Raw genomic sequence first — 288358 nt, 5'->3', positions numbered from 1 at the left:
TTTCGACTTTCTTAAAACTACATTCGCCTCTGCACCTATTTTACAGCATCCTATCCCCTCACTGCCTTATATTCTTGAAGTTGATGCTTCTGATATCGGGGTAGGTGCTGTTTTGTCCCAAAGAGAATCGCCTGAAAAGCCATTGCATCCTTGTGGCTTCTTTTTTAGACAAATGTCCAAAGCTGAAAAGAATTATGATGTGGGTAATCGTGAACTCCTTGCTATTATCTTAGCTCTTAAAGAATGGAGACACTTGTTAGAGGGAACTAAGGATCCTATCCTCATTTTTACGGATCACAAGAATTTATCCTACCTTGGTGAAGCTAAAAGATTATCTTCTAGGCAGGCTAGGTGGTCACTATTTTTGTCCTGTTTCAATTATATTATCACCTGTAGGCCAGGTGATCGCAACGTTAAAGCAGACGCTCTGTCCAGACAGTTCGAAACTGCTGACAAACAGGAGGTTGATGTTACTCCTGTCATTCCCCCAGACAGGATAATAGCTACTACTATGTTGTCTATTTCTTCATCCCTCTTGCAGACCATACAGGCGAAACAAAGCATGGCACCCAGCGAGAGGCCTATTAATAAATTGTTTGTTGACGTTCCCGAGAGACGGGAGATTCTGTCATTATATCATGATACTAAGACTGCTGGACATCCTGGTATTACCAAAACGATGTCAGCTGATTCTCAATATTTTTGGTGGGGTTCCTTACGCAAGGATGTCACTGACTATATTGGTGCTTGTACTACTTGTGCATGTATGAAATCTTCTCGTAGAGTTCCTTGTGGACTTTTGCACCCGTTGCCCATGCCAGAGAGACCTTGGTCTAACCTATCCATGGATTTTATTGTTGAATTACCCCCTTCGAATCAGGTCATCCTGATGATAGTAGATCGGTTTTCCAAAATGGCTCACTTTGTATCTCTTCACAAGTTGCCCACGTCTAGGGAACTGGCACTTATCTTCGCTAGAGAAGTATTTCGGTTACATGGTATTCCCGTATCTATTGTCTCCGATAGGGGTAGCCAATTTATTTCCAGGTTCTGGAAAGCCTTTTGTTGGGAAATGGGTATTTCTCTCTCATTTTCTTCCGCTTACCATCCCCAGTCTAATGGAGCTGCTGAACGTGTCAACCAGTCTCTGGAGCAGTACCTTCGTTGATTTGTATCTCACCATCAGGACAATTGGTCTGACCTGCTTCCTTGGGTTGAGTTTGCTCGTAATAACGCCACTCATGATTCTTCCGGCAAAAGCCCTTTTTACGTTGTCTATGGCCAGCATCCCGTTGTTCTTCCGGCTGCATTCTCCTCACAGGGCATGCCAGTTCTGGATGAGCATTTGGCTGGTTTGCGTGATACTTGGGAGCAGGTTCAGTTCTTTGGTGGACTCCGCTGCTCGCCAGAAGGCTCAGGCTGCCAAGCATCGCAGAGCAGCTCCTTCTTATGTTGTGGGGGACAGGGTTTTGCTTTCCACGCGGAATATTCGCCTCCGGGTGCCTTCTATGAAATTGGCTCCCCGGTTCATTGGTCCTTATCGTATTCTACATAAAGTTAATCCTGTTTCGTATGCCTTGGGTCTGCCTAAGAATTTGCGTATTCCTAATGTCTTTCATACCTCGTTGTTGAAGCCTTACGTACGCAACCGCTATACCCGACATACTCCCCCTCCCCCTCCTGTCTCGGGGGAGGGTCATGAGGAATTCGAGGTTTCTGCTGTTCTTGACTCTCGTTTCCTTAGGAGTCGGCTTCAGTACTTGGTGCATTGGAAGGGCTATGGGCCTGAGGAGCGCAGTTGGATTTCAGCTGATGCTGTTCACGCTCCCCGCCTTGTCCTTCTTACCATTCTCGTTTTCCTGCCAGGCCTGGCCCTATCCGCCCAGAGGGCGTGTCCTCAGGGGGGGTACTGTAGCGTTACTTACCTTATCCTGGGGCCGGTCGCGGTCCTCTCTTCGAGCCGTGCGCGGTCCTGCTGCACGAGCCGCGCACGGCTCATCCGACGGCTTGCCCACGTCTAGGGAACTGGCACTTATCTTCGCTAGAGAAGTATTTCGGTTACATGGTATTCCCGTATCTATTGTCTCCGATACGGGTAGCCAATTTATTTCCAGGTTCTGGAAAGCCTTTTGTTGGGAAATGGGTATTTCTCTCTCATTTTCTTCCGCTTACCATCCCCAGTCTAATGGAGCTGCTGAACGTGCCAACCAGTCTCTAGAGCAGTACCTTCGTTGATTTGTATCTCACCATCAGGACAATTGGTCTGACATGCTTCCTTGGGCTGAGTTTGCTCGGAATAACGCCACTCATGATTCTTCCGATAAAAGCCCTTTTTGACGTTGTCTATGGCCAGCATCCCGTTGTTCTTCCGGCTGCATTCTCCTCACAGGGCATGCCAGTTCTGGATGAGCATTTGGCTGGTTTGCGTGATACTTGGGAGCAGGTTCAGTTCTTTGGTGGACTCCGCTGCTCGCCAGAAGGCTCAGGCTGCCAAGCATCGCAGAGCGGCTCCTTCTTATGTTGTGGGGGACAGGGTTTTGCTTTCCACGCGGAATATTCGCCTCCGGGTGCCTTCTATGAAATTGGCTCCCCGGTTCATTGGTCCTTATCGTATTCTACATAAAGTTAATCCTGTTTCGTATGCCTTGGGTCTGCCTAAGAATTTGCGTATTCCTAATGTCTTTCATACCTCGTTGTTGAAGCCTTACGTACGCAACCGCTATACCCGACATACTCCCCCTCCCCCTCCTGTCTCGGGGGAGGGTCATGAGGAATTCGAGGTTTCTGCTGTTCTTGACTCTCGTTTCCTTAGGAGTCGGCTTCAGTACTTGGTGCATTGGAAGGGCTATGGGCCTGAGGAGCGCAGTTGGATTTCAGCTGATGCTGTTCACGCTCCCCGCCTTGTCCTTCTTACCATTCTCGTTTTCCTGCCAGGCCTGGCCCTATCCGCCCAGAGGGCGTGTCCTCAGGGGGGGTACTGTAGCGTTACTTACCTTATCCAGGGGCCGGTCGCGGTCCTCTCTTCGAGCCGTGCGCGGTCCTGCTGCACGAGCCGCGCACGGCTCATCCGACGGCTTGCCCACGTCTAGGGAACTGGCACTTATCTTCGCTAGAGAAGTATTTCGGTTACATGGTATTCCCGTATCTATTGTCTCCGATACGGGTAGCCAATTTATTTCCAGGTTCTGGAAAGCCTTTTGTTGGGAAATGGGTATTTCTCTCTCATTTTCTTCCGCTTACCATCCCCAGTCTAATGGAGCTGCTGAACGTGCCAACCAGTCTCTAGAGCAGTACCTTCGTTGATTTGTATCTCACCATCAGGACAATTGGTCTGACCTGCTTCCTTGGGCTGAGTTTGCTCGGAATAACGCCACTCATGATTCTTCCGGCAAAAGCCCTTTTTGACGTTGTCTATGGCCAGCATCCCGTTGTTCTTCCGGCTGCATTCTCCTCACAGGGCATGCCAGTTCTGGATGAGCATTTGGCTGGTTTGCGTGATACTTGGGAGCAGGTTCAGTTCTTTGGTGGACTCCGCTGCTCGCCAGAAGGCTCAGGCTGCCAAGCATCGCAGAGCGGCTCCTTCTTATGTTGTGGGGGACAGGGTTTTGCTTTCCACGCGGAATATTCGCCTCCGGGTGCCTTCTATGAAATTGGCTCCCCGGTTCATTGGTCCTTATCGTATTCTACATAAAGTTAATCCTGTTTCGTTTGCCTTGGGTCTGCCTAAGAATTTGCGTATTCCTAATGTCTTTCATACCTCGTCGTTGAAGCCTTACGTACGCAACCGCTATACCTGACATACTCCCCCTCCTGTCTCGGGGGAGGGTCATGAGGAATTTGAGGTTTCTGCTGTTCTTAACTCTCGTTTCCTTAGGAGTCGGCTTCAGTACTTGGTGCATTGGAAGGGCTATGGGCCTGAGGAGCGCAGTTGGATTTCAGCTGATGCTGTTCACGCTCCCCGCCTTGTCCTTCTTACCATTCTCGTTTTCCTGCCGGACCTGGCCCTACCCGCCCAGAGGGCGTGTCCTCAGGGGGGGTACTGTAGCGTTACTTACCTTATCCAGGGGCCGGTCGCGGTCCTGCTGCACGAGCCGCGCACGGCTCATCCGACGGCTTCACTAGGAAGACGGGCAGTGACCGCGAGAAGCGGTCACGTGTCCCGCCTGAATCTAAGAGCGCGCCGCGGGTCTTGGGCGCGCTCTTAACCCCTTAAGGACACATGACATGTCTGACATGTCATGATTCCCTTTTATTCCAGAAGTTTGGTCCTTAAGGGGTTAAAGAGACAGTGGGAGCCTAAATTGTCAAAAGGCTCCCATTGGCCCCTGTCATGCCACACTCCCCATACACTTACCTTTTGGGGGTGTGGATATGACAGGAGCCAATCAAATTAGTTTAGAAGCTATTTAAACTTACCTCTTGTAGCGGTACTTACCCTCTCCAGGGGCCGGCCGGGGTCCTCTCTTCTCGCCGCGCGCGGTCCTGCTCCTGCACGAGCCGCGCGCGGCTCAGCCAACGATGGGATCAGTCAGGCGGGCAGTGACCGCGAGAAGCGGTCACATGTCCCGCCCGACACTAAGAGTGCGCCGCGCGTCTCGGGCGCGCTCTTAAAGGGACAGTGGGAGACTAAATTAGAATCAGTCTCCCATTGGCCCCTGTCAGGCCACATTCCCCATACACTCACGTTTTGGGGGCGTGGATATGACAGGGGCCAATCAAAGTGAACCTTTAGGGTATTTATACTCACCTGTTTCCCTTGCTCTTTGCCCTATCGTGGTTTCTGTCCAGTTCCCTTTAGTGCTTGTATCGTTCAGTTGGTTTTTTGGTGCTTGACCTTGGCTTTGTTCCTGACTCCGCTCTCTCCTTATCCTTGCTTACTTATCCGCTGTTTTGTTCTCTGTGTACCAGTCCTCGGCTTGTTCTACGTTACGCTGTCTCTCAGTTCCCTTGACCTCGGCTTGTTCTGATTCTGTCTTTCTCTCGTCCTAGTCCGGCCATTCTAAGGTCCGGTAAGACGAACTCTGTTCTTGTCTCGTGACTGTTGAACTATTCCTGCGTGTTGGGGTATATTACCGTGACATTACGATAGGGCCATGGACCCCGCAGGTTTAGGACAACAGATGGCCACTCATGAGGCTAGATTCGCAGAACAGGATCACCGTATGGATCAAATGGCTCAAGCCATCCAGACACTGTTATCCAGATCAGCTCCGGTACCTGTACCTGCGCCTCCTGTAAACCCTATACCAGATACTGCTAATATGCCTAATGCTTCAGCACATCTAACCCCGCCACCTAGGTATGGAGGGGACGCTAAGACATGTAGGGGATTCCTTAATCAAGTGGAGTTCCACTTTGAAATGTACCCACGTTCATTTCCCACTGATAGATCTAAGGTGGGTTTTCTTATGCACCAACTTACGGATAAGGCACTAGAATGGGCAAATCCTATTTGGGAGGCTAATGGGCCTATGGTACACGACTTCACTAGCTTCCTCGCAGCGTTTCGTAGAACTTTTGACACGACTAAAAGGTCAAAAAATGCCGCCAGGGCATTAATGAGAATAAAGCAAGGATCTAAATCTGTAGCCGATTATGCTATTCAGTTCCGTACCCTGGCCTCACAGGTAGATTGGACTAATAATGGGCTTACTACCGCGTTTCTGGAAGGTCTGTCTGAAACTATGTTGGATGAGGTAGCAGCTAAGGACCTCCCTGTACCCCTGGAGGACCTGATTGACTATCTTATCGATATAGATAACAGGATCCGTGACAGGTTATACACCAGGTCCAGAAATAGACATTTTTTTCCCGTTAACTCCCCTAGAGCTGAGACTCCCGAGGGATCTAAAAGTTCTGAGGAGGAACCTATGCAGTTAGGGGTTGCCAAACTCACTGACGCTGAAAAGCTTTATAGGAGAAAGGAGGGACTTTGTCTTTATTGTGGTAGGAGGGGTCATATGAGACAAGAATGTCCCGTGCGTCCGGGAAACTATCGCACCTAAGTCCGTATAGAGGACTGGCCTTGGGTGTGACATCACAGTCCTCACATTTGCCTCTTAATAAATTACTTCTTCCTGTTTCCCTGCACCTTGATAGTAACTGCATAGCAGGGAATATACTAGCCCTGGTTGATTCCGGAGCGGCCGAAAACTTTATTGATTCCAGTTTTGTCAAAGAGAATAACATACCCACCAGAGAGAAGGAGACACCCTTGGCCGTTGAGGCCATAGATGGTAGACCATTATGCTCTCCAGTTATCACTCATGAAACTGTTCCACTTCATATGTCTACAGGGGTGTTACACTCTGAGACCATTCGGTTTCAGATCATTACTTCTCCTTCCTCTCACCTCGTGTTAGGGTATCCTTGGTTACGTACTCATAATCCCACCATTGATTGGGAGTCAGGACAAATAGTTTCTTGGAGTGATTCTTGCCAAGAGTCTTGTGTTGTTAAAGTCACCCCTTTGAATTCTACTCATATTCCTCCCGTGCCTACGGTCATACCCTCTCAGTACCTGTCTCTTAAATCTGTTTTTGATAAAAGGGAGGCTGAAAGGTTGCCACCTCACAGGCCTTACGATTGTGCAATTAATTTATTACCTGGTACGATGCCTCCCAAAGGGAGAATATATCCTTTATCTCCTCAGGAGAATCTGGTTATGGAGGAATATATCAAGGAATCTCTAGAGAAGGGATTTATAAGAAGATCCTCTTCCCCGGCAGGGGCTGGGTTCTTCTTTGTATCTAAGAAAGATGGCGAATTAAGGCCTTGTATTGACTATAGGGGCCTTAATAAAATCACCGTCAAAAATGCGTACCCCATACCTTTGATCACAGAACTTTTTGATAGGCTTAAACAGGCCACAGTTTTTACTAAATTGGACCTTAGGGGTGCTTACAACCTCATACGTATCAAAAAGGATCACGAGTGGAAGACTGCTTTCAATACCAGGAGTGGCCACTACGAGTACACTGTGATGCCCTTTGGTCTTTGTAACGCCCCAGCAGTTTTTCAAGAATTTATTAATGATGTCCTACGTCAATTTATACATACATTCGTTATAGTATACTTGGACGACATATTAATTTATTCTAATGATTTACAGACTCATCACATGCATGTTAAATTAGTGTTGAGAACTCTTCTGGTTAACGGTCTCTATTGCAAACTCGAAAAATGTTCATTTGATCAATCTGAAGTCCAATTCTTGGGTTATATAATCTCTGCCAAGGGTTTTCGTATGGATCCCAAGAAACTGTCTGCCATTATGGAATGGCCTCTACCCCAGGGTTTGAAAGCCATTCAGCGTTTTCTGGGGTTCTCTAATTATTATAGGCGTTTTATTAAAGGGTTTTCTGCCATTGTAGCGCCTATAACCAGAATGACCAAGAAGGATGGTAATACTCATGTCTGGAAACCAGAAGCACTCGAGGCCTTTGAATTCTTGAAAGCTACTTTTGCCTCTGCTCCTGTTTTACAGCATCCTGTCCCTTCACTGCCCTTTATTCTTGAGGTTGATGCTTCTGAGATAGGGGTAGGTGCTATCTTGTCTCAAAGAGATTCACCTGAAAAGCCGTTACACCCTTGTGGCTTCTTTTCCAGACAGATGTCCAAAGCAGAGAGGAATTATGATGTAGGCAATCGTGAACTCCTTGCTATCATTTTGGCGCTCAAGGAATGGAGACATCTGCTAGAGGGTACCAGGGATCCTATCCTCATTTTAACGGATCACAAAAACCTCTCATATCTTAGTGAAGCAAAAAGATTGTCTTCTAGGCAGGCCAGGTGGTCTCTGTTTTTGTCTCGTTTTAATTACATAATCACTTACAGACCGGGTGATCGTAATACTAAAGCTGACGCTCTGTCCAGACAATTCGAGACTACTGACAAACTCGAGGTCGATGTTACCCCTGTCATTCCGCCTGACAGAATAATAGCGACTACTGTTCTTTCTATTTCGTCTTCTCTCTTACAAACTATTCAGGCTAAACAAAACTTGGCTCCTGAGGAGAGGCCTGCTGATAAGCTATTCGTTGATATACCAGAGAGACGAGACATCTTGTCATTATATCATGACACTAGAACTGCTGGACACCCTGGTATTTCTAAGACAGTCTCAGCAGTTTCTAGATATTTCTGGTGGGCTTCCTTGCGCAAGGACGTCACCGATTACGTTAATGCCTGTAGCACTTGTGCCAGTATGAAGTCCTCCCACAGAGTTCCTTGTGGGTTGTTGCATCCGTTGCCCATACCCGAGAGGCCATGGTCCAATATATCCATGGATTTTATTGTTGAATTACCTCCCTCTAATGGTAAAACTGTCATCCTGATGATTGTGGATCGTTTTTCTAAGATGGCTCATTTTGTGTCTCTTGTCAAATTGCCATCATCCAAGGAACTTGCCTCTATCTTTGCCGGGGAGGTGTTTCGGTTGCATGGTATTCCCACTTCGATCGTGTCTGATAGGGGTAGCCAGTTTATTTCCAGATTCTGGAGAGCGTTTTGTGCAGAGATGGGTATCTCCCTCTCGTTTTCTTCAGCCTACCACCCCCAGTCTAATGGAGCTGCTGAACGTGCCAACCAATCTCTGGAGCAGTATCTTCGCTGTTTCGTGTCCCACCATCAGAACAATTGGGCTGACCTGCTTCCTTGGGCTGAGTTTGCTCGTAATAATGCTGCTCATGAATCCTCCGGTAACAGCCCTTTTTACGTTGTTTATGGCCGGCATCCCGTGGTTCTTCCAGCTGCATTCTCCTTACAGGGCATGCCAGCTCTGGACGAACATTTGGCTAGTCTACGTAATACTTGGGAGCAGGTTCAGTGTTCTTTGGTGGCCTCAGCTGCTCGCCAGAAGGTTCAGGCTGACAAGCATCGCAGGGCGGCTCCATCCTATGCTGTGGGAGACCGGGTTTGGCTTTCTACTCGCAATATTCGTCTTCGTGTGCCTTCTATGAAGTTGGCCCCTCGTTTTATTGGTCCTTTTCGTATCTTGCATGTGGTTAATCCTGTCTCGTATGCATTGGATCTTCCAAAAAATTTACGCATTCCTAACGTGTTTCATACCTCCTTGTTAAAACCCCTCCTGTGCAACCGTTTTACTCGGCATGTCCCCCCTCCTCCTCCGGTTTCGGTGGAGGGCCATGAGGAGTTTGAAGTGGCGGCTGTAATTGACTCTCGTTTGCTTCGGGGTCGCCTCCAATATCTGGTACATTGGAAGGGCTATGGGTCTGAGGAACGCAGTTGGATTTCCGCTGACGCTGTTCACGCTCCTCGCCTTGTGCGTTCTTTCCACGCTCGTTTTCCTGCCAGGCCTGCTCCTCCCCGCCCGGTGGGCGTGTCTTCAGGGGGGGGTACTGTAGCGGTACTTACCCTCTCCAGGGGCCGGCCGGGGTCCTCTCTTCTCGCCGCGCGCGGTCCTGCTCCTGCACGAGCCGCGCGCGGCTCAGCCAACGATGGGATCAGTCAGGCGGGCAGTGACCGCGAGAAGCGGTCACATGTCCCGCCCGACACTAAGAGCGCGCCGCGCGTCTCGGGCGCGCTCTTAAAGGGACAGTGGGAGACTAAATTAGAATCAGTCTCCCATTGGCCCCTGTCAGGCCACATTCCCCATACACTCACGTTTTGGGGGCGTGGATATGACAGGGGCCAATCAAAGTGAACCTTTAGGGTATTTATACTCACCTGTTTCCCTTGCTCTTTGCCCTATCGTGGTTTCTGTCCAGTTCCCTTTAGTGCTTGTATCGTTCAGTTGGTTTTTTGGTGCTTGACCTTGGCTTTGTTCCTGACTCCGCTCTCTCCTTATCCTTGCTTACTTATCCGCTGTTTTGTTCTCTGTGTACCAGTCCTCGGCTTGTTCTACGTTACGCTGTCTCTCAGTTCCCTTGACCTCGGCTTGTTCTGATTCTGTCTTTCTCTCGTCCTAGTCCGGCCATTCTAAGGTCCGGTAAGACGAACTCTGTTCTTGTCTCGTGACTGTTGAACTATTCCTGCGTGTTGGGGTATATTACCGTGACACCTCTCCCTTTACTCCCTGCCCTATCGTGGTTTCTGTTTCAGTTCCCTTTAGCGCTTATTGTGTTCAGATGTGTTCCTTCGTATTGACATTGGCTTTGTTTCTGACTATGTTATCTGTTATCTGTTTACTGTGTACCAGACCCCGGCTAGTCCTAGTTTACGCTGTCTCTCTGTGCCCTTGACCTCGGATCGTTCCTGACTCTGTCTCCTCTCATATACGTCGAGTCCGGCCATTCTAAGGTCCGGTAGGCGTATCTCTCCTCTGTGTTATCCTTTGTTAAGTTGAATCCTGCGTGTTGGGGTATATATTTGTTACACAGGGGTACCCATCAGTAACTTAATCAGTTCCATCAAGCATCCCTAGCCTGCTCTCCTAGTATGTGATGTGGAATCTAATCTTGTATGGTACCTGTGGCGAAACCAACCTCGCCACTGGCCACTGGAGGAGCCTGGTCGCCCTCCTCCTGCAACTGGACTATGGCCCCATGTTTAACACTGTTATTTTTCCCTGCAGAAAGGCTGGTTCGTGCCTTTCTGCGGACTGTTAAAACCATGCTACCCCAGATAGCAATGCCATGGAGCCCAGCCGTATACTGAAAGACTGTATGGAAGACTTTGGCTCCATGGCGATTGAACTGTATGTATGTGATCTGAGCGCCATCCGGTAATAATGTGCGCTCAGATCTAAGCTATCTGGGCATATGTTGAATGTATATGTTTTATATGATAAATGTAACAATATGTATTTTTATGTCTTTTATTGTCCTTTGTCTGCCATGTGGTTAATGGAGTTTTGCCTCTGTCCATGGAGATAATTGGATTACTTCCCAATTATCTCCAAGACAGAGAGGAGGTATTGTGATGCATTGTGGGATTGTAAGCTTGTGATTGGTCAATGTCCAATATGTTTTCCAGTCTTCCATCTGGTCCCCTAGGGGAGTGTCCACCAGGTGGGAGACCTGCATAAAAGCCGGGCAGGTAGCCCCAGTAAATCAGTTCTGCTTGACCTCAAAACGAAGTGTCGTCTCATTATTGGGGGAATTGGATTGTATGCAGATTGCCAGGAGTGTAAGCTGATTGTATGCTTTTCCTGTTCAGCTGTTTCCAGTGTTCGTGTGTTTCCTGTTCGGGAGTTAGAGGATTCGTGTAGTTTGCAGTTCGGGAGACTGGTGCTTGCAGTAGCTGCCTGTGCATCTGGAAAGGGGAATATCGCCTAAACGGTTTTTAACCTCTTGTGTGCAAAACGGTCCATTACAGTACCCACGATTATTGCTTTCCTGTCTTCCTGCAAGCTAAGCCTAGTTATTCCTACCGAGCAGTCAGCAAATGCCATGCCCATGTTATATCTTGAATGTTATTTTATATGCCTACTCTGGCTGATGTGGCACTTTAAGCCTTTTTGTATTCACATGCACATCAAAAATAAAAAGTGTGATTTGGGGAGAATATATTAGATTTTGTTCCAAAATAGCCAAATAAATAGTTGTTCTAATTTGTGTATTATAGTCCATTATATGGAATTCTTCATGAATTCCTAACAATTTGTGGTTTAGTGACATCTCATTTCATTAAACTGATTATAGTGCCTGGTGTCCATTGGTGCTGTCCCTCCATTCCATGTTAAACCATTTTCAGGGTACCGGGCCACCCCCACCCATACTGGAGTTATGGTTAAAGTAGCGATTCTTCCTTCCACCCATACCAATTCATACTATCTTCATACTAGGAATTGGCACTATGATTGCCTCAAACTGGTCAGTTGACACTCTCAGTAAATTATTGACACCCACTGATGCTCGGACTAGTGTTACGTGATTAGCCCAAGTAGCACAGAGGGGTTGGGCTGCTGGGAACTCTCATTTAGCATTAAAACATTAAATATGGCCAGGGGATGTGAGACGTTATAATCACTTCAGGGAGATAAAGCAGTTACAATGCCTACAAAGTCCCTAAAGGGATGGTCCACACACCATAACCATTATAGCTTGCTGTAGTGGCTATGGTGCTGAGAGTAATCTGGCTGCATGCTAGTGTAATTTCTCAGTTTTAGAATAGTTTGACAACTTACCAAGGTCTTGCCTTGTGTCTGTAGCTGCAGCCCCCTACTTCTGTCATTATCCTTTATGTGAATCTGGCTAGTGCCTCAAAGCTAAACAGGGACCCAGGTGAGTTGCCAAACCATTCTAAAATGGTTTGACAAATTATGCTGGGGCAATGCCATATATTACTGGCACCAAACCCCTAGAGCAGACAGTTTCTGCCAATGAAAACTGTGATAAAAAGTTCACAAACGTAATCAGTGATATGGGGTTTATTCACTAAAGTCTGACTTCATGCCGGATTAGCAAAATTATCTGAAAATCTGCACTTTAGAATGGCCTGTATATTTTATTGAATGTGAGCGGCAACTCAGAAAAAATGAGCAACTGGTAGAAAATCAACGATTCTTTGGTGCAAGCCAAATTGAAAAGGGGGGTTATTTACTAATAAGTGAAATAAGAACCTACCTACACAATCAACACAGCACCTACGCATTTACAGCAGCATAACTGCTACAATGGGCTAATGTGGTCATGTTGCTTAGAGTACATAATATAGATACATCTAAATTATATTATTTTTCAGATAAATAATAAAAAAATAAAACACACAAGTTCCTATTTTTTGCGCCCAGCCCACACCAAGAAGTAACTTAGTCAAGCAGATGCTTTGTATCCTGGTCTACGTAGTCTGTTATAATTTACACTAACAGCTTAATTTACTTCAGTCCTGCATTCTAAAAAATTATCGGAAGAAGGTATTTCAAAAATAGTAGTTAACAGTGTGCATATTTTATCTGCTATACCAATGAAAAACTTTCAGAGTGAGTACATTGACATGAAATGAACACGCAATGCTAATTCGTACTTAAGGAGCACTATAGTGTCAGGTATACAAACATACATTCCTGACACTATAGCTCTAATATCGTCATTTAGGTGGCCGATCCCGCTCTCCCTTTTTTCCAGTGCTGCACTGGTCCATCGCAGCTGACTCCGCCTCCTTGAGTGAAATCATCTAACTTGAAGCTAATTGTAAAGCTATTGCACATGTGTGGCAAAACACCATGCTGTTCCAATCAGCATTTCCTCACAGAGATGCATGGAACCAATGCATCTCTATGAGAAACATTCAGCGTCCATGCGAAATGTGGAGACGATGAACTTCAGCTTACCCAGTAATCACCTCTAGTGTCTGTCACTAGAGGTGTTACTAGGCAGCAATGTAAACACTGCCACAGCATTAATAGGCCTGCAGGGACATACTATAGACACTCCAAATGCGAGTTTAGTAAATGAACTCTAGCTTTGCACATTTAATCTTTATTTTTCAAAGCGCACAAATACTTATTTGTTAAAGGTACACTATAGTCAACAAAGCAACTTTAGTTTAATGAAGCAGTGTTTGTGTATAGATCATGCCTCTGAAGTTTCACTGCTCAGTTCTCTGCCATTTAGGAGTTAAATCACTTTTGTTTCTGTTTATGCAGCTCTAGCCATACCTCCTCTGGCTGTGACTGACACAGCCTGCATGAAAACAAAATGGTTTCATTTTCAATCAGATGTAACTTACTTTAAAGGTTTTTATCTTCTACTCTGTAAATGTAGCTTTAATTACATACAGCAGGCTCCTGCGGGGTCTAGAAAGCTATTAGCAGAGCAAGAGATACAAAATTCTAACTTTAACATAATTTACAATAAAGGAAGTGTAAACATTCGATCTTTACATGAAGTGTTTAGGAAGGCTGTGTAAGTCACAAGAGAGGAGTGCCTAGGGTTGCATAAACAAAGTGATATAGATATTTTTAAGGTAACATATTCACTAAGACTGGTGAATTAAATGAAATACAGTGTCTACAAAAAGGTGCAAGAAGGCATGGGACAGGCACGCTTATTGCTCTAGAATATATTTTGAAAATTGCAGAAAGAAAGAGCTTCATTTTTTTTTTTTTAATTGAATGCAAAACTGAAGCAGTTCTGGGACAAAGTTGTAAAAGTGGAGCAATCACCACAAGGGAACCAATAGAACATACCTGCTGATATCTCCTTGTCACTTTGTTTAAGATTTCTCATTATCTAGGTGGCCCAAAGTGTCTGCAGGAAAATATAAGGAGATAAAAAGAATTACAAATGTGACAGATCCATCTTACATGACTAAAGTATCCAGCTTACTGAGGAACAATATGGGTGTACATTTCATTTTGGTGAGGCATAATTGCTAAAATATGACATGAAGACACCTTGCATACGTGACTTACATTCAGTTGGACGTTGCAATGATCTAACCCAACAAGCCTCTTAGGTAATTTCTCATAAAAGACACTGCTGTAAATTTCAACAAAAGTACAATTAAATGGAACCTAGTTTCTACTTAGAAGTACTGATTTACTTATCAATTTGGCACATCAAAATACATGCAACTCTGCATGCAACTTTTTCCCCTTACCCATTCTGCAAATCTGACGTAGTGAAGATAGCTCAATTTATTGAGAAGTACACAAAGTTTATAGATTTGGATATGGCAGAAGGGAGCCATGCTCGAATATTTTAAATTTACTTGTCTTGTTTTGTATTGTTGGTATAAATATGATCTCCTCGCACAGTCCATGTATTAAAAATGTAATTCAAAAGAAAAAGTTAATTAAGGTATGGTTAAATGGTTGACGTTAAATGTCCGGGGTCTTAAAACAGTTTATAAAAGAATGGTATTGGTAGAATTTTTTGAAAAAGGAACATGTGGATGTGGCATTCCTGCAGGAGACCCACTGGACTAAAGAAATTATTAAAAAACAAACAAACACCTAATTGAATGGATATTCTAATAGTATAGATTCTTCCTTTGTTAAAGAGAAGAAAAAAGGAGCAGCAATTTTATTATCTGATCATATAAATTTTGAAAATATTTATCAAGAGATCGATTATGAAGCCAGATATATTATACTGATCTGCTAAATAAATGAGGTCTTATATACATTATTAAATGTATATGCACCTAATAAAGGTCCAGTTGGTCTCCTCAGGAAGATATTTATTAAACTGGAAAATCTTACACAAGGTTTACTGATAATAGCTGGAGATCTTAATATGATATTGGATGAACAAAAAGATAAGAAATATTTGGGGGGAAATTTAAAACTCAAACTAGAAACTTTCAGTCACTTTTGGGAGAATATAATTTATATGATCTATGGAGAACAATGCACCCGGAAGACTTCACACATTTCTCACGGGTACACTATTCATATTCTCGAATAGATTTTTTTTTTAGGGAGATCATCTCTTATACAACAAATCAAAAAGATATATATAAAAGCACTATCATGGCCAGATCATAACGGAGTCTTAATGGAAACTAAGGATAGACAACAAACATTGATTAGACCAGATTAGAAAATGGATAATAGTTTATTAACATCAGAAGAAAGTAAGGAATATGTAAATAGGATGACCAAATGCTTCTTTGAAGAAAATAAAACAGAAGATATCTCTACTACAACAAATGGTGCGCTTACAAATCTGTACAAATGAGAGGATATTTAATCAAAATGAAAGCAAACCAGAACAGAAATGCCACTTCCTCTCTTCCAGTTTTGTATGTAGAACTCTACAACTTATCAAAAAGTAATAAAGAAAATCCTACCTTGAAAAATATAAATAAAATAGAGGTTGTAAAAAATAAAACAAATAACATCCTATTAAAGAATAAAAAAAAAACTTTAAAAAATGAATCAAAATTGGTATCACAAAAGTAACAAAGCCGATAAACTATTAACATTTAAACTTAAACTGAGATCAGCAAAAAGGAGGATTTTTAGAATAATCTATAAGGGCTTAACATACTATAATCCAAATGAAATAGGTGGGGCATTTAAAGATTTTTTTATCAAAAACTTTATAATATTTAAAAAAAATACTGATAACATATTTTTTAAAGAATATCTTAGAAATGTAAATAAATGTAAATTAACAAAAGATCAAAGGAAATCTATAAACACTCCGTTAACTTTGGAAGAAGTTAATTTGGCTATAAATAAACTTAAAACCAATAAAGTTTCAGGACCGGATAGTTTCTCTAATTTCTTTTGTAAAATTATAAAAAATAATATTATTCCATATCTGGTAATAATGTTTAACAAAAAAAGAGTTACTGGATAAGTTTCCAGAAGAAATGTTACAAGCAAATATAGTTCCAATTCTTAAACAAAATTAGACCCCTACGGAAATAGCCAATTATCGCCCTATGTCATTGATAAATGGGGATATTAAGATATATTCCACCATTTTGCCCACTAGCTTAAAGGATATTATTCCATTATTAGTCTATATAGATCAAGTTGGATTTGTAGCCTTAAAATCATCAACTCAAAATATGAGGAGACATAGATTTTCTAGATTTATCTGCAACAGATTCGATTCCCCAGATGGCCCTGTTTTTGGACGCTGAAAAGGCGTTCGACAGGGTCAGTTGGCAATTTATGTCTGAAGTGCTGAACTCATATGGATTTGGAGATTTCTTTATAAATCAAATTTTGGACCTATATACAATACCTGTGGCTAGAATAATAGGTTTAGGTATAAAGTCCCCTTGGTTTAAAATAGGAAATGGGACCCGTCAAAGTTGCCCTTTATCTCCCATTTTATGCATTTTAACTTTAGAACCTTTTCTACAGTGAATACGAGATCATTCAGCTATAACTGGTACTCCTATAGATTATAGATTATATAATGTTTTCTCCTATGTGGATGATATAGTGATAATTATGACTAACAGAAAAATCTCTGGATGTTCTGCTAGAAGAAATACAATTATTTAGTAGTCTTTCTAATTATAAATTAAACATGACAAAAACAGTAGCTATGCCTTTAAATATCAATAATAAGAAAGAAAAGGAATTAAAAATGAAATATGGCTTCAACTGGACTTTAGGACCAATAGATTACTTAGGAATTAAAATAATGGCAGATCCTAAAAATATATTAGAATGTAATTTTAGACACTTATTATTTCAAACTAGAGATAATATTATTAAATGGACATATAGAGAATTATCATGGTGGGGAATGTTGAATATAATACGATCCTATATACTCTCAAAATGGACATAGCTATTCTAGGATGGTACCTTTAACATTTCCCCAAAATAAATTCAAAAGTTTTTTAACGATTATATATGGTTTCCAAAAAAACCTAGAATAGCGGTTTCTACTTTGTCGAGAAGTACGGCAAAAGGAGGTATTAATCTCACTTTTATTAAAAGATACCATGAGGCATCTATGATTCTTCATTTAAAGAAATAGAGCAACCAAGAGTTTTTCTCTGAAGCTTGGTATAAGATGGAGGCTTCAAAAACCAAAAATGCTGATTTAAACTGTATATTATGGATGGACAGGAATTATAATAAAACAGAAAACCTAAATATAATTGTTGATAATCTTATAAAATTTTAAAGTTAAAAATTATTAAAGTTAGGTTAACTCCGATTAAAGTTTTGCAATATAAAATACAGGATATTAGCTTCATAGAATGGATAGACAAATTAATAACTAAAATTTACACTTTGTTTAATGAAAGACAGATTAAAGAACTTTATTATTCAAAATAGTATTGGGAACCCCGTCGGAAAAAGAAACTCAATTTCAGAAAGTCTTAACGGAGGACTATACTATCACAAAAGTTTTAAATATTAGAATAATAGATATAATAGATATAAATAATCTAACAGACAACAAGTTGAATGCTTTTCAAACATGGGAGAGAGAAATAGGAAAAGCATTTAAAATTAGTGTTTGGTATAAAATAATGATGGAACATAAACAAAATATTCACTGTCTAAATCTTTTAGTCCAATATAAGATCATACAAAGATGGCATATGGTACCAACAAAATTAAAAAAAAATTATCCATCAACTACTAATATATGTTGGAGATGCAACTATCATTCCCTCACATATGGTGGGGTTGTGATAAAAAACTTCAGGAAAATCATGAGAAATCTCATAGGGAATTTAGATCACCTCCAGATAAACTTCGATTTGGAATCATATATTTTACATCTTACATGGCCTAAAATGAATAACATAACTAAATATCTATCTGTGCATATCTTGATCGCAGCAAAAATCTCTTTAGTGAGGAAATGGAGAAATCAAGAAAGGTTTTTTTTAAGAAAAAAAGTGGTTAATGTTTATTAATAAATAAGATTAGATTTGTATGTATGTCTGTATGTTTACACGTTTATATATGGCTTAATAGTTTGTTCTCTTTTTTTTAGCTCTGCTCCATAAATGTATGTAGGAAGCAGACCTAAATATTATGATATATAATTAATGCTATAAATCCATAGTATGGTATGTTAGTTATGTTTTGTCATGTTATGTATGTTTTAAATGTTGTAAATGTTAAAAAACAATAAAGATTATTTAAAGAAATAAAAAATAAAAAAGAGAGAGAGAAGTACACAAAGTTTCAGCCATTTAGACCTTAGTCATAATTAAACTACAAAGTCACGGTGTGAAATTAAATAGTATGCAAAGTGGAAATACATGAGGTATGCGTATGTCACGTATTCAATGACATTTACTGTCCACACAGGAAAAGTTGTGCCGAGCAGCAACCTAATCCACAGAAGGGTTAATGCTGAGCAGCAATTGTGCAAATGGGAACCTAGTAACTGACTTTGGGGTCAGAGGCCGGTTACAGCCTATCAGCCTATCCTGCTCAGTGCCCTGTCGTGGTTTCCCTTGTGGTTGTCCGAGAGCGCGTTATTTATTCTGGTAATTCTGGTTATTTGACTTTGGCATTGTTTTTGACTTCCCTGTTTTCTGGTATCCCTGACTCCTGGCTATTCCTTATCGTTGTGTCTCATTCTGTTTCCCTTGACCTCGGCTATTCCTGACTATTCTTTGGTATGTTAGTCCGGCCATTCTAAGGTCCGGTATACGTTACCTATCAGTCCTCTGTGTTACACAATTCTACGTGCTGGATCATACTGGAATCCTGACAGCGTACCTCCCAACATTTGAAAGGAACAGAGAGGGACATTTTCATTTTAGAGGTGTGAGTGGAGTTTGGCCCAGGGCTGTTCTGATAAATTTTAGGTGACTTATTAATAACAATTTACGCAACAAAAATTAAATTTATAACAAGAACAAAGTATCTCATTTACACAGACTGATTTCTAAACACATTTATTGTAGTTTAAATACACATTACTGTGAGTATTATTGCTGTGGAGCTCTGTCATACACTCTGTGGGGATATTTATGGGATAATAATTGTAAACAGATGAGAAATTGCCCACGATTTCAATTCTCAGATCCCTAAGAACGTTTATCGTTATAAGTGAAAATGTAAAACCATAAACCGGTAATTAAAATCACAAATTGTTATAAAAATAGATATTTATTTCTTAACAATTTAAATAATAATGATGAGTAACATGCATGATAATAATCAATGGAATTCGAGTATAACATGAATATGTAATACAATATGGCAATAATCAATGAATATTCAGTATAAAACAATATATGCAATACAATAGGCCATTTACTTCCTGGTTAATACAGCATAGACTCCATTAGCTGTCAAGACTGATTTACGACTCTTTCTTTACAGCGAAGGAAACAAGAAGGAAACAAAGTTTTACGGAGACAGAGCATTCCTTAGAGCTGCAGTAAAACTTTCTGGCAGAAGTAACCCTTTCAATGCTGGTTAGACCTCCTAAGTAGTTAAGATCTACTCCTATGTAATTCTAATAAATAACATTTAACCAGTCATCAACCATTTCCTTGATTTTATCCAATGAGAGAAATCTACTATGTTATATTAGCTGATATTTTATTAATTTGTCTAAACAGATATTTTATCTTATTTTAGAGCCAATCAATACAGCTGGATAAATGGTCATGATATGCTAACGTGATATTAATCACACAAATACATTAATGGCTATATTAATCCCAGCTGCAGATAGGATGCTATAACCATATATATATTCTTTAATAATTAAGATTTCTAAATATGAAATCAAACATGATTTATCCAGTCATATATCATGCTATTAATTTTAATTAATTTAAATTAATTAATTAAATGCCTGTATATTTACCAGTTAAGTAGATATTTTCTCATCAGACGTTCTCAGGTAGCTAAGTGTCATGGGTCTCTTTCTCTGCATGGAGTGTCTTGATTTTCTGAGTGTCCGATTCTGCCTGGATCTCTCTGAATCTCCCTGAATCTCCCGAGAGTGTTGTAATGTCTCTCTTCAATCTTTGAATTTCCTTTTTTTTTTTTTTGACTCTTCCCTTGTCTTAACTTTTTAAAGGGGAAATTCCTCTAAGTGATAGCCAATCACAAATGTGGGGTGTGGTTGCCTTCTAGGTAATCATTTTAATATTTGGACTCTAGATGGCAGTATTGTTCCACTAGACATACCTATCCAGGAAAGAGTTAACTTTTCCTGGTAGCTATTTTTTACGTCATTTACGTTATCTCTATGTTTGTCAATAACTTATTTTATCTGTCAGATCAAGAGGATTTCTTCGGACTTATCCAGACTATGCGTCTGCAAATTCTGCTATAATTCCTAAAATTGATAGTTTGTGAACTAAGTTTCACCTTAAACTATAATGGGACGTTGTACAATATCGAAAGTAAAATTAAATTATTTAATCCTCTGTCACCCAGGTCTGGGTTTAGAATTTATTCTTATTCCATTCGCAATTAGACAGTCTGTCCACCCCCATTCTCAATGTCTTATCTATTTGGTTTGTTTATATACACATTCCATTCAGCTTGGCAAGTTTTAGGTTCAAGCTAAGGTTAGTGTAACAGAAAGGATAGAAATTTTGTGTCTCTTTGTTAACGTGAAGATACAAAATGGAGTCTGGTCTGTTTAGCAATGACTTCAGAACATACACTTTGTATTTCTATCATAGCACAAAATGTCTGCCGATATAAATACCCTGACATAACCCCCCTTTAGTGCATATCGTAGCCAAATAATTTAGCTAATGAGTAGGCACTATGGAAGTCACAAGACATATTGTGCAATCACATCATTTCTAACATAGGCTCTTGCACGGGATGAACATGTTCGTATGCTTTTGTACCTGTAAGTGTTTTGAACTTTCCGCTTAGCACAATCAACCATAATAACATCATTATCATAACACACCCAATAACAATCTTAACATGGATGAACCAGTCAACACGATCAATAAGGTCAGTATCTAACTCAGAGTATTTAAATGTGTCCACAGAAATGTTATCTTTCTTGATTGACATTTGGATAGTGTGGTTGGGCTTATGGTCCAGCAAGAACTTTAGATTAGGATCTAGAGGGATATCTAGATTCTGGAAGGGATCCACCATCTCAATAGCACTTTCGAGGACGTCAGTGTACACTGGGTATAGCGTAACGTCACCGATGGTGATACGAGAGTCGTGGGGTACCTTGATCAGTGATACAGGTGCTGGTAAGGCAATTACTTTATTAGTCACCTGGTCCCTGCGAAAAACACTCATGTTTTTAAGACACGTGCTTACCAACCATTTATCTTTACTAAGATAGCATGCACTAACGCATTACTGTCGGTTTTTGACATAGTCACTTGACATGTTTCAGAGCCATGTTTAAGGTACTCGATTCCGCACAAAGCATTGGTAGAATCGTACACAAAAGGTTTTCCATCACATTGGAAATTATTGTCTTTGAATTTTTCACAGTCATTCAAAATGGGTATTGAATACCACTCTGGTACCCACGGTTGAAAAGCCAAAACATCTGGGGTTTGGACTTTTACATGGATATTTTCCTTCCATGTACCAACGTTGTAAATTGTTTTCATTTGAAAAATGTTTTTGGGAGTTACATATGGTATGGCCAATAAAAAGCAAATCTCCATACGTTCCGGGTCAATTAAGAGAGGTATAGCATTCCCCATCTCAAAGGCCAGATTTAATTGCATAGGCTCAATTGTTTCTCCATCCACATTGGCAAGCATCGCATGAACAATATCCTTGGATACAAAATACAGAGGTATGCGTCCCCCTGCCAATTCGATCATTCCAGTTTGCACTTCGTAGAGAAAAGCAAGTGTGTGGAACAATATCGGGTCATGCAGAAATAGAAGTTCACGCTTAAATAAGTCATGACTTTGGTGCAACTCAGTGGATTTGGCAATTAACTCCGAATGCAAATTTGTTGTAACAACTGTGTCTTCCACAATAGTTAACACGTCTTGGAGAAGTGTTCTTTGCTCTTTTATCACCTGATGAATATCGTTAATGTGTTGCTTTAGCGCATAGATTTCCATATCCAGCTTTTGGACAGTAATAGAGTTGGCTGCAGACATTCCAGTTGCGACAACTGCACCAACAGTGGCACAAACTAATGCAACAATTATAGCGGTGAGGAACCTTTTGGGTCGGTTACTCATCGAAATAGAACTGGATACAAATGGTTTCCGGGCTTGCTCCAAGATGTTCCGCACACGGTCCTGTGCTCTTTGGAGGTGCATCTGGTACCAAGTCTGTAACTCAGGAAGCTGCATCGATGAAATGTTGTACGCCTTCTCGATGGAAATCTTGGGGTCCAAGCTGACGAACACACGTCGGGTAAGGATCCTCTTCTCTGTTAAGATGAACCCTGGTGTCTCTTGAATCAGGATGCCGGAGGATGGTCCCATCTCTGCGATCGGGTCAGTCCGTAGCTCTTGGCACAGGAGCAGTACGATCCAGAAACACGCCACATCCTTCTTGGACATCTTTCGACAGTCACGGATCAGGAACTCGTTTCAGACTTATCTACTAATGATTCAAGGTTTGTTAAGTATACAAACTTATAACAGTGTGACATCACTTGGCCTAGGACAACGCATTATTACGATTCATCAACATATGTATTCTCTCTAATTCTATTTTTATAACTTCATCCCTCACTACATTTATTACTGACTCCTCAGCAATATGCCTATAGCAGTTAAACAAGCTAGTAACCTGCTTAGAAAATGTAGTTATTGGATGGCAAGGAAATGGTTAATGACATGAACGTATATGAGATCATGGCACATCACAACATTTCACATCATACGATACCACGTGAATCAAGCATTCATCCAGGTTAGTCGTTCACCCTTCTGCATCTGAATCCACACCTATAATCCTTAATTGAGATTTAGGATGACAAGCACGCAACTGGTTAATGTGAACCCACTTTTCAATAAAATCACCATCCTTAGGAATTTTTATTTTGTACGCTACTGGGGAAATTTTGTCAATGATGACATATGGCCCTTTCCAAGAAGGTAAAAATTTATTTTCCTTGACTTGATTTCGCGCAAAATTATACAGATAGACTTGATCTGTTATCTCATATTCCTTTTTCGTGGTTTTTAAATCGTAATAGGTCTTAACCCCTGTCGCTGCTTTTTCTAGATTCTTTTGGGCAAAAGCAAACGCATGCTGTAAATGCTTGCGCAAATCTTCGATATACTGATGCGTAGTGGCAGCATTGATCAAATTATGATCCGAAGTACGATATAGTAAATGCTGTGGTAAAACCATCTTTCTTCCTGTCATCAATTCAAAAGGTGACAATTTGGTAGCAGTGCTAGGTGTAGCTCTAATCGCCATTAAAACTAGGGGCAATTTAATGTCCCAGTCTTTACCAGACTCCTTAACGTACTTTTTCAGAATATTAACGATAGACTGGTTATATCGCTCTACCCCCCCGCTAGACGCGGCGCGGTATGCAATATGTAGCTTTCGTTTAACACCTAGAATATTCCACATCTTAGCCATTACTTCGCTGGTAAAATGACTACCTCTGTCTGACTCAATTCTTTGAGGCAGACCGAACCTGGAAAAGACATGGTTAATCAACAAAGTGGCGCACACGGTACTCGTGTTCTCTTTACAAGGCAAACATTCTATCCACTTTGTGTACATACATGTAACGGTTAACATGTATTTGTTACCTCTTGAAGATCTTGTTACAGGACCTATAAAGTCAATTTGGATATCAGACCAGGGTAATGACACCCCCCTCTTCTGAAGTGGTGCACGATGGGTTGGACCATGGGGTTGATATTGCGGACAAATCAAGCATCCCTGACAGTATGTCTTAACATCTCTTAACATGTGTGGCCAATATGCATAATCATGCAATATCTCATATGTGATCTTGTCACCACGATGCCCAGATGTAGGTGCATCATGTGCGTGTTGGAGCATTAACCCTCGGTATACAGTTGGGACTACCCATTGTTGAATACCATGTTTAGAAGTTCTGACCAGCAACCCATCCATGATACTAAATTGGACTTTATATCTCATTAAGATTCGTAAATCTTCATTATCTTTGCAATCCTCATCTATAATGGGATTGACAGTAGGGTCTTCTATATGTCTATAGAATATACCAATGACAGGATCGTTCTTCTGACTGGTAATCAGGTCCTCACTAGGATCTTCTTGACTCCATTGCACGACATTTAAGTCGGCATTATCTCTAGCCTGTCGTCTAGTTATGGCTTCAACGTGAATTGAACCCATGAGATCATCAATGTTTAGGGTTTCACCATTGATGGCTGCTTGTTTTGCCAGTGAATCGGCTAAGTCATTACCATCCTTGTCAATACCTTCTATCTTAGAATGGCCTTTGGTTTTCTTCCAGTATATGGTTAAACCATGTTCCTTAACCAACTCATCGATTTTACAAAACAATTTCCCATGTTTAACAGGTTTGTTATTGCTTTTCAGCATTTGGTTACGTTTCCAGCTAGGCAGATATTCAACGAAACTGTTGCGAACATAGTTGGAATCAGTAATGATAACAAATTCTGTGATACTATATTCTATTGCCATTTGAATGGTCTTATATACTGCACAGAGTTCGGCTATCTGACTGCTTTTGGGACCAATATTGTATCCTATAGATACATTGGGATAATCACCTATCCAGGCGATTCCGATACCTGCAACTAACTTCCGTTCAGCACCAGCGACGTGGTGATATGAACAACCATCAATGTATACCCACGGTAGTGGTCGACAGTATTCCTCGTCATAAACTTTATAAGGGGAAAGCAATTGCTCTTCTAGGAAGTCATCTCCGGTGTCATTATCATCCAGAGATGGAGCAGTACAATCATGTAATTCTGCTAAACCTTGGGCAACTGGGCTTCTCTTATTATGTTTATAACGGACTTCTAACGGCCATCCCTGTAAGGATAGAGTCCATGCAGTAATCCGACTGTTAGAGAGATTACCGTCTCTAATTCTTTCACTCTGCAGATACTGTAGAGGTTGGTGAGCTGTTTCTACAATTATTTTCTCACCTTGGATATAGCTACGAAAATTTTGTAGTGCCCAAACAGTCGACAATAACGCCTTCTCACACGTGTTGAATTTAACTTCAACAGGTGACAAAGTCTTGCTAGCATATGCAATAACTTTGTTTAAACTGTCCTGCTTCTGGTACAGAACAGCACTTATGCTTAAATCGGTATAACCTGTCTCCAGATAGAAGGGTTTACCCCCCTCTGGGTATGCTAAACAGGGTGCCTGAGTGAGCTTCCTCCTCAGTTCACTTACCGCTAGGTCCTGAGGCTCCCCCCAGTTCCAGGTAGTTTCCTTTTTAAGCAGGTGTAAGAGTGGTTTCGTTATTTCTGCATAGTTATCTATAAACTTACGAGAGTAGTTAGTCATACCAAGGAACGATCTTAATTCCCTGATGTTTGAAGGTGTTTTAGCTTTCAGTACGGCTTCAACCTTCTTCCTCTGGGGATTTAATCCTTCAGAGGTTACCTCATGTCCGAGGAAATTGACATGGGTGCGACACCATTGCGCCTTTTGTAAAGACAGTTTAATTCCTGCCTCTCTTAACTGAGTGAGAACATGTCTAATCTCTATGATATGCTTATCAAAGGAAGTGCTTTTCAGCAAGACATCGTCGACATATGATAACGTTCCTCTCTCGAGTGCATCAGGCATAGCTTTATGCATGAACACAGTGAATTCATGACCAGAGTTTATGTAACCGAAAGGCATACGGGTCCAGGTATACTGCTGCTTTCCAAATGTGAAGGGCAATTTGTATTGGTCTTCATTATGGACTGGTACAGTCCAATATCCCTGCGCACAGTCAATGGCAGTGAATATTTTGGATTCCTGCATTTGTACCAAACATTGGTCTATGTATGGCACTGGCCAACCAGACATATAGACGCGTTTATTTAGCTGTCGTAAGTCAGCGCATAAACGCCATTGTCCATTAGGTTTCAGAATCCCCAAGATCGGATTATTATACGAACTGTGCACTGGACGTATAATGCCCCTTTCCTTTAGATTCTGAATGATGTCTTGTAGACCATCGTATGACGCTAATGGGAGTCTATATTGTTTGATAAATACAGGTGGTAAATTTGGATCAGTTTGTATTCTGGCTACGTGGAGGTTAGTTAACCCACAGTCGTAGGAATCTTTGGCAAAAATATCTTGGAATTCCAAAAGGATTTCCTTTAGCTGTTGCCGCTCAGCATTGTTGGAGCAACTGTCAGCTAAAGATATTTGCTCTTCTAGCCTTTCCTGAAATCCTGGAAATATTTCAGGCTGGCCTATCTCATAAGCTTCTTCAAGCCTAGAAGTTAGGTCAGTTTGGTGTTGACTTACCTTTTCTCTTTGGTCGTGATACTCTTGTGATTCCTGCTCATTGAGCGGATGATCGAAGGTGATTGACGCTTCGTCGATATTACACAAGCCGTCTTCGACGTTGAAGGGATATACAGATAGGATAGTGAATAATCCTTCTGGGGAGGAATGGAATATTTGCTCGACAATTTCGTCCTCAGTTAAGTATTCTTCAGGGATGAGGCCTATAATTTGGTTTTGAAAACCAAATGTATAGTACTCAGCATCCAATGCTAGACCTAATAATGTTCCTTTTGGTAAAGTAACACTATTGGGTGTAACATTGTTGACCATTACATAGGTGGGATTCTTACCAATACTTAACATTGGTGTATGTGTTACCACCATTCCTAATTGTTGTATCCTGTTGGATAAACAGATTAGGGCATCAGAGTTTTCTAATCTCTGACCCTCCTTGACCTGTAGGGGTAAAAGAAAGTTACTTGTTGTCAGGGTACCTGAAGTCTCTACCTCTGAGAGAGGTAGAGACTTAGAAGTTTATCCGTCCAGAAGGGCTGTTTCCTCCGTTCCTCGCGGTCCTTCCGGTCATTTACACGCCGGCCGCGAGGGATCCACTTCCTTTTGTAACACGACGCCCAGCAGTCGACGTCATGACGCCAACCCGGACCGACCTGTCACTCAATTGTCCGGAGACTAATCAGGACTCGTCGGAGGCGTGTCTACTCTCCTGAGCCAGGGTATTTAACAGTGCTTCTTCCATTTGCTCATTGCCCTGTCGTGGTTCTAGCCTGTCTAGTCACCCAGCGCTCTTGTATTCCAGTTATCCTTTTGGTTCCGACCCGGCTTGTTTGTTTTACTCTGCTTATCTCTGTTACCCTTTGACTCGGCTTGTTCCTCGCTTACCTTTCTTCTCGTTCCCTCGACCTCGGCTTGCCTTTGACCATTCTCTATATCTCCGTACGTTAGTCCGGCCATTCTAAGGTCCGGTATACGTACCTTTCTACTGTCTGTACTCTGCGTGTTGGATCCCTGTCCCGATCCTGACATTACGACAGGGCCAATGGATCCTGCAAGTACAAACAGTCAGCTTGGTCCTTCCGATCCTAGGTTTGAAGCCATGGAACACAGAATGGATCAGATGGCCCTAGCACTACAGGCGTTATTATCTCGTGCTAATAACCCACCAGAGGAGACGCGTACTACTTCTATTTCCCCTGTGAGTTCAGGCCTAGAGGTAGCCACTGTAGGTGCCTCTTCCCGCATTACCCCACCAGTACGTTATGGTGGTTCACCTGAGAAGTGTCGTGGTTTCTTAAACCAGATCAGTATCCACTTTGAATTACAACCTTGAATTACAACCTCGCTCCTATCCTACTCATTGAGAGAGCTCTGAGATGGGCCAACCCATTATGGGAGAATGATAACCCGTTAGTATATAATTATAATGCCTTTGTAGCTGCCTTTAGAAGAACTTTTGACCCTCCTGGTAGAAAGGTCAATGCAGCTAGATTACTTTTGCGCCTGAGACAAGAGAACCGAACACTTGTGGATTATGCACTAGAGTTCAGGTCTTTGGCGGCAGAAGTTAAGTGGAATGAGCAGGCTTATATAGATGTATTTTTGAACGGGCTATCAGATGTAATCCTTGACGAGGTTGCTACTAGAGAGCTTCCTGAAAATTTGGAGGATTTAATTTCGTTCATATCTCGTATTGATGAGCGTTTAAGAGAGAGACAGAACACTCGAGAGAGGAACTTTAGACCTTCCTTTAAATTAGCTCCCGCATTTCAAAGTCCTGATTCCACTACCTCACTGTTTCCTGAACCTATGCAGATAGGCAATACTCGCCTCTCAGAAGAGGAAAGACAGTACAGGAGAAGGGAGGGATTGTGTATGTATTGTGGAGTCAGAGGTCACTTACGCCTGAATTGTCCTAATCGCTCGGGAAACGCCCGCACCTAAGTTTCTCTAGAGGACAGGCCTTGGGTGTTTCTATTTTGTCCTCTACTCATAACTATAAAGATCACAGGCTTCTGCTACCAGTTTCTTTAACTTGGGAGAAGGGAGTACTAAAGACCATGGCTTTGATAGATTCCGGAGCTGCTGAGAATTTTATCGACCAGGCCTTTGCTACTAAACACACTATCCCATCCCAGTTAAGGGATACACCCTTGGCCGTTGAGGCCATAGATGGTAGACCTTTACTTGAGCCTGTTATCTTTCGTGAAACCATACCCGTTAACTTAACTGTTGGTATCTTACACGAGGAAAACTTATCGCTTATGCTTATTTCGTCCCCTTCTGTTCCCATAGTCCTGGGTTACCCATGGTTAAAGAGACATAACCCTATTATTGATTGGGAGTTAGGAGAGATACTCTCATGGGGCCAGGGTTGCCAGGAGAGGTGTTTACGGAGGGTTTCTCCATTGGGTATAATTAACACACCAGGTAGTTCTACCCAGTCTACAGATTTACAGATACCGCCTCGGTACCTGGATTTAAAAGCAGTATTCGACAAAAAGAATGCCGATACTCTACCTCCACACAGGACTTTTGACTGTAAAATTAATCTGCTACCTGGTACCATGCCTCCGAGGGGTAATGTATATCCTCTATCCACCAAAGAGAATTCAGTTCTAGAGGAATATATTCGGGAGAATCTAGACAAAGGATTCATTAGGAGATCTTCTTCTCCTGCCGGGGCTGGTTTTTTTTTGTTAAAAAGAAGGATGGTTCCCTAAGACCTTGCATTGATTACCGAGGTTTGAATAAAATAACCATCAGAAACGCCTATCCGATCCCCTTGATTACCGAGCTGTTTGATCGCCTAAAGGGCTCTAAAATTTTCACCAAGTTGGATCTCAGAGGGGAATATAACTTGGTGAGAATCCAGCAAGGACACGAGTGGATGACAGCGTTCAATACCCGTTATGGGCATTATGAATACACGGTCATGCCTTTTGGTCTTTGTAACGCACTGGCAGTATTTCAGGATTTGATTAATGAAGTTCTCAGGGAATTTCAACATGATTGTGTTATTGTGTACCTGGACGACATACTTATACACTCTAGAGAGATTGAGACCCACCACAGACAAGTCAGAAAGGTATTACACAAACTTCTTCAACATGGGTTATACTGCAAATTGGAGAAATGTAGTTTTGACCAGTCTCAGATAGACTTTCTTGGTTACGTGATTTCTGGGGAAGGCTTTAAGATGGATCCCGACAAACTCCAGTCTATTTTAGATTGGCCATTGCCTAAGGGACTCAAGGCTATTCAGAGGTTTATTGGTTTCTCCAATTATTATAGGCGCTTTATTAAGGGATACTCTTCTATTATTGCGCCTATTACCAATATGACCAGACAGGGGGCTGACACTAAGACTTGGTCTACTGAAGCTCTCGTTGCTTTCAAGACTCTCAAAGAACTTTTTGCCTCTGCTCCAATTTTAGTCCACCCTGATACGACACTGCCGTTCCTACTCGAGGTCGATGCCTCTGAGACAGGCGTAGGTGCTGTTCTGTCACAAAGGTTGGGGGTGGACAAACCACTACACCCTTGTGGTTTTTTTTCCAAGAAACTGTCTGGCCCTGAGAGCAGATATGACATCGGTGATAGGGAATTATTAGCGGTCATTATGGCTTTAAAGGAGTGGAGACATTTATTGGAGGGGACCTTACATCCTGTTACCATTTTAACGGATCACAAGAACTTGTCCTATATTGGGGAGGCTAAGCGACTGTCCGCCAGACAAGCTCATTGGTCCTTATTCCTGACCCACTTCAATTATGTACTTACTTATAGACCTGGTTCTAAGAACTCTAAAGCCGATGCTTTGTCTCGCCAATATGAACCTTCTACTATATCTGAACCTGTTCTTTCCTCTATAGTTCCGAAATGCAATATTATCGCTAACACGAATCTCAGGATTCACTCTCCGTTACTTGCCGAGATCTTAAAGCTGCAACATCTAGCCCCTAAACAGACTCCCGGGGGTCGACATTTCGTTCCTCCTGCTCTTCAACTGGAACTGTTACAATGTTTCCACAACAGCAAGGTGGCTGGACATCCTGGCATTCGCAAGACGTGCGCTTTGATCTCTAAAGACTTCTGGTGGCCTGCTTTACGTAGGGATATCAAAGATTTCATCGGTGTGTGTGAGGTTTGTACTAAGACCAAGCAACCTCATACGCTTCCATGTGGATTCCTGCATCCCTTAGAGGTTCCAGAAAAGCCCTGGTCCTGCTTGGCTATGGACTTTATTGTCGATTTACCTATATCTAAAAAACAGACTGTTATCCTCACCGTGGTTGACAGATTCACCAAGATGGCTCACTTCGTTCCCCTGCCTAAACTTCCATCTTCTCCCGAGTTGGCAGAGATATTCGCAAGGGAGATTTTTCGTTTACATGGGATACCCTCCCAAATTGTATCTGACAGAGGTTCCCAATTTGTTTCTCGTTTTTGGAGATCCTTCTGCTCTCAACTGGGTATCAAATTGAATTTCTCTTCCGCCTATCATCCTCAGTCTAACGGAGCTGCTGAACGCACCAACCAAAGGATTGAACAATATTTACGTTGTTTTGTTTCCGAACACCAGGACGATTGGGTCGGTTTGATTCCTTGGGCGGAGTTCGCGCACAACAATCTCGTTTGTGATTCTACTCATTCAAGCCCCTTCTTCATGAATTATGGTTTTCATCCATCCATTCTTCCCTCGGTTTCTCCTTCCCAAGGGGTACCGTCGGTTGATGTTCATGTTGCCAATTTGAGGAAGTTGTGGGATCAGACTCGACAAATTCTTCTGCACAATTCTATGCTGGTTAAGAAACACGCTGATAAACGTAGAAGGTCGGCTCCGGTTTTTGTTCCAGGCGATAGAGTATGGTTAAGCACTAGAAACATTCGTTTAAAAGTGCCTTCCATGAAGTTCGCTCCTCGTTATATTGGACCTTACAGGGTTCTGACTAGAATTAACCCAGTTGCGTATCGTCTAGCCCTCCCATCTGCCTTACGCATCCCTAACTCCTTTCATGTTTCATTGCTGAAACCGCTAGTCTGCAACAGATTTTCCTCCACGGTATCCTCTCCTCGCTCTGTTCAGGTGGAGGGTCAGGAGGAGTATGAGGTCAACTCTATCATCGATTCTCGAATATCCCGGGGGAGAGTACAATATCTGGTCGACTGGAAAGGATATGGTCCTGAGGAGAGGAGTTGGGTACCTCAAGAGGATGTTCATGCTCCTCGCCTCCGCAGGGCGTTTCACTCCCGCTTTCCATCTCGTCCCGCTTCCTTCCGCCCGGTGGGCGTATCTGAGAGGGGGGGTACTGTCAGGGTACCTGTGGTCTCTACCTCTGAGAGAGGTAGAGACTTAGAAGTTTATCCGTCCAGAAGGGCTGTTTCCTCCGTTCCTCGCGGTCCTTCCGGTCATTTACACGCCGGCCGCGAGGGATCCACTTCCTTTTGTAACACGACGCCCAGCAGTCGACGTCATGACGCCAACCCGGACCGACCTGTCACTCAATTGTCCGGAGACTAATCAGGACTCGTCGGAGGCGTGTCTACTCTCCTGAGCCAGGGTATTTAACAGTGCTTCTTCCATTTGCTCATTGCCCTGTCGTGGTTCTAGCCTGTCTAGTCACCCAGCGCTCTTGTATTCCAGTTGTCCTTTTGGTTCCGACCCGGCTTGTTTGTTTTACTCTGCTTATCTCTGTTACCCTTTGACTCGGCTTGTTCCTCGCTTACCTGTCTTCTCGTTCCCTCGACCTCGGCTTGCCTTTGACCATTCTCTATATCTCCGTACGTTAGTCCGGCCATTCTAAGGTCCGGTATACGTACCTTTCTACTGTCTGTACTCTGCGTGTTGGATCCCTGTCCCGATCCTGACACTTGTCCCTTGTGGAATGGTTATGTCATCAGGTACTTGAATACTTACCGCATATGGGAGTATTTGTCCTGATTTCAGGGCATTTTCCTCGTGAAGGTATCCACAAGGATTGCCTTTTAATCTTGTCCACAAGTTGGAATTAATCAGGTCAAGGTGTATGGCAAAACGATGTATGACATCATTGCCAATGTAAACCTGATAGCGAGGTTCGTCTATCACTAGGAATAAATGTTTAACTGTCTTATTACCGATGGAAATAGATAGTAAACATTTTGCTATCACATTGTGACTCTCTGATTCGCCATCCAGGTTCTGGATCCACCTGTCATGTGGGGAAGCGTACCTGATCATTTTAGGATTAGCGATCTGCTTTAACAGACTTCTGCTAATATAGCTGTTCTCACTCTGTAAGACCAGCTTTGCATTCCTATTTCTTCCTAATTCATTTATCTGAATAGGAAAGAATAAGTTGTTATTAACCCTTTCAATTCTGGCAAGGAATTGAGCATGACCTGCCAGATCTACAGATTCAACATAGTCCCTGTGGAGAGAAATGGTTAAAACATCACCTTCCAGAGAGACATTCTGGATCCTCTCTGGAGCAATTCTTACGGAATGCTCATCTACAGGTGCGATTGCATCATTCACCTGCAGGATAGTCACGTCAGGTGACTGACTATTCCTAAAATGTACCTCTATCGAGTCAGGTCTTTCTTCTATCACATGGCAGTTACGATCAGATTGTACATGTGATTTTTCATAGGTTATAGGAAACTTAGCTTGCGACCATACAATTCTATTTACACAGTCAATAATTGTGTTAAGTCTTCTGAGTATGTCTATACCCAGAATCAGTCGGTTATAGGGGAGATCTACCACTATCACCGGGTGTCTAAAGGTTTTGTTACCTATTTTAAACTTTAACCAGGTATTGCCAATAACATGAAGTGCATTTCCTCCAACACTCAACAGAGCATTGGGGAAATTTCTTAGCTTCGGCTTATCCGTTGCTAAGTCCATTACCTGCTGGAAGTAGGTATTGGATAAGATCGTGGCTTGTGAACCAGTATCTATTAACCCTTTAAAAGGCTGGGGTAGCGAATCCTGTATTTCTACAGACATGTAGTACCTTCCTTCATGTTCTTCTAATTCACATAAGAATTTAGAATGTGTCAACATATTACTTGTTTTCCATACATTACCGGTCACAGCAGTAGTTTCTACCTGTACTGAGGAATGCTCAGTCTTACCCACAGGCCCATCCTTTTTAGGAATATCTTGAACTGTCAAGCGGGAACTAGTGGTCGGCATCTCATCAGTTAACCCTTTCAGGGCTGGATCCTGGAAACTAGTGGTTGCTGGGGCTATTTTAGCCTTTGGCTGAAATGAAAAAACAGAGGAACACGTTGCGCCTCCTTCACCCGGAAGTGAAGTGACGGAATTGGCAATAGGTTTCCTAACACAACTATTGTTTATTTGACTGTTAGTACCTGGAAAGGAAACAGGGTTAGGCATTACATCTACTGACAACCTATCCTGTTTAGTCACTGTAGCTAAATTTGCTGCGGCACTTGTTGTTGCTGTTGCAATTGAACAGGTGTCTCTGCAATTTGAGCTGTCCCTAAAAAAGGATTGATAGCAAAGGCTTTGTTAATCTTTGTTATTTGCTCCATTAATTTGCCCATCTGGTCTGTCAATTGACCAACCTGACGACGCAAATTATTTCCCCCATTGCCGTTTTGTCTTTGCCCATTAGAATTTGGCTGGGATGGCTGAGACTGTTGGGAGTTATTGGAAGCAGATTGGTTGTTTCTGTTTCCATATCTCCTATTTCCCTGAGGATTCCTTCTCCATTGGGAATTGCCTTGGTTTTTATTAACCCAGGGGCGTTTATTCCCATTGGTATTGGATTTTTCAGAGTTATTGTCAGAGGAGTTTGCAGAATTGCTTCTGGCGTTTTCCTGTTTCTGAGGCTTTGGTGTTTTCAAAACCTCAGAATAGGTCCTCTTTTTCTGTTGGGTTTCTAAACCTAACTGTATTTTAGTCTCTGACACCATTTTATCACCAGGTTTCTTAACCTTTGGCTGATTTTCGTCATGTGCATGGTGTATAGTATACAATTTCATGCACTGACTGACTAGCCATTCTAATGGTAACTTGCAATCATAATCTCTTGCAAGATTCATTTGTATACTTACCGGCATGGCATGAAAATACAGATCTTTGAAGTCTGTGCTTTCATACCTGGGTTTTCTTTGGGCCACGGAGTATGCATTCTTAAGAATTACTAAAAATTCTCTGGGGCTTTGATCTGGACGGCACTTTAAGTTATAAAGCGCCTTCTTTGCAGAAGCAACGGTTTTATACTTACCATATTCCATGATTATTTCATATTTCATCTTGGACCAGGACATTAACTGCATAGCTTGAAGACTTTCAAGATGAACACGGCACATTGAATCAAAGGTCCATGTAATGAACCATTTCTTTTGAATGTCATCATACATGCCCAATGAATTCATGGCTCTATCATAATTTTCCAGATGTTCAGATATGTTTCCTGAACCTCTAGAATATTGTGGGACAGTCTCTCTAAGGAACTTAACAACCTTTGGCGATTCATAAACAGGCGTCGTTGATTTGCGACTTCTGTTTCTGTGTAAGCGTCTATGCGATCTGGCTGCTGGAGAGGAATTAGACCCGTACAACAGTGCAGATGGCATATCAGTTACATGGCCTTCAGAGTGGACAGTGCAATCACTTTCACTCCCATCACTCTGAGCTTCTTGTTCACTGTCACAATTCTGATCAGCATCAGAATCCTGCCAGTGTACAGAACCATGTCTGTTTTCATTCCTAGCACCTTGAACTGGACTCTCCCTCTCAAGTTTGGCCAAGACAGCTTTTTCAAACTGTTCTGCCCAAGATTGCCAAGCTTGTTTGGCAATGCCAGGAGATGGAGAATTCTGTTTCACAGGTGATATTCCTGAATTACTCACCTCATTCCTTACAGACTGTTTTATGAAAACCTGGTCTGGTGTGGGAAAATCATGACAAGGAGGGGATTTACAGATAGTCTTTTCTTGCATTTTTGTGCAACTTTTTGGCACAGAATGATGACTACTAACCCCACTGCCTGATTTCAGACTCTCCTCTTCATATTTATCCAATTGCATTTTGAGCTGATTTATTTCCTGTGCATATTTATCCATCAAAGCTGTCATTTCTTTTTCATGATCAGCCTGACGAGTTTTATGCTCAGCAAGTAAATCTTGGTATTTCCCATCTTGAATGCCAAATTGTTCACTGTACGTGTCCAGTTTGGTATTCAATACCTTGTTTTCATCTAACGCCTTAAGAAGTGCTGTCATAAAGAAAGGCCAGGAGTGTATTATGTACCCCATCTTTTTCTCTATATTCTTTTGTTCAGCAATTACTTTAAGGTTTCTTAGTACGTGTTCATCAGTTATCATCGTGCATTTAGCATCCCATTCAATGCTTTTTAACCAAACATCATAGCTTAAATCATTTTTCATATGTTTATGAATATTGATTAGAGCATTTTTTCTTAGGTCTTCAATTATTTCACAATTATCTGTTACAGATGTATCGCTGCCGCTGGCCATATTTTATACAGTGATTTAATCTCAATACAAAACTCTTTTCTATATTAAGATTAATTGCATGAATTACACAAATATTATTATTGTATATGGAATATAATTTCAACTTAAACGATCTCAGCAGCGGTGCCTCCAATTTGTGGGGATATTTATGGGATAATAATTGTAAACAGATGAGAAATTGCCCACGATTTCAATTCTCAGATCCCTAAGAACGTTTATCGTTATAAGTGAAAATGTAAAACCATATACCGATAATTAAAATCACAAATTGTTATAAAAATAGATATTTATTTCTTAACAATTTAAATAATAATGATGAGTAACATGCATGATAATAATCAATGGAATTCGAGTATAACATGAATATGTAATACAATATGGCAATAATCAATGAATATTCAGTATAAAACAATATATGCAATACAATAGGCCATTTACTTCCTGGTTAATACAGCATAGACTCCATTAGCTGTCAAGACTGATTTACGACTCTTTCTTTACAGCGAAGGAAACAAGAAGGAAACAAAGTTTTACGGAGACAGAGCATTCCTTAGAGCTGCAGTAAAACTTTCTGGCAGAAGTAACCCTTTCAATGCTGTTAGACCTCCTAAGTAGTTAAGATCTACTCCTATGTAATTCTAATAAATAACATTTAACCAGTCATCAACCATTTCCTTGATTTTATCCAATGAGAGAAATCTACTATGTTATATTAGCTGATATTTTATTAATTTGTCTAAACAGATATTTTATCTTATTTTAGAGCCAATCAATACAGCTGGATAAATGGTCATGATATGCTAACGTGATATTAATCACACAAATACATTAATGGCTATATTAATCCCAGCTGCAGATAGGATGCTATAACCATATATATATTCTTTAATAATTAAGATTTCTAAATATGAAATCAAACATGATTTATCCAGTCATATATCATGCTATTAATTTTAATTAATTTAAATTAATTAATTAAATGCCTGTATATTTACCAGTTAAGTAGATATTTTCTCATCAGACGTTCTCAGGTAGCTAAGTGTCATGGGTCTCTTTATCTGCATGGAGTGTCTTGATTTTCTGAGTGTCCGATTCTGCCTGGATCTCTCTGAATCTCCCTGAATCTCCCGAGAGTGTTGTAATGTCTCTCTTCAATCTTTGAATTTCCTTTTTTTTTTTTTTTGACTCTTCCCTTGTCTTAACTTTTTAAAGGGGAAATTCCTCTAAGTGATAGCCAATCACAAATGTGGGGTGTGGTTGCCTTCTAGGTAATCATTTTAATATTTGGACTCTAGATGGCAGTATTGTTCCACTAGACATACCTATCCAGGAAAGAGTTAACTTTTCCTGGTGGCTATTTTTTACGTCATTTACGTTATCTCTATGTTTGTCAATAACTTATTTTATCTGTCAGATCAAGAGGATTTCTTCGGACTTATCCAGACTATGCGTCTGCAAATTCTGCTATAATTCCTAAAATTGATAGTTTGTGAACTAAGTTTCACCTTAAACTATAATGGGACGTTGTACAATATCGAAAGTAAAATTTAATTATTTAATCCTCTGTCACCCAGGTCTGGGTTTAGAATTTATTCTTATTCCATTCGCAATTAGACAGTCTGTCCACCCCCATTCTCAATGTCTTATCTATTTGGTTTGTTTATATACACATTCCATTCAGCTTGGCAAGTTTTAGGTTCAAGCTAAGGTTAGTGTAACAGAAAGGATAGAAATGTTGTGTCTCTTTGTTAACGTGAAGATACAAAATGGAGTCTGGTCTGTTTAGCAATGACTTCAGAACATACACTTTGTATTTCTATCATAGCACAAAATGTCTGCCGATATAAATACCCTGACAACTCAGACACACCAACAATATGGAGCTACTAGATAAGAGGGACAGAGGGATTTGTGCTTAAAGGACCACTATAGTGCCCTGACGGTGCCCCCACCCTCATAGACCCCCTACCGCCGGGCTCTGGAGAGAGGAAAGGGGTTAAAACGCTCTCCTCCTCCGATCCTCCTCCTCTCCTCCCATTTGGCCGAATGCGCACGCGCGGCAAGAGCTGCCCGCGCATTCAGCCGGTCTCATTGGAAAGCATTATCAATGCTTTCCTATGGACGCTTGCGTGCTCTCACTGTGATTTTCACAGTGAGAATCACACAAGCGCCTCTAGCGGTTGTCAGTGAGACAGCCACTAGAGGATTTGAGGGCTGGATTAACCCATTTATAAAGATAGCAGTTTCTCTGAAACTGCTATGTTTATAAAAAAAATGGGTTAACCCTAGCTGGACCTGGCACCCAGACCACTTCATTAAGCTGAAGTGGTATGGGTGCCTATAATGGGCCTTTAAAATAAGGACTGTCCCTCCTATATAAGGACAATTGGGAGGTATGTGTATGTAATCACAATAAAGTCTTACCTTGAGGGGATAACCATTTAAACCTCAGATGCTCAGTCCGAATCTTCTGCATTGAAGCTGGGGGTGGAGAAGGAGGCAGAGGAACCAAGCAGATGAGTTCCGTCTGGACCACTTTGGATTTAAACCATTTGTAAATTGTTTATCCCTTTAAAACAAAACAGCACCCAGGACCTCAAGGCAACTTTATTGAGATTAAGTTGTTGTAGTGCCTGGAGTGTTCCTTAAGTAAAACAAATATTAACCATTTTCCCACTGACTGTTAATGTGATACTCCCTTTCATATTAACCACAAATGGAATATAATCAGGAATATCTTAATCTGCCCTAAAAGCATATCTTCTCTTTTTCTTTTCCTCTATCAATATAAAAAAAAAAAAACAAGCAAAATTAAAGGCATACAGTAGCAGTCAGCAGCAAAAAGTTTAAAAAGTATTGAATAAAAAGGTGAAAGAATAACCAATGTTCCCCAATAATGAAGAAGGAGCCAGCTCCTAAGCATGCACAGGTTCTTCTACAATGGAAATTTGATGGTTCAGCAAATTAATACTAAGTGTGACAGTGTCAGGATCGGGACAGGGATCCAACACGCAGAGTACAAACAGTAGCCAGATACGTATACCGGACCTTAGAATGGCCGGACTAACGTAAGTAGTACAGTATAGAATGGTCAAAGACAAGCCGAGGTCGAGGGTAACAGAAGACAGGTAAGCGAGAGACAAGCCGAATCAAGGGTAACAGAGATAAGCAGAGTAAGGTAAACAAGCCGGGTCAAAACCAAAAGGGATAATAGAATACACAAGCACTGAGTGACTAGAACAAGCTAGAACCACGACAGGGCAATGAGCTAATGAAAGAAGCTCTGTTAAATACCCTGTTCAGAGCAGTAACCACGCCTCCAAGGCGTCCTGATTGGTCCTGCAGCCATTGAGTGACAGGTTGTTACGGGGGAGTGTCCTGATGACTACTTCCTGCCTAGATGCTGTAAAAGGCAGTCACTCCCTCGCGGCCGGCCTAGCATGACCGGATAGACCGCGGGGAAGGGAGCCATCAGACCGTCTGGATGGAGGAACAGCTAAGTCTCTACCTCTTTCGGAGGTAGAGACCACAGGTACCCTGACAGTACCCCCCCTCTCAGATACGCCCACCGGGCGGAATGAACCGGGACGAGATGGGAAGCGAGAGTGATACGCCCTGCGGAGACGGGGAGCATGAACATCCTCCTGAGGTACCCAACTCCTCTCCTCAGGACCATATCCCTTCCAATCAACCAGATATTGTACTCTCCCCTGGGAGATTCGAGAATCAATAATAGAGTTAACCTCATACTCCTCCTGACCCTCCACCTGAACGGGGCGAGGAGGGGCTATTGTGGAGGAAAATCTGTTACATATGAGTGGTTTCAGCAATGAAACGTGAAACGAGTTTGGGATGCGTAAGGTATTAGGAAGAGCTAAACGCTACGCAACTGGATTGATACGGGTCAGCACCCTGTAGGGTCCAATATAACGAGGAGCGAACTTCATGGAGGGCACTTTTAAACGGATGTTCCTCGTGCTCAGCCATACCCTATCACCTGGAACAAAGACCGGAGCCGCCCTTCTACGTTTATCAGCGTGTTTCTTGACCAACATAGAGTTGTGCACAAGGATTTGTCGAGTTTGATCCCACAACTTCCTCAAATTGGCAACATGAACATCAACCGACGGCACCCCCTGGGAAGGGGAATCCGAAGGAAGAATAGACGGATGAAAACCATAATTCATGAAGAAGGGGCTTGAATGAGTAGAATCGCAAACGAGATTGTTGTGTGCAAACTCCGCCCAAGGAATCAAACCGACCCAATCATCCTGGTGTTCAGAAACAAAGCATCGTAAATATTGTTCGATTTTCTGGTTGGTACGTTCAGCAGCTCCGTTAGACTGAGGATGATAGGCAGAAGAAAAGTTTAATTTAATACCAAGTTGAGAGCAGAAGGACCTCCAAAAGCGGGAAACAAATTGGGAGCCTCTGTCCGATACAATTTGAGAGGGTATCCCATGTAGGCGAAAAATCTCCTTAGCGAATATCTCTGCCAATTCAGGAGAAGAGGGGAGTTTAGGCAGGGGAATGAAGTGTGCCATCTTAGTAAACCTGTCAACCACGGTGAGGATAACAGTCTGTCTTTTAGAGATAGGTAGATCGACAATAAAGTCCATGGCCAAACAGGACCATGGTTTTTCTGGAACCTCCAAGGGGTGCAGGAATCCACATGGAAGCGTATGGGGTTGTTTGGTTTTAGTACAAACTTCACATGCAGCGATGAACTCTTCAATATCCCTCCGCAAAGCAGGCCACCAGAAGTCCTTAGAGATCAACGCGTAAGTTTTGCGAATACCAGGATGTCCCGCCATCTTGCTATTATGTAAACACTGTAAAAGTTCCAGTTGAAGAGCAGGAGGAACGAAATGACAGCCCGCTGGAGTCTGTTTAGGTGCTAGATGTTGCAACTTAATGATCTCGGCCAGTAATGGAGAATGAATCCTGAGATTCGTATTAGCAATGATATTGCATTTCGGAACTATAGAAGAAAGAACTGGTTCAGGTACAGTAGAAGGTTCATATTGGCGAGATAATGCATCGGCTTTAGAGTTTTTAGAACCAGGTCTGTAAGTCAGTACATAATTGAAGTGAGTCAGGAATAAGGACCAACGAGCTTGTCTAGAGGATAAGCGCTTAGCCTCCCCAATATAGGACAAGTTTTTGTGGTCCGTCAAAATCGTAATAGGGTGTAGGGTCCCCTCCAACAAATGTCTCCACTCCTTTAAGGCTTTAATGACTGTTAACAGTTCCCTCTCCCCGATGTCATATCTGCTCTCAGGCCCAGAAAATTTCTTAGAGAAAAAACCACAAGGGTGTAACGGTTTATCCACCCCTAACCTTTGAGACAGAACAGCCCCAACTGCTGTCTCAGAGGCATCGACCTCGAGCAAGAAAGGCAGAGTCGTATCAGGATGGACTAGAATGGGAGCCGAGGCAAAAAGTTCCTTGAGAGTCTTGAAAGCACCAAGAGCTTCCTTAGACCAGAACTTAGTATCAGCCCCTTGTTTGGTCATATTGGTAATAGGCGCAATGATAGAGGAGTATCCTTTAATGAAGCGCCTATAGTAGTTGGAAAAACCAATAAACCTTTGGATAGCCTTGAGTCCTTTGGGCAAGGGCCAGTCTAAAATAGATTGGAGTTTTACAGGATCCATTTTAAAACCCTCCCCAGAAATCACGTATCCAAGAAAGTCTACCTGAGACTGATCAAAACTGCACTTTTCCAATTTGCAATATAGACCATGTTGCAGCAGCTTGTGTAATACCTTTCTGACCTGTCTATGGTGAGTCTCAATCTCCTTAGAGTGTATTAGTATGTCGTCCAGGTAAACAATAACACAATCATGCTGAAACTCCCTAAGTACCTCATTAATCAAATCTTGAAATACTGCAGGAGCATTGCATAGTCCAAATGGCATAACAGTGTATTCGTAATGGCCATACCGGGTATTGAATGCCGTCATCCACTCGTGACCTTGCTGGATTCTCACCAAATTGTAAGCCCCTCTGAGATCTAACTTGGTGAAGATTTTGGAGCCCTTAAGACGATCAAATAACTCGGTAATCAGTGGGATAGGATAGGCATTTCTGACAGTTATTTTATTCAAGCCTCGGTAATCGATACAAGGTCTCAGCGTGCCATCCTTCTTCTTAATGAAAAAGAACCCAGCCCCGGCCGGAGAAGAAGACCTCCTGATGAATCCCTTTTCTAAATTCTCCCGAAAATACTCCTCTAGAACCGAGTTTTCCTGAACAGACAAAGGATATACATGGCCCCTCGGAGGCATAGTGCCGGGTAGCAGCTTAATCTTACAGTCAAATGACCTGTGTGGAGGCAAAGAATCGGCATTCTTCTTGTCAAACACTGCCCTTAAGTCTAGGTAAAGGTCTGGTATTTGTCTTTCTGTGGACTGAGTAGGATTCTCCGGTATGTTAATATTAGCTAATGGAGAAACCTTGCACAAACACCGATCCTGGCAGCCCTGGCCCCACGAGAGTATCTCTCCTAACTCCCAATCGATAATAGGGTTATGTTTTTTCAACCATGGGTACCCCAGAACTATGGGAACGGAAGGAGACGAAATGAGCAGAAGAGATAAATTCTCCACGTGTAGGATACCAACATTTAAATCAATGGGTACGGTCTCACGAAAGATAACAGGGTCTAGTAGTGGTCTACCATCTATGGCCTCAACGGCCAAAGGTGTCTCCCTTAGCTGGGATGGAAAATTGTTCTTACTAGCAAAGGCTTGGTCGATAAAATTCTCAGCAGCACCGGAATCTATCAATGCCATAGCCCTTACTACTTCCTTCCCCCAAGTTAAGGAAACTGGTAGCAGAAGCCTGTGATCCTTATAATTAGGAGAAGAGGACAAAATAGAAACACCCAAGGCCTGTCCTCTAGAGGGACTTAGGTGCGAGCGTTTCCCGGGCGGTTAGAACAGTTCGAGAGTAAATGACCCTTGGCTCCACAATACATACACAAACCCTCTCTTCTCCTGTGCTGTCTTTCCTCCTCAGACAGGCGGGTATACCCTATCTGCATAGGTTCAGTAAGCAAAGATATCGTGGAGTCAGGACTTGGAAAAGCAGGAGCTAACCTAAAAGAAGGTCTCTGGTTCCTCACTCGAGTGTTCTGTCTCTCTCTTAGACGTTCATCTATACGAGAGATGAACGAAATTAAATCCTCTAAATTCACAGGGAGTTCTCTGGTAGCAACCTCATCAAGGATTACATCAGATAGGCCATTCAAAAATACATCCATATACGCCTGCTCATTCCACTTGATTTCTGCCGCCAGAGACCTGAACTCTAGTGCATAATCCACCAGTGTTCGGTTCTCCTGTCTCAGGCGCAACAGTAATCTGGCTGCATTAACCTTTCTACCTGGAGGGTCAAATGTTCTTCTAAAAGCAGCTACAAATGCGTTATAGTTATAAACTAATGGGTTATCGTTCTCCCATAGTGGGTTGGCCCATCTCAGAGCTTTCTCAATGAGTAGGGTGATAATAAATCCTACTTTTGCCCTATCTGTAGGATAAGAGCGAGGTTGCAATTCAAAGTGGATACTAATTTGGTTTAAAAAACCACGACACTTCTCAGGAGCCCCACCATAGCGTACTGGGGGGGTAATGCGAGAAGAAGCACCCACTGTGGTTACCTCTAGACCTGAACAGACAGGAGAAACAGGGGTATTACGTATCTCCTCTGGTGGGTTATTGGCACAAGCTAATAGAGCCTGTAGCGCAAGCGCCATCTGATCCATTCTGTGATCCATGGCTTCAAACCTAGGATCAGGAGCAGCCAGCTGACTGTTTGTACTTGCAGGATCCATTGGTCCTGTCGTAATGTCAGGATCGGGACAGGGATCCAACACGCAGAGTACAAACAGTAGCCAGATACGTATACCGGACCTTAGAATGGCCGGACTAACGTAAGTAGTACAGTATAGAATGGTCAAAGACAAGCCGAGGTCGAGGGTAACAGAAGACAGGTAAGCGAGAGACAAGCCGAATCAAGGGTAACAGAGATAAGCAGAGTAAGGTAAACAAGCCGGGTCAAAACCAAAAGGGATAATAGAATACACAAGCACTGAGTGACTAGAACAAGCTAGAACCACGACAGGGCAATGAGCTAATGAAAGAAGCTCTGTTAAATACCCTGTTCAGAGCAGTAACCATGCCTCCAAGGCGTCCTGATTGGTCCTGCAGCCATTGACTGACAGGTTGTTCCGGGGGAGTGTCCTGATGACTACTTCCTGCCTAGATGCTGTAAAAGGCAGTCACTCCCTCGCGGCCGGCCTAGCATGACCGGATAGACCGCGGGGAAGGGAGCCATCAGACCGTCTGGATGGAGGAACAGCTAATTCTCTACCTCTTTCGGAGGTAGAGACCACAGGTACCCTGACAGACAGGTTTTAATTTAGCAAATGCTTTTTCCCGTTTGTCTCAATTAGCAGTGAAACAGATTAAGCAAATTCCACAAATTCTGTATTTTTATTATTAGAATTATCATTTATTTTCATTGTTTTATATCTATTCTATCTTTAGAAAGGTAGCCCTGCAAACATTTTACCCTTACCGTCAAACTTCTTTCCCCCTGGAGAGAGAGTCCCATTCAGCCTAAAAAATAACTGCACAAAATCCTGAGGCAACCAGATTGAGAATAAAATATAGCAAACTCCCCTGAATTTTCACTTAAAATGCTATTTATCAAAGATTTCAAAATGTAACAGGACAAGTATAGTTATAACTTTTAGGTACAGAGGGTGATAAATAATATTTTAAATAAACATTCAGACTGTCTGGGGAAAGGTTACATTTTATGTATTGACATATCTCTTCTTTTCAACCAGCTTATGCATAGCTCTGTTTGTTTGTGTAGTAGAATTATTTTTCGACCATTAAACATTCAGTCATTTATCATAGTATTCCCTATGTTCAAACAGCTACTTTCTATAAATAGATTGACAGGCTTGTTCAAGCCATTGTTACCCAAGCTAGGATAAGAAAACACAATATTTGTGTGTGCCTACACTGACTGTTGACAAGTACAAAAGATACGTATGCTGTGGTGTATTTTACCACAGCGCCCACAATTCTAAAACTGCAGCAGACAAATACTAGTTGCCATGACACATAGGAATTATTTGACCTGGTATCTGGTACACTAGGCTGTTTTGTCCAACATAGTGCTACAGTTGCTCTTATTATCTTCCACCACCCAGAATAAAATTGGATTTTATATAACTATACAACTGTGGTGGTACATTGCTTATTCCACGTTAAACAGGGTTAGCTTGTTTCCAGACGAGTAAAGAATTCTAAAATAAGAGGATCAATAGAAAAAGACAAATAATGGTTCAAAGCAAAACCATTATCTTTCAATGGAACTCTAAGAACCTTCCAAGGTAACTAGATCTTTCCATCTTGCAGTATATGATGATCACAGAATGCCTACCGATCAACACTTAAACACATAACTGAGCTAATAATATATAATAATAATTACATGGTTTATTAAGTTTGCTATAGAATATATACATATATATAAATTGAGAACTTTTCTGTATATATAAGAGAAAATATTGCTTGGTATCTAACTGCATGAGGTTACCTATAAATGATCAATGCAAATTCTAGCAGCATTTTACTCTTGAATTAATGGAAAGCTTGTACAAGTGAGGGAACACTATTGGAATGTTCCACTCTTATTCACTTCTTTAGGTAACTTACATAATGTGTAGATAAATAATTATTGAAATATATTAGAAATCAGTGAATATGAGAATGTGATTGTAACAAAACGTGTAACAAAAACACCCCAGTTAACCAGTATAATGGCTGCTCATATATATATATATGTGTGTGAACTCAGACTATTTGTTATTTTGCCTTCAATAATCGTTTATTTGGGCTCATGGACTTGTAAAAGACTGTTTCTGGCCCTTTAAGTACCTTGGGAAAAGACCTGCAGTTTTGAATTGGCACTTCGGATGCAGCCGAAGTGCCGAAGTAGTCGAAGTGGCCTCCATTTGAAAATCGAACATGTGGCGGCTGCCATTTTGATTCATTTGAACGCGGTCAGCGGTGTGTGCGGGCAAATCTATGGAACTATTTTCGGCTACCCAGTTGCGCGAACACCGCTGACCTGTACCTTCTACTCCCCTTCGACACTGCAGCTGGAGACTAAGTCCCGTTCGAAGATTCGAACGCACGTTCGAATGGGACTTAGTAATTTTTTCAGGGTAAAATAGACCGACCGCACAGCCCAAATCTATGAAACTGTTTTGGGCAGGAAAATGTGCTTGCGGACGGTCCAAAGGGACTTTTTACTATCTTTGGAACCCCTGAATGGATTTTTACGAATTTTGGATATGTTTGTCCCCAAGTTATACCGGTCATAAAAATATAAGTTTTATGCATGTACAATATAAAATCAAGAAGTTATGAAAATATATAAAAAAATTAACTTTTCAGCTTGGAGATAATTGAGTAGATACAGTGATTTAACTCCATTATCTCCTAACCAGAGGGAAGGAATTTACTGTAACTGCTGGGTGTAACCTTGTACGTGATTGGTTGCTGTAACTGTATTGTCGGTGCCCCACAATGTCCAGTGGGTGGTGTCTAACCTGTAAAATCCTGCATAAAAGCAGCAATAAACGCTCAGTGGAGTCAGTCCTTCTTCACCCTTCAAAACGTAGCTGTGTTTCGTTGTTGAAAGGGAATTTGCAGCTTAATCACTAGCTCTTTTCAGAGCTCTGCCTCTCTATTGCTCCAGGGATCCAGCGGATGGGACTTCACATCTCCCCTACAGCCCAGCATCTTGCCCGGAGGAAGGACGTCTCCAACGGCAGATACCCCTCACTACCCTGGGTAGCCGTTACAGTGATGTTATAATTTATATAAGTATGTAAAGGATTCTGTCAAGATTAAGATGGTATTTCTTTTTTTAATTTTCACACTTTAAGTAGTTCACATGCTTTACAAAGAGTTAAAGGTAGCACTACAACAGAATCAAAACCAGAATAGACAATGGTATAGCTAGTATAAGATATATCGGAGATTCATAAATGCAATTCATGTAAAGAGATGGTGCAATTAGAGAGCCTATGAGAAAACTTGATTTTGTTATCCAATGGGTGAGCAGACAACTATTAATAGGCCTGAAATAAGTATTGGAATGAAACAACTGAAATTGTGGGGCAACAAATAAGCAGTGGCCTACAGGAGCATGATAAAAGTCCAAGGTGTATGAATAAGGGGTCATATCCTTTTCTGTATTCCACTGGAAATGCCTGACAGTTCTTGAATTCCAAGGAGAGATCTGGGCAGAAAAGCAAGACACAGACTTAATGGAACCAAGTTACAGGACTATGCTTCAACTTCATAACCGAGTCTATTTCAAGTCGGGTCCGCCGAAGGGATTGGCAGGACAGCCGGCCATGAATGCATCACTCAGGACGGCTGACTGAGCTCAGGACATGCAGGGAGCATTTTAGTGTTCTCCAATGACCTATCGCGAGGATGTCTAATGATGCACTTGTGTTATGCTTGTTGGCGACAGTTCCCTAGTGTCCCCAAAAGCTGGACACCAGGGAACAAGTCAGGACGGGACTAGTAACATGCCTGAAATCAGAATGTTGGGAGGCCTGTTCATGTGCAGTCCGCACTTGTTCAAAGGCATTGTGACAAACTCCCCTTCCCACGTGAGTTTGCCAAGAGCTCCTGGAGGAGCCTGCTTGCCAGCCTTGCGCCCCCAGACTATTGGCCCTGCATGGAAACCTGTAAAAGACTGTTTAACTGGCTTGGTTCATGCCCTTTCTTTATTCTGTTCAGGAACCGAACAGGCGCACAAACCATGGACCACCTGGGAGCTTGTTGACAACTAATTGACAGTTTTTAACAAGTTCCACCGCAGGGTTCTAATTATTTGTCTGGGTGGCCGCTGTTCGCATGAACGACCACGAGGTGGCGGCCATCTTGTTCGCATGAACGCAGGCAGCAGTGTTTGGTCGTTGAGTTCATGGAACTGAATTTGGACACAGAAACTCCCGAACACCGCTGGACTTCCAGCTTTGCCTGCATTTGGTTCTACACAACTTAGAAGGGCACTGTTCAGTGGAAACGTTCCCACGAACAAGGTGAACAAGCTCCAGGGTAAGACTATTGACTATATTCTGTAGTTTGTTCGTTTTTAAACTACCAAACTAGACCGACCGCTAGCCATGATTTCATGGAACTGTTTTGGGCATAGGGCCATGTGCACGGTCGGTCAAATAATTGACTTCCATGTAAATCCTGAACCCCTGCACCGATTTGGGTGATTTTTGGATATGTTGGTCACCCAGAACGAGGCTATCAATGGATGTAATGTGGGGGTTTAATGTAGTTTAAAGGTACTTTTAGGGTGTCTGTGAAATGTGTGTTTTTTGTACCTGGAGATAATTGAGTTTTGTACAGTTGCTGACTCAATTATCTCCCAGGCATAGGGGAGGGATTATCCTGTTTTGTGTGGGTTTATCATGGGCGTGCTTGTCTGTGCTCAGAAATTAAAAAAGCAGGTCATCTGTACAGATTAAAACATTCCAGTTTGTACTCCCATAACTATGTGTCGTCTGGTTACTGGAAGGGGAAAGGGCTAATCACTGTTCCAGTGAGGAGGATTCAACAGGGGAAAGTCCTTGTAAGGACTAGAGCTCCCAGGACTGAGTGTCGTCCAGTGCCTGGGGGTGGATAGAGCGAGTTCCCCATTCGGCTCCAGAAGACAGGACCCCAGTCAAGCCACGGTGACTGTGGGCAGAAGTGCTGCAGTTTGTCCCCTGTTCCAGCTAGGAAGCGGTCCTTGGCAGAGGTACCCAGCCAGGGGTACAGAGATCTCTGTTACAGGCATATTCACATTTTACTTACTATCCTGGATATATTAGGAGGACAATCCTTTGTTGCTTGACATACTCTTCTACTACTTTTAACTCTGGTGGTGCCTTAGTGTATAGTGTAAAGTATCTTGTGCAGTAGATATAAGTAAAATCCAATTATTTGGTTTACCACTGTTTGATGTCTGCCCTTTAGTTCATTTTCTTCTTTGAGTGATATTTTTTCTGAACACAGCCCTTGTTTTTTTCCTCCTTATCGAACATTCACATTTTGTTCTATAATCGCTCACAAACATTTTGTGATTTATTCATCAAACAGTGGATGGAGGTAAATTAACAAGGGAATGTCACAAATATGTCAGTCAAAGTAGCCAGATTTAAAAAAAATGCTAAATGGACGAACATTTGCAACCTGACTATTTTGTCCGAAATATTGCACAATTCCCCTGCCAATTCAACACAATTCATTGTTTTTTTTAGAATTAGCACCTGAGGCTCATCTCTGTGAATGAGTGGTTATTTTGTCCGATGATAATAGCTTCAATCTCCCAGATGTCCATCTTAATTTTAATATAATAATCAAGCTGTACATTCTAGATATAAAATGAAATAATTAAGCAGATATCTTGTTATAACACTGAAATACATTGCAATATGATAAAACTTTTGAAAAATGTCCAGCACAACACAGTAGCATAAAAACACTCCAAATTTAATTGATATCCCACTGCAAGCAAAGGTTCAACCTTTGAGAAGGTCTTTGTTGGGCTTAACCCCTTAGTGACCAGATCGTTTTTCAATTTTCTTACCGTTAAGGACCAGGGCTGTTTTTACATTTCTGCTGTGTTTGTGTTTAGCTGTAATTTCCCTCTTACTCATTTACTGTACCCACACATATTATATATAGTTTTTCTTGCCATTAAAGGGTCTTTCTAAAGATACCATGATTTTCATCATATTATATAATTTACTGTAATTTTTTTTAATAAAATATGATAAAAAAATGTAAAACACACTTTTCTAACTTTGACCCTCAAAATCTGTTACGCATCTCCAACCGCCAAAACACCAATGCTAAATAGTTTCTAAATTTTGTCCTGAGTTTAGAAATACCAAATGTTAACATGTTAAAATTTTTTTGCAAGTTATAGGACTATAAGTACAAGTAGGACATTGCTGTTTCAAAACAGGACATTATAACACTGTTATCTGTAATACATCTCTGAATCACACCTCACATATACATATATTTTTTAAGTAAAAAACCCAGGGTATTCAATATGAGGTATGTCCAGTCTTTTTAGTAGCCACTTAGTCACAAACACTGGCCAAAGTTAGCCCAATTCCCACACAGAAACAACCAAATCCTCACCGGCTGCAGGATGCAGTCCTAATACTCAGCTGTAGGTCTGCCGGTACACAGTCAGACTGCCACCCAGGCCATGTCAGACAGCCATAACTCAGTTCAGTACCGCAGGGTGGGGCGATGAGGGACAACAACACAGCTTTGGGGGTTGTTCAGCCTCATAGAATCAGATGCTTCCTGCCGTGGGACCTCGGTGTCAATTGTTAGCGCCCCTGTATAAGCTTCAGAAGCCGCAGGTTGCTCAGGTATCGGTTTCCAGCTTTGCCTGCAGAGGGGGCACCAAGAGCCCCGTGTGAGGCCGCTCTCTCCATGTAGTGCCCGGATTGCAGAGCAGACTTCGCCGCCATCTTAGTAGGTAAGGAAGGTCTCCGACGATGTCAGGCGCTGATGGGGGGCCCAGGGTAGACCGGGATGGGTGACCCCCAGAGCCGGCACTTCTTAAATCAAGGGGTATGGCCCATTGCTGACAGGCAGAATAGCAGGGAAGCAGCTGTCCACCCTACTCACTGCATGAGCAGGCCTTGGTCACTGGAACATTGCCACGATGGGACAAAGCACAAGTTTAGGGCTCAAAGTTAGGACCAGTACCTCGCGCTGATGTGTGCCATCACTCCCCAGCCCCTGATGCCGGACTGGTCCGCTTAAATGGGTCACAAGGCTTGTAGATTGCGGGAGCTGGTCTTACATGCCACTAGCCAGCATGGCAGCCCGGCCCTGCCCCCATTTGTGTAGATTTTATTGTGATATTGTGATTGTTGAAGTGACTTGTTTTAGCTCTCAAACAGAGCATCAAAACATCCATATCATTCCAGCCCTTCACGACTTCAAGTTATATATTCTTCAGAAAAGAAGATTCAGGTAAAACTAAAAGGTTTTTTTTTCTTCTTCTGTTTTTAGAGTAGCTAATCTGTGTTCAAATTAGATTCTCCTTTCAGACGTTCTATTACAAACTACACCACCTGGGAGACGGGCAGAATACATCACACAGTGAAGAACAATAAGGCAACTCTAGACTGTCTGACCCTGTGAATCTCAACAATCCCAAGAATGGTAGACTGACATTTCCAGATATTGCAGTGTTTAGTTTCATTTATTTTTACTATGAAGAAGTATTTCTAAACATATCATGAAATGGAAGACAACACAGTATCAGTCTAGCCAGCCTGGCCTTTTTCATGTTAGCACTACACCCATATTTTTTGGATCACGTACCATCTCTTTTATTTCAGATGTATCAAACCACGGCTGATGGCAGTAAGAAACTCAAAGACCTCAAAGGGCCTTTGATGTACCAGCAGGAGGTCTGTTGTGGATGTCAGAGACTATTTAAAAATCAAAATTTTGATTGAAAAAATAGCAAAAGTGCAATGTGAACACTTGAAAAAAAAGCAGCTCAGTAGAATCAGGTCTCTTATGAAACTGCGATAAAAGCAAGGAGATATGCCCATTTAATACCAACGAAACTTTCAGTCTCATTGTGAGATTTTGACATCTTCAGTAATCTTCCCAAATTAACAATATTTATTAACTAGATATAAAAGGATTAAGGAGTAGGAGAAAGCTGTACTTATGTTCAGCATAAAATATCTAAATTGAATTGGTGTTTAGAGCTAAATGGACACTCTGTTCTTTACGTACACATACAATAATCACAGTATAATGATTCTTACCACCGGCACTTTAAGACTTGACCCACCGAAAAAGTGAACATTATTTATTACAGATCAAAAATGGGTAGCCCTTTAAATCCCACTGCAGCTTTCGGCTAGGGTTTCTGCTGAAATGGTAGTAACTGTAGGATCTTTTTTTTTAAATTCATCTAAAAAACAGGGCTATTCGCTAAAGTAAGAATTGATGGGAACTCAATGTGAAGCCAACATAGTCCAACTAAAAACGCAATGTAGGTTTTTTTAATTTAAGAGGGAATTTAGGATGGACAATCCATATTATGGGTCCAAATGTTGGTATGTCTGATGTATAACAGAATTCCACAGCAATAAAACTCCCGGCAATGTGTCTTGAAACTATAATAAATGTGTTTAGAAATCAGATTGTGAAAACATGTTACATTGTTCTTGTTCTAAATTACATTTTAGTGGCATAAATTGTTATTAGTAAGTCATTTAAAATTTCTTAGAAGATCCCCTCCCCTGGCACCCACTCTCACCCCTAAAATTTAAGTGTCCCTCCATTTGAAATGCTCAGAGGTATGGCTTGGGGCCTTAACTAGCTTTATAACAGAGACTCACCAAAGAAGCATAGGACTTTATTTTCAAATGTATGTTGCTTATTTTTATTATATTTCTGCTTAAAATGTAGTGGAAGCACCCTGTACACCTTGTTGTTATTTAAACTCCTGTAAAGTATTCTCACTCTGAGCTCTGCAAATTTCCAGGTGGCCCTGTGACTGGCCTTAATAAAATACACAATCTTGTAAGATTACTAACCAAGTCAAGGATTCCAGAAGACAGAATAATAAGACAAGCTATTTCTATACTAAAAGATTCAATGAGAATAAAAGAAAATACTAATGAGGCTGTGTGGCAGATCCGCTTATCCGCATTGTAATATGTGTGTCCTTCCTGTATGGGATGGTTCATGTGAGAGGAGCGCCTCCGCCTCCGAACGGAAACCACCCCAATATCCCATTTAGAACCCTAGTTAGATTAGAACATCAATCAGAACGTTCTCACCTTGACCTGGTGCTAAAACCACAAGGGAAGCCATTGGCGCGTGCTTCCACTGGGTGGCCGCCATTTAGCATAAATGAACGCCATCCAGGGGGAGCATTCGTGGATAGCTTCCTGACTCATTAGGTTCCCGACTGAGGACCTGCCCGGTTCCCCATTAGAATGTTCACACCAATCAATTAGAACGTTTGCACTCGTAACAGAAGTGTGAAACCACAAGAGGAGTAATTAATGAGTGCTCCCCTGGGTGGCCACCATTTCGTATCGTCGAACGCCCCCCAGGGGGAGCATTCGTATCCTGAACGGAGACACTTCCCTTGCCTGGTTTCCACACAGAGGCTCCTGGGAAGAAGACCCCCTGTCGTCTAGTGTTGGAAACCCTGTGTTTTGGTGGCGCACTTTGGGGACAAAGGGAAACAAATCCATTTCCCATGCTAGGAAACCAGGGAGGGGGAGGATCCTGGGATGTGACCCTGTATGGTTGTGTTGGATACCCCTTGCATGGGGATATGCATAAAAGCCAAGTGTGGCATAATAAAATCGTGTTGTACCTCTGTTCAAGGACATAGCATCTCTGGTGACATTGCTCATTATTGAGTGAATAGATTGCTTGAGTTTGACATAGCTAGAGGGTGCATGTATGCATGTGAAGAAATTACAGGATGACTGCTAGCTGACGCAACACAGAAATAGCATACATCAAATGCATTGAAGCTGTATTGGTGCCTGTCAGGATCGTGACAGGGATCCAACATGCAGAATGCAAACAGGAGATAGGTACGTATACCAGACCTTAGAATGGCCGGACTAACGTAAGGAGTAGGCAAAGAATGGTCAGAGACAAGCCGAGGTCGAGGGAACGAGAGAGCAGGTAAGCGAGAGACAAGCCGAGTCAAAAGGAAAAGAGATGTAAGCAGGGTCGAAAATACAAAGCCGAATCAAAAACCAAAAGGCAATAGAAATAAGAGCACTGAGTGACCAGACTAGCTAGAACCACGACAGGGCAATGAATCATTACCAATAACACTCCTTTATACCTTGGTTCTTTAATTGTTGGCCCCGCCCCCAACAAGTCCTGATTCTCGGTTTCAGGCGGGTCGGGACGTGATTGACGTCATGACGTCGGCTAATGAGCACCACATCATAAAAGGAGGCGGAGCTATCGCGGTCGGCGTGTAAACGGCCGGGGAGACTGACGAGATCGGGCGTGCCAGCCCCCTTTTGAGGACGGTCGTCTAGGTGTCTAGCCTCCTCTGAGGTAGTCACCATAGGTAACATGACAGTGCCCCATATCTCCCTACTCAGGCATCATATCAAGCACAGACCAGTGAGAGGGGTGAAAAGGGGGTGGGCAATTCATGTCACTGGCTCCGTCTATAGGGGTCCGGGAGGGGGATAGGTCCACCTGTAGAATTGAGCGGCCAGCGTGACGAGAATGCACATCTGGCTTCCTGATAATCAAGCAGAATGGCCCACTGAGGGCAGACCCTGTTTTAATTCCCTAATCATAGCTCGTTCTAATGATGCATTCTCACTTTACTTGTTGGGAACAGTTTCCCAGTGTCTCCAAAGGCTGGACAGTGGGACAGGACCTGACAATTGGGACTGTTCCATCAAAATCAGGAGAGTGTGCCCCAAGCAGTTTTAAATACATAGTTTGATAGATTAAAGAACAAAAAAATTCACTCTCAGTAGGGCATTACATTTTGATCGCTGGGCCATTAAGTAGAAGTTATTATGGTCAGTATACAAGGAATGTGTACCAGGGTTATTCTAAAAAAATATATAAACCACAGAGATGCATCTTCACCATTTTATATGTATTATCCACTCAGTGACTGTCAGGTGCTTGGTACAGGTGGATGTCAACAGTACCAAGTACCTATATGCACTCAAGAGGCCTTATCAGACTAAATGTATGATGAACTAGGAGCAGACCTTGGCTAGCTTTGTTTACCAGCATAGTGGAAAAGAGAAAGTTGATATATGGTGTCTAAGCTTGTTACCCTGAAGGAGTAATGAATGAATGTACTGTTTTGGTCCAGTGATGCATGCAACATAAGAGTATTTAGACTAAATATTTTGTGATGCTCTCTCACAGTATTGCTGTATGACAATGTGGTGGGTCACATGTTGAAGCTGCATGGAGTATATTAGATACCAGTTACTTTCATAAATAGAGTTCACATCCTACAGCAACACACACTTAATCTTGAACATTTAGGAATTTAATATATATTTGTAAGGAATAGTGCTCAAAGTGTAAACACCTGCACGGGATTCATCAATTGATGCCTCATTTCTAAGCAATAACAATAATTATGAATGTAAGTGCTAACTTTAATGATGACTTCCCCATGAATCTTTTTTGTTCTGCTAGTGATGCTGAAAAGCCCTATATATTTGCCCTTAACACATATTGCAGATGGATATATTTTACTATACCCAAGGCTGTTTACATTATGTTGCAAACCCAATGTTTACTGTTACTTGTCTCGCTTTACATTCATTCATCTACTAGCTGACCTCTGCTCGGGAAACTGTTTGTGTGGGCCACATGTACACTGTGGCGTGGCTTAAACTAATATGGCGGAGGGTGTGCTCACACGCTACTCTTATATGCAATGCCCTGTACCTATTCCCAGATTTGTCTGCCTTTCTATTAACGCCATATGAGGGCAGGCACAGACCTTTTCCCTTGAATCCCCTCAGTAATGTTTTCTATATGGAAGCTCTCATGTTTATCTCCACCTATATTTTATTCTCCAATTACGTACTGTATTGCCTTGTGAAATATTCTCTGATTACTCTTACTGTATTGCCTTGTGAAATATTCAATAAACTTTGAATGATAAAAAAAGGAGAAGGTGGGGCATGGTCTGACCGTCGATGAGACTAGACGTGTCTCACTAGAGCTCCCGACGAACGCGCCCGAATAGCTTACAAAAGCGACCTTTTCTCGTTATAATATACCCCAAGGAGACCCCCGAAATGGAGAAAAGACTCCCTAAGAAACAGTCGAAGAAGGGAACTGACTCTGGAGGCACTGTTCTTGACCTCATGTCGGCGCAGAAACAGGGCCGCCCGGGGACCCAAGATGGCGCTGGTACTACCCCGCAGGCTTCTCCTCGTGCGGACAGGGAGGCATCCCTTGAAGATCGGGACACGGTCCTGGCAAAGTTGGCGGAGGTGAGGGCCTTCCTAGCTGGCAAAATTGCGAAATCTACAGCGGTCCTCCAGGCTGAGATCGGGGCCCTGGGAGAACGTACCGCGAAACTCGAGGACCGCGTGGAGGCCTCGACACAGGCCCATAATGCCGTGGTGGAGCGAGTGAATGGCGTGTCTGCACACATGGTGGACATGGACCTCGCCCTTGAAGATATGGCTAACCGGTCCAGGAGAAACAATGTTCGCATGAGGGGCCTGCCAGAAAGCTCCGATGAAGACCTACAGGGGCTTCTACTAACCATCCTGAAGCCACTGCTCCCGCACGTACCGGAGGAACACTGGCACATGGAAAGGGCTCATCGGGCGCTCAGGGGTCAACGGCACGACAACAATTCCCCACGAGATGTTATAATCTGCTTCCTATACTATAGTACTAAAGAAGCGCTTATGAAAAAGAGCCGTGAGGGGCCCATACGATACGCCGGTAAGGTGGTTTCCCTGTACCACGATTTAGCTCCCTCCACGCTGCAATGGAGAAGGGACTGGCGACCCATCACGGAAGCCCTGCGAGGTGCAGGCGTTAAATATGCATGGGGATTCCCCTTCAAGTTGATGGTGTTTCGTGGAGACCGGGCGCACATCCTTACACCGGGAGGAGATCCCCACCGTCTGCTTAGCGGCCTAGGAATTCAACCGCCTTCTGATCTCCCTAGCGTGGCGATGTATCCTGAGGACCTTCCCTGGTTGCACCAGGAGTGGCGAGAAGCGGGCCCGAGAGGACACCGATAGCTGCGGATGGTATCGTAATATGTTGCCACTGGCCCCCTTTTTACTTTTACTTTTGTTTTTATTTTTTTCTTCCCTTCTCTGTTCTGATGGCACTGGGCCTGAGGGAGGCTGATGTATCTGTCTTCCCTCTATTCTTGGGGTGGGGAACGGGTCGGGCCCCTAGTTACAGGTTTGGGACTTTTTTTTACTGTTTTTTTTACGTATTCCCCTCCTAGACTCCCTGTTAGGCCTCTCACTTGCGGATCCGGGGAGTTTCCCATTCAACGAGGGCGGCTGGGGGCCACTATTCCGCACCTCCTTCTTGGGACTTAACAGGGACATGAGGGCTTCACTTGGGCTATTTTTTCGCTAGCTTGGGAGGGGACCGGGGTTTTTTCTTCACTACCCTCCCGTTGTGATTCACCTTGGCCTAGCGCCTTGCATGACGCCCTTGGCGACGAACTTCCAACTCGGGCGGACCCGGATGTGCCCCTGGGACTGTTTAATTCTTTTATGTTTTATTTTAGTTATTTGTACTTGATGCCGCTGTTGCCCCCTGGGGGGCGCTTCTCCCCTTTACCGCTGCAGCGAGGGCCTTTAATGGCCCCTTCCACTCCTTGCCTGATAATGTGGCCGTGGAGTTTGCTTTATAGTGCGGTGTTGTGGGATGTTGGCCCCCCTGGGGGGACTGGGGATAGTTGATTATATGGGGACGGAAGTACACACAAAAATAAAAAAAAAATTTAAAAATTTAAAAAAAAATAAAAAATATAAAAAATTTAAAAAGAAAAAAAACAAAAAAAAACAAAAAATAAAAAAATAAAAAATAAAAAGGAAAACAAAAATAAAAACAAATGCAACCCCGAAAAACAAAAACAAGCTAAAGAACTGAAAACGTAATTAAAAATGTATATATTTTGTTGATACTCCATACAGTTTACAGGGGAGGGGGGGGGGGGGGGGAAGAACATGTTTCGTACTTAATGTCTATGGTGAGAGGGGGATGGGTACCAGTAGAAGGGTGGGAGGACAAAATGGAAGGGTGACTTACCAGGCCGTGCTTCGCCTGTATTGATGTAGGCGTTCTATTGTCCCCTGTTGGTTTTGATAAGTGACACCTGCACAACTAGGGTTAATGGTTTAATGGTTACGTGAAATGTATGGCCTAGCCTGGTTTTCCGGTTACTATGTATAGTTTGATTTTTATTTATTTATTTATTTATTTATTTTTTAAATTTCAAAGTTTTTTATTTTACTTTTGGTATCAGAAAAATACAGGTTACAGTAGTTTCATACAATAACTTTGAGATATAGGGTTTACAATAAAGTGTAACAATTTGTAGATATTCATCGTGTTTTGCTTAACTGTTACCTTCACTAACATAATGAAGGTATTTGATAATATTGACAAAGGAGTGAAAGGATTACAATATCGGAATGTATTTCACATATAAGGTCAGGTAAAAGATAGAAACATTAGTATAAATTTCAGTGGTGAATCTAAGGATGTTTAGCTGTAAGTGTGTATTTATATAAACTTTACGTGATGGTTTGCTATGAGATGTGCAGTATGGTGAGTTGGTGGTCCTCTTTGTGGACTGGGGGAAGGGGGGAGGGGAGGGGGGGTTTGTGTTTTATTTAATTGGACTGTTTAGCATTGTAGTGTTTTTGAAGTGTTGTTGAAGAGTGGGAGAGGGAGAGAGAGAGGTCTCCTTCTCATATGTTAAAAAGTAATTCCAGGGATTCCAAATTTCCGAGAAAGTTACAAGATTATTGGATTTTGCGTGGGTCAGTTGTTCCATCTGTTTAATTTCTTCGACTCTTGCGTACCATTCTCTAATCGTCGGGGTGACAGTCTGTTTCCAGTATTTGGGGATGAGTTGTGTTGCGGCCATGATGAGGAAATTTAGGAGGGTAGTTTGGCTTTTCCTAAGATGTTGTAACGGGAGCAGGAATAGGTATTGTTTAGGGTCCATTGGGAAGATGCTCTTAGTAATCATTTGGGTGATTTTATGGATCCGTTTCCAGAACTTCACTATCATTGGGCATTGCCACCAAATGTGAGAGTGGTGAGCTCCAGGTGCTTGGCATCGCCAGCAGTTGTCAGGGGAAGAGGTAAAGAATTTATGGATTTTCATTGGAGAGTAGTGCCATCTTGTAATCCTTTTATAGTTGCATTCCTGAGCTAAAGTGGATGATGAGGATTTGTGAGTAAGTTTGAACATTGATTTCAACTCTTGCGGCGAGAGATGCATATCCAGTTCTTCTTGCCATTCTACCAAAAAGGTTGATGGATGGGAATCTTGTAGGTCTCTGATTATATGATACATGGTCGAGAGTGCTTTGCTCTTAAGTGGTTGAGTACTGCAAATGTGTTCAAAGGTGGTCAATGTTCTATTTCCCTTTGGGAGGAGATCCCAGCTGCGGACAAATAGCTTAAGTTGGCTGTATTGTAATCTTTGGTTACCAGTTATACTAGTGTGCGGGAATATACATTCGATGTTTTTCATGCCATTGGTTCCAACTAAGTCTCTTAGCTGTAGTGTAGTACCTGTATGATATGCTCTATAGGTACCACCGGATTTGCCGCTTTGAAAGTCAGGGTTGTGAGTTATCGGGTATAGTGGGGAGGGTTGAGGTGATATAGTTGTCGTTTGTATAAGTTTGTGCCAGACCTTCAATGTAGCTGTGATTGTAGGATGGTTATTAATAATCTGTGCATTTCTGGCGGTGTCAGGGTCTAACCAGGGGCAGAGTTTCAGGTCGACTTTGGTCCAGGTTTTTTCCATGTTTACCCATTGTGGGTTATCAACTGAGTGGGTCCAGTCATGAATTCTAGTGAGGTGGACCGCCTGGTAGTAGGAGGTAATGTCTGGTAGGTTTATACCCCCTTTGTCTCTGTGTTTGATCAACATTTTGTAAGCCAGTCTGGGTTGGCAGGAGGACCATATAAATTTCGTGATGATGGTTTTAACGGTGTTGAAAAAGGTTTTGGGCAATATTATCGGGAGTGTTTGTAGAAGATATAATAGACGCGGGAGGATATTCATCTTCACAATGTTTGATCTGCATAACCAGCTGAAACAAGGTCGGTGCCAGGTTTGGAGGTCTTTGGTTATTTTGTGAAGTAGAGGAGGGAAGTTTTGTTCATAGAGTGAGGATAATGTGTTCGGGATGTGAACTCCCAGGTATTTCACAGATTTAGGAGCCCAGGAGAAATCAAAGTTCTTTTTCAACATTGTGTCCATATGGGAGGTAGTATAAAGTGGCATCAGTTCGCATTTGGTGAGGTTTGCTTGGAAGTTAGATACCTTGCTGTATTCTTCCATTTCTTGTATGATGACGGGTATGCTAGAGAGGGGGTTCGACACTGTAAAGAGAAGGTCATCAGCGAAGGCTGAGACTTTGTATTCGTTGTTTCCTATGGGTAGACCTCGGATCAGGGCGTTATCCCTGATCCCTTGAAGGAATGGTTCGAGGGTCAGTATAAACAAGAGAGGCGATAAGGGACAGCCTTGTCTAGTTCCGTTGGATATTTTGACTGGTGGAGATAATTGACCATTAATGCGAAGTCTAGCTGTAGGGCATGAGTAGATTGTTTCTATCCAGTGTTTCCATCTAGGTCCAAAGCCGAGTATGTCAATTGTGTTTGTAAGTAGGGTCCAGTGCACCCTATCAAAAGCTTTTTCAGCATCTATGGCAAGTAATGCGCTATATGATATTATTTTTTTTTATTTATTTATTTTTTTTTTAAATCGCATTTATTATCTTTGTTGTGTTATGTTTAGCCTCTCGGCCAGGAACGAAACCTGCCTGATCTTGGTGTATTAAATTTGGGAGAAAGGGCTTCAGTCTGTTTGCCATAATTTTGGTGAGGATTTTTAAATCTACATTGATTAGCGATATTGGTCTGTAGCTTCCACAGATGTTGGGGTCCTTGCCAGGTTTGGGTATGAGGGCAATGGTTGCTTCTAGTGCGGATTTGGGAAGAGAGGATTTTAGTTTTTGAGCATTAAAAGCTTCGATGAATGGGCGCGATAATGTTTGTGAGAGTGTTTTATAATATTTGCCCGAGAAACCATCGGGTCCTGGGCTTTTGCCGTTGGGAAGTGACTTTACCGTATTTTCAAATTCTTCCGTTAATATTGGTTCGTCTAAGAAATGAGATTCGTTGCACGGGATAGTTTGTTTGATTCTCGGTTTGAGGAAGTTTAGAATATCTTCCGTGGAAGGATGGTTTTGTGTGAGGTTGTATAGACCTGTGTAGAATTTGTGGAAAGCCTTTATGATATTCGGCATACGGTTCGTAGTTGACCCGTCTTCTTGTTTGATTTCGGCTATGAAAGTAGATGGCTTATCTTGGTGGAGAGCTTGAGCCAGGAGTTTACCTGCTTTTCCTCCTTTGGTATAGTAGTAATGTCTGGTTAGTTTCATTTGGCGTCTTGCATGTAGCTGGAGTAAGGTTGTTAATTCCATTCTTTTGGTAAGGATCTTTTTGTATGTGTCCATAGATTCTCCGTTGGAGTGTTGTATGTTTTCCAGGGTTTTTAATTCTTGAGTTAATTGTTTAACTTGTTGTTCTCTTTTACGTTTTTGTGAGGATGCAATGTGAATGATTTCTCCCCTCAGAACAGCCTTGTGTGCTTCCCACACTAGAGTTGGTGATGTTTCTGGCTGTGTGTTGAGTTCGAAGTAGGTGCTAGCGGTTTCTTGAAGTTTTGTAACTATAGTCGTATCGTTGAGTAGCAATTCATTTATGCGCCATTGCGTGTTATGGGGCGGTAGGGTGGGTCTTGTGAGACGTAGTGTCATGGGGGCATGGTCCGACCACGAGATTGGGCCGTACGTAGCAGATGTGGCTACGGGTAGGTGCCTGTGTTGTAAAAAAATGGTGTCTATGCGAGAGTATGTTTTGGCAGTGGATGAGAAAAATGAGTAGTCCTTGCTTGTTGGGTGTAAAGCTCTCCAGCTATCATATAATTGGGCTTCGTGGAGGGTACTGTTCATCTGTTTCCTGGTGAGGGCGGAATTCGGATTTGATTTGGATGTAGAGTCGAGATTTCCGTCTAATGAAACATTTATATCTCCTCCTAGTATCAATATACCCTCATGGAAGTCCGTGAGGATGGTTAGTATTTTCTGTAGGGAAGCATTTTGTTTTTTATTGGGTAGATATATGTTAGCTAATGTGACAGGAGTGTTACCTAGTTTGCCTTTTATAAAGAGAAATCTACCAGAATCATCTGTGCATTGGTTTTGGTATGTGAAGTGGGCATTGTTACCTATCAGTATCGCTACACCTCTTGATTTAGACTCGGAGTAGTTACCAAAATAGGACTTTGGGTAATTCTTATTCTGTAGTTTGGGCGCATTGTTTTTGCGAAAATGGGTTTCTTGGATAAAAACTCTATGCGCTTTATTTCTGTGGAAGTCCGAGAGGGCTATTGTTCGCTTTTCTGGGGTGTTTAGACCTCTGGCATTTTGAGTAAGTATGGATATGGAAGTCATCTTTCGAGATACTGTTTAATCGAGTAGGTAGGGGAATGGCTTTCTTTTTGTTTCTTTTTTTTTTTTTTCCTCCTTCTCTCCTCACTCTCTTCCCTTTTCTTTTTTCCTGCTTTTTATTATTTTTTAAAGGCGGGTGGGGGAGGGAGGGGTTTATGTGGGTAGGCTAGGATTGGGACAACGGATAGATGGGAAGGTCTGTGCATTCAAGATGTGAATGTTATAACACACAGCGTTATTTGGTGGTATCAGGGTTAGAGGACTCTTATCGTATATATGTTGTCTTGCTGTGTGGGTAGGTGTTTATTTACTGCAGATAGAAGGTGGTCTTAGAGGGTTGGGTTCAATAAAATATGCAATAGCGTAATGTGTATTGCGAAGTAAGGGGAAACCCAGTAGTGACTGAGTTTGTATCAGTATTTTGTATTCAGTGTTAGCAAGAAAAAAAAAAAAAAGAACAAAATAATAATAATAACAATACCAATAACAGTAACAATGATAATAACAGTAACAGTCAAAATAATCAAGATAGTATCAGAGATGGACAGGGTTCTCAGTCGTGTAATATTGAAGGGTGTGGAGTCCCACACGTATGTGAGGTCCTGTCCGTCTCCAGTTGTATAGGTCAGAAGGGTGGTATTGGTGGGTTGTGTTATGTTTCCTGCGATTTGCAGGTCCTCTCAAGAAGGTGGAGGTATAGGGCTCCTATCTGGACGCTAAGATAGAACCCTAAATTGATTCGGGGTATGTGGCCGGATTCGGGATCCAAGGACATCTAGATCCTACTTTAGTTGTGCTATAGCTTTTAGGGGGGAATAGATAATAACAGCAATAGGAATGGGATATGTTGGTATGGATAGGGTGTTTTTTTTTATAATTAGTGTTTTATTTGATATTTTATAGGAGGGGGGGGATTATATCAGCAATTAATCGCTGTAAAATAGGATTGTAATGTGCGATGAGTCACAGGGTATGCTGCTGGTACGGGTTCATGTTAACGGTTACAAGTGAAACATAACACCTGTGCGAGGAGTTGCGTGGTAGTAGGAGACATCATGAAAGGGAATTGTGCATTCAATGACCGACAGTAACTGTGAAAGCAGTAGTGAGATAGTGAAAAAAGTATGTCTAACATAACATCATGGGTTACATGTATTGACTGACAGTATGGTCTATCGTGGTAGAACTCACTGGCTTATATTCTATCTTTTCGGGTAGTCATTTTGTGTATGTGGGAGTAGGTTACCTGTACTAACGTGGAGAGGTTTTCATCAATTACAGGTTCGTGAGCAGGCACGGGGTATCTCGGAGCTTCTCAACTGTCATTTTCTTGGGATTGTGATGCCAAATTAGCATTAAATAGAATTTCGCTGCGTAAGAAAAGGCAATGACTGTTTAGCCGGAATATAGTTAATTACTCGGCTATTTGCCGAGAGACTTGCATGCAAGGGATCAACCCCGTTTCTCTGCTCTTTATCTAATTCTCTTTGGAGTCGTAGGTTGCAAATAACATCACCTCACGTTAAGAGGGTATTGGAAAGTCCGTTATAGTTAAGTCGGTATAATCGTTATTGTTAATTAATTGATGTGGGTATGTCTGAGTGTGAGAGACGTTATGTGAATTGATAGTTATCATTAGGAGTGGGGAGGTTTGTACAGGTCAGCGTGAGTTTACACATTTATGTTAGACAACTGTAGATTGCATACATTAGAATAACGTATCGGTAGTATACCACACAATAAAACAGGTAGAGAAAAAATTATAGCGTGGGAGAACAAAGCATAGCGATATACAACCTGTGACTTGAAGGTTTCTAGATATCGCATCATTTTATCAGCTTGATAGAGTCTATTAAGATGGGGGGGGGGGTTGGGTAAAGTCCAGCAGCCGTTCTGTTTATGGGCCTGACGGGCTCTCGGGGTGAGGCCTGCGCCGGAATTGTGGTGAATGTAGGCTTTGGTCTGGTCTCCTCTTCTTAGCTGGTGTGATCCAGCGTTGTTTCTGGCTGGGGCCTTGAGGGTCTGTATGACCGGGTGGTGCGTTCCAGTCCATGATTTGGGTCTCAGGGAGGTCGAGAGCTTGGGTGAACGGTAATACATCCAGTGGATTGTTGATTGTGTGGTTGATGCCCTTGTGAGAGACAATCAGAACGAAGGGATATCCCCAGCGGTATTTAATATTTCTCTGTCGCAAGAGATCGGTAATCGGTTTGAGAGATCTGCGGGCCTGGAGAGTATACCAGGATAGATCTGGATAAATTTGGACTGGGTGGTCGTGGAATAATAGGGGCTGGGAGGTGTCTCTAAGGGCTTTGAGGATACTCTCCTTGATCGGGAAGTGGTGAATTCGGCAGATTACGTCTCTGGGAGAATCTACGTTTGAGGCTCTGGGCCTTAATGATCGGTGAGCCCGGTCAAATTTTATTTGTGTGTCGGTGGGGGAGTTGAGGATGAGAGTAAATAACTCTGATAGCAGTACTGGGAGATCTTCCCCCTGGGATTCAGGCATACCTCTTATGCGTAGGTTGTTTCGTCTACTGCGATTATCTAGATCGTCAGTGTGCCTCTGCAATGCTGCAAATTGGATACGGTGAGATTCAATTGTTGAAGCCAGGTTAGTGATCTGCGCTTGCATAACGTCTTTTTCTTCTTCCAGATCTGCCATGCGGAGATTAAGTTGTTGGACGTCTGACCCCATTGCCTCCAGCTTGGTGATGAAGGTTGCCTCTAATTTACTCATCATTGCTTGGAGATCGGTTTTAGAAGGTAAGTTTTGAAGATCGCTTTTAGAAGGTAAATTTTTCAGCATTGTACGGATGTCTGGTTCAGGGCTTGTGCCTTGCGTGCTGTGGGAGCAGTCAGACGTTGCTGGGCTAACGGGTTGTTGTGTATACTGCGGGTCCGTGTCGGCCATTTTGCAGGCCGCATTTCCCAACTCAACTTCTCTGTCCGTGTAATCCTTAAAGTATTTGTTTAATGAGCCTAATTTGGGTGTCGGAGTTTTCCCTCCTTGTCCCTGAGTATTTTGGTTCCTCTTAGGGTTACCCATTGTGTAAAGTTTTCCCAGATTGCTTCGGATTTAGTCCTGGATCTCTAGGAGCGAAGTCAATGTGCGTCCATTAAGCTCCTCAGCAGGCCACGCCCCCTCTTTTTATTTTTTTTTCATATTCTGTTTTATGTTTACACCTGAGAGTAATGATATGACGCAGCCTACGAAGCGCGGGGTGGCAACGGTGCACGCTATGTAGATCTGTACGACTAAGTAACTTAATTTTGCTTCTGTGGCTCCTGCCCGCACCGATAGGGGGAGTGCGGCGCTGCCCCAAGGTTATGGAGGGGGGATTAATCAATGGCCTAAGTGGAGGATGTACTGGGGCTTTTTGCACAACTCCTTTATACCTGATCCCCTCCTGTCACCACGGCACTTGGATAGACTCCCCTCACTTATTATACACCTGGGCCCAACTCCCTTTTGGAATTGGAGCAGGGATAACTACCGACTGACACAGAGGCACACCGCCCTTATGGGCGCTGATGGGTCCCCATTGATCTCGAGCTAAGTAGGGGTGTCACCAGAGGCCCTTAGGGGGTTTGTGGGGCCTGCTCGGGGGACAGGATGTGTATCTTTCCTGATAGACGGGGGTGGGTAAAGGGATGAGACTCCAAGTATGCATTCCTGGAACACTATAGGGAGTGTTCTGCACCGTGGTAGTGGTCTGCACCGTGGCGAGGAACAGGGATGGATAGTGGGATATTTAGCAATGGAATCTAGAGGTCACCATACGATTTGTAGGGCGCGTGGGTGGCGGGACTTTAGGGATCCTCAGTTCCCTCCTGCACGTTGATCGTGAGGGGGAAGTGGGCACACGCTACCCACAACTTTCTGGCGTTTCGTAAGACCAGTTTTTTCACCGCATCGGACGGTGTCCGGATGCCTTTTTTGTTTTTCTTTTCTTTTCTTTTTCTATCTTCCTCTTTACCTCTACCTTCTGTATCCTTCTTCTATAGGGCTCAGCGGGGGGCGGGCGAGTTGCTAGTCCCATGGAGTGATTTGGACGCTCGAATAGCACATATTAATACAGACAAGGGCGCAGCAGCTTTAGCGGAGTTCAACATGTTTCGTGATGGAGATTAAGCTTACCACTCTGAATGTTAAGGGCCTTAACGCCCCTAAAAAGAGACGTCTCATGTTTAGGGCCTTGAAGAGGATGAACTCAGACATAGCTTATTTACAAGAGACCCACCTCCCCAAACAGGCTACTTTTCGCTTAAAAGATCATATCTATACGGGTTCATTTGAAGCTAGTTCACACCGTAAACGGAATGGAGTGGCCATAGTTATTAGACGTACTTGTCCCTTCCAGGTGTTGGCCCAGGATGTGGACCCGGAGGGAAGATACATTATCGTATTGGGAACCTTACATTCGCACGCCATCCATTTGATAAATATTTATGCCCCGAATCAGCCGGATGCTGGATTCTGGACTATGCTGCGAGGTAAGATTGCCGCATTGCCACATGGTATGATACTCATGGGAGGAGATTTTAATGCAACCCCGTATCCGGCGATTGATAGGAGCGCAAGGGATGGAGGCCCGAGATCGCAGGGGAGGGGGGGGGCAAGATCGCTTGCTGAAGGCATTTATGGCAGGTACGGGATTGATTGATGTTTGGAGGGCACAACATCTGCTGGATCGAGATTATACGTTTTACTCGGCCCCCCATGGAACCTACTCCAGGATCGACTTCTTCATGGTTAACGCGACAGGCTTACCCAGGATAGTGGGCTCAGAGGTCGGAAACATCTCCTGGTCTGACCATGCGGATGTCTCTATCATACTTGGTAATTTATGCGTAGCGAGCCCTTGGAACTGGAGACTGAATACGTCATTGTTATGGGATACGATGATAATGGAGAACGTTCGAACGGCTATAACAGATTACTTTGTCGAGAACACCACCCCGGACATAAGCATTAGCACAGTGTGGGCAGCACATAAGGCTGTCATACGGGGGAACTTGATCAAATTGGCCACGAGGAAGAAGAAACTGAAGCACCAACAACTGGAAACCTTGCTGAAACAACTACGGAACCTTGAACAGAAACACCAATCTGCCCCGGACAATGAGCTACTCGGTCGACTAGAGGCGGTTCGTAGGAACATCCGTGCCCTTCTGCTGGATGACACAGCTCGGGCCATGACGTGGTCCAAGCGTACATATTTTGATAAGGCCAACAAAATGGACACGCTCCTGGCTAGGACGTTGCGGCCCAGGCAAAGCAGGCCCCACATTACGGCCATCAGGCACCCGGATGGCACAACGAAAACGCAGCCGGCTGACATTGCGAAGGTCTTTGAAGATTTCTACAAGCAACTGTACAATCACACACCGGACGGGTCAGCCCAGGAGAGACAAGGTGAAGACGACATCTCACAATACCTTGATGGTCTAGGTATGAACAAACTGACGGGGGAGGCAGCGGAAAGTCTAGCCGCGGAAATCAGTGTAGAAGAAGTTGACAAAGCAATATCGAGTCTAAAGGGTAACAAGGCGCCAGGCCCGGACGGATTCGATGGGACGTATTACAAAACCTTTCGGGAAGAGCTTACGCCCCAACTAGTGACACTATTCAACTACTTAAGGCAAGGGGGACGTTTAGACCAAGGGATGGCATTGGCCACGATAATACTGTTGCCCAAACCGGAGAAGGACGTACTCCAACCTGAAAACTACAGGCCTATTTCGTTGATCAACCATGACTTAAAGATATTGGCTAAGATACAGGGGGACAGACTGAACCCGCTCCTGACTTCACTTATCCATGCCGATCAAGTCGGGTTCATCCAAGGTTGGCAATTGTTCGAAAACACCAGACGGACTGTCGATCTCATCTGGAAACAAGTGGCAACTGGAACACCTTCTCTAGTGATCTCTATTGATGCAGAGAAGGCCTTCGATAGGGTTCGGTGGAAATTCTTGTTCTCGGTATTGCAACACCTTGGGGTTCCGGAAGAGTTCATGCAAGTCACGAGGGCAATGTATCATGATGTCAGGGCGCAGATACAAATAACGGGTGCCCCGCTGATTCCTTTCAGACTGCATAACGGAACCAGACAGGGGTGCCCTCTCTCCCCCCTCCTTTTCGTCCTGGCTCTGGAACCCCTACTTCAGGCAATACGCAGGCACCCAAACATTGGCGGAGTTAGGGTTGGGGGAGAAGAATTCACTGTCTCTGCTTATGCGGACGACGTCCTCCTCACCCTGACAAATCCAATCGAGTCGATGGCGGCATTGCAGGGAGTCATACAAGAATACGGGGGCCTATCTGGTTACAAGGCGAATATCCAGAAATCCAGTGCGATGCCCATAGGCTTAACGGCGGCCGATGAGGCTCTGATACGGGCAACACACCATCTACGGCTGGAACCGAACTCCTTCAAACACCTAGGAGTCCACCTGACGGCGGATCCAGGTCAACTATACTCTAGCAACTACGACCCCATGTTCAGGACCCTGATAGGGGACTTGGAAAAATGATCGGACAAACCTATCTCGTGGCTGGGACGTATTCATTCGGTGAAAATGAATATCCTCCCGCGCCTGCTGTTTTTATTTCAGGCTCTCCCTGTTCGGGTCACGAGATCTCACTTGATACCGTTACATAGGGCGATTTGCGACTTTGTGTGGCACAATAAATGGCATTGAATAGCCAGACAAATCCTTTATAGGCGTAACGATAGAGGAGGCTTGGGACTACCAAACCTCTATTATTACTATTTGGCGGCCCAACTGTCTCAAGTGGTCATGTGGCATTCCCCTGTTGGGGAACGGAGATGGGTTGAGATTGAATCGTTGCTGGTAGGTCTTGACGTCCCCCAATTTACGTTATGGGTCCCAAAAGAACATAGGCCCATGATAAGGGTGACATGCCTGGCTATCCTTAACTCTCTTCGGTTGTGGGATACGAACTGCGTTAAATTTCGACTCGCCTCCTCCCCCTTCCCTATGGCTCCGATACTCAGAAGTAGAGAGTTTCCGCCTGGAATGGCCCCTAGGAACTTCCGAAATATAGAAAAGGGTTACAACGCTTTTACCAACTGTATAGAGACGGGGAAATCATACCATTTGAAGATCTCCAACGTAACAACCACTTGACTGCAGATTTTTTCAGATATGTCCAGATCAGGGACTTCGCTAGAAAACCCCGGATTAGAGCAGCAGCCCAGGGACCGTTTACTTTTTATGAGAAGCTCTGTAGAGATGGTTCTGCCCCTAAAGGATTGATTACACTTCTCTATGCTCACCTTAGCACGGAAACTAAGGAATGGGGTAGATTGAAGTACATTGATTGGTGGGAGTCGGACCTGGGGGAGCAACTGGAGGGAATTGAGTTGCAGGAGATTTGGGAAGCAACCAAAAGTGCGTCCATATGCGTCACGCAACAGGAGCAGGCATGGAAAACCATGCTAATGTGGTATACCACTCCGGTAACTTTGCACAAAATGCGTAAAATAGATACGGATGATTGCTGGAGGGGATGCGGACTCCGGGGCACATACCTCCACATGTGGTGGGAATGCCCAAAAATCCATGGATTTTGGAAGTCGGTTGAAGACCTACTTCAGCAGACGTTTGGCAAGCCACTGGCTATGGACCCATGGGTCTACCTGTTAAACAGACCTATTGAGGGATGGACGAGACGAGAGCAGAAACTAGTACGGGTAATAACTTTAAGTGCACGCAGAGCCGTCGCCACGGCATGGCTCTCACCTGGAGGCCCAGAGATCCAGGGGGTGATTTCTAGGATAAGGGACAGCAGAATCATGGACGACCTGACTGCTAGATTGAGAGGGACAACCGTCAATTTCCAGAGGATTTGGGAACCATGGGACTCTAGCATAATGGGCTCCAGTAGCTTCTGATGAAATGGATATCTAGTGTAGGCCAGGATCTGGTGCCGAGTGGTCCAGTGTCGGTGGGGACCTCATTAGCCTCGTTCGCCTCCCCCTCCCTCGCCCTTCCACTCCTCGCATTTTTCTCTTCTCCTTCTTTTCTCCCTTCTTCCTCGCTTAATCTCTTCTTTTTCTCTTCTTTTACTTCTTCACTTTTCACATCTTGTTTTTTTTTTTCCTTTTCTCTATTTCTCATTGTCTCAATCTATGGGTTCGTTTTTTATTTTTTTCTCACACAGGCATGAGTATACTGATGGAGAATTGAGGATGCCTAAAGTTAACTCTGGCATTGATAAGAGTTGGGCTCCTACTTAAGATATATCGGCTGAATAAAATTACAAAATCCCCGGTAGGAGGCAAGTGATGTAGAAATTATAGCGAGGCTTGGCAAGTGGGCTGCTGTCAAATTTTGTGTTTCCGAACCTGATCTTTTGCATTTTGGCTTCTGCGCAAGCCTCACAGTTGTATGCCTATCTTGCTATGTCTATCGTGTGTTAAGCGTAGAATTTTAAAGAAACACAAAATCCTCGATGGGGGCAAGTTTTATTGAATTCATAAAGTGGCTTGTGCTGTCGACTACTGTCAATTACTGTGTTTACGAGATTGATTTCTTGTCTATTGGCTTCTGCGCAAGCCTCCAAGTTGTACTATTCTTGCCTTACCTATCGTGTGCAAAAATAAAGAATTTAAAAAAAAAAAAAAAGAGAAAAATAAATGACAACACAGTACTGTAATTTCCTTTTTTTGTTTTGCTTTATACTGTTTCATGTAATGATCTGCAGAGCTATCAATATTCTAGCGTGAAAATATACTTTGGTAAATTGGAACCGTTCCTCACCCGTTGACGTGATCTGTCCTTCACTCCTTTCACTGCAGAAGAAATTACTGACAATCTCTGAGAGTTTGCAAAAATAGAGCATTGAATCTCTATTTAAAGGGGAATCTTCACCTTTCTGGAAATTACACCATTGAGCGACAAAATAAAAATCACCTTTTATTTGTTTTTACAATTTTTTATGTAATGCTCAAACTTCTTTAACCCCTTAAGGACAGACGACGGATATATTCCGTCATGATTCCCTTTTATTCCTGAAGTTGTGTCATTAAGGGGTTAACATGTATTCTAAAGATTTAGCAATGGACAACACTGGCTAAAATCTCTAACTTAATTCCTGACACCACAAGGCCTCAAATAATAGAATACCAGCGATTGCATGTACATCAAATGACCATCTGCTCCAGCATGCGGAGTGCTGAGATTCACTCACTTGTAAAAATAGAATCAGAGGCATTGACAGTCAAGCCATGCCTTCTGGCAATACGAGCACACACCTGCAGAACCTGACTGCCTGCAGGTGGCTCCTTATATGTAAATTACAGACAAGAAGGATGAGACAGAAAATCAAGATCAGATCTAATGTTTTAGAAATAACAATTAGCTATTTAACTCACAGATACCCAATATATATTTTAACTCACTCATAGAGCTCAGTCAACTGGAGATCAGAGAAAACCTGCAGGAACTCTCCAATGGATACCACACTCTTACAGAGATCTTTCATATTCTTATGACACTTCCCCCACTTGCTGACCATGCCATATGGCAGATGGAACTCTATGTCACTTTTGGTGGGGATAATTTTGTTTCTGTCCTCCTGAAAAGAAATACATTGTATTTTGATCCAGTTCACATCTACTACTTGAAGCGTTGTTCCTTCATCACATCGCCAAGTCATGTAAACTGCCTTTAGATGTTAGATTACTCAGTACTGTGAAAATTGTTATCCCTCTATGTTGGGAGGAGATGATTCCCTAGTGCTTTTGATCTTGTACACAGTAGTAGAAACTCTAAGAGTAGTAAAAATCCTTAGAGGAACACTCCAGGCACCATAATCACTACAGCTTGATGGTGGTCCTCATTGTAAGACGTCAAACCATTTTTAAAGCCAGAAGTTCCTAAGCAGTATATAAAAAAGGTTCAGAGCAATTAACACCTGTAAAAAGTGAATTTAAAGTGTGTCACGCCATACTTACATTTTATATGTGTGCAGCAGTTTGTATATGTCTTTGTGTGTCCAAAGTGGCAACATGTGAGGGTGATATGGTAATATCATGGTAAAATATACAATATACATATACAATATAGATAGGGATATATACATACAGAACTGAGACGTGAGTGCATATTGGACAATGTATACAAGAGAGGATTATAGCCTATGTGAGGGGAAAAAGTCTCTTATATACTGAGAAATGTTGTTTATTTACTACTCTGTTTACCTATCTGTAACCCCATCAATTAGTAAATTATTTTTTAAAAGGTTTTCTGTCCAGACAAAATTTTCATTTTTGTTTCCATTAAATAATCCGCGATTTTTACATACTGAAAACAAAATGTAAAGATAATATTCCAGGACACACAAAATACTTGGATACGGGGGGGGGGGGTATGATAAATATTTTTATGATAAAATATAATATATAAGCATCCTTCATTTAATTAATGAGTTTTCATGTTCAACAACTGGAATTTTGAATATATTTCAGAATATGTTGTGACATGCTGATGTTTCATGCTCGCTACTGCATCTGTTATTTAATATTTCCAAACATCACAAAAGAATTGAAGCAGATCCTATAGTGTGGCAATTAAAAAAATGTTTTAAAGCAATTTATTTTTAACAGAATTAGCTCTCTCTATAAAAATATTTTTTTAAAAAGTAGATTTTTGCAGGATTCTTATGACAGGTGGGACACATGGGTCTGAAATTTGGTCCATTCATTATGCACTTTCAGAAGATCTCTTAATAGTTTAAAGAGGCACGTCATATTTTATTCTGCTTTCCCCAACACAATCCCCAGCGTACACCAGGTTTGTCTGCATCCCAACTGAAATAGAATTGGTAAATGCATACATTTTGGACTGTTTCTGTAGGCTATAAATATCCCAAGAAGGAAAAGTAGCTTAACCGGAGATGTATTAACTATTTTGTCCTAAATTCTCCAATTCATTTTTAATGTCACTACAATTTGCTGTTTGGTGAATAAATCTCCACAATCTCCAGTATACTGATGTGTGTGTAATTTCTACTGTACAAAGTACTTAAAGCTTAAGTGTATTTAGCAGGATTTGTGCACAAGCTGTTAGCTAACTAAACATTTTGTACAGTTTGTTCTATTTATTTATTTATCTTTGCCTCCGCTAAACAAAAAAAATCACAGCCAGCTAAGAGAATAGCTTTCAATGTGCAGCTCACTAGTATCTAGACCCCTCAAGTTAAATCATATCTATCCATCACACTCTGCTCTTCTGTTCGAAGGTTTGTGGGAAAGTTGGCTCCTATATGCCAACTTGGTGGCGATACAGTGTCCTCTGCTCTTTTTGGACAAGAGTGTAAAGACCAGGGATAGTCAACTTTGGCACTCACGATGTTGTGGACTACATCTCCTCTGATGCATTGCCACCATTAAAGCTGTTCCACAATAGCGGTGTGCTTAAGGATGTCTTCTCTTGTTTAGATTATTGAGTGATATTCTAGGTACAAACATTGCCCTTGATCTGCGCTGCCCGCAGTAAAGCCATCAGGAATGTGCCTCTCTAAAGAAATGATTTGCTTCATTCACAGAATATGCCCAGCTGTGCGTACCTGTGCTACAAGAAGGTGGTTAACAGTAACACACCTAAGACATCTTGAAAAGTAAAAATAAAGTACATAAAAAGAATATAGGAAATTATTGCTAGATTGTCACCCCACCCACCAACTGTATACTTGTGCAATTCTTCACCTGCCTTTCCCCTTCTGGACTCCACCACTTATTCAAATTGTTTATATTTCTTGTTCTAAATGTTTTCTGTTTTTTTTTAAATTATATATATTTTCTTTTCCCAAGAAATACTTTTATTTATATTGCTTTAAAACATTTAAAATGGATTGTATTATACTTCTCCAGATGATAATGTAGCTATGTTGCTGTGCAGTGCTTAAGTGTTTTTGGATTTATATAAACTATTTTAACAGTTGTCATATTGTCTTAAATATTATGCTTGTCTATATTTACATACTTACATTCCTCTGTCTGCCACACTCTATGTAATGTATGCTTAGCTTTTTTGTATTATGACAATATGAGAATGTGTGCTCTGCCTCTGCCTATGTGTTTTTCCACAATAAAAAAAATATGTAAAAGCACAAATTTCAGAAGTTTCTATGTGTTAATGTACAGGGCTGTCTGGCTGTTCTGTCATGGCAAAGAAATTAAATAAACCCCTGAAGTATGTAACGTGTTACTACTGAAGGAATGCCTAGCACACATGCAGTGGTACAGCATTTCTCTGGAGTGGCCCAATCATGCATGAGCGTGCCTGAGGCATCATGGGACAGAGAAGTCACCCTGACACTGAAGGTACTTACCTCTGCTGAATTGTTTACCCAGTAATGCCTCGCTTATTGGGGTGAAGAAAAAATAACTGTTACTTCCAGATAAGTGACTTCTTAACTTTAAAGGGACACTCTAATCACCAAAACCACATTATATTGCAGTGGTCTGGGTTCACAGATGCTGTCACTTACTCATATCATGTAAAACAGGGCTGGGCAAAAGGTAGGTATGTTATAGAACTGCAACTGCCATGATGGTGTACCAACTTTTAGAATGGCCAAATATTCTTAAATGTTCATCTTACATGTTCGACAACATCTAAGGATCTACATTTTGCACACCCTGATGTAAAATATTGCCATTTCTGTGCAACAGCAATGTTTACAATTGTCAAAGAACATGCACAGTATGATGACCCTGAACACTGCTAATACCTATAACAGAGAAGCATTTGGTTCAATGCTTCTCCAAGAGAAGCAATGTACTGTTGCGGCATAGCTATTGATGTGCTTATGCCGTTGGCCTTTAAAGTGGCTTTGTCACTTTGGAATATTTCATTTCATTTTCATTAAGACTGTGCTTGAATTTTCATTGAAATACCAATGCCGTCCAAAGATATCATAAGACAAAGTTGAGACTGCATTGTCTAATGGTAAATATGAGGTTGACAAAAGTCTGACATTAACTTTTGTCCAATCCCAGCAGCCATCACAGTTGATGGCTTTTGGATTCAGATATTGATATGGATGTGAGAATACAGTACAGATGTGGCGCCTGGCAGATAAAGCCAGGGGCAGAAGAGGGTGCACGGAGTGGCCGCGAGGGACAGCTTCAGGTAACATTGGATTGCACTAGAAATCATCTGTTCTAATAATCTCATTGTAAGAGGAGAGATTGCTGCAAGGACTATGTCCTAGTAATGGATCACATATAAGTTTTTGTTTTTGTTTTTCAGTTTTTATTTTATTTTTTTAAATGGGGGGCCCAAAATCAAAAATATAACAGAATCACTTTAATTTTGAATATATCTACATTTATTTTGAATGGATATTTAGCTATTTCTCTGAAGATCAATTCCTCTGCCAGATGTATGGTGGCTCCTTTGATTCCTGGTATGTCCCCGTAGGACAAGTAAAAATCAGACTTTCAGGAGAAAAGAAAACATTCCATGTAAGTAACAATTCTGCAATAACACTTATCATATTTGCACTGCACACCTGTGGACATTACAGTGTTAGTAAGCAAGGAGGGATATTTGCTGACTGTGGGTCCTAACTCTCCAGTTGAAACTTAGCGTGACATCTGCAGACACAAGCACTAAAATTCCTGGCTCGTATAACAAACATGTTTAACGAAGACACTGACCAGCCTGGCTGCACTTTTTATTGCTGTCTTGCAAACATTAGATTTATCAGAGCATGTGTGTTAAGGCTTAGTTCTATAGAGTAGGTTTTAGTCTGAAGCAGATATTAATGTAATTATTGATAGAAAAGATCAGTGTCTGGGGAACAGAGAATTATGGGTAACAGTAGTAGCTATTCTGGATATATCTGAGGGTGATGTAATTTTTATCTTGAAATAAATTACCTTATTATTTAGTTAATAGTCCTAAAATTAAATAGAAAGATGCATTACTAATAATATTTTTTTTTTTTTGCCAAGTTTGCTAATGGTTTTTATTAATTTTATTCTGGCATTAGAAAATACAGGCACATGAGTCAACTGTGCTTGACAATCTATTGATAATTATATGTAAGCATTCACAGAATTCACATGTAAAAGCCTATGTTTACATTTAAATATTATCAAACCTATGTCTACATTTAAATATGATTTTATATTTATATATATATAGTGGGACCACGGTTTACGAATTTAACCCCTTAAGGACACATGACATGTGTGACATGTCATGATTCCCTTTTATTCCAGAAGTGTGGTCCTTAAGGGGTTAATGCATTCTCCGGGACGTTTCTTATTGCGAAACATTTGTAAACCGAAACACGGTTTCCCATAGGAATGCATTGAAAACCAATGAATCCGTTCTGGAAGTCTGAAAAAAGTAAAAATGAGCTGGCATGGAAACCAACCCACAATGCAGAACACACAATAAAAGGCATGCAAACAGCAAAGCTCAGCTCCCTACCTTTCCCCAGCTTGAGAAATGCACCAAAAAGTCCCAAAACAACGGCAAACAATTTCCAGAGTGGCTCCAAAACTCGATACAAAAGCCGCTCCAACACCTCCACACTCAACGCCACGTGCCACCCACAGGTTCCAGCATGCAGGGGGCGGTGCTATAAACCTCCCAGTCCCAGGTGCAATGCATCCTGGGGAAACTTGCTTTGTATTGTGAAAACAATTTGTAAACCGAGGCATTATTTTCAATGGATTTTCATTTGTAAACCGAAAATTGTGTTAAAGGACCACTATAGGCACCCAGACTACTTCAGCTCAATGAAGTCGTCTGGGTGCCAGGTCCATCTAGGGTTAACCCTGCCTTTCAGAGAAACTGCTATGTTTACATATGGGTTAATCCAGCCTCTAGTGGCTGTCTCATTGATAGCCGCTAGAGGCGCTTCCGCGCTTCTCACTGTGATTTTCACAGTGAGAAGACACCAGCGTCCATAGGAAAGCATTGAGAATGCTTTCCTATGGACTGACTGAATGCGCACGTGGCTTGTGCCACGCATGCGCATTCAGTCGAAGAGGGAGGAGAGTTCCCAGCGTTGATTGAGCCCGGCGCTAGAGAAAGGTAAGGGTTTAACCCCTTCCTCCCCCAAGAGCCCGGCGGGAGTCGGGCCATGAGGGTGGGGGCGACCTAAAGACCATATAGTGCCAGGAAAACGAGTTTGTTTTCCTGGCACTATAGCGGTCCTTTAACCGAGGTGTTTGTAAACCGAGGTCCCACTATATACCCCCAAAAAATCAATGCGATGCATCACCTCCATATCTCAAGTTGGAGTTTGAAAGTTCTTTATTGACCATAAAAACTTGAGAAGTCACATCACATGTCTCCCAAATGTCCCTATGTATGAGGGATAGTCTCTATTTGGGGCCCAAATCCCTTTTCACCTCTTTTCTATCCTAATGTTCCTCTTTTCTAGGAGCTCCATAACAGGGCCGCCATCAGGGCATGACAACCATAACGGTTGTCATGGGCCCGGCGGTCCTGGGGGGCCCGGACTGCTCAGGGAGTCCTGGGCCCCACATTCTATTTGTGCACATATAGATAGCGATTATCGCTATCTATATGTTCACCTGCGGGCCCTGGCTACCTGTAGAATGCAGACGGGGACCAGCCAACACATCTTAACACTCCAGCTGCTCCTGCCTGTAAGTCTCGCGAGCTCCGCGGCGGGCAGACCGTTGTCACGGGTTGCCATGGCAACGCTCCGCGCGGCAAACAGGCACAGCTCGCGAGACTTACAGGCAGGAGCTTGTGGAGTGTTAAGATGTGCTGGCTGGTCCCCGTCTGCATTCTACCGTGGCTGGCACCCTCTACCAGACCACCGGACCACCAGGGATGCAATCTCCCCCCTCCCTGGCCAGGTAAGAAGCAGGGAGGGGGGAATAAAATGTAAATACTACAAAAAAGGCTCCCCTCTCACCCCCACCCCCCTATGCAGCCCCCTATTTTACATAGAGCCCCCACATTTACACACACTAAAACCACAACACACACACACTGCATACACACACTAAAACCACAACACACACACACACACTGCATACACACACTAAAACCACAACACACACACACACACTGCATACACACACTAAAACCACAACACACACACTGCATACACACACTAAAACCACAACACACACACACACACTGCATACACACACTAAAACCACAACACAAACACGCACTGCATTCACCATACACACACTAAAACCACAACACAAACACGCACTGCATTCACCATAAACACACTAAAACCACAACACAAACACACACTGCATTCACCATACACACACAAAAACCACAACACAAACACGCACTGCATTCACCATACACACACTAAAAACACAAACACACACTGCATTCACCATACACACTAAAACTACAACACAAAAAACACACTGCATTCACCATACACACTAAAACTACAACACACACTGCATTCACCATACAAACACTAAAACCACAACAAAAACACACACTGCTTTCACCATACATTCGCTAAAACCTCAACACAAACACACACTGCATTCACCATACACACACTAAAACCACAACAAAAACACTCACTGCTTTCACCATACATTCACTAAAACCTCAACACAAACACACACTGCATTCACCATACACACACTAAAACCACAACACAAACACACACTGCATTCACCATACACACCCTAAAACCACAACACAAACACGCACTGCATTCACCATACACACACTAAAACCACAACACAAACACACACTGCATTCACCATACACACTAAAACTACAACACAAAAACACACTGCATTCACCATACACACTAAAACTACAACACACACTGCATTCACCATACAAACACTAAAACCACAACACAAACACACACTGCATTCACCATACACACACTAAAACTACAACACAAACACACACTGCATTCACCATAAACACACTAAAACCACAACACAAACACACACTGCTTTCACCATACACACACTAAAACTACAACACAAACACACACTGCATTCACCATACACACACTAAAACTACAACACACACACACACTGCTTTCACCATACATTCACTAAAACCACAACACACACACACACTGCATACACCATACACACACTAAAACTACAACACAAACACGCACTGCATACACCATACACACACTAAAACTACAACACAAACACGCACTGCATTCACCATACATACACTAAAACCACAACACAAACACACACTGCATTCACCATAAACACACTAAAACCACAACACAAACACACACTGCTTTCACCATACACACACTAAAACTACAACACAAACACACACTGCATTCACCATACACACACTAAAACTACAACACACACACACACTGCTTTCACCATACATTCACTAAAACCACAACACAAACACACGCTGCATACACCATACACACACTAAAACTACAACACAAACACGCACTGCATTCACCATACACACACTAAAACCACAACACAAACACACACTGCATTCACCATACATACACTAAAACCACAACACAAACACACACTGCATTCACCATAAACACACTAAAACCACAACACAAACACACACTGCTTTCACCATACACACACTAAAACCACGGGGGGCCCACACTTTGAACTGTGTCAGGGGCCCCGAAATTTCTGATGGCAGCCCTGCTCCATAATGTTGGTGTGTCTGACTGCATAACAGACCTCCATAGCAATAATACTCACAGTAATGTGCCTTTAAACTACAATAAATGTATTTTGAAATCAGTCTGTGTAAATAAGATTCATTGTTTTGTTCTAAATTGCAATTTAGTTGCATAAATTATTGGTAAGTAACCTAAAATTCCTCAGAAAATTCCCCTGGCAACACCCCTAAAATAAGAGTCCCTCTTGGTCCATTTGTGCCTCGTTTCCTCTGAGCGGATCGGTTCGGTTCAGTTCGGTACGGTTCGCTATTTTGTGTGTTTCCTTTATGAAAGTGGTCCATACAAGCGAACCGTACCAATCCATTCAGGGTCCTGCTTCAGATGTAGGGCCATAGAAAATGGAACGGTTCGGTTAGGGCGGAACTACTATACAATCCATTGATTGGTGGACAGGAAGAGCATTTCTAAACCCTGCATGGCCCTGAAAGTCTGACTTGCAGTGGAACCGCTCACCAGAATGGGCTGGTCCATTCTAAACCTTCCAAACTGTACCAACCCGAACCGATCCGCTCAGTGGAAACGAGGCATTGGAATATTGGAAAGTATGAAATCATGATGACATCATTAAAGATAATAATGATGACGACATGATGATAGCAACATTGTCCAGATGCTGTGATTTAAAGGCCTGTGTGATACATACAGCTTATCCGTTAGAGAGAGACAACTCAATGTTGTCCAGCTAACAGAGGCGAGCCCTAGGTATTTAGCAATACCTGGTTCTCCGCAATACCAGCAAGTACATATAAAGCACGCCGTTCCATGCTGTGTTTGAGCAATAAGCATTGGATTGCACGATAGCCTTGAACAAAACGCAGTCCTTAAAGGGTTGAAAAAAAATATGGTTGCATAAATATACCTGCTTTGCTCTGAAATGTTACATATTTTTGCAATGAAACATGTTAACCAGCTGTTTTCAGAAGACAAAATTATGTTGGTGCATTTTTTAGCATCCATCTCTGCCCTCTTGCTCCTTTGCAGTTTTAGTCATTGAGGGTACAGATATACTACATTGTGACGCAGAGGTAACAGATGTAAAAAAAAATCTCCAGTCTTCATTGAAAATAAAGAGTTTAAAATCGAACTTTTTTTTTTTTAAATAAAAAAAATAATAAAACTCATAGCATACAGAAGGCAAATTAAAGGTTAGGCCAGTGTTGGGGTGAGCAATGTTTACCTTTTATGACTATAGTTTTAAATGGTTATGGTTTCAAAACCCAATTTTCATATGTTGATTTGACAGTGACCTATATACCTATAGATTTCTTTGCATTTCAATATTATTATTTTTTTGTTTTGTTTAAATTATCACAAGAAATGTCATTCATTTTATATATATATATATATATATTGAATTTAAAGATGTAAAAAAATGCTAGAGTCAAACGTCTGAGAACCCAATCTTCGAACAACCTTGGAGGGTGCATTATAAATCATGCATCGTGTCTTCTGTCAGTACAGGCATCACACAGCATTACAAGGGAGAGGAAATCGAGCAGGGCGGGCGCGTCAAGCGAAATATCCAGAGTGTGAGGCTCCTTGCTGGCTGAGTGTCCCTTTGTCCCTCCTCTCTCTCTGCACAGCCCCAATGACAGCGGGGACCCCCGGACCCATGCCATCCTGATCCCGGCCCCAGAATGCCGGACACAGAGCCGGACAGAGGCAAGAAAGCCCAGCAGGATGGGGAACGGGCAGAGCCGGCTGCCAGCCAGCATGGCACGACTGGGGTCCTGGGTAAGGCTGCTGACAGCTTAGAATAAAGCCTGGGAATAAAAGGTGAGGGGAGGTGGGATGGAGGCATGGATGGGGTCTAGTCCTGGCACATCTCAGGTAGGATGGCACCTACCCATGTGCCCAGAGATGCCAAGGCTGGCCTCTGCAGTATGCCCATGCTTTGTATTTATCCTCATACTGATGATATGCCCTGCTGGGCACTGTATGATAGGGCACAGAATCTGGGAGTCCCTGCAATGCCTGCTGCTAATACTAGCAGGATGTGTACACTGATAGCATGCTTCTTCCTGTATTGCAGTGGTTATACTTCACAATCCCGTATATATTCTTATATAGGCAACAGAACATCTTCATTATGTGAAATATAAGCAGGACACATACATTGTGAACAGCTCCTTCTTGTTGTACATGCACATGGCATCCAAGTCTAAATATTTCCTTATGTCTAAGGTTGTAGATCTATATTAGCTTGGACATAAGGCAACATTTAGGATTGGATCCATGTATTTATATATGGGGGGCACTGGTCTCTGTGATGTGTTTGAGCTATAAGACATTGTCTGCGAAAGGGTATAGACAGTGTGCCTGCAGTGCATTGGCCATGCTTTGTGTTTGAGAGGATTAGGTGCATTGTAAAACATTATACATTGCTGGAGTTGATGGGGATGGACGTTCTGTATTCTGTGCATGGAATCCTCACAGTGAATATTGTTATTAGAGAAACATGACTGGAATGTGATGGTACATGTGTGTGATGACATGTGCTCTCTGATTTCTATTTTTGCGTGTGCTGCACTTATATGGTCTATAGACTAGAAAGACTCGAGTTAGAGATGTCATATGTATATGGTGTGCGTTACATGTGTTTTAGTGCTGCAAATGGCTATGGTTTATATATGCTATATCATGTATATCATTACAATCAATTACATCATAGGTGAGGTGAGGTCACATGAGGGGCTGGATGATGTGCCATATTTAAACAGGATTTCCATAATAAAGACAATTCTTATTTTTGGAGGGTGATGAGGGTCATGTTTCTTCGTTAAAACAGATTATTCCAATTTTTTTTTTTTAAAGAAATTCACTTTAGTTTGTAAGCGATCTATTTATATTGGGCATTTATAGAATATAATTAGCATTCTTTTGGGATAACCTTGTAAATGCAGCAAAAACTTCTCTGCTTCAGTAATGAGCATAAACGTGCTGCTGCAGCCATGGGCATAAAATGGGAAATGCAAAAGTATGACTTCTATGTATTTTACACTGATGATATCATGACAATATATGCCCTGAATTTCAGCTGCAAATATTAAGAAATTACATTGCGATATCATGTGCCTTTTTTCTGTGAGAGGTCTTTGAGGCATCATTGTTGCTGTCAAAAGTCAGGAACCAATTGTCAGCATTGTAATTATTTTATCTATAGATTTTGTTAGCAAAATTGCTAATATATATGTAAATTGGAAGACAAACCTATGTAAAAATACTTATTTCATCCAACTGTTCTCCGGCGTAGACCTCTATGGTGAAGAACTGACTGACAGGAAGAGCAGCAGAGACCAACTAGAGAGGGCTGTACTACTTTTCAATCTTAGCAGCCACCTCACATGCAGGCCGGATTTACATGTCAATTACCTGTAGGCACAAACTTCCAAGGTGCCCCCTGTTCCCTCCACCCACCCAAAAAAGGCAGATAAGTGAGTTTAAAAGACTACTATAATCTTTTTCTGTTTTAGCTTTATAATGCCTTATTGGGCACTATTGATCTTGTCCAACATGCTTATTTAATGAAAAAAAAAAAGATTAAAACACGCCCTGTCTGATGTCACGCGGGGTTATCCATGGTCAAATCAAATGCCTCTCTTCATAGGGAAGTATTTGATTTGACGGTCTTACTGGCTCAGAGGTCCTGGTCCGGTGAGGGAGGGCTTTAATTTAAAATAAAATAAAAATGTAATGGTTAGAAATGGAGGGTCACAAAAGAGACACTGAATATTCCCATTGCTGACTTGCTGTCTGCAAGGGACAAACTGATTAAATCTGTCGACAGACGTAATTGTTGCACAGGATTAATATTCACAGGATTAATATTCACATAAGTCACATGTGCCGTGGTGTAACTAGCCCCAGCACACATATAGACCACCATGACCACTTCTAAAAGCAGAAAAGTAACCGTGGTGGTTGGAGTAACACTTTAAATGGTTACTTCAACCACCACGACCAGTTTAGTGTTTTGAAGTGGTCATGGTGGTCATGGACCGGGTTCTGTTCCTACGAACCGGTCGTAGAACGAATTGGTCGGTAAGTGAGGAGTGAAGGGATTCCCTGCTCTGGTGCGTTCGTCTATGTTCAGGGAAACTTACCCTAAATTACCCTAAATACCCTAATACCCTAATAAATAAATACAATAAAAAAGGCTGCGCACAAATATAAAATCCAATGGTTTAAACAAAAAAGGAGAGAATAAGTCCAGCTATTTTGTCCTTACAAGTGTCCTTGGATGTTGAGGTCTTCTACTTGTGTAGTGGTATCACTTAATATGAAAGATAAAAAGGAACAAGGAACAACCAATGGTTTAGTACGTAAAATTCAGATATAGGCGTGAAAAATAATAGTATAAAACTCACATTTACCCTTATAAATAATACTCTAATACCCTAAATCCCCGAGCATAGATTTGAGGGATTCCCTGCTCTGGTGTGCTTTTCTATGTTTGGGGAAACTTCTCAACGCCTGCAAATAGAGCCTAATCTTATTGGCTCTTTACTTGTGAGTACATTGATAAAAGATTTACTAATTATTTTACATATTTACCTGCTGTATTGCACTAGGATATGGTTACTTTTGTATTTCAGTAGCGAATACGTTGGTCTTGGTCCAGTGCATCAAAACGTTTATAATATATTGAACTTACACGCTCCACCTACCTACGGTATGTAACGAATGTCAATTCTGTGCATAAAATACATCTATCGTCGACGTGAAGATTGCTACATTGTGTTTCTTTCGCTGCACATTTTTTAAAAAGCAAACAAAACTCCTGTCCTCATAGTGACCAATAGGGCACCTTATCCCAGAAAAGTTCCACTCTCAAAAGGGTTAGAGTAACCCTTTAATAAATTTATTAACTGGAAATTGCAGGCATAAAAAAAAAACCTATTGAACCTGAAACTGCATGTGTATATGTATGTGCATACTTGTACTTAGAATTTATTGTGTTTGAATCTGTGAGTCAAGTGGGTGTATGCAACTGTATAAAATGGTAAAGTGGGGGTGGTTAGGCTACAGAGGAGTTTGTGTTGTAAGGGGTGTTTAGAATTAATGGAGTTATGTTTAGAGAAACATTACATTTAATTAGTATTGGGGTACATTGTATGTTTACAGGATTATTCACTAAAGTGAGAATTCAAGGTGAATGCAAAGTGAATTCTAAATTTTAGACCAAAGTAGCCAAACTGGAAAATATCTTTTAGTCAGCTATACTTTCCATTCAACTACTCTGGTCTTAAATCTGAAATTCACTTTGACGTCTCACTTTAGTGATTGAGTCTGTTAATTTTTAGAAGTAGTTAAACGTTAAATGTAGGGTTAGGATAAATGGTTTTGTTTCAGGTTCAGGCTTTGAATGCTTACATTTAGGAAACAGTTTGTTTACGTTTTGTGAGGGGTTAAATTAAGGTGATGGGGAAAAGAGTTGTTTAGGGTGTGGGATGTGAAGTTTGAAGGTGTATTAACAAAGTACTCACCCTTCTCTGATTGATGGTAATACTGCTGTAGCTGTTATAAAGTGTGACTCACTCAGTGCTGTCCCTTATCCTCCTGTAATGAATGATCTGTGTGAGAGGTTACTAGTGGTAGATAGGAAATACTCCTTCCAGTTCCTGTTCAGCCTCACACACAGACACTGGACGAGTTGGGATAGCACTGCGTTTTACACCCTCTATAACTGTTCCTGCAGCTCTTTTTATCGAGCATGGGAGGCTGTATGCACTACAGCGGACACTATCCAAGACCGCTGCTGCTGCATATCTCCATCACCTGCCTACCTAAGCTCTAAAAAGGCCTACTCTGCCTAATGGGAGATCGAGGGTCTGTGTGCATGTACCGCGGTTGCTGTGGTTAATCACTTATAGTGCTAGGAGCATAGAAACTGACGTCACTCCGTTAAGACACTGGCATCCTGTTAATGAAGCCAGTGTGTCAACGTCACAGAGAAGTTTGCCCTGCCTCATGCCCAAATATGGCAAATTAAATCCATATTCCGTTGGCGGAGTGGATGTTACAGTAATGTAACATGAGCAGTGCTAATCACATAATGGATCTGGACTGGAGGTGAGTTAATATATCTAGCAATTTTATATTGAATATAACAATCCTGCTATAAACTGGAGCCAGCAGCCAAAGACTGGAACCAACTGGGCTGCATTGTGGAATTAATACGTCCACATAATCAGTGCCAATTTCTCAAACCTGGATAGACACTGATTGGCTGAGAGTGCTGAGCTAACTCACCTCTACTAATCACATGCAAACCCAACTCAGAACGAATTAAATTTATATGGAAGAAGTGTAAAAATTTCTATTGTAAAGGCGTCATTAATGTGGACAAGTAGGTGGTCTCTGGATGCAAGGAACAACTCACACATTAAACTGGGGGATGGTGACAGATACTCTCTAGGCAACAGTGAGCTGTAGTGGTTATGTTGTTGAAAGTGCCCCTTTAAAGCTATACTAAGTGACCTAAAATGACACATTGGGAAACTGACCCTCCATTTTCCAATGTGTTACATAAATAATGCATAACATTCTTGCAAAAATAAAAGGGAAACATACTTTTAGTTACTAACACTTGCATTTGCAGAGTTTTAGCAACAGACAGATATGGTGTTAGCAACAGCCTCTATGGGCAGAAAGAGGCTGGAACAATCAAGAGCCTCTAGAATTTGTCTACCCTATATCACAGTTTGGTGGTCCAGAAAGTGTGCAGAGATCTGACAAGCATGTGTATGGCTGCAGCTTGTCCAAGGACAAAGAGATGTCTGTCATTTGTACGTGCTGCGTGGGCATGCTGCTTGGGCAAGTTTGACGCATCTCACACAGTAAATGAGGAAATAAAAATATTTTCTCTAATGCCAAAAGCCAGAAAGACAGACTTATTGCTGCAGCAGGTTTTGCAAATTGATGCAGTTTTAGGTCAGTTGTAGAGTACTCTCTGAAACAAAACATTTGTAGTGATCGAAAGTAGTTTTGGTGTTTAGTGTGAGTCTTTAGTACATTATTTGAATAATTTCATAAAAAATTGTACGTTTCCAAAAAGAAGATACTAACCTATGCAGTTCTTCTGCTAGGCACTGAAACCAGGAATTGGCTGAGGTATCTTAACCAATCCCTACCTTCCATTTCAGCCAATCCCTTCCTTCCATTCCTTCATTCATACATTTGTATGGGTGCTTGCATCTTGTCACTCAAGTGCATGCACACTATTCATCTTTTTAGCTATGAAAATATTTTTTTTAAAACCTTTTTTAAAGAAATGAAGTTACCATCAAGACATAACTGTTGCTAATTTCTGGTAGAAATAGGTATGCTTGGAAAACAGCTTGCTGTTGGAAGAAGGAGATAGTAGGATGCAGTTGTGGATACAGATTTTTGCCCTTTACTTTGCATTGATTTTAGATTAATGATCTGTAAGTATCATTGTTAGATGATCTGTTTCCACATTAAAACATCTGTTACGAAATCTGTATATGAAACATAATGATAGCTGGCTTTAAACCGTGATCCAGAAAATGTCCTTTGATCCCCTTACAAAATTCTAGTGATCTTGTTTTATATCTCTGTATTACATGAGGCATAGACATCATCTTTAGGGTTTATTTGGGATTAATATTTTCAGCAGCTCAGATCCTGATGTAGTATTTTTCATCGTTTTATGCACTTAAAGCAAAGACACAGAAGAATCAGTCTGTCCAATACACTTTCCTCTTCACACATAATTATCATTGCCAAATGCTATGCCATCCATTTATATTAAAGATTTCCAAGTGAGATGCATACTATAGGGCTGTTATATTGTACTGTGTACATATAACATGACCTTTCATTAATACCCGGTATAAGAAGCGGCCCTAGCAAGCCATGTCACAATCCTATCTTTAATTTCATATGCTGAGATACCCAGAAAAAAAGCTTTTTAGTAGAGGTACTCACTGTTAAAGTATTTTATTAGCTTTTGCCTTTGTAAGTAAGACATTATTTCATCACTAGTCACAAGACAGCTGTTTGTACTGTTTGTTTTGTACTGTAATTTTTAGTTTTTACACTTATTGCCAGGGTTTTTTATATATATTATACTTTAGGCAATGCAGACGTTAAAGGGACACTAGAGTCACCAGAACAACTAGGCTGTGTTTGACGTGTGCTGGCTCTGCCCCTGATCTGCATCCTTGACAGTCTCAGCGATTCCTACGGGAAAGCATTGTAATTGGCGCACAGAATCACTTCTGATGATGCCAGGCATGTAAGCAGATGGGAGGCAGCAGCTGCAGACTTGAATACAAGTAAGATTTTACTATATTTAGGGAAGCAAGGTGGGGCCAGGGGAACTAGATGGTGGTTTTAACGCTATAAGATCAGGAATACATTTGATTTTAGAGTGATGCTACTTTTATGTCCCTCTATTTTTTAGTTATATAGAAGAAAAAGTAGCAACTAAGGATCTTAGGCAATGGGCTGTTAACCGGCATAAAAGTCCAACCTACTGCACCCACTGACGTCACAGGGGCCTTGCTCTGTCAAATCACAGGCTTCTCATAGAGAAGCCTGTGATTAAACAGAGCAAGGCCCCTGTGACATAAGTGGGTGCGGAAGATCAGCTCCAGGAGCTTTGACCGGCAGTGAACTTCTCATCTTCTCTGTTAATTGAACTTTAATCACACACTGGAGGCTCTATCAGGATATTAAGAGAGCAAGTTATAAACATTTCTAAATGAAACAGACTGAGCAATAAAGTAAGTTTAAAAATTAGATCTCTCTTTGCAGGAAGTGATTAGGGAGACTATGTAAGTCAGGCAGGGAAGGTATGGCTAGGGCTGCATAAACAGTGATTTAACCCCTACATGGCAGAGAACTGACTAGTGGGACTGTAGAGGCATGATCTATTCACCAAAACCACTTACTTAAAGGAATTCTATAGCTTTATGAACGCAGACTCTGCTGTTTTATGAGTTTAACATAGTTATGACAGAGAAACATTCTTTAGTGGTTGGTTCGAAGACAGCTACTAAAGTCATGTTAGAACTGCAATGTAAAAATTGCATTTTACATTGCAGGCTTGAACAAACTGGGGAAGTGGACCCAGACAACTTCATTGATATCAAGTGGTCTGAGTTCCATTAGTGTCCATTTAAGCTAAAGTTTATTTTTATTGCTTAGAGTGTCTCTGTAATAGGGATTTATCCCCTGCAACCAATTTGTGAAAGTGAAAGTCCTGTAAGTTTTCTTGTAATTGTCCTATAAATTCTTGTAATTGTCCTTTATGTAATTATAATTATATATATAAATAATTATAATTACATAAATAATTAGCGTCATACTACGTATATTTTAGTAATACTATATATGTAGAATATATATATATATATATATATAAAAAAAAAAAGAGATAAACTTGGCACTCACCCTTTTCAAAAAAAATTCCAATATTCTTGCCTGGGTGCAGACCTCAGCGTAGGTATGAATATTCCAATATTGTAATAAGGTGCACTCACAGGACTTTTTTTCAATAGCTTACTTTTATTCTGAGAAGTGAATTACATGTGAAGAAAATATCGTAAATCGACGTTTCGTCGATTTACGTTTCGTCGATTTACGATATTTTCTTCACATGTAATTCACTTCTCAGAATAAAAGTAAACTATTGAAAAAAAGTCCTGTGAGTGCACCTTATTACAATATTGGAATATATATATATATATATATATATAAACTTAAGAATGAAGGATGCACTCACAGGACTTGGTGAAAAAATCTTCTTATTTTATTCAATAACGGTGTAAACCCCGGCAAGTATTCCATAATATTGTAAAGGAGAGTGCCAAGCTATTACTTATACTTTATATATATATATATATATATATATATATATATTTATTTATATTAAAATACACTTAGAATGATAGTGTACACCCTGTTCCAAATTATTATGCAAATTCTATTTAAGTGTCACAAAGATTAAATATTTTGTTTTTCAGTTTAACTCATGGATGGCATTGTGTCTCAGTGCTCTTTTGATCACTGAAAACAATCTCGGACACCTGTGATAATTAGATTGCCAGGTGAGCCAAATTTAAGGAAAAACTACTAAAGGAGGGTGTTTCACATTATTAAACAGAGCACCATTTTCATGCAATATGGGGAAGAAAAAGGATCTCTCTGCTGCCGAAAAGAGTGAAATAGTTCAATGCCTTGGACAAGGTATAAAAACATTAGATATTTCACGAAAACGTCAACTATTAAGAGATTTGTGGCTGATTCAGAGCACAGACGGGTTCATTCAGATAAAGGCACATTGAGGAAGATTTCTGCCAGATCCATGCATCGGATCAAGAGAGCAGCTGCTAAAATGCCATTACATAGCAGCAAACAGATATTTGAAGCTGCAAGGTGTAGAGTCCTCCAGAATCTTGCAACTGTGCATAAACCTTCTATTCGGCCCCCACTAACCAATGCTCACAAGCAGAAACGGCTGCATTGGGCAGAAAAATACATGAAGACTAATTTTCAATCAGTCCTGTTCACTGATGAGGAATCATGGGAAGAGAGCTGGTTGGCCCCTTTAGGGTCCTCGAAGGTGTAAAGATGACCTTTGCAAAGTATGTGGAGTTTCTGACTGACGACTTTCTTCCCTTGTACAGAAGGAAGAACTATGCTTTCCGTAATAAAATCATCTTCATGCATGACAATGCACCATCTCATGCTGCAAAGAATACATTTGCATCAATGGCTGCTAAGGGGATAAAAGGAGAGAAAGTCATGGTGTGGCCTCCATCCTCCCCTGACCTCAATCCTATTGAGAACCTTTGGAGCATCCTCAAGCAAAAGATCTATGAGGGTGGGAGGCAGTTTACATCCAAACAGCAGCTCTGGGAGGCTATTCTGACATCTTGTAAACAAATTCAAGCAGAAACTGTCCAAAAACTCACAAGTTCAATGGATGCAAGACTTGTGAAGCTGCTATCAAATAAGGGGTCCTATGTTAAAATGTAACGTGACCTGTTAAAATGTTTAAAAAGTTAAAATTTTGTTATAAGTTTGACTGAAATAGCTTTTGATTTCAGTGAATATGCTGCAAACACAACACATGACAATTTTCAGTTCTTTACAACCTATAAAGTGTTTTGAAACTTACTGTGCGTAACAATGTGGAACAGTGCATTGTAAGTTTTTTATGTTAAAAAAAAATACTGTCATCATTAGGAGGTTTGTTCAATAAAATTTGAATTGTACTCTTAATAGTTGATAACATGAAAATTATGCTGACTGTTATTTACATCAATTATTTAGGTAAATGAGAAAAATATAATCTGCATAATAATTTGGAACAGGGTGTATGTGCATATAAAAGTTGTTAAATCATATATATATGATCTAAGTATGTTTTAATTAATTTAGAAACTGTTTTAAAACTTTATCTAACTTTTTAAACTTTTCTACAGGCATTAGGGGGACTGCCTGAGAGCTCAGGCAGTCCCCCTGCAGGCAGAGATGCAGACATCCTCTCCGGCCATGTCATCGCGAGGACCCAGCGATCATATGGCCAGGGAGGGCCGAATCTGCCAGAGGGGAACTGCCTGGTCTCCCAGACAATCCCCAGGATCGGGGACTGCCGGCGGGGACCCGGTGAATACAAAGAACGGCGAAGACGTTCTTTGACGCCCTGCGGGGTTTAGGACCACCCCTGTAGCGGAGTAACAGGGGTTAATCCAAGAGTCCTCCGCTGGTAACCAAGATTGAGCATACAGAAGGCAGGAAAACACAGCATAATTCCCATTCCCAATGACTAGACGACACACAGTCTGGGAGTCAACTGATTTTTAATAACACCATCTCTGCTTTTATGTGATTCTCCCATGCAAGGGAGGCAAATACCATAATTACTACATTACCCAATCACATAGACGGTACCTCCCCCACATCTCCTCCCCTTAGCTTAACAGTTAACATCTGTAATGCTTTAATTGGAACTATATGGAACACAACTGCAGATAATTGGTGGTTTTATTTAATGAATAGGAGAGGAGATAATGATTTAAATTAGTACAGGTACTGTCTCTTTAAATAATCGGAAATTGCTAAATGGAACAAGCACCAGCAGAATTGCGTATTAGTATAAAGGCAATAGGTAGCCCATGGCATAGAGAGACCTTCCAGATTAGCATTAGATTAGTAGGTTGCAGGAGATATCGGTTAGTTTGAAGGAAATAGAGGATAAGCAGAATTGCAAGCAGGCAGAATCCAGTTTGGACGAAAAGTACTACTTATCTTGTAGTGGTGGGAGTCCAGGCTTGCTCAGCTTTCCCTGAGAGGAATTGAAGGACTTGCAGGTAAGAGTTGGTCTTGGGATAATCCGTGGTCGAGGTGAGGAGAAGGTAGGTCAATGGTTCCCAGTCCGGTTCCGGTACACAGTGGAGGCAGAAGAAATCTCTTTAGCTGAGTTCGGGTTGCCGGTAAGCTTCCAATAATTCAGCCCTTTGAATCTGGCGCGGTCTCCCTATGTAGCGTGGGCAGACCGCGTCAGAGGAGGGGGCGTGGCCGAGCTCCGTCTACCCGGAAGTCACAGGGTAGCGGAGATGCCGGCAGGTTGGGACCTGACAACATCATTAAAATGTATAAATTTTTCCCCAATTCTTGGATGTACCCCAAATATTATAGGTACACCTTTAAATGGGGTATCCCCTGGTAGCCCTGATCTGGGTGAGAAACATACTCAAAAATCACCCAGATCAGACCAGGGGTTCGGGAGTTATGGAGAGGTAAAGATTTGACCGACAGCACGGGCAAAGTAGCCGAAAATAGTTCCATGAGTTTTGGCCCTGCAGTCGGTCTCTGTTCATACATCAAAAGTCCCGAAAGTGTATGCCATCCATTGTTAAGTTAGCATTCGGATGAATCCCCTGGTTCGTGGGATTCATCCTACCGAATGGCGGGCCGTTCGTAGATTTTAATCGGTACTTTCTGTAACCCTGGAGGTCTTAGCGGTGTTTGGTTAGTCGAGTGTCCAATTTGAGTTCCAGACACTCGACGACCAAACACTGCTATTCGTGCGTTTAAGATGGCCGCCGCCACGTGTTCGGCATACGAACGGCGGCCACACACGAACCCTATTTAGCATTTGCAACATTGTTGCATTTCGTTAATGAGAGACACACGACCACATCGGGGTGGTCTCTCATTCGGTATTTGAATCGTTTCCCGAACAGAACGGTGGATATGGTTCGGGAAACGATTGCCTGGTTCATATATCCAACAATAATGATAGGGCCATTTCAAAAGTCCCGAGCATAGCTTATTTATATAATGGAAGTCCTTTTCCAGTCTTTTAGTGGCTAGTTTTGCCACAACCCCCACCAGGACGGACAGCCACTAGAGGCACATCTGCGACACTGGAGGCATATTATGCCTCCATCGCGCAGAGCGTCCATAGGAAAGCATTGAAAAATGCTTTCCTATGGACACTTTGAATGCGCGCGGGGCACTTGCCGCTCATGCGCATTTGGCTCCAGTGACGTCAGACAGGGGAGCTGACGTCGGCAGGGGGAGGATAGGTCACCAGCTCCGAGGGAGCCTGGCGCTGGAGTAAGGTAAGCTGCTGAAGGAGTTTTAACTGCTTTGTTTTCCTGACACTATAGGGATCCTTTAATTATTGTTGTACAGACATACTGGCAAATTCCAGGTTTGATTTACATTTTGTTTAGAACAGAACTTGTAAAATTGCCTCAGTCCTTAAGGGGTTAAGTCACTCCCACAAGCTCAAGTGTTTTAGTGGTTTAACAATTACTAACTGTTTTTAACATTAGATAGCAAGTTATGATAGCAATAGTCATGAAGCTAAGGCTGTCCAAGACAGCTATATGTCACAATAGCCAAGTGCCAGAGATTTGTGCAATAAGCACCTTAAGGCTTCCCCAACCCTTGTTTTATACCCGTGAATAATGCTCAATTGACATTATTCCCAAGGGTGCCTCCTGAAAAGCATCCTTAATAAAGGTTTTACCAATTCCATGGTTTGAGTCTTGTGCCCCACCATCATGAAACTTCACCAGCTACCACTGTAAGTGGCATATATATGCCCCTTAAATGACTTGGACTGGGATCTTTCCAGTAAACTCTAATCTCTCCGTGTGCGATTAGAAGTTCACAAAACTGTGAGCCGGGCTGTGAAAATGCTGATTCTTAACTTGCTCAGCAATTACACTTATCCTATGTTATGTATGGATGCTGGTCTGGGAATCATGGGAAACAAAATAAATCCTTTTTTTTTTTTTTATTCTTTTTTTTTTCATCTTGACAGAATCAGCAAACGTAACAGTAGCTGCATGACTTGTGCAAAAGTCAGAAATAGGGCAATACATTAGAACACATTAGAAAAAGGAACAAAGTATAATGCCTTTGAACAATGCTCATTCTACACAAGTAGGTACTATTTTGCCGGTCGTGAAGGGTTTTTACAATAAGATTGACATTGCCAGATTACCAGACATGCGTTTAGGTATGCAGTGATAACTTCACAAAACCATAGAGCATCCCATACCATAAGTGCCAAATACACACACCACTCCTTGTGTATCAGAACAGGCAAATTAATACTTATACATGTACAGGTACGTATAGGAGATGTTCCATATAAAGACCTATAAAGATAAAAAATAGTACATAGTATAGCCTGTATATGCAGAAAAAAGAAATGTGGAAGTGATTGAATACACTCACGAATTCCAGAGCCGTGCCAGGCTCTGTATATGATGCCCAAGGGTGCCTCAGAAGGCTCTGTGGAGAATCTTGAATGGTATCCCCCAGAAGTAGGAAAAACAGCAGCAAAGTGATGAATAAAAAATAATAAATTTATTGTAAATAAAAGTTAAAATAGTAACTGTGCAGGTCCCATATGGTAACACACAGAGTCACAGTCTTGCAGACGCGTTTCAACTCAATCCGAGTTTTCATCAGTGCATCAGTGCATCAGTTCATCATGCACTGATGAAAACTCGGTCTGCGAGGCGAGGCACCCATTTCAGCCCTGCCCCAGGTCGCTGCTGTCCCAGGGTTCCCATATTTGAAGGAATTTTTTAAGCGAGCCTTTTACTCTGGCCGTCAATTCGTCCATTAAATGGATCTCTTTAATTCTCGCTATAACCTCTGGTACCTTTGGGGTGTCCTGTTGCAGCCATGTGGCCGCCACTGCCTTCCTAGCTGCTAAGGTGAGTTTGTGTATAAGTTTTTGTTCCGCCCTTGTCCAACCCTCGACAGTGCGATTAAGCAGGTAGACCCAGGGATCCAATTCCAGAGTCCTGGAGAGTACTCTCCGTATCAGTTGTTTAATTGCGGTCCAGAAGAGGACCATTTTTGGGCACTCCCACCACATGTGTAGGTAGGTGCCTCTCTCACCGCAGCCCCTCCAGCATGTGTCAGTAGTGGTTTTGTGCATTCTGAATAATTTCACCGGAGTCGTGTACCATCGAAACATTGTTTTAAAGGACTGCTCCTGTAGGGTCACGCAAACAGAGGTGGTGTTACTCGCTTCCCAAATCTCCTGCCATTCGATGCCCTCGAGTACCTCACCCAAGTCGTGTTCCCATTGGTCAGCATACCCCAGCCGTCCCCAATCCCCATTTTCAGAGCAAAGGTGGGCGTATAGCGCCGTTATCATCCCCTTGGGTACAGTTTCCGCTAGGCAGTGCCGTTCAAAGAACGTCTTTTGCTGCAGCGCCGCCCTTTTTATATGGGGCTGTTTCGCGAAAAATAAATCATTTTAGTATTGCAGTGTTTATAAAATTAAAGGTATGCCTCACATTTTATTTCTTTATTCATCTAGCTATTATTTAATTGTATCTGTATGATGAGCACATATTACTATATATTAAGTTTGTGACTTCAGAGTATTTCATAAAAAAATATATTTATGAAATACTCATGCTGACATTGTTGGAATTGGAATTTAATTTAAAACCCAACTCAATCCAAAGATACTTTAAGACAAAGTATGGACTACTTTGCTGTGTGGGCAAACCTGAGGTTGACAAAAGGTGGAGGTCAGGAGCATTGTCTTACTTTTCATGAGATGTGATCTATGGAGGCTCCCGTGGTCGTGTACGATCCTCCATAGGACTCAGTGTTGATATATTTGCTGGCAGTCCTCCATGCCCACACATGCTCTTGAGAGAATTGTGTATCTTTGTTCTGAGTTTATAGATCATCAAAATTTATAATCTCAGCCATGGAGATGTGTCCAGCTACGGCGAGACTGTCATGCCGTGGGGAAAAGGGTGAGTAAAATCACCTTTCCCATGCAGTCAGAGAGGGAGCGGTCATCTAAACAAACACACTCACTGACAGACACACACATACTCACTAACAGACACTAACAGACCTTGCTACCCTGCTCCATTCTACACAGCGGCCACTGGCCCGGCACTCCCTTCCCAGAACACCGTCTTTGCTCTCCCACAGCCGTCCAGCTGCCTGCATTCTCCCTCACCGATTGAGGCCAACATATCCCTGGTGCCAAGACAAAATTCCTAGGCCCAATGGCGACCTTGCGCCTGGGATTTGTTGAGCCCTGTTTTAACCTCAGAGATATAAGCATATGTCTAAAGCGGCACTGTCAAAGTTTGAGGACTTGGCAGAATTCGCAAAGACTCCCAACAGTGACATCTCCTCTGGGGATCCAGTTGTGAGGGTGCAGGTAAAGGTGAATTCTTAATACCTGAACCTTTCACTTATGGGTGCCGCCATCTTCTTTTAGAAGGTCCTCTTCATCTCTTGGCGCTTTCAAAATGAGTATTTCATAAAGTTTATTTTTGAACATTTTAAAAATATATATTTTGCAGTGCTTAAGATAAGTACACAAATGCCTGAGGTACCCCAACTGCAATCCTCTGGCAACATATCATGCTGTACACTTGGGGTAGTAGAATGAATGTGCACTATTTTATATTATAAATAACATGCTAAACGTTTGCATCCAGGTTATGAACTTATGTAGAGATTAATCAATCAAGATTTTGTTCCGAGAGAGACCTTAGAGTAGGGTTGGCAGGAGATTCGTCATGAGGAGCCTCATGGCCGGACGGCTTGTTTTTCCAGTTTATCGGCACGATTCCGGGTCGTTTTGTTCCCACTCTTTACTGGGCAGTCCTCCGTGCGCTTGGGATGCGTGAGTTTGGTTAGTTTTAGTGTGTGTTGCGCTGGATCATGTCGGAGCTAAGAGACAACACGTCCGACCATCTTAGCTGCCAGGCTCCCCCCAATTTCATAAAGATTCTATCTTTATGAACAACTCATTTCTCTGGGGTGGTGGAGTGGGGATTTTGACAGTGCCGCTTTAAACGCGCATTTATTGATTCATTTTAAAGAATCTGTTATCCTTTAAGTTTCATAGTATATATTTGAAATATCACTACTTATAAAGAACAGAGCCATTATGCTGCTGTGTAAGATGTGTAAATGTCACATCTGTATATGTAAATCTGTATATTTATATTTTACAATACCCCTTCTGTCAAAAAAAATCTTAGTTATAATGCTCATGATGAAAATAACATGAAACAAAATAATTTGAAAAAGCAAGCTTTACAGGAAGTGCATTCACTGCTTTGAGCAAACATCAAAAACAAAAACAACACAGTATGGACCCATGGAGAGCAGAATTGATACCCTAAATGAATGAGTGTTTTTGAAAGCATAAGAAGATGTGCAGTGCTAGGACATGAGTAAAATGAGGTCCATATACATTGTAAGGACAGCCAGTCATTCCCACATGTTTTGTCTGTGCACATGACCTGTGGTCCAGATACACGAGCCTTGCTTGCTGCACCATATTTTAGAGGTTTTCCCTAAAAAGGATAGTTCAGGAGTGCATTTCTGAACAGAGAGACCAGAATGTGATGACGAGTGTAATGAACCCTGAAGTGGTAGCTATGGGCTCGTATGATTTTAGCCGAATGGCTGAGAGCCAGGGTGATTATAGCTCGCCGTTCGGTACTTCTGGTCAGTAGTTAAATTCCCAAGAAACAAAATCCTCTAGTACAGCTTTCCCCAAGTAGCAATCAGGTACCCAAACACCAGCCGAAACATGATGAAGGGTGTAACAAGACTGAAGTTTAATGCGACCACACAGGCTTTTATGGAGGTCCCCTTGCAGGAGGACCTCCCACAGTACACAAAACAAATAGCCAATCATAAGGTATAGTTACACTTAAACACTCCCTGTCTCCGCCTGTGAGATAATGAGATAAGTTAAGGAATAACCCAATTATCTCCAGGCAAAGTGCACACATTTTCCCCAAAACTCAGAACACCCCTTTATGCTTAAGGTATCCCCACAAATGCCACATCCCCTGATAGCCCCGATCTGGGGGAGCAACATATTCAAATTTCACCCAGATCGGCTCCGGGGTTTTTAAAAAGTGGGGAAGTCTTAAGTTACCGACCGCACACGAAGCTCTTGCCCAAAATAGTTCCACAAATTCAGCGTGTGCGGTCGGTCAATTCTGAAAATGTTAAATAACTCTAAAATCCACGAATGGAGCCTCCTGGCTCATAGAAGCGATTGTTCCCCTCCTGTGAATACATCAAAGTACCGAAAAGCGCTCTCCTAGCTGTTCGGGAAATACAGTTCCATCGTTCGTATGCTTGAGACCGGTGTTCGGGAAGTCGAGTCCCGCTGCCTTTGTCCCAAACAAACAAGATGGCCGCCATTTTCTCCACCACGTGGCATTCGTATATACGAATTGCGGCCACCCTGAGAGAGCGCTTAATTGACGGGCTCTTTTGAAGTCAATGAGCCAGGAGGGTGGTCTGTGTTCGGTAGTTTCAGTCTACCGAACCAACGTGGCATTAACTAACCGAATGCTAAACAGATGAATGTTCAGAGAAAACCCCGATCTCCCGGTGGGTTTTCTCACAACGAGTTAAAAACTAAAACTAGGGGAACATTTCCAGACTTTTTGAAACTGAACCGCTTTTATACGTGGAATCGGCATGATGTGCGAGGCGAGTACTTCAACTGAGAAGAGTAAACAAGTTTTTTTTTTTTCAACATTGGGTTATATTGACCCTGTTCTTGCTTCAGAGAATCCTTCAGAGATAACGCAATTAGATAACTTTCATCTTGGTGAATCATGTATATTGTTGTATAATATTCCCTGCAATGAAAATGTGCGTATTTCTACCTTAAAGGAACACTATGGTTTTAGGAAGACAAAACTGTATTCCCAACACTAAAGTGTATCTCTGCCTCCACACAGCCTCATCCCCTTCCCCTCGCCCCCCAACCCCCCCATCCCCAGCCATTAAAGGGTTAAATAACCCTTTAAACACTTAGACAACCACTAGAGTCAGTCTTATCCCTGCAATATAAAAAACTTACCACCCCGCGAGAGAGCTGGTTGTAAGTGCGAGCCGTCTTAAAACAGGTAGGTTGCAAAACGAGGACCACCTGTAGTTGTTTGTGGATTTACATTTCTACAATGCCTAAAGGCTGACAGTAGATCATAGGGAATGCAAGCATTCCAACTGTCTCAATTTCTGCAGGACAGTACCTTTTTCTGGTTTACCATTGTTCATGAGCTAAGTTTCCTAGGTCTTCATATGTCATGCCCATGATAGGGAGAATGGAGCTGAAAGAATTCAGGAAAGAAGGTTAATGCCATGCCCTGCAATTGTCAGTGGTATGCAACAAATAACAAATTTACTGAATGGGTGATGATTAGTGGAACTTCCACCCAGTGTAGAATATAAATGACAGATGGTGATCATATAAAGAGCATATGGCCTCCCATCATGTATAATAAAAGGGCTGGGTGGGGCAAATGGCTTTTATGTGCTGTACGATTCTTCATTACTCAGTCATATTTAGCAACTGGCAGGCTGAGCGACGTTATAGCCATCGACTAGTGCAGTTGCTCATCATATTATTTTTCCTGTAACTTGATAGCTCAAGGAAGTTTCCCTTATGGCATCCACATGGGAGAATACCTTCAGCATCTCGCTAAACACTAATTGAGCCAATATATAATATTTATGAAACGTATTGATGTTTATTAACAATAATTGATGACTGCTTGCAGGGAAGAGGTGAACTAATGGCTGTGGGTTGCGAAATACTAGAATAAAAGTAGAGATAATTATCTTTGTTAACATGACAGGTATAAAAAACTTTTTTTTTTTTTTTTACTTTACTAAATCCTAAATAGCTGATAAGGCTATTTCCTAATTGTTGGTGCATTTGGTATGAGTAATTTGTTTAACTGATCATTATCTGCTATTATAGACAGTAGCCCAGGGACGAAACACTGCGTATTTATCATCATCTGAGCCCAAAGTGGTACATTTGTACCTGAGCCAACATTTGTAGCATATGCCTTAAAAAAGGCAGACATTTCATTTGATTGCTCCTAATTCATCACTCTGCCCCAGGAATAGTCCTGGTGTGTCAGTTGTTTAAAATGTGCCAGCAAAATCTTTTTACTCACTCTTGATATGGAAACGTTCATTAGAATAATAAAAATATGTATAATACGTCCTTTTTTTGTAAATTTCTGTTTATTCATGGATTTCAGGTTTTATATGCAGTTTTAAATATGGACACGCAGGTCAGCTAATAGAACTTTTCAGAGTACTTCTTGAACATGAAGTAGATTCAAAAGAAAAATAACAGTGGCGACGTGCAAGTCACCCAACATCTGTCAGCCATCGTTTCAGGTAGGGCTCGCAGGTCCTACAACATATGTGAAGGCGGGCCGTGCCCCTTAATGAGTGGTTGCGAAAGCTATTCTGGGATCTCTATTGTAGTGGGTGTTATCCCTGACCTGTGACTTGGTATTTAGTGAGTTACGGTTTACTCCTCGGGGGATTGTCAGGGCGATGTCCAAGTCCTACAGGTGCAGGCCTAAGGTCTTCATCGTCAGTGGGTTTTGTCACTACCAGGCCGGTCTGGGTATTAGGTCTCAAGCCTAGTAGGGAACCCCTAGCTTGTGTCCCTTGCCTTATGGGGCGCCCATCTGCACAGGTTCTCTGCGTCCGCCTATCCTCCCTGCTGTGTCGCCTCTCCACTCGCGGGTTCCCCCGGGGAAGGGGGGAGGTGTGGCGGGGGGGGGGAGAGGTGGGTGAGTTAGTTTCGGTACAATGTTGATTTGTGGTATTTGCCCTACGTGATTGTGCGTTCTTGTTCCGGTTTTGTTAGTCTTTCGTCAAGTCAGGCTTCTTCAGTCAGTCAGCAAGTCTCGGAAGTCTGCTCTGGTCGTTGTCAAGATCCAGTGTGTCCAGATTGTCATATACGCCTGTGTCCTCCCCTCTGCCAGCAGGGAGCAACTCCTCCATACGTTGGTACCATGTTTCTAAGGGGGGTGCACATTGCTTTTTCCAGTAAAGAGGGATCAGACTTTTGGCCACATTTAGTATCCGGATGGTCAAAGATTTTTTATAGGTCGACGTTTTTGTCGTGGTGTGATGGATAAGGAATGTTGCGGGGTCTATGGGTGGCGGGGTATCTGAGAATCTTTTGATGATCTTGTGTATGGCTGACCAGTATGGTCGGATGATCGGGCATTCCCACCATATGTGGAGGTATGTACCTGTGTGTGTGGTGCATCGCCAACATGAGTCGTCTTTCGTGGGGTCGTAGAGGTGTGTTTGGAGTGGTGTGCGGTACCAGAGGGCTAGGATTTTGTATGCTGTTTCTTGTGTCCCGCTGGACGGTGCGCAGTGAAGTGAGTGAAGTGAGAGGGTGCAAATTTTGTCCCACTGGTCAGGTGTGAATGTGGTGCCTAAAACTGTTTCCCATTTCCCCATGAAGCTTGGGGGCGGCAGTCTCCTCATCCGCATAATCATTTCATAGAGCGTTGATAGGCCTCTATCTAAAGGGTCTGGATCCATACATAGCTCTTCAAATGCGGTCTGAGGGTGTGTTTGTTTTGAGTAGCTTCGTGTACGAACCCTGCCAGTTGTCTGTATCTGAATCGCGTCATGAATGAGTGATTGGGGGTTCCCGTCATGGCCTCCAGCGTCTTAGTGTGGCCGTTGTCGTGGTGTGGTATTTCGTGGCCCAGTAGTAGAGCCAGCGTCCTCGGTTCTCTTCCTGATGGGAAGGCTTGGTTGTGGACTACTGGCAGCATTGGAGATGGTGTGGTGGTGAGCGAAAGTGGCGTTGCCACCGTGTGCCACACCTGCATGGTAGCTTTAATTAGGGGGTGTGGGGCTGCTAACTGTCTACCTTGTTGGGGGTCTAGCCAGGGGAGGACTGCCATCGGCCTCCCCACTAGCGTTGCTTCCACATCCTTCCACAGTTTCTGCACCCCTTGTTTGGTCCACTCCATTATCCTTTGGATATGCGTGGCCCTGTGATATCTCTTGAAATCTGGCAGGGCCAGGCCTCCTTTGGCTTTCGGTAGTGTGAGCACGTCATGTTTAATTCTCGCCTTTTGTTTCTGCCATGTGAACCTAAGGGCGAGCGATCTGAGGGAGGTGAAGAAGGCCTCTGGGATGGCCGCAGGGATGGCCTGGAACAGGTACAGAACCCTTGGCAGGACATTCATTTTGAGCACACTCACTCTTCCAAACCACGAGAGGCGGACTTGGTCCCAATCTTGCAGATCTTTCTGAATGGCGTTCAGAAGCGGTTTGAAGTTTGCTTCGTATAATCGGGAAAGGTCTTTCGTGAGCACCGCGCCAAGATATTTCAGGGAGGTGTTGGACCATCGGAACGGTAGCTCTTGTTCGAGGGCCGCCGCTCTGGGCCCCGGGATGGATACGTTGAGGATCGTGGATTTGGAGAAATTGATTTTAAAGTTCGATAGATCTCCGTACGATTCAAATTCCTTCATTATCTCGGGCATGGATGTTTCGGGTTTAGTCACAAAGAACAAGAGATCGTCAGCGTATGCTGCGACTGAGTGTTTCCCATGTCCTGCCGTCAGCCCAGGGATGTTCGTGTTGTTTCGGATCGGGAGAGTGGGCAGCCCTGCCTGGTCCCATTCCGTATCCGGAAGGGGTCGGTGAAGGCCCCGTTTATGCAGATCCGAGCTGTAGGTTGCGAGTATAGTGCTCTGATCCAGGCCATCATAAATGGTCCCAATCCCAGCGTTTCAAGGATCTGGAACATAAAGTCCCATGCGATCCTGTCGAACGCCTTCTCCGCGTCTGTAGAGAGCAGGAGAAGGCCCTCCCGTCTGGTTGTCGCGACGTGTATCAGGGACAGTGCTCTGATCGTGTTGTCCCGTGCTTCCCGGTGTGGGGTGAATCCCACCTGGTCTCCGTGTACCAAGTTCTGGAGATAGGCCTGTATTCGTTGTGCAAGTATCTTAGTGAACAGCTTCAGGTCGCAATTGAGAAGTGATATGGGGCGGTAGTTTGCACAATGTTCAGGATCTTTCCCTTCTTTGGGTATCATGGCAATGTTGGCCGCCAAAGTCTGCGTCGGGAACTGCTGCCCTTCTCGGATCGCGTTAAGTGCTGTCATGAGGCGTGGAATGAGAAGCTCCGCGTAGGTCTTATAGTAGCGTGAGGGCAGGCCATCTGGTCCGGGGCTCTTGCCCGCCTTAGCCTTTTTGAGGGCCCACGCCACTTCGTGTGTCTCGATTGGTTCGTCCAGTTCTGCGCTCGCCTCTTGAGAGATGTGTTTGCTTATTCGCGGTTCTAGGTAGTCTGTTATCCTAGTCTTCCTGTCAGTTCTAGTCTCCTCTCCTCCTTGTGAGTCTAGCGAGTATAGATCAGCGTAGTATGTCCGAATAGCTCTGGCCATCTTGGTCGGCATGCTTTGTAGCTTCCCCTCCCCGTCCCGGATCCTACTCTCTTTTTGGCGATCATGCGGGCAAGGAGGGCACCACATTTGTTTGCGTTAGTGTGGAAGAATGCTTTGGTGTGTAGGTAAGCTCTGTTGTGAGTGGCGTTAAGAATGGTGGAGAGTTCCCCCCGGAGTTCAGTCAGTTGTGTCCAGTCTGCTGGTAGGTGGGTTTGTTTGTGCCTATGTTCCAGCTCCTGTATGTCCATTATTAAGGTTTTAAGTTTAGCGGATCTGGCCTTTTTTAGCGCGGCACTTTTTGCTATAAAGTGGCCCCTAATCACGCTTTTATGGGCCTCCCAGAGGCAGAGGGGTGTGACATCAGGCGTATCGTTTTCTGTAAAGTATTGTGTCAGTCGTTCCCTAGCCTCCGCCATCGTTACTACGTCGTTTAGCATTGATTCATTGAGTCTCCAGTTACTGCAGGTGGGCCTGTAGAGTGGGGAGACTAGTGTCATCGTGATCGGGGCGTGGTCGGACCATGTCACCGTTCCAATGTCAGTTCGTCGTATATCGGTCAGGTAGTTGTGCGGGATAAGGAAGTAGTCTATTCTGGAGTATGTCCTATGGGGGGTGGAGTAAAAAGTATAGTCACGGTCGTCAGGGTGAAGCGCTCTCCAGCAGTCCACTAGTCGCAACTCGTTCATTGTTTTCGTAATGTGAGTCAAGATGTGTTGGGGAGTTGCGGAGGACCCCACGGATGTGTCTATAGTCGGTGACAGGGCCACATTCAAGTCGCCTCCCACGACCAGGCAACCCTCCGCAAACCCCTCAATCTTTTTGAGTGTCGTGCGTAGAAATTGGTGTTGGCGTTTGTTGGGGGTATACAGGTTTGCGAACTTCTATATGCGGTTTGCGATCGTTCCTTTGACACAAACAAATCGTCCGTGGTCGTCTCGTAGTGTGTCGGTGGGTGCAAAGTGTAGCGATCTGTGAATCAGTATCGCTGTGCCTTTGGATTTCCCTTCAGGGTTATTACTTAGAAAACACTGTGCGTAATGTCGGTCCGTCAGTCTGGGCACCTGGCCCTCTTTAAAATGTGTTTCTTGGATAAAGACTACCTCTGACTTCTGACTATGAAAGTGGCGTAGGGCGTGCAAGCGCTTTTCGGGTACATTCAAACCTTTAGCGTTAATGGAGAGGAATTTTATTTCCGCTTGTTTGTGTGTGGTGTGGGGCGGCATGTTTGTTACGGTTCTAAATGATCAGGGTGTGGTGGGTGGGATTGGTCGGGGCGGGTGGGGGCGGCGAACTTTTGTGTGCGCCCCGTGGGCAGGTCACCCCTTGCGGGGTCTTCCCCTTCTGGCAGGCCCCTTATTCGTAGGTTTTGTCTGCGGCCTCTGTTATCCCGATCTTCTATGTGTCTGGCCATTGCTTGCATTTGGGTATTTTGTTTAGAGTGGATTACAGTATGGGCTGCTTGTGCTGCGGTGAGGGAGTCATGGTCTGCTTCTATTTGGGCCATGCGGTCTGCTATACCCTGTATATCTGCTCTCATCAGTTGTATGTCTGCTCTGATGGAGGTCTGCAGGGCTGAGGTGGCCTGGGTGAGGTCTGCACGTGTGGGTAATGCTCTCAGTAGAGCTAGCCAGTCCGGTGGTGGGGTTTCCCTGGCTTCATCACATGGAGGCCTCTGATGGTGGGTAGGCCTCGGACAGCGCCTGGGATGGCGGGTCCGGTGTTGCGGCTAGGAACTGCCGCATGTAAGCGGTCTGGCTCACCTGGCGGGTCCCCGTTGGTCTGGGGGTGTTCCCCGCCTTGGTGTGCTTCCCCATTCCCGTGTCCGTGGCTGATAATTCGTGCCATAATACGTCCTTTTTAGTCACTGTTAGAAAAATAAATACTATTGTTCTCCATAAACAAAAATGTGCATGTACCATAATTGACTTATGTCCTGATGGGGAAGTTGGTTGTTACATTTGCTGTGTAATCACAAGCCTATGATTCTATCAGGACCTATATGCTATGGCTTTAGTCTATGGTAAATGAAGCCGGATATTCTATCCTTAAATCACAATTGGAATCTCTTCATTTACTTGACAAAATGGACCAAATATGAACTCAGAACTACCTCCTCAGGTTTTCACTAAAACGTACTTGACCTAATGAGGCCCAATAAGGAAATTAATCTCAGCATTGGCCCCTTAATTAACTTGGAAGCAGCCCACTCTAAATCAGAATGTATGAACAGCTGCCCCAACTACTTGAGGAATGGTGGGAGTCATCATTTTATTCAGAATTCAGCAACAGAACCAAGTCCACATTTATTGCAATAAATTCTCTAGTCTCCAAAGCTGCTCACTAGCTAAAACTCAGGCATAATGAAGTCAATATTTTCACAACATACCTGATAAAATCTCCCTAGCAAAGTCTACCTATGTAAGATTGTGAGATTTCATCATTTTTAAACCAAATCTAGGCAAATCTAGGCAGCTCTCCTTATTCATATTGAACTCTGAATGCTATAAGCTACTGTTTTCCTCACATTGTTGTTTTTAAAGTAAGAAGTCTGAAAATTGTACTTCAAACATTTCACGCTGGAGTTGAATTATTGAGTTACTGCCCACCTCCCCTTGCAATATAGGGGTGAACTATCATTCTACCGTGATCTCATATAAAACTCCCCATTGTTGGGCTCTCATAATTGGCATAATGATTCAGACCTTTACAAGGATACAGCAAAAAATCTAAACTTTAGTCATCGGTTCTTACATAGAGTGCAAAAAAAATCGAAGTTTGGGTTGATAGTGTAGACTCATAGAGTGATCTCCCTCACCGGTCTGCAGGCACTTTGTTGGCAGCCGGCAGGGGAGGGAGAGATGAACTCAGCCTGCAGCCTACGGGTCGCCCTCAGGAGCTGCAGGCTAGAGTTTACTCTTACCACTAGAACCGCCAGGGATACTCCACCGGACCACCATGGATTGCAGGAAATATCCCCTCTCCCTCAGCAAAGGTAAGAAGGGAGGGGTAATATAAAAATTATTTATTTTCATTTAAAAAAAAAGTATATATTTATTTATCTGCTCCCCAACCCCCAATAACTGCCCACACACAAACTGCCCCCCAATACACACACACATACTGCGCCCCAATATACACATACACACTGCCCCCCAATACACACACACTGCTCCCCAATACACACGCACACACACTGCCCCAATACACACACACACTGCTCCCCAATATACACACACACACACACATACTGTGCCCCAATATACACAAACACACTGCCGGCAATACACACACACACTGCTCCCCAATATACACACACACACTGCCCCAATACACACACACACACACTGCTCCCCAATATACACACACACACAAACTGTGCCCCAATAAACACACACACTGCCCCAATACACACACAGCACTGCCCCCCAATACACACACTGCACCCCTCACACACACACTGCACCCCTCACACACACACACACACACACTGCATTCCACACACACTGCACCCTTCACACACACATTACTGTCCCTATTCCGTACTACTGTCCCTATTCCCTGGGAGGGCACCATGGCACTCCTGGCACCCTAACCACTACAGAGTTCTGTAGTGGTTATTGTGCCTGGATTGTTTCTTTAAATAATTTACCAGTGCCCCTCTCGAGATTAGGTTTTGGATCCGCCCCTGGTATGCAGTGGTTAGTATCTACGAAAAGTGGTGCAAGGAAGGACAACCGTTGAACCTTGGGTGCCCAAGGCTTATTGATGCATGCCTAGGGCGTGAAGGTTAGCTCGTCCCACAAAAGACCTACTGTAGTTCAAATAGCTGAAAAACTTAATGCGTACCATGATAGAAAAGTGTCAAAACACGCAGTGCCCTCTCCATGTAGACCCCACCTCGCAACTTGCAAGGATCTGCTGCTAATGTCTTGTGGAATCCATGCCTTGATGTATCAGAGCTGTTTTGACAGCAAAAGGGGGGACCTACACAATATTAGGCAGGTGGTTTTATTGTTGTGGTTAATCTGTATATTTATGCATTGCTATAAAATGTAAAGAAGCTGTAATATATGTAATTTTAACTTAAATAGCAGATTCCCTTTAAAAAAACAAACTGTTCAACAAAGTCCAGACAATGTTTCATAAATGTGTTTACACAGACAAATATACGTAAATGTAGATATATAGATACATTATTTTTAGGCACCATCTGCAGATGTTTCTCCAGCTCACAATGAATATTGTTATTTTTTTTTTCCATAGTTCAAAATGAGTAGCAAACATTTCTGTATATTTCAGTAATAAGTAAGAAACTTTAATTTGTGAGTGCTGTAATATTAAATAGGATGTCTGAATTATCCTCCAGCTTCGCACAGCTCTGACCTAATTTATGACCTAGTAGAATTTGAGCTTAGATGTGTAATTTTTGTTGGGGACAAAGGAGATTGATAATCTGCGCATAGCAGATTTCTGTCAGTGCATGGGCGACCAGAATGCAGTGGGGAAAGCGAGCCGGCTGGCTTGACCTTAATCCGAGAAACCAAGGTGAGTTAGGGGCTTGAGAGGAGGGGATACAGAGGAAGCAGGATGAAAAAAACATGCTCAGAAACAAGGGACCGTTTCTCAGCAAGACTGGGTTTTCTGACAGGAATATCCATACATTCGTAACTGGGTTTTTGAATAGAAAGCCTCCTGATCAGCAATAGGGTTCTTTCATACATTTTGGGGACACAGGGTTTGCTCGTCAATGAAGGTTACATTTTCAATGAAGGTTAAATTTTTGTACTGACTTAGGCTGATAGGTGTTGTGTTGGTTGATTGCTATTTGGATTAGAGGAAGGGCAATAAGAAGTAGATTTATTAATCCTCTGACAGTAAACTAGGGGGGGGGGGGTAGCAGCTGGCACAGTTTTTAAGAGGGAAACAAGGGCTAATGTTTGGGGAACCGGATATGGAAATGGTACACAGATTTTTACTGTTGCTAAGGGGGACAGCTTGAATTTGGTGTCTTTTTTCCAGTCTACAATGGGTAAGTGAAGCTCTGTATACTCCAAAGGCTTGCTGTGCCTTGAATATTAGGCTGCGGATTTTATTTCTAGGGGGGTTGGCACTGGCAGAGTCTAGATAGCATCATTACTTAGCCAGTCATAATGGTGCATCTTGTTAAAGGTACTTCCTAACCTCTGTAGTTAGCTTCTGAACTTCACGAGAACACTGACATAGAATGGTGGGTTGACAATCCACAGCAACTTGAGCACAGGTGAATACTTTAACTCCTGTTGATAGTACCCAAGCTAATATAGTCAATGGAGATGGCCTTAGTCTGGCACGGAATGACAAGAGTTACACAAAACAGCATCTTATATGTAGGTCTAATGAGGCTAAATAGCATTTGAACCAAATATGGTACATAAAAACAGTATTAGCTATAGTCTTTTTTTGATGATATGACAAAAGTTGTGCAAGCACAGGTCCACATTTAAATCTATCAATATTTTTATATATGAAAATGCTTCTTTTGAAGAGCAAATATTAGGGGGAAAAAATACTTTAGATTATGCTACCTTGCACATTTGTAATAGTCATACCCTGTAATGTAAAAAGCACTCCAGAAGGGTCACTGACCACCCCTCACCAGGCATGCTAATAGTATTCCAAATGTATGAACCATTTTGTGTCTGAGTTTTCAGGAAACACAGTGTTGCAGACTGAAGGGGAGATAATTAAAGGACCACTCTAGTGCCAGGAAAACATACTCGTTTTCCTGGCACTAGAGTGCCCTGAGGGTGCCCCCACCCTCAGGGACCCACTCCCGCCGGGCTCTGGGGGGAGGAAGGGGTTAAACTTACCTCTTTCTCCAGCGCCGGGCGGGGAGCTTTCCTCCTCCTTCTCTTCTTCCTCGCGACGTCATCGGCTGAATGCGCATGCGCGGCAGGAGCCGCGCTCGCATTCAGACGGTCGCATAGGAAAGCATTCATAATGCTTTCCTATGGACGCTTGCGTGCTCTCACTGTGATTTTCACAGTGAGAAGCACGCAAGCGCCTCTAGCGGCTGTCAATGAGACAGCCACTAGAGGCTCTGGAGGCTGGCTTAAACCTCAGTATAAACATAGCAGTTTCTCTGAAACTGCTATGTTTATAAAAAAAAGGGTAAAAGCTAGCTGGACCTGGCACCCAGACCACCTCATTAAGCTGAAGTGGTCTGGGTGCCTAGAGTGGTCCTTTAACCAATGTCAAAAACTGTTTTATATATTTTAAAGTGTAGCAGACCGGTTTTACATTATGTGACAAAACTGGGTGTAAGAAAACACTGAAAATTCTGTGCTTAGTCCACAGACATGTCACAACAAGGTTTAATCTTGCACGCACCATTATGGAGGGAATATATACTATTTGTCAGTAGTGATGTCGCGAACATAACATTTTCCGTTCGCGAACCGCCATAGACTTCAATAGGCAGGCGAATTTTAAAACCCACAGGGACTCTTTCTGTCCTCAATAGTAATGGAAAAGTTGTTTCAAGGGGACTATCACCTGGACTGTGGCATGCCGGAGGGGAATCCATGGCAAAACTCCCATGGAAAATTACATAGTTGATGCAGAGTTTGGTTTTAATCCATAAAGGGCATAAATCACCTAACATTCCTAAATTGTTTGGAATAACTTGCTTTAAAACATCAGGTATGATGTTGTATCGATCAGGTAGTGTAAGGGTTACACCCGCTTCACAGTGACAGACCAAACTCCCCGTTTAACGCACCGCAAACAACCGCAAACAGTCAGTTTGCACAACCGCAAACTCCCCATTTGCACAAGGTTGGATACCAGGCTAGCCATGTCCCGTTCCTTGTCCTCACTGATGTCATTGAAGGTCTCTTCCTCCACCCAGCCACGTACAACACCAAGGGTCCCCAAAAGGGGACAACAAGCCCCCTGTATTTTTTTTTTTAAATGTACACTACTGTTACACCAGATATGAGTTGCACTGGTGTGACACTGTGCCCTGGCAGGCCCTGAAACGCACACATGTGAAGGAAACTGACTGCTATTATATTACAGTCAAAAAAGTTTTGAGTGGTGGCACTGGGCAAGTGGGCACAGTATACGCTGTGAGCCTGACACACACGCTGGCAGGCAGGCAACTGCAATTAGATTACACAGGAAAAAAAAAGCAGACTGATGTTCTAGCCCTAAAAAGGGCTTTTTGGGGTGCTGTCCTTACAGCAGAGATCAGATGAGTCCTTCAGGACTGTAGTGGACACTTAATACACTAGCCTAGCTATCGATTTCCCTATTAAATCAGCAGCAGCTACACTGTCCCTCCTCTCACTACTCTCACTAAGAATGCAGCTTCCGGGGGGCGGGGCCTAGCTGTCATGGAGGAAAGACGCACTTCGTGTGAGCTCCCTCAATATCTCAATTCAAGCAGCTATCAACAAGCGAATTTCACTCCAGAAGGGGATGACCCAGCAATGTTGCTCCTACCTGACCGACCTGACATGCTTAATAGCGGTCAGCAACTCGACAGAGTCTTACTTACCTCCGCGTGGCAAGTGTGGCTTGGTGCTCACCGGGCGGGAGAGGCGGCCGATCTCCCGATCCTGGGATGGCCAGGAGCAGCTACTTCCTGGCAGGAGCTCCGTTACCCCCCTCCCCTCGGACCGGTGGGGGTTATCCCGGTCCACCCCTGAGAGGCTGTCTGGAGCTAATGGACGCATAGAGCACAGCCGCCCAGGCTGACATACTCATCTGCGACTCTCCCAATATGGCAGCAGCCGTGTGTCCTCCTGGTACCAGCAAAGCATGGCGGGATATTGAGTCTAAGCTGGACAGACTCTATAATCAATTTTGGAAGCAAATAACAAGCAGGAAGCCCCAACAAGCTCCACCACAGCCCCAACAAGCTCCACCACAGCTAAGCGAAGCAGTCCCCATTAAAATCCACCAACGCAAAAGGCGTCGAAGACGGGACCGGAGGCACAATCAGAAATACAGAGCCTGCCCCACGTCAAGCACTCGCCTCCACCTTGAGCCACCACAATCCCGCACCGGACGTGAAGCACCACCGGGACAGATCCGACCACCCGACAAAACAAGCTTCCACCACCTCAAGCCGCGAACCCGGCACTCAGCCAGAGACTTGCCTTTGTTGTTCCAGGTATCAGGGACTCCCAGGGTCTGCACCTGGCGCCCAGAAGGGATCGGATGAGCACAAGCAGTAAACAGCAGCCTGCCAAGCATGTCCCACTATAGCCGATCCTCCACACCATGCCTTTGATCACATGAACTGCTCTCTGCACATTAACTAATCGTAAAGTAGCAAGCGTTTAAACATGTCATTATTTCACCTCCTAAAGAGTTTATTGTCGTAGTTCCTTACATGCCTTTACCTTAACCGTTCATGTATTATGTTATTCACTAGTCTCATCTCAACTAGTGGTGGAGCTGCTGATAGAAATACACAGTTGATAACGTGCAAGCTCCACCCTAAACATGACAGCCATCTTTCACAACAATGTACTGCTATATACTCATACCCTCAGTGCAACTAGCCATGATATACACACGTTCAGCCTAGCATGCTCAAATATAACACACTTCTGTAAAAAAAAAAAAAAAAAATGCAGCTTCCGAATGAATCTAAAACGGATGCTGTCCAGGAGGTGGGAGTGTCTGGGAGGGAGGGTCTGCTGCTGATTGGCTGGAATGTGTCTGCTGACTGTGAGGTACAGGGTCAAAGTTTACTCAATGATGACAAATAGGGGGCGGACCGAACATTGCATATGTTCGCCATCCGTGGCGAATGCGAACAAGCTATGTTCGCCAGGAACTATTCGCCAGCGAACTATTCGGGACATCTCTAGTCAGGATAGATGCCTCTGGAATGGGAGGTACGGGTTGAGATGGTACGCATACCAGTGTCTCAGGGGCCAAATAAGCATTTCTGGACAAAAGTGTCTGATGGGCAGGGGTCAAGTCCTGGGGAATAAAGTGTGGGAACTCACTCGAGTTCCCCCGTCACCCCACCACCAGAAAAAAAAAAACTTGCATGCATATATAAACACGTACACACACACTCAGGTGCACACATACACTCACACTCACATACACTCACAGACACACACTCCCAGACACACACACACAAACACACCCAGACACATACACACACACACTCCCAGACACATACACAGACACACACACACACACACTCACAGACACATACACACACTCACAGACACACACACACTCACAGACACACACACACACACTCACAGACATACACACACATACACACTCCCAGACACATACACACACACATACACTCACCGACACATACACACACACAGACACATACACACACTCACAGACACACACACATACACACACACACTCCCAGACACATACACACACACACTCACAGACACAAACACACACACTCACAGACACACACACACACACACTACCAGACACAGACACATACACTCACAGATACACACACTCACAGACACACAGTCATGCCACACACATTTCACCACTACTCTCACTGAATCCCTCTGACTACGGCTAAATTCATCTTCTACATCAGAACACTACTCCTAAGATTGGGTTGAATCCATGTCTCGGGTCTTTCGTTTAGAATAGGGGCAGCTTCAGTCTCCTTCAACACTGACACTCCAGTGCATATTATTAAAAGATTGGGCAGATGGAAATCCTCAGTCTACAACCGATATATTCCTCATCCCGAGAAAGAAATGAGGAGAGCTTTTAAAAGTTTGGCTTTGTAAATTTGATGCAATAAGTGTGTTTTTCTTTAATACCTTTTCACCCTCTTGGCATGAACCCGATTTACATATATTACTAATATGTTTCTGAACATATATATTATATTATTCACTCACTCACTCACTCACTCACTCTCTGGGCCGGCCTAAGACATCATGCTGCCTAGGTCCAACGATAAATGACTATGGGGGATAATGTATAATAAACACAGGTTACTGGCTATGGGAGGATAATGTATAATAAGCACATGCTACTGGCTATGGGGGGATAATGTATAATAAACACAGGTTACTGGCTATGGGGGGATAATGTATAATAAACACAGGTTACTGGCTATGGGAGGGATAATGTATAATAAAAACAGGTTACTGGCTATGGGAGGATAATGCATAATAAACACAGGTTACTGGCTATGGGGGGGATAATGTATAATAAGCACAGGTTACTGGCTATGGGAGGATAATGTATAATAAACACAGGTTACTGGCTATGGGAGGGATAATGTATAATAAACACAGGTTACTGGCTATGGGGGGATAATGTATAATAAACACAGGTTACTGGCTATGGGAGGGATAATGTACAATAAACGCAGGTTACTGGCTATGGGAGGGATAATGTATAATAAACACAGGCTATGGGGGATAATGTATAATAAACACAGGTTACTGGCTATGGGGGGGATAATGTATAATAAACACAGGTTACTGGCTATGGAGGGATAATGTATAATAAACACAGGTTACTGGCTATGGGGGGATAATGTATAATAAACACAGGTTACTGGCTATGGGTGGATAATGTATAATAAACACAGGTTACTGGCTATGGGAGGATAATGTATAATAAACACAGGTTACTGGCTATGGGAGGATAATGTATAATAAACACAGGTTACTGGCTATGGGGGGATAATGTATAATAAACACAGGTTACTGGCTATGGGAGGATAATGTATAATAAACACAGGTTACTGGCTATGGGGGGATAATGTATAATAAACACAGGTTACTGGCTATGGGAGGATAATGTATAATAAACATAGGTTATGGCTATGGGGAGGATAATGTATAATAAACACAGGTTACTGGCTATGGGAGGATAATGTATAATAAACACAGGTTACTGGCTATGGGAGGATAGTGTATAATAAACACAGGTTACTGGCTATGGGGAGGATAATGTATAATAAACACAGGTTACTGGCTATGGGAGGATAATGTATAATAAACACAGGTTACTGGCTATGGGGGGATAATGTATAATTTTTTTTTTAAATTCTTTATTTTTAATTTTTCGTGCAGGTGAGTACAGTATCGTTGTCGGGACGCCACAACAGCGTACATATATGCTTGAGTATACATATTAGGTAGTGGCATATTTTCCTTGCACATTTTTTTAACAGGTATAACAGGTTCAACATTAGAAGTCTATAGATTGTATACATGGAGAATATTTAGTCAAATTTAACATTACATGGAAAGCTAAACTGTTGTTATAGTACGCTTATGTTACAGGAGTATGTTATTCGTAATGGCATTTGCGTCACAAAGTACAAAAGAGCAAAGTTAAAAGGAGCGTTATTACATGGTTAAAACAAAAGAAAGGTATCAGCAATGTTTGGAGTTGACTCCTAGGAGAGACTGCCTCAGTTTTATAATATGTGGGCAATTTAATACAGGCTAGGTTGATCTTTTACGTGAAATTAACAAAGTAAAGGTGAAAAAATATGTAAACTGCTTCTCACACGAGAATTATAGTAAAATAAGCATGCTATACGAGATGTAGGCACCGTGCAAGCTGAATTAGTCTGTCTAATGCAGTGTGGCATGGTTAGGTCAACAATCTTGTATCATTAAACATTTGTTATATGAGTTAGCATTACAGTAGCAAGGCATAGTGTGTGGTTAGGTGGAACATAAAAAAAACCATAGGATGACAAACCTTCGGTATCATAGTTAAAAAACAAAAAGCAAAGAACACGCTGTTGAGTAGGTCGGCATTGCTTACGCTGCTTGGTCATGGGTACTTTTTAGCTCAACCGAGCATGAGTCTAGGGTAGCGTGCATTATGTTAAACTAGTAGCACTGTGTGTCACTTTCGTATAACACTAGATGACAGAAATGTAATGTTAATGCGGGAAAACATCTGATTAAGAGACCCCGGAATATTTAAGGGAATAGGTTGGTATAGTCAAGCTTAATAGTAGCGGGGCCTGTATGGAGACATCATACCTTGTGGGAAAGTGGATTTCTCTAATACTGCTAGTGTGGGTATTAGGTAACGCTGGAGAGGTGGTTTAATTGGAGGGGAAGCACTGCTGTGCATCTTCGGTGGGTAAGGCGGGAGGGGGGTCTCGTGTCCTAGTGTTAGTGTTGGGGGGGATGAAGGCCATGGTAGGTGCATGTGTCAGTTGGGGTATGTTTATGAAGGTGGTGGTTTGGAGTCGGATTTGAGGCCCCCTCGGAGTGACTATTAGAGTCCTTAAAGCTAGAGTTTCTTTAGCAAAGTCCCTCAGCAGTTGGTGGTGTCGCCGAGGCAAGCTGGGTGTCAGTTTGGTATTTCTTTTCCGTACGGCACCGTGTATTCCTTCAGGTGGTGATCGCTACATACGGGTCAGGCGTGCCACCCGCTGGTACGAATGGGATGGATCTCTCCGGGTCCCACGAGAGTTGTTGTGGAGGTACCCTCTCAGGGTCTGCCGGATTGAGGGAGTCTGGCGGTAGACCTAGCGCTTGCAGGAGCGGGGCTGCGTCGTCCAATTCCCGGATCCTGTGGGAATCTGGTCCTAGTTGCACAGTGAGTAGGTGTGTGGGCTGCCATCTGTATTTAAGGTCCTGTTGGCGGAGAAGTGTAGTGAGTGGCTGGAGGGAACGCCGCCAGGCTAGGGTGTCTCTCGAGAGGTCGGCAAAGAAGCTCACTGACATCCCTTCAAATCGGTGTGGTGTCTTGCCCCGCAGGGCGGCTTGGACCGCCATCTTGTCCTTCCTGGCCTGGAATGTGAGTATAACGTCCCGCGTGGCTTCGGTTGGCGCTTTAGGTGGTTTTGGGATTCTAAAAATGCTGGTGAGGGCCATCTTGGTAGCCTTTGCGGGTGGTAGAATAGTGGCAAGTAAACGCTGGACCGCTTGTGGTAAGTCCGAGTCGGGTATCGATTCAGAGATCCCCCTGATTTTCAAATGATCACGCCTTCCGGCGTCCTCCTGTTCCGCCATCCTATGTTCGTGTAATTTTTGCTGCCGTTGGAGATCTCGGACAGCCTGTTTAAGTTCCCCAAGGTCCTGCGTGTTGGTGCCGGTTGTGCATTCAAGTGCATTTAGGCGGGTTGTCAGACCCTTCAGGTCACCCCTTAAGGCCGTGATATCGTCACGTAAATCTTTGTGGTGGCCTGCCAGTAGCCTCGTGAGGACCGCTATAGTTACTGGGGCGGTGTCTGGGTCGCTGTTAGTCGGCTGTGTCGGCTTGTTCCGTGTGGGGGCTGGCAGATATTCCTCCCCGGATAGATCATCAGAAAAATCGGAGCAGCCGCCGTGAAGAGCCGCCATAGTGGTCTCATTTGCCTCGCGGGCCTGTCTCCACATATCCCCAATTGTGAGTCCTGGAGTGGTTTTTCCTTGGGAATTTTTTGCGTTTTTCGCCCCATGGTATGCAGGGGGGTATGTAATGTTGTTTTTGTAGTTTGGGGGTTTGTAGTCTGGATATTTTTCCGATTTTCCTAGTTTTTGCCGCAGAGCTCTCCTTCCATGCGACCGCTTTGCTCGGCAGTCCGATGTCCGATAATGTATAATAAACACAGGTTACTTGCTATGGGGAGGATAATGTATAATAAACACAGGTTACTGGCTATGGGGGGATAATGTATAATAAACACAGGTTACTGGTTGTGGGGGGATAATGTATAATAAACACAGGTTACTGGTTGTAGGGGGCTAATGTATAATAAACACAGGTTACTTGCTATGGGGGAGATAATGTATAATAAGCACAGGGGGTAATGTATAATAAACACAGGTTACGGGCTATGGGAGGATAATGTATAATAAACACAGGTTACTGGCTATGGGAGGATAATGTATAATAAACACAGGTTACTGGCTATGGGAGGATAATGTATAATAAACACCGGTTACTGGCTATGGGGGATAATGTATAATAAACACAGGTTACTGGCTATGGGGGGGATAATGTATAATAAACACAGGTTACTGGCTATGGGGGGGATAATGTATAATAAACACAGGTTACTGGCTATGGGGGATAATGTATAATAAACACAGGTTACTGGCTAAGGAGGATAATGTATAATAAACACAGTGGCGAATGCGAACAAGCTATGTTCGCCAGGAACTATTCGCCAGCGAACCGTTCGGGACATCACTATTTGTCAGTCATGCTCATCCTACCCAGAAGGGCATTCCATAGCTGAAATGGCCAACAGGCTCCATTTGCACGAGAAATACAGCAAATTTTGATAATCGTTTCAGCTTTTCTTTGGGCCTTGTCAGAGAGAGCTGGTACTCCTCTAAGCACAGCCACAGAAAAAAAGGTAACAAACAAAAAACCTGCAAACTTCAGTATCTACTTCCATTTTAAAGACAAACTGCCACTGCACTGGAATTTATACCAGTGAATAAAACATTGAAAATCAACTATAAATTAAGTTTGTTTTATGAGATGCTCCATTTACTTTTACATTTATATTAAAGATTAAAATGACTTTCAATGGCGTTACTTCAGGTCGTCTTTAAAGTTTGAAAACATTGAACATATTAATCCCTTCACGCGGTTAGGACAAAGCTGTTCTAAAAATTGTGTGCTCTATTGCCGTTAGAATAGCATGGAACACCCTGCACTCTTGGTGTGAGAAGGATTCCTGCACACACCAGGAATAACCCAGGTATAAATTGATACCTGGGACTCTCTTCTATCAGCTGGCGCCATTTTTAATGCCCCCCAGACTGAAATGCTGTATGTAGTGCTCAAAATAAGTATGGCATATAGCCCTTTAAAATGATTCTCAACCTGCCCTGAGTCTGAGGAAGAACCCCAGAGTGCGAATAGACCCTCATAAGGTCTCACTGCATGCCACCTGCCATGAGCTGCAGCAAGAGAGGGAGATCTCATACCTAAATCTATTTTGAGTTATTTTTCTTTACTTTCACTTGATGTTTAAAAATAATTATAAGCAAAACTGAGAAATTATTTTTTTTAATTTATTTTTTTACTCTCCCATTTTAGACATTGTATTCATATTTAATGTTACAGATAGGCATTTCTGTAATTAAAGAAACAACAAATATTGATTTAAAAAAAAAAAAATGAATATGCATAGGTGCACTTAAAGAGAAACCCTTAAATTATGGTGGAACAAACATATAGCGCAAAATTCTAGGTTTCGTTTTGATTCAGAAGTTGGACAATTGCCTCCTCCATCCTTTAGGGGTTAATGAAGGAAATGTTGCAGTTTGTGTGTTGTTTTTTTCCCCTACCTATGAAGTTAAAGTAACAAATATGTATTCCTGACACTATAGTTGTAAACGTGATGTTTAGGTGCTCGGCCCCCCTGTTAGAGGAACAAAAGGTGAGTTTACTCACCTTATTTCCAGCGGTGCACTGGTCTCGCTGAGGCCTCCCCGTTTCTCCTCCGTGGCTGGGAAAATCAAATTTCCCATGGAAAAGCATTGGGAGGCTACTGCGCTGGGCCGTCTTCTCCTCATAGAGATGCATTGAATCAGTGCATCTCTATGAGGAACCTCCAGCGCCTCAATGCAGAGTGTGAAGACACTGAACGTCAGTGCTGCAGATTGTGTATCACTGATACAGAATGACTGCCACTAAAGGTGTTACTAGTCAGCAATGTAAACACTGCATTTTCTCTAAGACTACAATGATCATCTGTAATTAGACTGCAACGATCATCTTGTGCCAAGTTGCAGAGCATCAAAACTTGGGGCCACAAATCGAACTCATCTAGGTTCAAAATAGTGTAAACATTGATGACAATAACCACTTATTAGGTTCCAGATTTCATTTAGTATATTTGCAAAGGAGATAACAAATAACCATCATATTCCAGCATTTAGCCTGGTCAGTCTGGCTCTAAGTGAATAAAACTCTATATGTATTGACTGGAGATTAAATCAGTGCTGGCAAAAAAAATTAAATGGTTAGAATACATAGTCATAGCAGCAGGCAGTGCTGCGTGACTTTGTGAGAAGGGTAGAGATCACATTGTGCTGCAGTCGCATCTCTCTGACTCCTCCCAGCACCATGAATGAGACAATTCATAGTACAAGGAACTGACTCCTGACTGAGCAACCGGCCAATCAGAGCTGTGTCCCATTCATTACACGCTGGGTCTGCAATACAGTATTGTGCACATTCTGATGTGATGCTCTAGACGCATGTATATAATGGTGTACATGTTAAAGTACAGCTGTTACTGTACATGTTGTATTTTTAAATATAGATATACAGACAGGCAGATACAGGAAAACCCTCTCCTAAGTCACTGTTTAAGATCCTCTTCTATTATGTCAGCCTCAGGGCCATTTCCAGAGTTTTTCATGTCACCTTGCCATCTCTGACGGAATAATGTAACTATGAGCTGTGCCCCAGTGTACGATGAAGAAACAAAATTAGCAAGTGATAGAAACAGCAGACAATAAGACTTTCTTGTGAACTGAAGAAATGAAATCCTTGCCCTAGCTGTGCATTCTAGAATAGTGTGGAAAGCAAATCGTTAGGAAAGGACTGTTGGTGGGTGGAAAGACATGCACTCTTGCATGACTCCTTAAAATATCTAGATTTCTTCCTAAATATGACTGCCTGGCTTCTGAATTGTTAAAATGTTATCTCTTCTCTATAATGTAAGAAGATATACAGTAGTGTTATATTTTCACATTGCAGAATATTAAAAGGAGCAGTGTCAGGAAGTGTTGTATTGCAGAATATTGGAATGTGCAGTGTTAGAGCTCATTGTATTGCAGAATATTAGAAAGTGCAAAGTTAGGATTCATTAAATTGCAGACTATTAAAAGTTACAGTGTTAGGGTTCATTGTATTGCAAACACATCCCCCCCTCCCCGCCCGCCCCCCCCCCCCCCACTCCCTTGCCTCTATAAATATAGTAAAATCTTACTTGTATTTAAGTCTGCAGCTCCTGGCTCTGCTTCTGCCTTTGACCTGCCTACTGTCTGCTTACATCAGCAGTCTGAGCAAATCACAATGCTTCCCCATAGGATTGGCTGAGATTGTCAGGGAGGCATCTCCTCATAGAGATGAATTGAATCAATGCATCTCTATGAGGAAAGTTCACTGTCTGCATGCAGAGCGTGGAGACACTAAATGGCAGTACTGCACACTAGGCAGCAGTGCCCCATGAAGCACCTCTAGCAGCCATCTGAGGAGTGGCCAGTGAAGTTATCACTAGGCTGTAATGTAAACACTGCATTTTCTCTGAAAACACAATGTTTACAGGAAAAACCCTGAAGGGATTGATTCTACTCACCAGAACAAATGCAATAAGCTGTAGTTGTTCTGGTGACTTTAGTGTCCCTTTAAAGATGGTGCAATGCCAGAGTTTATTGTATCACAGGGTAGGTATTAGAATGTGTTCTGCCATAGCTCATTGTATTGCAAAGTATTAGAATGTGCAGTACCAGATCTTCTTGTAGTACAGAATAGTATGTAATTCTAGAGTACCTTGTGTTGCAGAATATTAAAGCAGGGATTAATATTATTATCACTGGTATTTCTATAGCGCCAGCATATTCCGGAGCGCTTTACAATATTAGGAGATTTAACAACAAATGAGACAGTGACAAAAACGTACAGAAACAATAGGTTGAAGAACGAACTTACAGTCTATATGAGGTGGGGCGTAAAACACATTAGGACAGGAGGTAGCAATCAAACAAGGTGGAATGAAACAGAGCTGGAGGAGAGATTAGAGTGCTGCACTTTAGGAGAGAGCAAGGGGCAGGTATGTGAGGTAGAGGTTATCGTGGGAGGCCTTCTTAAACGAATGAAGACTAAGGGAGAGCTTGATGGTCATAGGCAGGCTATTCCAAAGGAAAGGAGCCACCCACAAGAAGGCCTGGAAGCATGAGTTGGCCGCATGCAGGGCCGGACTGGCCCATCAGGATACCGGGAAATTTCCCGGTGGGCCGCGGCACCTGGGGCTGGGCTGACAGCCCTAATCATCAGTGATCAGGCTCCTGTATTCATGGCCGACCAGGATTATATAAAAGAAAAAACAAACCAAAAATCTATATATTGCGGCGGGGCGGAGCTTAGCGTGTGGCGGGGGCCCTGGTAACTGCAGCATGGGAAGCAGGAAAGAGTCCCTGCTTCCTCAACAACCAGTCTCCAGGAGCTCCAAGGGATGTGGAGGTAAGAAGCAGGTCAGTGTGTCTGTGTGTGACTTCCTGTGTGTGTGTAACTGTCTGCCTGTGTGTGTGTGTGACTGTCTGCCTGTGTGTGTGTGACTGTCTACCTGTGTGTGTGTGTGTGACTGTCTGAATGTGTGTGTGTGTGTGTGCGTGTGTGTGACTTTCTGCCTCTGTGTGCGCGTGTGTGTGACTGTCTGCCTGTGTGTGTGTGTGTGTGTGTGTGTGTGTGTGTGACTGTCTGCCTTTGTGTGTGACTGCCTGTGAGTGTGTGGCTGTCTGCCTGTGTGTGTGTGGCAGTCTGTGTGTGTGTGGCTGTCTGCCTGACTGTGTGTGTGTGTGGATGTCTGCCTCTGTGTGTGGATGTCTGCCTCTGTGTGTGTGCATCTGCTAGTGAGTGAGCTTGCGTGTGTTTGTGTGTGCGCGTCTGCTAGTGAGTGAGCTTCTGTGTGTGTGCATCTGTTAGTGAGGGAGCTTCTGTGTGTGTGCGCCTGCTAGTGAGTTTGTGTGTGTGTGTGTGTGTTCCTGCTAGTGAGTGAGCTTGTATGTGTGTCAGTGAGCTTGTCTGTAGGGATCATGTGTGTGTGTGTGTGTGTGTGTGTGTTAGTGAGCTTGTCTGTAGGGAGCATGGGTGTGTCTGAGCCTGTCTGTGGTGATCATGTGTGTCAGTGAGCCTGTCTGTAGTGAACATGTGTGTGTCAGTGAGCTTGTCTATAGTGAAGCTGTGTGTTAGTCAGCTCTTCTGTAGGGAACATGTGTGTGTCAATGGGCTTGTCTGTAGGGAGAGTGTGTGGGCATCAGTGAGCTTTTCTGTAGTGAGCGTGTGTGTGTGACAGTGAGCTTGTCTGTAGTAAGCGTGTGTGTATCAGAGTTTGTCTGTACTAAATGTGTGTGTGTACCAATAACCTTGTCTGTGTGTGTCATTGAGATTGTCTGTCAATGAGCCTATTTGTGTGCATCAGTTAGATTGTCTGTGTCTGTATGTGTCATTGAGATTGTCTGTCAATGAGCCTATTTGTGTGCATCAGTTAGATTGTCTGTGTCTGTATGTGAGTATGCTTTACTGTATAATTTAATTACCCTGAAAGGACTAATATTTTGAATTAGAAAAATAAATATACCAATAATATATATATAGATATGTGTGTGTATATATATATACACACACTACATAGCACAATGACTTATGGGGCTGGCATAGATTTTTTCCCAGGGCTGCTTCGTATCCCCAGTCCGGCCCAGCAGACAGGAGAAGGTCACAGGCAGAGCGGAGAGACCGAGAAGGGGCATACCTGCGGATCAGTGAAGAAATATAGGAGGGGCTAGAATTGTTCAGTGCTTTATAGGTGTGGATTAGCACCTTAAATTGACTCATATAGGATACAGGAAGCCAATGTAAGGACTGACAGAGGAGTGAGGCGTGAGAGGAGCGACAGGAGAGGATAATCAGTCTAGCTGCAGCTGTCATAATCTTGAGCAGGTCAGATAGGAGACTTATGCCAGGGTTGACTTCAGGTACTTTATTAGTGATTTTAGACATATTATGAAACTTGAGGGAAAACAGAATTTAGGCAATATGCCACAAAACAGGATACTTGCAAATAATAAAGAATGTCTGTAATTTCCAGGTAGGGTTGTAACAAAGGCAGGTTGGTATCAAAGGTAGGCTGGTAACAGTGGAAGGCTGGTTATAGAGGCAGGCTGGTTACAGAGGCAGGCTGGTTTGAAGTATATGGGTGGAGTAGGTTAGTGTTAGGAGCAAGTTTGAAGGTAAGTCTGGAGCAGGTTCACAGGAGTGTTTCAGGTAAATCACCAACTTCAATGTAAAGGCCATGAGGTTAGTTGGGTGTAGCATTTTGTAACTGAAGTAATTAAAGATAAGAAGGTGAGTATCCAGAACTAGAAGCAAGTGAGGCCCCTAGTGGTAGAAATTAATCAGAGCAGGTTTTAAAGGAGCAGAAATAAAAGGAACAAAAGTCTTGTTCGTCAGGATAGGATCCTGACAGCAGCATTCATTACATACTGTAGCGGGGCAATACGGCTTTTGGGGAGACCTATTAGGAGAGAGTTACAATAATCCATGCGAGAGATTACTAGAGCATGGACTAGCTCCTTAGTAGCATCTTGTGTAAAAAACGGTTGGATGCGGGCTATGGTTTTTTTTTTTTTTTTTTAATTTTTTTTTTTTTCAAAAAAATGTATCACAATAGACAACACAGGACAGTACAGGACTTATTAAAAAAAAAAAAAAAATATAGACAATAAAACAATAAAACAATAAATACGTTTCGACAGTACTAGCCCTCTAAGATACTGAATCTTTTAGTTTATTACCCTTAATTATCCTCTTAATTATAAATTGGACGACATACCAAATTTAGTATCTTTACTTCAACTTGAGAGAACCTTAAATAACTATTTACTGTCTATGATAAACCATGTAAGCATAAAAACAAAACGAACATAAAGTCACACTGTGCCGAGATCTATATATATCCTGATAAATAATACCTTACTATAGGGCTTGATATTTTCCCCTTTACTTTTTCCCTTTCTTCTACTTTCTCTTTTTTTTTTCTTTAAAAAAAAAATAAAAAAAAAATGTACATTATTAATAGCCAAGAAAACGGCTTTATATAGAGATGCAAAATATATAAACATTACAGCCCCAAGACGTATCAACAATGTTAGCTCTGTAAGATGAAAAATTATTAAAAAAAAATTCTGATCTGTCTATATTCATAAGTCACAGAAAGTTTATCATCTTTTATTCTTCTCAAAATAATTTTTTTTTTTTTTTTTTTTTATTGTTCGCTACGTAGTTTTTTAGCAGTAGTGTCCAATACTCATACTGTGCTAAAATCAAATAATGGATACCACTATTTTCCTTATGTAGGGCTTAACTTTTTTACCCATTCCTTCCATTGTTCTATTCTAGGATTAGTATAATTGTCTTGTCTCAGGATTCCAATCTCCATTTTGCAATGGTTCAGGACCTGAAATTTTATCATGTCCCAAGAGGGGGAATCAGATAATTTCCAATATCTCGCCAATGTTGCTTTGGTCTCCGTTAGAATGTGGATCACTATATCTTTTTTGCTTCTTGAAATTCTAGGCCAGCCTAGATGTAATACAAAGGACTTACAGGTAAAGTCAAGATCTACTTTTATCACCTCTTGACAAAATGTTGCTACTTTGTTCCATAGTTGCCTTAGGTTTGGGCATGACCACCAGATGTGGACATAGTCTGCTCTAGATGAGCCACATCTCCAACACTTATATTGAGAGGATGGGTACATTTTTGCCAGTTTAGTGGGGACATAATGCCATCTATTAATGATCTTATAATGACTTTCAGATGAATTTAAACAATGAATAGCCTTAGTTACGGCATTATTTGCATTTATCCACTCATTTCTTGTAATAGTAATCTGTAGGTCTTTTTCCCAAGATACAAGGGCTGGAAATGTTGGGCTCGATTTATATAATTTATATAGTTTAGCACAATGTGATACTAAATTTTTATTACTTTTAGAGTTAATTAAATTCATGAATGTATGTAATCCTTCAGATGACTCTATGGCCCTATGTTTATGTAGAAAATGTTTTATCCTTAAATATGTAAATTTCTCTCTATAGGGAAGGGAAAATAGCTGCCTAATGTCCTCAAAGGACATAATTTGATTCTGTTGCATTATTTGATCTATATTATTAATACCATTAGCCGTCCAGTTTTTTATATTTAAATCTTCTATATTGACTGTCAAAATGCTGAAGGGTATATCCGTGATAATTTTATCCAGTATCTTAAGTCTCTTTTTCCAGTTTTTCCACTGCCATAATAAATTATCCGTAATTAGGCCTATGTTTGTATTATTTCTCTTTTGTAGACTCCAAAATATAGCTAATAAGTCTGGAGATCCCAGTCTTGTGGCTTCTATTTTTGCCCAAGCTTCCTCTGCGGAGCTCTCTTTTAGTGATATAATTAAATGAGCCAACGCGCATGTCTCATATATCTCTAAAATATCTGGGACCCCCAACCCACCTTTTTTGGAACTCATATTTAGTATTTTTTTATTCACCCTCGGTTTTTTTTTCAGCCATATAAACTTCTCAAAAGCTGTCTGTATCATTGTAAGCCATGGTTTTGGGATTTTAAGAGGTATCATGCGGAATATATAGCTCCATTTGGGCATTAAATATGATTTTACAACATTTATTCTCCCAATCCATGATATCTCTGCAGTTCTTAGGTCTTTAAGTTGTTTATTTATTTGTTTCATCATAGGGAGAATATTGTTCTCTATGATTTTACTTGGGTTACTTGTAATTTTGATACCTAAATATTGCAAATGTTTCTTAGCCCAAGCGAAGTCATATTTATTCCCAATCTTCCCTCTATCTTCCTTACTTAGATTTTTTGCTAATATAGTTGTTTTATCTACATTCAGCTTGAGATTGGAATAATTTCCAAATTCAGTTATAACTTTCATCAATTCATCCAATGATGGTACAGGATCTGTAATGGAGATTAGGACATCGTCCGCATATAGTGATAATTTATAAACTTCCTGACCGATTCTGACACCTTTAATCTTTAAGTTTTCCCTAATTTCACAGGCTAGAGGTTCGATATATAACAAGTAGAGCAGCGGCGAGAGAGGGCACCCCTGTCTCGTCCCGTTGCTTATTTTAAACCAGTCGGATGTTATACCTCTCCCTATAGTTCTAGCCCTTGGGAAAGAATATAAAGCCATTACAGCGTCCATTAGCCATCCACCAAAACCAAAAGCCCTCATAGCTGCTATCAGGAAGTCCCACCTGACCCTATCAAAGGCCTTCTCTGCATCCAATGATAGGGCCAGAAATGGGACTCCCGAATCGTTAGTGCTATCTAGGATATCAATTATTTTTCTCACACTATTACTGGATAGTCTACCTTTTATGAAACCGACCTGATCTTTATGAATTATAAAAGGTAAGACGGTTTGCAACCTGTTCGCTAGAATGCTAGCATATATCTTTATATCCGAATTTAGCAGGGAAATAGGCCTATAGCTTCTTACTTGATCTGGTGGTTTTTCTGGCTTATGTATAGGGATAATGTTTGCGTATAGCATTTCCTCCGGGATGACCTTTTCCTCCACAATTTTATTAAATACATTTTTCAAATGGAGCGCCAATTCTTCCTTAAATTGCTTATAAAATATGTTAGGATAGCCATCCGGGCCTGGAGTTTTATTATTTTTTAACGTATCTATTGCCTCCTTAATCTCTAATTCAGTGAAAGGTTTGTTGATACTATTAACCTGTTCTGCTGATAGCTGTTTCATCTTTTTATTTTTAAAATATGTTTCTGGATTGTTGGGTTGGTTAGGCAAGTTATATAGCTCTTGATAAAAAGAGTTAAATGCTTTACCAACTTTTTCAGGGGTTAGTTGTGGCCCTTCCTCAGTTGTAATTTTCTGTATCCTCGTGGCCATTCTAAATCCTTTAACTTTATTTGTAAGCATTTTATTTGCCCGGTTGCCTCTGTAATACCATTTTATTCTTAAGCGTTCCAATTTTTTGGCGGTTTGCTGCCATAGACTTTCATTAATATTTTCTTTAATTTTATCCATATTCTCACTCATTTGTTTGGAGGGGTTATCTTTATTAAGCCTTGTTAGAGCATTTAGCGAAATATATAGGTCTGTCAAGGAGGAACTTCTACTCTTATTTCTTATTGAACCCATTTTGATAAAGTGCCCTCTCAGGACTGCCTTATAGGTGCACCAAACTACTACATCTGATGTACCTTTGTTTTGGTTATCTTCAAAGAAACATTTAGTTAATTCTTTCACTTTCTCTATTTCTTGAGAATTTTGTAATAAAAGATCATTTAGTCTCCAACTGTTCCTTATTTTATTATCTGGGCTTATATTAAGGTCTAATATAACCGGGTTATGGTCTGACCAAGTAACTTCCTGAATTATGGCCTTCTTTATCTTAAGTGATGTCTCTACTGTACCCAAGAATAGATCTAACCTTGAATATGTATAATGAACTTTTGAAAAGCACGTAGAGTCCCTTTCTTGGGGGTGGTAGATTCTCCATATATCTAACAAACCATGTCTACCTACTGAAAGTTTAAGCTGGTTGTATGTTTTTTTGTTTTGGATAACCCCTTTAAGTGAGTTTCTATCTAGCGTTTCATCCATAATGCAATTAAAGTCTCCCCCTATAAGGACTTTTCCCTTTTTAATATTATCTATTTTGTTTAGTACCGTTTGTATAAAGCCAATAGGTTTAACATTAGGTGCATATAAATTTGCTATTGTATATATTTCATTTTGTATTTTACATATTACTATAGTGTATCTTCCGTTTTTATCTATTTCCTGGTACATAATCTGTATATCTATGTCACTGGTTACAAGGAAGGCAACCCCACATTTTCTTTTATCCTCTAGTGAAGAACATATTTTGATATTAAAAGTATTAGGAATAAATCTTTTTGTATCTTTCCTTAACCAATGAGTTTCTTGCAACAAAACTATTTTTGCACCTTCTTTTTTAATATATTCAAATACCATGGATCTTTTATGTGGATTATTTAAACCCTGTACATTAAGTGTCAGAATTTTAACCATTCGGAGAAAGTAGAAGAATAGGACATAGTCTCGGCACAGTCAACACAACAACAAAAGAAAAAAGAAAAAAAGAAAAAACAACAACAAATAAAACATGGTAAAAACCATGGTCCCTCATCTAAAAAATACATGAAGCATCCCGTCTCCAACCCCCTTTGTTGGGGCGGGCTATGTTTTTAAGGTGGAATCTACAGGATTTGGTAACAGACTGGATGTGAGGCTCAAATGTGAGGCCAGAATCAAGTATAACGCCAAGACAGCGCACTAGCAAGGATGAACTGATGTGGGTACCACTCACTTGAAGGGAGAGCGAAAGAGGGGAAAAGAGTATTAGGAGGAGGAAAGACAAGAAGTTCAGTTTTAGAGAGATTGAGTTTCAAAAAGAGGGAGGACATCCAATCAGAAATGGAAGCAGTGACTCGTTGCAGGATTGAAAGGGAGAGGTCCGGGGAGGAGAGGTATATCTGAGTGTCATCAGCGTACAGGTGGTATTGGAATCCAAATGAGGTAATACGTTTACCAAGAGAGGCAGTATAAGGAGAAAATAGAAGGGGACCAAGTACAGAGCCTTGGGGGACTCCAACAGAGACAGGACAAAGGGAGGAGGTATCATTAGAAAAGGACACACTGAATGAGCATTGGGAGAGATAGGAGGAAAACCAAGAGAGGACTGATTGAAGAGTTTGGAGAAGGAGAACATGGTCAACAGTGTCAAAGGCAGCAGAGAGGTAAAAAAGAATTAGTATGGAGTAGTGCCCTTGGGATTTTACTGCGATTAGGTCATTATTGACTTTAATAAGAACAGTCTCAGTAGAGTGGAGGGGGTGGAAGCCAGACTGAAGAGGGTCAAGGAGAGAGTTGGAATTGAGGAAGCAAGTCAGATGGATAAAGACAAGTCTTTCCAGAAGCTTTGAGGAAAAAGGAAGCAGGGATATAGGACGATAGAAGGGGAGGACGGGTCATGAGATGTTTTTTTTAAAGATGGGTACTACAGTAGCATGTTTAAGGGCAGCAGGGACAACACCAGAGGAGAGAGAGCAGTTGAAGATGTGTGTTAAGGAAGGCACAAGACAAGAGGAGAGAGATCTGATAAGGTGAGACGGGATAGGATCAAGCGGGCAAGTGGTGGGTTGAGATAAATGGAGAAGTGCAGTCACTTCTTGTTTAGTAGCCTGGGAGAAAGTCTGAAGGGTAGGAGGCATGGCCTACGTGTGGTTGAGAAAGAGAGGGGCAAGGTGGTGTGAATTCTTTCCTTAGCTGTTCAATCTTATCGGTAAACTAGCATGCAAAGCTATCGGCTGTAAGGTTAGTTTGGGTGCTGGCCACAGTAGGGCAAAGAAGGGAGTTAAAGGTTTTAAAAAGACACCTGGGATTGCGGGAGCATGAGCTAATGAGGGAGGAAAAGTATGTTTGGGAAGGGCTGTGCTGTATGAACGCAACATGAATTTGTAGTGGAGGAAGTCTGGGTGTGTGACTTCCTCCAACAGAGTTCAGCAGAACGGGAGCATCTCTGCAAGTAGCGTGTTGATTTAGTGTTTCACGGTTGGGGGCGTGTTCTCCTCAAGGTGCATGTTTGAAGCGGGGCTGCAGTGTCCAGGGCAGAGGTGAGGGTAGTGTCATATGAGGAGATAGCCAGTGAGAAACAGAAGAAAGTAGGGATGGATAGAAGTTGGGAAATCCATATTAGCTGATAGCTGCTGAAGGTCAATATAATTCAGATTTCTTCTTAGTTGAAGGGGGTTAGGTTGAGGATGATGGGGTAGGGGCTATTGAGAGCAAATGATAAGAGGTGATGATCTGAAAGAGGGAATGAAGTGTTACAGAGATTAGAGATTGTACATTCATGAGAGAAAATAAGAACAACAAATCAACGTTGGCAGGTCACATGGCTACCTGGAAATTGGACTGGTGCTTAGAGGTTTTTGTCCACTGCAAGGCAGTAGTTTTATTTTATGGGACTGAAGAAGAGGCTACTAGTTTGCTTACTATGAAATAGGCCTAAATACATACATTAGAACATGTACTTATGTTAAAAGGAGAGGATGTTATCTGGAAGAGAACTGAGACTGAGTAAAATTAAAGAGATACTATAGCCACCAACAACAGTTTTGCTGTATAGATCTTACCTCTGCAGTTTCACTGCTCCATTCTTTGCCATTTAGGAGTTAAATCACTTTGTTTATGCAGACTTAGTCACACCTCCCTGCATGTAACTTACACAGGTATGCTAAACACTTCCTGTAAAGAGAGATCTCATGTTTATACTTCCTTTATTACAAATTCTGTAATAATCACATTTTTATCTGCTCTGTTCATAGCTTTCTAGACCCTGCAGGGGCCTCCTGTGTGTGATTAAAGTTCAATTTATAGAGCAAGATATTTATTAAAAAAAACTTCTAAAGTAAGCTAACATCTGGTTAAACATGAAACACTTTTTTCATGCAGGCTGTGTGAGTCGGTCAGGGAAGTTGTGGCTAGGGCTGTCTTAGCAGAAACAAAAGTAATTTAACTACTAATTGGCAGAGAAATGAGACTGCAGGGGAATAATCTATACACCAAAACTGCTTTATTAAAGGCACACTATAAGCATCCATACCATTTAATTATATTGTGTTCCTTTCCCCTTAGCCCTGCAATATAAAACATTGCAGTTTCAGATCAACTGCAATGTTTACATTGCAGGTTTAAGACTGCCTCTAGTGGCTGTCTTAAAACTGCCGAGGCACAGTGATACTATAGTGTTAGGAATACAGTGTTCCTTTATCTTAAAGGATGGCTAGAATCTGTAAAGGCAATTAAATTACTGGTTACTTTGTTAATTCATAGGTAACAGGGCCTAGACAGCAGAATGTAGGAGATGCATAATTCTGGTTTGGTTAGACACTAGGCTGACATCTTTCAATGTGCATGCCCACCTCCCAGCATGTCCTTAGTTCCACTCAACTGTGTTGACCATTGCTGTGAACATTATAACTGAACAAGCTGTGAGCAAAGTCATAGTGGTGCTTACTTGCTTTGCCCCCTGACTGCATGATACGTACGTGTGCTTATGTGTCCAACCTTTAAAGGACCTACAGGCACCCAGTTTAATGAAGTGGTCTGGGTGTCAGGTCCATCTAGGGTTTACCCTGCTTGCTGTAAACATGGCAGTGTCAGGGTACCTGTGGTCTCTACCTCCGAAAGAGGTAGAGACTTAGCTGTTCCTCCATCCAGACGGTCTGATGGCTCCCTTCCCCGCGGTCTATCCGGTCATGCTAGGCCGGCCGCGAGGGAGTGACTGCCTTTTACAGCATCTAGGCAGGAAGCTGCTGCAACATGGTCTATATTGCAAATTGGAGAAGTGCAGTTTTGATCAGTCTCAGGTAGACTTTCTTGGATACGTGATTTCTGGGGAAGGTTTTAAAATGGATCCTGTAAAACTCCAATCTATTTTAGACTGGCCCTTGCCCAAAGGACTCAAGGCTATCCAAAGGTTTATTGGTTTTTCCAACTACTATAGGCGCTTCATTAAAGGATACTCCTCTATCATTGCGCCTATTACCAATATGACCAAACAAGGGGCTGATACTAAGTTCTGGTCTAAGGAAGCTCTTGGTGCTTTCAAGACTCTCAAGGAACTTTTTGCCTCGGCTCCCATTCTGGTCCATCCTGATACGACTCTGCCTTTCTTGCTCGAGGTCGATGCCTCTGAGACAGCAGTTGGGGCTGTTCTGTCTCAAAGGTTAGGGGTGGATAAACCGTTACACCCTTGTGGTTTCTTCTCTAAGAAATTTTCTGGGCCTGAGAGCAGATATGACATTGGGGAAAGGGAACTGTTAGCAGTCATTAAAGCCTTAAAGGAGTGGAGACATTTGTTGGAGGGGACCCTACACCCTATTACGATTTTGACGGACCACAAAAACTTGTCCTATATTGGGGAGGCTAAGCGCTTATCCTCTAGACAAGCTCGTTGGTCCTTATTCCTGACTCACTTCAATTATGTACTGACTTACAGACCTGGTTCTAAAAACTCTAAAGCCGATGCATTATCTCGCCAATATGAACCTTCTACTGTACCTGAACCAGTTCTTTCTTCTATAGTTCCGAAATGCAATATCATTGCTAATACGAATCTCAGGATTCATTCTCCATTACTGGCCGAGATCATTAAGTTGCAACATCTAGCACCTAAACAGACTCCTGCGGGCCGTCATTTCGTTCCTCCTGCTCTTCAACTGGAACTTTTACAGTGTTTACATAATAGCAAGATGGCGGGACATCCTGGTATTCGCAAAACTTACGCGTTGATCTCTAAGGACTTCTGGTGGCCTGCTTTACGGAGGGATATTGAGGAGTTCATCGCTGCATGTGAAGTTTGTACTAAAACCAAACAACCCCATACGCTTCCATGTGGATTCCTGCACCCCTTGGAGGTTCCAGAAAAACCATGGTCCTGTTTGGCCATGGACTTTATTGTCGATCTACCTATCTCTAAAAGACAGACTGTTATCCTCACCGTGGTTGACAGGTTTACTAAGATGGCACACTTCATTCCCCTGCCTTAACTCCCGTCTTCTCCCGAATTGGCAGAGATATTCGCTAAGGAGATTTTTCGCCTACATGGGATACCCTCTCAAATTGTATCGGACAGAGGCTCCCAATTTGTTTCCCGCTTTTGGAGGTCCTTCTGCTCTCAACTTGGTATTAAATTAAACTTTTCTTCTGCCTATCATCCTCAGTCTAACGGAGCTGCTGAACGTACCAACCAGAAAATTGAACAATATTTACGATGCTTTGTTTCTGAACACCAGGATGATTGGGTCGGTTTGATTCCTTGGGCGGAGTTTGCACACAACAATCTCGTTTGCGATTCTACTCATTCAAGCCCCTTCTTCATGAATTATGGTTTTCATCCGTCTATTCTTCCTTCGGATTCTCCTTCCCAGGGGGTGCCGTCGGTTGATGTTCATGTTGCCAATTTGAGGAAGTTGTGGGATCAAACTCGACAAATCCTTGTGCACAACTCTATGTTGGTCAAGAAACACGCTGATAAACGTAGAAGGGCGGCTCCGGTCTTTGTTCCAGGTGATAGGGTATGGCTGAGCACGAGGAACATCCGTTTAAAAGTGCCCTCCATGAAGTTCGCTCCTCGTTATATTGGACCCTACAGGGTGCTGACCCGTATCAATCCAGTTGCGTATCGTTTAGCTCTTCCTAATACCTTACGCATCCCGAACTCGTTTCACGTTTCATTGCTGAAACCACTCATATGTAACAGATTTTCCTCCACAATAGCCCCTCCTCGCTCCGTTCAGGTGGAGGGTCAGGAGGAGTATGAGGTTAACTCTATTATTGATTCTCGAATCTCCCAGGGGAGAGTACAATATCTGGTTGATTGGAAGGGATATGGTCCTGAGGAGAGGAGTTGGGTACCTCAGGAGGATGTTCATGCTCCCCGTCTCCGCAGGGCGTATCACTCTCGCTTCTCATCTCGTCCCGGTTCATTCCGCCCGGTGGGCTTATCTGAGAGGGGGGGTACTGTCAGGGAACCTGTGGTCTCTACCTCCGAAAGAGGTAGAGACTTAGCTGTTCCTCCATCCAGACGGTCTGATGGCTCCCTTCCCCGCGGTCTATCCGGTCATGCTAGGCCGGCCGCGAGGGAGTGACTGCCTTTTACAGCATCTAGGCAGGAAGTAGTCATCAGGACACTCCCCCGGAACAACCTGTCAGTCAATTGCTGCAGGACCAATCAGGACGCCTCGGAGGCGTGGTTACTGCTCTGAACAGGGTATTTAACAGAGCTTCTTTCATTAGCTCATTGCCCTGTCGTGGTTCTAGCTTGTTCTAGTCACTCAGTGCTTGTGTATTCTATTATTCCCTTTTGGTTTTGACCCGGCTTGTTTACCTTACTCTGCTTATCTCTGTTACCCTTGATTCGGCTTGTCTCTCGCTTACCTGTCTTCTGTTACCCTCGACCTCGGCTTGTCTTTGACCATTCTATACTGTACTACTTACGTTAGTCCGGCCATTCTAAGGTCCGGTATACGTATCTGGCTACTGTTTGTACTCTGCGTGTTGGATCCCTGTCCCGATCCTGACAGGCAGTTCCAGATAAACTGCTATGTTTACATTAGGGTTAATCCAGCCTCTAGTGGCCGCGCATGCGCATTCAGCAAATTATGTCGGGAGAGCGAGGAGAGTCCCCAGCGCCGAGGGAGCCTGGAGCTGGAGAAAGGTAAGTGTTTAACCCCTTCCTCCCCTTAGAGCCCGGCAGGAGGGGGACCCAGAGGGTGGGGGACACCTAAAGATCCTATAGTGCCAGGAAAACTTTCATATCAGCCTGTCATTGCTGTCCAAGATTTGATGGATAAAAAGAAAAATAATAATCTGACCAGCAGGTAAATTAAATGGGCATTAGGGATCATTAGGGCCCAAACTGATGATACAGAATATGTGGGATAGAGCCTTTAATGTAAAGACTCTTTACATTGTATTCGATAGAAGAGGGCTTGACAAATCCCTGGGATTTGGAAGCCCGTTCTGCCCCCGAGGCTGCCTTTGATCGGAGGCAGGCAGCTCAGGGAGAGAGGAGGCGGTGAGGTAGCTGTCATCTTCCTGTTCTGCTCCCTAGCGTGCCCTCCAGTAATGCTGGGAGCAAGTAGACTCTGAACATGGTGTTGCACCGTGTGGAACACTGACCCAGAAGCACCTCTAGTAGCCTTCTGAGTGACTGTTATTAGAGGTATTACTAGGCAACAATGTAAACACTGCCTTTTGTCTGAAAAGGCAGTGTTTACATTGAAAAGCATGCAGCAACAAGCTATAGACTTCAGAACAACTACATTAAGGTGTAGTGCTTCTAATAACTATAGTGTCCCTTTAAGAATTTTATTTTTGACATTGAAAAACTTGTCTCTTAACATTTTTAGCTGGCTCCTATATTCCAAACAAAATTGTAATACCCTGCACTACAATAGGCTACAGTATTTATGGTGATAGAGAGTCCCTGTGAAATGTAGTGTTGAATCTTAAAGAGTTTAAGAATGAGAGAGGATGATAACACCTGCTTTATATATTTATTCAACGAGATTTATCATTTAGGATTATTTGTGCTATTTGACTATGACATTTACATAGACTTCAACTTTTAATGATAAATTCACATCATCCGCATCACATCAATGCAGCCGTTGTTCAGTCCTCATGGTCACTGAGTGCATAAGTATGACGCCAGTAGAGGCAGCAGGCAGAGAGACAAAGAATGGAACCTAATACATTCACACTTAAAGGGAAATATATTTTCCAAGACTTAGAAATTAGCTTCTGTTTCCTCGCTCTTATAAATCATTTATTCCCACCATGGACAAATTTTTCATTATTGAACTGTTATGAATACTTGCTAAAAACCCTACTGTGAGTAATAGCTCATGAATATTTAAGCCTTTCGCTAGTGAGTTCTTTCAAGATAAAATAAAGCACACACAATGAACTCATGATGCATAGCTAGCACATGAAAGTAGGATAATACAGCAGTTGTCATGTTTATATTGTAAGTTACAGTATACATAAGACTGTAATGTAAATTAAATAAAATCTCCTGCCCCAACCTGAGGCTCACGGTTTCCTCTGATATGCTCAGTCAGTGAATGTCTTCACACAGCTTGAGAAAACATTGAGTTCTACAAGTTTTTATATATAGATAATCCTATAAAAGCACACATAATAGTAAAAAGCAAATTTCATTTCTGCAATAGTGCACATTTAAATGTGGGCAGATTGGGGCATAGACAAATGTGTATATATATATATATAGTAAAACAGAAATAGAATATGGCGTATTCACAAATATATTCGGGGCCAATACAAACCATTGTGTGGAAATCTATTCACAAACCGGACTTTACATAGGACACGAGGCCATGCGTTTAGACTGGAAGAAAGAAGATTTCGTCTAAGGCAAAGGAAAGGTTTTTTTTACTGTAAGAACAATCAGGATGTGGAATTCTCTGCCTGAAGAGGTGGTTTTATCAGAGTCCATACAGATGTTCAAACAGCTACTGGATGCATACTTGCAAAAACAGAATATTCAAGGATATAATCTTTCAATGTAGGGTAATAACTGCTTGATCCAAGGATAAATCTGACTGCCATTCTGGGGTCAAGAAGGAATTTTTGTCCTAGCTTGTTGCAAAATTGTGCTTCAAACTGTTTTTTTTGCCTTCTTTTGGATCAACAGCAAAAAACAAATGTAAGAAAGGCTGAACTTGATGGACGCAAGTCTCTTTCCAGCTATGTAACTATGTATATGCCATATTCTATTTCTGTTTCACTAATACACAAGGTTTTGGGAATCCTTGTACTGTATACAGCAGCCCTTATTTATTTGTTGTATTATAGTGAGCGCCTATACACTTCTGTTTTTTCATATATATGTAGTAGCCTCAGCACATGTCCAAACTAGATAGCAGGGTTGTCTCCCATGAGTACTTGATACAAAGTCAACATCACAGAAGCCATTTAGGGAAGCCACATAGAGTGTCCTGGGAATTCTGATAACTCGACCCAAAAAAAAGGTAAACAATAGTCAGAAGTTCAGAGATAAAAGCAAACCCAATATTCAAGGACGAACATCAAAGAACTGCAACCAAGATTAAAATGTCTCTTGTGGATTCCATACCACTACGAAAGAAAAGGGACCTACCCAGTCTTCACAGATACACGGAGACACGGTTATCAACCTATGGTATGTGTGAAATTCATGGCATGCAAGCTACCCTTGGAATAGGGTAAGCACACTGTCTGGGAAGAATGCTGTCACCTAGCTAACCCCTTCGCTCATAACAGGAAAGACAATCCAGATTTTCAGGTGTAAATTACAGTAAAGTGAATGTATCCAATTCTTTGAGTATAATTGTGTACATGAGTATAATTGAGCTCACGGATAAGTATTGAAATATGCACAAAGTCGCACTAGTTTAGTTATGCCAGGCCTAAATTAGTGTACACTGTGAGAATATACTGTGCTTTAGTTTCAAAGCTGAATGTGTATATCAATATGATAGAACATTACCCCATGTCAGAGTAAATTAGAGGTTTGTAGCAGAGCTGCAATATAATATTTAAGGGTATGCAAGTTCTGTCTGTGCTCGAATATTGAAAGATACAATTTCTTTGACATATATGCATTGAATATTAGATGCTGCTGAGTCAGAAATGTATGTGTAGATTGGAATACAACATTGTGCCAAGTCTGAGGAGTGCTTTACAGAAATATTAGAGTATGCTGATTCAGACGTTTCTTTATTTGAATGTACAGAGTGCTGAGAGGGTTATATGGAGATTTAATGGAATATTGGAGTGTCAAGCTACAGATCTCTGTCATGAAGAAATGCTGTGTAATATATATACAACATTTCATTAAAAGGAGCTTGTCATCCTAATGCACATTCACACTCACATGCATACTCAAAGGCAGTGCATTGTATACACTAGCTTCTGGGGCTTTATGGGGGCAAGACAAGGGCTCAAAATAGGGACTGTCCAGACAAATTCAGGACAATTGGCAAATGTGCAATCATGATCTGTGTAAGAAAAATGTTCTATAAACTTTACTGAAAAAATAATAATACATAGTTGTCAAGGATTGTCAACAGAATTCCAACAATGTATTTTGTCCTTAAAGGGACTCTCCAGGCAGACAATTTTACTCACCTGGTTCCAGCCCCCGGGAGCCTTCTGAAGCCGCGCCCCCTATTTCGTCAAAATGACAAAATAGGCGGGCGCGAGCAGGGAGCAATCAGACGCTTCCATTTGCCACTTCGCCACACATGCGCACATACTTCATAGGGAGGCATTCATGCCGCCCTATGAAGTCCTGAGCGCACTACCGCGCGTGTGCGGGGCCACGAGCTGAGCTGACTGACAGCTCAGCTCGTAATCTTTGCCTGCCCCCTCTCCTCTGCTGACAGGCAGGAGAGAGAAGGCGCGCACACAGTGCCTTCTCTCTCCTGCACATGTCAGACATATTTTTTTTTTTTTTTAATTCTTTATTTTTGTTGTGCAAATGAGATAACAACACGCCTGAGGTACCCCAAAGGCAATCCTCACGCTTTTTCTTAAACATGTGATAACAGAAATGGGGTGTGTTAATGCATGCACAATTTTATAATCAATATTTAGTTTGATACGGTTATTCACGCTCCGGTATCTCCTCACTATTAAGCTGTAGTTTAACAGATGCTCGTTCATAGAGACATAGTTTAACAATATAATATTAAAAATATTTAGACAGAAGCGTAAACTCGAGTAGGGATTTAACTAGTATGTGCCATGAGGAACAGTGCCCATGCTATCCTAGTATGGAAGAGTAGTAAGTTATCGGTGCATGTTTGGTACTTAAGGGCAAAGTTAGACTATGGTAGTAGTTTGGGTTATGCGTGAGCGTACGAGTAGTGCTTCAGATTTAGCGCTTGATAGGTCACTTTGTGGTGAGGTAACCAGGTGTTAGGCATAAGAACAATAAAGTTATAACTGAAACTGGTAGCGTAAACTCAAATATTGCAGGTGGAATAGGAACAGTGTACTCTCCTGGCTGGAGGGATACTGGGCCTTGGAGTCAGTAAGGTACTGGAGGGAGTCATTAATAAGTAACAAGGTATCGCTAGGGTTGGCTGCGTTACCGGCAACTAAATGGATCTACGCATAATTAGTTAAAGACAGACAGCTTATGGTTAACCTAACATATCTATAACGTGAAACAAAATATTTATTCTGATAGCCTTTAAACAGCAGTGATTCTCTTAGTACCAGTAGAGTGGATTATAGCTACAAGTCCCTGCTCGAGGGTATGTGGTGCTGTCAACCAATACCTCGGCTTGGTAAGTTCATATCGTCTCTTGGAGCTCTCGTGGGCGCCCGGGTGCGTCTTTGTGGCAATGCAAGGTCTCGCTGGTTCTTGGGCCCTCTGTAGGGTGGACTCACTGTTCCCCAGATGTCTGGTGTCTGTTGTAGAGCTCCGTCCTCTCTTCGTTTTGGAGGGGCGCTCCGCGGTTGTCTGTCGCTGGTATGAGGTCGGAGCTCACGGGTCTTCATTCGTGGGGTTGCTTTTCTGTGGTAGACGGTTCCTGGCGTAGCTGTGTGGTGAGTTGGCCCGGCGGTCTCACCGCGGTGTGTGCGAGGCTGAGTGATAGTGTTTGAGGGCTCTTCCTCCCTTTCCCGCCACTTTACTTCCCGGCACTGTCTCCGGCTGGAGGTCGGCCCGGAGGCCCGTGGTATGTTACCACATAGGCGTCGCCGTGTAGACGGCCGAATCCACGCCGCTGCTGCTTTCATGGCGAGGTAGAGAGACCGGCTCTTAGAGTGGAGCTTTGACCATAGGCTGCGGTATAGCCGGGCAAGAAACTCCTGGGTGTGCTTGGGTGGCTGGATGAGAGTGTTTTTTGGCGTCGGGTGTGCCAGTGCCGCCATCTTGGTTGCGTGTCCGCCATTATGTTTGAGTGCAGTATTAGTTGCCAGTTTAGTCCGCTTTGCGGGGGTGACCATCCCCAGCGAGGACCGGGATATCCCCCACCGGTCCAGAGGGGGGGGGGTTGCAGGGCAGTTTTCAGCGCTCGCTTGTGAGCAGGTATCATGCCAGGGGGTCGGCCGTCTCCCCCAGGCCCCAATCTCCGCTCAAATGTAGGCCGCATGGCCGGTCTGTGTGCCCGTTGTGAGCAGTGGGACATGTCGGGTATCTTTATGTTCCCTGTACTGTCCTGTTCCTTGTGTGGGTCTTTGTGTCTCGCTAGCGTGGGTATTTTGTGCAGGATGCGCTTTCGTTAGCCCGCTGGTGCAGGAGCTCTCAAGAAGCACGTCCGGCCATCTTAGCTGTCAGGCCCCGCCCCCCGTCAGACATATTTTAATACGTCTGACGTGTACATGGCCCTTTTAGGGCCATACATGATAGGAAGTCCCGCTGGTGGCCGTCTGAGTGACGGCCACTGGAGGTATTCCTATCAATCAATATAAACATTGTATTTTCTCTGAAAATACAGTGTTTACATTAGATTGCGTGCAGGCTATAGATCTATAGATGTAGTTGTTCAGGTGACTATAGTGTCCCTTTAAAGGAACATTATAGTGTTAGGAATACAAACATGTATTTGTAATACTATAGTGGCCTGCTAAATGTTTAGAAAGGTAACAAGGGTTTGAAAGGTGAGCTTTACTTAACTTACACTGGTCTCCGCCCTGCCGCTCAAATTCATAAGTTTTCCTTTGTCCCATATCCCCCTTTTCTCTACCCTAGGTTCTCGCTGCTTCTTCTACGCCTCAGGCTCTCCCTGCTTATCCTCTGACCCAGGCTCTTCCTGCTACTCCTCTGCCCCAGATACACAAACTGTCACACATGCAGACACACATAAACAAACACTGACACACATATAGATACAGATACACACACACACCTGCAGATACACAGATGCAAATGCTGACACACATGCATATACACACACTGACATACATACAGGTACAGATGTACAGACACAATGATGCACAAACATACAGATAAAAACACTGACATATATACAGACACACAAAAACATACATACAGATACACACACTGGCACACATACAGGTACACAGATACACACAATGACACAAAGATACCTACCCTGACACATATGAAGATACAATGAAAAATAGATACTTACACTGACAAACATGCAGATACACAGACACACAGATATAGACACTGACACACACAGATACAAACAATGACACACAGATACATAGTCTGACACACATACAGACACAGATACCCACACTGACACACAGACATACCGATACAGACACTGACACACTTGCAGATACAGACATACAGATACAGGCATTGTATGTGTGTCAGGGTATGTATCTATGTGTCTATGTATCTGCATGTGTGTCAGGGTATGTATCTGTGTGTCAGTGTGTATCTGTATGTGTGTTAGGGTATGTATCTGGGTGTCTGTATGTCTTTCAGGGTATGTATCTGGGTGTCAGACAGACATACATATACACACCCTGACACACATACTGATACACACCCTGAAACACAGACACTCTGACACCCAGATACATACCTTGACACACATGCAGATACACAGACACATATATACATTCACTGACACACACAGACACATACCCTGACAATCAGACACACTGAAAAACAGATACACACTCTGACACCCATGCAGATACACAGACAAACATGCAGATGCACAGAGACACACACAGATACATACCCTGACACACATACAGATTCACACCCTGACAAACAGATACACACCCTGACACACATGCAGATACACTGACACACATGCAACAGACATATATGTACATACTCTGACATACTTAAGGATATATACTCTGACACACATGCAGATACATACCCTGACACACAGGTACACGCCCTGACACACATGCAGATACAAAGAAACATAGGGTATGTATCCTTAAGTGTGTGAGTGTATGTATCTATGTGTCTTTGTATCTGCATGTGTGTCAGGGTATGTATCTGTATGTGTGTCAGGGTATGTATCTGTATGTGTGTCAGAGTATGTATCTTTAAGTGTGTCAGTGTATGTATATATGTGTCTGTGTATATGTATCTGTGTGTCAATGTGTGTCTGTGTATCTGCATGTGTGTCAGGGTGTGCATCTGTGTGTCAGGGTATGTATCCTTAAGTGTGTCAGTGTATGTATCTGACACACAGATGCAAACCCTGACATACATGCAGATACACAGACACATATATACATACAAAGATAAAACAACAGAGAGGATGGTGGTTGTGCACACAGTAAATGATATCCTTTGTATAAAATGAGATCCCTAGGTTCTGTGAATATAAAAAACCATCATAGGGTAATACATCTCAATATAAATACAATGTTAAAAAACTTGGAAAAACTCACAATATTTAGAGCCTTTCTGAGTTGGCTCTAAACTCTTAAAGCAGATTTATCAATCTATTGCAGATATTGAAGTATAGGTCCCTTGGAAAACGTCTGGGGTCTTCTCTTTTATAAAAGTCAGGATCCAGGTCACCAGGTAAATAAAAGGTAAATACTTTTATTAAAATAAAGCCATATAAATGGCAATAATAAATAATATACTTCAATATCTGCAATAGATTGATAAATCTGCTTTAAGAGTTTAGAGCCAACTCAGAAAGGCTCTAAATATTGTGAGTTTTTCCAAGTTTTTTAACATTGTATTTATATTGAGATGTATTACCCTATGATGGTTTTTTTTATATTCACAAAACCTAGGGATCTCATTTTATACAAAGGATATAATTTACTGTGTGCGCAACCACCATCCTCTCTGTTGTTTTATCTTTGTATGTAAGTGTTATATAGTGACTATACACTTGGGTGGTTTTTCTGTGTGCTGCACTGGTTTTATATATGATATTTTAATATATATATTTTTTAGCGCCATTCTTTATCTCTGCTTCTTATCTACATATATATGTGACATGTAAAAACAGACACACTTGCAGATACACAAAGACACATGCATATACACAGAGAGACACACACACTGACACACAGATACATATACTGACAAACATGCAGATACAGAGACACATTTATACGCACACTGACACTTAAGGATACATACCCTGACACACATACAGATACACAGATACAGACACTGACACACATCTTGATGCACAGATACTTATCCTGACACACAGATACACATACAGATACACAGAGTTATACACACTGACACACATGTGTAACGAAAAATATACCCAAGCACGCAGAATTCAACTAAACAGAAGACAACACAGAGGGGAGATACGTCTACTGGACCTTAGAGTGGCCGGACTCGGCGTATATAGGAGAATACAGAGTCAGGAACGATCCGTGGTCAAGGGCACAAAGAGACAGCGTAAACTAGGACTAGCCGGGGTCTGGTACACAGTAAACAGCATGCCGGCAAACAGAACAGATAAGGATAAAGAGATAACGTAGTCAGAAACAAAGCCAAGGTCAAGTACGAAGGAACACAACTGAGCACAACAAGCGCTAAAGGGAACTGAAACAGAAACCACGATAGGGCAAGGAACTAAGGGAAAAAGGGGAGTATAAATGCCTAAACATCTATTTTGATTGGTCCCTGTCACATCCACGCCCCCAAAAGGTAAGTGTATGGGGAGTGTGGCATGACAGGGACCAATGGGAGGCCTTTGCCAATTTAGGCTCCCACTGTCCCTTTAAGAGCGTGCCCGAGACCCGCGGCGCGCTCTTAGAGTCAGGCGGGACACGTGACCGCTTCTTGCGGTCACTGCCTGCCTTCCTTTTGCAGCCGTCGGATGAGCCGCGCGCGGCTTGAACAGAGGACCCCGGCCGGCCCCTGGTAAGTACCGCTACATCATGCAGATACACAGACACATATATAGATACATACAATATCTTAAGGATACACTAGGATACTTAAGGATACACACACTGACATACAGATACACACATGCAGATACACAGAGATACACACACTGGCACAGACACTGTGCTGTGTGTGAGGGGTGTTCTGTGTGTGTGATGGGTGCTCAGTGTGTGTGAGTGGTGCTCTGTGTTGGGGGTGCTGTCTGTGAGGGGTGCTCTCTGTGGGGGGTGCGGTCTGTGAGGGGTGCTCTGTCTGTGTGTGTTAGAGGTGATATGTGTGTGTGTGTAAGGGGTGCTATGTTTGTGTGGGGTGTTCAGTGTGTGTGAGGGGTGCTGTATTTCCAAGGGGTACTCTGTCGGTGTGTGTGTGTGAGGGTCGCTACGTGTATGTGTGTGAGGGATGTTCTGTGTAAGGGGTGTTCGCTGTGTGTGAGGGGTGCTGTGTGTGAGGGGTGCTCTGTATGTGTGTGAGGGGTGCTGTGTATGTGTGTGTGTGTTTGTGAGAGGGCTGCTGTGTGTGTGAAGGGTCCCCTGTGTGTGTGTTAGGAGTGCTGTGTGTGTGTGAGGGGTGCTCTGTGTTTTAGGGGTGCCCTGTGTGTGGGAGGGGTGCTCTGTGTCAGTGTGAAGGGTGCTCTGTGTCAGTCTGGGGGTGCTCTGTGTGTTTGTGAGAGGTGCAGTGTGTGGGTAATGGATACTGTGTGATGGGTATTGTCTGTGTGTGTGTGGGGGGAGAGGAGTAATTTCTCAAAAAAAATTATTACTGTAAAACATTTTTTTTAAATAAACTGTATGTCCCCTCTCCCCTCTTCTCACATTTTCCCCAAGGAGAGGGGATATTGCCCTGGTGGTCCAGAGATGAGCAGCACTACTCTGCTTGAAGCTCCTCTGGCTGTGAGGGGTGCTATGTTTGTGAGGGGTGCTATGTGTGTGTGAGGGATGCTGTGTTTGTGTGTGTGAGGGGTGCTATATTTCTGAGGGATGCTGTGTGTGAGGAGTGCTGTGTTTGTGTGTGTGAGGAGTGCTGTATTTCTGAGGGGTGCTGTGTGTGAGGAGTGCTGTGTTTGTGTGTGTGAGGGGTACTCTGTGTGTAAGGGTTGCTCTGTGTGTGAGGGGTGCTCTTTGTGTGTGTGTGTGTGTGTGTGTGTGTGTGTATGTATGTGTGTGTGAGGGGTGTTCTGTGTTTGTGAGCGGTGCTCTGTGTGTGTGTGGTGTTGTATGTGTGAGGGGTGCTGTGTGTGTGAGGGGTGCTCTGTATGTGTATGAGGGGTGCTGTGTGTGTGAGAGAGAGTGAGAGGGGTGCTGTGTGTGTGAGGAGTGCTGTGTTTGTGTGTGTGTGATGGGTGCTGTGTGTGTTTGAGGGGCAATGTTTTCAGATACAGGGTTAAACCTACAGGGACATGGCACACAGACCACTTCATTGAGGTGAAGCAGTGTGGTTGCCTAAAGTATCCTTTTAAAAATAAGCTTGTGTGTTGTTGTTTTTTTTTCATTTTGCAGAGCCACTTTACTTAAAGGAGCGCTATAGTGTCAGGAAAACAAACTCGTTTTCCTGACACTATATCATCCTTGGGACCCCCCAGCCTCAGGGCCCCCCTCCCGTGGCGCTGAAGGGGTTAAAACCCATTCCGCTACTTACCTTTATCCAGCGCCGGGCTCCCTCGGCGCTGGTGACCTCTCCTCCCCTGCTGATGTCAGCTCCCAAGTGGAGCGGAATGCGCATGAGCGGCGCATATCAATGCTTTCCTATGGACGTTCTGCACGCTGGGTGCGAATTTCGTCAGGAAGACAGCCACTAGAGGTTGGATTAACCCCAAATGTAAACATAGCAGTTTCTCTGAAGGGTTAAATCCTGGGGAACCTGGCACCCAGACCACTTTATTGAGCTGAAGTGGTCTGGGTGACTATAGTGTCCCTTTAAGAGAGGGAGAGACACTCTCTTGTAGATACGGGGGGTTAGGATTCATGTAGTTCTTCTTATTTGCAGCTTATTTTGTGGACTCTCTTCAGCCTAACAGCTTAGTAGGCTCCTTGCTCCAATTTCCCTTTTCATGTTAGGGGAAGACACATTATACTAGTAAGATTTTGTTCCTGTGCTCAGGCTTCGTGTGTTTCTTTGGATTCTGTGAAGTCAGCATTGGTACAGGGATATTTAATACACTGAAATAAGCATTCTGTTTGGGAGTATAAGTGAGACGTTACCTTATGGCAGTATTTTATCTACTAAATCAAGCCAATTTTTCACAATCATAGATGGAGTTCTCCAAATCAGATAGTTTGACATATATTTTACAATTCACTACATTTTTGTGATTAAGGAATAGATTAGATAGATAGATATAGATAGTGTGACGAGACCAATCTCGCCACATTGCATTGGAGGAGCCTGGTTGCCTGCCTGCTGCCTTTAGACTATGGCCCCATGTTGAAACGCTTGATTTTCCCCTGCAAGGACATGAAAGCAGGGTCATTCGGTGCTTGCCCTGTTTGAGCGGTGATACCCCAGATAGCTATGCCATGGAGCTCATTCATATAATGAAAGACTATGAGAAAGACTTTGGCTCCAAGGCAATTGAACTGTATGTGTGTAATCTGAGCGCCATTCAGTAATAAATGTACCTGTTTTATGCAATGGCTGCACAGTTATATATTTTTATGTATTTTATTGTCTTTTGCTGCCATGTGTTCAATGGAGTTTTGCCTCTGTCCTTGGAGACAATTGGATTACTTCCCAATTATCTCCAGGATAGAAGACTCTGTGGAACTGGTTTTGGGCAGAAAAGCCATGCTTCATTTGGTCACAAAGGACTACGATCTATCTTTTGAACCACTGGACCAATTTGTATGATTTTGATGTATGTTTGTATTTGGAGTATGTAAGCTTTTTGTGAATGTGATGCATACTTGTAAAGTTATGAATAATGTGGAAAAACGTTATATCTCTGTCTGTGATAATTACATTACCCATTGTGTAAGGTAATTGGATCACAGGCAGAGGGGAGGATTTTGTGTGGGAGTGTCTGAGTGTATTGTACGTGTTTATTGGTTGTTTTCCAAAACCCTGTAGGTGGTACTAATGTGTATATAAGAACAATAAACCCACAGCTCTGTCTGTTCACTGCTTGACTCGTTCTTGGGGGGATTTACCGTATGCTGTTCCAGTTTGACTGCTAGGAGTGGAAACCTATTTGTATGGTTTTTCCTATTCGGCTGTTTACAGCATTCGTATGATTCCGGTTCAGCTGTTTACGGCATTCATATGCTTCTCCGGTTCGGTGGATTGGTGTCTACAGTAGCTAGGCCTGTGTCTCTGGAAGGGAAGATCTACTAAACGTCGGTTTAACCCTTTTATGCCTGGGGGTGCCGTTACAGATAGATATACAGACAGACAAAGATATAGATAGAATATTATATTATTTTCTTTAACACAGAGAGATGCATATTTTATAGCGGTTTTCCAGAAATATTGTTGACCTATTTCAAAATACATTTCTATTTTTTTTGTACATAGTTTTTGTGTTCATTTTGCGTTAACGTCTAATTCTACTGAATTTGATTCTATGTAATCGCTAACCTCACTAGCTTGCTTTGACACCTTTTTATTACACAGCACTATGCTTATCGGGATTCTCCTGCCTTGCAGTGTGTTTAAGAGCCCCTATGTGGAGTAGGTAGGATGCAAACGACTTTGATATTATCAGGTTCCACGGGGAATGACAGGCAAGAGCTGTTGCTAAGCTTTGTTAAGTTTCCACAAGGACGGATGTGTGATCCTTAAGGACGCTTCTAATCATCGCATGGTCTGACCACATTTTGGCAGAAATGTTGGAACCCATCCACCTGGACACTTGAGATTCTGAAAAGTAAACTGCACAAATTCAAGATTAAGCATTAGTATTTAAAGTGCTAAATAATGACATATACTGTTAGTTGTGTAGATGTTAAATTGTGTTGAACAAATTTCCGTTACAGTTTAAGACTGTCACCAAAACTAACTTTATCTAATCTGCTTCTATATTGCTCCCTGTGTCTGAATCTCTTTTTTTCCTGAGCATGCTAGTTTTTATAAATTGTAGATAATTATTTGATATGAAACAGACTGTGCAATAAAGGAACCTAGAATATCTAGGTTCCTTTTACGGGATGTGTTTAGGGAGACTGTGCAAGTCACATACAGGGAGGAGTGACTAGGGATGAGTAAACAAAATGTTAACTCTTAAAGGACCACTATAGGCACCCAGACCACTTCATCTCAATGAAGTGGTCTGGGTGCCAGGTCCCTCTAGTTTTAGCCCTGCAGCTGAAAACATAGTGAGGGTTAATCTCCCTGACAGCCACTAGAGGCCGCTTCCGCGATTCTGACTGTGATTTTCACAGTGAGAAGACGCTGGACGTCCATAGGAAAGCATTGAGTAATTCTTTCCTATGGGCGGTTTGAATGTGAGTGCATTCGGCACTGACGTCGGCAGGAGGAGGAGGAGAGGTCACCAGCGCCGAGGGAGCTGCATTAAGGTAAGTGACTAAAGGGTTTTTAACCCCTTCAGCCCAGCGGGAGGGGGGGCCTGAGGGTGTGGGGGACCTAATAACTCTCTAGTGCCAGGAAAACAAGTCTGTTTTCCTGGCATTATAGTGGTCCTTTAAATGGCAGAGAACAACACTTCATTAAACTAAAATAGTTTTGTCCCTTTAAAGCAAGGCACTGTTTAAGTTGCAAATGAGATTTAACCACAATCCATCAGTAAAATCAGACTCACAGAAGGCAAACAAAATAGCTGCGTCCAGATATTGAGATCTGGCACAAGAAAAAAAACTATTATAAATATAAAGACAATTTACAAGGGATAGAGTATAATCATTAACGTACATGAGGCATAAGGAAATGAAAAACAAAAGAAAATATTACAGGGCCACTTTAATTGATCCTTAAAACATATCTCTGGCTAAGAGCTACTTTAAAGTTTTAACATGTGAAAATTGCAAATCAGCTGAAAGTATATTTGATTGGTAAGTTAAAGGTCTATAGAGGGGAGCATGATGCCAAATGCCAATAATATATGTGACTCTGAGACCGTTTGTACACTTCCTTTGGTATTTCTCATTTACTTTGTGAATTCTGTCACAGTGCTTATTACTGTGAGTGCTGACTTGCATTTGGATTTATACTGTATGACAGGTGGCCTCTAGTTTTATTATTTTAATGTTCCTATAACCTTTTGTGGTGTGTTACAGTATTTTACAGGCACGTTGTTACCTTTAAATTGAAAGGTATCCACAAACTCATTTATTGAAAACATAAATGCCAGAGCAATTAGGGAAGACGCATTTGAACACCATCACAGCTAGAGGCTTAGTGATTGTATTAATTAGTTGCAATTTCAAATACAAACTCTTTGGAACCTGCTGTATCTTAATCTAACAGTATGAATATATTAGTTCTCCTGTTTCTTTTTGGAAACTATGATCCTGGAATCGAGGGAGTAGGGGGTGGGGGTGAGTGTCTCACTCTGCTGTGCCAGCTGTCACATGAAATGAACATAATTGGCTGTGCCAGGCAGTGTGGGAAATGCGAGGGATGCAGTGACAATGTGCACACTGTTTATATCCTAAGCATCCTAACTGCTTGTTCAATAATGAACAATAACTCATTGTCTATTTTGGTGGAATGTAGATTGGGGCATCCCGGGTCAGTTTGATAGGCATGAAAGGCTAGTGTTATATTGCATTTTTACACTTGGATGGTATGGCATTTTGCGGAACCTGAAAAAAAACAAAACAAGTTAAAACATTTTTTAGAATGGGTTATGATTGGTTCTACTTATCCCACTTCTACCACCAAGCTTAGCCTTTCAAATAGCATGGGGCTCTTTGCAGCTTGATCCTGTGTTATAATCCTTCTTGCCCAACACGTTTTCACGTGTCATGGCTTCTAAATGCAAATTGCATTCTGGGAGTTTCTTTTGGCTGTGATTTCCGGACCCATTAAAAACGAAAACCCACCAGTTACAGTATAATATATTTACTGAGCTTTGCCTCATAAATAATGTCTTTACCAAAGGCAGGAAGAGCTATGTGTGCAACACTGCACATACATACTCCTACTACCAAGCAGAAAAAGCAGAAATGGTCATGGTTGTTGGAGTAACCCTTTAAGAGAGGGGAAAAGGATTAGAATCTGGATTTACTGGCAGTGGGATACAGTGATTATCAGGCTGCTTCCACCCTTAATTTTCAAAGAAAGCGGTTGATACGAACAAGATTAGTCAGCAGACATTGGTCACAACAAAGCTACAGACTGCAGAGGGCTAAAATGACTCTCCACTAACCAGGATGACCACACGCTCATTTGAATGTTACTCAACGACTGTAGGAAAACATCAAGTAAGCTACAAAAAGATTGGCAAATGGCAACTGGGGTAAAGTGCACGGCGAGGACGGTTCAAACCAGGCTCCACTGGTTCGTTTTACTCAAACACATACCTATAAATAGTAAAACCAGAGAAAGTAATAATTTTGCTTTGTTTTTTTCCAGAACTGTGTGTTCCAGTAGTGTGAAGAAAGCTACCTTTGTTTCAGGGACAGGATTATTTAGTAAAGTTTGAATTGTGAAATCAGAGTGAATTTCATATAGTAGGCCAAAGTAACTGAACTGGTAACATTCTCTGAGTGAACTCGGTATACGGTTCTGATGTGGAGGCCTAAAATTTTTTATTTCACTTTAAAGTGACACTTTATATTTTAGTGAAAAAACTACGGAAAGAATCAGTCTTCATGCAATCTAGAAGCTAATGCATTGATCTGTGCGCCCCACATTTTTGCATCATTTTTTAGAACAGAAAACTTTGAAAATCTCCCTCTATAGGTTTAGTATTTGTGTTACAGATGAGACTGAAAATTTAGACTAACTACTCTGTTACCATAAAAGTACTCTTACCCACCTTGTAATTCATAGCATAAGATAGGACTCTTTGGCAGTTACTCTATTGCAGAGAAAACCCCTTGAAATGATTGATATGGCACTGGTATAGGTCGAGTCTCTACTATCAATATCCTATAAAACCTGTCAGTCACTACATGACTCATGATGAACATTACAGGTTTATTAAAGGAACTCTTCTTCAGCCATTTTCCCATTTCTTTAATGCATTAAAAATATTGAAAATAAAAGCATCCCTTGCATTCTATGTGTTTGCTGCACAGGATCTTGATGATTTACATCTATTTAAGTGCTTTTTTTACCATACAAGGAAAATAGCTGAAAAGGCAAATACTGACACTCACATAGCTTTCACTGGGAGCGCTGTAAATATCGGATAAACCCTGATATAGATTCAACTGTCAGCATTTGGCTGAATGCTGTGCGAAACACAGCAGACCCAGGCACAGTTACCATAACTATCCATTTAAAGAAGTATTTTATGGAAGGTAATATGTTAAGCTCCTGATAGCTTACAAAATGTAATTGAAGTGGTTATAGTGTTTGGGGTCCACTTGAGTTGTCCTTCCATTAAGCTTTACACCGTTCTAATGCTAAACAAAAGTCCTCAGCAACCCATCCCCTCTGTGATGCTTGAGCTAATGATAAAGCATTAGTCTGAGAAGCAATGGGTGGCCGCAATTGGCTGAGGGTCACAGTGCCATTCAGGTATGAATTGGTACGGCAAGAATGAGTATGTAATCTCGGCCCAGCCGCACCGCTAGTGGGGGTGGACTATGGGAAGTCAAGGATCGCCATCCAGGGTAAACTGCTCAAAAATGGTTTAACACTGAATGGAAAGACAGTGCCAGGGGACTCAAGGCACTAGAATAACTTCAATGAGATTACATGATAATAGTGTCTACAGTGTCCCTTTAATGAAGCCTTTTGTAGCTTGCATATATGCATCACTGCTGTATGAGTTCTTTACTTAAAATTCTCATTATTTCTGTAGAGGGCTGCCATCAACAGCAGTCCCTGCAGTTAAAACTTAAAGGATCACTATAGGGTCAGGAACACAAATATGTATTCCTGACCCTATAGTGTTAACACCACCATCTAGCCCCTCATGCCTCCATAAATATAGTAAAAATCTTTCTGTATTCAAGCCTGAAGCTGTAAATCTGCATGCTGTTAGACTCAGAAAAACAAGCAGTCTGCTGACATCATCAGAAGTGGTAGCCTGATCCAATCACAGTGCTTCCCCATAGGATTGGCTGAGACTGACAAAGAGGCAGATCAGGGGCAGAGCCAGCATGATTCAAACACAGCCCTGGCCAATCAGCATCTCCTCATAGAGATGAATTGAATCAATGAATCTCTATGAGGAAAGTTCAGTGTCTGGATGCAGAGGGAGGAGATACTGAATCACAGGATGCTGTGCACAGTGCTGCCCTGTGCTCTGCTGACAGCAGATCTGAGTGGATTGAGGCATTTTATGCCTCCATCGAATCCGAAGTCCCTCTGGTTCACTCTGAGTGACTGCAACTGTAGGTGTTCCTAGCTTTCAATGTAAACACTGTATTTTCTCAGAAAATACAGTGTTTACATGAGAAAGGCTGCAGTGAGCTATAGTTCTCACCCGAACAACCTCATTAAGCTGAAGTTGTTCAGGTGACTATAGTGTCCCTTTAAATGCTGTATTCCAGCAAACAGTAATGAGTAAAAGGGGGGGAAGAAAGCTTAGCACTTGATTACTGAGTACCTTACAGAGATTCTTTCTTAGAATGCTAAGTATAGCAGCCTGCAATATACTGTTTAATACAGATGCTTGGGGAAACCGTTCATACTGTGTGTGGGCAAAATGCTCAAATGCCTTATTAACCATTTTTTGGAAAGTAGCTATTTCTTGTGAAACATGCTACTTCGGAAAAAAATGAAGATTTTTCTCTCAAATCAGTGTGTATTATTTCATTTAAAATAGTTTGATGAGGTATTATTGGTTCTGGACTGTTGATTTAAAAAAAAAAATGTTTTTTTAAACATGGTTTTCTCACGAATTTTTGGAGATCTATGAAAAATGTAAATTTATCTATTCCCTTTGAAGGAGCAAACTTTAAACCCTTAGCTAGCAGTTCTATTTGGGTCTTATTGAATGTTTTTTGAGATAAATTAAAAATCCCCTTGGGTATTTCAATTTCAGACTCATGTATTAGATTGTTACTATCATTGATAGTTTTGATTCTCTCTTTTTTTATTCGTTTACCTCCTCTTCTCCTTCTCTTCTCCTGAATCGTTTGTTTTCAGGTGGAGGGGACAATATGTCCCTCTTCCTTATTCGTTTCTCTAAAAAAGGTGAGGGAGAACAGTTATCATTGGTTAATATCTCAAATTTATTGTAGGTTGGTACATAGTTGTCTTTGGCTCTATTTCTATATGAGAAGTCTCTATTGGGATTATTTCTTTCATGTTGTTTGAATTGCTAGTTATTGTTCTTCCAATTACGCCATCTACTTTTTGATGGAGTCTGTTCATACTCCTTTTGCGTTGACGTCACGTAAGGGGGAGGAGCTTGCTGTGCACGGAACTCGGAGCTGATCTTTGGAAGTCTACACAGACCAGCTGATTCACATATCGTCCGCGCCCGGGAAGCAAATTGCAGCCTGCCTGCCACCCTACTACTAAAAGCGAAGATTGTGAGTTACAGCATACGCTGTTTAAACTCACCACCTGATTCAGTAAGGGGCCAACCACCCTTCTTTTTTTATTTAGTATCTATACTATTTTTATATTTTAATTGTATTGATGTTTTTCCCTGCATGTAGCAGACAATAAATCTGTCATTTTGCACATATATTGAAAGCACTTTATTATGGAAAGGTTGCAGAAAGTAACAATAAGTTCTGTTGAATAGATGAGAAACACGGTTTCTGTCAGTGTTAACCATCTGCACTATCATTGTATATTTTTTTGTCTTTTTTACATATAACTACATCGTTTGGAGGAACCTACATACAAGTAAAAAGTCTGTATTGTACTTTATTTTTCATTTCCTCATCCTCTCTATATTTGGTGTTTTACTTTGCTCCATATATATACATGTGTAATTTCGTTCTAACTGTATTTTAAAATTAATGTATATATATTGATGCAACAGTACAAAAAAATCAAGTAAAAAATGGCGCTATAAAATCAGTGAAAATAATTTGAAATATCACAACAAAGGCTAGCAAGCACTAATAAAAGTGAAAAATAACTCTAAAACCACTCGAATAATATGTGCAGAAAAAAGTGCGCTGTGCCTTTAAGTGCTAGTTAAACAATTAAAACAGTCTATGAACAGATATTGATCAGACAATAGTGAATAAAGTGCAAATACAATATATTAATTATTTAAAGGACCACTCTAGGCACCCAGACCACTTCAGCTTAATGAGGTGGTCTGGGTGCCAGGTCCTTCTAGGGTTAACCCATTTTTTCATAAACATAGCAGTTTCAGAGAAACTGCTATATTTATGAATGGGTTAAGCCTTCCCCCTATGTCCTCTAGTGGCTGTCTCATTGACAGCCGCTAGAGGCGCTTGCGTGCTTCTCACTGTGATTTTCACAGTGAGAGCACGCCAGCGTCCATAGGAAAGCATTATGAATGCTTTCCTATGTGACCGGCTGAATGCGCGCGCAGCTCTTGCCGCGCGTGCGCATTCAGCCGACGGGGAGGAGAAGAGGCGGATCGGAGGAGGAGAGCAGGAGGAGAGCTCTCCGCCCAGCGCTGGAAAAAGGTAAGATTTAACCCCTTTCCCCTTTCCAGAGCCGGGCGGGAAGGGGTCCCTGAGGGTGGGGGCACCTCAGGGCACTCTAGTGCCAGGAAAACAAGTATGCTTTCCTGGCACTAGAGTGGTCCTTTAAAGTGCAAATAAATTAATTCAAATGTTATATACTATGTGAATTTGTGTTTTTGTGAAATATAACCAGAGAAACACTTACTCCTCAAAATATAGAAACAGCTGAAGATTGAAGGAGTATATCTTTAAATCGCTCCACATATAAATAAAGACAATAGGAAAACAAGAAAACACAATATAGTGTAAATCTGTATGATGAGTATGATAAAAATAACAAGATAATTGGCAACTCACAATGGTAGAGCAGTATAAGGTCTGCTCTAACTTTTGATGCTTTAAAATCCTTTCTGCAGGATTCTGTAGAACAGTTGAATGATGTGCTTAAAACAAGCAGGACGGCACCGGAATAAAAATAAGCCTTTTATTGGTACAAAATAAAATATAAAATAGTCACCCCTCTCCCTGGAAAGCTTAGATGGTTCAAAAGCACTTCAGACTCGCGGCATGCACTTGCGGTTTTTTCAGTGGTTGAATGCTTCCGGGAATAGGAGGTGCTAGTAACACGTACTGACGTCGTGCGTCCAAAAAAAGTGATGACGCGTTTCGCCTTGGCGGCTTCCTCAGATCACGTTCAGGTGGTTGCCGTCTCTCACAATATATACCCGTCTCTGTAGGCGTGGTATCCTCTTCAGATGCACATAATTAGTCCCAATAGTGAAAAAAATCTATGGACTCAAGGGCATATTGCCTAAATGTCTCTTAATGAAAATGTCCACTATATAGAATGTAAACTGATGATATCATTAAATAAAGGAAGGTGATTAGGTCTGATGTACATATACAAATAAAAATATCCTACTACGTGGGAAAAAAGATATAGAAGTTACTTCATATAAAAATTCATAACAAACACATAAATATATGGACCAATCAATATAACTACAAAATTAAAAGCAGGAGGAACACTAAAGTAATGATAAACAGGAGGGAGGAGGGACTCATCATAAGAAATTATATAAATCAAATTCTATGTTAAGTCCATTGGGCTCTAGGGTACCCAATTTGTGTACCCATTTCATTTCTTCCTTCTCAATGTCTAGAATATAGTTGCCACCTCTCCAAGATTTTTTGACTATCTGAATCCCTAAAAATGTTAAGCCACTTGGATCTTGTTTATGATATCTTTTAAAATGAGCTGAAACGCTTTGCTGTTCAAAACCCTTTTTAACCCCTTAACGACCGAGGACGGTTCAGGACATTTTTGCGTTGCCGACCGATGACGGTCCTGAACCGTCCTAACGGTCAGATGTACCTACCCAATCGCCGTCGTTCCCCCGGCGGCGATCGGCGGTGCTCCCGTTGTGGGGAGACTGCCTGCAGCCCAGACAGGACCCCTGTGGCCATGTGATCGCTCAACAGGGCGACCACATGGTCACAATAGGTGTCCATGTGTCTGCCTGCAGGGGGACTGTCTGTGCTGACAGGCAGTCTCCCTGCTAGTGTAAAATAAAAAAAAAATGAAAGTTAAAGTTAATAAAAAAATAATAATAATTATATATGTGTATATATATATGATATATAGACGTATATTATACCTATATAATATACGTCTATATATCATATATATAATGTCATGCTAAGTGTATTTTTATATTAATATGTACATATATTAATATAAAAATACACTTATAATTAAATTACACACGTATATATATAATATATATAATAACTATATATATATATTGTATATATATTATTATAAAATACAAATAATAAGTAAATTAAATTAAATTAAAAAAATTAAAAATAATAATAAAAATTAAAAAAAAAATTACATATCTATATGCTATTTTATTCTAACTGTATTTTGATATTAAAATATATATATTTATATCAAAATACACTTAGAATGAAATTGTATATATATCTATGTATATATAAATAAATAAATATAATACGAAATATACATATGTCCATATACAAAATTACATAAATAATTATATAAATATACACGTAGACTTCAAATATATAAATATGCATATATATTTAAATTCCACGTGCATATTTATGTAATATTTTTACATAATTAAGTAATTTTATTAATTGCAATTTGAGGGACCTGCCTGCCAACCCAGGCCGAAATTCCAGAGAATTTCCAGAGCCGGGCGGGAAGGGGTCCCTGAGGGTGGGGGCACCTCAGGGCACTCTAGTGCCAGGAAAACAAGTATGATTTCCTGGCACTAGAGTGGTCCAACCCAGGCCGAAATTCCAGAGAATTTTTTTTTTTTTTTCAATTTATACTTTTTTATTAGAGTTTGGATACTCATAGTATATCTTGCCGTATTATCAGAGTAATAACAAAGTTAAAGTAATAACAAACTTAAGTAATAACAAAAATATGACAATGTCTCAGAGTACATTTTGCTGTAGTTTGGAGGTGTCAATATGGTTACGTCATCGATCCTAGTCTGGATGCGATTATATCGATAACTGTGCGCTACGAATGAGAACTGGATTAAAGTAATAACAAATAATAACAAAAATTTGACAGTTCCTTTAAGTCCTTTTGCTGTAGTATAATAGTGTCACTATGGTTGTCTCGACAGTCAATAACTGGGTCCACTAATATCAATCGTTTGCAGGATCTGCAGTTTGGCAGAGGTGAGGTTGAGGTTGTGGCCCCTGCGCCGCGGCTGGTCAACTGTGCGGGAACTGAGGGTGCGCGTGTTGCAGCTGTGAATGGTAGCTTACGAGTGTCTCTTAGACATGGTCGATATATACATGCTCTTCTTCTGACCAAGGCTGCTTTTGGGCGCATCCTGCGCCCCCTTGTCTTCTTCCCTTGGTTCTCTATTGTCGGTCTCGGGGAGGTGCAACTGGCGGAAGAACTCCGTTTGGTCATCTATGGAGGTCAGGGTAAGCAACTGGTTTCCCCGTGGTACCGCCAGGGATCCATCCGCTCCCCATCTGTATCTGACTCCTGCTTCCCGTAGGAGTTTGGTCGCTGGTGCCAGTTGTCTCCGTTCTACAAGTGCTGCGAATGGGATATCCCCATATAGGGCCACCGTGTTGCCCTCCAGTTGCACAGTGCCCAAGTCTCTGGAGCGGGACATGATAGCGGAACGAGTCGCTATGTCCTTTGTGACCGCTATAATGTCTCTGGGTGCATCTCCTGGGGCTGTTGCCGCCTTACGGATTCGAAACGCTGAGAGTATTGTGTTGGAGTCAGTACCTCCCTTAAGGCCCATTTTAGATATTAGACGGTGGATATAGGGTACTAATGCCCCCTCCTCTACGCTTTCAGGTATTCCTCTAAGGCGTATGTTCCGCCTTCTGTGTCGGGCTTCCATAGCGGTGACCGTCCGGGTAAGCCTCTGGATTTGCGAGGAGAAAGTCTGCATAGAGTCTTGGGAGTGCTGTATCTGGTGTTCCCTAGCGCTTTCCCTGGTTTCCAGTGCTGTAAGCCTTTGTTGGAGATCCCCCACCTCTTTCTGTGTGCTTAGTATGTCAGCTATCCACACCTCTCTCATTTCTGTTAAAAGGTCTCTTATGTCCTTTTTCGTTACAGGGGACGATTCAGCTTCTGATTCTGAGTCAGGACATGGGGGTTCAGACTCTGCTGGAGGTGAGGTAAGGCTGTCCCTGTCATCTTGGGATTCCTCCTCCTCCTCACTGCTAACTGTGGGCGCCATCTTGGCGGCAGCCTGTGGGGTAGGCCTCATAAACGAGAGCCGAATATTGGGCGTCTCTGGGTGGCGATTTTTCTTATTTTTTCGCCCCATTGGTGTCTCTGTGTGAGGGGTGTATTGTGGCCGTGTATGGGAGCCGTTTGCCGGGTATGTAGCTTACTTTATCGGGCGCTGGTGCGGAGCTCCACACACTCGCGTCTTGTTCTCTCGGCGGTCGGCCACGCCCCTGAAATTCCAGAGAATTTAATTTGCTAGCACTGTATTTTACCCTGTAACGTTCTATGACACCCTAAAACTCGTACATGGAGGGTACCGTTTTACTCGGGAGACTTCACTGAACACAAATATTAGTGATTCAAAACAGCATAACCTATCACAGCGATGATATTGTCAGTGAAAGTGACTTTGTTTCGCATTTTTCACACACAAACAGCACTTTTACTGATGATATAATTGTTGTGATATGTTTTCCTGTTTTGAAACACTAATATTTGTGTTCAAGAAAGTCTCCCGTGTATAACAGTACCCCCCATGTACAGATTTTATAGCGTTTTTGAAAGTTACAGGGTGAAATATATGGGTCAAATATTTTTACATTGAAAATGGCCAGGTTGGTTATGTTGCCTTTGAGAGCGTATGGTAGCCCAGGAATGAGAATTACCCCCATGATGGCATACCATTTGCAAAAGAAGACAACAAAAGGTATTGCAAATGGGGTATGTCCAGTCTTTTTTAGTAGCCACTTAGTCACAAACACTGGCCAAAATTAGCGTTCAATTTAGTTTTTTTGTTTTTTCACACAGAAAACAAATATGAACGCTAACTTTGGCCAGTGTTTGCGACTACGTGGCTACTAAAAAAGACTGGATATACCCTATATTGAATACCCTGGTTTGTCTACTTTAAAAAAAATATGTACATGTGGGGTGTTATTCAGAGACTTTTGGCAGATAATAGTGTTACAATGTCACTATTGATAAATTAGAAAGAATATATGTTTTGAAATCACAATATCCTACTTGTACCTATAACCCTATAACTTGCAAAAAAGCATGTAAACACTGGGTATTTTAAAACTCAGGACAATATTTTTAATTTATTTAGCAGTTTTTTGTATTCGCTTTTGTAGATGAGTAAAAGATTTTTCAAGTAAAAGTCAAAAAAACATGTATTTTTTTAAATTTTTCATCATATTTGTTTGTTTTTTAAAATTAAATTACATGAGATTATATAAATAATGGTATGTAAAGAAAGCCTTTTTTGTCCTGAAAAAAACAATATATAATTTGTATAGGAACAGTAAATGAGAGAGCGGAAAATTACAGCTAAACACAAACACCACAAAAGTGTAAAAAGAGGCCTGGTCGCAAATGTACAACATCGCAAAAACAGTCCAGTCCTTAAGGGGTTAATATTATTAATATGTTCGTACACTCTTTTGTGTATGGGACGAATAGTCCGGCCAACATATTGCAATCTGCACGGACAAATTAAAAGATAAATAATATTTTTACTAAAGCAAGTTATAAAATCATTTATTTGGAAATCTTCTTCTTTGTGCTTTGTTTTGAATTTGCTAATGCCTTTAATAGTTCTATTTTTACTGCATTTGCATCCCACACATTTTTATATATTGATATCAAAATACATGTAGAACAAAATAATATATATATATCTATATACATAAGTATATACGCATATATCACTATATATATACCTATATATAAATAAAAATAATTTTTAAAAATGATATACTTATTTATATATACACATATATATATAAATACACACACATATATATATAATAATTCTACGCATATATTTATTTAATAATTTTACATAATTAGGTCATTTTATTAATTACAATTTGCAGGATCTGCCTGACAACCTAGGCTGAAATTTAATTTGCTAGCACTGTATTTAACCCTGTAACTTTCCAAGACACCATAAAACCTGTACATGGGGGGTACTGTTTTACTCGGAAGACTTCGCTGAACACAAATATTAGTGTTTCAAAACAGTAAAATGTATTACAACAACGATATCGTCAGTGACAGTGAAATTCTTTGCATTTTTCACACACAAATGGCACTTACACGATACAATTGTTTTGATACGTTTTACTGTTTTGAAACACTAATATTTGTGTTAAGCGAAGTCTCCCGAGTATAACAGTACCTCTCATGTACATGTTTTATGGTGTTTTCAAAAGTTACAGAGTCAAATATAAGGCTTGCCTTTCAGTTTTTTCACATTAAAATTCACCTGGTTGGTTACGTTGCCTTTGAGACCGTATGGTAGCCCAGGAATGAAAATTAACCCCATGATGGCATACCATTTGCAATAGTAGACAACCCAGGGTATTGCAAACGGGGTATGTTCAGTCTTTTTAGTAGCCACTTAGTCACAAACACTGGCCAAAATTGGCGTTCAAATTCGTTTTTTAAGAATGCCCACCGTTCCTAGGGGTTAAATGTTGTATATATTGTGTATTAATATTGTTTTTGTATTTTATTGTATCATATTGTATCAATGCAGTGTTTTGTGGACTCAGGACATACTTGAAAACGAGAGAAATCTCAATGTATCCTTCCTGGTAAAACATTTTATAAAAAAATAATGCTTTTCTCTGGGGACTTAAGTGTCAAGTAATCGAGTTTGACATTATGACAGCCACTAGAGGAGGATTTACCCCTGCAACGTAAACATTGCAGTTTCCTAAAAACTGCAATGTTTTGTATTGTCGGGTTACAAAAGCACAAGACCACTGCATTCAGGCCGCTGGGTGACTATAGTGGTCCTTTAAAGCAGCAGTTCCCAACCTGTGTTACATGTACCCTGATTTGTACAAACCAGGTCCCCCCAAGGGTACACTAAACAAATGGTGGAACCAGTGGCAGGGGCTCATTGGGTGGCCCTAAGTGCATGGGCCAACTGATGGTATGTCTGACCAGGGGCCCACTCTGTAACCACACTGGAAGGAGAGAACAGGCAAACAAGTGGGGGAGAAGCACGGATAGGGCTAGCCACACACTCCTATCAGACTCACCCTGCACCAGGACCCCAAGGACTCGACCCTATAGCACATAAAATGTTAACAGGCGGGTGGCTAAAAATATTAAAATTGTGTGAGTGTCTATCTGTGTTTGTATTTCTGTGTGTGAGTCTGTGCCAGTGTATACATCTATGTGTGTGCGTCTGTAGTTGTGGGTGTGTCAGTATATTAATCTGTGTGCGTATGTGTATGTGTGCGAGTGTGTATGTGTACATCTGTAGGTGAGTCAGTGTGTTTATCTCTGTTCATATGTGTCTGTGTGTACGTGTCAGTGTGTGTTTATATATGTGTGTCAATGTGTATGTATATCTGTGTCACTATGTATGTGGCAGTGTATGTGTATATGTGCATACATTCCAGCAAGCAAATACTGGGGCATAGAGAGAGCCTGGGGCAGAGAAGGAGCAGGGGAGACTGGTACAAAGGAAGAGCAGGGGAAGAGGAGAAGGGGAGCCCAGCATAGAGAAAAAGGGGAGATGGGGCAGAGAAAATCGGATTGATTTGAAATAATAGCAACTATATTAATTACAAACATGTTGCTATTATGAGGGGTACAATTTATGGAAATGGTCTGCCAAGGGGTACACAAATGAAAAACAGTTGGGAACCACTGCTTTAACCCCTTAACGCCGTTACGGCGTTCTATGACGTCGCGGCTTTAAAGGGCTTTAAAGCCGTTGCGGCGGCATAGAACGCCGTAACGGCTGAAGCCCCCAGGAGGTAAGCTATACTTACCTCCGCCGCGATCACATGGCCCCCTATAGCTGGCTATGGATCTGCCAGCAGGGGGACTGTCTAAAATATTAGACAGTCCCCCTGCTGGTAGGTAGTGTAAAAAAATGTAAATACACATGTTAAAATAAAATAAAAGTATTTATATATATATAATATATCTATATATATTATATATATAATATATATACATATTATATATATGTAACGTCATACGTAATGTATTTTAATATTAATATTAGTATATATATTAGTATTAAAATACACTTGAATGACGTTACATATATATAATATGTATATATATTATATATATAATAGATCTACATATATATATTATATATATATACGTATAATTACAATAATAAATAAATAAAATTAATAAATAAAATATTGAAACAAAATTTAATATAAATTATATATTCATATGTAATTTCATTCTAACTGTATTTTGTTATTAATATATATATATTGGTAACAAAATACACTTAGAATAACATTCTATATATATCTATCTATATATAAAATGCAAATAACCGCAAATATATATATATAGATAAATACATATAATTACATAAAAGATTACATTAGTATACACGTAGAGTTTAAATACCTATAAATGCATATACCGTATATACTCGAGTATAAGACGAGTTTTTCAGCACATTTTTTTGTGCTGAAAAACACTCACTCGTCTTATACTCGAGTCAGTTGTCTGTATTATGGCAATTTTCATTGCCATAATACAGACAAGGACCGGGGGCTGTCAGGAAGCTGTAACTTACCTTCACCGCAGCTCCTGTCAGCTCCCTTCTCTCTCCTCCGTCCGTGCAGCTCCCAGGTCAGCTTCCTCTGCAACTCTCGCGAGAGCCACGGGGTCAGAGCATTGCCACGGGTTACCGTGGCAACGCTCCGCGCGGCCGCGAGAGTTGCAGAGGAAGCTGACCTGGGAGCTGCACGGACGGAGGAGAGAGAAGGGAGCTGACAGGAGCTGCGGTGAAGGTAAGTTACAGCTTCCTGACAGCCCCCCTCCTACAGCCCATCCACTGGACCACCAGGGAGTGAGAGCCCCCCTCCCTGGCCAGCTAACAAGCAGGGGGGGGGGATGAAAAAATAAATTAAAAAAATAATAATAAAATAAAAAACTAATAATAATAAAAAAAAATAATAACAACATTAAAAAAATATATATTACAATAATAATTAAATAATAATAATTAATAAAATGCCCACCCCCACCAATGCTCTGCACTCACACACACACACTGCACTCTCACACACTGCACTCACACACACTGCATTCATACACACACTCATACACACACTGCACTGCATTCATTATATACACACACTGCATTCATACACACACTGCATTCATACATACACACTGCACTCATACACACACTGCATTCACACTGCACTCATACACACACTGCATTCATTATATACACACTGCACTCACACACTGCACTCATACACACACTGCATTCATTATATACACACTGCACTCATACACACACACTGCACTCATACACACACACTGCACTCATACACACACACTGCACTCATGTACACACACTGCACTCCATTCATTATATACACATTGCATTCATACACACACTGCATACACACACTGCATTCATACATACACACTGCACTCATACACACACTGCATTCACACTGCACTGCATTCATTATATACACACTGCACTCACACTGCATTCATTATATACACACTGCATACACACTGCACTCATACACACACTGCACTGCATTCATTATACACACACTGCACTCATATACACACACTGCACTCATATACACACACTGCATTCATACACACACTGCATACACACACAGCATTCATATACACACTGCATTCATACACACACACACACACACACTGCATTCATTATATACACACACTGTAAATAAATATTCAGTTAATATAACTTTTTTAGGATCTAATTTTATTTAGAAATTTACCAGTAGCTGCTGCATTTTCCACCCTAGTCTTATACTCGAGTCAATAAGTTTTCCCAGTTTTTTGGGGTAAAATTAGGGGCCTCGGCTTATATTCGGGTCGGCTTATACTCGAGTATATACGGTATATTAAAATTCTACGTGTATATTTAAGTAATCTTTTAACATAATTAGGTGATTTGATTAATTAAAATTTGATTGACATACCTGACAACACAGGGAGAAAGTGCAGATAATTTAATTCGCATGCACTATATTTGACCCTGTAACTCTCCAAGACAACATAAAACCTGTACATGGGGGGTACTGTTTTACCTGTCAGACTTCGCTGAACTCACATATTAGTGTTTCAAATTGGTAAATTGTATTACAACAATGATATTTTAAGTAAAAGTGACGTTTTTTGCATTTTTTACAAACGAACTGCACTTTTATGGACTATATTATTGTTGTAATATGTTTTACTGTTTTAAAACACTAATATTTGTGTTTAGTGAAGTCTCCCGAGAATAACAGTACCCCCCATGTACAGGTTTCATGGTGTTTTGGAAAGTTAGAGAGTCACATATAAGGCTTGCATTTCATTTTTTTGACATTGAAATTTGCCAGATTGGTTATGTTGCCTTTGAGAGCGTATGGTAGCCCAGGAATGAGAATTACCCCCATGATGGCATACCATTTGCAAAAGTAGACAACCCAAGGTATTGCAAGTGGGGTATGTCCAGTCTTTCTTAGTAGCCACTTAGTCACAAACACTGGCCAAATATTCGTTTTTTGCTTTTTTAACACAAAAACAAATATGAACGCTAACTTTGGCCAGTGTTTGTAACTAAGTGGCTACTAAAAAAGACTAATCATACCCCACTTTCAATACCTTTGATTGTCTACTTTTTCAAATGGTATGCCATTATGGGGATAATTCTCATTGCTGGGCTACCACACCGTCTCAAAGGTAACATTACCAATCTGGCAAATTTCTATTTGAAAATGGAACGTTCTATATTTGACCCTGTAACTTTCCAAAACACCATAAAACTTGTTAATGGGGGGTACTGTTGTACTCGTGAGACATCGCTGATTACAAATATGTGCATTTTGTTGCAGTAAAAGCTAACAGTATTATGACATTTACAGCTAAAATGTGAGGCGGAACTACAAATTAAAAAAAAAAATTCAAATTTCCCAGTTTTTTTTTTATTTTATTCATAATAAATTGTTTCATATATAAATATTTTATATGAAATTAAAGCCCTGTTTCTCCTGAACAAAATGATATATAATAAGTGTGGGTGCATTTAATATGAAAGAGGTGAATTACGGTTGAACAGACATATAGCGCAAATTCCAGTTTTTGTTTACGTTTTGTTTTGATCAGAACGTGCACTATTGACTCCGTCCTGAAGGGGTTAATTGGATACTATAAACTCCAAAACAACATTAGCTGAATAAAGCAGTTTTAGTGTATAGATCATGCCTCTGCAGTATCACTGCTCAATTCTTTGCCAATTAGGCGTGAAGTCACTTTTGTTTCTATTTATGCAACCCTAGTCACACTTCCCCTGGCTGTGACTCACTCAACCTACATGAAAAAAAAATGTTTTTCCCCACACAGATGTTAACTTGCTTTAGAATATTTTATCTCCTGCTCTGTAAATTTTACTTTAATTACATACAGGAGGCTCCTGCAAGGTCTAAAAGGCTATTAACAGAGCAGAAGATAAGAAGTTCTACACTAAACAGACTATGCAATAAAGGAAGTTTAAACATTATATGTCTCTTTACAGGAAGTGTTTAGGAAGGCTGTGCAAATCACATGCAAGGAGGTGTGACAATAAACAAATTGATTTAGCTTCTAAATGCTTTATTACAGGGATATTATAGTGCTAGGAATACAAATCTGTATTCCTAGCACTATACTTCCCTCTGGTCCCTTCCTAATTTGCGCCTCCTCCCCTCTTGCCCCCCTCCCCTCTTGCCCCCCTAACCTCCTCCTCCTACTCCCCTCCCTCCCCCCAGCAGTGTAAGGGTTAAAGACCCTTACTGTACTCACGCAATTCTGTGCTGGGTCAGAGCTCAGCCCCCTCTGACATCCACCATTTCTGCAGTGCTTTCCTATGGGGATTTAACAGATGCTGGATGTCCATCAAGAGTTCCAGCATAAGTTAGGTGACCAAAAGTCGCCTTGCAAGCAGGAAGTGCCTTAGTGGCTGTATGAATGACAGCCACTGCAGGCAGTCTTAGTCCTGCAATGTAATTATTGCAGTTTCTCTAAAATCACTGTTTAGGTGTTCATCCCCCCTTAGCTGGGATTAGAAAGGGGATTTACTCACCTTTTTCCAACACCACGTGAGGCTCCTCGCGTCTCCCCACCACCATGATCCGCTGACTCATCAGAATTGCTGAACTCAGCTAATCACAATGCTTTCCCATAGAAAAGCATTGGATTGGCTGAGATTGTCAATTCTGATGATCTCAGGCAAGGAGGTGGGGCAGGGTGGAGCCAAACACCACTCTGGCCAATCTCCTCATAGAGATGCATTAAGCCAAGGCATCTTTATGAGGAAAGTTCAGCGTCTCCATACAAAGCATGGACATGCTGAACATCAGTGCTGCAGTGCTGCGGAGTAGCCACTAGAGGTGTTCCTAAGCTGTAATGAAAAGTCATTGTTTACAGCAAAAAGCCTGCCAGGACTATGGTGACCATAGTGTCCCTTTAAAATTGTAGGGTTAAGGGGACAAGGCCACTGCACCCAGACAACTTCAATGGGCTCAAGTGGTCTGTGTGCCTATAGTGTCCCTTTAAGCTAAAGTTGTTTTGGTGCCTTTAGTGCCCTTTAGAGGGTTAAGAGCTTTAAATCCCCTTGGGAAGAAATTAATCAGATTAGTGTTATTGCATTTAGAGGATAATCTATTTGGTCTTATTTACTAATCAGTTGCTGAGACAGTGCACAGGTATACATTAACAGTAATTACACTGTGTTACTTGCTTTAAGTACTTTACAAAAGGTTCAGCACAATTTGCTCAGGACACATAATTTTAGAATCTACAGTAGTTATGATTAAACTTTATAAAATAACTCAGGTAACCTTCTTTGTGTTGAAAAGACAAACAGATAAAAACACTCACCTGTGTGAGTGTTTTGTATTTTTTTCTTTAATGTACAGAAAAATTGTTAAGAGATATGAGAGTTTGCAGGAATCTATGATCTGCACACTTTCTTTGTCTTAGGGATGAGCATAACCACCTAGCAAAGCTAGTGGGTATGCGGCAGCCTCCCGGAGTCAAATGCCAGAGCTGAAAAGGCTCGCGCTGTGCATCTGCACAGCAACAGCCTTTCAGCCAATCAGGTAATCAGGAGAGCCGTGCTGAGCGCGGGATTCCTGATTACCTCAGATTTTTAAAATTGGGAAACTGCGGATGGTTAGCACATCCCACTAAGTACTAAGGGTAAATATTTCCGACAGTGTACGGGAATATATTTAAACGTCTAAACACAAATAAAACAGTTCAAGATGCCAATAGTACAGGGGAACAAGAAAATATTTAATAAATCATGAAGACATACAAGATAGACTTGAAACTTTGTATAAAACAGCTGAACTGAAAAACAAGGCAACAATGTATGCCAAAGGAAAGTAACAAATGAACAGTGGAAACATTCAACAAATTGCAACAAAATAAGTTCAATAAAAGAGAAGAGAAATGTTGAAACAAGTCTCAGCAAACATATTCTTTATGCAGGGAGTCCATGCGAATATTAAACCGACGAGGCTACTTGCATCCACTTCTCCTATTTAGGTGGATCTTTGGTTTGTTGGTCCTGTCTTGGAGTACGGCTATAGTCTGTAAAAAACAAAACAGAGAACGGTTATCAAAGGTTGAATAAGCACCAGATAACCTTATGTTTTAGAAAAACAAACTACCACCAGCAGGCAAAACTCTTAACTTGGAGGAGGGTGGGACGGGCGCTATTGCTAGGTGGTTATGCTCATCCCTAAGACAAAGAAAGTTTGCAGATCATAGATTCCTGCAAACTCTGATTTGTCCTCCGGGAGGCATAACCACCTAGCAAAGCTAGTGGGTAGAATAGCACACACCTGGTGGTGGTCCTAAGAAACTGAAGGCGTTCAACTTCTGATGGCCTCCAGTAAAATCTAACAAAGGTTTTACTGGACAACCATCTTGCAGCTTTTAAGATAGTAGGGAGAGGAAGGCCCTTTCCTGCTGCTTTAGTAGCCGAGGCTTCCCTAATTGAATGGCTTTTGAACACTGAAACATCAATTCCAGCCGTAGACATGGCGGAAAGTATCCAGCCTCTAATCGTATTAACCTTGGCTGGACGAAAGGGATTCCTTGATGTAATGAATAATTGACTGATATCATTTCTAAATACAGCAGAAAGTTGAAGGTACGATTGTAACAAACTGACTAAACATAAGCCTGGTTCGGAAGAATCTTGGACCAAGTCCAGTTCTACCGGACCAGGAGAAAAATGGGATGTTTTTTGTTTGCCTTTTAGTATAATATGGAAACCTCCCGGGGTCCTGGACAACCAAGGTTCTGAAATATGGATTTGAGTTAACTCTGCTCCTCTAGCTGCCAGGGCCAAGGACAGCAGAGAAGCCAACTTAATAGCAGTCCATCTTAAATCAATTTTAGCATTATCCAAAGACTTAAGGAAATTTAATAAGACATCTACATCCCAAGTAGATGTGTAGCGTGGGGTATATGGGCGGCAGACGGCTAACCCTTTTAGTAATCTCAAATACAGGGCATCCTGAGTAAGGTTGGGGATCAGGAAGATTAAGGCAGATCCATAGGTCTTGATTGAACTGACAGATAAACCAGAATGGAACTTAAGGGTAAGAAATTCTAACGCCAAAGGAATGGTATCAGATCCTTGTGTGTTAGACAGAAAAGAAACCTCCCATTCTTTGAATTCCTCGATCATCTTTCTATATCTTACCCTAGTTCTACGTCTTAAAGATGAGTTAATAATATCCAAGACCTGATCCGATAAAAGGGGATGTGTTAACAGCCTACCAGGGCTGCGATCCACATTAGCTGCGGGAGCTTGAGCAGAAGATCGCTGGTTCCCTGAAAGCAGTCCACTGTCATGCCTAATGGGATCTTGGTTCCCTTGACTAACTGATGGATCAAGGGATACCAGGGTCTGGAGGTCCATACTGGATAAACGAGAACTAAGCTCTGCACCCTGTCCCTGTGGATCTTCTCCAGCACTTTCATCAGTAAAGATGGAGGGGGGAAAGCATAAGGGGCTGGAACATCTGTCCATTGGAAAGACATTGCATCCATTTTCCAAGCTCCCTTTGTCCAGGTTCGGGAGACGAACCTGGGGGTTTGAGCAGATGTTTGGGATGCAAACAGATCTACCTGTCTCTGGCCAAAATTGCTTTCTATCCGTTGGAAAAGAGCAATCTTTAATTGAATCGTTGCCAGGGACAGACTTTGGCGAGAGAGAGAGTCTGCAAGCTCGTTCGCCTCTCCCGGAACATATTCTGCGAAGACCTGAACATTGTTTGCTAAGGCCCAGGACCAAAGATCTAGAGCCTCTAAGCAAAGACCCCTTGATCTTGTACCCCCTCTGTGGTTTATATAAGCCACCGCTGTCCTGTTGTCCGAATGGACTTTTACCAACGTCGGTAACTGGTTTAGAGGAACTAGGCCCTTGAGAGCTAATTTTATAGCTCGTAACTCCAAAATGTTTATATGGAGGTGACTCTCTTGGTCTGACCAGATTCCCCTTATGGCGTTCTGGGATGTAAACGCACCCCAACCGTGACTTGAGGCATCTGACATCAGAGTGACTGTCGCAGGCTGCTCTAACAGTGGACGAGGAAGTGGAATTTCTAACTCCAGAATGGACTTCAGTTCTTCTCTGACCTTCTTGGGGAGAACAATTTTTGATTCCCAATGGCCACCCTGTCTTAGTCGGTTCCCTAAAAACAGCTGACTTCTTCTGCAAAGTAAGGGGGAATTGTTGTATGCTGGTGTTAAAGCTATTAATTTCCCGATAATCTTTGCTAGGTCTCTCAAGGACCAACTCTGGTGCTTAAGAGATGAGTTGAGATGTACCAGTAGTTTGTCCCATTTGTCTTGAGGGATTCCAAGAGACACAGTCCTGGTGTTCAGTATGAAACCCAGAAAGAGGATGCTTTGAGTGGGAATTAGGACTGATTTCTGTAGGTTTACTACAAATCCTAAGTCTTGTAAAAGGGAAGCAAGGTAATCCCTTTGAGAAGCAAGGGCTTCCCCATCTGGATGCATGAGCAGGATGTCATCTAGATAGTATAGACACATGAAACCTTTTAGTCTGACATGAGCTATCACTGATTTCATAATTCTGGAGAATGTGTATGGTGCGTTGGATAGGCCAAACACCAAAACGGTCCACTGCCACACTTTCCCTTTCCACTGAAACTTGAGAAAACGCCTGTGTTTCTTGGCTATGGGGACTGAATGGAAGGCATCTTTTAGGTCTAACTTTATGCAGAAAAAGGCTTTCTGTACTAAGCCTGGAAGATCTGATAAACCCTCCATCCTGAACCTTTTCCTTTTGAAAGCGTTCAGAGGCCTCACGTTTACGACCGGTCTCCAGGAACCGTCTGACTTTGGGATTGGGAACAATGGACTGACCCATCCTGTAATAGACGTGTCTGCCAACTCTATTTTCCCTTGACTTAAAGCTAAGGAAAGGGAGGCATCTAGCACTGGGTTCACCTCTCTGTGGGGTGCAAACTTCTGGACTGGGAACCTTAAAAGGGGGAGTTGTAAACCCCATTGAAAAATCTTTAGAACCCATTTGTCTGAGGAAATATCCTTCCAATTTAGTGGCATATGAGGAGGCACACTTACTTGAATGCATGGGTTTTCTTTTGGAAGCTGAACCGCCTCTGGAATGCGCTCCTCTGCCACTGCCTGGGAGCTTATGTCTTCCACTGTAGTGGCGGTACTGGGCCTGGTGAGAGGCTTCTCGGGACGCTCCTGCAGCCCTATAGGGGCGAAACTCTGTCCGAAAGGGCTTTTTGTAGCCAGGGACAGTCTTCTTGAGCTCTGAAAAGGATCTCCTTGCCTTGTAACGGCCTTTAACCTCCTGAATGAACGAGGGACCGAATAGGTGAGAATCCTCCAAATTTGGGAACTCATGCGATTTGGGGGCTAGGTCGGACAGACCAGCTGCATGGAGCCAGCGTGATCTGCGGATGTTTGATATATAATTAAAGGATTGGCCAATAATTAGCACTGCCCTGCCAGACGCTTTTAAAAGGGCCATCTTAGATGCTAACAGAGATGAAGTGGAAGGTTTCTGGACATTGCCTTCTTTTTCTGCCTTATCCAGCATCAGTAATAGTGGGCCCACAGCATCAGCAATTTTAAACTGTATATTGCGAAAAGTCTGGTCTGTGGGATCAGAGGATACGCTGCTCCCTGTGATGGATAACAGCGCAGGGTCTACCTCTGGGGCCATTAAAGCCTGAATGTCCGGGATACCGATGTGGTTCCTGAGGAGAAGGTCATCTTCCTTAACCAAGGGGGATCTGAAGGCTAGTTTAGCAAAATCTCTAACCTCGGAATCATGCTCCATAGCCCATCTGGAGTGAAATCATTTTGATGGGAGAGTCTTTCCTAGGAGACTTACTCTGGCCATCTGAACGTTGCTTAGCTTCCCTCTCTCAGTGGAAGCCGCTGAACGAACCACTTCCTCGGATTCCCAGTCTATTTCTGGAGAGCCGTATCTGGAACTGGGACGGCTTTGGGAGGAAGAGTGAGCGAACGCTCTATAAGAGGAAGGAGAGGGACTATTTTTCCTCTGGAAGGTGTTTCTGGTGCTCAAACGAGGGAAACACACTATTCCTTTTTTGGGGTCCTGTCCCCTTAAATTTTCACTTACTCAAACGAGTATTAGGGGAAGGAGAAGCGGAGAAGTTTTCCTCAGACGAGGAACTGGCGGAAGAGACCAGCTGTCTTCCTTTATGCTTTTTATTTAAAACTGGGACCAAATCCTCCTCAGATGATGAAGAGGAAAGTTCCCTGGCAAGGAAAGCTCTCTTATGGAGCTTTCTAACATTGATGGGGCTGCCTTTAAGAGAGGCATCCACTAAATCTGTGGCAGACACAGAAATAGAGTCCTCCATCAATGATGCCATTTTAAAAATCTGAGGTAATCAGGAATCCCGCGCTCAGCACGGCTCTCCTGATTACCTGATTGGCTGAAAGGCTGTTGCTGTGCAGATGCACAGCGCAAGCCTTTTCAGCTCTGGCATTTGACTCCGGGAGGCTGCCGCATACCCACTAGCTTTGCTAGGTGGTTATGCCTCCCGGAGGACAAAAACTGTGATTAACTGTTTCCGAATTAAGAGGAACACCTGTATAAGTTGCACTTTTGTTTTTTGCTTATGGGGTACTACCTTGACAAGGGTTTTGTGAATTAGAGCTACTTGTGCAAAAATACAATTAATAAGTATAAATTTAAAATACGTTTACACACATTTCATTTATGTGATTTACTTGTGGGCACACAGAGGATAGCAGCAAACAATAGAAAAATTAATAGCACCAGTGAACTGGAGAAAAGTTAAAGGTATATTGAATCATATTGAAATATATATTGAAATGTTTGCTTTTTTTTTTATTAAATCACAATTTTAGCAGTATTACATCTTAATTCATTAGAGGAACACTATAGTGTCAGGAATATAAACATGTATTCCTGACAATATAGTTCTAGTGCCGTTTAGGTCCCCTGCCCCCTTGTACGCCGTTAAACAGGTGTTTGGCTCCACCTTGGCTGAGATAATCAAACTTGATGATATCAGCCAATCCAATGCTTTCCAATAGGAAAGCATTGAGAGGCTATTGCGCATGCACGGTCAAAACGCCTCAATGTAACAATCAGCATCTCGGCATAGAGAAGCATTGAAACAATGCATCTCTATGAGGAAAGTTCAGTTCCTCCATACAGAGAGTGGAAACACTGAACGTCACATGTACAGCACTGACCCATGAAGCACCTTCAGTGGTAAGTGACTGCCACTAAAGGTGTTCCTAAGTAGCAATGTAAACATTGCCTTTTCTCTGAAATAGCCAAGTGAGCTGCTGCTGGCGTGTTTCACAAATGAGGAGTTCGGCAATAGCCTAAAGGAGAGATTATATTTACCGTAATTGCCGTTTAAATAGCGAGTGTACCCTCTAAAACGGCTTCACCACCTGCATAAGTGACAGGATACATTCTAGGCACATTTCCTCATATACTTTACACCTTATTCTTTGTTTTACTAAAAAGTCAGAGAACTTGTTAACTTCCTGCGGTTGGCTTTTAGACTTCTAGAGATAGGAATAGGAAATGTGCCAAGCATTGAATTCATTATAGCAAATCTTGAAAAAAACAACATACTTCAATGTCCTCTCCACATTAAAACAGGACACCCTTCAATAGCTAATTTTCATTTTAGATGATCTTTATTTTTGAAGATATTGATTTATACAAAGAACATTCATTTGACAGGTTTGCTTGAAGCACAGGATTTCATGTCAATCTTTCACCCTAAATTCATTCTGATATGTGTATTTTCTAGAGGGGCTATCCTTAGTGTATATTCTAGAAGGGCTATCCTTACAATATGTCTGTCAACTTCATTATTTCACAAATATCATTTCTACTGCTGTTGATTGGCATTTTACAGTACTGTGTTTTGTGTTTGTTGTAACAAACCTAGAATTGTGTTTGTTTATGTACTCTTTTAGCAGTTATGTAATAAAAGAGTGGTGGACAGCTTGTAGGCCGCAGGGAGGTTAAGGAAGACATCTAATATGTTAAAGTAACTCATCTTGAACTCTATGGATGCACCTTTTCTCTGGCTCATGAAGACGTCAAGTGTGCTTTTAAGCAGTTATTCTATCTCCTAACAACATCTCTAAGTACTTTTCAACCGCTCATCAAAATGGTAATAATATGCTCTAAATAGCTTTCAGAGAAAATGGTGTTAATTTACTACCTAATATGCTTGATACGGTGGGGAAGTAAGAAATCATGATGATTTTGTTTATTGGCCAGTCACTTGTCTTTATTGTAAAAAAAATACATGTATCCAGTGTTCACAATAATGTAATAGTCCAGGAGACTAGCAACCACTCTCATATTTTACCTTTAATTTGATCTACTGGTGGTTCCTGCCCTTCTCTTTACCTTTCAGTTGCTGTCATGTAGATGTAGTTTTATTTAGTAAGTTCTTATATGTGTTCCTACAACTCCGTGAGAGAGTTGAACTTGACTTTAAGGTCAGATAAAATTGCATAACAAATTCACCATTGTTTTTTTGTTTTTTATTTTCCCAAGCCATGTTTTCACAAGTTTTTATTTTCCCAAGTCAAGAATTCATAATTCAACTGGAGGAAATCCTCTGACCCTAGTTGGAATTAAATCCACCAAGTTGACCTTTGAGTTGACAGTCAGTTCAACTTGCATTCTTGCATAGTGAAATATCCGGCCAAATTTAACCCTCAAATTATCTAGTTGTGTCGAATTACTAGGGCAATAATTCATGGATTTATCACCCCAAAATGATTATAACTCGGGCCGATTGTGGGAATGAATTCCAGATAGTGCATGTAACGAACGCTGGTATAGCAGATATCCGTTCCCTTATTTCCTCCCGAACTGCTAGAGCCCGAGTGATTATAGCTTTCAGTTCGGGTGTTGATTCGAACGATTCTCTATACAAAAGTCAGTCTCCCAAGTGTATTCTCCCAGCAAAGTAGACAGGTACCCAAACATCAGCCGAAACTAGATGAAGGGTGTAACAGGAATGATTTTAATGGGTGCCACACTGGCTTTTATGCAAGTCCCCATGCAAGGGGTACTCCCACATGGACCTTGTTGGTGACTCCAACACAAAGTTATACACCAATCACAACAGGGTTACAAAGTATAACACTCCCTTAGTAAACATAATCCCTTCTCTCTGCCTGGGAGATAATTGGGCCAGATACTGTAATAACTCAATTATCTCCAGGCAGAAAAAACAAATTTTCCACAAAACTTCAAAAACACCCCAAAACACATAAAACCCTCTTAAATGTTCCGGTTGTGGGGTCGGTTTATGTTGGAAAGTCTTAAAACCGAATAAATCCACAAATGTACCCCCTGGCTCATAGTAGCGTTTGTACCCCTAGTTCGTGGGAACAAAACTACCAAACAGCGCTCTCCAAGCTGTTCAGGAAAAGGAAGCAGACGTTCGTAAGTTTTGACCGGTGTTCGGAAAATCAAGTGTCTGATTTTAGTTCCAGACACTCGACGACCAAGTCCCACTGCCTCCTTTCGTGCGAACAAGATGGACGCCGTTTTCTCCTGCATGTGGCGTTCGACTATTCGAACGGTGGCCACACAGGGAGAGCACTAATTCCTTGTTCTCTTTGAAGTTAACGAGCCAGGGGGTGGTCTGTGTTCGGTAGTTTCAACTGCCGAACGGAAAAAAAGTAAATTACCGAAATAGGGTAATTTCCTCACAGTGCAGTTAAAGGAAACAGGTTGATATAAAGAGTTAGCTCATATCGAGAGGGATTATGTGTGCTGAACTACCAAGTGGTGTGGACAGCATGGAATGGACCTGTATAAATTATAAAGTATGGAGATAGAAATGTATTGTTAAAAAAATAGGATATCACCGTAAAATGGAAAATTATTCAATGTTCTTTTGATTAATGTAACATTGTCCCACTATAAAAAAAAAAAAAATCTTTATGTTTTTTTCCATAAATTAGAGGCCTTAAAGGGTTACTCCAACCACAATGGCCAATTCTGTTTTTTGTGATCATGGTGCAAACAATCTGTATGTGCATCATTTCAGCTTAAAACACTGCCTAAACAGAGAAGTCTGTTATTTCTGTCATCAAATCTCTGCTCTGGCTTCACTAATGTAGTCATGTACAAAAAGTATATCCATCATCAGCAAGCACTGCACGCTGGTGACAGATGTAATCTGCATCTTCACTTCCAGGCAGCACTGCAATGAATGGAGTGTAGTTGTTATTGTGCTTGTAGTGTTCCTTTAACTCCTAAACGGGAGAGAATTAAGCAGTGAGACTACAAGGATATCATCTTTGATGATTAGAGTGTCCCTTTAAGTAGTGGCTCTGGAGCCAGCAGTCCCTCCAGATTTTGTAAGACTTTTTTTTTAAGTGAATGCTTTCCTGTAGTAAAACTCTGTAGAGCTAATGTATTTTCAAAAAACATGTTTCCCAATTTGCCTTTTGGGTGACAAAGGCAAGGAGGATAACAATAACCTGCAAAAGGTTTTACATTTCTGAGGAAAAAACGCATGGTGTCACGCAAAAAAAAAAATCATTGTGGTTCTCTTACCTTCTAATGGCTCTAGTGACTCTTGAGAAGTAATGCTATTACTGAGTTACAGTAAATGTTAATTATCTGATACAGTGTCCTAGAAAGAGATAATTATATTAGTAAATTGGTAAGTGAAAAATCTCAGTTATGTCCAGATTGTGCATCTGGACTGGTTAACCCTTCCTTTTCCAGCCTATAAGTTTACTGTGCTGCTCTATATATAGGTGTCCTCGTGTGCTACAGTGTCTGATTTCTCTGACCTTTGTGCTGTTCAGCCTCTTGTATATCCATATACACATTCAGTTCTGGAGGTGGTGTCTGGTCATCTTTTGCATTGCCTTTAACTGATCTGTTTGCTACAGAGACAGTCATGGAAAGCAATCACTCAATTGGATTGCTCGAACTCGGCATGATTTATTGACTATTAGAACGTTGTGGAGTCAAACAACACATGGCTCATGGTATAAGAGTTCTTACCAGTGCGGCATAGTTAAATGGCATTACAGAGTAGGAAAAAACGCTTTTACAGGTGCTAACATTTTTGAAACTATTAGTCATTTTGCTGGAACACCCTGCCCTAGAAGTTATATGGTACCTGTTAGGAATTTTAAGCTGTTCTATTTCAGGGTTCATCTCTTTTTCCTGTTATTACAGATAAACTTTTTGGAAAACGTCTTCTGCAAGCTGGTCGATACATTACATCCCACAAGTCCTGGATGAGGACTGTGCCCACAGAAAATTGTGATGTGGTCATGACGTTTCCAGGTAAGAGACAATGACAGGGTCGAAGTCAGACCTGTATAAGCCTTATTTATCTGTTGATGTAAACTCTGGATATGTGTGTTATTTATCTGTTTGGAACCTTTGAGGTAAAAGTAACTCTAAAGGTACAGGGCAAATGGTCTGTAGGTTCTGCCTCCATCTTGTGCCAAACTATTTTTGAAGACCAGAGCACCAGGTTAATTCAGCATTTTAAGCTTAAAACTGCTTTTAAAAAATTGGATGAGCTAATGAAGATGTCCACTTTCACATTAGCTGAGTGGCAGCAGATAGGCTTGCCTATAGACCCAGGAGTGCCGTGATCAGTGTGGCTCAAACTGGGGTGGTGCCCACAGGCTGTTTGCCTCATAACCACCACAGTAAGATGTAGTGGTCATGGTGCTTAGAATACTTCTTTAAAGTCCTACCATTATTAAGCAGATATTACCAAATCACTAATTAATTGAACATTTGCATTAGCCCTTTATAGTTCACTTAACCAAGCTCATATTCAGGTGCTGTCTCCCTCAGATACTACTGATGACCACACACTGCTATGGCTGCTGAACCACATCCGCCTGGGTATTCCAGAGCTCATCATACAGATTCGACATCACCGACACACCCGTATCTACGCATTCTTTGTCACGGCCACCTATGAAAAGTATTTACCATTTATCAGCACTTTGCAAGTTTATCTGTGACATTTACATTTTCTCTTATTCTGTAGAAATCCTTATAACATATATAAAAGATCTGATGAAAACATTTAAAAAATCTAGAATCTAAGCTGCGTGAATAAATGTTGGAAGATGACTTTATTTCAGGTTACCCTGATAAGCAAGCCTTACCTGTTATGTATGTGTTGTACTAACAATGTAAATGTCTACTGCTACATATACATAGGTACAGTGCCATGAAAAAGTATTTGCTTCTTCCTGATTTCTTCTTTTACAAATTTATTGCACTGAACGGTTTTCAATGTAATATAAGACAAACAGAACCCTAACAAAAGCAAAATGTAGGTTTTAAATTGTCATTTACACCAACCAACACGTGTGTAAAACAAAAACAAAAAAAGTTTTTTCCTTACTTACTCAATCAAACAAGTAAACAAATTTAAAGGGACACTCTCCAAGCACCAATACTACTAATGCATTTGATAGGTTTCAGTCTCAGTAATATGATGTGTTTTGTGCATGCTCAAGTCTTCATAGTTTTTATATAACATAAATAAATGTTTTGCAGAATGCTGCACTATAAGCTTGCCTCTTTAACCATACCCACTCACTCCAGAAAAAAGACTTCCTTATCTAAAAGGTATGCACACAGCTCAGTCACAGACAGTACTGATTGATCTGAACCACAAAACAACCTGCATTAGAATTAGAGGACTCCTTTGTATAGTAAGGTTATCACTTGTTGCTGAGACTGTGTGCATACATTTGATAAGAAAGATTTGAAAATGCAAAAAATACATTATATTAATGAGGCCAAAATCTATTAAATGCATTAAAGTTGTATTGGTGCCCGGAGTGTCCCTTTAATTGATCTTTCAATTAAATTAGCAGAAACATAGCCAAGCTTACTTACTGCCAACCCAGTTGAATCTTGATTGATACAGAACTTTCCTTTCAATGTGAAGTAGGCTAGAAGGTCAACAAACAGCAAGATATTAAAAAAATGAATGTGTTATAGAAAAACGGTCTCAAAACATTCTGAGACTCCATGAAAACACAATCATAACTATCATCCCCAGATAAAGATAGCATTGAAGTGAATCTATCCAGAAACAGCTGGCCTACCAAAATCCCTCCAAGGGCACAGAGATGACTCATCCAGGAAGTCACAAATGCACTCAAAACAACATCTAAGGAACTGCATGCATATTTAGCTTCAGTTATAATATGAAAGTAGGATAGATAATGGAAAAAATGCAATTCACAGGAGAATTGTAAGGTGACAACCACTGGTTACCAAGAGAAATATTAGTGCTCATCTCACATTTGCAAAAAAGTACAATGATGCCCCACCAAGCTTTTTGGAAAAATGTTCTCTGATCAGACAAGTCAAAAATGAAAATCATTCGACACGCCATGTTATGTCTGGTGCAAAGCAAACACAGAATTTTAAATCATGAACATAGTACCAACAGTCAACAGTGGTAGTGTGATGTTTTGGCAATGCAAGGATTGGATCCTGGAAGACTTGCCGTCATTGAAGGAACCATGAATTTTGCTTTCTACTTTAAAATTCTGAAGGAGAATGTTGAAACAACTTTTGTTGATCTAAATTTAAAGTATAATTGGATTATGGTCAATGATTTAAAACATGTAAGTAAGTAAACCTGAGCATTACTCAAAAGAGACAGAATTAAGGGTTTGTAGTGGCCTTGTCAAAGTCCTGAGTTTAATGGTTTGTAGTGGCCTAGTCAAAGTCCTAAGTTTTATGGTTTGTAGTGGCCTAGTCAAAGTCCTGAGTTTAATGATTTGTAGTGGCCTAGTCAAAGTCCTGAGTTTAATGATTTGTAGTGGCCTAGTCAAAGTCCTGAGTTTAATGGTTTGTAGTGGCCTAGTCAAAGTCCTAAGTTTTATGGTTTGTAGTGGCCTAGTCAAAGTCCTAAGTTTTATGGTTTGTAGTGGCCTAGTCAAAGTCCTAAGTTTTATGGTTTGTAGTGGCCTAGTCAAAGTCCTGAGTTTAATGATTTGTAGTGGCCTAGTCAAAGTCCTGAGTTTAATGGTTTGTAGTGGCCTAGTCAAAGTCCTAAGTTTTATGGTTTGTAGTGGCCTAGTCAAAGTCCTAAGTTTTATGGTTTGTAGTGGCCTAGTCAAAGTCCTGAGTTTAATGATTTGTAGTGGCCTAGTCAAAGTCCTGAGTTTAATGATTTGTAGTGGCCTTGTCAAAGTCCTGAGTTTAATGATTTGTAGTGGCCTAGTCAAAGTCCTGAGTTTAATGGTTTGTAGTGGCCTAGTCAAAGTCCTGAGTTTAATGGTTTGTAGTGGCCTAGTCAAAGTCCTGAGTTTAATGGTTTGTAGTGGCCTAGTCAAAGTCCTGAGTTTAATGATTTGTAGTGGCCTTGTCAAAGTCCTGAGTTTAATGGTTTGTAGTGGCCTAGTCAAAGTCCTAAGTTTTATGGTTTGTAGTGGCCTAGTCAAAGTCCTGAGTTTAATGGTTTGTAGTGGCCTAGTCAAAGTCCTGAGTTTAATGATTTGTAGTGGCCTAGTCAAAGTCCTGAGTTTAATGGTTTGTAGTGGCCTAGTCAAAGTCCTGAGTTTAATGATTTGTAGTGGCCTTGTCAAAGTCCTGAGTTTAATGATTTGTAGTGGCCTAGTCAAAGTCCTGAGTTTAATGGTTTGTAGTGGCCTAGTCAAAGTCCTGAGTTTAATGGTTTGTAGTGGCCTAGTCAAAGTCCTGAGTTTAATGGTTTGTAGTGGCCTAGTCAAAGTCCTGAGTTTAATGATTTGTAGTGGCCTTGTCAAAGTCCTGAGTTTAATGGTTTGTAGTGGCCTAGTCAAAGTCCTAAGTTTTATGGTTTGTAGTGGCCTAGTCAAAGTCCTGAGTTTAATAGTTTTTTAGTGGCCTAGTCAAAGTCCTGACTTGACCGTTATTGAGATGCTCTGCCCAGATCATTAATGTTTTTTGCTTCAAAACCCTCCAATGTCGCTAAATTACATTTGCAAACATGGTGATGTGGAAGGCTGATCTTCTATAATAGGAAACATTTTATTGCAGTTGTTGCTGCTAAATGTGACTCAAGCAGTTATTGAGTTTAGGGAGGTAATTCATTTTTACAAGTTGCTGTTTGTTAACTTTTCCCCTAAAATTCATAAAATTATTATCAAAAACTAAATTTTGTGTTTAGTCTTATTATCCATGTCTAAGATCTGAAAACCAATCATTGTGACACTGTTGTGACACATGTTAAAAAAATCAGCAAATCAGGTAGGGTATAAATATTTTCTCACTGCACTGTACATAAAATTTCTCACTGAGATACAAAATAATGTATTAAGATTTACTATTTTTAGATTAAAATGTAACTTTTTTGGCGTAGTAATCTCAATAAAACACTTGAGGGAGTATATATAAAGGCGCATTACAATATACCACAAACTCCCTGCTCAATTATCACTACTATTCAGCTGAGCAGTGTTTTAGCCCTTATTAAACATATGCCGATTAGCTGTTAGAGTTTTGAGAATGCTAGCACGATCACTCTGAGCTGTAAGCCCTGCCTTTTTTGTTAAAACAATTACCTGCATGGAAAAAATGTGGTTGTTTCACAGATGCTGTCTTTGAACTCTCTCTTTCTTGCATACTGGCCAATAAAGTCAAGAGACACATATTTACATTTTTGCATCATTAGTCACTTGCAGGGGCATAATGTACACAGTAATTGCTCACATAATTATGCAACCTTTTTAGTATTTAAGGAGTCTTTTTTAAATGTCTCTTTGGAACATAAGAGTGGATAGACAGGCAGACGATAGATAGATAGATAGATAGATAGAAAAATAAAAACACAGAAAAATAGTCCAGCATTATTAAAGGAACACTATAAAGTCAGGAATACAAACAATCAATGCATCTCTGTGGGGAATGTTCAGCGTTTTCATGCAGAGGCGACGTGGAACTTAGGTACTGCATGTTGTGCAGTACTGGACTAGAAAGCACTTCTAGTGGCCACCTGAGTGTTTGCCAGTATAGGTGTTACTAGGCCGCGTTTACATTGAAAAGCCTGTAGGGACAGGCTATAAACATCAGAACAACTACATTAAGCTTAAGGGGTTCTAGTGACTATAGAGTTTCTTTATAGGGTCACGTAACTTTATAAATAATGTTTTTAAAGAGACTATATATATATATTGTCTCTATGATTAGCACCATGTATATATAAATATATATATATATATATATATATATATATAGTGCTTATCATAGCGAAGCATTACATTTCATACTTCTCTATAATTAGCATTAGCCACATTCATCTTCATCATGCTTTCGTGGTGATGCTGAACATGAAGATATTAAGAAATCACAGATCTTAAAGGACCACTATAGGCACGCAGACCACTTCAGCTCAATGAAGTGGTCTGGGTGCCAGTTCCCCCAGGTTTTAACCCTGCAGCTGTAAACATAGCCGTTTCAGAGAAACTGCTATGTTTACACTGGGGTTAATCCAGCCTCTAGGTGCTGTCTCATTGACAGCCGCTAGAGACACTTCCGCGATTCTAACTGTGAAAATCACAGTGAGCAGACACTGACGTCCACAGGAAAACATTGAGAAATGCTTTCCTATGGACTGTCTGAATGCACACGCGGCTCTTGCCGTGCATGCGCATTCTGCGCTGACGTCGGGAGGAGGAGCAGAGTTCCCCAGCGGCGAGGGATCCGGAGAAAGGTAAGTGATTAACACCTTCAGCCCCCTTGAGCCCAGCGGGAGTGGGACCCTGAGGGTGGGGGGAGCTTAAAGACCCTATAGTGCAAAGAAAACAAGTTTGTTTTCCTGGCACTCTAGTGGTCTTTTAAGCAGGACATTTCTGGGTGTGTTGCCTGACAAAATAAAAAATTATGTTTCTCAGAAACCGCAAGGGTTAGCTTTGCACCTAAACAACATCAAGATGAAGTGGTTTTGGTGCCTAGACTGTCTGTTTAAGTTACAAACTCCATCTGTGTATTTTACCTCCTACTGCCTTTTTATGTCTTGAATCAGCAGGGAACTGACTGCATTAGTACTCCCCCTGCTGGATCTAACTCCACATTGAGTGTGAGAGACATGTTATCTCCCTGCTGCACAAAGAGAAATGCTTATTTTCATTTCCTAAATTTACTGTAATTGAAAACAATCGTCTATTTTCAGACAATTCCTTTTATGGATAATACAGTGTGTAATGTAAAACTAACCCTCTTCAATGTGAATGTTTCTTTCATAAAACAGAATTTTACCCTTAAAGGGTTTTAAAAATAACGCTTTTTTCACTTAGTATTTTGTAAATGCATTTCAGAAGGATCATTGTTACTCTTTATCTCAACTTGCCTTTTTAAGGGAATACTATAGTGTTAGAAATACCAAACTGTATACCTTTTGCTACAGTGTACCTCTGTCCCTGCCCCCTCATTCCCCCCTTCCCCCATCCCATAGGGTTAAATAAGCATTTAAACGCTTACCTGATTCCAGCCCAGAGGCCCCTTGGCGCTGAGTCGGACTACTCCACTTGCGCATTAGGCCTTTGACTCAATGCTTTCCTATGGGATTTTGCAAGGTGCTTGACGTCCTCATGCATTAGTCCAGCGTTGTCTCACGGCCGTAAACTTTGTAAAACTGCAGGAAGCACCTCTAGTGGCTGTCAGGTAGACCGCTGCAATGTAAACACTGTTTCTCAGAACTAAGGGGACCATAACACTGCACCCAAGCCATCTCAATGAGATTAAGTACTCTGGGTGCCCATAGTGTCCCTTTAAGATCCTTGCATTCTCTTTACCCTTTTCTGTCTGTATAGTGTGTATACCGTATTTTTCCGTGTATAAGACGCCCCATGTATAAGTTGACCCCTATTTTTGAGCCCAAAATGAAGAAATCAATATGTTAAACATCAAATAGAACAAATTTGATATTTTAGAGGTGACTTCTGAGGAGAACAACACACTTTTGATTCTCATGCCTACCCTGTGCTATGGTACTCTGGGAAGTTAATGGCACATGCTGGGAGACTACAGCTCTTACAATACAGCAGGTGGTGTGAGGGCATGCTGGGACATAACAGTAATATTCCATCTGCTCCATGATCCCCATTTCCTCTTCCTCCCCCATAAATATAAATCAGAAAGCAAGACCTACCTGAGGTGGAGCATACCTTAATATGGTTGCTCCTTTCATGGTGCGACATGTCTCTAGAGCTTCATTGGTGTTAAGTGCTGATGTCTGCTGCATCTCCCATGCATATAAGGATCTCTTCCTCCTTGCCACAGTATTCAGAAGTGGATCGGCGGGAAAGAGACCTGGTATGTGTGTCGAACCCCAATTTTAGAATAACATTTTTTAGAAAAAGACATAGTCTTATACATTGGAAAAATACAGTATATCTCAATACTTACACTAAACACATAACTAGTACCTTATCCATCTTAGTAAACTTTGTGCCTTTGCAATTGAAACTCCAATTTCATCTCAAATCAGAACACTAATAATAAAGATCATATAGATAATACACTCGTTGAAGGTGTATATTCCATGGGGATGATAATCAGACATCTGCTTTAAGAAGCTGCACTGCTACTCTATCACATTTCCATCACTTATCTACACATACCCACTCTCTAATTATTATCCAGATGTTCTAATACAGCCTCACAAGCATCCCATTACTAAAAGATGGGCATGGACTGTCACTTCTCTGGAATGTACACCATTGAATAATTGACTGAAAATCACTTCTAACTTGCATTGACCTTTTTTTTTATCAGATGCTCTGTTTTCTTTTCTTTTTTTTTTTATTCTTTATTTTATTGTGCAGATTCAACATAATTGTCCACATTGCCACAACAGCTTATGTAGACACACATAGCAACAAGCATCAACATTGCAGTGGCTTAAGTAAGCCTAACACATTTTATGTATTAAAAATATAGTCGTGTTGTCTATCAGGATTCCTGACATGCTCTGTTTTCTTTTAAATTTATATTAACGATTTAACAAATTACATCATAATCCAGTCTGAACAAGGCAGAGCCAGGACAAACAAAATGAAGAGGAGAAATTAAACATTGATTAATTTATGCTTTTCAATATATGCGTTTTCTGTCCCGACTGCCAGGTGCAAACGACAGAATGTATAACAATGATATGACAGCGGGATGGATGCAACCAATTTCTGGATTAAGAGTTGTAGATTTCTACATTTAGTTTTATTTCTACACCTTGGAAATCCATATGCCTTAAATATGGGTATAATAAGTAGCCATAATATTAAAAGTCCTGGGAAATGACAGTTCTCCTTTAAACTTGTTGCCCACCTTGCCAACTCTTTGTTCTTCCATCTTTGGCAGCTCTTTATCTTTCTTTAATTACTCTCTTAATTTCCTGTTTGACAAAATGACACTATTTTTGCCTGTGTGGTAGCTTGCTTCGTGGTGCGGAGGAGACTGGCTTGCGTAAGCCAGTAAAAGCAGAGTTTGGGGGTGGAACTCGTGTCTTCTCTTGTGAGGAGGACTATATCTACCAGAACATTGAAAATGAGCTGAATTTTTTCACATCTCAGGTAAGGTGTTTTTTTTTTTTTTTTTTTGCTTTCTGATTTCAGAATGTCTCTACTGTAGGATCAGCCGGTTACCAAAATAATAAATGAATGGTTATGAAAGAAATTTACTTCTGATCAAACAAGTAGTGCAGATATAACGAACGCTTTAAAAGAATTAAAAAGAACTTGGCTTTTATAAATTACTTCGCATGCATAGAGTTCTTTTTCCACACTCTTCACGGAAACAACCTCTAACAGGGGTAGGCAACCTTCGGCACTCCAAATGTTGTGTTTTACATCCCCCATAATGCTTTTACACCCATAATGCTGACATAGCATCATGGGAGGTGCAGTCCAAAACATCTGGAGTGCCGAAAGTTGCCTATGCCTGCGGAGTCTAGGAGATAGAAGACTAGCTATCTAGGGTGTACGTATTGTCACTGTGTAGAAGCAATGTATCATAGTCTCTGTACATATAACTATTGTGCTATCAGTGCAAAACATGTAAGAAGTATTTGGTGATTTATATTCCTTTATATATTATATATGTTTAGTAGGAGCGAGGTGCCCCCACATTTGCACCAGAGGATGCTTGCTGTTTTAAAGAGCCTTCTGGCTATTTATCTGTTCTCACTGACCTTAAAAGCACAAAAGTGTCTAATTGTATCATCTCTATATTTTGTTGTCTATATTTGACCTTGTTAGCTATGTTAGCACTTGTTTAGGACTTTTTAAACTGCTTGTGTAGACTCAGTAACACTGTGTAGCAGTACATCTGTTCTTAATAATCTTGTTAGCATAGCGTTGGTGTATATCTTCTCTACATGACATTGTTAGCATATTATAATAGTATATTTGTTCGAGATGACCTTTCTAGCAGTGTGGTATTATATCTGCTCCAGTCTGACCTTGCTAGCACTGTATGTAGGTGTATATTTGTTCTTGATGACCTTGGCATCGCACTATAAATCTCCAGGCACCTCTATCTTAAGCTACATGCATTCTGAATATTTCTCACGGCACGGTAAAGGATGGATAGGGTTAATATCTGGCCCTCTGGTCTGCTCTGGACTGTACTCCAAGGGTAATAAATGAGCTGCATGGGAGGTAGTCTAGAGTCAGGGATCTGCTATGGTTTGCCATGACTCTGTGTAAAAAGTACTGTCCTGGTTTTCTTTTGCAGTCTAGGAGCATGGCTATTCTGGGTGTGCAAGTTGGCACAGTGAGAGGGTCTGGCCATTCTGATAAACTTGCTAAAATGGTCTAGGAGCCTTGCTGCTCTGAGAGTTCTCCTTGCCAAAGTGCTTTCCCAAGTCACTCTAAGCAAAGTTCAAGAACACAGCTGTTATGAATGACCTTCTTGTTACAATATTAAGAACTGCTGCTTGATTGTGTTTGTTGCCACAAAGTAGTAGTAATGCGGTTCTTAAGTTCTTTATTTAATTACTAGAAAAAAGCAAGACCTCTTTTTTTAATACATCCCACTTCTAGTGAACTGGTGGACAAACTGAGCCAAATATCCATAGCAGCGCTCCAACAGTCATTCGCCAATAACCACAGCCAACAGACGCTCTGAGCTGTTGGATTACATTACCGTTCTTACAATCTTTTGTCCAGCATTCAAGTCCTTTATAGGTGGCCCTTCAATGCAACACACTTTTCTACTGTAACATTTTTAGTGATTAAATTGTTCATCTACTGGCAAGCTCTGTTGTTTGTTTTGAGCTAGAAAAAGATTTCATTTGTTATAAATAAAAGAACCTGTACCTACGTTCCCTGAAGTACAGTAGGTTGCGACCTAGTATATTTTATGAAAGCCTACTTGAACAGAGTGTAAAAGGAAAGGTTTGTGCAAATTGCATAAAACAGATTTTGTAAGTATATGTGATCTGAAAAATGCATTTTATACCTGCATATTTCCCTCTGATGTCACATTAGCAATTATTTAGGTGCTAGCGAATCAGTGCAGATTGTCACTAAAATAATATTACGCAGGAACGTCAGAGCATCATCAGGTATTGGATGGAGAACCTCCGAGCCAAACACGGTGAATCTCTGCACAATATACACTTCCTCGAGGGACAGCCTATCAGTGAGTGAGCTCTTGCACTTCTTTACTATTATAATTACCCACAAAACTGTATATGTTTTTAATATATTATTTCAATAGTTGACTAACATCTGGAAGTAGTAATAAAGGGCATAAATATTAAAAAGAATGTTATCTTTAACTTATTATGTGAGGCTGACTTAATCTTCTCTTTCTCTGATTTTTTTATTTTTGCTTACCTTGCCCTATTCATGTCTCATTCTGTTTTCCTCTACATTATTTATTTACATTTTTCTACTCATTCCAATGCCATTGCTTGTCTTCACTTCATCCTCCTCTGTTCTTGTCCTAATTTGCTCCCCCTTCCTCTAAAATGTTGTTGTCTTATTGTTTCCTCTTATTTGTGCCTTTCCTCTTGTTAATTGGTTATTTTCTCCTGTTCTGTGGATTTCCTCTCACTTTGTCCTATATCTTGTCCTTATTTCACCACTTGTATGCCTTTTGGTGGACCTCTCTTTTCACATCCCAATCCATCTCTCAGTCCCAGAACTTACTGCTCGTGGGGTCATCCAGCAGGTATTTCCTGTCCATGAACAGCGAATACTGAGCCGGCTCATGAAGTCTTGGGTCCAGGCAGTATGTGAGAGACAGCCACTGGGTAATAAAACCTTTAAATATCTATGACTACCTAATCATTGGAAAATTAGAATATCACTCAACTGTTGGTCTACTGCTGGAGTTAAACTATGCATCAAATAAAAGGTTTTATTTTTTTAGTGATCATTTGTGATCTATTATGATGCTTTATACATATTTTAATTAATATTATTATACTTGAAATAATGTCATGCCAAATTACAGCAGTATAGTGTAACACTGATCATCTCCATACAAATTATAATTTAAAATAAAATCATCAATTTTGTTATTTACGTGCTACTCTCCAGCATAGGTACAAACTGCTAACCAACAGGAACACAGGTCAATATATACTTATATTCTTATTTAATTCCTAGTATTTAACTCTGAAATGTCTATAGCAATATATATTTTATGTAACACCATATTGAGGATATCAGACATTTATATATAACTTATAAGTATGCATGTTATTGTAATGCAGATAGATTTTGTTCACTGTATACAGATGACATCTGTGACTATTTCGGAGTGAAGGTTGCCATGTATTTCTCGTGGTTGGGGTTCTACACTTCATCGTTGGTCTATCCTGCTGTCTTTGGTATGATGCTCTGGTTTTTCACTGAGTCTGACCAGGTAAGGATGATTGGGTCCAGTAAACCTGCCACGACAATCTCAAAATGTATTTAATCAAATCAGAAAAGTGTGTTGTTTTCACTTTGTGGGAGGCAATATGTACAATAAATCTTACAATTCTATAGAAGAGCATTTTATAATGTTGAAAAATGTATCAAAGTGAAAATTTTTTCTTAACTTGGAATAATTTAAGATGATTCCCCAGCTGGTGGATGTAATTTCCATTTGCAGTGATTGTGTTGTGTGCGGCTGCAAGACAAGGCAGGAGGCGGAGAAGACAAAACAAATTACTTCTACAAGCTTGCTGAAAATTACCAATTTTTTTTTTTTTTTTAACATTTGACTGCTTTTAAAATACGAGTTTGTTCACACGCAAATAATTGTAAATGTTTAGCAACTGTTAAGCTTTAAGCATGCCATTTTTATTAGTATGCATTGGCTCGCAGTGGGATGGAACCACTGTTCACCTGTAGTTGTTTTGCCATAGAGAACGTTACATTGTTTTCTAAATCATGGTTGGCCAAAGGTAGGGTATCATGGCCTATGCTTCATAGAAAAACAACATCTGCATAATAAGCACAAACACACAAAACAGCTATCTTCCTTAGTTAAATTCCTGTACGAGACTATCTTCATTTATTTCTGTAACTAATGCTGTAACCTAATCAAATAGAATCTGATTTTAACCCTAACATTAATTATAATACTGATGTTAACACTAACCGTAATTATTTCCTAGTATCAAGCCTAATTCTATAATCCTTATGCTAACCCTAGCCCTAGATTTGGACTTCAGGCTGGATGATTCCTATGAGAGCCAGTCACAGTGATTATATGCCTTAGCAGTCACTTAAGATATTGTGGGCACTTCAATAGACAAATGCAGAACTTGGCCATTGTCTTTTGCTGCACCATCACACTTGTGCCCGACAGCAAGGGCTTAGACATCTGAATGCTGGTACAACCTGCAACTTCAAACTGAGTCTTGTTGGACTGCATCATCCCTCCCACCTTCATTATGCCCATCCATTACCTCTAGCTATACTTCAGTTTCCCTTCATCCACACTTTCACCTCCCTATCTAGTTACACAAATACTTCCCTAACTACTCATTTCATGTCATGTCAGTTTTACCAATACGTTTCTCCAAACTCAGCCATATCCTTATTGCCCTTTTTTGTTAGTCATAATGTCCAAAGCTTATATCCCACAATGTGCATGCTTCCATCCCCAGCCCTGACTATATTTCACTGGGGAAAAAAAGTAAATAACAGCAAGCAAATAAAGGGAACAGAGCACAATAAAATATTGTAATGTTGGGCTATATCTTACTAAATCCATAAGTGCAATTGTTAATATCAAACAAGCTTACAGTCTATAGGAAGTGGGGTATAAAACACATTAGGACAGGAGGTAGCAATCAAAAAGGTGGGAGTGAAGCAGAGCTGGAGGAGAGAGTAAGAGACAGGTATGTGAGTTAGAGGTTACTCTGGGAGGCCAATGACATGCAACCTTCTTAAAATGTGTATACATATGTATTATAAATGTAATAAAAGCACACGTATATATGTCTGGTATAATTATCCCAGCAGAAAATGAGAAAACAGAAAAAAATCTCATAGGTTAATATAGTAAACACAGGTAATACTTGGGTGATATAATTATCTTAAAGTATCAAACTCACATTTTTCTGAGTCTGTTCAAATAACTGGCTCAGGTAATAGAGCATAGCTGTTATAGTTGTAGTAGCAGACAGGGTAAGTGGCAGCTTTTCCTCAATAGTAGAAAGAGAAACAGCAGAAGGCAACACCAGGTAAGGTGAGATAAGCAATATTTCTTAAACCAAAAATATAAAAATCTTACATTCAAGTAACTGGAGTGCCATAGAATATAAGCCCACAGTAATAGAACTCAGCACAACGCGTTTCCACGCTTCTTGCGTCTTCCTCGGGTGCCTCTGCAAGTGATAAAGTGCATTTTGGATTAAAACCAAGGCAGGAAAATGGCAGAGTTGACTGAAATATGATATATAATATATCTAATGCAATACTACTCTGTTTTTGCCACTGTAAATAGTTAGTGTGTTATGTGTTGAGGAACACTGGTTCTCCACTTATTCATCTAACTAACATAAACTAGGAGAATTAATAAGTATGTCATGTTTACATAAGTAGTGGGTTTTCTATCAAGAATGGGCCATTGCAGAGAGTAGTAAAACACACTTCTAAATGACTTGTTTATTGGTATAAATGGAGCTCTCGGGCAATACTACTTTAATCTGTTGCACAAGCAAAGATTATTATTTTCAGGTGCTGACTGAATCTCCTCTGACATGGAGTAATGGCTAATGAGCAGGCATCTATTCCAACTAGAAGATGATACGGGTTATTTTGTGTTGTAACCTATTTGTGAGATGGCACTAGGCTTACTTGATACAGCAGATGTCACCACTAATATCCATAGCCTGCTGGCTGGGAAAACGGAACTCAGTGATGCAATATGGGAACCTTAGCATCTCAGTAACTGGTGGGGGAGTGCTGTCTTGAAACATTGTAAAGGACTTTAGTGTTCAAAACTGGATTTTGTGGAGAACAAAAACATCACATGATGGACTATGTATATATTTATAAAGAGCTACATTCCATCTAAATTACACTGTGCATAAAAAATGTCCGTAATATTTGTATATTTCTGCACGTTTTCTTAAATTAGATATTTTTGGTTGTAAATATTGGCAGCAATGGCGGGTTCACAGGGTACATCAATGCATGATCAATTTCATATGTTATTGGTATCTATCATGAAGCAGGTGCTTATAGAGGTACTTTTTAGATAAGATGTATTTAGATTTAGATGATGTACTAGGCCAGTATAATAAGATTAATCGTGGTATTCAGATGAAATATGATTAAAATCACGTTCTTAGAAAGACTTATAAATAATTTATATCTGCAAATCCAGAGTGTTTATTTTATACTTTACCTTTTCTGTCTTTCACAGACTAGTCGTGATATCTGCTGTGTTGTCTTTGCACTTTTCAATGTGGTTTGGGCTACTCTATTCTTAGAGGGCTGGAAACGAAGAGGAGCAGCGCTGGCTTACAAGTGGGGGACACTGGATACCCCTGCAGAATTTATCGAGGAGCCTCGATCCCAATTCAGGGTCAGTGAAACATTTCAATGGAATCCGTTCATTTAGTGGGGTCCTGAAGTCCCTGAACGTGTTTTGTATGAACTTGAAAGTTATCATGATAAAATAGTACCAATGAAAGTGATCACAATTTAACTCTAATAGAGTTATTTATCAAATAAGAGATTGAGAATTGATGTGAGAATTTTTCGTTAATTTCATTCCAAACGGGAATTGGAAGGAAAAGGGACATGGCACTCAATGACAATATAATAATAAAGAGGGTCATTCTAAGTATCAAATTACCTCTACTTTGCTGACTTGGCTATGGTGCAGGGATCCTGTCCATTCACACTTAATTTTCAAAGTTCATTGTCTTGTACGCCAGACTGTGTGCAAGCTTATAGCAGCAGTGGTATGGCTGCTGTCAGTTTTTAGATCATTAACACTCATCCTGTCTGCTGAGGGAACTGCTCTTGCATAAATCTACTTATCCCGTGTATATGTCTACTGGACAGCTGTTTATTGATTAGAACAGATTTCACTCCTGATTGGGGCTGGATTATCCCGCAGTGAAACATAGCAGTTTCTCTGAAACTGCTATGTTTACAGCTGCACAGTTAACCCTAGGTGGACCTGGCACCCAGACCACTTCATTGAGCTGAAGTGGCCTGGGTGCCTATAGGGAAGAACTAGAGTAACTGACATACAGGGCATACAGTAAGACTATTATTACTATTATGAACAACCTGTTAGTAGTTTGCAGCTAGTAGGGTTCATCTATGGAGCATAAAGGATGTTCTTAGAAGGGATTGTAAAGGTACATCAAGGAGGCAACTTTGACAGGTGAAAATAGGGCACAGAAAATGCTAAAATGACCCAACTTCACATTTGTAAGAATACATCTATAGCAATTTGCAGACTTTTTTTAAACTTTAAAAAGCCATATTTTTCTTTTTTTGTCAAAAATGTCATCTTTTGTATTCTTGTTTAGGGTGTCAAGAGACTCAGCCCAGTGACCAACTCTGAAGAGTTCTACTATCCACCTTGGAAACGTCTCCTGTTCCAATCCTGCGTCAGTCTCCCCATCTGTATGTCATGTCTATGCTTTGTGTTCATCGTGATGCTTGCTTGCTTCGAGCTTCAGGTGAGTGGAGTCTTACTTATAAATGAAAAATAATAATAATCTCCCTGTCTCACCTATCACCTTTCAGAGATGAAAAAAGAGAGGTATATAAGGTAGAAACAGGGGAGATATGGTCAGTTGGTGGTGCCAGCTCCACCCAGGGCATGTACCCAAATACACTGCTAGTTGATAGAAAAAACGAGAGAAATCTCCCCTAAGGGAGATCTACAGCTGGCAGAAAGAGGGGGATTGACAACACAATATAACAATCCCCACAGATCCTAGAGAGTATGGCATATATAGAGGCGGGAAAAATAGGAAGCACAATTAGTGTTTCCTAATACCAATGTGAGTGTCCTATGTCAAAAAAATAATTTATTATTGGAATATAACTTTATTGGATCCTAAAGAAATGAGATAGACAAAGGAACACTGTATTGAGTCCCCCCAAAAAAATATTGCTACGGAAAGATGGTGATACAATCACCTGTAAAATGTTGTAGCCAGGGGTAGGAAAAAAGTTCCCTCTAAGTCTATAAGTGAAGGCAGGAGATGCCCAGAGACCAGAGTTACACTGTGAGTGGAGTCTTACTCCTGGCTTAGTACATCTAAAACACATTTAACTCCAAAGCGAAAAGCCTTGCACTTTCACTATATTGGCCTAAGCATTATTTTTTAGTTGCAGACTCACCACAACTCACGCACTGTTCAGTAAAGAGGCCAGTATTGGGTGTTACTATAATTAATTCTGTAAAACAATGACTAATCGGAATCACTGACGAGAGAAAATAGTTGTGCTAGTCTAGGCTAAACATGTGATTCAGTCCAGCTGTAACTTTTTATTAGGTAGACGTGTTTGGGTGAGAGAGGAACATTAAAGTTGTTTGAAAAATCACTGGTAAACAATGGAAAATTATATGTTTGGGTTATATTTAAACTTTTAAGCATACATGGGTTAAGTTGCTTCCCAGCTATTTCCTAAAGATATCCATGTTAAAGGGTTACTCCTACCCTTTGTAAATTAACTTTATTGGCCATTAGTAATTAGGTCCTCCCCCCTCCCCCCCCCTTATAAACCGGTAAGATAAGCCAAAACCTACCTGGAATCCAGCACCAGGCAACGCTTCCCTCGCTGGCTTCCACGTCCCAACCGATATCACTGCTTCACTCTCCATGGTCCAATCAAATGCTTCTCATAATAAAGCATTTGATTGGACTGTTCTCATCATCTCCTAGTGTTGCATGTGCTCTGAGATGGGGCAGGGAAGGAGTGAGTGGGGGGTAGAGAAGGGAAAGTGGGAATCTAAAAATTAAAAATTGCTGAATAGAGCCAGCGAGGGCTTAAATAAGAGAGGGAAGGAGGAAGAAGAGATTCAAACTTCGACATGCAAGTGCACTCCCACTGCAAGGATAAAAGTTAATTAAAACTGTCCCGCATGCACACTGACAACAGATGGAATTTTACACATTAGGCAATATCTCATGTGTGCCACAAAACTGCAAATAGCTCTCAGTATGTACAGTTTCTCATTCAGAACCACTGTACCTAAAGATTCCACTTCCACTTCTGAAAGTATAAGTTTTGATGTGGGTGGGAGTAACCCATTAAGCCAGATGCCTTTTCACAATCGGGCTTGTTGAGACAACATATCTGTTTGCTAGTTTATGTCCTCAACTTACAGTGGACAACTAAGAATTAGTAACGGGTAAATACATCTTATAGTTAGCCATTGTAGAATTTTTTTTTTTTACTTTCAATTCCATGTCACTATATGTTTCTAACATTATAAGGCATATATAACACTAGGTTTAGTGACCTTCAGCTGTTAACTTCATTAGACAGTTATAACAAAAATAACGATATATAACGATTCAAGTCAGCCACTTGTATTTGTTTTTATGTATTTAATATTTTTATGTTTTGTTTTGTTTGTTTTTAAGTGACCTATGTTGGCATAAACTGAGCAAATAATTCCTGCAATTACAAAATAATAATCATTTTTCTCTGAGCAATCTCTTAGCATGATGGGGATGTTGTACCGCCACCCACTGTTTACAAGCCAAACTACAACTTGTTTTTCCTCCAGTGTAGTTTAACCACTGCAGTTACCTAGCCGTGAATCGCATTGTGCCAAGGACCTTATTTGAAACTGTGTAAATCTGTTCCTTAGAATCACTATGTAAGGCTACAATCTTAGAACCTTTTTAGAGGCATACATGTCATCAGTGATTATGGTGCCTACTTGGGTATTTAATTTAAAGTTTTGTGTGTATATATATATATATATAAATGTCTATATCCTTAATTTAAGTGATTTGAGCGTTTAAGGCTGCCAACTGGGCTAATTATGAACCTGCTTGCCATAGGCAATGCACTGAAAGTTCACTTTTGTATTCATTGAGGATAGTTATTAATTTGTTAAGTGCATTCATATGGTGATGCATTGCAATATTATTAATACTAAAAGATCAGTTTTAATTGTTGACATAACTTTGCATCATATTGTGGTAACAGTATTGGATGGGTGGATGTTTGCAGAAACACAATAATTGTTAAGTGTTGCACACAGGTATTAATAACACCAGAGCACCATGGTAGAGGTCTGCTAACCTTCAAAATGTATCCAAAAGTGAAGAGCCACAGCCTGCACAGCATTGGGTAAATACTCAGATAGGTTTATTTTGGACTCAAGGACAAATCAGAGATACAACATTTCGGCAGTGACACCATATAATCATACATTAATCATGCAATCATACATTAATCATTTAATACATGAGTAATGCCTCACGGCAAAAACACTGTGTGGTGGGCTCCCTGTACCCCGGCTGGGTACCTCTGCCAGGGACCACTTCCTAGCTGGAGCAGGGAAAAAAACCTTAGCACTTCTGGCCCAGTCACCGTGGCTTGACAGAGGTCCTGGAGCCTCTTCTTCCTGCATCAGGATGGGGACAGTGATTAACCCTCCCCCTCAGTAACTGGATGACACACAGCTCTGGGAGTCTAACTCAAATTGGTACAGCCAATTTATACACAGACACCCGCAGGGGGTCTCCATTCTATTCAGGACAAGTCCCTCAGTCTGAGGATGGAGGTGTATGGTTTACAGGTGGCCATCTCCCGCTCTGTGAGATACCAACAGTACAACAATTACATACAGAAAGACACATCACATGCATTGGGGAACGCTTAGGGGGCTCCGCGCCCGGGAAGGAAATGGGGCACTCACATAAAACATACATCACTGGATGGCACTGGGTCCCAGTTAGCATCCCTGCAAATAGCGGGGCTATCGGGTGTACAGAGCCCGAGAAATCATTGAATAAAGTCTGGTCTCTGTACATCCCCGCAATTACTTCTAAGGAATTGTTTGGTTTAGGCCGGTAAATTCAAATTTTGCGCCTAAACAAAGCAGCGACCAATCAGCGCTCGGGGAGGGGAGGCTGTTACGGTTGCCTCCAGGCTGGCTGGAAGAAACCATAGAAAGGATGCTCCTAGCGCTCACCAAAGGACCATCAGCACTGTAGACACTATAAGCACTTCAGACTCCACGAACCGCCGCTGCTGGGCTAGGATCTCGCCGTCTGCTATCCACCCTGGACCTATGACCAGGCTCCAGGTTCCAGTAGGTGAACCTCTTCCTTCTGTAGAGTGAAGCAGGATCAGGAACAAGAGCTCTTACAAGAGCTCAGTAGCTAAGGGAGTATGAAGAGCATAGCAATCCCTGTAGTGATTATAGCTGTCCCTTACAAACATGCAAGTTAGAGGGTCAAGTCATTCTGTTTAATTGGCACCAAAGGGCTTTCTTTTATGCAGGTTTTCCTTACATAGGACCACCCACAGGGTTTTACAGAACAGCCAATAACACACGTACATTACAGAAAACACTCCTAGCAATTACATACAAAATCCTCCCCTCTGTCTGTGATATAATTATGGTACACAATGGTTAACATAATTATCACAGGCAGGAAAAATACAGTTTTTACCCACATGCTGTAACTTTAAAAATTATATATTCGAACTCAGCCCACTTAAAATACAAACATATCCAAAAATCAGACAATTCCCTCCAGTGGTTTAAAAGTTAGGTCGAAATCCTTTGTGACCAACTGAAGCATGGCTTTCCAGCCCGAACCAGTTCCACAGAGTCGTCTATCCTGGAGATAATTGGCTTAACTAGGTGTGGTAAGCCAACTATCTCCAGGTACCGAAAATATCTCCATTCACAACAACAGCAAAAATACATAACTCCTATCATACTGAACAGAACCCCCACATTCAACCTATCCCCAGATGGCTTGGATCTGAGCGCTCAATATATCCAAACAGCGCTCAGATCCCACAAACACAGTCAAATCGCCATACACACTAGGTCCATAGTCATGGGGCAGAAGGCTGGCAATTAGGCTTCTCCATAACACAGGGAAGCAGGGCAATTTGTCAAATAAAATAACAGTTACAAATGGCAGTTTTTAACAGAGGCGTTCCGAGCTGAGCCCTTTAACTCACGCCTGCCTATCAGGACAAAGGACGCAAACCAAGTTGGAATAGTAGCTCCTCCTCCTATTGGTCGCCTCAACCCCCACATCGACCAATCAGCGCTCGCTCCCACCGGCCTATCAGAGAAAGGGCGCAACCCAGTTTGAATAGGAGCTCCTTCTCCTATTGGTCGGCACGGACTTCCAGGCGGCAATCGGGACTCTGCAGCTGTGAAGCCAACCCCTAGCTCCAGAGGATCGTCTAGGGCTCGCCTATCTCCGGTGCTAACTAAGTGGAGATATCCACCGGAGAGAGAGAGACGTGAGCTCCCGGGTAAGGGCCCTTGCAGTCGGACGTTGATTAGGCTCCTTTAGGAGTAGATAGGGCGATCCCCAGCATGGGGACCTGAAAACAATAGCAGGCAAGCAAGTGGGTACTTGTGGGCATGGTACTCCGTGATGGTGCTCCGTCACACGCGTATCTCTGTTTTGTCCTTGATCTCAATATAAACCTATATTAGTATTCACCCTGCGCTGTGCAACATTTCTTTTCTGTTTGAAGTAGATCCACATTTATGGAAAATATTTCATATGTGTTATTTATCTGATCTTGATACAGTGGTTTGGTTATTACTTATTTAAACAGTAATCTACTGGTTCTTATTTGTGTTTTTCTTTCATGTTTTGGCAGGAGTTTATGCTCAGTATCAAGGAGCTCCCTCGGGTTGTACGCTTCTTCCCCAAAATCCTTCTTGCTGTGATAGTTAGTTCTTGTGACGAGGTTTACAGGAAGATTGCGTACTGGTTAAATGATATGGGTATGTGGCATATTTTATAATCTATATGTCTATCTGATCTGTTTATTTAATGTATAGATCATATTGCTGCATTGTTGCTAAGTAGCATAGCTTGAAAAATACTCAAGTCCATCAAGTTCAACTTTCACTCACCTCTGTATCTGCTGTTGTTCTAGTAAATCTTTAATCGAGTAAGTAATTGCTTTACTCGTGTCAAGAATGTCGTTTTATTTTTATTTTAATTTTTTTATAATTCTTTGTTTTATTGAGGCATTTGAGTAATACATATCAGAATATAGCAGTAGGAGCTCACATGAGCCATGAATGAAATCAAGGAAAATCATTCCAGCAAAAAGTTGCTTCTTTTTTTGTGTCAAGTACAAAAGAACAATGCTTGTACGATACTCAAACTGGTAAAGAAATAGGATGATAATATGCACTATATGTGAGACGACAGCCATGGCATCATACATGTTAAAAAACTATTTTGAGCTTAAGGCAAAAACATAGTGAGTATTTGTTGTCAAGAGTGTCTTTATTCACTCACTATTTCAATAGAAAATAGCACTTTTAAATAGGAACCTTTTTACACCTCTCTGGCTGCTAATCAGCTAGCTGGAAGGTGTTTCTTCCTAGAGCTAAACCCAAAAGCAGAGCTTGCGCAGAGCACCTGCCTTTGAATGACTTTTCGACAAGCTGTAATACCGGTTATTGAGCTGTTATTCAACAACCATAGTAGTGCAAGAAGTTGTGGGCTTGGAGTAGTAGCTGCAGATACTAGAACTGCAGCTATTGCAAGCAAAGGTTTCATATAACCCCAATGAAAACATGAAAAACAAATGAAATGCATATTTTCTTTGGGGTTACTTTTTTTAATGATCTGTTACTTTAACAGCATTCTCAGCAGTCTCTCTCTCTCTCTCTCTCTCTATATATATATATATATATAGTGTACTTTGTGAGTTTTATTTAATTGTCCGTAAAAAATCTTTAAAACGTGGTCATTCAAACTCCTTCATTTTGTTTTATTTATTTTGTCTAACCTTTTCTTTTACTTATTACCAATACTATTCATTTTCTCTTTACAGAGAATTATCGTTTACAGAGTGCCTATGAGAAGCATCTCATCATCAAAATAGTTTTAGTGAGTTCTGCCCTGTGCAGCAAGTCATTCTCTTGACGTGGCCTTGTTTGGTCATTCTACAAATATTGTCTTTCTTTCTCTCCAGTTCCAGTTTGTAAATTCCTACCTGAGTCTTTTCTACATTGGATTCTACCTCAAGGACATGGAGAGACTGAAGGAGGTGGGTGTGTGAGGCTTTGTCTAATTTTTGGGGTCATGTAAGCTTTTACATTTGGTTTTAATTACACATTTAAAGGCCCAATACCTGTAATGTATTAATGGCTGCAGCATGCCTCTTAGAATGACAGCTGCATCATTTTGGTGACAAATACTAACTAACACAGTGTGATCATGCAATAACCAAGCTCTACTGACAATACACTAAAAAGCGTAGTAACTCCTACTGGTGATGATACATTTTAGCATTAGAACTTTATTGGACCAAAATAATCTTACCGTAGCAATACATTACTGACAGTACTAATGATAATCATTTTGTAAGCATGCATTTTTGCCTTCTTTACACACAGATTTTAGTTCAGACTTTTTTAAAAATAGTATGGATCTCTCTTTAGACACCATATTAGTGACAGTGTGTAATCCATATTCTCCTTTTTTTGGGAGACAGACAAAACACACAGTGGATTTCAAAAAGAGAATGCAGTTGTTACGTTATTGGGCTCCGAGTTTAGAGGATTATATCATATTTACAAAAAGAAAATGTTTTCTATTAAACAATATTAGACCAATAATTGTTGGAAAAAGACCAGGACATTGTGAACTTTAGGTTGAAATAGGCAAATTCAAAAATTGTTTGAAACTGACCTGTTTCACAAAACAACTTATTTAGCCTTCATTTCCCATCCTCCAAACAATTCCTGGAAATGTTTGGTTTATTTCTCCCACTGGTTATTCATTAAACTCTGAATTGTAGAGAATTCAAATCTAAAAGGCAATATTCAGGCAAAAATGTCTGGTCTTGAAATATTCTGCAACTCAACTATTGGCACAGCTTGTCTATATTATTATTCGAATTAGGCAATTGTTATTTGCTGCAATCCAGTGTTTAATGAACAGGGCTGTCATCAAGGCGTTAAAGGCCATACTATGTACAGGGGTCTGGTAAAAATAGAAGTATCTCCCTAAGCTTGACAGTACACTTGCCTGGGTCTTTGAACAGAACAGAACAAAACAGAACAGTTCGGCATTTGCTGCTCCCTGGGGGAGCAGTGATGGGACTGGGAGGTTGTGAATACACGCCACTTCCTTTCATCACACACAAAGTCTCGTGAGGGGGGAGGGAAAGAGAACCACAGCAGCCAGCTCCCATTAGACCAAAGGGAAGCTTTTTAAATAGGAGGCTGGTTAAAATATGTCTATATTGATATATTTCTGTGTGTGTTACTGTGTACAGTGTGTGTTCTGTGTGTATGTGTGAGCGCCAGTCTGTGTAACTTGTGCTTGTGTAATTGTACATATGTCAGTGTGTATAGCCAACTTTGCATTATTAAAGGATCACTATAGGGTCAGGAACACAAACATGTATTTCTGACCCTATAGTAAAAACCCATCATTTAGGTGGCTTGCCCCCTCCCCCCGTCACCCTTAGCCCCCTCACCTTATTTTCAGCTCTCCACAGGTCCACCAGCGCTGGCCCTGCCCCCTTGGTGACATCATCAAAATTGCAATGGGGAAAGCATTGGATTGGCTAAAATTGTCAAAGGGGCAGAGCGTGGGAATGCTGAACGGCAGGGCTGCTTACTGTGCAGCCCTGAGCCAGGAAGCCCCTCCAGTGGTCATCTAAGGAGTGGCCACTTGGAGGTGTCCCTAAGGAGCAATGTAAACTCTGCCTTTTCTCTGAAAAGACCATGTTTGCATAAATATTCCTGAAGGGAGCTATTATACTCACCAGAACAACTACATCAAGCGGTAGTTGTTCTGGTGACTATAGTGTCCCTTTAATTGTGTTTGGCATTGCATGTCCTGGAATGTGTTTTCTAGCAGTGTACATCCATGTGTAATTTTTTTGTGTATTTCTGACAATGTGTATCTAATATTAAAGAAGCACTATAGTGCCAGGATAACAAACTCGTTTTCCTGGCTCTATAGTAGTAATAGGTCCCCCCCACCCTCAGGGTCCCACTCCCGATGGGCTGAAGAGGTTAAAAACCCTTCAGACACTTACCTTTCTCCAGCGACGGGCTCCCTCGTCGCTGGGGAACTCTCCTCCCCCTGCCGATGTCAGCGCCGAATGCGCATGTGCGGCCAGAGCAAGCTTTCATATGGACGTCAGCGTCTTCTCACTGTGATTTTCACAGTGAGAAGCGCGGAAGCGCCTCTAGCGGCTGTCAGAGAGACAGCCACTAGAGGCTGGTTTAAGCCTATTGTAAACATTTTCAGCTGCAGGGTTAAAACTAGAGGGACCTGCCACCCAGACCACTTCATTGAGCTGAAGTGGTCTGGGTGCCTATAGTGGTCCTTTAATTATTTGGGTATATATATATATGTAGCTGCGTATGTTTTTGCGAGTGTGTATCTGGAAGAGTGTATTTGTTTGCTTATGCCTGCTAATGTGTATGCGTCTGTGAGTTTGTATCTGTGGGCATGTCTGGGAATGCGCACCAGGGGTAGGCCCCGAAGATTGGTTTTGTAAGGATTTCTGATGGCAGCCCTGCTAGCAGACAACAATTAAAATAATTCACAGCGCTAGTGAGTGTTTCAGAAGTATTCTTCATTGTTCCATAAATAGATTAATATGCATTAAATCACTTGAAGATTTTTTTTTCTCTTACTATGATTTAAAAAGTAAAAGGTTTCTCCACTAAACAGTGAATTTTAGTGAAATAAAATCTGAAATACAATCTGATTTATTTTAGTATGAATTTTGCAAATTCTGTTTTAAGTTTATTACAATTCACTTTTTAATATTCCCTAATGGCAATTGCTTTATGCCATCATTCAGAAAGTACCCATCAATCTGCCTAGGACAAACTCTCTTGCTGTTTCTTCACCATTTTTTCCATTCCATTTGTCCCTAACCTCTCTCCCACACTTCAAGGTCGCTGTCTGATGGCGCAGTTCACGCTTGCCATTCTTCCAATTTCATTGAGCCATAAAATATTTTGTGCCAGGTTTGGCTATAAGTAAGCTAATAATCAAAGTCAGAAAACATAATTAAATAAATATAGACAAACATTAAAATTTTCAAAGTATTTCATACTTAATAAAATGTTTTTGTTTTTGAAATATATAGTTTTTTAACATGATTAGTATTCAGTACCGTACCATTAATACAGGTGGTGACCTATATAGAAAGACTTTACTCGAAATATTTGGCCATTTACTTGCCCTAAGTCAGTAGGGGTTAATGCATGAATTTGTGAAGCGCATTCTGCTGCAGTGATATTGATAAAGCTTTACAAACCTCAATCAGAATAAAATATGAAAAATCTGGCTGCCATGCATTATTGCTCATATTGCAAAAGACTGGCTTATTGCTTCTATTGATGGGCAGTTGCAGGTTCAAAGCAGTCACATGTTAGTCATGTTTCCACTACCAGCTCTAGTGAGGCTGTCCCTCTGCTAATTTATTTAGCAATCAGCGAGGGTTGCTGTAGCAATCGTAGGGGTTGGTCACCTGCTCAACCACACTACCATATCTTTATTCTAATTATTACCATATATATGGTTCCAGTCCTGGGTGCAGGATAGCCACACAGAGATCCTGCATGTGTCTGTGCCTATCCAGCATCCTCTGTAATCTGTCCCAGAATGCTTTGCTCTTCAAACAGGTTACAGAGGATGCTGTGTGTGAAGCAGGCGTGCTCAGGATATGTACATGGCTTATTTTGCATCCAGCAAGAAATGAAAGTATGCTAATAAATTTGTCTTGTACAATAGACCCAATTCTATACATTTATGAGCAATTTGATTAGCACCATTCATGCAAATAATTCTAAGCAGTAATGTCCCTTTAATTAGCTATTCGTATCAGCCAAATATGCTTTTCTCTCAAGACTGGGGAAAATAAAATAGTTTAGATTTAATAATAAAAATATGAATGAAACCCATTATATGTAGGGACATCTCATTTGCTAAAATTAACAGGCCAGGCTCCAACATTGTCACGACATTCCGTTACAAATCCAGCATGGTGGGTAGCTCACCTATAAGCAAGCTACATTGTTCAATAGAGCATAAACAAACCATTTACATTTTTTAAAAGTTATAATATGTTATGTTCACATTAATTTGCCATGTATGTGCCCTGGAACTCTACCAAGAGTATTGGACTTAGCATATTTGCCATCCCATAAATACTAATCAGCATGCACAAGAACTTGTCTTTCTGATTGATTGCTTACATTGTCCTACTTTTTCTACATTATTTTATATGATTTTTTTATGATAATACAAAATATAAAGGCTGGACAATAAAAAATACAAAATGTGTTTATTTGCATCATATGAGAAAATCAAAACCATCCCCACTGCTATAATTTCCCTGTTTGGTACACACTGCTAGCCTTTATCAGAGGGATGTTACTATGCTCTATTGATTAAAGTGGAGTTGTTTATAAAATACTGGTCCACATTGACTACACCAAGGATTTAATGGAATGAGTAAACCAGATATTATACTCCCCTGAATTATGTAATGTCACACTGTAATAAAATATTTAGATACACAATAAAATGTATTATTTTAAGGAAAAAGCAGAGATATGAAAATTAAATATTGTTTAGGAGCTTAATGCACAGAGACTGAGACATGTGACACTGCCTTAATCCTATCATTTCTGTTTAGTTCCCCTTTTTCATTTTTTTTTGTTGATTCTCCTTTTTTCCTATCTCTCTCTGTTTTTTTCCTATTTTCTTTCTTCTCCCCATCTTCCTTCCTCCCCTCCTTTTGCAGCTCCTGCTTGTTTTCTCTCTTCCCCAAAGCTTCACCCGTCAGATTAAAGATGCTCTTCTCCCTTTCCTCACCCTCCAGTTTCACCTGTTTCTCATCGTCCTCAGGGCACTTCTCAGATCAGCCGTGTGCCTCTTCAGATCTAAAGTATGAAGGGCTGGGGAATGCTGGGAATAAAAAGGAACTATGAATGGGTACCGCAACTGGCTGGCTACATTTGTGACGACTTTCACTGTGAATAGGCCTTTTTACATCCCTTCACGCATATAAAGGCACCAAGGTTTGGATTCACAAGATGTAAACTGGCATGTTCACTGAGAATTTCAGATCAGCTGGGAATGTAGGTCCTCATTTAATTCAGTGGGATGTAACAGTTGTTTTTTTTTTGTTTTGTTTTTTAATTTGGTGATTGCAGAGTTTGGCAAGTTGTCATTGTTGAGTTTACCCACAATCTCACACGTTTCACCTTTTGAATGGGCAAGAGTCACCGCGTTTTAAATTTTCATTGAATTTTGATTCACCTCTGTCGAACTCGAGATAGTGAGTTTGTTGAATACCTCACATCATGTGGTCTGCAAGTTCCCCAAATAGCCCTAAGATTTAGCATCCACTATATTCCTCTATAAACAAAAGCTTAAACATAATCAAGGTTGTAACAGCTTATCTGTCTGCTCTGCCTAATTTCATTATGCAACATGAAATTGCATATACATATTTTGGCATTCTTATTGTAAGGACCATTTTCTTCTTCTAACTAATGTTGGACTTTTATATGAATAACCTGCTATATATAGGCATGATTTGGAACTATAACAATAAATCCAAAGCAGAAATGATTTAAAAGTTATTTCATATATAATAATAGAAATACAAAAATAGTATGTCGTATAAATGTTAAATAACTAGTACACAGACGTATGTACACAGAAAAATACAACAATAAAACACAACATAAAATTAGCAAAATCTAGAAAAAAAGATATGGTGATAAAATTATAATTTTTGAATAATTACCCTATATAATATATGATAGTGTCATAGTTCTACACTATTTTATAGTTGACTGTATTGCTAACAAGTGCGTAGATCAATAGTTATTTCTTGCCAGTTAGGGTGCTTGGGTCTTCACAATTGATGCGCGATCTGACGATTCATTGCTCTCAATTGTGTTCAAACAATTTACAGATGAAATATGTCTGTCTTCCACAAGGAAGCCCATGTTCTTAATATTAGCAATTGTTTGTTAACCTTCCCAGTGAATCATAAGTCTTTGTTATTGTGCGTAGTCTATTTATCAGAAGTCTTAGAAAAAAATGCCTCTATTTGATGACATGACTTCATAGAAAAATATGGAGGAAATTATCAGGTTATTTTTTCTGAGCTGTGAGGAAAGGTAGCTCAAGGGAAATGAAGTGACTCATCTTAAGATCTGAAACAATGCTGGATCTAGGAAGATGCGTAGATGCACCCAATTAAAGACAGGGCAAGCTGTGTTCCCAGGCAGTTCTATATAAATGAAGGTCAAAGTACACTTGATTTCAGTGTGCAGCCCCACGTGTTAGAACTAGACTTTGTAAGTTAATGCATCCAAATTTAGCAGGATAGTTCCATTTTCCTTATCTATCTGAGATGTTTGATAACATGTTATAAAATAATTATAAATGTTGCCTATGGCGTACAAATCAAAGTCATTCCGTTGCAGTGCTGAAGCCTCCATTTTCTTTGTATACCAGACTTATTGAAATGGTATAGTGAAAACATTTGGTGGAACCAAACCTGCCTAAGCTGACAAAGCTATACCAGCAATACCTCAGGAACCGCAGAGTGGAAATTTAATTATTTTCCTAATACATAGTTTTAAGTTGTCATGAAAATTGAAAACAAACTTAAAAAGCCATAGTGCAACACTGAATCTAAAGTTTCAATGCTCCAAAAATCCTATGTATATCCCTTCACACAGTTAAGAGCCTTAAAACATACTTGCCAACGATACTTATAACCAAGTTCTAATTTTGTGTTTCATCCACTTCACCGTTAGAATTCTGACAGCTTAGGAAATTTGAATGTGTGTGTACAAAGGAGCATAATTGTGTAAGCAGATATATCATGGAATCTTAGTGTTTTGGAAATCAAGATCTTTTATCTTTATTTTTATTTATATCTGCTTAAAACTATGTATTAGGAAAATGGTTTTGATTATAATGTATACTTGGTTATGAATATGCGCTGGTTTTGAGCATTTATAATTAATCATAAGGAGAGGAACTATACTATGAGCTGCTTATTTTGCACAAAACTTATAAAATCACAGTATAATAGGCAACTGCTCTACTAGATGTATAAAGTATGAGCGTTCCAAAGCTATAGGTATATCAAGGAAGACAGAAAACACTGTACCTCTATAAAACGATCAATGTGCCTTTAATAACAACACACCTTAAAATATATAAGAAAAGTGTGATCCTATACTCTCTTATCCTTAAAATGGACCCCTAAGTAGGGGCAAAATACCAGATTCTATAGGCTAACAGTAAAACAATTCATGTCTTTTAAAAACACACACACAAAAACAAAAACATGTAGATCTCCCAAAATAAAAATAGGACAAATCACAATGCGATATCATATGTATTTACACACCCGTGATACATATAAAAACCTCCCAGGCTGGGAAAAAGCAACAGTATCTATATAAAAAGGAGCAGCATGTTGCAACTCAGCGTGGAAGGTAACATGTATCACACATTAACTGGGTAAATTACCCAAATATCACACATGTAGATATATACATAGAAAGATAGAAGGGCAAAAATTAATCAAAAATACATAATATATCAATTAAATAAGAAACCGAGGTCAGGCACTGAATTCTTATTGTTTCAGTGGATCCGGGACATTACTTTCTCGGCACACTTCCTTTTGCATATTATCATTTTTTTATTTTCCCTCTATTGAGGGACAGTGATTTTGGCTATCTAGTTGATATATTATGTATTTTTGATTATTTTTTGCCCTTCTATCTTTCTATGTATATATCTACATGTGTGATATTTGGGTAATTTACCCAGTTAATGTGTGATACATGTTACCTTCCACGCTGAGTTGCAACATGCTGCTCCTTTTTATATAGATACTGTTGCTTTTTCCCAGCCTGGGAGGTTTTTATATGTATCACGGGTGTGTATATACATATGATATCGCATTGTGATTTGTCCTATTTTTATTTTGGGAGATCTACATGTTTTTGTTTTTGTGTGTGTGTTTTTAAAAGACATGAATTGTTTTACTGTTAGCCTATAGAATCTGGTATTTTGCACCTACTTAGGGGTCTCTTTTAAGGATAAGATAGTATAGGATCACACTTTTCTTATATATTTTAAGGTGTGCTGTTATTAAAGGCACATTGATCTTTTTATAGAGGTACAGTGTTTTCTGTCTTCCTTGATATACCTATAGCTTTGGAACGCTCATACTTTATATATTTAGTTTTTCTCTCTTTAAGTCGCGTTCTTGTATGTAGATGCCCGTATTATTTGACTATATCGGTTACCAAGGTTTTTCCCCATTTTTTTTACTTTTTGAACTGCTCTACTAGCACAAATGTGTATATTTCTAGAAGTGAGGTTAGACTTTTACTTTAATACTTTTGCTTACAGCTAGTCAGACTATGGATTGACAACTCTGTAGGGCTAACTCCTTAAAGGGACACTATAGTCACCAAAGCAAAGTTAGCTTGATGAAGCAGCCATGCCCCTGCAGTCTCATTGCTCAAATATCTGCCATTTAGGAGTTAAATCACTTTTGTTTTTGTTCATACAGCCCTAGCCACACTTCCCCTGGCTATGACTCACACAGTCTGCATGAAAATAGAATGGTCTAATGTTCAATCAGATCTTAACTTACTTTAAGTTTTTATCTCCTGCTCTGTAAATTGAATTTTGATCACACACAAAAGGCTCCTGCAGGGTCTAGCAAGCTATTAACAGAGCAGGAGATACGAAAGTATCTAGGTTAAACAGAATTTGCTATAAAGTAAGTGTAAACATTAGACGAGTCTTTACAGGATGTGTTTAGGAAGGCAGTATACGTCAGATACAGGGAGGTATGAATATGGCTGTATAAACAAAGTGATGTAACTCCTAAATGGCAGAGAATTGAGCAGTGAGACTGCAGGGGCATGATCTATACACCAAAACCGCTTCAAAAAGCAAAAGTAGTTTTTTGACTATAGTGTCCCTTTAATTATAAGAATTGAAAAATGTGATTTTTAGAACAGTTACATCCGTGTTATGAATCTTGGTGTTGAATGGAACCATGATTAAAAAAGATTTGTGAATAGCCTTAATAAATGGTATAGATGTCTTTATTACAATGTAGAACCCAAGTTATGTAGGTACATAGATCTAGGTCCTGGGTCCAGGACACAAGCAGTGTAAGAGTATAAAAACACTGCTATAAACAGCATTAATATATTAACTGTTATGCACCTTTAGACAAACACCTCATCTAACATAAATGGATAATTATGTTTGTTGTATTTCTCTTACATTCTTGGAATTGAATATACATTTATTTTATAGTATGGCAAACTTGACATGGTGACCTAGAGGCTATAACCTGCCTTCTGTATAACAGATATGTTATTATCCAAACCTCTCTTTCATTAAAACATTAGAACATGTCCATGTAACCATGGAATGTTGAGAGGAATGGATTATATAAAATTATAGTCCTTGGGAGATATGTATTGTCTAGGATATTAAATATTAACATGATCTTATGAATTTCAGACAGTGGGTATTGCAGTGTAGCATTCCATACGGTGCAGTATTAATTTGCACCATTTATTAGACAGACGCTATGGTGTCCTTGCCTGATCCCAGAAGTGCCTTGTTGCCCCCCATACACAGATGCTGGCCACGCTCCTGGTCATACGCCAGTTCCTGCAGAACATAAAGGAAGTCTCACAGCCCCACCTCTACCAGAAAATACAGCAAGGAGAATTGAATCCACGATCAGCCTGGCTCATTGTTCGCTATGCCTTGAGGAGGCTGATGCAAAAGTATGCTTTCCCTCAGTGCCCACCAATGTCAGCTGGAGACCCAATGGAAACCGGTACTAGTGGACGCAAGAAGTGCCTGAATGGAGGGTGTGGAGTGCCAGAGGAAGAGGAAGAAGGGTTGGCATCTGAAGATGACGAGACAGAAGAAGAAAGTATTATGGATTGTGGACTAAAGTTAAAGAGAGTTAGTTTTGTGGAAAAGGGAGAGAGGAGAGGGGAAGGTTGCTTGCAGCTACAGCAAGAGGAGGATGAGGGATTCCTGCAGGAGGGTAGCCCTACTATGGTTGAAAGGGGCAGTGACCCTGCCTCAGTGTTTCAGCTGGATGAGGATGAGGAGGGAGAGGGCCTGGGTCTCCAAGACGCAGTGGTTGAGGAGGAAACTGGGGTAAAGTTGAGGCAGCACAGAAGGAGAAAGAAAAGGGCAACTGTGGAGGAAGAATTGAGTAGAGAGGGAGAGGAATTTGAAGAAGAGTGGGAAAGGAAACAAAAAAGAGAGTCATGGATGGACCCGCCAGAGGAGAATTATCCCACAAAGCTGTCACAAGCAGAGGTGGAAAGTTGCATGAAAAAGTATGAGGTGAGAAGAAGTTTGATGTATCTCTGTATGTGTTGGTAATCTGCATGCGTTTCTTGTCATTATGTTATTTTTGTTAAATGAAGACACAAGTTTACAAAGATCACCCTTTAAAAATTACAGTATGGTTGTCCTCACTGTTAATTCCACAGCACATGTCTCTACCCAAATTGGTTCAGGTTTCCTACTTAATTTCCTAGTTAACAATCCCAAAAGAACATTTTAGGAGCTTACCCAATATCAATATTAAGCTTTCTGGTTGTTTTTTGTCAATGCCAAGCAGGGCCGGCCTTAGGCATTTAGACGCCCTGTGCGAAAAATCTTCACAGCGACCCCCCCCCCGTCATCCATGTATGCTGTAATGTTTGTGTTGTCTGTGTATGTGATAGTAGGTGTGATATGTATGCTATGTGTGATATTTGTAATGGGTGTATTAACAGTGTGTGATATGCGTGACACACACACACACACACACACAGAGTCAGACGGCCATACACACACACAGGAAGACATCCACACACACACACACACAGGCAGACAGTCATACACACACACACACAGACACACAAAGGCAGACAGTCTCACACACAGACACACACAGGCAGACAGTCAGTCATACACACAGACACACACAGTAATACACACAGACACACACAGAGGCAGACAGTAATACACACATACACACACACAGTCATACACACAGACACACACAGAGGCAGTCATACACACACACACACCCAGACAGTCATACACACAGACACACAGGCAGACAGTCATACACACAGACACACAGAGGCAGACAGCCATACACACACACACACAGTAATACACACACAGACAGGCAGACAGTCATACACACACACAGAGGCAGACATTCATACACACAGACAGTAATACACACACACACACAGGCAGACAGTCATACACACAGACACACAGAGGCAGACAGTCATACACACAGACACACAGAGGCAGACAGTCATACACACACACACACAGACAGTAATACACACACACAGGCAGACAGTCATACACACAGACACACAGTGGCAGACAGCCATACACACACACACACAGACAGTAATACACACACACACACACACAGGCAGACAGTCATACACACACACACACACACAGGCAGACAGTCATACACACACACACACACAAAGGCAGACAGTCATACACACAGACAGTAATACACACACACACAGGCAGACAGTCATACACACAGACACACAGAGGCAGACAGTCATACACACAGACACACAGAGGCAGACAGTCATACACACACACACACAGACAGTAATACACACACACAGGCAGACAGTCATACACACAGACACACAGTGGCAGACAGTTATATACACACACACACACACACAGGCAGACAGTCATATACACACACACACACAGGCAGAGAGTCATATACACACACAGAGGCAGACAGTCATACACACACACACACAGAGGCAGACAGTCATACACACACACACAGAGGCAGACAGTCATACACACAAACACAGACAGTCACACACACACACACAGACAGTAATACACACACACAGGCAGACAGTCATACACACACACACACACACACACAGGCAGACAGTCATACACACACACACACACACAGGCAGACAGTCATACACACACAGACAGTAATACACACAGACAGAGAGTCACACTCACCTGACAATCCCACAGTTACCTGTGGAGTTCATTGTGGAGGCAGTGCAGCTCCTGGTGACTGTTTGGTAGGGAAGCAGGGACTCCTTCCTGCTTCCCCTGCATCAGTTTTCCGGCGCGTTTAGCTCCGCCCCCGCCGCACGGTAAGCTCCGCCCCCGCCGGAAATTAAAAAAAAAAACAATTTTTAAATCCCGGCCGGCTGTGCGGCCGCACGGCGCCCCCTGCTCCATGGCGCCCTGTGCGGCCGCACAGCTCGCACACCCCTAAGGCCGGCCCTGATGCCAAGGTTATGAAAACATTACTTTGGGTGTCCATTTCCTAGGTTTGTGTCCTCAGTATATTTTTATATTTCTCCATTCCTTGCTGTCTTTGCAACTACTTATTTTAAAATGTTCTGCCTATCTGTTTTGTCTGTTTGCTAATTTCCCAACCTTGCCTTTTTTATTAAGACTGTTTGTATATGGACAAACAAAGGCGCTGTTTTTTTGTTTTGTTTTTTGCCTGCCCATTTTCATTTTATCTATAGTGATTTTTCTAATGTTAGACTTGTAAGATAGCTTTTTGGTTGATTTTTCATATCTTGTATATCTGATTGGATGCATGTTAATTAGATATTGGTTGGCTAAAACCTTGCTGCCAGAAAACTAGTTAATGTAGAAGATGTGCTACGAATTAAGTCGTATAATAAAATGAAGTCTCCTTTTCCCCAGGATACTTTTCAGGATTATCAAGAGATGTTTGTGCAATTTGGTTATGTGGTCCTCTTCTCCTCTGCCTTCCCTCTCGCTGCGGTCTGTGCCCTTGTCAATAACATTATCGAGATCCGCAGTGATGCCTTCAAGTTGTGCAGTGGGTTTCAGAGACCGTTTGGTCGTCGTGTGGAGGGTATAGGACAGTGGCAAGTAAGGAGCTGGTGGGTGTGGAAATTACTGGTAGTCTTACCGAAAGATTAAATGCCCTTTACTCAATTTTCAACATTTCTTATATTTTAATTTAATATCTGTTTCCAATTTGTATCGATTTTTAAATTCATATTCGAAACCATAAACTTTGACTATGTAATATGAGCCAGAAATTTAAGAATAATGGTCCCAGGGGTTTATCCAAATCACCTTTAATTTGAAATGGGAAAAAATAGAGATTTATAAAAACGTATGAAAATTACAGATTTATTTCTTCTGTACTTCATCAACCAGAACAATGGTTGAGATGTTACTTGGATCGCATACAATGCAAAGCTCCACTTGTAAAAGTTAAAGGAACACTATAGGGTCAGGAACACAAACATGTATTCCTGACCCTATAGTGTTAAAACCACCATCTAGGCCCTCTGCCCCCTCATGCCTTCCTAAATATAGTAAAATCTTACTGGTATTCAAGCCTGAATCTGTAGCTCTGCATGCTGTTTGCCTCAAAACAGCAAGCTACCTGCTGACATCATCAGAAGTGGTAGCCTGATCCAATCACAATGCTTCCATATGATTGGCTGAGACTGACAAAGAGGCAGATCAGGGGTAGAGCCAGCACAATTCAAACACAGCCCCGGCCAATCAGCATCTCCTCATAGAGATTAATTGAATCAATGAATCTCTATGAGGAAGGTTCAGTGTCTGCATGCACAGGGCAGACATACTAAGTGTTTTGATGCATTTTAGGCAGCCATGACTATACAGGGCTATACATAGGACACGGGGTCACACATTTAGGCTTGAAGAAAGGAGATTTAATCTAAGGCAAATAAAAGTTTTTTTTACAGTAAGAGCAATAAGGATATGGAATTCTTTGCCTGAAGAGGTGGTTTTGTCAGAGTCTAAACAGATGTTTAAACTGCAATTGGATAAATACTTGCAAAAACATAACATACAGGGATATAATTTCTAATTAGTGGGGTAATAGCTGCTTGATCCAAGGAGACATCTGACTGCTATTTTGGGATCAAGAAGGAATTTTTTCCTAGTTTGTTGCAAAATTGGAAGCGCTTCAGACTGGGTTTTTGCCTTCTTTTGGATCAACAGCAAAAGCATATGTGAGGAAGGCTGAACTTGATGGACACAAGTCTCTTTTCAGCCTATGTAACTATATAACTCAGGAAGGATCTCTAACAGCTATCTGAGGAGTGGCCAATGAAGATATCACTAAGTTGTAATGTAAACACTGCATTTTCTCTGAAAAGACAGTGCTTACAGCAAAAAGCCTGAAGTTAATGATTCTACTCACCAGAACAAATTCAATAAGCTTTAGTTGTTCTGGTGACTATAGTGTCCCTATTAATGTAAACCAGCAAGTGGAAACTTATCTATAAAGCATAGGACAGTAAAACTGAGAATATAACATGAAATACTTTTACTTATTTGTTTTATGCGACAAGACCATGTTTTTGTGGTAGTGTATTATTCGGTTTCATTGATCCTTTGAAAGTACAGTCTGCTAAAGCTATTAAACGCCACCTATGTTTAGTTCGTTTTAAAATGATTTGAGATTAGATAAAGATTTATAATCAGATTCCCAAACAATACCACCATATGTGGATATATGTAAGCTAGATGAATATATATGAATATATTGGAAAGTTATAATGGAGCAAACAACTGTATAAATATTGTTTAGGCATGTTAACGGTGTGATTTTTTTATGGTTCGTACAAAATTCATGTTTCAGATTTTTTTAGGAAAACTGTACACATTTAACACATTAAACCTCTATCTCACATTGACTGTTTTGTTTCCGTATTTGAACACTGACAAACAGATGGAGGTGTCTGTTGACTTTACATCAAATAGTTCATAGTTCATCACCAAGATGGGGGTTCATCATTAGAAAGGTACACTTTCAGCAAAGAGAATCTTTAACTAATCTGGCATAATGTAACGTCATTGGATAGCAGTAGAGTTAAACTAATACAGTATGGTTCTGAATGTTACTAAGCACTCTCCCATTCAGTTAGATGTCAAAAAGAAGGATCTCTATGTCACTTAATACCAATCTATACATTTTGGCTGAGTTTGAGGAAGCCACAAAATTGCAAATGAATACCAAACAGCAAATGAATAGACACCATAGGCCCCTACAGTGTAACTGAGAGATAGATAAGAAGATAGATTACTTTTTTTTTAAGTTTACCATCTGAGTTAATATAGTAATATGCCCAAACTGTATTTTTTCTGAGGATTAGCTAAATGTCTTTCATTTACAGAATGTAATGGAGGCCATGGGTGTTATAGCCATAATAGTGAACTGCTATCTGATTGGTCAATGTGGGCAGCTACAAAGACTGATCCCCTGGCTGGGACCTGAATCTGCAATTATATTTATTGTGATTCTAGAGGTAAGCATCACTCATCTTTCTTCTTAAATGATGAAGGAATATATAATCGTTTTTTTCATTGTATCTTTTGCAAAACGTTCTCTGTAAACTTGCCTTTTACACAGAACTGTCTCTATGTGCATCTGTTTGTTAACCTCTTTTTTTATAACTTTTTTTATCTATAGCATTTTGCTCTGCTTCTAAAGTATATTATACATGTGGTAATACCTGACATCCCAGGATGGGTGGCTGAGGAGATGGCAAAGCTGGAATATCAAAGAAGAGAAGCTTTCAAGGTACCATTCTTGTCCCACGTAGGATAGTAGTGAAAATTAAAGGAACACTATAGGGTCAGTAACACAAACATGTATTTCTGATCCTATAGTGTTATAAAACTACCATCTAGCCCCTCTTGCCTCCCTATATATAGTAAAATCTAACTTGTTCAAGTATGCAGCTGCTTTCTGTCTGCTAGTGTCATCAGAAGTGTTGTTCTGAGCCAATCACAATGCTTCCCCATAAGATTGGCTGAGACTGTAAAGGAGGAAGATCAGGGGCAGAGTCAGCACAAGTCAATCACAGCCCTGGCCAATCAGCATCTCCTCATAAAGATGCATTGAATCGATGCAACTCTATGAGGAAATTTCAGTTTCTGCATGCAGAGAGAAGAGACACTGGATGGCAGTTCTGCTCACTGTGCAGCACTGCCCCAGGAAGCACCTCTAGTAACCATCTGGGGAGTGGCTAGTGGTATTATCACTAGGCTGTAATGTAATCACTGCATTTTCTCTAAAAAGACAGTCTTTAAAGCAAAAGGCTTGAATGGAATGATTATACTCACCAGAACAAAAGCAATAAGCTGTAGTTTCTCTGGTGACTATAGTGTCGCTTTACTGTGCGGAAAACAAAATGTGTTTAATTTTTTTTCATAACCTTTATTTTTGCTAATAGGATTTTGTATAAGGGAATAATAGCTACAAAGGAAAATAATCAAGGAATATCAAGTAGTAAAGCACACTACAATTGCAGGCCTTTAGTAAAAAATATTTGTCAACACAAAGTCATGAAGAGTCACACAAATCAGAAGCGTGTAAGTTTGTAAATAGGTAACAATGTGTCATAGAACAAAACGTCTTGTGTACGCCATTGTACATATAACTGAATCTGAGTGTGCGTACAATGTCAGTACGTACACTCAGATTCAGTTATATGTACAATGACGTACACAAGACATGAAACTGAAGTGTAAACATCAGAGGTCAGGCACTTATAGGAAAAGAAGAATGAGGAGAGAAGGGAAAATGACTAACAACAAACCAATAACCATTCTCTCATTTTTCCCCAACCCTACGACTCTCCCAGATGAGAAAAGGGAAAGAGGAGACGGAAACATAAAGTTTGCGCATCTGAGTAAACTTAAGAAAGTGCAATAATGTATCAAAAACATAGGTTACTGGGAAGGCATCAGTGTTAATTTTGGCAGCAAATTTCAATTTAGTTCTAGTCATAGTCTTTTGACTAAAAAGCCATTTTAGTTTTAGTCGTATTTTAGTCATTTGAATTGTTTTAGTCGTATTTTAGTAGACTAAATCTCGAGTAGATTTTAGTCAACACGTCTAAAATCTAATGGGTTTAGTTAAAGCCTCTTTCTCTTTTGTCCCTTCCCCAGCCCCTCTGTGTCTCTTTGTGTCCTCTCAGCCCCTCTAGGTGTCTTTCTCCCAAGCCTTGGTCTGTCTCTTTTGCCCCTTCCACAGCTCCTCTCTGCAGTATAAATTTGTTGGTGGGAAATTTCAATTTAGTTTCAGTTATAGTCTTTTGACTAAAAAAAAGTTTAGTTTTAGTAGTATTTTAGTCATCTAAATTGTCAACTAAATCTTGACTAAAATTGTTAGTTGACAAAATTAACCCAAGTTACAAATACACACTTTTTATATAGACAGGTACATGAGCTAGGTTTTAAATACACTATTTCTCTCTATTTACAGAAACATGAGGGAAAAAAAGCAAACAGCACAGTCTCTATATGATAAGTATGCTTTTGATTGTCCCTCAAAAAAAAAAAAAAAAGGGGGCAATGTTTTGACATAGGTGTTACTCGAACTTGTTTTTAGGTCAGAACGTTGACACTTCTTAGAGAAAACACTTTGATCAAAGATTGTGCAGTTTGCTTTTCTTGGTTTACAGGATTGCACTTTACTGCCTCCTGTTTTGGGCATGGCTAATTTAAAATATGTGCCTAATACTAATAAATACAATTTTACTTATAGAAACATGAGCGGCAGGCACAGCACCGCTACCAGCAACAACAGCGCAGGAAACGAGAAGAAGAGGAACGGCAGCGGCATGCTGATTACCATGCCCGAAAGGAGCGTGAGTCTCGGGGAGGGGAAGAAGGAAGATCCTCTGGACAAGACTCACAATCCCATGAAAAGAACACAAGTAAATCTAAGCCATGCGGCTCTTCTGGTGGGATCACCCATGACAAACCGAAGAGGCCTAGCTCACTGCTGGCCAGCAATAATGTGTTAAAACTTAAGCAAATCATCCCCCTGCAGAGCAAGTTTTTGTCAGGGACCAATGCCAAATCTCCACAATCGCCTCCAGGAGGAGATACCAAAATACCAAGCTTCCTCAACTTTAAGTTCTTAAAATCCCCAGAGACAAGGAGAGAAGCAGCACCAGAGAGAGCCCACTCTCCAACTAAGCCTTTTCACCCTGGCAAGCTCTTTAACTTTGGTGGTAAGGGAGAAGGACAGATGGGGGGCAATGGTGTTGGTGCTCCCATTTCCACGCAACCACGAGGGGCAGCAGGTGTGGTTCCCTCCTCCGATGGATCAGTGCCTGGCAAGTCCCAGCTTAATGGGATTTCAGAGGACATACCCATGGATGATGGGGAGGACCAGGTTAGGCCGCATAAACAGTGAACCTTGCCTTCCTTCAAATCACCTTAATTCTTCTTGCAGCGTAAAGGTCTAGAGGCCCTGTTGGAAGTTTGTCATAAGCAAGAGGGTGAAAAGGAAATCTCTCTCGCATGGATCCTTTGGATTCATAGAGGGAAGAAATCGACTAGCCTAAAATGTCACCAATGTCCAGTGATACAGAGCATTACTGTGTACATTTGTATAATCCCGGGGCAAGAAATTACTGCATTGTATAATGATGCTGAGTATCTTTATACACTTCTAGCCTTCTGCACAATGAACATGCTGTGCTGTTTAATGATGCTTAGTATCTCTATACACCTCCAGGTTTTGATAAATTAATTCCATTAGTCATGAAAACATGGTGTGCGGTATTAGAATGAGGTACAATGCAGAGGTTTTTTTCATCTAAAAGATACTCATGGCTATATGATTGCTAAAAATAACCAATACATTTCGTAACACCTTGTTGTGGACATGTCAAGGTGCATAATTTTACTGAGCATACCAGTAGTAGAGATGGTCAGCCTATTCATCTTTAACATCTAGCCATGGGCCAGGTGGAGATATTCGTTGTTGTCCAGCAGAACATCGTCCATATTTCTCTATAGTAAATGTTTCCATGACTTTCTCCCTTTTGAATTGTAAAATAACTACAGGCTCACAATACAGCGGAAGGGTTCCAGAATAAAACACGGTTTGTAGGAGATGTTTGAAGATCTCATGCAGTGCCTTATTGCAGGCCACTGTGGCTGTAGAGAGGTTAACACCTAGATTTTTAGCAGTTTACTGCAGACAAGTTTGTGCAGGCCAATCACCCTGACTGTGGTAATCCCCAACACCTCCTTAATGTTTTTAAACCCTTTGCTGCCAAAGGTTCATATTTACACAACGCAGGGCAGCTCCTCTAACAGCAAAGGAGCTTTAATAGCATTAATGAAAGGCATCTTCTTCACATGACTAGAACATGGAGGAATTTAGATCTCTTCAGTGGCTGAAATGACTTTTTGTATCTGGCAGCAAGACAAATCCATACTGTTTTATCAGAGGTACACTCATCAAGATTTTTATTTGAGAAGTCAGAAAAATGTTGAAAAGGCAAATAAACTCACCACCCACACACACACAAACACACAATACCTTTTTTATCCCAGCATTTGGTTCTGAGAGATGACCTATATATCTGACAAACGTTTAAACTGTCAGTAATGCAATGTAAATTGTATGGTTAATGCCCCCCTCCCCAAAAAGGTGAATTGGAAAAATTCTCCAAGTCAGCTGTGTTTAACTATTTTGACCTAAATTTGCAATTGACTTCGAATTGCGGACAATTATTACCTTAGTAAATAACCCTGGTATTCACACACACACTTCCATCACTGATGTAAGTGGTATGTTTCCACTTCAGCCACTGAAATCTGAATGTTCTTTTGGTGTTGAGTAGGAAATGTCTTTCTATCTCACGATCCATTTCTGCAAATTGTGGAAGATCTGACTAGCGCAGGGAGTGAGGGACTCTGTTAGCATACAATGCATGTTTTCTATTTGACTTGAACTAGGCTCCAAGTGCATTTGATAATTTTGTTTTGCCAGCTCAGCCTTTCATTGCCCGTACCTCACTATCTCTACAGTAAAGGAGAGATTTTTCTGCAGGCCGGTGTGAAAAATCATTTTAATGATGTATGCAATAGTTTCCATGTGTCAATATGTTACATATGTTACAATAGGAAAAGAGAGCAATGAGTAATGTGTTTTGGGGATATCTTTTTTTTTAACCCAGTTTACCATTAAATTATTAAGCTTGCATAGAATAAAGTTCACTGATCTTTAAACAGCATTACATATTTCTACCAATATAGGAGAGCATTATGAGAGCCATCTCACCTCTGACCACATATAACAGAGGTGCGTCAGGCCTATTATAGGTACATATAAAGCAAGTACAGATCTAGCCTTTGGCTTGGGGGTTTTGGCTTATAGTCTTAATAATTCTCTACCATTCCCAGTTTAATAAATGAAATCAAAGGACATTCCTTTTTGCTAATGCATAAGTTAGAAATTGAAAATGTTGAAAAAAAGTTGTAACCTTTAGTGGTTTCACATAGAGACAGAAATATTGCCATTGCATTGGATAAGATGCAATATTCGGTGCTAATTGTGGATGTTAGTGGTTTATAAATAAGGGGTCCTGTCAGAAGTGTTTGTAATGGTAGATGATGCTGTGTGAGCCAGCAGGCGTAAAATGGAATGCCTTGATAAAAAAAAAGCATAAACAGTTTAATGTGATCTAGGAGTTTCTGAGGAGTTTACATAGCAAGTGAAGGGATCTGAGTTTTGTTTTAGCTTAGACAGTGAAGAAAAAGTAGTTTTTTTTTCTCTTTTTTATGTTCTTTGAGGTGGTAGAGGTGAGAAATACAGGGAAGAAGAAGTAATGTTACTCTAGTCAGTAAGCTAGAGAGTCTCTAGAAATCATCAAAAAAATGATTTCTTTGGTCTTGTGTTTTTCTGAGATATTTATATTACTTTTGGAGGGATTCTAACAAGGCAGTCCATTCTAAAATGTTGTCATGACAACAGAAAACCAAATTGAGGAAATCGAAACAGACAAATAATATACGTTTAAAAAAAAAAAAAAGTAATTCATAATAACTACACTAGGGTAAAAGTATTATTGACTTTTTTCCCGCCAAGACTATCATGGGTGTTTCCCACCTTGGACTGTATGTTGAAAACAGAGTGATGAAAGATATTTGGTAAATGCTAAAGAGATAAAATAGCCATGTCATAAGGTGGAGACTCGATCTTCTAAGAAGATCAATGGATATTTGTACCTGTACTAAGTAGTTTTATTTTAAAGGGATGAGGCAGTCAAGGCAAGATGATGTTAAACGGGTGAGAGGCTAATATTTGTACTAGGCAATCATACAGATTTGTTTAGCTACAAATGGAAATGATTGGTAGGACAAAACATATGCAAATCTTTGCTAATCGTAGGGATGTCTAGTCCTCCAGCTGCTTTAGGAAATAAAAGGACATTACCACTACTGTCTAAGAAACTGCATGGAGAACCGAACATTACACTTTGGTTCATGTATCCGTTTTAAAAATGCCTTTATATAAGAGAGAGCAAAAGTGAATATCTCAAATTATTTTTTTTATTGTGTGGGAGAGATATGCGATGCTGTGCATTTGTTAAGAAGCAGACAGTAACAAATTACAGGCAATGAGTTTATTATATTCATTGAAAATAAATTAAATAATTGTGTAGCAATATTTAGATCACAGCTGCATATTGAACCGCTACACACAATAACAACAGTTCAAAAATAGCTTGAGGTCTGGAATGATCAAATCCTCATTCAGGCCTTGGCTCAACAGACCTTTCTAGGGGCAAATAATGAACGAATTTAAGAAAACCTTTGAGGCATTTAATGCAATTTGCTACCAGCAAAAAAAAAAAAAAAGGTCAAATTTACCATATTCTACATGTGAAGTTTTACCACGTTTTGTTTTTAAGGTCAAGCCAGCTCAATAGACAATACGAATATTAATCAGTTTTAAAGAATGAGGACTTTGTTAAATTACATTGTCAGCAAATCGGTTTGTTCTTAATACAGCAGTCTTAAGTAATTTTATAGCCAGTAGAGTATAGGGCTAAAAATATATATAGATCTTGAAAAGTTAGAAAAAAAAAAAAAAACTCACTTCAGAAGGTCTCTTTCCAGATTTTTCTGCTTTGGAGCGTAAAAATCATCTTTGACACCCAACCATATCAGGCATTTGTATGGGACAGTCGGTTATTCATGCTTTCCAGTATGAGTGAAATGCGTCACCAGGCTAATTTTACTTCTCAACAGAACCTCAAATGGACAATGGTTATTTTTGTCCCATTTTAATTCTATCCTTATAATAGCCTAGTAAGAACTTAAGCTGACACTAACATTAAATACTTGTAAATGAAGAAGGTTCCTACTCACAGAATGTACACACACACGTGTGTGTCTTTGGATCCAAATATTTCGGAGTTAAGATGGATTATCCTGGTTAGGGGTGTATCAATAATGGTTCTGTCATTACTCATTGCTACAGCCAGGGTGTGTGAATCTGGTGCTATTTATGTTCTTTTGATGCTGTTTACATATGTTCACCAGTCAGTACCTCATACCTGCCAGTTTCCCTTACAAAGTTACAAGACACCTTCAATAGAGACACTTTTCCCTCAGCATATATTTTGGTCTGAACTCACATACTTTACTACAGTAACATTGCTCTTTTTTCACTTTTTCGGTCAGGCTGACTGTTTGGAGCTGCCTGATGGCCTGATTTGAGAGTTCTATCAGTTCCACTTATATTCTATTCAGGGTTAGGCAATTTCTTTCCCTCCAGATGCATGCTGGGATTTGGAGACCACAGCACCTTCAGGGCTGGAGATTGTCTATCTCAACTCATATCTTGTCTTGCCCGCATCCTGTACATCTAGATATAGCTAGATCCTTGTTATATTGTCTTGTGCTCATTGTCTTAGTTACAATTGACCATGTATGCCTCCATCTCACAAGGAAGATTTTCCATACAAACTAAAAAGAAAATCTCAGAATTCTAAAAAAGTGAATCATATCTATGCAAAGGAAAATAATAATTTTGTTAACAATGCTTAAAATAAAAAAATTAAAATGGGAAAAGTGAGTTCCTTAATGATTATCAGCTGCTGTATTGGAAACTCTTCTTGTACTATTGGAGGGAGATACTTGAAATGTGTACTTTATGATAAGGCATGTGGAACTATTATCACTCCAGTAAAGAAAGGATTTAGACTAATATTAACAACTAAAACTAAATAAAAATTAAGAAATGGCTATAAACTCATTTTCTATGAAATTAAAGTATCTGCTGACGATGACACGCTACAAGGAACAATAACTACAGCAGGGCTGATGTGTGTAAAGACTACTTATTGAGTTTAAAACTGTTTTCCTGAGAGACATTGTGTACTAATGAAACCGAGTCAAATATTTTCTTCAAAAGAGAGTGATGACCAGTGCAGATCTTCACCAAAACTATTTCAAAAGACTGCACTTCCTGTAGGATATATTCACAGTTACACAGACCATACTGTTCTCTGCACTAAACATTTCAGTCAAACAGTAGGGTTTAGTTTACTATTTTTTCTATTTCAATTTTCTTTCAAATTATGCGAATATTTACAGTTTTATTTACACTTTGTGACTTCTACAACAATTAAATATGAGAAAATCAATAATGATTATTTTACTTAAGCTTAATGATTACTTGACAGTTTTGATTACTTGACAGCTTTTATTGCCAAAAAGAAACATACTGCTTCTAAAATTTTCTGATCTGAAATGTGCAAAGATTTGGTTCTGGTAATAGACCAGCGAAATCCTCACATTACAGTTGTTTTGGGCTCTGAAAGTTTTAAGACAATTATTGTGATAAAAGGTATACAGTAGCAATTTCATCTGTAAAGCTACTAAACACATCAGTGAGTACAACATCAAATTTAAATTAGAAATGTAAGATTTTAAAATCACTTAGAGCTGTTGTTTAGACGTTCCTGAACTTTACCAGGGCACTATAGCTTGTATTCCGACAGTGTTAGAAATACAAGCTATAGTGCCATGTTGGCAGTTTAGATGATCCACCCAACCTGCAGGGAGTTAAAAAAAGAAAGTGTATTTTACTTAACTTTTCTCTCTTGTGATGCCAGTCTCCATTGGGAAGATCTGCCTCCTTGGCTAAGACCATCGAAATTGATGATCTCAGCCAGTCCAATGCTTTTTGGTATGCTGGTACTCATCAGCTCCAAAACCCAGCACTACACCAATCAGATGTTTTTTCTGAGTTTTATTCTGCTCTTACATCGTTAGTAACTCTAGAGGCATTTAAACCCTGCAATAAAAACATTTGTGTTATGCAGAATGGCACGTTTTCTGCAGCAGGGTAAATACATGGAGGACAGGGGGGAAGGGGGGGGGAGGGGGGTTGGCACCCAGACCACTTCATTTCAATGAATTGGTCTGGGTGCCTAGAGTGTCTCTTTAAATAGTCTTCAAAGCTTGTAATTTAATGGTATTCATATATCTAATTTAGATTCCGTTAATCTCACACCAAACATCTTTCAAACCATCAGTGTTCTTCTTTAGCAGTGTCATCATGAACTAGTTGTGATTTGGGTAATACAATAAAAAAAAAACGAACTTAAAATGTTATTACATGTAACTGCTAACAGTCAAACCATGATGGATCTGTTTCTGTAGAACTACAGAGTGGGGAGTTAAATGACCCCAAATCATTTCCCAGTCTGTTTAATGTATTCAAAATAAATACTGTAGTTACCTAAGTCATGCACTGAAGACAAGTGATTTATGTATTAATTTGGCTAGGCACAACAATCTAATCAGGTTGTCAACTCTTAAACCTAACTGTATAATAAATAGTATATAAATAAAGAAGAAGTCTAATAGACATGGCACTATAGTAGCAAATCAAAGCTCAAAGTGAAACAGACAAATATAGCAATATAGCTGGTTAAAATTAGTCTTGGGAGGGACTGCCCTTTAAACATTACTAGTATTAGTAATTGAGTACTTTTTGGTCACACCCACTGTGTGTCATTGTAATTATTGTTCATAAACACATCAATATCATTAGTACACACTGCCTCCAATTGCGACAGAAACTCATAAATTTGTCATTAGTACACTTAAGAATTAAACAAAATTGATCATTTAACAGGCCTTTTCTCCACTTGAGTCCTGCAGATTTGTGTGATAATATTTGTACCTCTCCTAAAGCGGAGAACCCGATAACATAATCAGCTTACCTTATTTTAAATCAACAGCCTGGGAATGGGGATATTTATTTCTTTAATTTATTTTCTCATATTTTTGTAAAATCAGCAAAAAATGCAATAAAAATATATTTCAACAAAAACTCTCAGTCTGATTTATTACAAGTGCATTAAGAAAATGTATTTTTATTACTGAACAAAGGTCTTCTTTTTCCAAACTGGTACTAGTGAACTGTACATGCTATTGGCTGGCAGTGTCCAAGGCAACGAGGTAACTACTCTGATAATTTTATAGTGAGTTCTAATTTGAGCAATGACGGAAAGGTGCGGCACCATATTAAAGTATATTCCGCCCCCATGATAACCGGGTTATTCACTAAACTCAAATGTTAGCATATTAAATTAAAATAGCTGATTTGGTAAAATTATCTATCTTAGTTAGAATTACAGCTGGAGGATTCAGTTTACTAAAATTCTGAGTTATTTAAATAAATTTGGTAGTGTATTCAATGTATAGACCAAAGCCAATATAATAACAGTATTAAAATAAAGATGTATATAAGATAATATGTTCAGCCATATGTAACAAAAAACAGTGTTTATTCACTAAACCTGTGAGGCAAATATTTTGGCTTATTTAGGAGCAATACAAACGTATAGGGGTCTAGAAAGGCATATGATTTATTTGTATAAATACAGGTGAGTAGAAAAGTGAAATTAGTGTGGCCATAATCCAGCTTGATTCCAGAATGGATTACAGATCTAAAGTTACTCTAGTTTGGGGGGGGAGGGGTGGCCTGACTGCTGACCACGTTGGATGCACACGAACAGTTCCAGCTATCCCGAGACAGAATCCACATTTTCTGCATGCACATCCATCCTTATGGGTTTAGAATAATTCACTAGGGATGCCATTGCAAAATCAGGGGGTAGCGGGACCCGATCTTCCAAGTCCTTTGCATCACAAGATTCTTATTCAATATGGTGCTGCATTCACCTCCCTCCTTCGGAAATACATGCCTGCCTCCATAATGGATAAATGCAGCTGAGGCCTATGTGCAGGGACACTAGCATTCATGTACAAGAGCAGGTGATCCAATAAAGGGGAATTGTGGCCTCTGTAGAGGCTTTCAAAGGAGCTTCTCACCAATACACTGCAGGCCCTGTTCCACAAAATCCTTCAACTGAGCCCACCGAGCTCTTTGCCCTTTCCGAATGGTTCCCCTTTGGACAATATCTGTTGCCTTTATTCCTATTTAGTTAAGGAACAAATCAAACTCAAGGAATATCGACAATCTACCTGACTATTCAGAGGCATGGAGGTGGTGGTATTTTAGGACCTGTCTCTGCTCACCTTGAAGGCCCATAGGGCCTTGTTCCTAAACAAAACAGAACTCTGGATCTGCACATGGGGATTTCCATTCAGCCTTTTTGCATGCTTTATCCAGGCCTCCAGATGTTATGGATTTCTTCCAAGCCAAGTCCTTCCTAGACTTGTCTGTTGCGGGTCTTCTCGTTTCTGACTGCTGTGAGGAGCCAGCAGTAACGGATTGAAGCTAAGGGCCAATCTATAGATCTGAGACGTGCCTGACACCAGGCCTCTGGTTCACGGAGCCTGGAGGAATGAGACATGTGGGTTAAGCTTTGTTGGATGAGGCCTTGAACTAGCTCGCCCAGTCAGCCCGCATGATGTACTTAGTTTATATGCAATCTCTGGCTTTCACCCAGTACTCGCATTGCTTCCCAACTGTTACTGCCAATGGTCTAAATATTTTTGAGAAGTAGTTAGGCTTGCTGAAGGATGTTCCAGCGGAACCTCTATAGGCTTTATTCAGGAGAAGCATTTCCATGAGGGGTCAGCCCCAGTCCTCAGAGATTCCAGGTTTCCTTTGGGTTTTATGGCCAATGCCTACTCTAATAAAAAGACCCTGGGTTGCCATTTTGTTATTCGCATCTCCAGACTAGCAGGCAGGTTTTATGTTCGTTAAAGGTACTATGGTCTCTCAAAGATTTATGTTTGCTAATATTTACACTCTGAACTGTAACCAAGCTTGTTTTTATTCTGTACACTTGGGCTTCTGCAGTCCTTCACAGAGAGTGTGTTCATTCTTGGAGGTGATCATAATGTCACCCTAGACCAAGAAAGAATGATTTCCTCCAGCATGGGTGATCTCTCCCAACACAGCCTTCTTTCTATTTGGCACAACTACCTCTAGTTAACTTTTGGAAGTCTCTGTACAGAGGATTAGTATTATAATTTATACACAGCCAGACATGGCTCCTACTCACCCATTTATTATATTTTCCTTAAAGGACCACTATAGTGCCAGGAAAACATACTCGTTTTCCTGGCACTATAGTGCCCTGAGGGTGCCCCCACCCTCAGGGACCCCCTCCCGCCAGGCTCTGGGGAGAGGAAGGGGTTAAAATCTTACCTTTCTCCAGCGCCGGCCGGGGAGCTCTCCTCCTCCTCTTCGGCTGAATGCGCATGCGCGGCAGGAGCAGCACACGCATTCAGCCAGTCTCATAGGAAAGCATTCATAATGCTTTCCTATGGATGCTGGCGTCTTCTCACTGTGATTTTCACAGTGAGAAGCACGCAAGCGCCTCTAGCGGCTGTCAAGAGACAGCCACTGGAGGCTGGATTAACCCTAAAATAAACATAGCAGTTTCTCTGAGGTTAACCCTAACATAAACATAGCAGTTTCTCAGGGTTTTCTCAGTGATCATAAGTGTACAGTCCAGGAAGTTGAGTGCTTGGTCACCAAATTCCATTGTAAATCTCAAATTGAGATTGTTCGTGTTAAGTACTTTTACAAAGTTTACAAAGAGTTCACTAGTCCCTGTCCAAATGACAAGGACATCATCTATGTACCTCTTCCATAGAAACACATAGTCGGTGAATCTGTTATTAAACTCAGAAAACACAATCTCTTTTTCCCACCATCCCAGGTGCAGGTTAGTGTATGCTGGAGCACAAGATGTCCCCATCGCAGTCCCCTACACCTGGTGATAGTATTTATTTTGGAAAAGAAAGAAGTTGTGTGTTAGAATAAACTTCAGCAGATTTAACACAAATGTTGTATGAGTGTTGTGTTCCACACCTCTTTTCCTCAGGTAGTATTCCGTATGGTCCAAACCACTTGAATGTGGTATGGAGGAGTATAAGGCCTCCACATCCAGACTACAGAGTACTGCTCCCTTTGGTACTTTTAGTGATGTAAGGCATTTCAAAGTGTCCTTTGTGTCTTTAACCCCTTAAGGACACATGACATGTGTGACATGTCATGATTCCCTTTTATTCCAGAAGTTTGGTCCTTAAGGGGTTAAGGTATGACGGCAGGCTTTCCACAAAAGGACGTAAAATCTTGTCCACGTATATACTGCCCTTGCTCGTAAAATTATTAGAGCCTGATACTATTGGTCTTGCTGTCAGTATCTCTTGTTGCTTGTGAATTTTAGGGAGACAGTAAAAAGTGGAAGTAGTTGGATTTTTTATATAGATACTACCATATTCTTCTTTAGTCAGTATACCCTGGTCAAAGGCTTGGTCCAAGAGGGTCTTGTACTCCATTTGGTATTTAGGTGAAGGGTCTGAAGTCAGTATTCTGCAGGTCTCTTTGTCATTGAGAATGGATTCAGCTGTCTGTACATAATGTTGCCTATTCATTAGGACAATATTACCGCCTTTATCGGCAGGCTTGATTATGATGTTATCATTGTTCTTAAGTTCACATAGAGCTTTCCATTCTATCTTGGGAAGGTTGCCTCTTGATTTTACTGTAAGCATGTCTGTGTTAATTTTATTAATCATGTTCGTGGTAGAGTCTATAAACATGTCGATGTTTTTAAATTCTCTGAAGTTAGGTGTAAACTTGCTTCTCGAGCAGAGGTCAGTATAGGGTGCTGTAGGGTTAGTATCGTTGTCCTCTAGAAGAGATACTAATTCTTGTAAGCATTGATATTCTCTAGGATTAAACCCTAGTTCGCTTGCTTTTTTGTCATCTCTTATCTTGAAGAACTTATGTAAGGCTAATCTACTCCCAAACAGGTTGATGTCCTTAATCCATTCAAAATAATTGAATGGAGGGATTGGGACGAAGGATAAACCTCTCATCAATACTTTAACTTGTGTGGGGGTAAGAATGATGTCTGACAAGTTTACGACTCTCATATCATTTACTAATATCGCCTGCGTGCTCTTCCCCTGTACCTGGTTTGTCTTTGGGTTTGAATTTCCCCCTCTCGGGGGGGCTGCCCTAAAAAAGCCACTCCTTTCCCTTATTAGATTGTACATTCGAATTGCTGGTAGAGGCGGGGGTTTGTTCATTATCCGTATCTGATGTTTCGTAGTCAGATGTCATGTATTGATCTGAGTCAGCCCTTGTGGTTTTCCTAAAGCGCCTATAGACCGTGCCTTTCTTATAATCATCATTATCTCTTAGAAATTTGCCACGTTTACGACTTTTCTGACAAACTCCATAAACACCATTGAAATCCCTATAAAACAGTTTTTTAACTGCAATACATCTGGATTAATCTATTTACTGACATGCAAATTCGGCATTAAATATGTGGGCAAAACTATACGCCCCTTCAAGAGACGCATAATGGAACATATCCATTCGATAACCTCAAACAGAGATACATCAGTCGAGAGACATGTCAGGTTCCAAAATATGGATACACCCAAGTGTATTAAATTTGCAGGAATTGAAAGAATTCAAATGGGTAAAAGAGGGGGAGATTTAGATCAGACCCTAAAAAGAAGGGAATGTTATTGGATCTATAAACTCGACACCCTGGCACCGAAGGGTTTGAATGAGGTTTCACCTTTACCCCGTTTATTGACTCATAATATGTATATAATAAATGCTTGGCCCCTGTAAATATGTATATATATATATATATATATATATATATGTTTTATGTTGTATCTGTTTAGAATTATTAATTAAGTCTGTTTATAATTTCATATAGCGACTTCTAGCATAATGGTACATACCTACAGACCCTACGTAACTGTAAATCGAATACTCTTTGAATATAGTCATCAAGGATCATCTTTTTTCGTGATCTGATCCTTCTAGATATTCTAATCTCTCCTTTCGGCTCCCATTCACTATTTCAGTAAGCGGTAATTATATTAGGCTCAAATGGCTACTGGACTTAACAGGAATACTATACATAATTTCTCTCTCCCTAATCATAGCCATTAATAATTCTCATTATAAAACCCATATTTTGTGTATGCTAAATGAAAAGCCACTATGTCCTATCTTTCAAGTTGGAGTGAGGCTACAGACTATTCACATTAAAATGCCAGTATATACTTATAGCCATTTGTAACATGACATTGGATTTCCTTATTCTTTATTTTTTATCAATATTGTATGCCACTTTCTCCATAACATGAATGTGAGGATTGTAATGATACCATCTATTGCATCTTGGAAACAACTGACATATGACTAATGTTTTTAATACCGCGATGTATTTACACTGCAAATGTGAACACCGACGGCTGTATTAATTCACGGTGAACCCGTGGAAGGACACTCCACATGAAGGCGGGGCACGGGTTTACTGTGGGACATGATATATCCCCGGCCCTTTCAAATCAATTAGATACGCCCCCAATGACATTTGGGGGCGGAGCGGTGGAACTTGATGGACGTTCAGCCGGCTGGAGAATTTTGGCGCGAACTGGATACACGTTCCGGCGCACGGATTGGCTATCATGTACTTATCAGCTGAGTATAAGTTTCGGTCTGGGGCAGTACCACAGTTACCTTTGACAAAGGCGCTTTAGCAGCGCCGAAACGAGCGTTAGGTCCTATGCTTTATTTTTGCTTTTAAACCACAGCACGATTTGACATTACCACAGGGTGGGGGAGATGGTTTAGTTTAGGATTCTAGCCTATGTTAGATCGATCACTAGTTTACCCTAGTAGATTTAGTGAGTATAGAATCGCTATTAATAGTATCTCTAGATAGCTTTAATCAGGCTAGTCATGTGGATACTCTTTTTTCAATAGTAGAGTTCTCTTTTAAGCTGTCCTACCGCTGTGAGCTTTAGGTACAGGACACTTTTCTACTCACTACTCTCTAGGTTCATACAAGCAGATCTTGAGTGTTAGTTGTTTGTATTTCAGCTCCTCACTAAGGTCTACGGAGCGGACACTCTGTATATAAGAGTACCTCTCCTTTTGCTACAGTTACTAGATCCAATAGGAGGATACATTTTGCTGACTGTTTTCTGGGGCTCTCTGTATCTATTTCAACAGAGTTACAGTCAGACATTGCAACTATCATTTGTGAGGATCCTTTCTTTCACACTCAAGCCTTGAGCTTATTATATATTGTTACGATTGCCTCCGGTCTAGCAGGAGGTTGGATCGTTTGGATGTCCTGGTTCCCGAACACGGAGAGTCGAACGGAGCTGTAATCGGTAGAGAGCTGCAAGTGTAGAATCTCCCACTAGCTATAGCTAGTTGAGGCTGCGATTTGAGGGTCAAAATCAGAACTGGCTTTACTGACACAGGACAGCGTTATTTATGCAAACGTTCCCGGTCCAGGGACAGCCCCCTCTGGTCGGGTGGCATGTCGGGACAAAACATACAATCAACCAATTACAATAAACTGTATCTTTTGAAATAAGTCCCCTCCCTCATTGGGGATAATAAATCGGCTAGTGTGTCTCAATTATCCCCAAGGGCCCAAAATCCCACGTGGAATATCCATACGGGAAAACAGTAGAAAATATATAATTGCAACATTTTACCAGGAATCCTTCACATCCTGCCCATCATTATATAGCTCAGGTCTGAGTGCATCATCCAGGTGAATAGCGCTCAGACCTCACGAATAACATTCAGTCTTTTGGATACAAAGTCTTTCGTGTGTTCTTTGTCCCGAACACGAGGTGGCGGCCATGTTTTTAGCAGTGACAATAGGCAGCGGTACCTCGGCGTGATCTTATGGAACTCTCCCCGGCTAGGGTAATATACGAATTCCCGCTCTCTGTCTGGGTGTTATCACTGTTTGGTAAACGAATGGGGACCACCATGAAGGGGCACTTAATCTGCAATTAACCGCAACATTACACCTACTGATTGAGGACACACGCCTGGTCGTAGGTGATCCCTGTTCGTTTCATGCTCGGTAGTTTCCATATCGGGAGATCCGACACGAACGGGCCTCGAGTCGTCAATTAGCTTGCGGTTAACCGCAAAACGCAACTCCCTGGGTGATCAATTAGCGGCACACTTCCCCACCCGGGTGGTCGGCCATTCGGTACTTCCAGAAGTGACCGGGGTTAAGGTGACCGGGGTTAAGTGGCGGCACACTCCAAGAACTGGGGGGTCCGTCGATCGTTTGCCGAACCTCGGTATAAATCCATTCGTGAGTTTTGTATTTCCAGTGTGACAACAGCTCTTTGTAAAGTATCCAGCATAACGTTAGTTGTAGCAGTGTTATAGACAGTAACAGTGTAACATATATATATATTTTTTCTCTTGGCAAAAAGTTTTATGGTGGTTTATATTTAGGGTAGAGACTTTCAATACACACAAGTCTACATATTCCCCTTTATACACCTTTCTTTATCTGCAAATCTAGTGTAATATATTCCAGTCTCCCGAGTGTGTGTATAGATGTGTTGGTGTTTTAAGTTTCCTTTTTTTGTCTCTGGGATCGTTCTTGATGCCCTTAATAAAAATGGTTTATTTTTAAATTTAATTTATTTATGTACAGAACAACATCCACAGAACTATTTTCTTTGGTGTTACAAAAGCCTATTAGGCTTATGATCACCTTTTTGTTTTAGTACATATAAATGTAGGCTGTGTATGTGGGCTACTTGTGGCATTTTGTATGTGGATGACATGTCATAGTGTGGGGTGTGTATTTGTGGGGCTGTGTGTGGTATTGCATGTGATTTGGTCTTTTTGCTTGGGGGTTGTGTGTGCATGTGAATTGTCAGTGGGGTTGTGTTTGTGGGGATTGAGTGTGTTTGTATTATTTGTATGGTGAGGCATCCTCTGCAGCTCTGTGTATATGCAAACAATGTGCGTGGCTTCCCTGGGGACCGGGCTGGCCAGGTGCAGATCAAGGGCAGGAGCTCTACTCCAGTACGATTTTCCGTTCACAAGTGCTTGAAGGATGTGATCTGAGATCACTTCCTCTTTTTACTGCAATGTGCTCAGTTTGCATTAACAGATATCTGAAGTACCACTGGATCTCCTGATAGGCCAAAGCCTGTGTGTGTGTCTCAGGCAGCCTTGAGTGCAGTCCAAAGACACCAGGAGTGCCATTCATGGCACACGTGCCATAGGTTGCTGACCCCTGCTCTAGGGTATAAATACAGATCTGGATCAATGGTTAAAGAGTAATACATTGTAATCTCCGAAAAAAGCAAAGCTGTCATCAAGATGAGAATGAGCCAGCAAAATACTGCGGAATATTTGTAAAAGAAGTGTTGGGACTTAACAAAACTACTCTGTAACTTCTGTAAAATTAGGCTATTGAAAGCCCTACAAACATCAACAAGAAGGTGTCGTTCTAGATTTTGCATGTGTGCATGCTTTCTGATCTGAAAACTGCTTTGGTTAGATTGACAATTTTTTGAGCTTGGACTCCAATGTGAATAAAATGACCACGACTGACACACTTGTGCTTCAAAGAATGACACCATCAACCTCAGATGTGGTGTATTCTATAATACATGTAAATGGCTTGCTAAAGTTATTACTTCGTCAGAAAGAGTCAATTGGTCTTCAGAAGACTCCTTCGGCTTGGGGGAGGGGGGGGGGGGAAGAGACTCTGACAGTGACCGGGCATACATGAAAAAAATAATTGCAGCGCACTTAGACTACAAAAAATACAACACAAAGAAGGCTTCTAAATTGCCTAAGAATAAATATTAGCATAGCTGGAGATTTTATTTCCTGCCAGATCAGCTATTTAAAGATTATTTTACTTCTAGGCTCTTTGCATATTCTGACTAGCCTCACCCAATGGTGACAACTCCATACTTGTGTGCATCATAGGAGAGTTATACTTATCTGGGGCGCTGCTATCATGGATCTTCACCTTCTGTCGCCTCATCCTCAAGGAGCCCAACCTTACGCAGTACTTTCACAAATCAAGATAACATTGATGGATATAGAACATCCCACAAGTGCCTCCATAGATATCACACGAAGAGCAAGACAATGGCTTATTCCCACAGCCATCATAAGCGAAAGCTATCCGAAGTAAAAATTTGATAGCAGTGGGTTAGACTTCTGTCAACTAGAGGCTTTATCCTAATCTGTACTTTGGCTTATGAGATCTTTTGGCTGCTTTGTAATTTCCATTTAATTCTAACAGTCTTAATGAGCATTTCATAAGTATTTATCTTAATGAAATGCTTGCATTTCAGAAGGAGGAGGGAGGGGAGGTGACCCTTTAATGCAGGCCTTGGCGAATACAAGTCCACCCAGTCACCCTCCCTTCTGAAGAGCTAGAGTAGATATTTCCCCTGAGATCTAGTGGGGCTGCTGTCACCACCTCCATTTCTTACAGCTGACCAACTGCCTGCCTCCACACTCCCTCAGCCAGTCGCCCTAGCTGAAAAATGACTAGGCGCCAGGACAAAGTTTAACAGAGTCCTGCTTTAATACAATGAGCTGATTAACATCGGAGCAAAAACTAAAATAATAAATAAAAAGCCAGACCACACACAAACTTTAGCCTTGAAAATGATAAAAGGGACTGACAAAAACATGATTACAAATACAGACCATCTCTGCTTCTGAGACTTTATTGGAAGGCCACAGGATTAATATGTCCTGACCACAAGATATAGCAGGGATCTCTAGAGTGTAACAGAGATTTTTGTACAATGGCACCAGTCAGTCAGTGCCACCAGAGCTTAACAGGTAACTATGAGTGATTAATGTCAAAACGTGTGCTGAAAACAAGCTCCAAAGTATTTTTAATAACATAAAACACGTTAAAATAATTCTGCTAATCTTCCAAAAAACAGTAATAAAATAAAAACTTTTTTCCTTTACAAAAAAAAAACAAACAAAAACCCGAAAACACTTTCATGAGTAATAATTGTAATTCAACGTCTTCCCTGTTGGGAAGGGACTAATGCAGTACTGTAATTCCATGGTTTTAGGGTCAGTGGCCATCAAAGTGCAACTACAGTGTCAACATCTGTTTAGTGCGTCAAGCAACAGTCTAGTTTACAGATGGTTTTATTTTTCTCTTGGTAGTGATGAGTTTTAGGGGACAAACACACGCTCATTGTAGATGATCTAGTACAAACAATAACCTATGACAGAGAAAAGTCCAATGTGTTATCGATAGTATGTTGGTCATGCAGATGCCTCTGAAACGGAAACTGGAGAAATGCTTTATGGCACGCCAGTTAACGCGTTGTGCAAGGGTCACAACTCACACGTCGGATAGTTGATCAGCATGTCAAACTAAAGGCTTAATTTCACAAATCTTCTTTTAAGCAGATGTACAAAGTCCCCTTTGCGAGAGGATCACCAGGGAAACAACTTTTTACATTAAAAATATATATAAAAATCATATTGATGCAGCTTTGTCTAGAAACGTTGCATGCAAAAGAGGAGGTAAAGGGATAATTGGTAATTTACACAAAACCATTAGTTATATGTGGCTTCATCACAAAGCTCACTTTACTTTTTAGATTTCTCCAGCAGAAAGTAATTTGTCCACATCTTTACTTGCTCAATTTTGATGTCATTTGGACAAATATATTTGGTTGAGCAAAATCCAGCACAAAATAAAAAAAAAGGTGGCAAACAAAATATGATGCGTTTTCATGTGAGCAGCAAGACATTGGCGGGTGGGGGAGAGAAAAACAAAACAAAAAAAATCAGTTTGTTGTTGCGACACCATTATTTTTCTCCGAAATGTATGAAGCAGAGCATAAATAAATTCTGGAAGAAATAAATATTATTTTGGCTCCTATGAGATCAGAAGAGTAACAAGAGGCAGGGAAGGAAGGCTGTGATACTCCCACCAACATTGCAGGATGATCCTGATCTGCAAGGGAAGAATACGAAGGAGTGGGTTGGAAAGGTTCTCAAGGGTGCCTATGTGTCCTCATTCATTTCTTGGCTGTCTGTCCTGGCGATCTTTCGTGGGGGAGCCGAAGTCTCACCTATTTCTAACTGGTCTTGATCTCTTTTTTTGGCTGCATTCTGTGACAAAGAGAACAGAATAAGAATATTTATAGTTGATAGGGGCATGAAGAATATGGAAAAAGAACATTTTTACATGCAAATTACAGGAACTGGCAGCTGAGCAGACAAGGTTGCTTTTACCCAAGATGTCAGCTTTCATCTATCCACTGTATAAAAAGACGCACTGGCTATAAAAACATGATACTTTCATTGCCTGAACGAGGGATTGCACAAACACAAAAAGAGCAAGCAACTTTGGTCAACCATACAGATGTGGTTAGTGTTCTAGGAACACAAATCAAACGTATTATATATTTTGTATATATGCATCTTTAACCCCTTAAGGACACGACATGTGTGACATGTCATGATTCCCTTTTATTCCAGAAGTTTGGTCCTTAAGGGGTTAAAGGAACACTATAGTGTCAGGAATATTTAATGTGTATTCCTGACACTATATGTCACTGAAAAGGCAGTGTTTACATTAAAATGCCTGCAGAGACAGGCTATAGACACCAAAACAACTACATTAATCTGTACTTCTAGTGACTAGTGTCCCTTTAAGTGCTGACTTCAGAGCACAATCAAGTTATATTTAGTTACTTTTTTGAATTTTCATTGTCCACGTTTTCTAAATTTTTAGCCTGACAGACATAGCAATGCAGGTTTGTCTAGAACAGGGATAGGCAACCTTCGGCACTCCAGATGTTGTGGACTACATCCCCCATAATGCTCTTACACTCATAATGCTGGTAAAGGATCATGGGAGGTGTAGTCCAAAACATCTGGAGTGCCGAAGGTTGCCTATGCCTGGTCTAGAATGTTAACAAGCCTTACCTTTTTGTCCCATTGCTGATGTAGGTAACGTAAAAGTATATTCGTTTTTTCTGTTACTATGACTGAAACAAAGTAAAACATTAAGTGAATACATGCCCATTCTGACTGTTTAATACAAGGTGAAATCCATTCATCAATATCACCTAAATAAATCCAATGTGCAGCATTTATTAAACACGAGGAGATACATTGGCTTTGTAACAACAACCACCCCAACCTGTGAGACATGAACTTTTTAGAGATATCTAAGGGTAATTCACCAATGTGTGACTTGTCAGGAGTAGCACATTTAAGGCCAGGATGAGTAAACTAGAAACAAAATTCTCCAAGTCAACCATGCTTACAGTCCAGTTACTTTGGCCTTAAATTTGAAATTCACTTTCAATTTCCACCAACAATTCTCATTTTAGAGAATAACACTTTAATTTATGTAGATGCTCATTCTTTTTGAATGCCTGCACGCAAGCCTTTTACAGACACTAACAGATGGCAGTGTTCAGCTTTCAATCCATTTGGTAACATATGCAGACTAAGAATGCTCTTGGAGAGCAGCATGCATCTATACAGTAAGGGACATACATTTTTTGTTGCATTTCTCACAGGGAATGATGCTTAGAAGAATGGAATAGTGGACAAAGATGTAACCCTAGACAGCCTAAGCACCAAAATCACTTCACTGTAAAGGGTCACTCCAACCACCATGACCACTTCTGCTTTATGAAATGCTGCACATCAAGATATATTAGTAAACGTGAGCTTGGGGCATGATGTGCACCCCTGGCGCACGTGACTTCGGCAGCTCGGGACAGAGTGCTGGCTTGCCTAATAATTTTCTGCACTGCACGCTGCCTACAGATGTAACATCTACACTGTTGCAGCCTGCAAGGGATAAGCTCATGTCTCCCCTCCTCTCTATCCCATTTGGTATATGCTTTAAATGTCCCACATGCCCTCCCTCTCCCCTCACCGGTTTTGCACACAGACATGCACTCTAAACCAGGAAACTGGTCCAATTAAAAGCTTATTTATGGGTAGGCTGAGAACCTTCACCTGGTGCTGGATTAAGGAAAGTAAACTCACTGAACTTAAATTTATTTTTATTTTTTTTACTTTTTGTAGCGTTTATATTGAGGGAGGGGGAGCTACAGAATAATGCAATATTCCTACAACAAATAAGGGTTGGAGAAACTCTTTAACCCGTTCCTGACATAAGGAGGATTTTAACAATGGTTTGGCAGCATAGCATGTCTTAACAATCTGGCCCTCCTCAAGCCAGAATACTTACACTGCACTCCAATCACAATTAGGGAGACACCTGTGTGACAACCCAGGTATTCCCCCGTAGCCAATCCAACAGATCAGTCATGTGATCTTGGTGTCCCCTCGATCAACTGGATTGGCTGCAGGAGGAATTCCTGATTTGTCAGGGAGGTCCAATGATATATAATCGTTCAAATTACATAATGTACATCAAAATACACTTCTAATGAGAAAAAAAAAACAAAAAAAAAAACTTACAGGCAAATAGGCAATCTAAACACTTACTTTGATCTGAAGGATATTCTCTTGTAGGGAGGTAAACCGAAGGCCTTCTGTTCTGCAATACAATTCAGAATCATGAATGCGATTTAGAAAAGCTTTTACATTTCTCTGAAAGTCAACTGTGCGAAACATATCTATGCAATTCCATGGAATTTTACACTGACCACCACCTTACAGCTGCTCGTGCTAGAATTACCAGCAAGGTGGTTGCCACAGGTAACTTTAACGCAGCAAGAGACTCTGTACCAATTCCTGATAACTGCAAAGGAATACGTTAATAAACAAAATTATATTGCTTACTTTAGTTGAATACAGGGGGTAGTAGTGGATATGTTTAGTTGATATAAATATTGGGCTCCAATTACTGGGATGTACTTGTCTAATCTGACCATTGGATGGTAGAAGGACTGATAACATCTATATGTATCCTTTATACTGCCCACTGTTAATTGGGAGGTATTAATGATCAGGTGGAGTTATACATTTTTTAGCTTAAAAGGGACACTAAAGTCATCAGAACCGCAGCTAAATGTAGTGGTTCTGGTGCCTATAGCCTTTCTCTGCAGGCTTTTCAATATAACCAATGCCTTTCCAGAGAAAGGCTGTGTTTACATTGGTGCTTAGTAACATCCTTAGTGGCAGTCACTTACGGCCAACAGAGGTGCTTACAATTTTAGTTATGCACAATGACTCGGAGGTAAAATGGTTCAATGCAGCTCTACGAGGAGATGCTGTTTGGCGCAGTACAACATTTTGCTGCATATGCGCAATAGCCTACCAATGCTTTCAAGATTGATGATTTCAGCCATGAAGGTGGAGTCAGCGGCAGCAAGACCAATGCAATGTGGGAGAAAAGGGGAGTAAAATTAAAAAAATTTTGGGGCGAACAGTACAGGGCCAGTCATCTAAAATGCCACATCAGGCATACAGTGTCAAAAACACACTTTTGTATTCCTGACACAATAGTGTTCCTTTAATGTGCCATTATCAAAAGTCAAGGGAGCTGCTAGGTTCTCGAACCGCCTGGAGCTTGAACCTAAAACAAACTTGATGACAGCTCCATTAACCCCTTAACGCCGTTACGGCGTTCCATGCCGTTGCGCTTTAAATGGGCTTTAAAGCCGTTGCGGCGGCATGGAACGCCGTAACGGCTTGCAGCCCCAGGAGGTACTCACCTCCACCGCGATCCTCTTCTGGAGGGCTGCCTGACAGCCCAGGCAGCCCTCCCACGGCAAATGAGGCCCCCCGGGGGCCATGTGATTGCTCTCAAAGAGTAAAAGTCGTTTTTTTATATATATACACACAGTAATGGGGGGGTACAGTAATGGGGGGGTACTGTACTCGTGAGACATCGCGGATTACAAATATGTGCATTTTTTTGCAGTAAAACCTAACAGTATTATGACATTCACAGCTAAAATGGCAGACTGAAATACAAATTTAAAAAAAAAAAAAAAAATCTTATTTTCTCAAATTTTTTTACATTTTATTCATAATAAATTATGTTCCATATATTGTTATTGATAAATTAAAGCCCTGTTTCTCCTGAACAAAATTATATATAATAAGTGTGGGTGCACTTAATGTGACAGCGGTGAATTACGGTTGAACAGACATATAGCACAAATTCCAGTTTTTGTTTAAGTTTTGTTTTGATCAGAACGTGCACTATTGACTCCGTCCTGAAGGGGTTAACAGAGAGGTGGGGATGTCATGACATCTCTACAGGTGATACTGGAAAAATTAGAAGATCATGCAAAAGTTCATTTATTTCAGTAATGCAACGTAAAAGGAACGAATATATGAGATAGACGCATTACATGCAAAGCAAGATAGTTCAAGACGGGATTTGTCATAAGTGCGATATTATGGCTTACAGCTCATGAAAACCTCAAATCCACAATCTCAGTAAATTAGAATATAACATGCCATCAATAAAACAAGGAGTGTACATAGAACAATATCGGACCTCTGAAAAGTAGAAGCATGCATAGGGACTCAATACGTGGGGTTTGGGCCTCTTATGCAGCAATTACTGCCTCAACGCAGCATGGCATGGAAGCCATCAGCCTGTAGCACTGCTGAGGTGTTATGGAAGACCAGGATGCTTCAATAGCAGCCTTCAGCTCTTCTGCATTGTTCGGTCTCATGTCTGATCTTTCTCTTGGCAATGACCCATAGATTGTCTGTGGGGTTCAGGTCAGGCACGTTTGCTGGCCAATCAAACACAGTAATCCCACAATCATTAAACCAGGCTTTGGTGCTTTTGGGAGTGTGGGCAGGTGCCAAGTCCTGCTGGAAAATGAAGTCAGCATCCCCATAAAGCTTGTCTGCGGAAGGAAGCATAAAGTGCTCCAAAATCTCCTGGTAGACGGCTGCGTTGAACCTGGACTTAATGAAGCACAGTGGACCAACACCAGCAGATGGCATGGCTCCCCAAATCAACACAGACTGTGGAAACTTCACACTGGACTTCAAGCATCTTGTAGTGTGTGCCTCTCCATTCTTCCTCCAGACTCTGGGTCCTTGGTTTCCAAATGAGATGCAAAGGTTGCTCTGATCAGGAAAGAGGACTTTGGACCACTGAGCAACAGACCAGGTCTGTTTTTCTTTAGCCCAGGTAAGACGTTTCTGAAGTAGTTTGTTGTTCAGGAGCGGCTTGACAAGAGGAATACGACATCTGAAGCCCATGTCCAGGATCCCTCTGTGTGTGGTGGCTCTTGATGCACTGACTCCAGCCTCAGTCCACTCCTTGTGAAAGTCCCCAACACTTTTGAATGGCCTTTTCCTGACAATCCTCTCCAGGCTGCGGTCATCCCTGCTGCTAGTGCACCTTTTTCTTCCACACATTTCCCTTCTACATAACTTTCTATTAATGTGCTTTGATAAGGCACTTTGGGAAGATCCAACTTCCTTCGCAATTACCTTTTGAGGCTTTCCCTCCTTATGGAGGGTGTCAATGATGTCTTTCAGCACAACTGTCAGGCCAGCAATCTTCCCCATGATTGTGATTCCTACTGAACCAGACTGAGAGACCATTTAAAGGCTCAGAGACCCTCTGCAGGTGTTATGGCTTACTTAGCTGATTAGAGTGGTACACTGTAAGCCTAGAATATTCCTTTAATAGCCCTACTTATAACTTCCATAACACACACTGCCTCCCCCTAATATTTAACCCTTTTACACTATGCACATGTTGCACGTGGTGTAAGGGTATGCTATTTTTTGCGACAGCCCCCAAGGGCATTGGTAGTAATCAAAGTAAACATCTGCTCATCTTGAGCACAGAAAATCAATTCTGTTTCATAGGTATTACAAATGGGGTCAAGCAGAAGTCAAAGCTAGTCCACTATGAATGCCTTTTCAACTAGAACACTGGACTGAGGATTCACAGGCTACAAATAGTTGCATTGTTCTACACTAGCTTCATTGGGCTAGGCTGGAGTCATTTCATAAAAAAAAAAGAAAAGAAAAAAAGAAAAAAAAAAACAAAAACAAAAAAAAAAAAAAATACAAACACACCCTATTACACTTCAGATTTTGCAAATCAGCAATTGATTCAGCTCACATACTGGGAATGTAAATAACAAAAACAACTTATGCTCATTGCCCAGGTTATAGTGCAAGCAAGCCCCATGCCACAGAGGCCCTGTGCAAAGAAGCCTAAAGACCATAGGCATCAAAACAATGTTAGCTTAAATGGTTACTACAACCACCACGACCACTTCATAGATTTAGTGGTCACAGTGGCAGAATTTGTATGTGCAGCGTTTCAGCTTGAAACACTGAACATAATGAGATTTATTTATTTTTTTAAATTGTGTCCCGAGGGTTAGTAAATCTGTTTACGGCTACCTAATGCCAATTCTGTGCAGATTGTGTGTGTTTCGACAACAGAACACCCACTAGGGGAAGATACTTCTCCCCTCTCTTTCACCCTCTGGGTGCTCTCTCCAGAGAAAGTTTGCATAGGCAATTTCACACAATTCTCAGTTTAGAAAAGGGAGGATAAACTAAAACTAGATCAGGTTACCTTTAATTTCACGATTAATAAAACAGTTCTTATCTAATACGCTTCTTAACTTGAACTTACATTGCATGCATAGGAAGTACAGTTTCTAAAAACTGCATTCGCTGTCCTAAATGCATAAGGATGGAATTTAGACATTTATCAAATACTAAGCTGAAATGGATTTGTTGAACCTGCACAAGTAGCCACCAAAGCAGTAGTTAAAATTACAATAGGTAAATAATATTAAGGACTCCAGTATACACCCCATTCCCCAACCAAAACACTAGTTTAGTAGATATATATCGCCATTGGAAACATGCGTGCATTATGCATTTTTTTTTCATTGGGAGAATATACACATACAGGGAGTGCAGAATTATTAGGCAAGTTGTATTTTTGAGGATTAATTTTATTATTGAACAACAACCATGTTCTCAATGAACCCAAAAAACTCATTAATATTCAAAGCTGAATATTTTTGGAAGTAGTTTTTAGTTTGTTTTTAGTTATAGCTATTTTAGGGGGATATCTGTGTGTGCAGGTGACTATTACTGTGCATAATTATTAGGCAACTTAACAAAAAACAAATATATACCCATTTCAATTATTTATTTTTACCAGTGAAACCAATATAACATCTCAACATTCACAAATGTACATTTCTGACATTCAAAAACAAATCAGTGACCAATATAGCCACCTTTCTTTGCAAGGACACTCAAAAGCCTGCCATCCATGGATTCTGTCAGTGTTTTGATCTGTTCACCATCAACATTGCGTGCAGCAGCAACCACAGCCTCCCAGACACTGTTCAGAGAGATGTACTGTTTTCACTCCATGTAAATCTCACATTTGATGATGGACCACAGGTTCACAATGGGGTTCAGATCAGGTGAACAAGGAGGCCATGTCATTAGATTTTCTTCTTTTATACCCTTTCTTGCCAGCCACGCTGTGGAGTACTTGGACGCGTGTGATGGAGCATTGTCCTTCATGAAAATCATGTTTTTCTTGAAGGATGCAGACTTCTTCCTGTACCACTGCTTGAAGAAGGTGTCTTCCAGAAACTGGCAGTAGGACTGGGAGTTGAGCTTGACTCCATCCTCAACCCGAAAAGGCCCCACAAGCTCATCTTTGATGATACCAGCCCAAACCAGTACTCCACCTCCACCTTGCTGGCGTCTGAGTCGGATTGGAGCTCTCTGCCCTTTACCAATCCATCCATCAAGACTCACTCTCATTTCATCAGTCCATAAAACCTTAGAAAAATCAGTCTTGAGATATTTCTTGGCCCAGTCTTGACGTTTCAGCTTGTGTGTCTTATTCAGTGGTGGTCGTCTTTCAGCCTCTTACCTTGGCCATGTCTCTGAGTATTGCACACCTTGTGCTTTTGGGCACTCCAGTGATGTTGCAGCTCTGAAATATGGCCAAACTGGTGGCAAGTGGCATCTTGGCAGCTGCACGCTTGACTTTTCTCAGTTCATGGGCAGTTATTTTGCGCCTTGGTTTCTCCACACGCTTCTTGCGACCCTGTTGACTATTTTGAATGAAACGCTTGATTGTTCGATGATCACGCTTCAGAAGCTTTGCAATTTTAAGAGTGCTGCATCCCTCTGCAAGATATCTCACTATTTTTGACTTTTCTGAGCCTCTCAAGTCCTTCTTTTGACCCATTTTGCCAAAGGAAAGGAAGTTGCCTAATAATTATGCACACCTGATATAGGGTGTTGATGTCATTAGACCACACCCCTTCTCATTACAGAGATGCACATCACCCAATATGCTTAATTGGTAGTAGGCTTTCGAGCCTATACAGCTTGGAGTAAGACAACATGCATAAAGAGGATGATGTGGTCAAAATACTAATTTGCCTAATAATTCTGCACTCCCTGTAATAACAGCCTGCAAAAGATGCAGATCTCTTGTCGGCTAGCTCTCCCCCTTCTAACTCAGGCAATCCTCCTTTGGATATCTAATCACGGACTTCCCCATGCAGCTCTAAGACTTTACAAGGCAGGGCCTTGAGCAATTGCCTGCCTCCTGAGTTTAGCTCCACTGGGCTAAATTACCAAGAAGTAACAAGAGGACACACTCTTAACACATTAACCACTTTGGCTAAAGTGATTTTGAGGTGTGGAGTATCCCTTTAATGTAATTTAAGACTTTCAGATGTAGAATAGAAAATTCTCAAAAATGCCACAGAAAAAAAAAAAGGATAAGATGAAATAGTTTATGGAACTCCTCCTAAGCCACATTCTGGTCCAGTGAAGATACAGATCAGTCACATTTACTATACGTCATACAATCTCATCTTTCCTAAGCACAAAATCAATCTTGAAACAATACCTTTACAAACAGTTTAGAGTCTTAAAAGTGAATGAAATGCAGTGAACTATATACGTGAATGCAGTTTGAAAAAAAAAACAAAAAAACAAAAAACAGAACAGCCACTGCTTGACAACAATATCAAACAGACTGGAGACATCCTGCTTCTTACAGAGATTACAGGCAATTCACAAAGGCAAGCTACTCACTGAAGCTTTGCACACAGAGTCCGCATGGAATCTGCTAAAGTTGCTCTCATTGTAGACAGGCAATCCTTTCAAGAAGTCCGCCTGAAATACAAAAATGCAGTAAAGTAAATTAGAATAAACAACATCCAGTTTTCCCATTAATGTATCGTGAATTTAAACATGTGAAAGCTACGAACTCTGACTTCTTACTTATTTGCACCAATATCTTATCTATTCCGGCAAAAATAAATCATGTTATTTGAGATACCATATTAGTCCAGTAATCTAGGTGCAAATTAAGGGAGTGTGGCAGTTTCTTTGACCAAAAATAAAAAAATATCGAGCTAATTATGTAAACAACCAAAAAAACGCATACATGGGGGATAACCCCCAACTAAGTCTGGAACTCATAAGTGATATACGTTGCTTCTTATTTAGGTCCACTCTTCCTTTATTAGCATTGCAGTTTCTTGCAATAACTTTTCAATGGACTGATATAACCTTGTAGTGATGAACTTTCATGATTACAAGAAACTATAATACTTTATTATTTTGCATTCCAATAGAAACTAGCATGTTTTAAAACAATGTAAAAATCTAATTTTATACAAAAATTAGGTTATACCACAGATAAAGCATCTTTAGTCAAGATATTTTTCTGTAAATAGGAGATTTTAACCACTTTGGAAAAATGCATATGGCAGACTGAACAGTATGGGGTGCTGTTTTGCATTACATGTGGTTTATTTAAAACCAGGCTCCAGATGTTGCTGAACTACAACTCCGATGATTCTCAGCCTATTTCATACATAGAATCATGGGAGTTGTAGTTCAGCCACATGTGGAAGGCCAGAGTTTGGGGAAGCCTGATTTAAACCATTGCTGGTTTGGAAGGATAAACAGCTCCTTTGAATAACAAAGAATGGGTTTACTTTCTGAAAACTATGGACAAATCTAAAGCTGCTGATCTTTAATATCCTGTTCTGATAGGAAGTGTGAAGGTATAAACGGGAAAGAATTGGAAACAGAAGGTGGCTGCTGGTCCCACATGTACAATTATTTATTAAAAAAATTAAAATCTATTTTCACAGGGCCTGGCCCCCTCTCAGTGTGTGATATTACAGACACAGGGCCTGGTCCCCTCTCTCAGTGTGTGATATTACAGACACTGGGCCTGGTCCCCTCTCTCAGTGTGTGATATTACAGACACAGGGCCTGGTCCCCTCTCTCAGTGTGTGATATTACAGACACTGGGCCTGGTCCCCTCTCTCAGTGTGTGATATTACAGACACTGGGCCTGGTCCCCTCTCTCAGTGTGTGATATTACAGACACTGGGCCTGGTCCCCTCTCTCAGTGTGTGATATTACAGACACTGGGCCTGGTCCCCTCTCTCAGTGTGTGATATTACAGACACTGGGCCTGGTCCCCTCTCTCAGTGTGTGATATTACAGACACTGGGCCTGGTCCCCTCTCTCAGTGTGTGATATTACAGACACTGGGCCTGGTCCCCTCTCTCAGTGTGTGATATTACAGACACTGGGCCTGGTCCCCTCTCTCAGTGTGTGATATTACAGACACTGGGCCTGGTCCCCTCTCTCAGTGTGTGATATTACAGACACTGGGCCTGGTCCCCTCTCTCAGTGTGTGATATTACAGACACTGGGCCTGGTCCCCTCTCTCAGTGTGTGATATTTCAGACACTGGGCCTGGTCCCCTCTCTCAGTGTGTGATATTACAGACACTGGGCCTGGTCCCCTCTCTCAGTGTGTGATATTACAGACACTGGGCCTGGTCCCCTCTCTCAGTGTGTGATATTACAGACACTGGGCCTGGTCCCCTCTCTCAGTGTGATATTACAGACACTGGGCCTGGTCCCCTCTCTCAGTGTGTGATATTACAGACACTGGGCCTGGTCCCCTCTCTCAGTGTGTGATATTACAGACACTGGGCCTGGTCCCCTCTCTCAGTGTGTGATATTACAGACACTGGGCCTGGTCCCCTCTCTCAGTGTGTGATATTACAGACACTGGGCCTGGTCCCCTCTCTCAGTGTGTGATATTACAGACACTGGGCCTGGTCCCCTCTCTCAGTGTGTGATATTACAGACACTGGGCCTGGTCCCCTCTCTCAGTGTGTGATATTACAGACACTGGGCCTGGTCCCCTCTCTCAGTGTGTGATATTACAGACACTGGGCCTGGTCCCCTCTCTCAGTGTGTGATATTACAGACACTGGGCCTGGTCCCCTCTCTCAGTGTGTGATATTACAGACACTGGGCCTGGTCCCCTCTCTCAGTGTGTGATATTACAGACACTGGGCCTGGTCCCCTCTCTCAGTGTGTGATATTACAGACACTGGGCCTGGTCCCCTCTCTCAGTGTGTGATATTACAGACACTGGGCCTGGTCCCCTCTCTCAGTGTGTGATATTACAGACACAGGGCCTGGTCCCCTCTCTCAGTGTGTGATATTACAGACACAGGGCCTGGTCCCCTCTCTCAGTGTGTGATATTACAGACACAGGGCCTGGTCCCCTCTCTCAGTGTGTGATATTACAGACACAGGGCCTGGTCCCCTCTCTCAGTGTGTGATATTACAGACACTGGGCCTGGTCCCCTCTCTCAGTGTGTGATATTACAGACACAGGGCCTGGTCCCCTCTCTCAGTGTGTGATATTACAGACACAGGGCCTGGTCCCCTCTCTCAGTGTGTGATATTACAGACACAGGGCCTGGTCCCCTCTCTCAGTGTGTGATATTACAGACACTGGGCCTGGTCCCCTCTCTCAGTGTGTGATATTACAGACACTGGGCCTGGTCCCCTCTCTCAGTGTGTGATATTACAGACACTGGGCCTGGTCCCCTCTCTCAGTGTGTGATATTACAGACACTGGGCCTGGTCCCCTCTCTCAGTGTGTGATATTACAGACACTGGGCCTGGTCCCCGCTCTCAGTGTGTGATATTACAGACACTGGGCCTGGTCCCCTCTCTCAGTGTGTGATATTACAGACACTGGGCCTGGTCCCCTCTCTCAGTGTGTGATATTACAGACACTGGGCCTGGTCCCCTCTCTCAGTGTGTGATATTACAGACACTGGGCCTGGTCCCCTCTCTCAGTGTGTGATATTACAGACACAGGGCCTGGTCCCCTCTCTCAGTGTGTGATATTACAGACACAGGGCCTGGTCCCCTCTCTCAGTGTGTGATATTACAGACACAGGGCCTGGTCCCCTCTCTCAGTGTGTGATATTACAGACACAGGGCCTGGTCCCCTCTCTCAGTGTGTGATATTACAGACACAGGGCCTGGCTCACTGATGACCCTCCTCTATTCCCACCCCGTGCTGGGCCGGTCACTGATAACATGTAGCGGACTCCATCACTCTCAGTGAACCATACGCGCACCCCCATCTCCATGCAGGACCTGCCGGCACTCCGCCCTGTGTGAGTCCCCCTCTACCTACTAACCATCATCAGCCGCTTCACAGCTTCTCCGGCCTCGCCCTCTCACACTAACTCCGCGGGAACTCGGCCTGCCAGCCCGGCTGTGATTGGACGCTGCGCTCACTGCCTCACAGCCGCTTTCCTGACCACATTGGCGATTGTTACCGTCTCTCGGAAATACTCATCGGTGATTGGCTGTCGGCGGCGTTCTCAATGACGTAATGACAGCTAGCAATATAGGTCGACGTTAGAAATGATCACCTGTTCGCCTTGCTGCCCTCGCAGCTGTTGTCTCATTGGCTGGAAGAGTATCACAGCGCGCAGAGCTTGTCGGGAGTTGTAGTTTTCATGGGGGGGGGGCGAGCCACGTGACAATAGTTGTCTGTAGCGCAATGTGGGAGTCGCCTTTTTTTTGTTTGTTTTTTGGCTTAGTTTACTAAAACGATATTGGGTGATGTGAGATTTCTGTCCCCCATTCCCCTCCCTAAAAAAGATAAAACTAACGAAAAGTGAGTTATAGGCTATTTTTATGTCTTATAAGTCTCACTAATACCTGTTTTTTTATTTGCTGGACAAACAGGGCATGGCATGTAAATAAATATAAACCCTGACACCTGATGTGTGCACAGCCCTAATGAAGGAATGACTGAGTGAGCAGGCCCACTTCAGCATCTCTGTAGGTGCATGTTTGCCCCAAACTATCATTGGCAGTGATTTGCCTCCCAAGGAGGAACAGTCCCTATTTTAGGCCCGAATCCTTCTGGAGCTAAATATTCTTCATGGGACATACTAAAAGGAATGACAGATTGGAATGCCCATAGACTTTAACAAGGCAGTGGAATGCCCATAGAGAATAATGGAAACAAACTATTTCAATTAGAGACAAAACTATTAGACATATGAAATAAATCTTTTGCCACAATACTCTCCAGATTCAGTGGCAATTTTTGAAATTGAAATTAAGTGGGATTATCATTGTTTTCTATAGAATGACATGGGTGAATGACTAAAGAGCATGCCCATAAACTATAATGGGAGGCAACACATAAACTAATTTGCAGGTAAATCTGTGTTATGTAGCAAATTCATCTTTACCATAGGTGTTCCCCAAGTACAGCAGTAGATTGTAAAATTAAAAGTAACTGGGATTATAGCTCTTTTCTATGGAATGACAGGAAAATGATACAATGGAATGCCCATAGAGTGTAATGGGAAGCAATATGTCACTTGGAATCTGAACCGTGAAACATATCAAGTAAATCTTTTGCAGGTTTACTCTACGAGTTCAGTGGCAATTTTTTAAATTGAGATTAAGTGGGATTATCATTGTTTTCTATAGAATGACAATGGTGAATGACTAAAGAGAATGCCCATAGAGTATAATGGGAGGCAACACATAAACTCATTTGCAGGTAAATCTGTGTTATGTAGCAAATTCATCTTTACCATAGGTGTTCCCCAAGTACAGCAGTAGATTGTAAAATTAAAAGTAACTGGGAATATAGCTCTTTTCTATGGAATGACAGGTAAATGATGCAATGGAATGCCCATAGAGTATAATGGGAACGAATATGAGACTTGGAATCTGAACCGTGAAACATATCAAGTAAATCTCTTGCAGGCATACTCTCCAGGTTCAGTGTAAATTTTTGAAATTGCCCGAGCCCCACGTATAGCGACGGAACTGCCGCCGGTGCAGTTGCACCGGGGCCCGCATGCCCGATGGGCCCTATATCTTCAGGGGCACTGTCAGCGCTGTGACCGTGTAATAGCGCGACAGGGCCCCTTGAAAAAAAAATGCAGCCGCAACGCAAGTGCTGCACGGAGGAAGTGACGGCCGGTTACTTCCTCCCAGCTCACTCTGCGCAGGAGGAGAGCCAGCATGGAGGCCTTGAAGAAGGAGAGCCACGCTGACTCCCATCAGCCCCAGTCACCCTCCTGCAAAGAATCGGTAAGAAACAGGAGGGTGGCTGACAAATGAGCTGTCTGTGTCAGTGTGTATGTCTGTCAGTATGTATGTCTGTCTGTCAGTATGTGTATATATGTAGGTCTGTCAGTATGTATATATGAGTATCAATGTATGTCTGTATGAATGTATGTCTGTGTGTATGTATGGATGTCAGTGTCTGTATGCATGCATGTCAGTATGTATATATGTATACCAGTACCAATGTATGTCTATGTCATTATGAATGTATGTCTGTGTGTGTGTGTATGGATATCAGTGTCTGTATATATGTCTGTCAGTATGTATGTATGCCAGTGTCAATGTATGCCAGTATGAATGTATGTCTGTGTGTATGTATGTCAGTGTCTGTATGTCCTTATGCGTGTGTGTGTCTGTACTTATGTTAGTATGTGTCTGTCTGTCAATATATATGCCTGTGTGTCTGTATATGTGTGTATGTCTCAGTATGTGTGTGTCAGTATGTATGCCTATATGCGTGTAGGTCTGTTTCAGTATGCGTGTCTGTTAGTATGTATCTTTGTGTGTATCTGTGTCCTTTTGTATCAGTGCGTGTGTTTGTGTCAGTGTGTGTGTGTATTCCTGTGGGCGGGCTTGGATGCGGGCTCCCAGGGGCCCAGACACGGAGCTAAGTTAGGGGCCTTAAAATTTCTGATGGCGGCCCTGTATACAACCTAGAAATTTTGACTTGGGGTGCTTTGGGAAAACAATTGTACACACACATACTTACATACAGACAGTCACACACAGACAGCCACACACATACACAGGCAGACAGTCACACACGCACAGGCAGTCACACACGCAAACACACACAGGCAGACAGCCACACACACACACACAGGCAGACAGCCACACACACACAGTCACACACAGACAGACACACACGCAGGCAGACAGCCAGACACATACACAGACAGTCACACACATACACAGGCAGACAGCCACACACATACACAGGCAGACATTCACACACACACTGGCAGACACACACACACACACACGCATGAGGCCATACACACACAGAGGCAGGCGGACATACACACAGGCAGACAGCTACACAAACACACAGAAGCAGACATCCACACACACACACAGGCAGACAGTCAGATTTAGTTCAAATAGACGAATGGCAACCATTTGTGCAAACCGTCAATGTTAAAGTGCTGTTCGAATTCTCGAACGGTGTTCGAAACCAGTCGAAGCGTCGAAGTCTGGAGAAGGTAAAGTTCAGGGGTGTTCGTGCCGTCGCATATCCGATTTGAGTTTAAGTCTCTGAGAGTTCTGAATGATTCTGGTGAAACCATGTCTGTGTAATCTGGTCCAGATGTTTGTTCAATTTCTATAAGATTTAAGTTGATGCAGCATCATCTCAGATTAGTTCATGGAAGTTTTATACAAATAGTTGAGTTGTAAGCGCGCTATATAAATGGATCCTTTCTTTATATACAATACTATAGTAGATTAAAGTAATTAAGAAAATGTATATATAAGAATCCCTAAAATAAATCTAATATTGGTATACCTTACAAAAATATGTTCTGATTACAGCTGTTAACTGTTTATTCTGTGTAAATGGTGATTGTGATAATGTGTGAAGTGTGCAGCTTAACTTGAAAGTGGTTTAATTTATATGTTGCTGTATTGTTTTAAATTATGAGTTGAATCAGTTTTTCTCAGTCTAGTGATACTGATAAGAATGCCAGCCAAATAACATAGCAAATAACTGTTTTATTAGCTGTTGAATACTAGCGTTTTGGCCAAGAGTAGTTGTAGTTGGAGTAGTTCTATCAGCTCGGAGAGGCTCTATGTTTTGCTCTGATATAGCTATATGGGAATGGAGATTTGGAGGTGTTAGTTTAAGATTGCTTTTATATTGTGTCTATCCGTGTTTCCTAGGAGGGAGACAGAGTGTGTAGTTGCGTGCCCATAAATGTGATTTCTGTATTGGCATATCTGCTGGGTACCCATTATGTGTTTCTACAAAGATACTGTTTTGTGAGACATTGGATGCTGAGTATGAGTTATATGGTTTGAAATGAATTGGTGTTTATGAGCTTAGTACTTCAGTAAGATGTGCTGAAATGTTGGGATTATGGAAGAATAAGCAGTCTATATTCACTGCTTTGGCATATAAGCAAAATGCAAAGGAGAGATTGGTAATATGATTTTTTTTTTTTGTAAAGAGATTTTACAAGTGTTGGAAGGATGAGGCAGGTTTGATGTCTGGAGATGATATGGATCTCCTTAAAATACAGTCATGCCTTGGTAATATGTTGCCACAGTATTCTTTACTTGTGAAACAATTGATTTCAGACTGGGCCAATTTGGGTGGCTAAGATTTTCTTACCAAGGTTATAGAAAAGGAAAATGCAGGTTGTTTTGACTTAATAAAAGATTTAGGAAGTAAGGTTGCCTATTATGCTCAGGGAATGCAACACTGTCCACCCACACAGGCCTGAGAGAGAGAATGGGATGGAGCACATAGAGCCAGTGGAAGGGGTGGTCAAAGAGGGGCAAGGGGATGGAGACAGGGAAATCAGGGTTATAGGGGCAGGGGTAACCAAGGAGGAATAGACAGGAACACTTGTTTCAACTGTGGCCAGCATGGCCACTGGAGGAATGAGTGTCCACACCCCAGGAAACCCCACACACCCCAACAACCCCACAATTCTCAAAATACGCCTGGTAGACAAGAACACCACCAGACCCACTCCCAACACCACTGACCAGCATATCGCTTAGTTCAGGACTTTAGAGCCCTGGATAGTTTAATTGTTCCCATTTCACCCATTGTCCCTGATGTGACATCCCTCATTACAGCCATTCCACATGATGCCATTTGCTTCACTGTCATTGATTTAAGTAATGCATTTTTTTTTTGTCTATACCTATTAATCAAGAGACACAGCTACTTATGGTTTTTACTTTTTGAAGGCTGTCAGTTTACCTGGACACGCTTACCCAAGGCTATGTGGATTCCCCAGCTGTTTATTCGTTGGTACTCCAACATACTCTAAAAAACATGGACCCCCGGTCATGGTTCCGTTCTTTTGCAAAATGTTGATGATTTGTTGTTATGTAACCCTGATATAGATTCTTTTAAGCAAACAAATACGTTTGAATGACTATCTGTTCCTGTCCAAATTAGAGATGATTAAATTGCGTATACGCAGAAGTAAATTCACACTGACACACGGAATTCAGGTTAAAAGAACTTCGAGAAAATTTAATGGCATCTGGTTAAAAAGCCGGTGTGCAGACCCTTTTAAAGGCAATATTACATCATCATAGAATATCAAGATAACAACAAATGAACATCATTAATTGGATTAGGTGTTAAGTGGTTAAGTCAATACCCTCCCATCAATATTATTAATTGGTCTAGGTGTTAAGTGGCTAGTTGGGCATCCTCCCATCATGGGATGTCGTCATCTTTGACACGGGAGTGGACATAAGATACAAGCGCCATTCTTGTTTAGCACGAGGCTCGCTCGATGGGAGGGGGGATCTGGCAGCCAGCCATTTTGAGTACTTGGCACCATTTAGCTTCAAGGTTAGTTTCTCAGGCTTAGTGAATACACATTTTATTAGTACAGTTTTCATGATCTAACTATGGCATACAATGTTTCATACTACAGGAACTTGATTGTTCCGGTGCTGCTCATAACCTTCTAGAAAAGCATTTCCTTCTAATATTCTAAATACTGTTAAGAAAATCAATAATAGGTAATTTAATAATTCTACAACAACCCTAGCTATGAGGCAAGCACTGTGGATACTGTCAGCAACTGTGGGTCACAAGGTTGTTAAACACAAAATGCAATTGTGTAAATCAAAGGTTGATTACTTAGGTTTTGTTCTGGCTTCAGGCTCCAGACAATTGAGTCCAAAACGTATTGAGGTAATTCAGAGGATTCCTACACCCACTACTCGGAAGGAGTTGCTCACCTTCCTCGGCATGATTAATTACTGCTGCTAGTGGATCCCTGAATGCTCCCATTATGACTCAATCCTAAGGGAGGCTGTACGTTCTGACAGTCCTGAAAATGTCTGCTGGTCACCAGACATGCTAGCTGCATATATTGCCCTTAAAGTTGTTATTGTGCAAGCCCCGGCTTTAGGACTACCTGTGTGTTGTAAACCATTTCATTTGTATGCTCGGGACAACTGTAAAACCATGGCCGCGGTCTGTGCACAAGAGCACGGAGGCTGTATGCATCACATAGCATTCCTTTCCAAAGTAGTTCCAGCTCCGGTACAGGGTATGCCGGCGTGTCTCAGAGCATTGGCAGCATGTGCAATGGCTGTTGAGACTGCTACTACTATCACACTAGGGCATCCTACAATACTCCATACCAGTTATCAGGTCACTCAGCTTATAAAAAAATCTCACCACACAACACATGACAGCCCAGCGCTTAAGTGGTTATGAGATTCTTTTTCTTAATACCCAGAATCTGTCTTTTGGATTAAACAAGGTTTAGAGAAAGATCAGAATGATCTGTTCTCTAAAGAGGGGAGAATAGGCATACTTGAAGCCAGCTGCTTTATTTTCATCAGTCAGGCACATAGCAAGCACCATCCAATTCCTCATGAATTCATTTTATATTAGGAATCTCAGGCAGCATGTAGTCTTTTGTAAGATAGTGTGAACCATGTATGAGAACGCATCCTAATATTCCACATAAATCACAGCACGAACATTTGCCCCCTCCAGCTGTTCTTTTTACACACTTACAGATTGAGTTTATTCATGTATCCAAAATTGGTAAGAAACAGCAATACTTACTTGTCATAGTTGATCAGTTTAGTAGATGGCATGAGGCCTTTGTGACATCTAGGGAAGATGCTAGGACTGTAGTGAAGATTATTGTTACTGAAATTATTCCCAGGTATGGCTGCCCTCTGCAGATTGGCTCTGATAATGGCCCGGCTTTTGCCAGTGGGGTTGCCCAGGAACTTGCTAAATTCTTGCAAGTTACCTGGAAGTTTCATATACCTTATCATCCACAGAGTACAGTGGTAGTTGAAAGGATGAATAGGACTATTAAGGAAAAGCCCATAATTTACCCAGGAACATGCATCATTTACCTGTCATTCCATAGAAAAGAGCTGTAATCCCAGTTACTTTTAATTTTACAATCTACTGCTGTACTTGGGGAACACCTGTGCATTCTTCATGTCTGAAGTTATACCAGAGCTTCACAGCAAATATATTCACAGTGTTTAGAAATCAGTCTGTGTAAATAAGATAAATTGTTCTTGATCTAAATCACATTTTAGTTATATAAATTATTAGTAAGTCACCTAACATTTTTCAGAACAGCCCCGCCCCCACTTACATGACGAAAATGTAAAATGTCCTTTATTAATTTGCAATGTTTTAAGGGATGCAGTGAGGCTTCCTACAGGATCACACCTCTCATATATCTCCATTTAGGGTGGACAGCCCCTAATTTAAGCTTAAATCCCTCTGTCCCTCTTTTCTATCATAATGTCCTTCTTTTCTAGGAACTCCATTTTGTTGGTGTGTCTCAGTGAACAGAGATCCGCAAAAAATCAGAAATGTGTGTTTATACTACAGTAAGTGTGTTGAAATCCGTCTTTGTAAATAAGATACACTGCTCTTGTTTTAAATTACATTTTAGTTTCACAAATTATTAGTAAGTCACATACAATGTCTCAGAACAGCCTGACCCTTGGCCAGACCCTTACTCACATCCCTAAAATTAAAGGGTACCTCTTTGTTCAACTGAGATGTTGAAACTTGGAAGTATGGTTTTGCTTTTTTCTACTTACCTCCAGCTCTTTATTCACCCCAGTAAACACTTCCATAGTGTATTATGTGATAAGAGGGGAAAAAAACCTGTTAGTTCCAGAGAATTGCAAACAAGATATGTTGATAAACCGTTCTAGAATAAAAACAAACACCTATCTGTAATTACAGGTGCACATATCCATGCATAGAGTTGATAGAACTCTATATATACAGTAGTGTTTAGCATTGAAAATACAAAGAGAAAATAGCGTAGTATGTAATAATACATTATTTAGTAAATATGCCAAAAACACGTCTTTTAGAGCTACTTAAAGCTCTAGAAGTAACAGCATAGACTGTACAATCTTCCTCTCGGGATACAATACAGGCTGTATCATATCAAAGAGCTCCTATCCAACTCCCTATACACAAAATATTCCACTTTACATTTACACTCATACCCTAACATACACACACTCTTATACACAAACACAACCCCTATACGCATAAATAACACTACAGCTCCTATAAACACACATACAATGAAACGCCAATACACATACACTCACACACTGCAGCTCCAAGATAAACTCTCTCTCTCCCCCACCCTCCTAGTCTGAGTGAGCCGCAACTATTTATTCTCTCATTCATGAAGTTTTGGTCACAGCGGCAGCACCTTTCAAACAAAATTCAGGTCTCGGGAGTGCCCCCTATCCTTTTTCTGTTCATATTATATTTGGAATCCAGACCAGATTCCTTAGGGGTTAAGCACCCCGCCCAGGCCCCCCCAGCTTCAGAGTCTCCTTTAGAGGTGGCCACAGGTGTGTAAATATAGGAGGAGTTTATCAATAGTGGTCACTTTTATTATTTTTTTCCAGCTAGCACAGTCATCTGAAATAGTGAGTATACTCATTTTAGCACAAACACATTAACTATTTAGTTTTAACACTGTTTTTAATTGCTTTCATCACTTATGTTTGTATACTCACTATGCTCTTACCAGTATTTAATTTAACACTTTTATTTTTAACACTATTACTATTTATTTGCCCCCCACATTTTAGTGTAGGACCCACCAATAATGGGGTACTTTGAAAGTAGTGGTGGGCTTAACAACATATGGCCATATGGTGGATCCAAATCCCCATATTTATACTTAGATAGGCATTTTAGTAGCCTTCTTTGGTTTTTTGTAGTCTGAGTGCGCCGCAACTATTTATTCTCTCATTCTTAATAGCTAGTAATCCTGTTTTACAAAATCCTAAAAAAGTGTATTAAGGGGGGGCGGGGCCTGACTGCCATTTCTGGATTCCTGGTGGTCCCAGTGTTGGTGAACTCTAGCCCGCAGCTCCAGGGCTAGAGTTCACTCTCGCGAGATTTGTAGCATTTCTATAAGAAATCAGCACTTTTACAAATCAACTAGGGAACTCCCCCCTTGGCTGTCAATCAAACGGCAAGGGAAGATTCCTTCCTACTTCTGTTAGCTCCTCTGAGCTAGGCAGGCACGCACTACCTCCCCCTTCCTCGCAGGCCTCTTACCAGTTCCTCAGCACGTGATTACCAAGTCAGAGGATTCTAAATGAGAAACCTCTGATTGATTAATTTCCTGTGAAGCGACTGAAATTAAGTGATGCTGGAGGACACCCATGCATAGCTTGAGGACACCCAACGTCACGACCTGGAAGTCCCTCTAGTGGCTGTCTGGTACAGAATGTGCATAGCAACAAGGAAACTTATTGCAAGTAACTGGAAATGGATCGTTCCCATACTCTCAATGGTTATACTGAAGATCCAACATAGATATATAAATATATATACACACATACATACATACACACACACACACACACACACACACACCAAAGAAAATGTGCATATTATGCAAAGGCCCCAAACATAACATCCCTGCTTGGAGTGTGATGGCCTGGGGGTTCAGCAGGAGATTAACGTACATATGTGACAATGTCTTTTTTCAGATCTTGGGGCTTTGTTAGCAGCCATGTGAGTTATGTACTATCACTCATGCACAAAAGTACTACACTGATATCTAAGAAGGCTCCTGTAAGACTATGGGATCCTCCACAGATCATGTGTCGAGCTATGCGAGAGGAAGCCATAGTCACACAGCAAAAAGTGATGGTGAAAGCTTTGCCTCTTTTCAAGTTTTGTCAACTTGAAGCTAGAGGAAGCACAAATTGTTGCCGGACAGGGGATCCACTGATTGTCTTAAAGCATCAGCTGAATGCTCTGAGCCAATTAGAGGTGCTCTTCCCCTCCTTCGGCAGTCCCTGTTTCCTCTAACAGAATTTAGGCCACCAGATGTCGGATTGCACTCTTTGGGCTTGCACCGTTTGAAACACAAAGATAATACATTAAGTTGTTGATAGCCAAAGAAAAGACTGTCCTTTTAAACAAGCAAAATGTTTAGTGCACTTTAATTACAAGACTTTTGTTAATTTGGACATAGACAGAAAATTGGGAGATTTAATGCGTCAAAGATTTTCGGCCTTTTAACATTCTTCGAAGGATAACTTCTATTCCACCTCTTGTGCTTATTCTTTTCAGCCACCCATGAGTTCTCTTGCGCTTCAGGAATTTAGGCTGGTACTCCATTCCTCTCTTCTTAAAACGAACTTGCTGCAAGTGCCAATGCGAGGGCATATTGCGAGTTAGTATTCCATGACCGGCTGCTAGAGAGGAGGATGGGGCCTGTAGCTGGTTGAACCCCTGTGAAAAATTAGCAAATGTCCGCTGATGTGCACAAACAGGGTTTACCAGTGGCTTTGTCAAGAATAACCTTTTGAAGACAAAGCACATTTTAAAATTACATTAATGACAATGTTTACAATTCTCATTTATTTTTTAAGTTCATTTATAAGTTTTTGAAAATACAAAGGGAGACAAAAAAAGCATCAGAGTTATAGATAAAATGCAACCAGGTATCATAGTTCTATAAGTGACAATCAGCAGGGAAATGTAATTTCCCCAATCTCACGTAGAATTGCTTATACATTACCCTAAACATTCCCATTAGAAAAAATCAAGTAATTTGAATGCTAAAATGTTATAAAATGTTTATTTCTACATTCTTCCCATGTACATGAAGCAACACGTGTATAGGATATAAATTCAGTCTTTAAAGTTTTACAAAGACACATTTAGGACAAACAAGAAGGAAGTTATTCCAGAGTGTGTATGTGAAATCTACATGTGTGAAATGGCCCTTTGGTACCGTAATGTATAATACAATTCTTCTGTTTGCTAAAAAGGCTATTCCAAGCACCATGACACTTCAATGATTTAAAGTTGTCTACAGTGCCCGGAATTCACTCTGTGCTGCAGCCTGCTCCACCTACGGGAACATCATCCTAAAGGCATCATTTACTTGGCTTCTGATCCAATCCAATGCTTCTCACAAAGAAACACTGGAGACGAGAATCAAATCAAATGATTCTCACCGGGAAGCACTGATGCTTCCCTGTAATCAGCATTTAAAGACATTCTACATCCAACATCACATAACAGAGTCAAACTCAGTCGTTGTGACAGAAGCACACTCTAATTGCTGTCAGGACAACAGCCACTAGAGGTGTGTTTAGCCCTGCAACCAAAACACATCTACTAAACAGCAATGTGTAAAATGACAGGGCTAAAACGACAAAGGCACTGCACTCAGACCACTTCATTGACGTAGTCTGGGTGCCTTTAGCATTCCTTTAAAGTGAACACATGTCAAGTTCTGCTTTAATTTAAACATTAGTTTTATACCTCACCAATGTCAGGCCACGACAGAACTAATATTTAGTTATATGGTGGGGAATCACAAGGTACACTATCTCAGCTAATACCATATAACCATGAATGTGCTAATTTTCTGCATTATTCTGGGCTCCATGCAAGACACCCACTGAGGACCTTGTGGGTACAAGTACAATTCATGACAGAGTAATGCACCATATAAATACATTTAGTCCTGTGAGGTATTATGTGATGACCTCATAACTTCAGTATACATTATAGACAAACATTAAAACCCAGCAATTACTTTTGGAGATGGAGGTAGAAAGTAGAAGTAATGAGCCAGGAATAGAGAGTAGTAAAATCAGAAATATTACATGTAGAACACATTTTTTCATAAATGATATTGCGGATCGAGTACAATGACAGCAGTGACCTTTAACGATAGGGTGCTGAACCTTGTCCTTTAGAATTCTGGAACACACTCCATGTGGGTTATAGAATTCTATCTTCCACAGTCACCATGGACACCCGGCCTGTAAGGTGATAATTGCACATCATGTCCCCGATCTGACACCATACTCTACCTGCTCAGGGCTCCCAGGAGCGCCATGCTGCTCGGCTGCTTGATTACTTCCGGCTGCGCGCCTCCCCCATAGGCTGATCTACGTCTCGATCGCGAGGCTGCTTGTGGTGGCTGACGGGAGATGTAGTTTTAATAGAGCAGACCTGTGTTATTCTCCATGATTATGTAATCTGCTGTCATTTTCATTTCCATTGCTTGTTAAGCATATTAAAAAATGATGACAGCTGTTGTTGTGATCTTCAGCCAAGTCAGACTTATTATTTGGCTGAGCATCATGGGTAAGGAAGTAAACCCCCACTAGCTGGATTGCTGAATATATTACAGTACGAATTTAACAGAGTGTCATGTTGGGGGCTGCATCTCTAAACTTCACCAGCTGCCACTGTTATCTACTTATGTATGTATATCTATCTATCTATCTATCATACGACTGTATGTCCATCACTTTCAATATACATATGTATATATATATATATAGATAGATCCGTTCTCCTTATAAAAGCTTGTTTATTTAGAAGCGGATTGTTCCTTATTCCGTTTTACAAGATGTGTGCAAAATCATGCACTTTCATGACATAACTAGATTGTCAATGGGTTCCTCATGTAACACATCCTGTAAGTACACATGTCTTTGAGGACACTACTGCACTGAGTCATATTTCAGTGTACACTGTGTCACATTGCACTGTACAAGTTTGTAAACATGTACAGATGATGAATAAGAATTCTAGCCAAGCAAAACCCAGCACTCTGTGTTGTTTCTCTAGTAAATGATGCAAAACTAGTGCACCATTCAAAATAATCAGATTGTCTATAGAAATTATGTTTTTGAACTTTTTATTTAGTAAACTGTGAGGAATTGTTCTACACTGAGCAGATAATTTTAATATCAGTTTTAAATGTTCTGCATTTAACGCCCCTGCCCCACAATAACGTAATATCAAGGAAGTTTTTATGGGGGTTGGAATACAATTTTACGGTGTTAAACCATTTTCAAACGGTTTAATCCAGAAGTCGTTTCCCTAGGATGCCCGTTTGCACACCCTCTTCTGTCCTCCTCGCAGCCACCGTACTTCTAAGGAAGGATTAGCAGTGCTGATGACCGGCTGAGAGGATCAGTTGCCAGTTGGCGCTCAAACCAATGCTTCCTTATCAGTATGGTAGCTTGAGAAAAAGAGAGGAAACAATGTGGATAGGCACCTGGACACAACTTCAGGCAGGGTTAAACTGTTTGAAAATGGCTTAACACTGTGACGTAAAAGGGTGCCAATGGACTCCTGCTCCCTTAACAGCTTTACAGAGATGGAGCTGTTTTGGAGGGCAAAGTGTCCCTTTAAATAATTTATTCAACTCTTTTTTTCAAAAGTGGTGATTTAGTCCAGATTGTGCTTGTAAATGGAAACCAGTTGGAACATCTGGGACTTTATTCCCTAAATAGTAAACTGAATTGAATTAAACGTTTACTGAAAGCATCATAAACACTGTAACACATAACCGGCTATAGTGCTTATGATGTGAGTACTCTGACCCCGTTCCCTGGGTGACGTTAAATTGGCTTCTGCAGAGCTGCAGAAGCTGGATGCTGATCCTGCCAGTCACGGCTCAAAATTTCCACTTGCCATTTCTGAGTGAAAATTTAGCCCCGGTGAGTAAAAATTCACAATGGCTTGCAGTGGCAAGTAACTGATTAGTAGCATAGGACATACAATTTTGAACCTTGCCACTGGCCATTCATTGGCTGAGTATGTCCGCTGACAGCTCTAAGCCAGTGAATGATTCTCTATGCACAGAATTGACATGAGGCAACCCGGAATCCATGTTCTGGTCTGGCTAATGACGTACTAATGAGGCTGCCAAAAAGAGCAAAAAACAGGACACGCCAAAAAAATTTAATAAAACTAAAGTAGGTTAAAAAAAAACACTTTCAAACAGATAAAAGATAAATAAAACCAGGTAATTTTATTACATGGACAAAAACATAGGGTTCAGATATGAAAACAGTCCCTAAACAGTATTCTCTAAAGTCTAAAATTTTCATGCAGTGGTTTTGGTAAAGGCTTTGTTTTTTTTGGCAACATGTAAAAGAGAACAAGAAAGAAGCCAATAGTGCAATATGCCAGTACAGTGAGGTGCACACAATATGTAATATCACAAATGGCAACTCACGTGTAGTGTAGCTTAAATCAGCTCCAGATAAAACAGCATACAGTGGTATAAATCCCCACTTATAGGATATCTCCTTGATGTTGTCCCACAACAAAATGGTAATATGATACACCACATAAAAAAAGGAAAAACGACAATAGTGTTCTCAGTATTATTTAGATATAAAGGAAATGGTTGAAAACTTACATTCTGGAGAGCAAACACAAATGCTCTGTGTATGAGGAGTAGGTGGTATAATCTCCACCTTGGATACTATAGTGGGTGTCTGCCAATGTCACCAATGATAGGAACAGGATGCCAGGTAGAAACCAAACTAAAAAGGTAAAATGACTAAAAAGTATGTGGCAAAAACTCAAAATAGAGGTAGTCAAACAATACTATAGTACAAAAACAAAAACCAAAAAAACACTTTAAAATCCACAACACGTTTTACCTTCTGGGGCTTTATCAAGTGCCCAATTGTCCACCCCCGCACTGTTTAATTTTTAAGAGCCCCAACTACCCACGGACTGGGGTTGGAGGGAAACACTAGGTCTTCCCCCCATAATATTATAATTAGAACCTCTATCCAGTGCTGCCCATCAGTATAAGCTAGGGGGAGGACACTAGGTGTCCCACCCTTATTTTATAATAGCTCACACTCTTTCACCATGGACTGGGGCATTAATTCTAATGTTCCCCTTCCTGTTATACCACTGGCCCAATCCCCATAGGATGAGACATATGTAACGACTGGGCAGCAATTGCTTCGAGCATCCAGGTGAGTTATCAATCTATTACACATTGAAGATTTATGTGTAGTGGAGCTTTGTCAGAGCCTTAGATATGTCTGGGATGTAATAGAATGTTCAAGCAGTTATTGCAGCATTTATCCTTATGACATCACAGAATGATATCTCTATGATTTCATAACTAAGGATCAATGATCAAGAGGTTTTTAGGACATTTTTATAATCAAAATAAAAGATGTCTTCACAATAAATATGTATTTCGATATCGATCTAAAAGGAAATGTCATAATCTCCTATCCAGTATCCTCTCCTGTATCTCTTCGCGTCCTATCTCCACTCATACAGTTATTCCACTTTAACTCATGTAATAATTCTCCTGTCATTATCTTTAAAAGGTATATATTCAATAAACAGAAAATCTATGGTAAATTTAAGTGACAAAAAAAAAAACTAACTGCAATTCACTACATAAAAGATCTATGTGTCGGAGGGGGCGTGGTCTGACTGCCGACAGAGATGGCCGCCTAAAGCCGGAGCTCCGCACCAGAGGCTCTTAAACTAGCACTATAATCAGCACCAACCTGATCCAAACTCGTCCAGACTCAGCCCCAGCGAACCCTAAGCTGCCAGCCCGCACCGATCGCGGATGTCCAGCCGCAAACTCGCCAAAAAGGGCCAAAAGGAAGCGCCATCAGTGGCGGAGATGTTCACGGCCCAGAGACCGTCGCCACGTGGCACTGCTGCCGACACGGGCCCCAGTGAAACACACCAGCCTGAAGCAGCCTCCACCGCCGCACTAACAGCCCCAGAGGCCTCTTCCCGCGCCATCCTTAAATCGCTGGCGGAGGTAAAAGGATATCTCGCAGCTGAAATTAGCCGCACAGCGGCGGAAGTGAAGGCAGAGATTGCCGCCATTGGGGCCCGCACAACCGAAACGAAGCGCAGAGTAGCCCAGATGGTCACTGCACAGAACGACACCGCTAAGGCCACCAACACCCTCCAGCAAAAAATCACTGACCTAGAGATCGAATTGGAGGATATATCTAACCGGTCAAGACGCAATAATTTACGTGTCAGAGGCCTAACAGAAACTGTGAGGGACGAAGACCTAGAACAGGTACTATTACAAACTTTCCAACAGCACCTGCCTAACATACCGGATCACCTCTGGCTGATTGACAGAGCACATAGAGCCCTCAGGGCCAAAGGCCCGAAGTCCAGTCCGCCAAGGGACGTCATTGTAAGATGGCATTATTTCCAGACAAAGGAAGCCATACTTAAACAGAGCAGAGCAAAACCGTTCCAGCATGAAGACGCCGAACTGCAACTGTACCAAGACATCGCTCCTGCAACCCTCCTCAGAAGGCGGGCATGGAAACCAGTTACAGATCTACTGCGCCAGAAGGGGATCAGATTCGCCTGGGGGTACCCATTCAAGATCATCGTCTTCCATGGGCCCTCACCATCCATACTGCTACCTTCTACAAACGTCCGAGATTTTCTAAAAGACCTGGATATACTGCTCCCAGAGGATCTGCAACTCCCGGTGACGGGCACCACGGACCTGCCACCATTGCCCGCTAGCTGGGAAGATCGCGACTCCCAATTGGACTGAGTGATCGGACTGTAGCAACCCAGTAATGTATTAACTGACTCTGAACTTGCACACGCATTATAGCAGCCGTTTTATTAAATGCAATATAATCGCTCACGGTTAGAGCATGTTAAAGGGGTTTTGAGGTCACATTTCGGCCTCAGGGGTTGAGGCTGAAGCAGGGAGTGTGTGGGAGGGTGACATGTGGGGTCCACTGACCAAAGAAACATGGGTAGGAGGGGGCGACGAACGGGCCCCAGGCACTACGTTACCACACACTATGATAGGTCATAAATGGGACAAGAAGGGGGGGGGGGTACGAAGCAACAGGGAAAAAAATAATAATAATAATAATAATGGAAAAAAACATAAAAAACAAAAAATTGAAAAACAATAATAATAACTGAAATTAAAACAAACTGCATTTATGGGATGGAGGGAAATGCAAGCCTACAGGGAATAATGGGGCGGGAAGGCAGGATGGTGTCCAGTAACTGCAATCGACCGCTGTCCGAAGAGCGGGAATTTCGGGTCAGGTGACCTGGTGCTCCCGCCTAAATTGGAGACAGGAACGTAGGGCTAAGTGAAAGGAATAGACGTTACCAAACGATACAAGGGTGCCACATCCCCACCCCCATACTGCACGACCGCACTCTCCCGGAGGGAAGGAATCAGGATCCCTGTTAGCCGCAACATAGCAGGAAAACCATGGGTGGTGTACATAACCCGAACCTGGGGGACTTCTGAACCCGCACAAGGCAGCACAGTCCCTGACGCCACCCCTCCACCACAATACATAAGCGGTTTACTCCACGCTTCAACTGGGGTATCCCCCCCCCCCCCTCCCCTAACCTAATCTCCTGGTCAGACCACGCAGATATAGAAATAACCCTTAAAACTGCTGGCACACGCACACCCTGGAAGTGGAGAATGAACCCCTCCCTTCTTAAGAACCTGCAGGTCCAAGAGAGTGTTAGACGCGAACTAACACAATATTTCCAAGCCAACGACACCCCGGACATGATGTAGATTAATTTAGAAATAAACAAATATGTTTAAATGTCTATCTGTTCCTGTCCAAATCTGAGATGATTAAATTGCGTATACGCAGAAGTAAGCTCACACTGACACATGGAGTTCAGGTTAAAAGCACTTCAGAAAATTTAATGCAATCTGGCTGGAAAACAGTTATGCAGATCTTTTTAAAGGCAAAATGACATCATCATTGAATATCAGATAATAACAAATAAACATCATTAATTGGATTAAATGTTATGTGACTATATCAGTGTCCACCCATCAATATTATTAATTGGATCAAAAACTAAGTGGTTAGCTTCGTGTCCACCCACCAAGAGGTGGTATTATTTTGGACACGGGTGGGGACAAGGGGGTCTTGAGCGTCATTTTACACGGTCGGTGATGTCAGATCTCGTGGTCAGGTGCAAGGTCTCTTATGAATAGAACATTTCATTACTACAGTGTTCTCATGGCCTTCAATTTATACTATGTTGCGAGTTAGGGGAAATTCAGCAGTTCCTGGGTTAGTCATATCTTTATGGAAAAATACAGTCTTTGTCTATTGTGTTAGATGTGCTGAGCAATTCTGTCATGTAATGTAGTTTTCATATGGAGAAGTCAGGTTATGAGGACAAAATGGAGGATTTGTCACAGCATCAGGTTAAAATGGAGTTAGTGCAATAATTCAATACAAGTACAATAAAGATTTTTTCAATAATTCTACATCAGTCCCCCCTATGAAATGTTAATATTCTAAGAGATAAACTTTATTAGTTAGTTTCAGAAGACAGGTTAGCCCAAAGGCACAAAACCCTATGAAGTAACGGTTCTTAAAGTCTTCTTAGTTCTTCAGAGGGACATCATAAATAGACAAGCTTACATTACCATATGGACCTGTGTTATCTGGAATATAGGCACAACAAGTCATGGTGACAGGTAAACGTTGTTGGTTGCAATAGATATAATAAATGCAAATCAAAATATTATTATTATTATTAGCAGTGACGGTTTGGGAAAATGGACTCAAACTTTCCCTTTACTGCAAAATCTGGTACCCCCCTTGGCTCACCTATGGCATCAATATATATATATATATATATCAAACTTTCCCTTTAGAGGGGTGCTCCTTTTTATGTTCTGAAGCATGAATGTGGTGTGTCAAGAGTACTTTGTCATGTATTATGTGTATTGACATAATAACCTTGGCTAGGGTGTAGTATTAAACCTGTCCCACGCTACATCAGCGTAGGTGGACTCGGATCATTTAGTCAATATTAATATCACCTCAAACTCAGGATGGGCAAATAATCCTGAGGAAGCTTGGCGTTTGGATCTCTTTAGCTTCACGAGGTCTCCTTTTGGGGTCCTCGGCTTTCCATCGAGGGCAAGTGGTCAGGCATTATTATGGCCATCAAACACCTACTTGTTGGTATCTTTTTTTCTTTAGAGTCAAAAGTGTGTCAAAATAAACAAATGTTACTTCTCATGTTGCAGAGAGAGAGAGAGTCTTGAATCTGGAACAATGAATCCACTGAGTGATCTCTGCAACTTTCACAATGCACTATTGGGTATATGGTCTTGGTTGTCACATTGATGACCGGCTAGGCTTCTGGCCATCCTGACAAAATGTCTATTATAACTAGTGCATATTTGACCCAGTAGCTCTTTGTCACCTGGATTCCTGAAAGGGATATTGAGAGTTAGCTAGGTGCTTAGGAGTATTTAGAGATCAAAGAGTTCATGAGGGTCTTGGATAGGTATAAAGTTCCATGGGCTCACTGCCCAGTACATGTTTTTGGGTAAACAGAGCTTGAGAGCGTTGGAGTACAGCCCGTCTTCAAGGGTTGCCCCTTTCTGTTTTTCCAGCTTTGTATTTCTTCAGGGTCAGTAGCTGTTTGTCATTCTTGCAGAAGCTTGAGATCTGTAGGTAGGATCTACATGGTGAGTATAGAAGTTTCTTTAGCGGACACCATTCTGTCCACTTCCCTTGGTGCACTTGTGGCTTGGTTGGCAGCTTTTAGTCAGCTGAGTGGTGCTTCTTATCTTCCAGATTGATCCAAAATAATGTGCTGCACCCAGGGCATATCTTGAGTCAGTGTAGATATTGGCATGTCTTCCTTCATGCATTTTGTATGCCACTGAGAAGGCTGTCAATTCAGCGTCTTGAGCAGATGTGAGTGAGGAAAGTGAAGGTGCTTGACGTACCTGATCTTCTGTAGCAACAGCAAATCCAGTATGGTACCTTTCCTCATTATCCGCAAACAGAGTGGAGTCAGGATCTGGTAAAGCTACTGCATGCTCTGTTGAAAGGTGTCTTGTTTCTTCTTTCATCTGTTCAAAGCAACCACGAGGAGCAGTAGAAGAGGTTTCCTCACCTATTTCTGTGTGAGATTGGGGGGTATTTGTCTTTCTATTTACAGTTCTCTTGCTGACCCCCCTCTGTAGAGAGTTGTAAATTGATTGTTAGTGTTTCATGTGTTCCTTTCATGAGATTTCTGGGGGCTTAGTGAAGAAAAAACATGAGGGACAGCCACCTCCCTTACAGGTGTCTTACTTCCATGGGAATCTGGGTCAGGACCGCACTATTTCCTTGAGAGTGCCCAAAACAGTTCTTTCATGTCTGAATAATTTTAATTTTTCGTTAGTGTGGTATTCCCCCCTGGGAAGTGGCGGAAGAGTGGCCAGAGCAACCTTTCTTCAAAATATAATGTTGTCAGGTAGAGGCAGAGTTGTCTATGAGCGGAGGAAATTGGTAAGGAATAAGAAGGGAGGAAGCATATAAAGGATATAGATATGGTGGTGGGGAGATGGAAGAATGAGTAGTGGATAGAGTGAGAGGGAAGAAGGTGGAGTAGGAGGAGGAGAAGGCGGAGTAGAGGGAGGAGTAGGAGGAGGAGAAGGAGGAATAGAGGAGAAGTAGGAGGAGAGAGGAGAAGGTGGAGTAGAAGGAGAAAGTGGAGTAGAGGGAGGAGTAGGAGGAGGAGAAGGAGAAATAGAGGGAGGAGTAGGAAGAGGAGGGAGGAGTAAGAGCAGGAGGAAGGGGTAGGGGGGGTAGAGGAGAAGGAGGAGGAAAGAGGAGAAGGTGGAGTAGAGGAAGGAGTAGGAGGAGAAAGTGGAGTAGAGGGAGGAGTAGGAAGAGGAGGGAGGAGTAAGAGCAGGAAGAAGGAGTAGGAGGAGGAGAAGGTGGAGTAGAGGAAGGAGTAGGAGGAGAAAGTGGAGTAGAGGGAGGAGTAGGAGGAGAAAGTGGAGTAGAGGGAGGAGTAGGAAGAGGAGAGAGGAGTAAGAGCAGGAAGAAGGAGTAGGAGGAGGAGAAGGTGGAGTAGAGGAAGGAGTAGGAGGAGAAAGTGGAGTAGAGGGAGGAGTAGGAAGAGGAGGGAGGAGTAAGAGCAGGAAGAAGGAGTAGGAGGAGGAGAAGATGGAGTAGAGGAAGGAGTAGGAGGAGAAAGTGGAGTAGAGGGAGGAGTAGGAAGAGGAGGGAGGAGTAAGAGCAGGAAGAAGGAGTAGGAGGAGGAGAAGGTGGAGTAGAGGGAGGGGCAGTAGGGGAAAGTGGGGGACTGTAGATGAAGGGGAGGGATCGGTGGGAGGAATAAGCGGGGGTGGGCAGGTAAGGGAGCAGACAGGTGATGTAGCAATGGAGGATACATCAGAAATCAAGACTAGGTAGAAATGCAATGGAGGCTGCAAATAGCCCATGTACAACAACTATTAACTGGCCCTATGCTTTCCCTAGAGAAAAATAATAAAAGGCTAACATGCTCATCTTGTCTCCACAAGCCTCGAACGTTTCACTCCCATGGGTGGCCCATGATGGCTTGCCCACCACTTCTCCACACGGGGTCTTGTGCCCGCGGAGACAGACGCTATCCCTGACTCTCGTTCTTAATTTAATAATTTATATCTAACATCTCAAAATGTAATTTCTACTTATATCACAAATATACATTATCACAATTTTTATGTCTCGCAAATGGGATAAAATTTATTCTACTCTTCACTGATAATGTATATTTAAAACATACAAAATAGACAAATAACATTGCCTTCTGCAAAATAGATGGAAAAGATAATGGAGATTTTGTTAAGCTTATAAATGGCTATACATGAATTCACATTTCTTGTTCTCCAGTTTCTGGCTGTTAATGTACAATGTAATAGAGCAGCAGGGAATGCTAGCAGAATGCTTGGTTGCATAGGGAGAGGTATTAGCAGTAGGAAGAGGGAAGTGCAGAGTACTGGATACAGTACTGGAGACCATATCTTCAGAAGGATATGGATACCTTAGAGAGAGTTCAAAGAAGGGCTATTAAACTGGTTCATGGATTGCAGGGTAAAATTCACCAGGAAAGGTGAAAGGATCTTGACAGGTATAGCTTGGTGAAAAGACGAGACAGGGGAAATATGATAAAAGCATTTTAAATACATAAAGGGAAACAACACAGTAAAAGTGGAGACTATATTTAAAAGAAGGAAAAACTACCATAACAAGAGGACATAGTCTCAAAAATAGAGGGACAAAGGTTTAAAAATAATATCAGGAAGCATTACATTACTGAGAGGGTAGTGGATGCATGGAATAGTCTTCCAACTGTAGTGGTAGAGGTTAACTCAGTAGAAGTGTTTAAGCATGCGTGGGATAGGCATAAGGCTAAGCACTTGCTGCTAGTAACAGATCTAGGATTAATACACTATAATGCCCAAAGTCTCAATTCCTATGCATATGCAATAATAAAATATCTGGGCTTACAACAAAAATTATGTTAGTCAGTCTTTTAATCTGGAGGCAAACATTATCCAGTAAAAAAAAACAAAAAAAAAACAGATTGGAACACACTCCCACCTTATTCATTTGTTAATAGTTATGCTTAGAATGTTAACTGGTTCCTTTTCAATTAAATCAAAACATTTTGAAACCAATCCCTAATTGTATTACCATTTGTTCAAGAAATCTTTGTTTATTAGAACTTTCTTTTAGTAAATGTTCTTTAAGATAACCCCTCTTCCATCATGTTATCAATTTTTATTTTTATTTTTTTTGTATACAAAGTTAAAACACACTTGTTCACAGACACTTTCCTGATATAGGGAAACTAATAGTAGGATTCACGATATATATATGGGCGGATATGACCTCACTAAGGGCAGAGTGAGGGCAGGAGCCAGGACTGACGTGTCTCTTTAAGGACAACCTTCTTTTGTTCTAGGGGCCATTTTCTTTTAGGGCATTTCAGCTGACAAATGAAAGCATTATACATTTAACAGCCCGTGAAGTTTTGAAATAACATGGTGCAAAAAAAAAAAAAACTCACGGGATTCAAACAATTACCAATTCACTTTTCCTCTTCACAATCTAACGTAACAACTTTGCATATTCCCTCTATCCACATTGCATAGTATTGCAACAAATCACACTTGCCTTTACATTTTTAACTCGTCCAAATAATTCTCTATTCCTGCATCAGATTCACTTTCCTAACCTTCGTAATAAACACTGAGCTACATCCCCCACACGATCCTATCAACTTTAATTGAAATAACAAAATACACAATTAGAATATTTTCTAGCAAAAAATTCCATTGCTAAGTTCTGGATAACTCTACGGAACGCAAATCTGAATCGCACTGAGTCGCAATCACGCCCCCCCCCCTCCTCCTCCCTCCCTTGTCTCACAGAAGGCAAAAAGGGAGGGGGACTGCAAGCATGACATTTTAACCATGTCAGTGCTGGAAAGACAGTTACGTTACAATTATTGCAAAAGCAAATAGACACAAAAAAAACCACAACATTTAGACAATACACCTAGGGTACCCATTGTGGCGAAACCGACCTCGCCACGTGTCCTTGGAGGGGGCTGATTGCCCGCCTCTTGCCTTTGGACTATGGACCAGACTTTATGGGAATGTGATACCCCAGATAGCCATACCATGGAGCCTATTCATATAATGAAAGACTATGGGAAAGACTTTAGCTCCATGGCAATTGTACTGTGTGAGTAGGATCTGTGCGCTATTCTGTAGTTTTGTGCGTGCAGATCCCAGCTATCTGGGGATATGTGAAATGTCTGTGTGTTATGTGTAAATGTGACTTTATGTATTTTAAAGTGTTTTATGTTGTTTTGCAACCATGTGGTTAATGGAGTCTGCCTTTAGTCCTGGGTAATTGGATTACTTCTCCAATTAACTCCAGGGCAGAAGGGAGGAAACCAGGGTGCATTGTGGGGATGTCTTTCTGCCAGCCAGAAAGGAACAAAAGATACTAGTGTGGCGAAACCGACCTCGCCACGTGTCCTTGGAGGGGGCTGATTGCCCGCCTCTTGCCTTTGGACTATGGACCAGACTTTATGGGAATGTGATACCCCAGATAGCCATACCATGGAGCCTATTCATATAATGAAAGACTATGGGAAAGACTTTAGCTCCATGGCAATTGTACTGTGTGAGTAGGATCTGTGCGCTATTCTGTAGTTTTGTGCGTGCAGATCCCAGCTATCTGGGGATATGTGAAATGTCTGTGTGTTATGTGTAAATGTGACTTTATGTATTTTAAAGTGTTTTATGTTGTTTTGCAACCATGTGGTTAATGGAGTCTGCCTTTAGTCCTGGGTAATTGGATTACTTCTCCAATTAACTCCAGGGCAGAAGGGAGGAAACCAGGGTGCATTGTGGGGATGTCTTTCTGCCAGCCAGAAAGGAACAAAAGATACTTTTAGTAACTTTTGAACCCCTGGTCGGATTCATGCCATTTTTTAATATGTTGTTCCCCTGAATGGATTGATTGTGGATATGTATTTTTATGTGAATGTGATGTATGGTTTTAAAGTTATGAAAGTTGTGTAAAAGTATATTTTACACTGTATGCATAATGGGATTATGTGTCACACTAAGGGGAGGGGATGTGTGGGAGGTAACATCTATGTCATTGGTTCTTTTATGCCTCTCCCTGGGTGTGGCCTGTATGTGTGAGTTGGAAATAAAAGCCAGGCTGGATGAGCCAGTCCAGAGTTCCTGTTTTACCCTCAAAGTGATGTGTCGTCTCATTATTGGGGGGAAGGATTTATGGCATGCTGTTCCAGTTGACTGCTAGGAGTACAAGCCTATTCGTATGGTTCCTATTCAATGGTCTACAGCATTCATACGCTTGGGAGAATTTAAAGGTTCTCGGATTCGGTGATTGTGGTGTCTGCCAGAGTGCTTGGAGTCCTCAGGAAGCACTAGGAGCATCCATTAACGGAGGTACCAAGTCGGGGTGCCAGGCGATCCGTTACATTGGTGGCAGCGGTGGGATGGCGTCCTAGTGCGAGGTAAAGCAGCTCAGAGACACTGTTTGGATTTACAAATTGAGGGCAACGCTAGCAGTCGTGCAGCGCCCCTGGGAGCAGACAAGTATGGAAGGTTCTGGCTCTGGAGATGATTGGCTGGCCGAGGTGAGGCAGCGAGTGGCCGAGTATGGGGATGATATACTCATGGAGACACGCCGGGTGATCTGGAACCAGGTCATGGCCGAGCGAAACACAAGGCTGGACCGAGAATTCCGGCTGGCGACAGAGAGGAAGTATGCTCAACAGCAGGAGCGTTACAGCAGCCGAGTAGAGGCTGCATCCGAGGAGGTTAGCCGTCTTTCCCTGAGGCGGCGGGAGGAACCCGAAGTGGGGGTCCTCATAGACTGGTCCTGTGAGGAACCACAACAGGCAGGTAGAGATGGGTCCAAGGTCTCTCCACTGGGCCCACCGGGATGCTGGGCAGCTGGCACAGATCCCCAGCAGCAGCCAGAGTTGCCAGGTGGGGAAGCAGTTGGCCCTTACTTACAAATGTTGAGGGGCCTCACGGATTGGTCCTGGGAAGACCCACAGATGGCAGGTGGAGATGGGACTGCGGTCTCTCTACCGGCCCTACAGGGATGCTGGGCAGTCGGCCCAGATCCCCAGCGGCAGTGTGCGTTACAGGGAGCTGAAGATGCCGTTCTTGCTCCCCAGCGGCAGTCTACGGTGCAGGGAGAGGAGCCTGTAATCCCCTCTCCCCAGCGGCTGAAGGTGTGTAAGGGAGAGGAGTTTGTTATTCCCTCTCCCCAGCGGCAGCACAGCTCACCAAGGGGAGACAGTAAGCCCCTCACCAGCGCAGATGGGACCGTGGTCTCTGCGCCCTGCCTACAGGGAGTACAGAGGGTCAGCCCTGCTCCCCAGCGGCTGAAAGTGTGTAAGGGAGAGGAGTTTGTTACCCCCTCTCCCCAGCGGCAGCTTAATGTACCAGGGGGAGACTGTAAGCCCCACACCTGTGCAGATGGGACCGTGGTCTCTGCACTTCCAGCACAGGGGGTAGGGACGGTCGGTCCTGCCCCCCCACAACAGGGCTGTTTAGCCAAAGGGGAGACAGTCTGTCTCCAGCAGCAGAGCTATGTAACTAAAGGGGAGACAGTCGGTCTCCAGCAGCAGAGTTGTGTAACTCAAGGGGAGACAGTCGGTCTCCAGCAGCAGAGCTGTGTAACTCAAGGGGAGACAGTCGGTCTCCAGCAGCAGAGCTGTGTAACTCAAGGGGAGACAGTCGGTCTCCAGCAGCAGAGCGGTGTAACTCAAGGGGAGACAGTCGGTCTCCAGCAGCAGAGCGGTGTATTTAAAGGGGAGACAGTCGGTCTCCAGCAACCAGGCTCCAACCAGACTACTCCCGTGGTAGTGCTGGCAACAGGACAGAGTACCGCTGGTCTCTGCCCCCTCAGCAACCTACCAAGGCAGCCTACCAGTCCCCCACACAGCCGTGGTGAGGCACCTGAACCTGGACAAGATTTTCCCTCACCCAGGTGTAGTAACTGTTTATTGTGGGTGGGCTGCTCTGCTGTTTCTGTCTTGTGGGTGGGCTGCTGGACTAACAAGGGCACTGACCGGCAGGAGGTCAAGTACCCTGTTAGTCTGGGGGGTAAAGGGGAGAAGTGTGGCGAAACCGACCTCGCCACGTGTCCTTGGAGGGGGCTGATTGCCCGCCTCTTGCCTTTGGACTATGGACCAGACTTTATGGGAATGTGATACCCCAGATAGCCATACCATGGAGCCTATTCATATAATGAAAGACTATGGGAAAGACTTTAGCTCCATGGCAATTGTACTGTGTGAGTAGGATCTGTGCGCTATTCTGTAGTTTTGTGCGTGCAGATCCCAGTTATCTGGGGATATGTGAAATGTCTGTGTGTTATGTGTAAATGTGACTTTATGTATTTTAAAGTGTTTTATGTTGTTTTGCAACCATGTGGTTAATGGAGTCTGCCTTTAGTCCTGGGTAATTGGATTACTTCTCCAATTAACTCCAGGGCAGAAGGGAGGAAACCAGGGTGCATTGTGGGGATGTCTTTCTGCCAGCCAGAAAGGAACAAAAGATACTTTTAGTAACTTTTGAACCCCTGGTCGGATTCATGCCATTTTTTAATATGTTGTTCCCCTGAATGGATTGATTGTGGATATGTATTTTTATGTGAATGTGATGTATGGTTTTAAAGTTATGAAAGTTGTGTAAAAGTATATTTTACACTGTATGCATAATGGGATTATGTGTCACACTAAGGGGAGGGGATGTGTGGGAGGTAACATCTATGTCATTGGTTCTTTTATGCCTCTCCCTGGGTGTGGCCTGTATGTGTGAGTTGGAAATAAAAGCCAGGCTGGATGAGCCAGTCCAGAGTTCCTGTTTTACCCTCAAAGTGATGTGTCGTCTCATTATTGGGGGGAAGGATTTATGGCATGCTGTTCCAGTTGACTGCTAGGAGTACAAGCCTATTCGTATGGTTCCTATTCAATGGTCTACAGCATTCATACGCTTGGGAGAATTTAAAGGTTCTCGGATTCGGTGATTGTGGTGTCTGCCAGAGTGCTTGGAGTCCTCAGGAAGCACTAGGAGCATCCATTAACGGAGGTACCAAGTCGGGGTGCCAGGCGATCCGTTACACCCATACTTATAGCAATAATTGAAATAATCCCTGATCCAGTCAGGTCAATCACAATATAGTAATACTCTCAGTGGAACTCAATACAAAACCCCCACCCTCTACTAGGGTAACGGCTAACACAAAATACAAAAACAATGATTATAATATACATATATTCTTAACCCTTTGTGATCTAGTTCTTCCTCAGCCCAACCTTCCTGCTGAATTCTAGCTGCAATCTACCACATGAAGGCACAGCAATTTTACACACTTTAGCAATCTTTTCAACTAGATCACACGCGCTAGCCAGCCCTTATTGGGCTTTCCTAACCCTGTTCCATTCCCCTCCTATACAGGCATCCCAGATATAGGGGAAAGAAGATTAAACAGATTATCTACAATGGTCAGCTGCCACTCAGAAAGGGTGGGTCCCTCCAAGTGCATCTTCCCAAAACGCAGACTAGTCACTAATTCCGTGTACCCGAGGTGGTAGCCACGGATTGGAGTGGGGTGAGAAGTGTGTGACCAATCACTTCTCTCACAAGAGAAATAATAGAGGATAGTGTAATAGTATAGGAAGTGTAGAAAAGATAAAAAGGTAAGGAAAATCCTTAGAGACAGACACAGGAGTTCATAAGACTCCTAATTAAACAAACAAGACAACAATACAATTGAAATACAGTGCATGCATCACATTTCAAATGAAATCAACAGTAATTCCTTTCCTTTACTCGTGTGCTTACTCCAAAGTCACCTCCCTCAACCCCGTAGTGTCTCCGCTCGGAGAACGACTTTCATAAGTCTCACTACCAGCGGCCACGGAAAACAACTGACACCGGTCCGAATTCCGTCAGCCTCCCTCTGCACAGTAGTCCACAAGAATGTGGCCACCTCTATCCTCACTCCCGTAGTGCCCCTATAAAACCCACTTATAAGTCTCACTACCACGTGATGCGGAAAACAAGCAATGCCTACTTGAATCCCCCCAGGAAACAGAGTCCCCTGCCACAAGACTGAGTCCCCTACCACAAATAAACAGAACACTGGAATTCCACCAGCCCCAGCGCTCGGGGTTGTGGTTACCAAAAGAAAACTGTAATTCCCCCAGCCTCAGCACCTGAATCTGTGGGTTACCACGTGCACAAAGAAGCTACCTAGGCTCTCAAAGTGTCACAAGAAGGATCACAGGAAATTATGAGTCTACACAAAATCCACAGTTCCAACAATCCTCTTTTTCCTTACAGCCACAGCCACGAGGCTCCTAAAAGAGATAAACAGGCAAAGAAGACCCCCAGGAACGCATCCACAGGTCAACCCCCCTTTTTCCTTACAACCACAGCACCGTGGTTCCTAAAAGGGGTGAAACAGGTAACAGAAGACCCCCAGGAACGCATCCACAGGTCCACCCCCCTTTATCCCAAAAGGGGTAAAATACAAACAGATAGACAGACAAACTGAAGACCCAGGCAAGTCCCCTCAGGTCCACCCCCCTTTATCCCAAAAAGGGGAAAACGAGCAAAACAGAGAACCCCAGGCAAATCCCCTGCAGGTCCACCCCCCTTTATCTCAAAATGGGGAAACAGGCAAACAATTCAAACACACCCAGGCAACAGATAGACTAAAATGCAGGTAAACAAGTGAGTAACGAGACACCGGGCAAGATATTACCTGTCTTTGATGTCCTCCCGGGAAGCAGTCACAGACACGTGGACGGGTCAATCAAAGGGGCCGGAACATACCGGTGGCTCTGCAGAAGTCTCAACCGTGTACCTGGAGGTGATCAGTCTCCTTTCCTACCCCCAGGATTCCCCCGTCCAACAGCATCTTCCTTAGGACGGCTCACCGGCCAGAGGCCAGAGCCCGATGCCCCACGCTTCTGGGCGCCAAATTGATGTAGATTAATTTAGAAATAAACAAATATGTTTAAATGTCTATCTGTTCCTGTCCAAATCTGAGATGATTAAATTGCGTATACGCAGAAGTAAGCTCACACTGACACATGGAGTTCAGGTTAAAAGCACTTCAGAAAATTTAATGCAATCTGGCTGGAAAACAGTTATGCAGATCTTTTTAAAGGCAAAATGACATCATCATTGAATATCAGATAATAACAAATAAACATCATTAATTGGATTAAATGTTATGTGACTATATCAGTGTCCACCCATCAATATTATTAATTGGATCAAAAACTAAGTGGTTAGCTTCGTGTCCACCCACCAAGAGGTGGTATTATTTTGGACACGGGTGGGGACAAGGGGGTCTTGAGCGTCATTTTACACGGTCGGTGATGTCAGATCTCGTGGTCAGGTGCAAGGTCTCTTATGAATAGAACATTTCATTACTACAGTGTTCTCATGGCCTTCAATTTATACTATGTTGCGAGTTAGGGGAAATTCAGCAGTTCCTGGGTTAGTCATATCTTTATGGAAAAATACAGTCTTTGTCTATTGTGTTAGATGTGCTGAGCAATTCTGTCATGTAATGTAGTTTTCATATGGAGAAGTCAGGTTATGAGGACAAAATGGAGGATTTGTCACAGCATCAGGTTAAAATGGAGTTAGTGCAATAATTCAATACAAGTACAATAAAGATTTTTTCAATAATTCTACATCAGACATATCGCCCACAACCCTGTGGGCGGCCCATAAGCCCGTTATCAGAGGCCTTCTTATTAAACTAGCCACACAACACAAGAAGCAGAAATACGACAAGCTTACGGACCTACTCAAACAATTACGCAGAACAGAGCAGCAACATAAACAAAATGCTACACCCACTACATATAGAGATTTACAGGAACTTAGACGGAGGATCAGAGAGCTGATGGTGGACGAGATCAGCAATGACATGCGCCACACCAAAAGACTCTTCTACGAGAAGTCCAACAAAATGGACACCCTTCTCGCAAGAGCCCTACGACCTAGAGCACATAAAACCACGACAATCATCGTCAAAAACGCACAAGGAACGGTCCTTACCAACCCCAGTGAGGTGAACGATGAATTCACACAGTTCTATGCACAACCACTCCCCCACCCTGACAGAGTCCAATACCGAGTACATGTCGGAGCTTCAGGCATTCCTAGCCAGGGCCCGACTCCCGAAACTTGCCACAGACCTGACAGAGCCCCTGGGAAACGCAATAGAAATGGACGAAGTAGTTGCGGCTGTCGCAGGGCTTAAGGGGAACAAAGCCCCAGGCCCTGATGGATTTGACGGCACATACTACAAGACATTCAAGGACGACTTAATGCCATACCTAACCAACATGTACAAACGCTGGACACAAGGCGAAATGCCACACCAAGACCTTTCGACAGCAGACATCACCCTAATCCCCAAACCTGATAAGGATACCACCAGCATCACCAATTACCGGCCCATATCCCTAATAAACTTTGACCTCAAAGCTTATGCAAAACTACTAGCCAACCGGCTGAACCCGCTCCTCACAGCATGTATACACCCCGACCAAGTGGGCTTCGTCCCCACGCGACAGTTGTATGAGAACACACGAAGGGCGGTGGACCTCATATGGAGGACGGGCAGGAAACAGACGCCTTCTCTGATCCTCTCTCTGGATGCGGAGAAGGCGTTTGATCGGGTCCTCTGGCCCTTTCTTTTCACATTACTGCGCGACATGCACCTACCAGACACATTTATCAACGCAACCCAGGCCCTATACGCGAACCCCAGAGCACAAACACTAGTACCTGGAACAACACAACGCCCCTTTGCCCTTAAAAACGGCACGCGACAGGGATGCCCCCTGTCCCCCCTCTTATTCATACTAGCACTGGAACCGCTCTTGCGGCTCATTAGGGAACACCCGGGGATCGGAGGTGTCAGGGTAGCGTCAGAGGAGTTTAAAGTTTCGGCCTACGCCGATGACATCATGCTGACCCTCACCAACCCGAAAGATTCAGTGCCAAACCTTCTTGATCTGCTCGACGAGTATAACCGCGTCTCAGGGTACAAGATAAATGTTGACAAATCGGTGGGCATGCCCATTGGACTTTCAGACTCAGACATCGCATGGCTGGCCAACACATACCCACTGAACATTAGCAGCCGCCCAATTAAATACCTAGGAGTGGCACGCCCCCCCGACCCCAAAGACCTGTATGCGGAAAACCATAAAAGACTGATGACCACACTAATAAAAGACATTACCAAATGGCAAGAAAAACCCATTTCATGGATAGGCAGACTACACAGCGTCAAGATGAATATCTTGCCGCGCCTCCTGTTCCTCTTCCAAGCCCTACCGGTACGGGTCACTAAAGGAGACCTAAAACCAATTCAAACAGCAATAGACGACTTCATATGGGCAGGGAAGAGGCACAGGATAGCGAGACAAACCCTATATACACCCAAAAGCAGGGGCGGTCTCGGGCTACCCCATCTCCACGCCTACTACCTATCTGCACAATTAGCGCAAATAATAGAGTGGCACTCGCCACCTGACACCCACAGATGGGTCGATCTAGAAACGATGATCATGAACACGGCCCTACCGCAATATTGGATCTGGGTCCCCAAGCTGGACAGACCGGAGATCTCCACGACCTGCCCAGCGATCCTGAACTCAATCAGGATATGGGACGCCACGGCACACAAACACGCCTTAACACACCCCATCTCACCCCTAACACCGTACCTACGCAATAACGCCTTTCCACCTGGCCTGATAGCTAGAGACTTTCGGGGAATAGAGAACACGGGAATCCAAAGGTATCACCAGCTATACCAGGCAGGTGCTCTCAGAACCTTCGAAAACCTCGCCACCCTAGCCCCATTAACCACAAAGGACCACTTCAGATATATTCAGCTCAGGGACTTTGCGGGTAAGACACAGGTGAGGGAGGCTGCTCATACCAGACCCACATTCTTTGAAAAATGGTGCCTATCCGAAGGGCCACGTACCGGCCTAATCACACTCCTCTACACCCAATTAAGCGCACCAACTGAAAAGACATACACTCCCGCTTATGTCACACAATGGGAAACCGATCTACAACAAACACTAGAGGGGGGAGAGTGGCAAGATATCTGGGAAGCAGCAGCTAAAACATCCATCTGTGTACTCCATCAAGAACAATGCTATAAAACTCTTATGCGGTGGTACACCACACCGGTTAAACTGTACCGCATGGGTAAAACACCCATTGACACATGCTGGAGGGGATGCGGGGAGAAGGGTAAGTACCTACACATGTGGTGGACGTGTCCCAAGGTGATGACATACTGGGAAGGAATAGCCCACCTTATGACAGAAGTACTACACAAAACACTGACCCCGGACCCATGGTCCTTCCTGATAGCAAGACCAGTAGACGGCCTGACCAACAAAGAACAAAGATTGTTCAATAAGATATCCCTGGCCGCAAGGCGAGCCTTGGCGCATACCTGGCTACAAACTGACATGCCACAAATAGAAAAAGTCATCCACAACATCAAAGAGGCACACCTAATGGATAAATTGACAGCACAAATAAGGGACACATACCCTCAATTCATCAAGACATGGGAGCCGTGGGAGGACTATACTGATAGTTGAGAATGACATAGACACAGTGACAAATTTTCAGGTACACACGTTTTGGAGATGGCCACCGGTGCCGGCCACTCCGATCTCATGGATGCCCACTCCACACGGACGCAACTCTGTACTGCCCCTCCCCCCCTCTCCCCTACCTTCTCTTCTCCTCCCAAACTTATCTATTTTTCACCCCGACCCACTCTCGGGTCATATCATAAAATTGTTCATGTATTGATAGGGTGTATAAGACACAGGTACGAGGCCACAGGCCGCAAATGTATAGAGTATATTGATACACAGAGATAAAGAAAGGTGTACACGTGGATAGCAGCTAGCATCTGAGATAGAACAGAGGCCGAAGACATACCCTCGAGAAAGATCGATTGTCCTTACCTCACAAAACCAGGATAGTAAACTAATGTATATTGAAGGATAAGCTCCCATTACTGTTCATAATTGCTTTGGCTAGACCAGTCTTGTGTAACCTGGTATGGAACATTTCATTGATCATTGTATATTTGTACCACTGGCAAGTAATATTTCTCTGTATAACCATACAAGCATATACCCTACAAGTATGTTATATCCAATAGACATGCATGAACCTATAAATAAAGATTTAAAAAAAAAAAAAAAAAAAAGATCTATGTGTCACCCACTTACCTTACCCTGAGATCCACTGACGCATTGTCCTTACAGAGGTGGGTGTTACACTTCTGTAACATCTTCTTCCCATCCACCCTCACTCTGTCACAGTCTTCATTGATTTGTCCTGGGATCCTTTGGCATGCTTCCCTAAGCATGGCAAACCTCCTATGTTGCCAAAATGCCAGTACCTGAATGGAGTGATGATAGTCATTTGTTTCCTATTCTCCCTAGCCAACACAGGCAACGTCAGCTATGAAGTTATGATAGCTTTGCTTGGGAGAGCAGAAGGAACACCTGTTAAAGGTCTCTTATCTTCCTGTCAGTCAGAGTCTATGCTGAAGAATTGATTGACAGGTGGGAGAAAGACCTCCGCTGGCACAATGCGTAGATTTTAAAAAAGAGCATGTGTTATTTATGGGTGTTACAATTACTCTTAAATACAAACCATACTCTTATTTCACATTTCCTTTTATCCATTTAGGAATGACATTGTCCAGTATTTCCTTCTTTTTCAACCCCCCCAACTAGGGAAATAAATCTTGTGCTCAAGAAGTGAGGGTTGTCCTTTGGTCTTAGTATGGCTATGCTATGATGGAAAAAAATATAAAAAGAAAAAGCACAGGACTTGACAATGCTAGTCAACCTCTTTAATAAAAACAGAAATCTACATCTACAGCTGCTTCGAAGTGGTAAAGGTGGAATTTATATCCCATATTCATCTTGACATTATCTAATATAAACTGCTTTGAGGTTGGTTCATTGAGTTGCCAAATTCATTCTTTCTTTCTTTCTTTCTTTCTTTCTTTCTTTCCCCTTATCCCTTCTCCCTTTCCCTCCCTCCCCCCTTTCCCTTTCCCTTTCCCCTTCTCTTTAATCAAGTCCTCAAATCTATACTAGTACCTTTTCTGTAAGGGTTTAAAGAAAAGACCATCTTTAGAGTGAAGTAAATCCAAACTAATCATATCATAAAACACACATATCCATAGGGACCTTAAGCATACTTATCACTGCTCAATAATTAATTAGACAACACAAAAAGCACATATAGTAATAAAACAGCAAGGAGAATCTGATGATGTGGGCATTTTCACAAAGCCACGTGTGATGTTATCACAGAGGAGAATAATTATTATTATTATATTTTATTCATATGCTGCTGAGATGAATACTTTGTGGTGAGATCAGCAGTGCTCAGCTTCCTAGGGACAGTTTGTGTCTGTCTTTAAGCGGTGTAGCAACACATGGCAAATTAACAGGCTCAATGATTTCCTTAAAGTCGCACTGTCATGTTAGTTTTTTTTCTTGTTCATTTTTCCTTGTGCCATCTGTATTTTAATGTTTATACTCACAACTTCTTTTTATTTATATTTAGTATCTTTTCTTCCTTGGGGCGAATCTCAACACCTGTGCACATCCATTTTGTTCTCCTCTGTCTATGATGTCTGCAGTTTGCCCTTTCGTGGGATTCTTGTTACTGATGGATTGAAAGCAACTGAAATGGAACTTTGCTTAACCCCTTAAGACCGGAGGGCGTACAATTACGCCCTATTTTGAGCGGCTCTAAACGCCGCCGGGCGTAATTGTACGCCCTCCGTTTTTTTCTTACTTACCTGGTCGCCAGCGATCCCACGCCGGCGATCGCGGTTGGGGGGACTCCCAGGGAGCCCCCCACGGCACCTCTGTCCTCCTGGGGGCCCCCCGGCCATGTGAGAGTGAGGTCCTTGCGAGGACCTCACAACCACATGGCCGGGTTAGCTGGCTTAGGCATTGCCAGCAGGGGAACTGCCTGTAATGACAGGTAGTCCCCCTGCTGGCTGGAAATAAAATAAAAATAATTAAAATAAGTGTAAAAAAAAAATTATATACTTAGATCATATATATATATATATATATATATATATATATATATGATCTAAGTATATATATATATACACATACATACACTGTTTAGGTGTGTTTTACTATTAATATATATATAATTATTGTTATATATATATTAATATCAAATTACACGTAGACTGATACTGATTAAATATATATATAATTATTGTTATATATATATTTATATATAATATAAAAAAAAGTAAATACGTAAAAAATTTTTTTTTAAAAATAAATAATTAAAAAATATATAGATGTGTGTTATTTCGTTCTAACTGTATTGTGATATTAATATATATTTATATCAAAATACACGTAGAACGAAATAATATATATATATATATCTATATACATAAATATATACGTATATATCACTATATAAATATAGAAAAAAATTCTTGCACTCCAACAAATAGAAAAATTGGTACCTGGTGCTCTGGCAGCAACAATAGTATATCCAAATAAATACCGGCACTCCAGGACTTTGCTAATCACACAAGTTTCTTTATTCGATACAGGACGTCAACGTTTCAGCTCCTCATGGAGCTTTCATCAGGACAACCCTGATGAAGCTTGTCCTGATGAAAGCTCCATGAGGAGCTGAAACGTTGACGTCCTGTATCGAATAAAGAAACTTGTGTGATTAGCAAAGTCCTGGAGTGCCGGTATTTATTTGGATATATCACTATATATATAGCTATATATAAATAAAAATATTTTAAAAAATTATATATATATATATATATATATATATATATATATATATATATATATATACACATATGTGTGTATATATATATATATACATATATTAATTCTACACATATATTTATGTAATATTTTTACATAATTAGGTATCCTAATTAATTACAATTAGCGGGACCTGCCTGACAACCCATGCTGAAGGTATAGGGAATTTAATTTGCTAGCACTATATTTAACCCTAGAACTTTCCAAGACACCATAAAACCTGTACATGGGGGGTACTGTTTTACTCGGGAGACTTCGCTGAAATCAAATATTAGTGTTTCAAAACAGTAAAATGTATTACAACGATGATATCACCAGTAAAAGTGACGTTATTTGCATTTTTCACGCACAAACAGCACTTACACGGACGATATTATTGCTGCAATACTTTTTACTGTTTTGAAACACAAATATTTGTGTTCAGCGAATTCTCCCGAGTACAACAGTACCCCTCATGTACAGGTTTTATGGTGTTTTCAAAAGTTATAGCGGCAAATATAAGGCTTGTGTTTCATTTTTTTCACATTAAAATTCGCCAGATTGCTTACGTTGCCTTTGTGACCCTATGGTAGCCCAAGAATGAAAATTACCCCTATGATGGCCTACCATTTGCAATAGTAGACAACCCAAGGTATTGCAAATGGATATGTCCAGTGTTTTTTAGTAGCCACTTAGTCACAAACACTGGCCAAAATTTGCGTTTTTTTGCATTTTTCACACACAAACAAATACTAACGCTAACTTTGGCCAGTGTTTGTGACCAAATGGCTACTAAAAAAGACTGGACATACCCCATTTGCAATACCCTGGCTTGTCTACTATTGCAAATGGTATGCCATTATGGGTTAATGGTATGGTATGCCATTATGGGTTAATTAACGTAACCAATCTGGCGAATGTCAATTTCAAATGTAACACGCTATATTTGACCCTGTAACTTCCCAAAACACCATAAAACCTGTACATAGGGGGTACTGTTTTACACGTGAGACTTTGTTGAATACAAATATGTGTATTTTATTGCAGTAAAAGCAAACAGTATTATGACATTGACAGTTAAAATGTCATGTAGAACTAACAAAATAACAAAATTTCTTATTTTCTCCCATTTTTTTCATATTACATTATGTTTCATAGCTAAATATTTGATATTAAATGAAAGCCCTGTTTCCCCTGAATAAAATGATATATAATAAGGGGGGTGCGTTTAATGTGAAAGAGGTGAATTACGGTTGGACAGACATATAGCGCAAATGCCAGGTTTTGTTTACGTTTTGTTCTGTTCACAACGTGTACATTTGGCTCAGTCCTTAAGGGGTTAAAGAACCAATCCACACCCCAAAAGTAAACTTTATAAAATTACCATTTTCAATTTATTTTATAGATTAACTATGGTTTGCTTTCTCCATCCATTTGATCACCTGAGCTAAAGGAAATGGCATGCATGCTCTACTTGAGAGCACACGCCTTCTGCCCCACAGACCTCAGATGAGCTCACCTACTTCCTCCTGTCCTTAGACCAGATGTGTGCGCATGCACAAGCTGGAGCAATGGTGCATGAGGGCACCAATTCAGAGGCATCTCAATTAAACTAAAAGTCTATTTTAGGAAAAAAAAGAAGGCTTGTGAAGGCTGCAGTTCATAAGATTGCAGCCTTTGCAAGCATGTATTCATTGGGGGGTATATTTACTAAACAGTGATTTTTTTGCTCATTTGGAGTGTCACTTCAAGCAAAATATTATCAAAGATCTCACTCCACGTGAGAAACAAATAGCGGGAATATTAATCTTTGCAAAATATATAGATAATATTAATAATATGTATATATTTTGCAGTACACTGATTGTCCCGTTTTCGGTAGAGTTACCTTTTGTCAAGCTTGTAATTTCTTGTCATTGTAGGGAAATAAAAGCTATCTCTATGGAGCATGCCCAGACCAGCCATCAGGCAAACCGGGCAAATACCAGGTGAGCCACGATGGCCATGGACAGAGGCTGACGGAGCTGAAATCAAAGGAGAAAAAGCTCTGTACCTTCATGGGCCAATTAGAAGATTAGGTTACTGGGAAAAGAGTCAGGTAGCAATCCCACTATTGGGTACACCAGACTAGCAATAGCAGTGCATTCATGTAATTACATTTGCTTGCATTGTGAAGAAACAAAAACAGGACATGCTCTCCATCCGAGAGCACTTTAGCAAGACTCTGTGGATGCTCTTGAGGAGCATCCCACTAACATACTTATTTTTTGAGAGCGGTTCTTGTCATTATTGATAACATAACCCTTTTGGGGCCTGCCCCTCCTAGTGGGTTGCTTTGCTTTTAACTGCCTCGGCTAAATTTTTTTCCCAGTCCAGCCCTATTGCGGGATGCTCAATAGACCTCAGTTCTGTACTCGTGCTCATGAACTGACGTTAGATACTGGTAGCAAAAGCAACAGGAGGCAAAGAGAATGCTGGCAGATGAGGATAGCGACTTCCTGAGAGGGACAGGTTGAAGTAAGTAAATCGCATTTCCCTGCCCCCCCATTCCTAGGACACCCAGGGGTAGATCACCATAGGGGGTCTTTGCAAATTATGCAAAGACCCGAAACAGTAATTGAGCTGCTTTCACACTTAATGAGAGTTCATCGCCGCCGACAGACTGGCCCCCACTGGAAATATGGCTAAAGCATTCTTCCTTATTCATACCAATTCATGTTAAACCATTCAAAAACAGTTTAATACTGAATGAAAGACCATGCCAGGGAACTCTAGGCACTATAACCACTTAAATGAGACAACACTGTTAATTTATAGTCCCTTTAGTGTTCCCTTTAAATAAAGCACTGTGTAAATAAATTAAGAATCTTTTGATTTTGATTTTTGTTGTAAATATTTCCCGGTAGAAGTGATTAAACCCGCACATATTACATCTAAATATAGGTATTTTATACAGCGTCTTAAGATTTGTAGGCTGCATAACGTATGACCTGATTCTGTTGTGTTTATTGTTTTATTAATCCACTGTAGCCTTACATTTGGAAAATGCTGGATACATTCTGGTTTGCTTTTTTTCTTTAATTAATGGGTTAACGTCTCCAAATAAGTTTTTATACTCTGTTACATAAACAAAAGCATTTGTAATCCTTTCCGGACTTCTCTATGGTTAGAACATGCCAGTACATTTCTTACTAATTACAGCATCAATTAATAACAGGGTGTCGAAAACAAAGTATGGCATTCAGAGGATGTCCTTGTAAATTATCCATTCAGACACCAGATGTACAAATGATATAAAATCAAATCAGATGTCACTGATTGGGACATACAAGAAGACCCAAATACACAAGTAAGTGTGTTATTAGTATTTACATTTAATTTACAGCAGTAGAACATTGCTTGACAGAATTAGGTCATTAGCAATCAAACC

At 41.6% G+C, this 288358-nt stretch overlaps 3 protein-coding genes across 5 annotated transcripts; 1 reads left to right on the top strand and 2 right to left on the bottom strand.

Moving 5' to 3' along the window:
* The first annotated feature begins 81858 nt into the window (after positions 1-81858).
* On the top strand, positions 81859-220045 carry ANO8 (anoctamin 8). 3 transcript variants are annotated; one of them, XM_063455361.1, is made up of 18 exons: positions 81859-82062; positions 177509-177619; positions 178145-178277; positions 185736-185874; positions 187849-187945; positions 188445-188561; positions 189051-189178; positions 192179-192340; positions 193302-193454; positions 198607-198733; positions 199801-199856; positions 199942-200016; positions 204751-204894; positions 209658-210386; positions 212781-212972; positions 215264-215395; positions 215560-215670; positions 217642-220045. In XM_063455361.1, the coding sequence occupies exons 1-18, from the start codon at positions 81966-81968 to the stop codon at positions 218296-218298; spliced, it is 3360 nt and encodes a 1119-aa protein (XP_063311431.1). In that variant the 5' UTR covers positions 81859-81965; the 3' UTR covers positions 218299-220045. The 3 variants fall into 3 exon arrangements, with proteins under 3 accessions (XP_063311431.1, XP_063311432.1, XP_063311433.1); XM_063455363.1 differs by lacking the exon at positions 81859-82062 and adding an exon at positions 177184-177383; XM_063455362.1 differs by lacking the exon at positions 204751-204894.
* A 14832-nt stretch (positions 220046-234877) lies between these two features.
* DDA1 (DET1 and DDB1 associated 1) lies at positions 234878-248773 on the bottom strand. Its single transcript, XM_063457292.1, has 5 exons — positions 248684-248773; positions 245239-245319; positions 238696-238747; positions 237151-237212; positions 234878-236331 (listed from the first exon to the last, which is right to left on the bottom strand). Exons 1-5 carry the CDS (start codon positions 248687-248689, stop codon positions 236224-236226), a joined length of 309 nt encoding a protein of 102 aa, XP_063313362.1. The 5' UTR covers positions 248690-248773; the 3' UTR covers positions 234878-236223.
* A 10032-nt stretch (positions 248774-258805) lies between these two features.
* On the bottom strand, positions 258806-260808 carry MRPL34 (mitochondrial ribosomal protein L34). The gene is made up of 2 exons (XM_063457291.1): positions 260712-260808; positions 258806-259183 (listed from the first exon to the last, which is right to left on the bottom strand). The coding sequence occupies exons 1-2, from the start codon at positions 260735-260737 to the stop codon at positions 258871-258873; spliced, it is 339 nt and encodes a 112-aa protein (XP_063313361.1). The 5' UTR covers positions 260738-260808; the 3' UTR covers positions 258806-258870.
* Between the last annotated feature and the right edge of the window lie 27550 nt (positions 260809-288358).

The sequence above is a fragment of the Pelobates fuscus genome, chromosome 5, assembly GCF_036172605.1.
Source record: "Pelobates fuscus isolate aPelFus1 chromosome 5, aPelFus1.pri, whole genome shotgun sequence".
Classification (NCBI taxonomy): domain Eukaryota; kingdom Metazoa; phylum Chordata; class Amphibia; order Anura; family Pelobatidae; genus Pelobates; species Pelobates fuscus.
Note: the sequence above shows the minus strand (reverse complement) of the source record. Positions and strands in the feature narration are given on the sequence as shown.

What these genes read in the sequence shown, in the direction of transcription:
- ANO8 (XM_063455361.1), top strand. Translation starts at nt 81,966, where the DNA reads ATGCCGGACACAGAGCCGGACAGAGGCAAGAAAGCCCAGCAGGATGGG. An exon ending in TTGCTTGCTTCGAGCTTCAG is followed by an intron (nt 193,455 to 198,606) that starts GTGAGTGGAGTC and finishes ATGTTTTGGCAG; the next exon opens with GAGTTTATGCTCAGTATCAA. An exon ending in GTTGCATGAAAAAGTATGAG is followed by an intron (nt 210,387 to 212,780) that starts GTGAGAAGAAGT and finishes CCTTTTCCCCAG; the next exon opens with GATACTTTTCAGGATTATCA.
- DDA1 (XM_063457292.1), bottom strand. An exon ending in AGAATATCCTTCAGATCAAA is followed by an intron (nt 237,213 to 238,695) that starts GTAAGTGTTTAG and finishes ACTTTGTTTCAG; the next exon opens with TCATAGTAACAGAAAAAACG. An exon ending in ATCAGCAATGGGACAAAAAG is followed by an intron (nt 236,332 to 237,150) that starts GTAAGGCTTGTT and finishes TCTTTGTCACAG; the next exon opens with AATGCAGCCAAAAAAAGAGA.
- MRPL34 (XM_063457291.1), bottom strand. Translation starts at nt 260,737, where the DNA reads ATGGCGCTCCTGGGAGCCCTGAGCAG. An exon ending in CTCCTGGGAGCCCTGAGCAG is followed by an intron (nt 259,184 to 260,711) that starts GTAGAGTATGGT and finishes TGTCTTCAAAAG; the next exon opens with GTTATTCTTGACAAAGCCAC.